The sequence below is a fragment of the Talpa occidentalis genome, unplaced genomic scaffold (genome assembly GCF_014898055.3).
Source record: "Talpa occidentalis isolate TD23 unplaced genomic scaffold, MPIMG_talOcc4v2.1 talOcc4.2, whole genome shotgun sequence".
Lineage (NCBI taxonomy): Eukaryota > Metazoa > Chordata > Mammalia > Eulipotyphla > Talpidae > Talpa > Talpa occidentalis.
This window is the reverse complement of record NW_023602073.1, coordinates 126,210,225-126,484,714: the sequence shown is the minus strand read 5'-3', so window position 1 is coordinate 126,484,714 and position 274,490 is coordinate 126,210,225. Positions and strand designations below refer to the sequence as shown.

At 37.8% G+C, this 274,490-nt stretch overlaps 3 protein-coding genes across 12 annotated transcripts; 2 read left to right on the top strand and 1 right to left on the bottom strand.

Moving 5' to 3' along the window:
* The first annotated feature begins 67,310 nt into the window (after positions 1-67,310).
* SAMD3 (sterile alpha motif domain containing 3) lies at positions 67,311-120,927 on the top strand. The gene is made up of 10 exons (XM_037520377.2): positions 67,311-67,436; positions 68,368-68,557; positions 72,460-72,567; positions 89,250-89,435; positions 89,876-89,960; positions 94,846-95,013; positions 112,581-112,781; positions 119,271-119,442; positions 119,966-120,051; positions 120,634-120,927. The coding sequence occupies exons 1-10, from the start codon at positions 67,358-67,360 to the stop codon at positions 120,919-120,921; spliced, it is 1,563 nt and encodes a 520-aa protein (XP_037376274.1). The 5' UTR covers positions 67,311-67,357; the 3' UTR covers positions 120,922-120,927.
* A 2,234-nt stretch (positions 120,928-123,161) lies between these two features.
* Positions 123,162-234,601, bottom strand: L3MBTL3 (L3MBTL histone methyl-lysine binding protein 3). 10 transcript variants are annotated; one of them, XM_037520372.2, is made up of 23 exons: positions 234,506-234,601; positions 230,615-230,692; positions 211,399-211,515; positions 204,615-204,726; positions 204,174-204,248; positions 202,570-202,729; positions 201,324-201,450; positions 199,069-199,153; positions 197,499-197,590; positions 195,139-195,243; positions 191,173-191,308; positions 188,965-189,056; positions 186,408-186,559; positions 180,693-180,769; positions 175,832-175,917; positions 174,437-174,547; positions 165,513-165,627; positions 163,831-163,933; positions 155,500-155,649; positions 144,548-144,627; positions 129,545-129,714; positions 129,262-129,324; positions 123,162-125,098 (listed from the first exon to the last, which is right to left on the bottom strand). In XM_037520372.2, exons 3-23 carry the CDS (start codon positions 211,498-211,500, stop codon positions 124,955-124,957), a joined length of 2,337 nt encoding a protein of 778 aa, XP_037376269.1. In that variant the 5' UTR covers positions 211,501-211,515; positions 230,615-230,692; positions 234,506-234,601; the 3' UTR covers positions 123,162-124,954. The 10 variants fall into 10 exon arrangements, with proteins under 10 accessions (XP_037376269.1, XP_037376270.1, XP_037376268.1 ...); XM_037520373.2 differs by lacking the exon at positions 234,506-234,601 and adding an exon at positions 233,701-233,720; XM_037520371.2 differs by lacking the exon at positions 234,506-234,601 and adding an exon at positions 232,502-232,759.
* Positions 133,865-134,369, top strand: LOC119252873 (60S ribosomal protein L26-like). Its single transcript, XM_037520376.1, has one exon. It carries the CDS (start codon positions 133,904-133,906, stop codon positions 134,339-134,341), a length of 438 nt encoding a protein of 145 aa, XP_037376273.1. The 5' UTR covers positions 133,865-133,903; the 3' UTR covers positions 134,342-134,369.
* Positions 234,602-274,490: the final 39,889 nt, after the last annotated feature.

Sequence of the window (274,490 nt, the reverse complement as noted above, 5' to 3'; positions counted from 1 at the left end):
CGGGGCGCCCCTCTCGCGGCGCTGGAATCGCAGATCCTGGAGCCGGGGAGCCACCCCCTCCCCAGGCCCCGCGCGCAGTGGGTGAGCCCCGATTGTTGTCAATTTTACTGGAGCAGGCGCCGCAGGACCCTCGACTCCACGCCCCTTGGACGCTTTCCTATCGTTTGCCTCCTGGTCGGGTCGGGGTCCCCCTGGCGGGCTGCGCCGGCTCTGCGCGAGCGGAGCCAAACCCGCGCCCTGGAGACCCTGAGCGCTGCCTCTGCTGTCTGCACAGCCCGGGAGCTCGCGCCAGATCAGTCGCAGCTCTGCTCTGGAAAGGGCTAGCGAGAGCGGCTTGGGGGCCAGAGTCATGGGCTGGGGCACAAGGGTGAACCGCGTTGTTGAGTGTCTCCGTGAGACGAGGTTCAATTCCAAACAACAAAGCCAAGTTGGGTTACAGGTTACTCCTGCTTGTCCCAAACCACTAAGTAGAGTAAATCAACATGAAGGTTACCTCCGTGTCCGCGGAGCCAGACCTGATGATTGTACACACGCACGTCAATTCAGTAAGTAAAGTTGTATGTAAAACACTGGATTACCCAATGTTCCTACCATGGCACTACACAGCCCCGCGCACTGGAGCTGGGATATACCTGTTTATCTCCTGAGTGTGTTTTAAGTGATGCACTAGAAGGCAAGTCTGACATTCTGGATAGGTGTATCTGTGTATTTCCAGATGGGATCTGCTGATATCATTCTCAGGAAGTGTTTGTTTGCAGTTTGGTGGAAAATGTAATTGTTGGAAAAAGAGAAAGGGAACGTGTGGGGAGGGGCAGAGAATTCCATGAAAAACTCACCACATTAAAATAATCTTGGGCAGCAGATATGACAATGAGGAAAGACCATAGATTTTGATTTCTTGTACAATGAACGTCCCAGTGTTGAATAAACGTATTTAGATATTCAACACTTTTAGTAAAAAAAAAAAAAAAAAGATAATGGAAATATTATAGAGCAACCCCGATATTAAAGGGGTTCCTGGCTGTGGGTCCTCACCCGCGCGCTTTAAAGGGACTTATGAATACTCTACTACAGACACACACAAAAGGTTAATAAAAGGTTTATTTACAAGAGAAAAGAAAATAAGGAAAATGTACAACTCAGGGAGAAAATAGGGAAATAAAGTCTTTAATGTGTCCTACCTGATCCGACGACCTGGAAACCCAAAGGCACTCTCAGAGCTGGCGAAGAGCCAAAAATGGGGGGCCCAAAGCCCACGTGTCTGCCTTTTATATCCACCTGGCTACTTAACCCCACCCTCAGGTCCCAGCCACCTTTCCTTTGGTGATGATGGGATTTGGAGTTCCCAGTGTCTTTGGCTTTGACCTGGGGTGGGGGTGGAGTCCACAAAGCCTATATGGAATTAGCTTTGGGACATCCTTTTCCCCCTAACAGAAACACTTTTAAAAAAACTAAAAAAGTTGGGAGGGCGGTAGAGAAATGAGTCACCCCTATTAACCAGCTGTAGTTTTATTTTTACCTTACCTGTCTCTTGTCCTCCTTAACCCAGACCTACCTGTTCAACTTCCTTAGGTTTTCTTACACTTCGTTAAGGCAATCCATTAAAGGAATGTGATCTATTGGGCCTTACCTCTAGTTATAGCCTCTACATTTTCTAACTAAATGCCCTAAGCCACATTTCCCATTGCTCCAGAGCATCTCCAGCGTACACCTTCTGGTTACATCACCGACTTCCTAGGAAATAAGTAACAACAGAAGTGCCCATAAAAATTCTAAGAAGTGCCCATAAAAATTCTTTAACATGACATCTTATCTAAGATAAGCAGTGACACATTTTAAACCATCATCTAAGTATTTTAGCCTTTGAATGACTGAGGCTTTTTCAAAGAGGAATTGATGAGGGCCATGATAAAAGTAGGAACATTTTTATGGTCACAGGTATTGATGATCCCTCATTTCTGCCCTTAGATTTCAGTGATTCAAACAAAAAAGAAGCAGTAGCAGAAATATGAACAATATAAGACCACCAAAAAGTTCTTTATATTTCTATTAAAAAATAAATACTATTAATTTCAGAAAAGACCAGGAGAAATTACTTATAGAGAGAGGATTAGCTGTAATTTTGTAGACCAAGAAATTGCCAAGATATTAGTTATATATTCTTTGCGGTATTGAGTGCTCAAAGCAAGTTTGGGTAAATTATTTAATCTCTGCTAATGGCCAGTACCTCTCCATCTGAAAAAAGTCCAGGGAATATACCATGCCAGTAATGGGTTTTGAATTTAGTTCCATATCTACTTATGAAGTAATGGATTCAGCTTTCCACCATCAAGCTGCAGTGTGCTTCACACACAATATTCTTTTCTGTATCCTTCTGAGATGTGTAAATTTCCACTAGAACAAGGCCATCTTGTAAGAGTGGATAGTGCAAAGAGAGAATTCCTCCCTCAAATTCAGCTACTTGCTAACAGTTGACTTTGGATCACATTTCTCCCAGCCTTTAAGTAGGAACAATGTGCCTATTTTAAAGTGTTTCTGTGCAAATTGAGTGAAAAAAAATACATATATATGACTCATCTTGCCTGTTACATAGACCCTAACACATATTTAGTTAAACACACACATACACACACCGAACTAGTTTTAATGTTATTAATGTAGTAAAAAAAGAAAACTTCTTCTGGAATTAAGAATTAATTTGAGAAAAATGTTGAAATATGAAGATCAACATTTTCACTCTCGGTACATTATAAACTAAGTCCAATGGATGGCAACAAAGTTTTAATGAATTAATTTTGAAACATGTAATTTTAAAATGAGTGTCAATTAGATCGTATAGCAAAATGGAAGATTGTTAGAAAATTTTATGTGAGCTTATATCCATTTTCTTTTTCTATAAATGTAACCCAAATCATCTCCAGATCTGAAAAGCATCTCCAGACAATAAAAATAAAAATGAAAAACAAATGGAATTGTTTGCCAGACTCTTACCTGAATTATTTTGCTACAACTGTGAAATCAATTGATAGTCTTGAAGCCCTTAGGTATCTCTGCTGACAGTTATAGTTGCTGTTTCAAAGTAGGAAGCAAAAAAAAAAAAAGATAAAATCAAAGAAAATGATCTATCTGATTTTAACCTTAAAATATGGCACTAGGTGGGAGGATACAAGAAAAGAAGGTGGCATTAAAAATACATTTAAAAACAAAAAATCATTTTTATATCACTGATTTTTAACATAACTTCATCACACTTCTAATGTTTTCTTTTTTATAATGGGCAATTGACTAATGACCCAGTATAGGCAGTAAAAAGATGTTGCTAATTTTTGATCATCAAATATGCAAGTGAGAGAACTAACCCCTCTCAAATAGATGCTTTATAATGTTGAGGCTGATAATACTGCTCAGCTATTAATGAACTCTGTATTAACCTCTTTATTTGACAATGATCCTAATTAGGTTCTTTTTACCTTAGAAGTACTGGCAGCATATCTTTAAAAAATGCCAAAGGGGCACCCACTCTCTCCTGTAAAGCTCTAGTTCTTTCCTCTGGACAGTTTTGTACCTATATGAAAGTAAGAACTACCACATATCTTCTGGCCATTCATGAAGTATTTTGGGAAAAAAAAACTATATGTTGATTTAAAAGAATCTACTCATAGATATACTAGAGATTTGACAAATGGAAACAGTGGCCCAACTGTTCCACTGTCCATGGTGCTGAATTAATGATTGGGCATTAACGCCTGGCTACACAAAGCAAGTATTGAGAACTTACTGGCAATCTTTTTTTTTTAAGTCTCTTTTTATTATTATTATTATTATTATTATCAAGATTTATTTATTTATTTATTTATTTATTTATTTATTTATTTATTTATTTATACAAGCACTGGGTACAGTCAGAAGCGCGGAAGGATGAGAGAATTCACCAGAGCCAGAGCGGGGAGCAGAGCAGGCAGAAGGACCGAAGTACACTGCTGAGGGGAGCAGCGGGCAGCAGGAGAGGTCTGCGTGCCATGTGGGACCCTCCTCCGGTGGCCTGGAGCAGCCGGGGATCGAACCGGCGCTGCAGAGGCTGAGGGCAGCTTCGCAACCGGCGCTCAACCGCTGCGCCACCAGGGAGGCCCCTTACTGGCAATCTTACTATTACTGAGGGAATCGGTAGAATACAGGCTCTCAGGCCCCACCCCAGACCTACTGAATCATACTCTGTAATTAACAACATCCTCAAGTGATTTTTCTGCTCATTAAAATTTAAGAACCGCACTAGAACACAGTTCGCATTGCCTTGTGACTTCCTGGAGTTCATTCCGCCTTTCAGTGCCCTCTGGAGGCACAGTATGAATGTTGTCTTATCAGCTACATTTTATTTTATTATGACAATATGGTGTTATGCAGACCACACCACCTTTGAATCAAACAACTAGGTTAAAATCTCAAATTGAATTGACCATTCTGAGCTCTTATCCATAAAGTGTTAATAGTTGTATTCTATCCTTATGATGCTGTTTTAAAGATTTATTGATAATTAAGTGATAGGTGTAAAGCACCTAACCTGGCAATTAACAGATGTTCAGTGAGTCTCTAAACCATTTTGTGAGTGCTACATTCTCTACTAAGGCGAGGAATCTTCTTAGCATAAATAATGATATTTATTATAAAAGAATTTCACCTCTAATTTCTGCTAAATCAAACAGTCTATCACATTAAATTAATTAATATAATAAAAATTTGAAACCCACCAAATCTTTATTCAACTTGGTGTTTTTCCACCCATCATTATGGACCTTGAGCACAGAAAGTAGTCTTTCTTGACAATGATATTGGATCTGTTTTTATCAGATCACTTGGTAATTTGCATTATATGATGTTTATGAATGCTTAATTCTACCACCAATAAAATTCTCTACACATGTACAGTTGAATTTGTAAACAGTAATCATTTATACTTACATATAGACCCTAATTAAGCATCAGCGATGGTAAATAAAATGTTGTTTAAAACGCGTTACTAAAGATTCCAGGGAATACCCTTTCACACATTTATTTTAGAACATGAGGAAATGGTGACACATTTATTTTTCAAAAGAAATGTCAAACTTTATCACCTGTTCTATTACAATTGTCATTTAATGAGGTTTGACACTTGGGGTCATTACTCATTGTACCACTGCTGATACACAAGCACCCATTTCTGTGAAGGAGTGAGCTATAATGAATTTCAAAGGACAAATCTTCTTTTAAGCACTACATCCAGTTGTTAAAATTCCTGAAAATAACCTTTAAAATATCTTAGATGTCATTACTTTCAGTTGCCTCATGTTGCAGTTCATGAACACAAGTTTAGACCTGGCTCTGGATCATATAACCAGGGAATGGTAGGGCCATGACAAGAACTTCGGTCTTCCCATTCCTAGTTCAGTGCTCATTCAACACACAGAAAACATGACTCATATTAGACTGTGTAAAAGAGCCAAGGTCACTGTTTCAGAGATGTTAGCATATATATATTTAGCATATATCCATTTCCTCAACTATACCACATGTCCACACCTAAGTAAACAGCCCTATGATAAGATATAAGTAGAGTTACAGTTTTATTTTATTTTTTAAAGATGTTATTTTTTAAATTTTTGTGTAGAAGAACTGGTGTGTAGGCCAGAGGTGTGGGGTGAGAAGATTCACTAGAGACAGAGTGGGTAGCAGAACAGGTGGATTTACTGAATTATACTGCTAAGGGGAGCAGTAGGTAAGAGAGAAGAGATCTGCTGTGCCTTGTATGGGTTAGCTCCCTGGCTAGGGATCAAACTCAGGCCTTAGAGGTGATAGAGCTGAGACTTAACCCTAGACCACCAGGGAGGGTCTAGAGTTTCAGTTGTAGATTGTTCATTCATTAATTCAGAAAGCAATCATGGACTGTATTTGACATTATATCCAATTAGGGCTATAGAAAAGTGAATTATTTCCCTCTATGTATTGTGCTCTGGTATTTTTGGCTTTCACAAGCATAACTACAGAATGAAAAGTGTCCTGACAGGGTACAAAGTGGTGATAAATATACACTTCTGGAAAATGGATATAGTGAGGATATACTTGATTTAATACTACAAATCAAAAGATTGAAGTGGGCAGCCTAATGGATTAGCAATTTTGTTGGATGACTGGAAGATTTTTTATATTAAAAGGAAAAGATGTCTTTTGAGACAATTTTCCAAATCATATGGACTTTTAAAGATAGAACACAAAATATCAAAGATATTTTGCATTCCCATCTAAGATTTGACCTATGCCTCCAGTTCATGGCACAGGAGATTTAAAGCATAAGTTTGCTTTTCTTAGCAAAAGGAGTGTTTTCATGAAAATGTTTGTGAATCACTTGCAAAATGAGAAACTAAGAAACATTGCGATATAGTCACTCAGGTTTGAGATCCTGTGAAATATGAACTAATTACTGGAAGTCAGTGTCTTTTTTTTTCCTTTTAGTGTCTAGAAAAGGAAATATTGAGGCAGAGTACATTTTACAAAATATTGAGGCAGAGTACATTTTAATGAATCCCAAACTCAGGGTAAAAGAAAAAGAAAAGTCAAGAAGGCTGTTGGGCCTCTGGTAACTGCCACGGGAACATTAGCAACTATAAACTTGTGATAACTATTTGTTCCTTTATCAACACATTCTTCATGAGTTCCTACTATTTTGTGCCAGGTCCTATTCTGGGCCAACCATCTCCACCCTTAGTGACTTGGTTCCCAGAGGGGCAGAAAATCATTACATTCAAAATATAACATCAGGAAATGACTCATGTTATGAAGAAAATAGAGAAAGAGACTAAAGAGTGATTCTGGTAGAAGAGGGGTGGGTGTGTGGTTTCATAGAGAGGTGTCAGGGAAGTCATCTCCCTACACTAGAGTATACCTTCTTACAGAAACAAAAATTCCATTAAAAAAAAGTCTACTTTTCCCATGGGTACCCAACTATTTTTCCACAACAAGTGTTTCAACTTAAGAGAAAAAAAATAAGTCTACTTTTAAAAATGTTTAATTTCTAGCTTAATGAGTGTGAATGTAGTAAATTCCAAGAAAGAGAAATATTCACATTTTTCAATGATCTCCAATCTAAGTGCAATTACATTGCTTTGTCCTTGATTTTGCACTGGTGTTGCCGTTAATAATAGAATGGATATTTGGGGTCATTTCGATCGGAGGCAATTTACAATCATAAATATGAAAAAAGGTGGTTACTGGTGATAGGGGTAAGAGTTTTATTTATAATAAGGAAACTCATGAAGAGAAGAGGTTCTGACTCAATACTCCTTAAGTTGTGAGTCACACTGGATTTTTGAAAATGATGAGGAAAACTTCTGTTGAAACAATTTTAACAGACTTTCACTCATAATGCCTTAATATATTTATTCATTAATAGGGCTCTGACTTGAGCTGATCTTTCTGTCCTTCATAAAAAAGACCATATTAATTGTTAATGCCAATAAGATAAAGTACAAAATATTCAGTTTGTCATTTTTACTCCTCTAGATTCATCTGTATCCCTCTCAAGGAACTAAAAGAACTGTATTATCTGACTGTCTAAACATTCAACTTAGGAATAGAATACAATTCAGGACCCAAGACAGATATCAAGAATTTTCTACTCCTAGTTATAAGAATCTCTTCTCTGTTTCTTCTTGAGCAAACTGAGTTCATGTGTGAAGTTGGGCAGTCCGACTTATTTTCTACCACTTGGAGATATCTAATTCTAGCCTCCCTGCTATGAAGAGGGTCTTAGAAGGTTCAGTTTCTGTATTAACTTGTAAAATAAACATTTGCCAAACTCCTGCCATGTGAAGGATTCGAAAGCATCCCAAATGCTGTTGTCCCTGAGGGGGATCCTAGACACTCAGATTCTCTCAAGACCTATACCCACTTCCTGCAAATCAATCTCACTTATAATTATGCCTGTCTTTCTTAGCATAGGGAATTCTTACTCAACTACACAAATACAAGACTTTGTAGACTAACTCAGCTTTTTCTCCCCCATTTGATACAAAGCACTTTCCAATGAGCAACGCCCTCTCAGGGAGGAAAAGTCAAGTCGTTTCCACAGTTGTCTCACAGGAAATACCTCAGTGGATGGTGGCAAATGCTCATTTCTGCTAGATTGAAAAGACAAGATTGTGAGTTTTTGAAATGTATCCTTTTGATCCTTAGGTTCTTTTCTTAATACCTCTCTCCCTTGAATGTGGTCCTTGGTCCACCATCTTCAACTCCATGCAGGTGACTAATGCCTTCCTATCCTGTTCAGACTTTTATTCACTCTCCACCGTACCCAACATAAGATTATACTTGACCTAACACTCATTAATGTCTATTAACTATTTTTTTAAATATTTATTTATTTATACATACAAGAACTGGGGTACAGGCCAGAGTTTTGGGGGGTGAGAGGATTCACAGAGACAGAGTGGGGAACAGAACAGATAGACCAACCAAATTACACTGCTGAGGGGAGCAGCGGGTGAGCCAGGAGAAGTCTGCTGCGCCATGTGGGTATCTCCGTGGCCAGGGATGGAACTTGTGCTGCAGTGGCTGCAAATAGTGTTATAGGTTGTGTCTTAACCCCTTGTGCCACCAGGGAGGCCCTATGTCTATTAACTATTGAGTCACTTGATCAAAGAGGTTTAGAACATTTGACAGAAATTTGCTCACAGTTTAGTTTTAGGTCAATGAAAAGTCCTTATTTCCCCCATTTGTATGCTGTTCTTTTTCAAGTATATACTAGATACTCGAAATTTTAATAGTGGAGAGAAAGGGCTTGAGTTAAGTGGTAGTCATTTTCCTGAAATAGTAGAAGAAAAATTGCCTAGCCCAAAACACAACTAACATAGACTTTCTTCCCTCCATTCCTCCCTTCTCCCCTCTCTCTTTCCTTCCTTCCTTTAGGGTGAATTTTCTTTTTTACATATTTCCAAATTTCTTACAATGAACATTACTCTACAATAAGGAAAATAAATTGTGACTAAGACAAGGAAAGCAAAAGCCAGAAATACATTCCTCCTGAGGGTTGCCTGCTGCTTTGGGGGAGTAGAGTAGGGTCTTAGTCAGGGGCTCTATTGAAATAGAAGAGGTATCCATGTCTCATTGTCTGTGATTTCTTCTTGAATTGGTACTTCCTTTCCTACCTTTTCCCTCCAACTTCTCAGTATTCCATCCTCTGGCCTGCCTTACTGTTCTGCCTATTCTTTGCCTTTGGGGCTGAGTTCTCCCCACAGTGAATTAGCAGTCATTATCTAACTCTAGAGAGAAATATGTGGGCAATTTTTGAATTGGACAATACCACAGAATTGGGGCTACAGGATGCATCTGGATTTGCTATAAGGACATAAGTTTAATTAATTATTTCTTTACCCAGACATTAATAGATATTCTTGTGCTAGCCAGAAGTTTCTATGTACTAAGTGACCAGAAAGCATCCTTTCAATTCTCTTGGTAATGATTTATGATATCAGTGGGTTCATTAAAATCCTGAGCTATGGAGATTTTAAGCTAACTTCAGGGATTCAGGAAGGTCTGAAATCTTTTCCAAATTTAAATAGATTATTTGAAAAATTTCTGAAACCTATTGATAATGCATCCCTGAAATTGACTTTTATACTAGATTCAATACAGAATTACACAAAACCTTAAAAGTACTAAAAATCAATAGTAATACTCCTAGAAGTAATTAAATTCTGTTATCATTTCCAAAAAGTTTTCTTCTAAAAGTTCTAAAATTACTTAATTAATTCCATTCCAAGGAAATAAAATTCTATTCCTAGTAGCTTTTTAGAATTATATTATTTTTATTGAGGTAACATAGGTTTACAACACTGTATGGGATATAGGGGTAAAAATTCATACCTCCTCAGATGTATGTTACAATATCATACTCACCATCAAAAAAGCCAATAATCCTGCACCATAGTCCAGTGAACTCCACAATTTTTTGCCCCTTATCTCCTTCTGGTAGTTTCAGTCCTGCAGTTATATTTCTAGGATTTGTTTTGGTTTAGTTTTGCCTGTTCCTTTGTTTCCTTTATGTTTCAAATATGAGTGAAAACATCCAATATTTGTCTCTCTCCTTGCTAACATTTTTTTAGCATCAGACTTTATATTTTATATTTTTATTGCTAAATAATATTCCATTTTGAGTATATACTATATCATCATAATCTGCTCATCTGTCATTGGGTGCTTAGATTGTTTCCATATCTTAACTATAGTAAGTAAAACTGCAACGAACATAGGAGTATATACAACCTGTTAGATTAGTGTTTTTTGCATTTCTTGGATAGACCACTAGGAGTAGAATTGTTAGATCGTATAATAGATGTATTGTGAATGTTTGAGTAAACTTCATACTGTTTTCCATAGAGGATGAACCAGTATATATATTCCACCAACAGTGTATGAGGGTTCCTTTTTCTCCATACCCTCACCAACACTTTTTCTTTCTATTTTTTTTTAATATGGGTCATTATTATGGGTGTGAGGTATATTCTCATTGCTGCTTTCATTTTCATTTCCATAATAATAAGTTATGAAGAGCATTTTTTCATGTATGTCTTCTTAGAGAAGTGTCTTTTAGCTGTGTTGCCCATTTTTTTTCACTTTTTTAAATTTTTATATTCCCCATACAATTGCAACCCCGATTTTGACCCCAATCCCTCCTTTCCCTGCCCCCCACAAAGTGTGTCTCTGGTTCATAGTTGTTTGCTGATTTTGATTTTTTTCTTTCTTATATTCTTTTTCCTGTTCCCTTATTTAGGTTTTCTAGATTCATGTTATGAGTGAGACTATCCGGTATTTTTCTTTTTCTTTCTGGCTTATTTTGCTGAGCATGATCCCTTCTAGTTCCATCCATGTTGCTGCAAATTGCATGTGTTTCTCTTTTTTGAATGCTGAGTAATATTCCATTTTGTATATGTACCACATCTTCTTGATTCAGACATCTATTTTTGGGCATTTGGGTTGTTTCCAAAGCTTAGCTATTGTAAATTGTGTTGCTATAAACATAAGGGTGCAGGTGCTCTTTGGAATTAATGTTTCTGTGTCCTTTGAGTATATACCTAGGAGTGCAATTCCTGGATCATATGGAAGCTCTATCTTTAGTAGGTTGGGGAATCTCCACACAGCTTTCCATAGTGGTTGGACTAGTTTGCACTCCCACCAGCAGTGCAGGAGAGTTCCTTTTTCTCCACATCCTTGCCAACATTTGTTGTTGCTAGTTTTTTTAATATGTGCCATTCTCACCCAAAGCAGTGACAGTCAAGGCAAAGATAAACAGCTGGGACTACATCAAATTAAAAAGCTTCTGCACAGCAAAAGAGACAATAACCAAAGCAAAGAGAAACCCCACCGACTGGGAGAAAATTTTTGCATCCAACACTAATGATAAAGGACTGATCACAAAAATCTACAATGAGCTGATGAGACTCAACAAAAACAAAGAAAATAATCCAGTCAAAAAATGGGCAGAAGAGCTAAAAAGAAACTTCTCCAAAGAGGAAATACAAATGGCCACCAGGCATATGAAAAAATGTTCAACATCACTTGCAATCAGGGAAATGCAGATCAAAACTACAATAGGATACCATCTCACACCAGTGAGGATGACACATATGTGTTGCCCATTTTTTGATTGGATTCTTTGCTTTCTTGCTGTCGAGTGGTATGTGGTTTTTGTAGATGTTGGATATCAACTCCTTGTCAGATTAATAATGTGCAAATATTTTCTCTCATTTGGTAGGTTGCTTTTTATTTTTATGACAGTTTCTTTTGTTGTGTAGCTTTTAAACACAATAAATCAGTATGGTGAAGTCGACAATATCATGAACAGTACAGTGAATAATAAATTAATACAGGCTACAAAATCAGCATACAAAATAAATCTGTTTTGTTCCTATGTGAAAACAATGAACTCAAAGGAAATAAATTTTAAAAAACTATCTCATTTACTATCACATCAAAAAGAATTAAATACCTAGGAATAAACTTAACAAAGAAGTGAAAGATCTATACAATGAAAATGATAAGGCATCATTAAAAGAAATAGATGAAGACTCAAAGTAATGGAAAGACTCAAAGCAGGGAAAGATATTCCCTGCTCATGGATTGGAAAAATTAACATTGTGAAAATGGTCAAATCATGCCCAAATCAATATACAGATTCAATGCAATCTTTGTCTAAGTTTCAATGGCATTCCCAAAAGAAATAGAATGTACATCAGTGGACTTCATATGGAACCATAAAAGACCTGAATAGTTCAAGCAAGCCTGATAAACTAGTTTTATGTTTTCACACTCCCACAGTTTAATTATACTACAAAGCAATGGTAATCAAAACATGATGGTATTGAAATAAAAATAGACACACAGATCAATAGAATAGAATTGCAATCCGAGAAATAAACTCACATTTATGTCAATAGTTAATTTATGATAGAGAAAACTAAGGTATACAATGGAAAATACAAAGGAAATTCTTTTCAACAAATGGTGTTGGGAAAATTGGATATTCACAAAAGAATGAAGCTACAATGGAACTACATCACACCATATATAAAGATTGACTCAAAATGGATTAATTACTTGTACTTCAATGTAAGACCTGAAATAAACATAGACGAAAACAGGCTAAATACACCACGACATTGGCTTCAGTGATGTCTTTGTATTTCCAACTATAATGACAAGTAAACAAAAGCAAAAATAAACAAATGAGTCTACATCAAGTTATTCCTAGTAATTTTGAATCAAGACCCCCACATGATTTGAATTATTGAGGTTTGCTGTCTAAACTGTTTACCAAATCATGGTTAACAATTTCTTTTTACACATTATAGATGGACTTTGATAATTTTATAAATTTCAATAATACGTGATACTGCTACATTTCAAGAAAGCTACTTAGCTTTTTACCATAGGCCAAAGACAGTTAAAAGGTTAACATATGAAACTTCCCAATTATGCATTGGGTTAAAATATTCTTTTTTATTTATTTTAACAATAGTCTTACTTTTAAAGTTATAATTAAATAAAAATGTGTACATTTCTAGTATTTTGGATCTCTATCAGAATGATATGGTGTTTCATATTTTTTTTTTAAATAGATAAATTCTTCAGAAAAAAATTGCTATGGTTTGCAAAGCTTCTAAACTGAGTTGTAAAGTAATTAACTTTAATTAATTCAAATGCAATTGCAAAATATTAAAATTAATAGCCCAATTCTTAGCTAAAATTAATTGAAAATGATGCTTACTGCCCAGGTTGCTTAGCAATTACATTTTTATATCTTCACATTCATTTTTCAAAACTGCTACTTAGTTTGTGCATGATGGTCCAGAACTGCTCATTATGATTCCAACACAAATTTTCTGAGGTTTGTCAACATCCTATACAAAAAAAATAGTCTGGGGTATTCTAAACCTATGGGTCTTTAACCCTTTTATTTTCTTTGTTATTTATTAGACAGTGTCATTTGAGATTTTGATGAGAGATACGAATCCTTGTTCCAGAAAAAGACACATGGGCTTTATCAACACTTTCTCCCTAAGTTTATAGAGAATTCACTGTCTGGTATCATTTTGAACCATACAATTATCCACAAACATAAGGTTAATAGCTCTCATCCAAAAGCCATGTCAATATTTTATGTTAAGATCAAAAGGTATGTTTGTGTTTTTATTTTATAGGAACTCTATTTCCCTGCCAAGTTGAATCCATTGGTAGAAAAAAAGGAATAGTTTATAAATACTTGAAATTTACTGAGGTGAATTTTCTAGGGTGTTTGTGTGTAGAAAGCACATAATTATACATTTTCCATTTTAGCCAATGAGCAGGGTAGAAAAAAATAGAGAAGATGTATTGAAATGTCATCATTTTGCCATTTATTTCTTGAAAGACACCCAAAGAGCATGTTTCAATGTGCTTCTCAACCTGCTAAGATAACAAACTTCCCACTCACAAGTGCTGCTATCAACTCCACTCACAGTACATCAATTCCAAGATTCTGTTCATGTTTTCATCATGGACAGATGACAACAATTTCATACTGATATAAAATTCTCATTGTAAACTGTCCCCTTTTTTATATGCCATGGAATCCACTGCCTCAGAGTATCCTCATTCCTGAATATAATTTAAATATTATTGAAATGATTGATCCAGATTGAGCTTCAACTAACTAGAGTAGGCTTCATTTAATTTTGAGGTAATTAAAGCCTGATTTAATTCCACTTATTATTCACAAATCTGTTCAGTAATTCCTAAGTGAGAAAAAAGAACAAAAAATAAACTTAAAATGTGAATTAAAACCAAAAGTTTAAAATGAGACATCCCATGGGAGATTTCCAGTTAGATCAAATACTGGGTCGCAAAACAAGTGCAATAAATTCTTGAAGATTGAAATCTTATCAAGTGTCTTCTCTGATCACATTTGTATCAAACTAGAAATTAAGCACACAGATAAAACAGGATAAACCTCTAATATGTGGGGATTAAACAACACACCCCTCTGAATGACTATTGGGTTAATGGGGAAATCAAAGAATTTTAAAGGTACCTTGAGACAAACAAAAATGAGGACAACACCTTCAAGAGTCCCATGGAACATAGCAAAAGCCATCCTAAGAGGGAAGTATATAGCAACGTCAGCTCATTTCAAGAAACAAGAATGAGCTCAAATAAGTATTCTTGCCTCTTGCCTTATAGAAGTAGAAAAAGATGAACAAACTAAACCAAAAGATGGTAGAATGAAGGAAATGATAACAGATTTAGCTGAAAAATTCTGATGTCATCTATTATGTAAAAGCAAGGCAGTGTAATAGACCATTTCAGTTTATTACTAAGTTTCTTTTTCTTGAGAGAAAATTGTTAAACAATACACAAATAAACATGGACAACGCAACTTTGCATGATCTAATGTAAAAAGGCACCTAAAACTTTGTGTTCAATTGTTTTAGAAACTTTTTAATGCTTTTGAGATCATATTTTGTTTTCAGATCAATTTTACTCAAAGATGAACAACTTCTCTGGAGACCTGAGTATATCAGAAAAATTAAACATCATCATCAGAAAAGTTTTAAGACAAATCAAAATTTGAAGCCACATAACCTTGAGGTTTTTTATATGGATGCTAAATGGCTAGTTATAATAGGAGCAAGCCTCACACTAAAATGCTTGTGATAAGTTTCAAATAATATAAATACAATAAAATCATAGATTCAAACTGAATCAGATCTAGTATTTTCTTCCCTTCAGATATTTCCAAGCAATTATAATAGAACTATGAAATGAAATTATAAGAATTCAGTCTGATTTTACCTTAACTGTTTTTATTGTTTCCTTACTAGTTTTTATTTATGGTAGGCAGAATAATGGATCCCCAAAGTTTTCTAGACTCTTCAATAATGGATACCCAACCCAATTCCCTGGAAACAGTGAATATGTCATGTTACAGAGCAATGAGGAACTGAGGGTGTTGGTGGAATTAAGGTTGCTAATTAGCTGGCCTTTAGATGGGGAGATTAGCTTGTATTATCTAGGTGGACCAAATGTAATAACCAGATTCCTTATAAGTGAAAGAGAAAGCAGAAGAGCCAGAAATTTGTAGTTTATGATACTGATTTTGAAGATGGAGGAAGAGGCCATATATCAGGAAATGCTGGAAAAGGCAAAGAAACTGATTTTCCTCTACACCATACAGAAGTAACCAGTTTTTCTAATATCTTCCCTTTAGCTCAGTGAAACTCATTTTGAACTTCTGACCTCCAGGATACAAGATCATAAATTTGCACCATTAAAACCCCTAAATGTGTGGTAATTTGTACAGCAATAACAGAAAACTAGTATAATATTATTGAACCTATAACATACAACCATCTCTACATTATAGATTGTTCACATATTGAGGTAAAATTCATGGTCTCTATCTTCAATAAGTTTAGTGAAGGATACAATTATATTTGCAAAAGAACTCCTTTGCAAAACTTGCAGTTAATTCTGTGGGGTAACTTTTGCAATATTAAGAATCCTGTGACATTTGAGGTGCCACATCAGGAGAATAAACTGGTGCGTATAAAGTAGTCTTAGAAATATAATAGAATATTGAGTTGGAAAGGTCAGCATCTTCTTTTGGACACAGGACTGGTAGCCTGATCTTCAGACTGCTGACATTTTTCTTCTATACCCAACAACCTGCTGCAGAAGATAAATTCTAGTCCTTAGAAGTTCTGTTTTCTACAAGAGGTGTTTGGGGAAAAAGAATAAGAAAGGAGGAGATGCAATTGTGGATTTAGGTAGCTAATGTGCTCAGTGCAAGTGGCAGATGGTAAATGGTGCTGCACTGGAAATCAATATTCCCTCCAATTAGTGGTTTCCTTCAGGCTGGTTTTTGCTGGTATTAAGCATCTGAGGGTACAGTTAAGGTTTGGTTATAACTTGTATTCGGGACTTTATAGCTAAACCAAAACACTTTATATCAGCCTTTCATGAGTATAAATATTGTTTCATATGCCCAGTAACTGGAAACCAATCCTATGGAAAGAACATCACACTATATTGTCTAGCAAGGTGCAAACTCCACATCTTGCATGGAAAGCTTGAGATCTGAAGAACCATGATTACACATACAGATTCTAACATAAGTGCAAGGAACTCCTTCCCTTCTGTCAAAGGGTCACAATGTATAGCAATTATCTTTCCCTTATGACATAGAGCCAAAGAGTCATCAAATAGCTTTCTGCTAGGTATTTGGGCACAACATACAGATGTGAAGAACAATAATGGATGGTTCTCCCAGTTATTAATGGGAACAGCTGAATTTTTAGATACTACCCTTGATAATGGCCAACATTTTGGACAATGATTTTTCCAGTTTAGGATTCAATACACTTGCATTTCAGAGTTCTTAAATAATGCTACCTACTGTAGCAAAATTTATTGTACATTTCCAGGCAGGAAATGACTACAGTATAATAACTGCTCCCAGAAGACTATTACTTTGCTCTGTGTTGGGAAATATAGTTCATTTTCAATAGATTTACTGAGACATCCCATTTTACTTATGGAAATGTACAAATACAGAATCAGTTACCCAAAATATTACTTCCACTCATCCAGTATCACCTTGACTAGTATAGTTAATACTCTGTCTTCTTTTTTTTATAATGAAAATTTTCCAGAGAAAGTCTCCTGTACTAGATTGGAGCTCTTGAATATAGTGCCATGTAGTGATGAAACACAGACACACCAGGATTCAAATCCTGGCACTATCATTTACATATCTCATAGGGATTTTTCCTAGTTGAAGAGATAACCCATGTAAAATTCTTAACCCATTGCATTAATAAATGCTATTTTCCACTTTAATAGCCAAAGTATAGAAATCTACTGATGTAGGATATGTGTTTGATAATGTTGGTTTACAAAGTCCCAGATTTTATAATGTTGGTTGAATGAATAAATTAATGAATGAATATATACCTGATTTGTTGAAGTCTTTAACATCTACTAAGAATGTAAGTACATTGTCCCTTAATCAGTAGGATATAGTTATCTGACAATCAAGAAGGTTCGCTAATGGGATTGTCATCTAGGTGGTGATTGACTTGAGTTGAGCTGTCACATTTGTTGGTATCTGTCCTGGAGACAAGTCAGACACCTTGGAGAGTTGCTTGGTCAGGATCTGGATTGGACTTATCAGATTGGGCGCATTTTTTTTTCCAATTTCAGAATGTACCTTCCCATAGGGGGAGAACCCATAACCTTGGCCTCATTTCCATTCACCCTGGAGCATAACAAATGCTGCTAATTGACTGCTTGCTGACCATTTGGCTCTTCTTTGGGAATAGGAAAGCCAACTTGAGAAAAACAGCAGCTGGGAGCTTGACCCTTTGCTACGGTCACATTGTGACCCATCCCCTGCAACTCAGGGAGAAAGGCAATTGCTGTTGCTAAGTATTTTTGCAAATATTGCACATCTTTTAAATAATTGATAAATGCTAGGTTGTCCTTTTCACACAGAGCAAGCATACTACCTGTCTGCTTGTAACAGATTTGTCAACTATTAGTACAGCCTGGGTGTCTGTATTTCATTGCCTTTCTCAGATGACCATACAGAAGGTAAACATGAAAACACCTATACTGGAATTAAGAGAATGTGGACTTTAATTTTGGATCTGCTGCACACTGAGCATCTGACTTTGAGCAAGGGGAAAGAAACTAGCATTGCTGAATGTCTTCTGTGTACCAGTCTCTAAGTAAGGTGACGTAGGGACTAAATGGATGATCTACATTTTCCCTGTACAGAATTACACAAAATCAAAATCCAGTACTCTATAGACGTCTTTCTTTTTTTCCCTTTTTCTTTCTTTTACTTTTCGAAGCATTTTTTTAAAATAACTGTGCAAGTGTTATGTAGAAGTGTTGCAAGATTACCCACTGAGACAGTAATTTGTTTAAATGTGTTTCCCTCCCCCTCTCTCCTCCTACTGCCATTTGCAAGTAGTAGGCAGGACTCTGCTCCTTCACCTGAGAAAATTTTTGAGGCAGGGTAGAAAGCAAAAGTCACACAGAACTTTCTTAGTTTTTACACTGTGATGAGTGCTCCGGGAGGAAAGGAATGAGAAAACATTAGCTTTAAGGTCAACCAAGGCAGTGGAAGAATTTCTCCAGAGAAGGAAAAGAATAGAGTACTCTGTGCAGGAACCTGAATATAGCTGGAAGGCAGAACCCCAGGCAAGTGGCAGCCCACAGAGGAATCTAATTGTCCTCTGACCCCCTAGAGGCTTGGTCTCAAGCACAGGATTTTCAACCTCCATGTGGCATGAAGCAGAGGGTGCACAGACTGAGGGCATGAAGACAGTGACCATGACGACCTGGAGATGAAGCAATAATCTTTCATTTGTCAGTACCACGTACACTTCTTTCATTCTTATGCAGCCTTAATGACTAAAACTGAATTTGTCAGTTGTCTGACAGTATAGAAGCTTAGAGCAGATTTTACATGGATTAAAAATAATAAATAAACATGATATTTCCTGCCACCAGAGTTTATATACTGAATCACACCTGCTTTGCAATATTGGATGTGACTCAAATATGAGTCAAGTGCATATGGAAGTTTTATTCAAACCAATCTTCCTTTTGTTTATAATCCTTCCTAGACCTCTTTTTCATGAAGTAATTTTAAAGGAATTAAATATGAGCTATTCAAAATTCTACATTAAGTTATACCCAGCTTTCACTAGAATTGCCAATTGATCCACATCTATTTAACAATGTAATTGCTAGTCATCACTCATGAAATAATCATGCAGGAAGGGTCTAAGGATACACTTGTCCATACATAGGTTACTTCCAGGGACAAGGAAGAGCAATAGGATCAGAGAGAAGCTTGCATTCAGGCTGCTGTAAAATAATACCACATTATGGGTAGCTAATAAACAATAGTAGTTTATTCAAAGTAGTTAATAAACAATAGTAGTTTATTCAAAGTCCTAGGTCATAGTGCCAGTGTGGTTGGGTGAGGGTCTGTTTTGTGGCTCATGGTTGGTGCCTTTTCAATATGTCCTCCCATAATGGAAGGAACAAGGGGTCTCTCTGCAACCTCTTGTAAGAACATTAGTCTCATTCATGACCCTCTAACATGATGGTTTCAGCACCTTCCAAAGGCACCATCTACTATTAATACTATCACAGGGGGCATTAGGATTTCAACATATGAATTTGGAGGGACACTGATATTAGACCATAGTAGATGTTGGGAATTTGATCCACATAATATAAATTTCTCTTTTCTAAGTTGTGAACCATACTCAAAAAAAATAGTTACATAATTAAATCTCACTATTTTGAGCCCATCGATGTACTCATATTTAGTAGATTTTAAATTATGTGGATTAAAACATTAATGGCAACATAAACTCATAAATACTATTTAAGTGGAAAGTTTTTAGCATAAAATGTAGCCATTTCAACTTCACCCTTAGTCCTGGAAGTCAACACCTCTACATGTCCTTGCTTCTTTATGCCTCCATAGCCTACAAGTCACTTCAAGCCTAGATAACATCCTCTTATCCCACATGTCTAATTTTCAAGCAAGCAACTTTACTCTATCATACGTGAGATATATCATCATGCAATCATTCATTGTTCCCGCACTTACCAGAGTCACTAGCCTATTGGGACCTCATTTTGTCTGAAAGTGGATTGGAAAGATGTCAGCAGATATTATTGGTCCCCAAAATAAATGTAATCTCAGGAATAGAGGCAAGTGTAATCATCAGTGCTAAACTCTACAGGACTTTTTTACTTTTTTTTTTTTTTTAGAAATTTTGATGCTACTAATCTCTATTATTTAGCCACTATAAACAAGGCAGTGACAAATATGGCAGCTACCATCTATAGAAGATAATCAGTAAAAATATGGTGTACTTACTTCAAAACAGAAAGCAGAATGGATTAATAGTGACCAAAACCAATAAATGTGTGTGTGTGTGTGTGTGTGTGTACATACAGTTCTCTCTACCTTGTGCCCACTTCAAAGCATTGTCGAATACTTTGATTTCCCTCTGACACACTAACTTTATTTGGCAAATACCATCATTCCTTTGTACTTACAAACCTTATATTTATTTCTTACCTACTTATATTACTCTACATTACATCCATCTACTAAGAATTTCAAATGACTTTCATATTTTATCCTGAAGATTCATTAAAATAGAAAATAAATGATCTGAATATTTTTCTAACAGGTGGATTTTAGATTTCTGTGGAAAACTCAGACAATAGATGAAAGACAAATAAGGACAGCTAGCAGTTGAATAGATCACATAAGAATTACAATTTCCTCGGCTGGTCCATATTGAAACCACCTGTGGGAGTAGATTATGAGGATCTCATCTGTGTTGACTGCTCATTCTCCAGCATTGAGCCAAAGGGGGTGGTTAGATCCTGACTTGTAGTGAACTTGGTAGAGATAAGTCAGTAATGTCCTTGAGGAGGAGGGAGAGCACACAGCTGGGAACCTCATCAGAAACTACTCCAAATGGGAGTGTTTCCAGGGAAGACATCGGGTTAGTCATTGTCACTGGATCATTCTGATTTCTGGGAACCTGATGTCTTTCTTACAAGGTGATTTGATACATTGATATGTTGTGCTTATGGAACATCTTTCCCAGGGTGCTTCAGACTTCTATTGCTTTAACAGAATTATAATGTTCCTTACTTTATTATGTTAATGACTTAGTAACATGACTGAATCTGGTATAGCTTTTTGATGTATGTGAAATTTTTATTAAACTGCAATATTTGTGAATGAATTGTCTTGCAATATGAATGTTAATAAAATGTGTAAAGGGAGATGAAAGAATTTGAATTATTTAAAAAATGTCTACCCTTTAATTTTTCATTTAGTTTTTCCTTATTTTATTTATCTGCCTCTCCATATGTTTTCTCAATCAAATACGGGTATTAGAATCATTTTTATTATATAAATACTTTTGAGCATTAAAATGACAAAATGTCACAAGTGCTTAATATTTAGCTTAGTGTTTAATGCATAACCCTCAATATGTGTTACTATAAATGCTAATATCAATATTGCTCTATGCAAATGATAAATATCAGCTGTCAACTTAATGTCTGCACCAGGCCTTATGCCATGTTGACCATTACCAGGTTTTTATTTTGATACATTTTGAATATGCAAATCTAATAGTTATTTTCACTAGATTCATTTTCTTGAAAGAATTGTCTGTTTTGTTGTCCATTTATTTTTAATTTGTTAGCTACTAAATATAGAATTTCATGACTTTAAGTCTTAAGTTCTTTAAGAGTTTTCTACTTTCTAGAGAAAATATGTCTTTTTTAAAACTATAATTTTGAAACTTAATCATAAATTCAATTATTGAGTCTTCTAAAATCTGAGGGATGATAATGTCTATTTACTGGCAATTTTCTTTATTATCAAAAGTTTTATCTTCTGATTAAAAAATAATGTTTTGGATTGAATTTTTTTTTTGATTGAAAGTACAGTCTTACAATCTAATGCTCATTTTTCATAGTTAATACCACTGACATATCTGTCCATCTACACAAACTTTATGTTTTAGGAATTACAAATTCAATCGAATATATGAGTATGTGGTCCAGGGAAGGGAGGTAAAGCATTTCAGAATTTATGAGATACATAGGGGAAGAAATATATCCTGCCTCCCTATGAAAATGTACAGTGCCAGATAAATTATCACAGCTATTCATATGGTGAAAATAGATTTTCCATTTATTTATTTATTAAAGATTTATTTATTTATTTATATAAGCACAGGTCACAGTCAGAAGCGCAGGAGGGTGAAAGAATCCCCCAGAGCCAGAGCGGGGAGCAGAACAGACAGACTGGCAAAGTACACTGCTGAGGGGAGCAGCAAGCGTGGCAGGAGAGGTCTGCGCACCATGTGGGACCCTCACCAGTGGTGGGGATCAAACTGGCGCTGCAGAGGCTGTGGGCAGCTTCGCAGCCCAGCGCTCAACCGCTGCGCCACTGGGGAGGCCCTCATTTATTTAATTTTTATTTTTATTTATTTATTGCATAGAAGAAGGGATAGAACTGAGGCCATAGCAGTGATAGCACTGAGACTTAACCACTAGGCCACAAGGGAAGCCCTAGATATGTCTTTTAAAAACTCAAAGTAAATTTCAATTTTAAATACAACTGTTTCACAGTTAATACAGTTACTGCTGGGTCTCCTATGTACCCACAGGGGCAGCTGCCTATAGCTGTGTGACATGTGCTGTTTATAACTCAAGGGTATAGTGGATATTCACATTATAAACTGTGGCACTAGTACCCGTTCCCTGAGTTGTGCAGTGAACAGTGTGTACAACTGCACACAATGGCCCTCAACATGCTAAACACATTTATAATAAATGGCAAATTTATATTCTTGTTTGTTTATTCCTCAAAAAGAAAAATGCAAGTACTTACATTTTCAATTAACAAATACTCGTGGACTTCCTTTTGAAGTTCCTTAATGCTATGGAAAATGTTCCAAGCCTAAAAGGAGCATGAAGGGAAAGTGAGACAAATAAATAACACAATCTGATATAATACAGGTATTCAGTTAAGGAAATACACTAGATAGAATGGGACAAAAGAAAAAGGTATTTACCACAACCTGGGACTTCAGGAAAGAATTAATAGAAAATGTCGCACATGAACTGAGCAGTGAGGATGAACAAGGTTTGCAAATAAGGACAAATGACCAGGCACTTCTAAAGAGGGACTATCATGGATAAAGTCATAGAGGTAAGAAATACAAGGTGATACAGCCATACCATTACTATTAAAGCATAAAATAGAAACTAAGGAGTAAAGAAAAACAAGACTATATTTAAGGCAGGTGTGATAAGATATAAAGAATGAAAGTCCAAGTTAGAGGCTGTAAGGACAGGAACGCCACAGGGCAGGTTTTCTAGGATCCCGTGAAGACCGGAGTAAAGGAGGAGAGAGTCCTGGAGCCCTCAGTGGCTTTTTTGCAGGCTTTTATTTGGGTTTACCAGGTACACAGCAGGCAGGGGTCCTGGGGGGCCGGGAGGCTGGCAGGCCTCCCAGCCCCCAGCAAATCCTCACTCTATCTGGGCTCTCTGGCCTTCTCTCTGCTTCTCTTCTTCTCTCGGCTTCCGTTAGTTCTTGGCTTCTTCTAGGCTTCTGCTGGCGTCCCCGTGACACCGCCCTTAAAAGCCCAGTCTTAGCCCAGGTGAATCCCATCTACATATGCCCACACCCTACTCCAGGTGCCCGCCATCAGGCATGCATTCAGGACCACAGCGTTCCGTCATCTATCCTAAAGGCGGGAGGGCAGAAAAACCTGATACCTTTTACCTTACCCTACAGAGGCTATTCTTATCATTCAGATTAAGAACATGTGAATATCAGAACTGTGGAGGAGGTGGCAGATGTGGACAGGAAGGAATAGATTAAATATCATTCATTCTGGGGCCTCCCTGGTGGTGCAGGGGTTAAAGACAGCGCTATCAAGCTATTGCCAACCACTGCAGCACGAGTTTGATTCCTGGCCTGCCAGGGAGATACCCAGACAACAGCAGCAGACCTCTCCTGACTCGCCCACTGCTCCCCTTAGCAGTGTATTTCAGTCAATCTGCCTGTTCTGCTCCCCACTCTGTCTCTGGTGAATCCTCTCACCCCCTGTACCTCTGGCTTACACCCCAGTTCTTGTATGCATAAATAAATAAATCTTTAACAAAATATATCATTCATTGATTCCTCAAATATTTATTGAGCATGAGAGACTGTACTAGCCTTTGAGTTTATAGCTCAAGCCCCTGCCCACTTGGCAGCTGTAGTTACATAACTGTGAAATACATATACACACAATGTAAACTCAAGGACTAGGTGTCTGATAAATGTAGTAAGAGAGTGAATGAAAGTAGTACAGGATGGCTCTGGATTTCTAGTTGGATAGATGTGCATTTCACTGGATTTTAACAGGACAGATGTGCTCCTCCAGTCCCTGGAGTCAGGAAGTACTAGGAATGGAAAGGGGCGATAGCCAGTTCAGTAATGGACACACTAAATTTGAAGCACTTCAGCCATGACATTTAATCTCAGCACTGAACTGTGCCAAAAGTACAAAATCCTAAATGAACAGCAATAAGATTTCTGCAAACTAAAAATCTGCCAGGTACACAGCTCTTGTGTGAGAATGGATGCAATTCTCTAGGGCTCACTTGTACCTGCAATGCATCATCCAAGGCTGTGCTGATATTTGTGGCAATAAAAAGATATTTAACTTGAAAACTGTAATATTACAATTTCACACAGTTTTAAAAATATATCACAAAATGCCCTGACTCCTAGGGAAGCTGGCATGGTAGTATTTTAGTGTGAGACACAAGGAAAGGATTAGTTCCATGGAGAGGCTGCACCCAGACCAGATTAGGTGATTGTATCTGGGCACATTCTGTTTATTAATTCACGTTTTTCTGTTCCAAAAAAAAAATTTTCCAGAATGTAATTTTTGTTATTTTCATTTCAGTTATTTTCATGGATGATGTTCGTGTCTTTCAAGTTTAGTAATTTACTTGATATATTTGAAAGATAATTTGTCTTTCCTCTGAGTCTAATTTTCCTGTTCAGCAGAGTTTTAACTTAATTTATTCATGAAAAGAGAAATAGTTTCAAGAGAAAGAAAGCACATAGTTTCAAGAGAAAGAAACTTGTTATACAGCATTACAGGAAGGGCTTATAATTTGAAAAAAATCTAAGTACAAATCTAAGAAGAAAAATTTACATTTTGACAGTAAAGAAGCCAGTTAGTTCCAAAAATAATTACACTTAATATTATATAAATTGATACAACCACAAAAAATATCTAGAATGTCAAGAGGATTCCTTACAGATTTTTAACAACAAATTAACCACTTCACCTACTCACCACACTAACGCTTTTGGCAAATTGGGGAAGCAAAATGTTTTAAAAGAAAAAATCCCTGAATTTAAAGGATTGGTTTCTAGTCTGGAAATAAAAAGATTACCCTAATTATCTTTCAGGCAATTTTTAAGTAAAAAATCTACTATTCTAAATCAATATTTTGAGATTCAAGTAATCTTTCTTAACTACTATTTTAATGCTTAATAATATTTGATTTATCCAAAATGTTAAAAAATATTTTAAGGCTGATTTATACTTACTGTATAAGAACAGAATGTTTAGTAAAAAGGTATTAAATGGCAGATTGTATTTATTAAATCACCCTTTGTGCATCTCATGTGTACCATCATAGTTTGGCCTTTCACTTATTCATTGATTGATTTAAATATTTATTAACTATGTGATACATAGCCAGCATTTAAAAGTCATTAATAAAATGGAACCAGAACATGCAGTTTCTTCCCTTTCCCTTACATTCTGACCAGGGAGCAAATGTGTCTACTATGTGTCTCACTAGTCTAAACAACTAGTTTAACTCATACAAGTTCTGCAATAACCTTATGTATTTAATACTATTATTATTCCATTTTACAGATAAAGAAAATGGAGCACAGAGGGGTTAAATAAGTTGACAAGGTCACACAGCTAATAGGTGGTAGTCGCAGAACAAAAAAGAACAGAGAAATTTTACAATGCGAACATTAGTTTGTCATTGCACATATTTTTGGAGAAATACAAAGGAAGAGTGAAGCAAAATAGTTAGATGAGATGACTTGTCAATAGCATCTCAAAAAGAAAGAGGAAATGTGGTTCTTGATGAGGGGCCTAGGGAGAGAAAACCCTGGAAACTTGCTAGGTAGGGCTTAGGAGCCTGCCTTTTGTTAGGCCTGGGAAAAAGGTACCCATTTTTCTATTATCTTACCTGTCATATATAGCTATGTCTCACATTCACCTACCACAAGGAGAAACTTACGAGTATTGCAGACAACATTCTTTACTGTTTTGACTTTTTATAAAATGCTCCACTGTTAACTGCTTGTAAAACAGTTTTATTTTATATGTCAATGACTATTTGCATGATAGTCATTGTTTGACTTTCCATCCATTATTCCACAAGCTTATGAATGTCATACCAAAAAACCTGGTAGTCGTTGGAGATTGAATTCTAATGATTCCATTTGCTGTGATTTACGACCACACTGCCATCTAGTGGATCTTAACAGCAGTCGTCACCACTGACAGAAACTAGAACGCGTTATCACCAGCCCACAGTTCTTTAAAATTTCTCTTCTGACACAGATTCCTTAACACACAGCTCATTTTAATACAGAAATATCGTGTTTGTTAGGTTTATAACTTTCCACACAAAGGTACATCCCATAATGTATTTTGAATGAACGCTTTCCAGTAACGTTGATGCATTGGTAATTGCAGTTTCTGGAATCTTCTATTGTGTCTTATGTTTTTTCCGCTTTACTCCTGTTGCAGTTTATGAGAAAATAACTCCACTGCAGCTAGGTTATCTCAAACTGTACTGTGGCCTTAGGCAGAAAAGGGACCTCACTGAGGGTCAGTCTCCTCTCCATCATTCTCTGGTTCCTGATGTTGCAACTCAACCACCCTGCCTTTGCCCTGTGCCCCGGCTCATGCCAGCCCGCTTTGTATCTCCTCCATTTCGTCCCTTCCCTGCATCACACAGTTCTCTGCAGCCTCACTTTGCCACAGGCCCAGTTCAGTCCTCACTGATGAGTTCTTTACAGTGAACCTCACCCTGACTTCTGGACTCCTCTTGTCTAGAGAGGCAGTTTTCTTGCAATTTCTTCCTCTTTTCCAAATATTTTGAGTGCTGCATCAAGTAATATGTTGGCTGCCTGATCACAAGGAAAAAGGAACATGGTAGCTTAAGGGATTTCTTATTCTTCTGGTTCCTTGTGAAAGCTTCTCTCTATGAGTTAAGACCTATGTATGTCTATAAGTCTATTAGGTAAGGAGTACCTGACACACAGCGGAGGCTTTTGTTCAAATTATATGTGCAGTGTCTAATATGTTATTAAGGTGTATTCCAGCTATGTTACTATGGCAGCGACTTTTATATACTTCATTGCATCAACAACGCCTAGAAAAGAACCTAAAGTATATTAAGTCTTCAAGAAATAATTTTATGAATGTTCAATGAGTTACTTATAATTTCTTCTTGGGAAGATGCTTATAGACTGGGCAATAATTAATTGAAATATAGTCATTCAGCCTTCCCAGCAGCATTTCAAGATTATAGGAAGGGATTCAACTTTGCCACTATCTTTTTCCTCCCACTCCCTTATCATCTAGTTACTTATGGTTGCTAGGGATAATGACAATCCCCAGCACCTGGAAGAACAATAAGGCAGGTAGTTGGTGGTAGCTGAGAAGTGAAACCAAATTGTGTTTCTTTGGATTTCTCATTAGTCCATCCATCTGCACTAAATTCTTAAAATATCACAACCAGGAGTTAGAGGCCTAGGTGTCTGCTCTGTCACCTGCTGGCTGGACAAATGAGGGCAATTAACTACCTGTCTGAGGCTGTTTTCCCATTTATTAAATGGGGATGCTACTAACACAGCTTTACAATTCCTAATCTGCAATTCAAGATCCTACAGGCTATGAAAACCAAATGCTTTTTCATTACTCATTTGGCATTAAAACATGACCTTATTGAAGAGATCATTGAGAGGATGTGACCACAGGTGGACCCACCCAAGAAATTGAAGTCTCTTCCTCTCTGGTGCATGGACTGTACATCTGTTTGTCTTCACATTAGACTTGTCCCAAGGACACAGTCTTGAGATGCTAATGTGTTATTAAGACCATCTGGACAGTATAATGTACCGAACACAGTTAAGGCATCATTTTAGACTTAATATTTGGTGGGTGGGTATAGACATCTCCATGTTTTGCAATCACCCAAGACAAGCTTCTTTTGTAAGTTTCCCTGCTTATTACAACTGCCCTCTATCAACCTGGAACTGTCTGCTTCTTTCTTCAGTCTCTCCCTGTTCTCTACTACCATGGCCAACTATATCACCTGGAAACTACCAAGTTTGCAAACCAGACCTGTATAAAATGAATTTATGTAAAGCTATTTAAAACTTGTATTTATCCCATTAAGATTATGAGGGAATCTCTCAGAACCTCTTCGGTATATGGTTTAATGTATGGTAAAGCACTAATTTATCTTCCTAGAAATTAAAAAATCCAAATTCTGGCCCCAATAAAAAGATGTATGCTTAATATAACACATGCATTTAATAAAAAAGAAACTATGGGTCATTTCCTGTCCTTTGGGTTGGTGTGGGGGTGTCATAACTTCATGAATGAAACCCATTAGCCACAGTGCCTAGATGTGTTAAGCCCTCAGGGAATGACCATCCGGACAGTATGCTTGACCAAACTCAGTAAACTACTTGCATCATGATGATGGTGATGATGATGATGATGATGATGATATTGCAATTCTTTTTACTCAAAAATAAAAGCTATTATCGCAGACTTCTTGATGGGCACAAACAACCTCTACCGTAACTTCCAACAATATCTTCATTTTTTTTATTTCCCTGCTCTTCTCTTCCCCTTTTGCTCACATTTTAATGGCTCCTTCCTTCTTTGCCTCTTAAATTCCCTTTCTTTTCATTTCTTTAAGCATATGATGAGCCATATGGATTTTCTTTCTAGGAAAACATTCCTTAGCACATATATACACACTTTCACACCCACTTTAAGGGAAGCCACAAAATCCCCTAACATATATCAGGAGACCCCATCTTCATGGAATGAAGTAGTAGCTTATGTGTAAAACGAATCCCAGTCAAATGGTAGATTATTGCTTTAAGATAATTTAAAACTAATTTCAAAACTATTTCATACTAAAACTACTATGCCTACTTTTAAGAGATACAATTTTTAAATGCTAGGAAAAAGTTGAAATGCCATCAAAATAAATAAAAGGGAAAAGATAAGTTACTTTCCTGAACGGCTTAAGCAGGTGAATGAATCAAACAACCACTTATGGATATTACCATTCTATTTTTCTATGATTCTGTACTTGTCAACAGTTTACATTCACTTAATACCTATAACTTATAAAGTGATTTCACATTTATTATCTCAAAAAAACCTCATAAACCTTAGGAAATACAAATAATTCCATTTTAAAGATTAAAGACAATAAAATGTCATAGAAGCCAGATGATTTCATCTGAAGTCACAAAACTGAATTTCCTTCTGATGATACAGTGATTATGCCATCATATTCCACTGGCTTTTTTTTTTTTAAAGATTTATTTATTTATTTATACAAGAGCTGGGGTACAGGCCAGAGTCGCGGGAGGGTGAGAGAATTCACCAGGGCCAGAGCAAAGAGCAGAGCAGGCAGAGTGACGAAGTACACTGCTGAGGGGAGCAGCAGGCAGCAGGAGAGGTCTGCAGGCCATGTGGGACCCTCAACCGCTGCACCACCGGGGAGGCCCATATTCCACTGGCTTTTATGGCAATTGGTCCCATACCTATCTTCTCCAGTTCATATTTTATGGACATTTCATATCTGCATTTAGACATATAGACATATGTTATGTGTATATTCTTACATACAATTTTATTTATAGAGGTTTTATAAATACTCTGTTTATTCTAACATATGTTCCAATATACAATACACAATGACCTCTTTTTCTCCACTGCCACGTTTTCCATTGATGTCCATCTCAGCATCTTTACACTGCAAAACAAGCCATGGAAAGTCAACAGATGCTATTGTAAACATCAAAGTCATCAAAAGAACAATATACCACATAATTATCAGGCTTGTTGTGGTCTGCCCATTGATAGGAATTTAAGTAAGTCAAAATACTACAGAAATAATAATGTATCTTTAGCAAATATGTGGGAATCAAAATTTTTTATGATGATAGCATTAAAAAAATCAGATGTAGTTACATAGAGCTATACCCATAGGAAGCACAAAGGAAATCAAATGCCAGGTCAAAGTTTTATTCCATTTCAGCTGTGATGTTTTTATAAATCCTCTATTGAGAGAGATTTATTCTTGAGGGATCTAGTAATTTTCCTAGAGCAAGATATCTGCCTGTGAAAAATTTCCACCTGTCATTTTGTTAATTATTTAATTTAAATTCAATATCCTCTTTGGTTACTTCTGATGAGTAAATCCCCACCTGATCCCCAAAAGTCACAAGCTGGGCTCTTTCTTATAAATAAGAGCAGTTATACATGAGCAACTATGACTAATCCTTAACAGCACTCTCAGATTGTGTTCAGATTTCGGATTGTTAATATTTGGGAGAAGTAGCAAAGTGGCTCCATTGACTATGGTATTAATTACAACAAAAAAACAGAATAGTCTCTAAATTTTTCAAGGGGTGGGATGTTTAAACTTATTTTTAAGCTACTTGGATTAGTGCCAGGATTATTTTTTACATTACAAAAAAGCTAACTGTAAAAATAAATGGCTTTAATATCATGGATAAAATTAAAACCTATAATCTTTATATTTCAAAATAAGGAATCAAAACCCAACATAGGCATACATCTGAAATTTATAGAAGGTTTTAATAAATACTACCTTGTTCAAAGATATCTACTTTCTGGAATTATGCTCAATGAAATAAGCCAGAAGGAAAAAGAAAAATATCAGATGGTTTCACTTATAACAGGAATATAGGGGAACCAAATAAGACATCAGTATAAAAAAGAATAACAGTACAAAACACAACAAGGCAAAAATAGACAATTATAAACCAGAGACATCCTGCAGGAGAGGAGGAGGGAGAGGGATGAGAGGGAGGGAGGGAGGAGCACAGGGGACTGAGGTGATGGTGCACAGGTGCATTGGGGAAGGAAATTCTATGGGGACTCAATCTGAGGGGGTGGGGGGAAGCAAATATTGTCTAAAAAATTTAAAAAATGATAAATGTTAAAATAAAATAATAAATAAATAAATTTAAAGAAAAACTGAAAAAAAAAAGATACCTACTTTCTGTGTTCCTTTAGTTCAGAGTCTCTCAAGAGCTATATTTTCAAATTTAATTCTAGTTTTTATTGAATAGATGATAGGAAAGTATAACAATGAGGGTACTATTTAAAAAATGTTAAAAAAAAATATTTTGTGCCTTCAATTTTCTGTTCTTCATTTTTAACCAAAATCATTAACACCTTCCCAACTCATTACATTTATGCCCTTTCCACCTTCTCTCTTATCAAAACCTCATTTCAAAAAGGCAGCTGGGAATTCTGGTCAAGCACAGTAGATTAAGCACATGTTTATTATTGTTGCTCCTTTGTGATATTCCAAAATGAAAATAAAAGGGCATATGGGCTACAAGAACAAAGAGAATGGGGGAGCAGATAACAGCAGATGAAAGATGTCAACAAAACTTTGGACTCAGGAGATCAGACAGATGAATAGTAGTTGATTCAGTTCAGAGAAAATGGAGCTGAGCTTACAGGAGAGGAAGTTTCTTAGTTCTGCTGAACCTCAGAAAGACTCATAATGTAGGAGCAGTAGTTATTTCTAAATGAGAACTTCGGAGCAAAACTGCCAACTGGAAAACAGGTTAAAAGTTTTTTTTTTTAACATTTTTTTTAAAAGATTTATTTTTATTTATTTATACAAGCACTGGGTACAGTCAGAAGCGTGGGAGGGTGAGAGAATTCACCAGAGCCAGAGCGGGGAGCAGAGCAGGCAGAAGGACCGAAGTACACTGCTGAGGGGAGCAGCGGGTGGCAGGAGAGGTCTGCGCGCCATGCGGGACCCTCCTCCAGTGGCCGGGGATCGAACCAGCGCTGCAAAGGCTGCGGGCAGCTTCGCAACCCAGCGCTTAACCGCTGCACCACCGGGGAGGCCCACAACTGGGCTTTTATTTTTTTAGGCAGGAGATAGACAAACTCCTTAAGGTTGTCAGTGGTCCTCAATCTAGGGTGATTTTTTCCCCCAGGAGACATTCGGAAATGTCTTGAAAAAAGTTGGTACTGGCATCTAGTGAAGATTCCAGGGATGCTTAAGCATCCTGAGTGCTTGGGCCAAGCCCTACACCACAAAGAATTATCTGCGCAAACTCTCATTAATATGGAGGTTGAGCGCCTCCCCTGGTGGCGCAGGCGTTTGAGCGCCACGCTGTGAAGCTGTTCGCAGCCTCTGCAGCGCCGGTTTGGAGGGTCCTGCATGGCGAGGCAGACCTCTCCTGTCTTGCCCGCTGTTCCCCTCAGCAGCGTATTTCGTCAGTCCGCCTGCTCTGTTCCCCACTCTGTCTCTGGTGAATCCTCTCACTCTCCCGCGCATCTGGCCTGTACCCTGGTTCTTGTATAAATAAATAAATAAATCTTAAAAAAAAAGTATGGAGGCTGAGAAAATGCACTAAAAGTGATTTTTAAAAGGTGGTCCCCAGACCAACATCTGCATCACCCAGAACTTGTTCAAATGCAAAATTTCCCAGGTCTCTCTCTAGACCTACTTACTCACAAACGTTGGGGTTGTGACTGAGCCCTTGGTGTCTTAAAAGATCCTCCTTGTGATTCTGTGCAGCTATCATTTGAGAACTGGGGAATCACTTCTGTACGGAAACTGCAACCCAAGAGAAAAGTCGTTCCAATACTGAGAATTGTTGATCCTTCAAGGCAAACGTCTGTCACTGCCTGAACATTCTTATCACAGATACAAGCCAGCTCCCATCCCAAGAGGTTACCATCAGCTTGTTAGTGTCTTATTTCTAGAAAAAGAGCAGATAAATCACAAGATAATTGAGAAAGTCAGGGGCCAAAAAATATGAAGGATATATAAACGTGTATGTGTACACATTTACATTAATACAATGATTTTATTATTAATTTTTAAGAATTATTAATATAATTTATAATCTATGGAATTTAAATTAATGTGAAATATATCCTATCACTAATACCTCTACCGAAAGCGGTTAAGTTTGAAAAATAAGGTACAGGGCCTCCCTGGCGGCACATGAGTTAAGACGCAACCTATAAAGTTGTCCGCAGCCACTGCAGCACAAGTTCGATTCCCGACCAGCCAGGGAGCAACCCACATGGTGCAGCAGACCTCTCTTGACTCGCCCCGCTGTTCCCCCAGCCGTGTATTTCAGTCAATCTGCCTGTTCTGTTCCCCACTCTGTCTCTGGTGAATTTTTCTTACCCCTCCACCCCCCACACACACCTTTGGCCTGTACCCCCAGCTCTTGTATGCATAAATAAATAAATCTTAAAAAATAAAATAAAATACATAAAAGATAAGGTACAGAAACAGAACAAGGAACTCAAAATTAGGGCCCAAATTGTAAACGAATAACTTGACACTGAAGACAAGAGAACAGAGGAAAATGACTTCACGATTTCCTTCCTAAGGACTGGGTTTGTTCCAGATGCCCAGGTGGTGCAACTCTAGGCCATAACAGCCCATATTTTCTTTGTTGACTAATGCATACTTATAAAAACTCAGTCATTGTTAGGGGACAAGTAGGACTTCGGGCTGGAACCCCAGGGATAGGGTCAGTCCAGCCAATTGATTGGTGACCAAACCCAGATCTTAGGATAAGAAATTTGTATTCACCAAAGTATTTCCTTTTCCTTTTATGTACATTTGATCTTTCTCAATGGGATGTCTCCAGACCAAAACCTAGAAGATGAATCAGGAAAGAGACTAAAAGCAGTAGTTCCACAGATGTCTTTATAAATTTTATTTTCAGTGCTTCAGGTGTTTCCCTTGCTCGAAGCTTCAACCAATTGAAAAAAAAAAAAAAATCAGGATGACCTGCCCCTGGACAATAACCTTCCTTGCTTTTCTTGGAAGACTCAGAACACTGATCCATGGGCACATGGTACCCACCAGGAGAGTGGCTGCAGCAAGTCCAGGAGGGACAGTGGAGTGGGAGACCTGGCCTTGCTTCTGGCTTTGGGTGGGTGCACAGCTTCTCCAGTCCCTGTCACCCCATTTCTCATAAAATGCATCTTTAACAAAATTTAGATGGTATCCAAATAAACTTCCTGCCTTAATATGTTGTGATTCTGGTCATATAAATAAATGTTGGTAACTGGGTGAATAAAATTGAAATTTGCAGTATGAAAAAAACTCAATTATAATAAAAGGTTCAATTTCAATATCTAACACTGTTTATGAAATTATGGAAAATGAAAAAAATAGAGGCGGTAGATTCTATTTGCTTGCTTTATTGATTTTCTTCTCTTAAATAGTGTCTTCTCTTTGTAGCTACATGATTTGGGGGAGGTGGGGTGATGAGGCACATAACATGTGGCTCATTGTCAGGGCTCCCTGGTTCAGCTTCAGCCTTTATTCTCTCCTCCCAGCAGCGCTCAGCCTGCACTTCCATATCCTTAGTGCTGTAGCATCAGACTTCCCCCTTAACAGAATCTTCCTTATCAGCTCCCAAGGGAAGAATATTAATGATTTTTTAAAATCTAGACCTGTTAAATCCTGTGTATTGCTGTGATTATTAAAGACCTCACACTCAGATTCATCCAATTCAATGCAGTAGAAAAATTAGAGGCTATGTTAGTAGATATACATTTGCAATCAATCTTCAGCTCATTATTTTTGCAATATAATTTAGATCCTTAAGCCTCTGAGATATGCAATCTACAATTGTAAGGCTTGGGAATTTACAGGTGCTAAATTATCTGCACAGCACACATTTACTGTAATTTTGAATTCAATGATAGTACATTATTTATTGCCAGGAAAAAGTATAGCACTAAAATAGAATAAAAAATCTCTAGAGTTCAAAGAAATTGTTTTGCCTAACTCACAGCCAGAGCTATATCTATGTACAACGTGTTAAAATTTTGTTGTAGTGTTGTGGGGTACCTTGTCTTTTAAACAAATAGAATTTAAATATTTCCACTAATCAAAAATTAATTTTAGAAGGCAGAGATAATTAACCTCGAAAACAAGACATTCCTTGGTCAATGATGAAATAAAATACATGACTAATAAAGGATTCTAAAACTCACTATATATGAAATGAACTCATTTCAAAAGGCAATAAGGTTTTATTAAGATTACATTCAAGTTACAAATATCACAATATTCAGGAAGATATGGAGGCAATTATGGTGGTGATATTTTACATTTTTTGAAACAACTGAAACACATTGGAACTGATTCTGTGACTCCAAGGATAGGCACTTCAGAAAATTCTGGAAGACTATTATTCTGAAATGTAAACAGGGATAATCCATGGTTTAACTATTCTCTCATTTTTCTGAGTCTAAGTAGCTACTTAGAGTTTCAAATTAGGACAGAAGTTTATGATGAAAAAAAGGTGTTATCTTAATTGAATAATGGAATGACCTGCAATTTTGTAAATTGAAAGTGTTTTTCTTGTATATGTGTGATTAGGTGATTGCTTCCTGATACCAAAAGAGAAAAGTGTGAAGGTAAGTAGGCAAATAAAAAGGCATGGAGCTTTTACCAACCAGTGACACAGGAGGTTAGAGGAAGACAAATCAAGGACATTGACTAATAAATACAGTTAACACTGAAGATGGCCTGGATTCTGACTCCTCTCTCAACACAGTAACTTGTTGCCTCAAATTAAGTAATTCTCCCTCCTTTCTTTGGCAGGAAGCTCACACTTGGTGACTTTTAGGCTACCTCCTGTTCTTTTTCCTTTACACGGGTTGTGTGAGCTGTGAGGTAGCTACCCCAGAGGTCCAGTCCTGTGCCCCTCACTTTGATTACTCTGTAGCTCCTGGGGTCAATGATTTTAAAAGCACTAGCAATGAGTTGGAACTGAGATCTAATATTGAAAGCAACAACAATTGGGATAAATTCAACAACAGTTACCATTTCTTGCACATTTGCTTCACTAAGTACAGCACCATCTCCTTTGATGGCCATTACCACCTGACAGAGAAGGGAATATTAAGAGCTGTATTTTACAAGGAAGGAAAGGGAAACTTTTTAAAGTCACACAAGCTAGAGGCCTATTACAAATGCAGAATTTAGATTCTAACACTTTAACCTCTTGTCCCTTACATTTTAGTAAACTAGTAAGATATTTGACTGTTTACAAGACACAAGGCAGGCTTACAAGTATTCTACGTGCATCCTCCCATTCGTGACCATAATGCTTGAGATACTTTGACTCTGCTTCAGGGAGCTTGGAAAAGGTAATCTCCACACTGGGTTAAGTAGTAGTGGAGCTTTAACAGCAGAAAAGAGACTATGAGTCTTGATTTTGCTACTCACTAATTTTGCACAGTAATTTAAATTATCTAAGACTATGATACTTTATCACTAAAATAAGGATAATAATTGTATCTGCCTCATGAGTTATTAGGATAATTAAGAATGATAGCATACAAAGAACTGTAGGTACTCCTGTTGTTCTCGCTATACATGTTGGCTATTCTGATGTTAAAATTGATAATTGTCACCTGAAAGGTGGCCTCCAAAATCTCTCTCCCAAGTACCTCAGAGCACCTTTGCTTGGAGCTAGGCCAAATGGCAATTGTGGATCAATGTCTAGTGTTGATTTTCTTCTACATTAGACTAATTTCAGTTCTCAGAAAAGAAATTTTTGCCTTGATTTGAGGCAGATATTATCATTCTTTCCCATTTGAGGGAATATTTAATAATGTTAGCAGAAAAGTTGTTTAACTACATGGAAAAGAAAAGACTATTGATACAACCCCAGGAAGTTTAAAAATTAAATTTGAAAGGGAAAATATTAAAACTTTTAGGAGAGGTTAGTTATGTTTAGATGCTCAAGTTGGGATTTATGGAATAAAAAACAATGACAAATTTAAAAACTGAAATATTCAGTGGCTTTAAAATTCAAGTCTTATGGAATCATATAAAGATGTAAATGAGACAAACTATAAAACATAGGGGGTGGGAATAAAAGATGCAACCTTTGAAATATATTCAAAATTAAGGGGTTATCAACCAGAAACTCGGAGAATATAGTTACAACTCATATAAATAAATAATAAGAATTAAAATCTAGAATATTTTTAGGAGAGAAGTGAAATTTTTTTCAAAGATTTATTTATTTATGCATACAAGAGCTGGGGTACAGGTCAGAGATGTGGGGGGTGAGAGGACTCACCAGAGACAGAGTGGGGAACAGAACAGGTAGACTCACTGAAATACACTGTTGAGGGGAGCAGCGGGTGAGTCAGGAGAGGTCTGCTGCGCCTTGTGGGTTGCTCCCTGGCTGGCCGGGGATCAAACTTGTGCTGCAGAGGCTGTGGATTGCTTCATAGTGCAGTGCTTAAATCCTTGCACCACCACGGAGGCCCGAGAAGTGAAATTTTTTATAAATGATTTTAAAAGCTCACCAAGCTATTGCAGTCCAATAAGTTGTACAGGTGCAGAAGTGAAAATGAGAGAGGAGTTAGGTGGCATATTAGGTGAATAGTTATGGAATTTTAGACTGGGGTAATAGTAGTAGAAAAAGGTAAGTAAACAAATTTGTGCCAGCTTTTTACATGTATGACTGATAGAACATGCTGATGGATTGTGTAAGAGTTTTGAAGAAATAGGAAAACCTTCATATTTAATTCCAAAACTTACAGGTTTAATTAACTGGATAAATGGATTTTATTTTAGAGATTTATTTATTTATGCATACAAGAGCTGGTGTACAGGCCAGAGGTGTAGGGGTGGTGGTGAGAGGATTCACCAGAGACAGAGTGGGGATCAGAACAGGCAGATTGATTGAAGTACACTGCTGAGGGGAGTAGCGGGTGAGTCAGGAGAGGTCTGCTGCCCCATGTGGGCTGCTCCCTGGCCAGCCAGGGATCAAACTCATGCTGCAGTGGCTGCGGATAGCTTTATAGTTTGCGTCTTAATCCCTTGAGCCACCAGGGAGGCTCGATAAATGAATTTTTTTAATGGAGGTGCCTGGAGGTGGGGGAGAAGTTGGAATTGAAGAGAAATCCAGACTTCCCTTTTGGGCATGTTAAGTGAGTTGGCTATTAGATATTCACATTGACTGCATGAAAATAGACATTGCTGCTTTTGCTCAGAACTCAACAGAAGGATCAAGCTTGAACAGTTAATTGGAGGTCATTGACCATATATGATATGAAAAAGAAAGTTGATTTCCTTCTCCTTAGTTTTGAACATGGAGCTCTGTAGTTCCAATTGCTACTGACCACCAAACCATGACCACAATGGAAATTTGGAATAAAAGTGATCCAGTCAGTATAGTGGGGAAAGAGAGAAAGTACATGGTCCTTCTCATCAAACAACAAACCACACCATACCACTGGAGCTCCAGTGATTTGAGTCAATATATTTCATATTTAGGTAGGTCTTCATGCTATTTGAAGGTAAAAACATTTTAACTCATACAAATCCTGGTATACAAATGGAAAAATTAGACATTCCATGAGTTTAAAAATATTAAATATTATATAATTATATTAATATGAAGTTATATAAATACTAGATCAGTAACTGGACCATGGTTGTTGATTTTCAAGGGGAAATTGACCCTAGAATGAAGGACTTGGAGACATTTAAGACATTCTTACACTATCAAACTTCAGGGAGTTAAATAATTTTGAGACTATTCTAATAGTGATATAGAAAAAAAATCTTTGAAAAATAAAATCCTTGGTAATAGAAACAATAAATATGTAACAATAATGATGAAAGTGTTCTTTGAAATCAATACAAGAAAAAATGAACAATAAAATTTTACCCTGGTATTTAATTATTAGTCCTTTCAGAAGAATTTAAAGAGCTTCACAAATAAGATAACCTGGAGTCGGAGTAGAATTCTTCCTAAAAAAAAAAAAAATACAAAGTGACAGTTTGGGCAAAGATTTTCTCAAATAGGTTAGTCTGAAATACCCTGAAGAAAAGCTTATTCAAAACTCTCTGACGTAATTCTCAGAGTTGTGTAGAACGTTTAAAGCCTTTTGAAGTCTAGTATGTATATTATATGACATCGTTAGGCTAATCCCAATTGAAATACAAAGTAGTATTCTCTTAAGAAAGCAGTTTCCCTAAAAAATATGAAGCTATGATTTTAAAATAAAGTTTACTCTTAATTGTTGGTTCTTTAAATTTATGTCCCAAAGAAATGTTTTAGAAGTGAATCAGTGTTGGACCTCCCCTGGTGGTGCAGCGGTTAAGTACTGGGTTGCGAAGCTGCCCGTAGCCTCTGCTGTACTGGTTCGATCCCCAGCCACTGGGCGAGGGTCCCACATGGTGTGCAGACCTCTTCTGCCACCTGCAGCTCCCCTCAGCAGTGTATTTTGTCACTCTGCTTGTTCTGCTCCCTGCTCTGGCTCTGGTGAATTCAATCACCCTCCCACGCTTCTGACTGTACCCAGTGCTTGTATAAATAAATAAATAAATCTTTAAAAAAAAAAAGAAGTAAATCTGTGTTCTTTACAGACTATAAATTTAAAATTAGGTAATGACCCAAGAGATTTTCTGCCCTCTTATGTCAGTCTCAAAGCCTAACTTGCCCCAGCTATCTGCTAGAGCCTCCTGTACACAAAGACCAGTCTGTGAGTTTCTCCCTGGCTCACTAGCATAAGACTTTTGCGAAACAAAATCAGTCCTTACCTAAAAAATTTGGAGACTTAAGAAATAAGTCCTGGTGTTTTGTAGTAGGAAGCACTAAAAACAATTTTTCTGTGTAAAGTGGCATAGAATGCACCTAAAATGTAGAGATACAATCAACTCATTTCTGACAAATAAAATAGACTACACCAAATGTTAATATCACATATTTTTCTTTATCTTTAGGGAATTGTATTTTTGATCATTTTTTATTGAAGTGACATTGGTTTATAACACTACATATATGGGCCAAAAGCCATGGAATTACATGCCCACAGATGCATGTCACGATATCACACCCACCACCAAAGCACTCATAGTCCTCCACCATAGTCCATTATGCACCCTCCCTACTTTGCTCTCCCTCTTGCCCTTCTCCTCCTTCATTAACCTCAATTCTACAGTCTGATATCTAGGGTTTGTTATTTATTTGTTTTGTATGACCCTTTGTTTTGTTGCTTTATATTCCACATACAGGTGAAACCATCCAGTATTTGTCTCTCTCCTTCTGAATTAAGTTGCTTAGCATGCTCCCTTCCAATTCCAACCATGTTATCAAAATGACAAGAGTTTATCATTTTTTACAGTTGAGTAGTATTCCATTGTGTATATATACCACAGCCTCCTAATCCACTCATCTGTTTTTGAACATTTAACTGATTTTCATAACTTGGCTATTGTAAATGATGTTATAATGAGCACAGGAGTGCATATATCCCTTGAAATTAATAGTTTTCATTCTTTAGTTAGAAACTTAAGTGTATGATATATCTAATTTTAATATTTTAAGAAATTTCCATACTGTTTTCCAGAGGAGCTAGACCAGTTTACATTCCCACCGACAGTTTACACATCAACATCCTCACCAATACTTCTTGTTTCTGGTCTTTTTTTTTTTTTTAAGATTTATTTATTTATGCATACAAGAGCTGAGGTGCAAGCCAGAGGTGGGGGCGGGGAGCCGGTGAGAGGATTCACCAGAGACAGAGTGGGAAGCAGAACAGGCAGATCCTCTGAAACATATTGCTGTGGGGAGCAGAGGGTGAGGCAGGGGAGGTCTGCTGTGCTATGAGGGTCACCTCCCTAGCCCAAGATCGAACCCATGCTGCAGTGGCTGCTGATAGCTTCATAGTGCTAAGACTTAACCCCTTGCGCCACCAGGGAGGCTCCTGTTTCTGATCTTGTTGATATGATCATTCTCATAGGTGTGAGATGGTATCTCATTGTGGTTTGCTTTTCATTTCCTGATGACAAATGATAATGAGTATTTTTTCATGTGCCTATTGTCCATCTGTATGACTTCTTTGGAGAAGTGTCTATTTAGCTCTTCATATATCTGTCAAGGGGCTGATATTCAAGATATGTAAAGAACTCATGCAACTCAACAAAAATAAAACAATCTAATTAAAAAATAGAATTTTTAAATGTTGTTTATGGAGACAATGGAAAAAACACAAATCTAGAACCAGTCTTAGGAAAAAGAAAATTCTACCTTATTTAAGAATATTGTCACCTACTCCAAAAATATAGTAATTAGCTGGAAAATAAGATTTTTAGAATCTTTGTCTAAAGGAAAGTGGAAACGTATCCAGAAGACATTTGTTATTCTCATGGCACTGCAGGAACGACAGCGTGCACTGTTCTGTGGGTGAAGGATGAGGATGCGTGAGAGGTTTTTTTTTCAGTATGGGCCTGTGTCAAAGATTAGGGTTACTTGGCATGCTCGGCTCACAGCAGGAAACCCAGGCAGACAGAAAATGTTGTCATTTAATCACTGCATTCCTTTCAACTGGCCTCTAATATTGTCTCAAAATACTTTCCCACCTAGCACACCAAGAAAATACAGTTGACCAGTAACATAAAAATAAATTGCTCCTTTAGCATAGGTACAAATGTCTGGGTGTCTTTACACTAACTGTGGACACTCTATGCATGGGTTTAAATGCTCATTCAGGTTTTCCAGGACTTGGCGATGCAGAAAGGGGAATACCCTAGATAACCCTTTGGATAGAAACAGCTTCCAGTGTAATAAATAAACTGACGTTCTGATTTATTCAGCTTTTTTTAATGAGTGTGATTCTTCAGAGTGGTTCCTGAGAACCAAATTGACCTGATAAAATAGAGGTTCTAGGGCCTTCCTGGTGGCGCAAGGGGTTAAGCACAGCTCTGTGAGCTATCTGCAGCCTCTGCGGCATGAGTTCGATCACCGGCCAAGGAGCTTCACACATTAAGCAGCAGACCTCTCCTGCCTTGCCCGCTGCTCCCCTCAGCAGTGTATTTCAGTCAGTCCGCCTGTTCTGTTCCCCACTCTGTCTCTGGTGAGTCCTTTCACCCCCCCATACCTTTGGCCTGTACCCCAGTTCTTGTATGCATAAATAAATCTTTAAAAAAAAAATAGAAGTTCTAAATGTCAAAAGCCAGAATCCAGGCCTTCAGTCAGACTCACTGCCAATCTGAGATCCTGCCTTGGTGGCCTGTTCTTCATCTCATTTTTATAAGTGCAACAAAAATTAACTACTTACTTATTCATAATTTAGTTAATCCACATTAAATTTTCATCATAAGAACAGGTATTAGATTAGCTCTAATAATGAAGATCACCAAGTTGGTCCTGTAATATTGTAAATTCCTGTCTTAGTTTTATTCTCCTCTTAGCTAAATTAGTTTTTATCTAAACAAATCTGGTATAGAGACACATTAAGAACCCATAGATCTGCCCCCATATAGTTACTCTAATTGAATTGGGAACTTATTAAATATACACTTATCTGACTGAAGGAAAACTATAGTTAATTAAGTCTAAAAAAAACATTAAGAGTTGGAAATGGCAAAATCACATGAGTATTACATAAAGCCACATAACAACAAATTGTTTTAGATGATGTTGGTATGTTCAGATGCAGAAAAATAAACAATAGTCCCCTGAGATTATGGTGAAAAATTAGTGAATAACTTTGCATGATATTAAAAATTCATCACACTACCTACAAAGCAGTGAGGGGTTTTTTTTAGCTAACTAATTTGCTAGTTCTTTTTTAAGCCATGTAATAAACCATGCGCCTGAATATTAAGGTTTAGCTACCTACTTAAAAAGATCAGTTGCCTTTAATATTTATAATATGAATATTTTGTAAGCCAAACATCAGAATGAAAGCTCTGAAAAATAAGGTGTGCTGTTAATGGAGAAATTGGGGCAAGATATTAAAATTGTGACTGTTCCAGTGAATTCAGAGTGATTGGTTACAATCTTCGTACCTAAACCTTGAGAGGAAAACAACAGGACTGCCAAACATGAAAAATTTTCTTTTAAAATTTAAGATTTTTTTATTTACATTAAAGACATGTTTTTATATAAAATTTCTATATTTCAAGATTTTAAAGCAATGATAATAATGATGTATACTTAATAATAATAGCCATAATTTTCTGCAAAAGTACTCTGTGCTACCTAATTTTGAACATATTACAACTCTCAGCTAATCTCATAATAACTTTCTAAGATGCTTGAACAGATGAGGGAACTGAATCATAGAGAGAGTACAATATTTGCTCAAAGGCATGCTGCTTTTCAAAGGCAGAGCTAGGATTATATCTAGGCAGCCTAACTAAAGAACCCAAGTATTAATCAAAATGCTGTGTTGTGATAGTTAATTTAACTTATCAACATGGCTAGGCTATTGCACTGTTAATTGTTGAAACACCATTCTAGGTGTTGCTTTGAGGGTATTTTTAAAGAGTGACTAACATTTAAATCAATAAATGTCAAGTAAAGCAAAATATTCACCATAATATGAGTGGGTCTCATCCAATGAGTTGAAGCATTTAAGAGCAAATTCAGCCTCAGGACTGCAAGTTTTCAGCCTGCTTGAAATTGCAACACCAACTCTTCCTTGACTTTCCAGCAGTCCCTCATAATCACAATAAACAAATAAATATATATGTGTATATGTTTATGTATATATATGTATATATACACATTTATATGCATATATGTGTACTATTTCTATGGAGAACCTTGACAAATATATGCATATTATTAGTTTATAACATTATTGTATTTAATCTTTATCATAATCTATGCCATAAATAAAACAAGCATTATTAACATGTTAGAAATAAAGAAAACAAAGACAATAAAGGTGTATCATTTATCTAAATCATAGCACTAGTCAATACCAAGCTAGATTCAAATGTAAATCAAAGATTATAAGATCTATAAGCAGATGTGTTATGTTTGAGTATAGCAGATTTGTAATATATCTGTAGGGATTTGAGTTTGCTACAACATACTTAGGTCTTTTGATTCCATAGTTTAAAAAATATTTCCTCTACCTCTCAAATAAACCATATTATATCAGATAATTCAAACAAAGAAAAGGATAACACTGAATCAAAAACTTTAGATAGATTCTGTATCTTAGGAACTTTCTGGCATTGATATGCAAATAAATATGCAAATAAACAAAGATGTTGAAAATAGAATCAAGGAAAACATCTTCATTTGTTTACTCAAATACATATGGAGGGACTATTACACAATATGTAAGTTTGTTTTTGAAAGATGACAAAAGAAGTATGTTAATACTGAGTCACAGAACAGTAAATCTATGTTAAAATCTTATAAAGTACTTCTAGCATTTAAACTAGCATACATCCTTCTTCAGCTCTCATACCATGTCACCTGTATAACACTCTAAACATTGTTATTTATTATACACATAGCATTAAAAGGCAAACAACAGGGCCTCCCCCGTGGCGCAGCGGTTGAGCGCTGGGTTGCGAAGCTGCCCGCAGTCTCTGTGACGCCGGTTCGATCCCCGGCTGCTCCCCGGCCACCTGAGGAGGGTCCCGCATGGCGCGCAGACCTCTCCTGCCGCCCGCTGCTCCTCGGTCCCTCTGCCTGCTCTGCTCCCCGCTCTGGCTCTGGTGAATTCTCTCACCCTCCCGCGCTTCTGACTGTACCCAGTGCTTGTATGAATAAATAAATAAATCTTTAAAAAAAAAAAAAAAAAAAAGGCAAACAACAAGATCTTCAAATAAGCAGACCACAGTTGACACTATGTAGTAGTTAACTGAGGAGTGGTGAGCGCCAACTAAAGTGAAGAGCTGTACTCTGTAAACACTTGTAAAGCTGCCTTCTTAACTAGAGTGAAATAGTTATGCAATGAGCAATGCACTGAGTATTTACTTAGAAGACTGTACTCCACATGAGATTGTGATCACCAGCTCTTTGCTCTGTTCAGCAATTTTACTTCATTTCACTTGGCAATGCACACTCCCACTCATTTCAGTGAGTTTTGCAAACCTTATTGATTATCTACAAATCTTCAGTCCCTTCTCCCCATCCAAAAGTTTTCATCTAGTACACTGAGGAATAGATGCATCTGATGGGAACTCCCTAGTCACCCATACCAGTTGCCATTCTCATTTTCCATTTACATCAGAAGACTTGACCCTTCTTCAAACTAGAGTCAAACCGTCACTGGATTTCTTGCTTCCTTTCTCTGATGGTGAATTTCTCATGTCAACTTGGCTAGCTATGGTACTAATTTTTTTGGAAAACACCAAAGCATTTTTTAAGAAGTTGTTAGCATTTAAATCACTAAGCTTTTAATAAAAGTAGATTACCTTCTAGGATCCGGTGAACCTCATCCAACCAAGGTTGAAGGCCTTAAGCGAAAAGACTGAAGTCTCCAGAAGAGGAAAGAATTCCTTCTTCAGACTAGAGACTAGCACATTAATTTGTGCAAGAATTTGGAACCAACAAGCTTGCCCTGCAAATTTCAGACTTGCCAGCCCTCAGTCATGTGAGCCCTTTCTTTTTCTCCTTCCTCTCCCTGCCCTCTCTCTCAACAAAAGACTTACTCTAAGAGCTCATTTAGAAAGAAGAAAAAAAAAAAAAAACTGGAACTGACTAGAAAGACAATAAGAAGTAAGGTAACTATTAATAATTCTGGGGGTAGGCAAATGTTGGAGGAGAGCTTTTAAAAGAGCATGTTTTGGGCCTCCCCGGTGGTGCGGTGGTTGAGTGCTGGGCTGCAAAGCTGCCTGCAGCCTCTGCAGCGCCAGACCCCCATGGAGGCGAGGGTCCCACATGGCGCGCAGACCTCTCCTGCCGTGCCCGCTGCTCCCCTCAGCAGTGTACTTCAGTCCTTCTGCCTGCTCTGCTTCCCGCTCTGGCTCTGGTGAATCCTCTCACCCTCCCATGCTTCTGACTGTACCCAGTGTTTGTATAAATAAATAAAATAAATAAATCTTAAAAAAAAAAGCATGTGTTTCTCTAGGAATAAATCAGTTGTGTATTGATGCTTATGAAGGAAAACATTTAAAGAAAGTGAAGAAGTTTTAAGGAGACTAGAAAAGAAAAATGGGAATGAGATTAAAGAGGAGGAGCAGGAGGAGCTATGTATTTGTTTTCAAATAGTAGGCCAAAAGTGAATATATAGAGAGCAATTTTTTAAAAAACAAGAGTTGAGGCAGAAGTTAGATTATTGTATGTTAAGGACTGTGTGAACAAATGAAAGCAGAAAATACTATATGTCCTTTCAAGGAGAGAGGACCCAAGTGAGACCATGGATGCACCTTGACTGCTTCACTTTCCTCCATCCCATGTCGTCTATCACACTCACTATTCTGCTCATGGATGCATCCCATCTTGAGCCTTCTTTCTCCTCCCACAGTGCCCCTCTCCTACCTTAATTTGTCCTCTTGACTCCCCTTGCTGCTTCTTCCAGGCCATCCTGTATATAATGGAATGAGAAAGATCAAGGCCACAGGTTTCTCAGGAGGGACAGTGTAGCATGAGAGACAGTAGTAAGAGCCCAGCCATGAAAACTGGACTAGAGGTTGGTACCCAAGATTTGTTTAGGAACCTAAAAATCTAGACCAGGCAGATGAAGACTATTTAAATACATGGGGAGAACAAGGAGGAAAGCTTGGTGTCACCAGTTATGTTGTGGTCTGGTCAGTAATTGTAAAGCTTACAGACATGACCTATTTTCTCTCATTCTCATAACAGGTAGACCTGCCCTCTGCTTATTGTTACTACCTGTCTGATTAGGTCTGTTTGATCTGCCAGGATCTGAGAATTTATTCTTAAGTGTAGTCAACTGTCAGAAAGGTGAACAAATATAACTATATGTAAATAATGCATCACACTGCATTGACTGGAGAGAAATAATTCTTTAATATAGCTATAGCTGTATCTCTCTGGGCACAGAGATAGAAATATCATATGGGACAAGGTGGCAGTGTTCCTGCCAGAAGAAACAATCTGGACTGTCTCAATTCCCCATTTTCTCTGTAAAATGAATCTGGCAAACCTCTAGATGCCTGGCAGGTGTTTATCACTTCATTCCTACTCCAAGGGGAGAGAAACAGCATGACGATGTGATATTCCAAATTTAAAATAAAACCCACTTTACCCCAGATGATGAGCTCTAACTGGTGATGCTCCAGGGAAGCAACTGCTGTTACCTAGTTTTTGTGTTCTTTTGGGATACACAAGCTGTGTCTTTCCCATCTTGGCAACAGCACCTCTAACCCTAGTTAAATATCCGCAGTGGTACATGCCTGACAGTCCTGAAATTTAAATAAAGAGAAAGTAATACTATAAAGTCAATAAGCCAGAGATTTCCCCTTTTTCAATCAGTTTGAACTAAGTGATTCCTACTGTTCTCAATTATGTTATACCAGATTTTCAGTGTGAGCAGTTAAGTCCAAGTCCATTATTACACATATTCCAATGATCAAATAGATGGTTGATGCTCATAGAAACAAATGATTTATGAACTCTTTACACAAAAAGAGAGAGGTGGCAACAAGATGAGGCAAGAATAAGAATATACAGACTACACAATACTGTCCAAACAAATTCAACAATCTGCAATACAATGTCCCAGACTGCTCTGTTATAAGATACTGTGTGGGCCTCCCTGGTGGCACAGGGGTTAAAGACAGCACTATGAAGATATCCGCTACCACAGCAGGGAGAGTTCGATTCCCAGCCCGGCCAGGGAGCAACCCACATGGCACAGCAGACCTCTCCTGTCTCCCCCTCTGCTCCCCTCAGCAGTGTATTTCTGTACATCTGCCTGTTCTGCTTGCTACTCTCTCTGGTGAATCCTCTCATCTCCCATCCCTGCCCCCTCCCCACCTGCACCTCTGGCTTACGCCCCAGTTCTTGTATGCATAAATAAATAAATCTTTAAAAAAAAAGATACTGTGTGATATGGGCCAAAATAGAAGCATAAATGGGCACAGACATAATTTAGACATACTAAACTTGAAGTGCAGGAATGAAATTCATGTGAAAATTTGATTAAGTGATTGAGAAGCTGTAACAATGCTCAGATAAGAGGCTAGTGTTGGAGACTGGAAGGTGTCTGTGTCGAGATGGTATTTTGAAGCTTCGAATGTGAGCATCAAAGAGAAGCATGAGGAGAGAGAAGAGAGACGCAAGAAGCGAAACTTCTGGAAATTACTCCTAAAAGCACAGAAGAAGAACCTTGTCAGGAAGGGCAATTTGGGGATAGTGAAAAAGGAAAGAGTTGTGAGACTGTATACCTTCATCAAAGGCAAATGAAATGAAGTTGTCAAGCCAGAGGAAAGTCCTACCCTGCAAAACCGCTTGTGAAGTTTAATAACTTGCTCATGATGAGAGTGGTTATAATCTGCAAGAAAAAGCCCTCAGTGAGTAGAAGAGAAGAGCAAGATTATGATGAGCTGAGAGGTCAATGGGAACCTAAGAAAAAGCCACTAGTGAAAATAACACCACATTAAACAAATATCTGACAAGTTTGGTGATCAAAGAAAAAAAAGTAAATATAGCCAAGGGACAGTGAGTGTGAGAACAAGGCATTTTAATCTTTTGATTGGTTTGGTGTTATTTTTAACATGGGAATATAATTGTGGATTGAGCACAAAAAGTCAAAAACGGAGGAGGAGTTAAATTTTAAAGGAAAAGGGAGCATACCATCAGATTGCTGAGTGACAGCAGTTCCACACGAAGATAATAACAAAGACTGCTTTTTTATTTAGTGCCGACTGCAGGCCAAGTAGAGTGCTAGGAATTTTACATATGTTAGATAATGCAATCTTTGCAACACTATTAGACAGGTGTTGCTATGCTCATTTAATGATTTAGGAAACTCAGGCTCAGAATGTTCAAGTAACTTGCCAGGGTTGTAGGGAAAGTTAAGTGGTTGGAGGAGGAATTAAATTCAGACCTAAACTGATTTCTAGGTTCATGATCCAACTCCTATATACACTGATCCTAACAAAGACGAATGTTCAGAAAGAATTACAAAGAGTATGATGGCATCCACGTTTTCCTGTCCTGTCCAACCACTGTAGTGATAGGATAATTTTTAAAAAATTATTTTTTAAAAGATTTATTTATTTATTTATTTTTTATACAAGCGCTGGGTACAGTCAGAAGCGTGGGAGGGTGAGAGAATTCACCAGAGCCAGAGCGGGAAGCAGAGCAGGCAGAAGGACCGAAGTACACTGCTGAGGGGAGCAGCGGGCGGCAGGAGAGGTCTGCGCGCCATGCGGGACCCTCCTCTGGTGGCCGGGGAGCAGCCGGGGAGCAGCCGGGGATCGAACCGGCGCTGCAGAGGCTGCGGGCAGCTTTGCAACCCAGTGTTCAACCGCTGCGCCACTGGGGAGGCCCGAATTTTTTTTTTTTTAAACTGGAGTACAGGCCAGAGGTGGTGGTGGGGGAAGTGGTGAGAGGATTCAACAAAGACAGAGTGGGAATAGAACAGTCAGACTGACTGAATTACACTCTTGAGGGGAGCAGTGGGCGAAATAGGAGAGGTCTACTGCCCCATGTGGGGAGCTCCCTGGCCTGCCAGAGGATCGAACTCATGCTGCAGAGGCTGCGGATAGCTTCACAGTGCTGTGCTCAACCGCATGGGACCAGGGAGGCCCAGATAGGATCATTTTAATCTCAGCATGTAGTAGGCATTAGCATGGTCCCCAGAGTCATCCAGTTCTTTCCAGGCACAAGGAAAGCATATATCTCAATCCCTTGTTGTTAGGTGGGCAGTGTGAATACTTCAAGCAGTTGATATTAAGTAACATAATCTGCCATTGCTGGGTTTAGACCAACAAAAAGCATGATTGTTTTATTTCACCCTTCTTCCCAGTCAGGTGTGGAGGGGGCTCTTGGAAGATGACTCACTGTATTTTTCTTTCAACTGGTGTGTAGAAAGAACTGAAATCATTTTTTAACAATTACAATTATGTATGACAGTTGAGGATGAATATGTTAATTGATGTGTCTCCCAATCTATTAAATTTTTTCTATGAATACCCCACTCTTCTGGTTCTAAATTTACCATAAATGAGTGAGCCATAGTTAGAAGTTGAAATCAGTGTTGAATATCAGCAAAAGCAAAAAAACCTAATGCCACTTTGGGTGGAATTAGTCCACATCTTTAATTTTGAGTTATCAGCTGAAGATTATCACAAAGTGATAGTCCACAAAGTGATCATCTTGGTCACTTAAGGGAACACATTCCTGACTCTGCTTACTGTTGGTAAAAGTTAGAATTACTGGACTTTTTTTTATTGCTATCTTAGGACACTGTAAAGCTATAACTTAGATACAAAATAATTTACAGTGATAAGTACACAAGTAAATCATTTTAGAGAGTGGGTCTCCCAATCTGACCCTTGCTTCTCAGACAATCTCAGAAAAAATAATTTTAGTCATCCCCAAATAAAGGACTAATAAATAAACATGAGTATAAGTATATGTTATTTATGATATTTTGAATTAGAGAGAAGATATATTATTTAATAAACATAGATAATGGTTGGCCATTTGGAAAACAAATATAGCTTCATCTTTCTCTTATTCTTTTCACAAAAATAAATTACAAGGGGATCAAAACTTTAAACATAACAATTTAAGATGATTATTTGTAACCTTGGAAAGAATAAGATCTTTTAAGCCAAATACAAACTCAATAAACCATGAAGAAAATGATAGATTAATTTGTCTATGAAAAATTTAAAAATTCTGCTTGGGGGGAAAGAGAAACAAAATTAAAACATGAAAAATTAAAAGAACATTTGCAATATATATGAGAGACTAAAAGTTATTTTCTAAATATAAAAATAGTACTTACAAACCAAGTAATAAAAACAAACAATTCAGCAGAAAACGGGGAAGAATATAATCATAAAAAGAATTTTAAAAACATAAGAAAAGATATTCATAATCTTAAAATTAAAATTACAATGAAAAAACATTTTAATCAATCAAATTTATATAAACATCAAATAGTTTGATAGTACACTGTTACAGAAGTTTGAAGGGAAAAAGAAATACTATAAGCTGTTGATAAGGAGAGAAACAAATTATCTTGGAGGTAATTTGACAGTGTCTAACAATACTTCAAATGTCATATCCTTTGACTCAGAAATTTCACATCCAAAAATTTTCAACAGATATGTTCATACAGATGTTCCAAGAAATACATGCAAGTATCTCCTACAGTATTATTTATAATTTAAATCACTGAGAATATCATAAAATCCTTTAGTAAATGATTAGCTAGATTAACTATTATCTATGCATGCAATGCAATATCATGTAGCTATTTTAATGAAAACGATGTCTATTAATGAATCTGTAAGATTGTTAGAGGGCCATGTGAAAATATTTTGAGTACAGAATTCCTAAAAAAGTGATTTTTCAACTATCCATGGTTTGTATTTATACGTGACCACATCTTGTTTAGGTGTAACTATATAGGCAAATTCTTATTTGTTTATCCTTCTTACCTACAATCCTGGGAGGGATGTTGAAGTTGAAATAAAAAGGGAAAACTGCTTCAAACCCAAAAAGTCCCAGAAAGCATCATGAGACCTGGAGAGGACCAACATGTTTGAGCCATAATTTCATGGGACTTACTAAAATGTACAACTATATCCTCAGACTTTACAGATGTAGAACTAGAGGTCCTAGAATATTTATGGAATCAGTTATATTTGATGCTATTTGAATAGTACATAAGGTATAAAGCAGTACACATATATTACTCATGGAGTGATTTGCATTTTGCTATGAAATGACATTTACCCAAGAAGACATTAACCCAAATGGCATTAACTCAAGAAGAACTGTCTAAATGATCATAGATGATGATTATAATTATAGATTGTTCTGAACAAAATGACAATTGTTTTTGTATGTACTTTTAAGTTGCTATGGTTGTTAAATTCCTTCCACAAATCACAATGATAAAATTGAATTTAAGATTACCAAAATGTCTGTAAATATAGAAACCCAAGCTCTGAAGGCACTTATATTCCTACTAGTCTAACCATGTGGTTCCATTTACGACCACAAATAAACCTTCAAAAACCACAGAACAGATCATGTTTATGAAGACTGGGACTTTTCTCAGAGCTTGATATACAATTGTGCACTGATTAGATGCCCAATAAATGCTCAAATTGATTAATTGTTACTGAAGATTGGATAAGTGGAAAGAACTTGGTCTTGAGAGTGAGACTGGATCCCTGTCCTGATACTTCTACCTACTAGTTGCAGTGACTTAGAGCAATTAATTTTTTTCATCTATGGATAAAATGTATTTCTTCAGATTTCACCAACACTTTCTGTGCCATTTTGGACACAAATGAAGTCTGGCCAACAAGATAATAAATTACACTGGCCCATTTCCTCCATGCAAACTCCCTGACTCAGTACTGTACAAACTTCTCCCGAAGTGTTTCTAGAAATCTTTAAGGGATCTCACTTACGTTTGTTCCTTCTGGGCCCTGCCTTACTCCATGGACACAGGCCTACCTCCATCTGCACTAGGCACCTCAGCAACTCTGTTGCTCCACCAAGGTCAATATGTCAATGGCGCTCACTCTACCTGCTGCTTGTCCTGGCAGCAACCTCTGCCCTTCTCCTAGGTGCCACGGCAAACAGCTCACTCAGGAGCTCAAGGCTGCACAACTACCTCGTGATTGTGGCAAGGACCCCGCAGTACTCTCTGCTAGAGTCCCTCTGAAACATGGTGCTTTTTTGAGACAGTGACTTTTTCTTCCTTTTCTTTCCATCTTCCTTCCCTCCCTCCTTCTCTTTCCCGCTCCACCTCTCTCTCCTCTCCCACCTATTGCTTCTCCTTTCTCTTTCTCTCTCTCTGCCCCTCTTCCCTCCTCCCTCCCTTTCTAATTTAATACTTCAGTTCCTTTTTCTAAGACTGTTTTCAATGGAGAAGTTAATGTCTAAGTGAATATTTCATATTGTATTCATAATTCCTTTTCCACTTCTAAGTAGCTTAACTATTCATAAATAGTTCTACTCTCTATGCGTTACTCCTCTTTCTTTTAGAAAATTGTTTATCCTAGAAAACACTTGAACTCCATGAAAATAGAGTTGTGTTAGTCCATATAAACTACTTTGCCACAGATTCCAAATATACCGAAACCCAAATTATAAGACTGATGCAGTATTTTACAAACTGCTTAATAAGGTTTTCAGAATTTTAAAACAATTACTGACTCATTGAAAATAGTAAGTATTACCTAACAGTACGAGTAGTAGTAGCAGCATATGGTACTTCTTATTATATTATTATGAATAATTTAAGATTATTGTTAGTCTCTTACTTTTATGTTCAATATAAATTTCTTTCTGATGTATTTTAAAGTATTTCTGATTTTTAATTTTTAATACCTAATATTTAGTTTAGTTTTGCTATATTCCTTCTATCAAAAACTTTTGTAAGTTATAAATAACTTACAAAATAACTAGGAAAAATTAGCAAACTATACTTACAACATTCAAGTTAAGGACTTTTAAAAGAGTTATTTTAACAAAATCATAATTGAAAATTCTCAGTGAAAATTTTAACTGTGAGGGCCTCCCCGGTGGCGCAGCAGTTGAGCGCTGGGTTGCGAAGCTGCCCGCAGCCTCTGCAGAGCCGGTTCGATCCCCGGCTGCTCCCCAGCCACTGGAGGAGGGTCCCACATGGCGCGCAGACCTCTCCTGCCTCCCACTGCTCCCGTCAGCAGTGTACTTCAGTCCTTCTGCCTGCTCTGCTCCCCGCTCTGGCTCTGGTGAATTCTCTCACCCTCCCGCGCTTCTGACTGTACCCAGTTCATGTATAAACAAACAAACAAACAAATAAATAAATAATACATGCCTCTTTGAAAAAAAAATTTAACTGTGAATCATTCATCATATAAATGTAACTATAAATTGTAAAACTGTAAACTGTTTAATTTGAAAAATGAAAAAAATAACATGAAGATTTAATTAATCAATCAATATATTTTGAGTGATGTCTGCCCAACACTAAACTATGTTCTGTAGGAGAAACAAAAGAATTAAGACCAGGCCTTCTCTAAAAATATGAGAGGTAATATTTAAAATTAAAAATTAAGAAATAATTACTAAATGCTAACCCACGTGGTTAATTTTACATCTAAAATAGGATATCAGGGGGAAGATATAATCCAATATGAGTTGTCACATACAGCTTGATAGAAAGAATAGGACCAGAAAAAAAGTCTATGAATTAATTCAACCAGAGAGATCCATGGGATTGTGGAAAGTGTTTTGACTGCATATTCAGCAGGCTTACATTTTGTCTCTGATTCCAACTTTTTTCAGTCACTGAGACATTGAGAAAATCACATAATGTCTATAACTTATTTTTGTCTGTTGTTTCCATTATAAATGAGTTACCTCAATTTTAAAGTGATGAGTTGCACAAAATTATTTTAAAGTATTGTCACAGTTCTAAAAATCTATAATTATGATTTCAGATTGTTAAAATCATGCAAAAAATTACAATGAAACTAAGAAATATAAGTACTTCACACTCATAAATTGTACAACTTAGAAAAAAATGAATTAAGTCCTCAAAAATCATAAGTGAATAAATCTTAACCAAGATGAAATAATCTTAAATGTCTCATAAACATGAAAGTAATTGGAGCCATATTTTTTTAAAAAAAAATTGTGGACAGGAATCTCCAGTCCTAGATTATCTTATTGGAGATTCTATCAAACATTTGAAGAATTAACACTGATTTTACACAATTTCTTTCAGAAAATAAAAGAGGAAAACTTCCAAATTATTTTGTGAAACCAATGTTACTGTTATTAAACTAGAAAAAGACAGTGTAAGAAAACTATAGACCAGTATCTCTCATAAACTTAGATATAAAAATTCTCAACAGAAGATTATCATATTGAATCCTACAATATATAAAAAGAATTATATACCACAAGCAAGGGAGAATTATTCCAGGCATGCAAAGCTGGTTTGATATTTGAATATCAGCCCACTAATTCATTATATCAACAGGATAGGGAACAAAATTATCTGAACTTTTTATTCATTCACATATAAATTTTACCCTCTTAAAGTACATAGCTTTTATTTTTTTAATTTAAATTATTGGGGTTTTTTTTAAAGATTTATTTTATTTATACAAGAACGAGGGTACAGGCCAGATGCGCGGGAGGGTGAGAGGATTCAGCAGAGACAGAGTGGGGAACAGAACAGGCAGACTGACAAAATACAATGCTGAGGGGAGCAGTGGGTGAGTCAGGAGAGGTCAGCAGCGCCATGAGTGAATCTCCCTGGCCAGTGGGGATCAAACCCGAGCTGCAGAGGCTGCAGACAGCTTCACAGTGCGGCGCTTAACCACCTGTGCCACCAAGGAGGCCCTACATTAATATTTTTTAACAGGAGACCAAAAAGCATATAAAGAATTTTCAAAACCATCTTATTCATGATAAGCAAAAAACAAGAACCTTATGTGAACATTAATAGCAAAGCCAAATCTGTGATTGTGTTTTCATTTGGTGGAATACTAATGAATATAAAGCAGAACAAGCTACTACAAAGCAGTGACATTTATTGTATGAATATGAACAGATAAAAACATGTATTATTATAAATAATGACATGAATCTCACAGATTTAAGTGCATAGATGATATTTTTCTATTCACATGAAGATCAAAGAGGGAAAACTACTCTATGATAACACAATTCAGAATAATGGTCACCTCATGGGTATCAGCAGGCAGGGTCACAAGAGACTCCTAGTAGCTGGAAATGTTCTATATCTTTCCTGAATGCTGGGTTGCTGGGTGTATATATTTTTATTAAAAATATTAAATTTTATAGTTAAAATGTATAATGTGCTGTATATTTGTTAAAATTTCAACAAAAATGCTTATGATTTATGAAGTAAAAATTCAACAATTCCATAGTATTTTCAATGAACTAGATATGAACAATAACTAGAAAAAATTATTCAATAAAAGGGGACAGATGGTTTTGAAAGGTGGTGGGGATAGTATTTGAGGGATAGAAAACTGATGTTTTGACTCGGTTTTAGCAGTTAATTATTTTCCAAATTCATTTTTAAATGGATGAAGTAAATGACAACTACTTATATTAACCCAATTTCTCTGTTATTTCTTACAGTCTTTAGATCAGGTCGATGAATCCTTGGGAACAAAAGATATATACTCACAGAAAATATTTTTATAGAGAATTATTTAACATAGAAGCTATTTCCAAAGGATGTGAACTAACCAAATAATGATTTTGAATACTTACAAAACACCTCTGTTTCATGCCATTTCATAAAACTGAATTAAAATTGAATGTCTTACAGAGTGATAGAAAAGTTAACTCATCCATTTAATGACATCTGGATTAGCTAGAACATCTGGGAAACCAGGATATATTTTGTTTCTTTTTTCAATTCTGTTTAATGTATTACATTGGGAAAAGATCTTAGGCAAGAGCATCTGTTTCCATGAACACTGGGAGAGGAGTGTATATAGACAAAACATGTAATCATAAACAGACAAGTCAGGGACAAAGATTCTTCAAGTTTAAAAATGGAGTGACATGGAGCAGTTAAATCTAGAGGGATTGCTGAGCAAGAGATTTGTTTTCAAGAAGAATCATAAAAGAAAAGGAAAAATCTGCAAAGAATGATAATAGCATCCAGTGGCACTACAGAACTGATACATCTTGTATCTTGGACTGAAATGTCCTCATTTCCCCATCCCCCCAGCCCTGAGAACCATTCATCAATCTGGTTTTATGAGTCTCACTATATTAAATTCCTCATAAAAGTGGGATTGTGCAGTGAGCCTGTAGTTTACACTACCATATTGTATATTCAAAATTTTGTATAATTTTAAGATGTATGTTAAGTGCTTTTACAGAAGAAGAAAAATAATAATTTTTAAATTTTATATTAATATTTATGAGTAAATAAATAAATATGATGCAAGAGGAAACTTGAAGATGTATAAGTTTATGGCCTTAATCATGGTAGTGGTCTCACAAATGTATACTTTTCTCCAATTCACCCAGTTGTAAGTATTAAATATGTGCTGCTTTTTTGCATGTCAATTATACTTCAAAGAAGTGTTGTGGTTTTGTTTTTTTTTTTAACAGGGTGATTGTGGGTATGCATAAGAAAAAAAAGTCCTTTATTTTTATTTTTTTAAGAATTTTTTTATGCATACAAGAACTGGGGTACAGGCCAGACGTGTGTGTGGGTGGGGGGGGTGTTGTGAGAGGATTCACCAGAGACAAAGTGTGAAACAGAACAGGCAGTCTGGCTGAAATACACTGCTGAGGGGAGCAGTGGGCAAGTCAGAAGAGGTCTGCTGCGCCATGTGGGTCACCTCCTTGGCCGGGGATCTAACTCACACTGCGGTGGCTGTGGGTAGCTTCATAGGCTATGTCTTAACCCCTTGCGCCACCAGGGAGGCCCCAATGTCCTTTATATTTACAGGGTAGCAAGTAGTTAAGACTTAGTGAGCAGTGATCATTGGTCATGAAGGATCTCTGGAGTCCCACAAGTGATTGTCTTGAATTCCAAGATAAAGGGTACATAGTTTAAATAACAAGCTCTGCTTTATAGTGTTATAACTACCAGCTACAGAAGAGAATCTGATATAAGGATCTCATTCTTAATTGTGCTCCTAATTGTGGAGTTCCACAATTAAGTAAGCAGCTCAACAAGAAAACCACAGATCAAACCCTTTCCCTCCCCCTATATGGTTGGATGGTAGGTATTACAGGTGATTCAAATATCCTTTCCCAGTCTGTTGCCTTTTTGTTTTTGGTGATGGTTTCTTTTGCGATACAAAAGCTTTTTCATTGGATGTTGCCCCACTTATTTTTTTCATTGGATGTTGCCCCACTTTATTTTTCCTTTTACTTCCCTTTGCTATTGGGGTTGCATCCCCAAATACACCTTTGTGGTTCATTTCCTCTAGGGCATCCAGTATGTTTTCTTTTAAGTATTTTATAGTTTCAGTTCTTATGTCCAAATATTTAGGGCATTTTGAACTAATATTTTTTTAAGATTTATTTATTTTTATACAAGAGCTGGGGTACAGGTCAGAGGCACAGGAGGGTGAGAGGATTCACCAGAGACAGACAGGAAGCAGAACAGGCAGACGGACCGAAAGCATTGCTGAAGGGAGCAGTGGGCGAGACAGGAGAGGTCTGCTTAGCCATGTGGGAATCTCCCTGGCCGGCCTGGAATAGAACCCGCATTGCAGAGGCTGTGGGCACCTTCACAGTGCAGCGCTCAACCCCCTGCACCACCGGGGAGGCCCCTTGAACTAATTTTTTTAAAGATTTATTTTATTTATTTATGCATCCAAGAGCTGGGGTGTAGACCAGAGGTGCAGGGAGTGAGAGGATTCACCAGAGACAGAATGGGGAGCAGAACAGGCAGTTTGGCTGAAATACACTGCTGAGGGGTGCAGCAGGTGAGACAGGAGAGGTCTGCTGTGCCATGTGGGTAGAGTCAGCTCCTGGTAGAGTCAGCTCCTTGGCTGGGGATGGAACTCATGCCGCAGTGGCTGCAGATTGCTTCACAGTGCTAAGACTTAACCCCATGCACCACCAGGAGGCCCTGAACGAATTTTTGTTTAGGGAGTTAAGTGTAGATCTAGTTTCATTTTTTGCATGTGGCTTTTTATATTTCCCAACATCATTTGTAATCCAAAAAGAAGGAATATAACAAATGAGGAAAAGAAACTTTACATTGAAAATGAGAAGACTCTGTTAAACAAAATACAAGAGGACACAAATAAATGGCAACATATTCAGTACTCATGTATGAAATTGAAATTATAAACATTGTTAAAATGGCAGTTCCTATTAAATTTACAATAAATGTATTTTTAACTCAAAACTATTAAAATGTATTTTGAATTTACTAAAAAAAATCAAGGGGGATTAGCAATCTATATCAATGACTTGTTAAATAGATTTGTTAATAAGCAGGGAACATTATCTAATCAGTAGTGACACAAATTCATTTAACTGCAATCCTTAATGAAAGATTTCTTTCCCAAAGATACTCTTGAATTTAGGTATTTTGTAGGACCTATCTGTATTTATGTCTAAATATAAATAAATGAGATAATTCAGATCCCCCCAAAAAACTATAGAATCTCTCTGGAATCACCTTATAAATGGATGCCTATATAAATGTATATAGGTGAGGCATATAAGAAGCTGAGGCATATAAGAAGCCGAGGCATATAAGAAGATTACCCACAAACCCCCTTTTTACAAAGAAGTAATTTGGTCTTTTTTTTTTTTTTTTGAAGTAATTTAGTCTTAACTGCAGAAGCAATTATCCTATATTAGGGAGCAATGTTCCATAAAATTAATTATTAAAATAAAGTTGATTTTTATATCTTGAGCACTAGATTAATCTTACATTCAGCAAGTTTGCTTCCATGTGACAGGAATCCAGTGATTCTACTTCAGCGTTTTGATTAAAAAAAAGAAAAACCAGCATATCCCACAGGTCAAATGTCACCTCTCAGTCAGTACTGCTTTTTAAAATGACTCTTTCTTACAGAATCAGGTTTGAATAGAAATTCAGTCAGATGCTTGACATATATTCTTTCATCAACTTGGAATCCTTGATGACCTCATTTACTTTCATCCTCATCACTTGGTTGCTGGGAGGAGAATGGTGTGAAACTTTTGTTAATCTAAAAATTAAATCAAATCCTTTCCATGTTGAGTTTGAAACTTAAAGTCTCAATGATCATTAACAATTACATGAGAGAATTAAGCTTGTCTAATAGTTAAGGTCTTTATACAAGATGATAAATCTATTTGGGAACAGTTTTTCTTTCTTAGCAGCTTTCATAGTACAAATCAAAACTCTAAGCCAGCCCATGTCATCTCCATGCTAGGACAAAATTGACTTGGAATGGTTTTTGTGCTGACATAGCTCTCAGCTCCAAATGGAAAAGGTGAACCCTGGGTGACATATGAAGGCCCACTGCCCCATTAATTCAGCTCATACCTCCGCATGATTTTGAGAAACGAACAGACAGATTTTAGTTGCAGGTGTTTATTTCATGGAAAGAAGTCAGAAGAAAGGAAAGCTTTCTAGTTTGCTTTCTGCTTCCTTTGTTTCTCACTTGTCTGTTTTCTCCCTTGGATGTAGAGAACATCAAGTGAAAATTGGGTTGTAGAATATAAAAAGAAGGCTCTCACATTTCCCCTACCCTCCATCTGGGTCAGCTCAATTACAGCAGTGTGACAAATTTTCAGGAGTGTATGAAGAGGTCCGTGGCTGTGGTCTGCCATGGTCTGTAATAGAGTTCTCTTCATGTTATTTCCCTTTTAAGTTTTGAAACCAAAAGCTTTCAGACTGATCAGCGAGAATGAGAGCACTGGGTTCACATATTATGTCCTACCTTCCCAGTGACTATGAAGTTTATGGACTCACTGTATTTCAGTCCAATTACTGTCTATCTCATGAAGGATTTGTCTGCTCTTTATCTCTAGGAGATAGCATTTAAACCCTTGGCATTTGCCAAGTGGTAAAGATGTCCAATAGTAATTCAATCAAATGTGTCTATATAATGAAGTCTCAAACTAGACAATAAAGATTGTGTGAACTTTCCTGGTTGGCAATACTCTGAGTAATGTCACCCCTGTGCCCCAGCAGACAACCTCCTGAGCATGGTGGATGCTTGACATTTGGAACTGTCCACTGTCATGCCAGAACTTGATATCAAAATATCAAAATCTGGTTGAGTTACGATAGCCAGATTACAGCTCAATTGTTACAGCTCTCTTGCCATAGCAGCAATGTTATAGCTGTTGCTTTACAGCTCAAGTATTGCAGAAGTGTTACAGCAAAGGTGTTACAGCCAGGAGATTACAGCAAACACAAGTACTACAGCAAACATTTGTTCAAGGCATTAAGATTATAGCCCAGGGAACACAAACTCAAAGCTCCTGAGCTGAATGCCAAGGAGGTCTACAGGGAATTTGCTTATATGGGGGATGGGGTGAGCTAGACCTGCTCTATACAAATGAGATTTTCAGGCAGTGCAGTTTTGATTAATGAAAGTGTTTCAAGTCATGATTGATCAAATTTCAATCCAAGGCATGGTTTGCAGTGTGGCTTCACTTTCTTCTCAGCCATGGACTTGTGGGTTATGCCCCAACATGCTTGAATACCTGGATGTGCCTGGCATTTGAACTTCAGCAGCCTCCAGGACCTGGTGTTACCCAGACTGAGAATGGCTCTAAGTTTCCTTTTCTTATTTCATTTATCAGACCCTTCCCAGACTTTGCCCTATGTGTCTCTTCTTTTAACTGGTTCTTATGTTTATCCCTTTGTGATAATAAAACTATAATTGTAAGTACAGAAATTCTAGTGACTTCTGTGCATCTTTCTAGTGAATTCTTGAACATTAATTGTAAGAAACTCCTAATTTGTTGCTAGCTGGTCAGAAGTGAAGGCAACCCTGGAAACCCCTGAGTTTGCAACTGGTTCTGAAATGAGTTGTTGTAGAGAGCTGTGCCCTCAGACTTTGTGGTGTGACAAATGCATTACATGGTTCTACATGGCTGCCTCTGTCTAACAGAAACTTGGCACAATAAGCTCAGTTTGTGTCCACTAAATGCCCCAATGCTTGTGTCATGCCTGGGGGATAGTCTCTTCATCGTTCCACTTCTTCCTAAATCTTCCCATAAAAGCCTGAAAAGATATTCCAGATTTTCATTAAAAAATTGGCCCACTTTCCAAATAGCACTCCAAACCATTATTCAAAATGTTATTAATTAAATAATAAATGCCACGTGTCAGTATTTGCCCATGTCCACTGTCACAGTCCAATGAGCAGTTGCAGTGATTATCCTTATTTAAAAAAAATTGTTATATAAAGTTATTATTATATTATTATATAATATGTTATATAGATTGCCAGAGGTCATACATCCAGAAAAAGGAAAAGCCAAAATTTGAATCTCAGCTTTCTGACTCCATTAGAATCCTTAAGCTTTATACTCTCAGACTATACATGGTCTCCAATTGTTTTAATATTTTTATGTATTTCTGGAACTACTTTTCCAAGAAGAAGACCTAGGGAGAACTTGGGTATAAGTAAACATAGGAGAAAGTGGAGAAATGATACAGAGAAAGTAAGACAGTCCATAAAAGGTAAATTAACAAGCCTCTCTTGAAGTCTTTGTCATCCCTGCACCTCCTGTCTGTGCACCTTCTAGTAACACTGCTTTAAGATTCACCTCGTGTCCTTTTCTTACTGAAGTCAGACAGTACTCAGTGCAGCAGATAAAGAGAATTTAGTTTGATTCTACTGGCTAAGTCTTATAGGAGGATGCAGAAATCAACTGTCATGTGCTTGAACAGATGAGTGACTCTGAAGACACAGTTTAATAACTGTAATATTTTAATAACTTAAGTTCTTGCCACCATTCAGAGCTATAAAACAAGCAATTCTCACCTGCACTATCACATGCACATTGAACTATGTAATAAGAATTACACTAAGCCAGTGTCTGCTCAATAAAGTTTCATGCATTTTACTTCCAGGTTGCAGTTAGCAGGAAAACAAAAGGCAGACCCAGCACACTGGGGCTTTCTGAGACACAAAGTTTTTAGTTCTTGACTTTTGATTCTAAATTGCCAACATGTGTGTTATCATCTCTGCCTTAAGGTTGCTATGGCAAATATTCTTCTGAGAGATGTTTTCTTCTAAGAACTAAAAAGGCCAATTAATGAAGAATTAGGTGTATTTTAAGATGTCTTTTTGTGCACACATACACTCGTGGGTATTCATTACTTTTCTTAAAATCTTCCTCAAGAGTAGACAAATGTTAGTAATCTCAGATCCACGCTGTTTCAAAATTACTTTCTGTTTCCTGTACCCAGCAGAGTATCTCACAGAGTGTCTTGCTCTTCTTTACGGGGACAGTCACTATTCAATATGTTGCCATTCAGAAACAGGAACACAGCGTGGCCAGACTTCTAATCTTTTAAGAGAAAAATCAGAAAACCAAGTTTCTCTTAATTCAAGAGAAACCACCATTGCAGATTTGTAGGTGAAATCTTCCATTTGTGAAATGAAATAGGATGATCAAAACCACTCCATGTATTGAGTCCAGTCTAATGCTCTCTCCTTCCATCTTCTGCTTCAAAACAGATGCCACGAGGCCTCGCCACCAATGGCCCATGCATATCAAGCTTTACCATTTATTTTTAACACCTAACTTTCCTGAAAATAGCAGCAAAATTCTTTCAATGAAAAAATTTTCACAGCAGATTGGAAGACAAAATGCATTAACTCCACTAAACCAAGAGACCCAGAGGTAACTGAGGTGTGTGTTTTTCCAGTTTTTGTGCCACCTACATATGCTTTTTTAAAATTATTTTTTATAAATGACATGTTTTATTCTGTAATTTGAGAGAATAGCAACATCTGTCTTTCTAAAATGAAAGAAAATTAGTGCAGGTAAGAATGTTCAGTAAAAGCTTACGTCCTTCCATCTCATATACAATTCACTCCAAGAAATAGCACTCTTGTAATTTATCTGTCTCAACTGCATTGTCTTTCTAAAGCATGGACTAACTATCATTTTAACGATCTCTCTAAGCTTAAGTATATCTAGGAACTCTACACCCAGTGTTCCAAGCTCTGCTGTGACCTCTCAGACCCTGTTTGCTGTCATTCCAGCAGCAAAGGTGAATTCACCATTCCAGGCAGTATAGTCTGCTCTCAGGTACCAAAACATCACTTGTTTGTTTTTGTTTTTTTCACTTTTTGTTCATCACATTGACCCCACTTCTTCTGGATCCTTCACTATCTAAAATGTACCTTTCATTCAAATTTCAAATCAAAAATCATTCATTTCCAAGAGACTATGGGAAAATCCAGTGCTTAGTGTTTTTGATGCATCCTCCATAATTGACTATTGTCTAATCTGCTTATGTATGTGTCTTATGTTCTTGGTGAAGCTTCTATCTTCTTTAGTCTATTGCCTTTCACTTAGTTCACTTAGTTCTACTTAGGCAGTGAGCATTTTGATGACTAAGGTATGCAAGGTATTTTAGTTGACTATTTCAGGTTTCATTCTACTGGTCTGGTGATGGTTGACCTAAAGTAGATGAGATGTTTTGTTCCACAGGAGTGCTGCAATGTCACCACTTCATGCCATAACAAGGCTGCTGCCCAACAGAATTACCTGGGCCTTGTCCTATGTGATAGTCACATCCTTATTTTTGTACCAAGTTATTTTTAACCAACACGATTTGCATTTTGTTAAATAGCAATTCCTTTCACATACAACTACAGTAGAAGATGTACTTTCACTGGGTGGAATGAGGCATTGATATAGAAAAAGATATATCCACTAGCAAAGCTTTTAAAAATTGCTTTGTGGGTCAGCTTTTGGATTCTGAAAAAATAAAATCAAATATACAAACAAAAAGAAAAATGACAAACTGTTTTCATATTTTCTTAAAAACAACCTATGTGTTGTTGATGTGGCTATGTGCTACACTGCTTTTCAAGATTATACAAGATATTCTTAGCAGCTTGCATTATTGTTTTCTTTTGGACTTTTAACACATTAATTGAATAAAACTTGCCCACATATAAGTTGCTTTAGCTAATGTCTTACCTCTTCTGGTTTTAATTAGATGAAATCTTATAAAACTTAATACAAATTCAGTATTGAAGAATAATCTAATCAAATAATGAGACTATTTTGACCAGAGTATTCACCCATGTTATTATTTTTATTTTTTATTATTGTGTCTTAAAATATTTAATGATAATAATTGTCCTCACACTTCAAAATCTTATCAGATGTTTCTGAAATTGCTGGATATGGTATAAAGTGGCTGGGTATAGTTTTTTTTTATTTTACATATCTTTTATTCCTTTCTGGTGATCATAAATAATATATCCATCATTTATCAAGAAGAAGTTCTAAGTTTGCTATTTAAAGATGTTACATAGTATAAGCAATAGTATTAGCTTATTTTCTAATAAAAATTACGTGAACTCACACTGCACTATTTTTAAGCTATTATAGTTATAATAGCTTAAAATTTGATAATTGCGCCTCCCCCCCAGGAGTAGAATTATGTAAAAATCTGGGAATTAAAAAGTATGAGGTTTACAAGTGTTCATTTTATTTTCAAATTTCCTTTTATCCATTGACAGCTGCATGGCAGTATCTTCTGCTCTGCATACCTTTTAATCTTGGAATTCAGAGAATTGTTTTCTTTTTTCTTTCTTTTCTACTTTTTGTCTAAGTCTTACTCTTCACAAGGAAGCCAGAAGTGTGACAAGAAGGTGTGATTTTTAATTTACACCAGAGTCTCGCAAATAATGACTTTTCACACCCTGCTGTAGCTGCTTAGCCTAGGGGAGGAGTTCTGTGGCTACTGTTGTCGTAGCAAATTAAATCTGCTGCTGTAATTCAGAAAGATGTTCTTCTATATTTAACCCTTGTTTTTAATTTTGAAACTTGGCATTTGTGAATATTTGTAAGAATACAGTTTTAACTTTGAAGTATACTTGTTTTCTAAGAAATTATTTTTGAGGGTTGCTATCTTTTAGATTTTCAAGTATGAAAGATAAACATTTTTTCTCTTTCCATCATTCTGTGATGTTGGAAAATAAAACTGAATTGAAATACATAAGAATGAAAATTACACTAATATTTATTTTTAGAACTACTAGCAATACAACCTAAATACATGGCTTAATAAATATTTAATCTTTCCTTAGCGTTCCATTTCTCTAAAAGAAGCTATTCCCTCTGTCTTTATAGAACAGTATCTTACAGTACCCATAAATCTTTATGATTTAGGTAGAAAGATAAAATAGAAAGTAATGTTAAAAGACTGAAGTGTTTTGAGATTTTTCAGTTTCTTCACCTCTATTAAATAGTTTGCATTGAATTATAAAAATGGAATGAATTGGCTAAGAGAAATAGGGAGTATTATTGAAATTAATATATTTGTTTTGAATTTTCTATGTGGTTACAGAAGACAAAACAGCATGCTAAAATAACTGAATAGTTAAAGAAACTGTCTTTCAGATTCTGTATACACTTCTTTCATTTTTAACCTATTCAGTTATTTTCTTATTTTGAATCAGTCCAACTAAGTTTTTTAAAAAAGTTTTCAACCACCATGTTAGTTTTCTCTTTATTACTCTGCCAATCATAAGAGTATTCAGTCCTTTTCTGGAACTGAATAATATGAGTATTATAGGTGGGGAGGAAAGTAACATTCAGGTTATTCTGAAACACTTGGCTCCTGTTCCCTCTTTCTGCTTGGTAAACCAAAGCAATTTGTAGCAGTTGTAAGCTCTCTTCTGTCTGGGGTGAGGGGGGGGGAAGAGGGGGGAGCTGCAAGGGGTTAACCAATCTTGGTTTACTAAGTATCTCTGTTAGGCTTTTATCTGATCCTTCCTCCCTTCCTCCCCTGCCCACCCCTTTTGTAAATGTCAACCACTTCCTGATGAGCCTGGTAGTGGTGAATTTCACACCTTTCTTCTCTTTGTGAAGAAACCTGGGTGTTAATGGTACAGCATTGGGAACCATTGTATGTCTCTGGCTGTCAGTTAGTATAGCTGAGGGATGTCTGTGGAAAAAAAGTAGGAGTAGGTGAAGAAATTTGAGAAATGAGACTAGGAAACAGGTTCATAGTGGTCTCGTTTTTAAAAAGAATATTTGTTTTATTGGTAACTTTTGTATGTGCACTCAGGAAACAGTAACTTTAAAGAAGCTCAGTATTGAGAGTCTAGAAGAGTCTTGCAAAGGAGGAGCTGAGATTAGCGAGCTGATCAGGTAATAGTAATAAAAGAACAACCATTAGAAAGAAAAACAAGAATTCCTCCCTGGCCTTTTATTCTACAGGTGTATTTGCAGGATACTGCGATGGAAACTTGGTCAGTTGATCAGGTCTGCAGTTGGTTGGTGGAGAAAAACTTAGGAGAATTAATTCATAGATTTCAAGGTGAGTTGTTTATACTTTCAAAAATGTTAATTGAATTATTGAGTGTCCTCTGTTATTTAAAATTGCTTTTATTGTCTAATGCATGTGAATGTGGGTATGATGTCCCTGCAGTAGGTAACTTTCTTTTGTGACTGTGATGATTTGCATTTGACTTAGCATCCATGGAAGAATATTGCATTTCAAAAAGAATTAAAATAAAATTAGATTCCACGAGTTCATTAGAATGCATGTTTGAGATATGTATTTGATATTGCTTTTGTCTTTAAGGAATGCAGCATGTGTGTGTGTGTGTATGTGTGTGTGTTTTGCAGTGTTGGATTTATAAGTATTATATATTGTCTGGGAGGTACTTTGAAGAATAATTTCCAGAGTCCCCCCATGCACACCCTCATCAAAACAATGCCTGTTACAGAGAATCAGAAGGGGGTGGTGTTCATATGGAAGTAAAGTTTTTACTGTGACTCATGATCTGGTGCTTTCTTAGGAGCAGACATTGATTTGGAATTATGCACTATGAGGGTTCCATCTTTGTCAAAAATAAGATAATTTTGTAACTTCAGAGTACAAGTTTAAATGATCCTCTTTTTTAAAAAAAAATTTATTTATTTATGCATACAAGATCTGGGGTACAGGACAGAGATATGGGAGGATGAGAGGATTCACCAGGGACAGATGGGGAACAGAACAGGCAGACTAACTGAAACACTGCTAAGGGGAGCAGCGGGCAAGACAGGAGAGGTCTGCAACCATGTGGGTTGCTCCCTGGCCAGCCAGGGATCGAACTCGTGCTGCAGAGGCTGCAGATTGCTTCGTAGTGTGGTGCTTAACCCCTTGAACCACCAGAAATAGTTTTGCAAGCTCAGAGTGCTGTCTTTTACAATGTTTTACCAGAAAGTCATCCAGAAACACGTATTTTTCTTCTTTTTCCCAGAAGAAGAAGTAAGTGGGGCCGCTCTTCTAGCACTTAATGATCGGATGGTTCAGCAACTGGTAAAGAAAATTGGGCACCAGGCTGTGCTGATGGATTTAATTAAAAAATATAAGCAGAAGAGTCAGGGACTGTCTTTCCCTGGAAGTCCTGGAGAAACAACTGTGGTCATACAAACAGAAGCAGCCCCTGAGTAAGTCTGTTCATGAATGGCTTTATTTTTGATGCCCTGCCTTCCTGTCATTGCTATATCATGACATTTGGGGGATTAAACCGCTTTGAAAATTTGTGTCCACTTTCAGCTAGGTTGTGTGGACAGTATTTTTCTGATATTGCATAAGAGACATTTGATGCAAGTTTCTTTGAATGGATACATTTGTTTAAGTGCCACATTTTAAACACTCTCTCCAGTTATTAGGGAAGCCCTATGAGAGGGCATTCTTATGCAGAAAGTCCTGTAACAAGTTAACTGTAGCTCTAACCCCAGTAGCAAGGACTCCTGCAGCTTAGGTCTTAAAATCAGTGTCTGAGAAAGGCATTTTTGGCTGCTTTTTTGCTTTTCCCAAAACTACTGATTCAATTATGTATTTATTTGCCAAAGATCCCTTACAGTAACTAATTTGTATTCTCCTCTAGAGGCCGGCACAACACAATTTGCTAAAGACTCTCGCCACCATGGGTTTTCTAATTTCTCAAGAGAATTCTTGGAATACTGGATGCTATAATAGCATCCTGCAAACTCATCTAGAAAAATTTGTTGTGGCTTTGAGGTTTAAGGATATTTTTATTTATTTTTATTACCAATGACTGCAGTGAAAGGGAATGATTACAACAATTATAAAATTAAAATTTTTACTTTGCAATTCTATGTCCCAGGGTCATTTCAGGTGTTCAGATTTGGTTTTCTTGTAGCAAAAGTGTTGTTGTTTTGGGGGTCTGTGGGTATTGAGGGAGGGGTCCTTGGGGTCACTGGGAAAGGTTTCACCAGAGCTCCCCTTTCAGTGACATGTGGCGAGTTTCCCAGGTAAGTTTCTCCACGAGACAGAGACATTAGTTATATTTAAATGGCAGGTTTATTAGGGAAAGGGACAGAAGAATAAAGGACACTTACACAGACACAGGCAGGCGGGAAGAGCTGCCCGGAAAGGAACAGGTTTGCTGAGAGAGGCCTGCATGGTTGCAGGTGGAAAGCCTTGAGGAGAGCTGCCTCCCCTGAGGGAGGTTAGTGAAGAGAAGCCCTGCCAGGTACAGGTCACTGGCAGGCAGGAAGCTGCTGCCTTGCAGAGGGAGAGAGTTGGTGAAAAGAAGCACCTGCTTAGTCACAGGTTGCCAGAGGGATTGCTGCCCCGAGCTTGTGGAGAGACTGCACAGGTGTAGTCCTCTTCTGTGTTTGGGAGGGGGTCACTCCTTGTGAGCCTTCGATTTGTTGCTGATTTTAGATAACTATGTAGGATCCAAAAGGGAACGGAGATTCCAGGATGGGCCCAATCTCTGTATCTTTACCCTCAGGTCTGTGCTCCAGACCTTCCCTACAGCATCTGATATCTGCTTGGGCCTTATGCCTTGTGATAAGGCACTGGAGCCTAAGGATCTTGATTTCTATAGCTGGTTTAATGGTCACATTAATTCCCTCTACCCCCACCTCCTTGTGTGAGTCAGGTTAGTCTTGTGAGTCCTCCATTCCAGTTTTTTTCACTCTTGTCCTCCATCAAAAAGAATTTTTGCAGTGTTTCTGATGTTAAATAATCGCTGTAGACCAATCATTCATTCATCTTAAAATAAGATTTTAATGTTTGATGAACTGTTTTGTGTTTTTACATTCTTTCAGATTATACCTGTAAAAATAGGGCTCTGTCTTCTCTTTGATAAGCAATACAATGTTAGTGAGATCTGGCTTAAGGAGTCTGATTTCTAGACTATTTGGGTATGTGAAACATAGAGGGGGACATGTAGGCTTGAAGGGATGATCCATAGTTGAACTGGAGAGTCTACTATCTAATTTGTTTGAAGAATTTATCCTAAACACTGTTTTGACATATTTACATAAAAGCACAGCCTTCTATTTGTAACTTCTTTTTTTTTAAGGTTTATTTTATTTATTTGTGCATAGAAGAACTGGGGTGTAGGCCAGAGGTGTGGGGGGTGACAGGATTCACCAGAGACAGAGTGGGGAACAGAACAGGCAGACTGACTGAAATACACTGCTGAGGGGAGCAGTGAGCGAGGCAGGAGAGGTCTGCTGTGCCATGTGGGTCACCTCCCTGGCTGGGGATTGAACTTGTGCTGCACTGGCTGCAGATTGCTTCATAGTGCTGAGATTTAACCCCTTGTTCCACCAGGGAGGCTGTGATACAAACTACTTAAAAAAAAAGATTTATTTATTTATGCATACAAGAACTGGGGAGCAGTGGGTGAGATAGGAGAGTACTGTTTCACCATGAGGGTTAGCTCCCTGGCTGGCGATGGAACTTGTGCTGCAGTGGCTGCCGATAGCTTTGTAGTGCCGTGACTTAACCCCTTGCACCACCAGGGAGGCCCTGATTTGTGACTTCTGATGAATTTCCCATGGCATGTTTTTACTCTTCCCAACAAAGGGAACAGAATGTCTGAACCTCAAAGACAACACAAAACAATTTCCCAGCATTCTTGGATGTATTGGACTTTTGAGCTCTAAGTTCTTTTTCGAACTTAGAATTTTGCTGTTGCCTTAGGCACAGCTTGGAAGAATACAGACAACCTTGTCTCCACTGTAAATCAGTTTATAATGTTCTCTAGTAAATGAGAACTCACTGGGCTGCCAGAAAATCTGGGCTTCAGTTCTGGTTCTACCATTGACTTGATTGATTATACTTTGATTATATTAAGTATTGGCATGCCTATTTCTTCATCTGTAGGTTGTAAAAAGCAATACTGTACCTAACTCCACATGGGTTCACACTGATATTAGCAGTGTCACAATCTTTGAACACTTTTCCAAAATAGACCAAAATAGTCTTATGTTAGACTTTGTTAACCTAGTTAAGAAAACCACATCTCAAATGTAGCCAAGTCTTGGACCACAGGCCATCCAGAGATTTATGAGTAGGGCTTTTCATGATACTAGAGTGGAACATGAAAATAAGCTAGTTAATTAAAATCTTTCAGAAAATGCTTAATAAAATGGGGAACTTGGTATTGTATAAGACACTCTGAAGCTAGACAGGAAATACTTTCAACCTCCTGCTCTGATATTAGCTCTTTGCCTAACCTTGGATGTTTTCTTGACTGTTTAGATTTAATTGTAAAATGAAGTGGGTAGATTAAATGGTGCTTAAGACCACCTTTAAAGACACGTAATCACACTCCAGATCAGAGATTAAAGATGGGTTTCAACTTGAGTGCAAATTCATTTAATTGCTTAGGATTGTCTGGTATGTTATTTTGAAAAGGTTTTGTAGGCCACATCTGGACAGAGTATTTGGCATTCTGTTTGCACTTAGGCAAGAGATAAGAATATGTATATAATATCTAGAAGTATTTGCAGTTGCTTTTTGGTTGTTCTTCTTGTTGAATCTGATAGAAAAATCAATGTCTAGGAAGTTAAGAAAACTGAGGTCAACTCCTGTACTGATACTGAGTAGCTTGTGGTGGTGAGGAAATTGCTTTTCCTTCTAGTCTTTAGTTGCAACACTCAGAAAATAAGGGCATTAGTAGAGTGTAGTTTCAAGATCTTGAGATTTTGTAGATAAACAAATGTCTTCCAAATGGCAGGGAGTAAAGAAGGGAGTCAACAAAGAGTTAATGATTTTATTTTGCCAAATGAGACTATTAGCCAATAAGTTTATTATCACCAGCATTTCACAAAGGAAAGGATTATCTTAATAGCATTTATAAGATATGAATGATTGGTGAAAACAGCATTGTGAATCAGTCTCCTTCAGCTTGTATGAACCATGGCATGAGATGACCACAGAGAGTCCTTTCAGTTCTCTTAGTCATGACTAATGTGGAGCTTAGAATGGGCACAGAACATGTATTCCCGGGCTTACTCCTACCTCCAGGGGTCCCAGGAGATCAAGTGTTGTAGTTGACCCATCTCTTCTTTCTTGCTGACAGGGATGAACTGTCCTCCAGTCCATCAAGCCATGGGGAGCAGACGCAATCTCTTTATCCAGCTGAAAACCTTGATAATGGACTAATTGATCAAAGAGTACTAAAACAGAGGTGGGATGCAAACTTCTAAAGATGTAAAAGCTAGATGATAATATTTGTATTTATTTTTTGAGATGTCATGTGCTCAAATGTATTTTTACAAATATAGTTTTAAGTACACTTTTTTCTGTAAAGGAAATTTTTATCGTGATGACGATATTTGATAAAAGAAGGTTAATTTTTTTTGACAATTAAAGTTTTAAGATAATATTATAAATATAAGTTCAAATTTTCTGATCTGGATATTGTACATATCTGTATATGTATATTGAAAAAGTAAATTAAAAATATACATTTTAAAGCATATGTTGTTAAGGAAAAGAGGGATTTTGCTATCATAAACTGTCCAGAATGACTGATGATAGCCACAGGTGTCATTCATTCAGTGAATAATGTCCTTTAGAATATGCCTTTGGTGGAGTCTTTGTTTTGTTTTGAATTTTGTGGTTGTTTTAACTTGTTTCTGATGGTGGCACATTCGGTAAACATTATATTCCTACATATATCCATTTTATTATATTCCTATATTGAAATGTAGTGTTTCAATTTCAAATGAAATTGAATATATAATACACTGGAACAAAGGAAAAATACAGACCTAGAGAATCAGATCCAGATTGTGTGTTTAGACACAAGGCTGAGAATGGGTGTAGGGAAGGTGGGACACAAGAGTCACAGCAGCATTTCCTAGTCCTTGAATCTGCATGTTTCATGCATCACATATTACATAGCTGCTGATGGAAACACCATAAAATCTATCTTATTTTCTGAATCTAAGTTCTGACCTCATGCAATTTGCAGCAACATGGATGCAGCTGGAAGGGATTATGCTCAGTGAAATAAAACAGAAAGAAAAAGAAAAATACCGGATGGTCTCACTCATAGTGGGAATTTAGAAAACCTTATAAGGGACCAGGAAAAAGACTAATTATAATAAAGAAAAAATCAAAATCAGCAAGCAACTATAAACCAGAGACACACTACAGGGCGGGGGAGAGAGGGAGAGAGCGAGGGAGTAGGATTAAAACAAGGGGGGTGGGAATTGTATGGGGACTATAACCAAAATGAAAATGCATACATTGTGCAAAAATGAAAAATGATGTAAAAATATATAAAATAAAATTTAAAAAATAAAATTAAAAAAAAAGTTCTGACCAGGGAGGTGATGAAGACTAAGTCTCACGTAGGACATCTCCTTCCTGAGTGGTTTTCTCTGTTTTCTTTCCTTTCCATCACCTTCCTCTTCAAACCCACACTCCTGGGTGCAAAGGCCACATGCCAGTGGGAGGGCCAATCTTCCCTCACACCACTGACTCCTGTTTGGGGTGTGAATAAGAAAATGGATGGGGATGTCCTAGGTGAGACTTGGCCTCCATCATCTTCATCATCAGAACTTTGGTTCAGAAAATAAAATAGATTTTATGATGATTTCATCCCCCTCCTTTCTGCTGACTGGTGCTTATTGATTCTGGATGCTTTCCGTTGATGTGGCTTCACGTGCAAGAAGTAAGCTATGAGTTCTCAACTGCCCTTCTATTGCAAAGCTTCCAAAATCAACTAGTCTCATCTCTAACTGTTCATGTGGATATAGCTGGGAAGAGAGATGTTTGTTCCTAGTGGCTGGAACTTTGTACTGTGAATCAGTATCCTTATCTGCAAAATAATAACAATGATACTTTCCTTATGGTGCTCTTGTGAGCTTTAGAAATAGATAATGCCTACCCAGCACTAAGCACAGGGAAGTCACTCACTAAACCTCTGTCTACACGCCACCACTCCTGGTGGTGTTACTCTTTTTTTTTTTTAAGATGTATTTTTTATTTATTTATGCATATACCAGCTGGGGTGTAGGCCAGAGGTTTGTGTGTGGGGGGGGCGGGGGCGGTGGGAAGTGAGAGGGATTCACCAGAGACAGAACGGGGAACAGAACAGGCAGATTGACCAAAATGCACTGCTGAGGAGAGCAGCGGGCGAGTCAGGAGAGGTCTGCCGTGCCATGTGGGTAGCTCCCTGGCTGGGGATCTAACCCTTGCTGCAGAGTCTGCAGATAGCTTCTTAGTACTGAGACTTAACCCCTTTCTCCAACAGTGAAGCCCCCGATGTTACTATTTTCTTTGAGAATTTTTCCATTCCCTATTTGGTGCGGGTGTGAGATGGGGATACGGTTCTCTATTTGTGTAGAGGCTTTTGCTAAGCCTGCTCATGATAATCCATCCCCATCACAGTCCTGAGGCTGGCAGGGCAGGTTTCTTATTCCCATTTTACCACAGGGCTGGTACAGGAGCAGCCCTATACTTCTTCATATTTCTCATTCTTCACTGAGTCTGGCAAAAAGGAGAACAAATAGAACTGGTTTAGAAATAGAGAGAAATAGCAGGATTTGGAAACTAGAGTTGATGTTCTTGTATCTTTCTTTCCAACAGTCCTGCTTAACCTGTGTGACCACCTGCTGCCCATCTCTCACCACAGCACCTCAGAGTTAAAATGTCTAAAAATGAACTCATGTCCCCTGCCTTAGTATATTTTGGGGTGTAAGAACCACAAGTCTACTCAAGCCAGCTTAAGACAGAGAGAGTTTATTGTAGGCAAAGCATTCCACAGCAGCCGAGGGGAAAACACATACATTCCCTGGATATGAAGCAACTGGTGTTGCGAAGCCAGGGGTGAAGCTGTGGCTCCTTCTCTCATGGAGCCACATGACAGCCATCTCTGCCTGTGTTCTGCCTCCTCAATCGGCCTCGTCCCCCTGCTTCTCCTGTGAGGACAGATATGTCCTCCTATGCATGGCTGCTCTGCCTGCCAAGCTCTCCATGAAAACAGCTCACGTCCTCCCAAACAACTGACATTGTTGCTTAGTCCTGTATCCGGGAGGAGGAACTATGAGGCACAGTGCTCTTTTAGCACTTGCCCCTCTGGACAACCAGCTGTGTGTCCAGGGGATAACAGGATCCCCTGAAAGGGGATAACAGGAACAAAGCATGGTACTTATAGATATTTCCTCTCCAGGCTTGCCCTTTATCAGGGATGGATAGGGGAGGGACAGAAAATTCTCCACCTTCCATGTCCTTCCTCAGACAGTGGCTCCATCACCTAGCCACGGGAGCTAACATGGTAGGCACCCTTAATCCCTTCCTCCTGCCTGTCTGCTTAGGGTGCTATTCACTTGCCATATGTTGGTTAAGGACCCGTTGTGTCAGGCTGTATTGTTCCCTTCCCTTCCTGCCTATTTATACTCGAATATTCTGTATAAGCTCTCCTTTTTTGGAAGCCCTTCCACTGATACTACTGGCAGGCAAGGAGCCCTTTTCCAGGGCTTTGTATATTGTATGGCTGGTTCCTGACTCACTTATAAGATAATGAGTCATCTGAATGAAAGTTTGTAGTCCAGTCCTTTGTTAGATTAGAATCACCTCAAGCACAAAGACAATTGTAAACACATCATTTGACACGGTTTCTGATACAGAGGCTAAATGGGAACTTTTAATGATCCAATGAAAGACTTTTCACCAGGAAAGACAAATATTTGAATGTTACCAATTTCTTCTTAAGCCTTTTGATTTAATTTGTACTAAATATGCAAATTTTGGAAAACACATTTAAACTCCAGGTCTTTATAAGCCACATACACCTAGCAGACTGGGAACCTGAGAGGTTTGGCTAACAGCACATTTGTGAAGCCACCTGCTTCACAAGGCCGGGATGGGATGGTGGGACAGGTGCTGTGGGTCTGACACACCTGGACTGGGGAGCTGATTCCTGCGCTCGCCCACCAGCTGGTCTCTGCGCCCACCTGCATGTGGACCCCATATGAGATAGCATGTTAAGTACCAGGCACCTCTTGTTACACCATGGAAGGTGCTTCATGGCTCTTGCAAGAGCTTTCCCTGTGTTGCCTGAAACCAACATGTACCTTCCATCCAGATTATTTGCAGACAAGGAGAAAAAGGAGGCTGTAGAAACAGGGTATTTACCTGACTTTGGCTCCTGAAAAGTCTCTTGTTAAGGTATGTGTGTCCCAGTGGATGACTTTTGTGTCCCCAGGAAGCACTAGAGTGCTCTTCTCTTTGGTGTTATGTTCTCTTTACTGAATTGCTTAAATGATCAGCTCACCATTATCACAAAGTGATTAATACTCTGTGATGTGAATTGATTAATACTCTGTGATGTGAATTGCTCAGACACTTCTTTTTTGGTTGGAACACCTCAAGGGCCTGTCTTCAATAATTGTTGGTGATCTGTTGGAAAAACTTTTTGTAATTCTATTCCTTATTTTTAGTCTACAGTATTTGAAACTGTTTAATTCCCCTTTTGTACCTAATAGGGCATGAAATCAGATAAACAGGTAAAGATTTCCTAAATGTTACTTTCAAAGCATTTTGCTTGAAGCTTAAATGTATGTGTAGAGATATTTTGATTATGCCTTTGGGAGTAATTATAAATTAGTCACTGTTTCATGCATGTCTTAAAATTATTTAAATGATTTCTTCCCTTAAAAAGAACAGAAATTTACTATTCACAGTGAATCAGGGTTTTTTGGGAGCAGACCCAGAGTTCTAGACCCCAGGTGGCTTCTTTCTCGGTTCTTGCCTTCGGCGAGGAAAGAATTCAACATCGAGACGAAAGATACAGAAAAGCAAAAGATTTATTGGTAGATAGGATGAAGAACAGGAAAGCTCTCTGAGTGGTGGGGGGCCCCAGGGGATAACACTGAGGTGATGAAAAGTAGATGTTTAAAGGGGTATAGTGTGCACGGAGTGGGGGGTTTGGTTGTTGGGTGTCTCCTTGTTGTGTCTCCTGCTGAATGGCTGAGTCTAAGTGGTTTCTCCTAAGCTACCAAGGTCCACTAAGTTTGTGGTGTTCTCCTAGGCTACTGAGGTCCACTAAGTTTGTGGGGTTCTCCTAGGTTACCAAGGTCCACTAAGTTTGTGGGGTTCTCCTAGGCTACCGAGGTCCACTGAGTTTGCCCACATTACCTGGCCTATCTTCCTGAAGCTAGCTTTGGTCCGTTGCTTTAGCATTGTGTTATTGTGTTAGGGTTCTGAACATTCTACTCTTTACTCCATTGGTGCCAGGGGTTCCCTCCTGGTCTGGGATTGTTCTCCAATCAGACTGATAAATGGACCTCCCCTTGGGAAGGGGGAAGGGCACCTTCCTGGTTCCAACTGAGTGGTTCTCCATCAGACTGATAAATGGATTTTTAGGGGCTTGGGGCACCCTGTTTCTAACTGACTGCCTAAACCCATTTCTTAACTTCATCCTTCGACTACTTTGGAAACTAGGAAGTCCAAAATCAAGGTGTGGGGAGATTAGGTGACTGTGAAGGCCAGCTTCCTGCTTCTCACCGTATCCTAACTTATTAGGACCAGGCAGCGCCCTGAGGTCTTAAAAAAAAAGTTATTGAGGTAACATTTCATTATAACATTATATATGTTTCAGGTGTGCATCAACATAAGTCAATGTAAAGATGATTTTTTTCCTTGGTCTGGCTGCAATTATGAAATGTTATAGAATGATCCTACCCATCTGCCTGTGCTCAGTGATACACTGTTAGTGAGTCAACATGCTATGTGTTCCTTGCAGACACTGTTACACACACAGCTTAGATGAGGGCGACAAGGGCATGTATGCATCTTAGCACGTAATGAAGGGAAGGTTTGATGAAGAACAGCCTAGTTACATGTCCATTAGGGCAAGCTCCAGCTGGATGGGCAATGACTCATCTCACTTCCTACAGCTCTCTGTCCTCTATAGGTCCAGGGATCTAGGGGAGTCAGGAACCAGTCTGATTCACTTTTGCAGTGCCTGACACAGAGTAGGTGCTCAACAAAGGTACATTACATGAAGGAGCAGATGCATTAGGTATTTTCTGTGGTTTCATCCAAGTAGAATCAAATATGTGTGACCATATTAGAGACAGAACTTCATAAGATGTCAGGATGAAATGTGGTATCTTGAGATCCTCCTCCATAACATACTGGTTCAAGCATTAGCTGTATAAGGTAGATGGGGAAGGAGACCAGATTGGGTAAGCCCAGAGAGGAAGGATTTGCAAGCAGTTAAGAGTTTGAAATCCTACTTCTGCTGTTTACTTGTTGAGTAACCATGGCAAGTTATGTGACCTCACTGGACCAGAATTTCTCATCTGTAAAGTAAATAGGAGAATGAGGTCATGTATATTAAAGGTTTAGTGCCTGGGACATAGTAGGACTTCATAAATTTTAGCAATTTTTTTTATTACCAGGCTAGTCACCAAGGCATAAGTTCCAAAGCAACTCATGACATTCTGGTCTTAGTTCTAAAACTTAGCCCCAAAGTAGAAGCAACAGGGTTTACACTAGAAAGTGAAGCTGATAGCAGTGACTGGAAATCTTCCCAGAGCTCTGGGTTCAGGCAAAAAGAGGACATGTCTCAGTCCTCCCAGCAAGTCTGTGACATCAGGTCAATGAGAAAGTGGGAACAAGGTTAATGAACAAGTGTGTATCATGGTTAGAAGAAGACAGGATGTCAAGAACCTGAGCCAAATTCCTGCCGAGAGGGAGCATCACAGAAAGCAATGGTGATAAATTGTTACATTTAGATGCTGAATCCCAGGTCAACAAGGATCCCCATCTCCTGTCCCATGGATATGTAGTACACCCAGACTAAACAGACTAAACCCAGACTAAAAGTTCTGTGTTTTGGAAATATTATATTTACTTTTTTTTTTAAGAACCTCCTTAAAATTTAATTAACTAAATGTTTTACATTAAATATTCCATGGGTTTCTTCTGGACAAAGAACTGCATAAATACAAACAATACTCTGGGCTGTTTTCCCCAATCCATGAACAGAAAACACAGGAGGTGAGTGGAAGTATTATATTTGAATTCTATTCCTTGATTGGAGATGTCCAGTATACATTGATGTATTAAAGGTGATGGGGGGGTCATATAATAAGAAAATTCATTTAACTTTATCCCAGAACTTTCCTTTGAGTAATAGCTATTAAAGTTAGGGAAGACACCTTTGGGAATACTAAATTAAAGATCTTACCTATGTAGTAATTCATTCATTCATGCGATACATTGATTGATTGCTCAATCTGTGTCAGGCACTGTTGTAGACACTTGAAGAGACAGTAGTGAGCAAGGTAGATTAAAGCTCCCACCTCACAGAGTTCACATTCTAATGGGGGAGAAAATAAATCAATATGACATTACATTACAAATTTAAGTGTGATGAAGATCAATAATGCAAAGGAAAAGACAGGATATAGAGAGGAAGTAGCCTGGATAAACACGCGTGTGTGTTAACGTACAATAATGTAACATATTTCAGATGGGTTTTCAGGAGAGCTCTTTCCCTTCAGCTAGGTGACATTTGAGCAGAGGCTGTATAAAGTGAGAAATATTGGCTCATTAAGCTAGAACCAAAACTTCCTTCAGAAGAGGATCTCCACGGACCCAGGCAAGCAAGGGTTGCAGAATCAAAGGAAATTGGTCTGATATGACTGATAAGTAACTCTTTGACTCCTGCCTATTCCCATTAAATTTAATATGTAGTCTAGAGAGAGCCAAAGTAAACTTGATTTATAATCTATTTTCCCCCTTTTATTCAATCCTAAATGTGTTCGGTATTATTTTGAGGGTAGGGATGGAGGATGGGGCAAATTTAGCACTTGCCTAGGGGAACTTAGAATTTCATAGACAAAACAGATAGGTAAGTGAGTAGCTGCAATATTGAGAATGATATGCAGAGATAGAAATGCACAGGGTCCACAAATAGCACAGAAAAAGAAGAAGTAAAACTTTCAAGGAAATGAGTGTGGAGACAGATTCTGAAAGAAGATTTCACAATAACTGAAGGAAGATTTTGAAAGATTTTTAAAAATCCACTGAAGGAAAATAATGGCAGGAGGGAAAAGGGTCATTCATATCAAAATGAATAGTAGGTACAAAATTACAAACACCTGAAATAGCACAGGAGCTTCTGTATAGAGAATTTGGGAATGTGAGAGATGCTGAGAAAATGGAGTTGTTAGAAGTGGTGAGAGATGCTGCTAAAGAACTAAGAAGTCTCTGCATGGTGCCCATGGTCAGGGCTATGCTTCCTTCCACAGGCTGTACTTGAGATGAACCTGGGGCCTGAAACTTATCATCACCCCAAACAAATGGTAGGTGAGATGACAAAAAGTCTTTAAACAGATGCCTAAACTAGCTCTAGCTTCCTTCTTTTATGTTCCAAAAGCATTTAAACTGTTAGATGTTGCTGTGGTAGCAAAGTTCAGAGTTGATGCTGTAAAGCTGGCCATCCCAATCTATATCACTCTAAACCATTCTTTGTGTATAAAATCTGCATGCTTGGTATGAAGAAGATTGAAATGAAAATGAGAACCTTAAAGTAGAGTGACCGGTGGAAAACAATCTTTCAGTTCAGCAGGCCCTGGAGAGCATGGTGTTGGTCTTTTCTCTCCCAGTGGTGGGGAGAGTTGGAAGGCTACCACTGGTGGTGTTCCAAATGTCAAAATCCTGTAGCTGGGATGACTGTCCTTCACAGAAAAGTGTTCCACTTGTCCCTTGCTCTTCTCCCTCAAGGGCTAGAGAACAAAGTCATTTCACAAGGATGGGAAAACATCAGTCCCTGAAGGTAACAGATTATCTCCAAGAAGTTGCTGTTGGAGAAGGTATCATTTGTATGAAGTTTAGGAAATCAGGGCCCATTCATGAGCTATGATGCCAAAAGTCAATCAGAATTCAGTTTGAGTGTCTCATAAACTCTGTCTTTGGTTTTGTAAAGAAGTCTCAAGGTATGTAGCTGAAGACCAGTGAGACGCTAAGAAAATTCCTTTGGGCGGTGTTCTTTGATGGTGTTTAATCATTTTATGATTCTCCACAGCCACAGTCTACTTCTTATGTATATACCCTTTGTGTCTAGTGACTCCACGCCAATTCCCAGAGCTGTCTCTAGGTCTCACTGGTATTCATGTCTCAAATGTAAGCTCTGGCATTTCTTCCCACTGGCATATTGGCTTGATACCTTGCTAGTCAATGGTTCCTTTGTTATGGATGAGCTATTTTTAATATAAAAGAGCTCTCTCTTTTTTTTTAAGGAATTGTAAGTGTGAAAGCACAAGTTTATGGAACTATGGAATTGTTTATCTGTGATAGGATGTTACATTTAATATTTTATATCTCAAATATTCCTAAACTTTTCTATAACAATTTTGTTACAAACCATCCTACTCTATAATGCCATAGGAAAATGGAAACAGATATAGTTAACAAGACATGGTTGAGTGTCCATGGAGCAGGTGTTGCATAAGGCCATGTGGGGAGAGGACCCTCCTAATGTGAGGATTTTAAATGAGCCTAGAAAAAATGAGGGCAAGTGAGGATGAACTGCTGACATATGCACAGTGCTCTGGAGACTTGGTAAGGCTTGTAACTTGGCTGGATCTGAGAGTCCACAATGGTAACAGTTGATAATCAGACAGTACACCAAACTGGACCATATTCTTAATAACCCTAATTATTGAGAATAAGGAATTCAAATTCGGATGTTAAAAAATTAAATACTATGATTTTCTTATAGAATCTGAAAATCCTATCATCTGCTTTATTTCTGGATATTAATAAAGGGACAGTGAGAAAATATCTTTGAATATAAGAGTCAACTAAATTAGAAGCAACAGTTTGGAATGCATAAGATTCCTCTAATTCATAAAACTTTCTGATATGGAGGTTTAAGAATCGATGTTCTCCCTAAAGCAAGATTGCAATTTCATGGGGATAAAAATAATTGCCAACACTCAATACGTCAAAAGGGAGTTTCATTGTAGAAACCAGGTCCAGGTTTTTTTTCAAACACCCATTTTAACATTCAGATATGTTAACAAATCCTAGTTATTTTTCTCTTCCTGAAGAGTACTAGGAAAGCAAATTACAGAATGGACCTGATTCAGAGCTGCACTTAGAAATAGGGAGCAATAAGCCTGCCTAAGACCAGGTATTGAAGATGCTACTGGGCAGTGTGATGAAGGTAATATGTTGGGTCCCAGATGGCCTGTCTACCATGTTCACTGCACAGTGTCTGATTGCTTGGGATGGGAAAAAACGAACCCTCTATGTGATTGGTTATATTGTTAGGAGACAAGATTATCACACCTATAACAATTGGGGAAAGGATGGAGTTTGCATGATGAATTACAGAAGATGAGAAATCTAATAATGGTCAATTATGGAAAGTGAAGTTTCAGCTCCCCCATACACTTGGTCTTTAAACTATGGGAATTTTAGAATCTAAGTTAAATTTACACTTTGTTTCTAGGTAATCCCATCAATCTTTCAGTATCTGAAAAAGTATTTGAAATTCTTTTACAGGGAACAGCCTGTGGAAATGGAAGATTCTTAGTTATTTGGGCTGCAAGTGGCTCATACATGAGGTACAGATAACAGACCACAAACCCAGAGACAGCCCAGCTTCTCTATAAACTTGAGTTATACGAAACAAAGTCAGGAGCCAGTGAATGAACTTTCTGATTAAATTAATTCAAAAGACAATAACTGAAGTGATAGTCAGAGGGTTCATCAAAGTAGGTAAAATACTGTGATCAGGACAAATGTAGTTGCTCAGCTACAGCTAACTAACTATCCATGGGCTATACCTCTCTTTCAGCTCTCTATGGTCTTTGTAAGTCTTGTTCTTCTCTCCAGAGAGTTTGTTATCCCCCTCAGTACCCATTTTATCATCATCACAAGGTTACGCAGAACCAGAAAAATCATCTTTATGGGAATCTGGGACACTAGAAAGCTACAAAGATTTTACCATTGAAAAGCATTATTGACCACTTTATTCATCTGTCCAGACCACAGATCGACAACCCTGACTTGGTAGATGATCATTCAACCTGACCAAAGGCAGGGGTCCAGAACTTGAGTTGCTTGCTTCTCTTGGGCATGTTTACTATGTCCAACAAGATCCTGTTTAGTGTGCTTTGCCTTGGGTTAAGAGGTAGCCTGGAAAGACTTTGACCAACTCCATGTGATCCCTGTACTGATGACGTGATGAAATTAGTGTTTATGTAAAATTGGGTGGATCAAGGAGGTTTTATGGCTTGGGGAATAAAGTGAGAACTCAGAATTAGAAAAATGAGCAATTACCCCTATTTTTTCCTACCTCTTTTCTTATTTTTTATACTGGAATATTTCTGTTGTTCTATCTCTAGTTTCACTGACAGCTATCTAGGTAATCACCATTCTGCTGCTAATTCTTCTTACATTTTAAATTTCAACATTTTCTAATCTAAAATTTCTATTTGTTTCTTTTCAATAATTTCTATTTCTTTGCTAAAAATTTCTATCGTTTCAATCACTAGCTTATTTCTCTTTGCCACTGAGCATAGCTATAATAGCCACCTTAAAATCTTTGCCAGCATGCAGTCATTTCAACCTCACACTTTACTCTTGAGAATGGGTCACACTTTTCTGTTTTGTTTGTTTGGTTTTGTCATATTATATATTTTGAAGATTTATTTATTTATGCATAGAAGAACTGGGGTACAATTCAGAGGTGTGGGGGGTGAGAGGATTCACCAGAGACAAGAGTGGGGAACAGAACAGGCGGATCTACTAAAATACACTGCTGAGGGGAGCAGCAGTGGGACAGGAAACATCTGATGTGCCATGTGGGTCACTTCCCTGGCCGGGATTCGAACTCGTGCTGCAGTGACTGCGGATAGCTTCATAAGTTGTGTCTTAACCTCTTGTGCCACCAGGGAGACCCCATATTACATATTTTGGATTGTATACTGGACACTATGAATGTTCCAACATTGTGAATGTTATAGAGATTCTTGATTTTATTGCCCAAAGAATGTTGATTGTTGGTTAATTTGCTTTAATAACCAGAAAAATTGGTTGAATTCAAATTGAAAATTATCTCTGGGTATCAACTCAAATCTAAGTTTACTTATTTTATCTTTAGTGGGGTTATGCACTTGTGTGGTTCAGAATCAAGCAGAGATTTGGACAGTTTATATACATTAGTTTTTCCCTTTCTGGAATTTTCCTCTCCCTTCCCAAAGATGCAGTTGTTCTGAGATCTGTTCCCTATTTTTATAGTCCATAAAAACTGCAGTTTTTAAATTAAACTTGTAGTAGCACTGAGGCTATAAAAAGTAATGAAAGGGAAACTCCATGCCTTTCTTTTCTTCCAAATGTAGACTCCTCTTCAGAATATGCCTGTTTTTTTACACTCTTCATGGTTTTCAGTTAATTTTTAAAATTGTATCCAATTTTATCCAATGCCTGTTAGTTGGTCCAGAGTGAGCTAATCATATCAATGCAGAAACAGAAGTCTGCTCTTAGACTGTTGAAGTTGTCCACATCTGAGTGCTGAATGTCTGGATTAGAATATGACGTAAATCATAAGGAGAAGTTGGCAAATATAAGACACAATATGTCAAGAAATTACCCTGGCACCTATGTGTGAGAAATTCAGATAAAAAGCACGTCAAGGTACTAAATAACAAGGTATTATGTTTAAATTGTTAAGAGAGAAAGAGGACATTAACAGAACCACAGAAGCTAGAATGGTGTGAGTTCAGACTGCCATAACGCAATACCATGGACTGGGTGGTTTAAATAGCACAAAAATATTTTTCATGGCTCTGGAGGCTACAAAGTCCAAGATGAAGGTATCAGCTGATTGGATTTCTGGTGAAAGTCCTCTTCTTAGCTTGCAGAGAGCCTCCTTATCTCTGTGTCCTCAGGAAGAGAAAGAGAGCACACTTTCTGATGCCTTTTATGAAGACACTAATCCTATTGTATCAAGGTCTGATCCTTACAACCTCATTAAGCTTTAATTATTTTTCTTAATACCCTATCTCCCACACAGTCGCATTGGGGTTTACAGTTTCAACATATGACACAAATCAGTCTATCGCAATTGAAACCTTACTGTAAAATGAAAAGATTATGAATTACTTTAGACATGTTGAATTGAAATGAACAAAGGACAAGTTCTCAGAAGTCTGGGATGAAGCATGAAAGAGAGAAAATTATTGAAGATAGATTTATAATCCTCAACATAGACTCAGATCTGAGGGTAGGGGGTGAAACCTCTGATAGAGAAGGCACAGATCAATATAGGATTAAGAGGGCAAAGATAAAACTACGTGTAAAGTCTGACAAAAAGTGAAAAAGAAATAAATCAGCAAATAAAACAAACAAGTTGTCAGAGAGATAGGAAGAGAGGCAGGATAAAATGATGTCAAGGAAGATAAACAGCTAAATCAACTAGAAAGATCTTGGAAATGCCATTGTCAAAAGGTTCTGGATTTGTAAATTGGGAAATCATTATTGATTTGAAGGAAGTAGTCTCAGTAAAGTGATTGGAAAGAAATTAATGTACAAGAGGTTAAGGAAAATCAAGATGGAGTAATAGAACATATTTGGAGCACAAATGGAATTAATTTACCAAAGGAACCACTAAAATGCTTAAAATATTCCCAAGAGCAAATTGAATTTAGACCTACACAAATAACTACTCTGTCCAGCTAACAGAGTCATTCTTTCCAAAAAATTCATTGTACACCAACTCTATAAGCAAAGTTACATACACTAGAAATAAAGCAAATAGTCCCTGACCTCATGTAATTGCTCTATCTCTTCTGCTCCCCACCAAGGCTTTACAATTGTGCACAAGATTTTTTTTTTTGAGCAAGTGTTCAATGGAGCATGTTCTTTTTTTTTTTTTTAAGCAGTTCTCTTTTTGCAATTTTTTTAAAAAAGATTTATTTATTTATTTATACAAGCACTGGGTACAGTCACAGGCGCAGGAGGGTGAGAGAATTCACCAGAGCCAGATCGGGGAGTAGAACAGTCAGAGTGACGAAGTACACTGCTGAGCGGAGTAAGCAGGTGGCAGGAGAGGTCTGTGCGCCATGTGGGACCCTCGACCAGCGACCGGGGATTGAACCGATGCTGTAGAGGCTGCAGGCAGCTTCGCAACCCAGCGCTCAACCGCTGCGCCACTGGGGAGGCCCTGGAACATGTTCTTAATAGGCCATCCTCCTTACCTAGGTGAGTCCATCAGACCACACTGTCTGAATTTTGGGAGCAGAAGAATTATTAGACGATTTTTCAGTCTTGTTAACTTAAAGACGTCTTAAAGAAACTGTAGACCATAGTTACTCTCATGGGTGTGAGGTGATATCTTATTCTTGTTTTGATTTGCATTACATAATAGTAAGTGATGGTGAAGATTTTTTCATGTGCCTATGGGCCACCTATTTGTTTTCTTTGGAAGAATAAAGATCTTTTTAATCCAATGCAAATATCATTTTATGGATGAGAAACAATTGAGCCTGCAGATATCTGATTCCAAATTAGAATGTATTTTTAATTTCTGATGAGTATCTTATCTTATGCAATGTTAGTTTTGACTTGTATTAGTTGGCATAGCTGTATTCTAGTCACTTCCATAATTACTTATTGTTTCAACATAAAGGAAAAGAAAAGAGATGCCTTTGATTTTGCCAACTGACTGTATTAGCAGCAAGATGGAATATCTGGCTTCCATGGAGCCTGTATGTGTCTACCGACATTCTGGCATATGATATAAATAATACCATGCTATACAGACCTTACCTGATGCTGGAGAGAAGAGACATATAGAAAAATACGTAGAATAAGAAGGTAAAAATTGTCCAAACCCAGTTTTATAGCATTGCAATAGTGTAATTATCTGTTAAGAGGGTACAAAATAAAAGATGCCAACCTCAAAAACCTAAGGGGGTGGGCTTCCCCGGTGGCGCAGCGGCTGAGTGCTGGGTTGCGAAGCTGCCCGCAGCCTCTGCAGCGCTGGTTCGATCCCAGGCTGCTCCCCGGCCACTGGAGGAGGGTCCCGCATGGCGCGTAGACCTCTCCTGCCGCTCGCTGCTCCCCTCAGCAGTGTACTTCGGTCCTTCTGCCTGCTCTGCTCCCCACTCTGGCTCTGGTGAATTCTCTCACCCTCCCGCGCTTCTGACTGTACCCAGTGCTTGCATGAATAAATAAATAAATAAATCTTAAAAAAAGGTAAAAAAAAAAAAAAAACCCTAAAGGATCATGAAACCAGTTTATCACTAGAAACTCCCAGAGGAAATGAGATAAGTGCTACAATGTTGTTTCGAAGCCAAGCCTAACACCTGTGCAGTTACATCACATTTTAAAATATCTGAGAAGGCATAGCAGACAGTTAACTAAACCTACCATTACTTTACACCCTTCGTTTCAGTAGATTAAGGAGAGACCATGAGCGAAAGAAGCAGGCTAATAGAAGGTGAAAAAAAATACCAATTGTAGAAGAGAAATTGCTAGATTGTTAGATCTTCAATAAACATTAGTTGAAATGAATGAATAAAATGAGAGAGAAACAAACTGGAAAACAGTTTGGATGGAAGCACAGATTTCATCTGAAATTACCCGTTGTACAACATCAGGTATTAAATTATTGATGTGCTTGTTTTAGTCAAGGCATATTTTCATGGATACAATGACGAGGAAAAAGGTGAAAAAAAAAGGAGTATTAGCACATATAAAAAGAGAGGAGAGTGTTTGTTCCTTTTTTCTTTCTCTACCCATGCTTCATTATACCTCATGAATTTTTATCAGGTGACCTAAAATTCTAAGGAAAGCCTGGCCTTTCAAAACTCATCTTAATTTTGTTTGCACTTCTAAAGATTCCATGGTTATGCCGGAAAGTTAACCTACTTACTCTGAGAAAATCTTTCTTTTCTTTGTCTTCAACTTGACTTGCTTCTATGACTTCACCTCCATTCCAATCAGTCTGAGTAATGGAATGTATTGAAAACCATCTAGAGCCTCTGAGTAGCTTGTTTGGAGATTTTACTATAGAATTATCCTTTTATACTCTTGATGATCTCTGACTAAATTTAAGATTTTACAAACAGCTTATTAAGGTAAAATTTAATGTGAAACAAAATTCACCCATTTAAAGTGTACAATACAACTCAGTTCATGTTAGCAGTTGTGTACAGATGTGCACAATCCATTACAATCCATTTTGGAACACTTCTTGCACTGTAAAAAAATTCCTCGTGTCCTTTTGAATTCAATCTCCACTCCCACCTCCAGTTCTAGGCACCTCTGACCTGCTTTCTGTAGATATAGTTTCTTTAGGCTTTTGTGGCACCTTCATCTAAATGGAATTAGAATATATCTGATATTTATTTTTAGCTTAGAAACTAAGTTGACCATATTAAAATAGCCAAAGATCAACTAAACAACAGCAGAGTAAATTAATAGAGAGCTTGACTAACTCAGGTCCTAAGACTTTATCGTATGCCTCTTGGCTGAATGCAATTTATTCTCCCTGTGATATATCTCATTTGGTTTTGAACTACACATTACATATTGATTCTTCGAAATCTATCGATCAATATTCTTCAAGCTTCACTTTCTATGTAATGTATATTAATACGACATTTTCTCCAGAACCACAAGCATTTATATTCATGCAAAGCAAAAGCGAATATATGCATACCTAATAAATCCTCAAATATTTGAAAACTGATGAATGGAAAGAAAATGAATTAATTCGTAAATTTATGTCTTGGGAAACTGGTTTATATCATAACTTCTCATGATGTAGTAATTAATAAGTTGCATATATTTGGAATACAATTTTACCTTTTTGTTGTTTTTATTTAACAGAAGAAATGTGAAACATACTCTAGCAAGGAATAAGGCATTACAGTGGACTAAGTCCTATGCTTTACCAGAGTTTCCCTATGATGTCAAATGCATGTTAGCAGAGCGGAAGTGCCCTGATCACAGCATGAGAATAAGAATCATTGAGTTTCTCCAGGCCGACATGACCAAGTATCTGGAAGGCTCTCTGTGAGTAATAATGGGGCATACTTGCTGTTTTGGGAGAGGGATTCTCCAAAATCATTTGGAGAGAGGGGTTCTCTGAAATCATTTGGAACCAACTCTCTTGAGATTTTGGGTGACGTATTAGTAAGAAGTTCAGTACCATTTATTCACGTAACATAAAGTTCACCTAACATAACATAAGCTTTATGACATAGAGTTGAATGTCTACATGGCTAGATAGAAAGAATGAAGAAAAGTACCCCTAAAATATATACTGTGATATAAATCACATTAAATATAAGTTAGAAAAAAGTAAGAATATAGTTAAAAAAGAGGAAGAAGAAAAGGCCCTATAGCAAAACAGAGGAAGTATAGTTTAAAACAAAGTGAGTGCAATTTGGATTCATCTTAAAGGAATGAATGTGAGGGGCTTGAAGTGAATATCTCCTCCTTGTGCTGAACAGGTATCCCACCACCCAGCAGTACAATGATGTGGTCAATGCGCTGCTGCAGGCCCACCCTTTCCTGGACGAGGATGGCTGTGGCTTTGTAAGTGCATGCGTGCTACTGTCTGTGCGTCTTAGCCCACCTTCAAGTAATGACCTTGTATTGTCCAGTAATTTTATCCCTCATTCCCCTTTCCTCAGTCACTCTCTCTCTGCTCCACTTTTTTTTTTTTTTTTTTTTTGGATACCCTCTCTGTTTCTGTCTGTGTTCCTTTCTTTTCTATTTTTTAGATTTATTTATTTATGCATACAAGAACAAGGGTACAGAGGTGCAGGGGGTGAGAGGATTTATCAGATGCACAGTGGGGAGCAGAACAGGTGGATCTACTGAAATACACTGCTGAGAGGGGAGCAGCAAGCAAGACAGGAGAGGTCTGCTGCGCCATGTGGGTCACCTTCCTGGCCAGGCATCGAACTTGTGCTGCAGTGGCTGCCTGAGGACAGCTTTATAGTGCTGAGACTTAACCCTTGCACCACCAGGGAGGCCCATTCTTTTATCTTCTTTCACTTTAATAATTATTTAAACCAGTGTCAAGTTCTAAGCAAAATCAAGAGGAAAGTACGAAAGTTGCCCCCACACATGCATATCCTGCCCATCCTCCCCCCTTACGAAGGTCCCCCACCAGTGTGGTCATTTGTTACAATTGATGAATCTTTATGGTTATATCATAATCACCCAAAGTCCATAGTTTACATTAGGATTCGCTCTTAGTATTGTACATCCTATGGGTTTGGACAAATGTATTCATTACTATCGCATCATGCAAAGTTTTTTTCACTGCCCTAAAATTCCTCTGTGTTCTGCCAGTTTCTCTCTCCCTCCTGCCTTTCTGTGTCCTCTTATTTTTGTCATTGTCTTTCTTTTTCTCTCTCAAAGCTGTTTGAAGTCTCATGTGTAATGCGAGTCCTTAAGAAGGACCTTTAAGAGATGCCAGCGGGCCTCCCTGGGTGGCTCAGCGGTTGAGCACTGGGCTGCTAAGCTGCCCATAGCCTCTGCAGCGCTGGTTCAATCCCCCGCTACCGGCGAGGGTCCCACATGGCGTAGCAGACCTCTCCTGTCTCGCCTGCTGCTCCCCTCAGCAGTGTGTTTCGTCAGCCTGCCTGTTCTGTTCCCCTCTCTGTCTCTGGTGAATTCTCTCACCCTCCCGTGCTTCTGACTGTACCCAGTGCTTGCATAAATAAATAAATAAATTAAAAAAAATTAAATTTAAAAAAAAAGAGAGATGCCAGCACAGAAAGAGAAGGGTGTGTGATGCCCGCTTCAGTGCTGTTGTCAGTATAGCGTTTCTTGCCTTTGGTTTAGACCCAGAGAACTTGTCTGGCTTCTAGAGGCCTTAACCTCCGGCTTCACCCGCCCCCTTGTCTCTCCTCTCTCCTGATGAAAACAGTTTCTAGAGATATTCTGGGCCAGCCACTTGACGTTGGCGGCACATTAGGGCCCCCAGAGACACCGATATAATTGATCTAAAGAAGGGATACTAACATTTTAAAAAGTTCCCCCAAATGATTCTGAAGTGCCATCTGCGTTGAGAAATGCTGTTCTAGAGGTTTCAGTACAAAGTTTGCTATCTTGACTGCCTGTCTCCTGGCTTTAGAAGCCTGCTCAGCAATGTGAATATACTTGATAGAACTGAGCTGTCTGTTAAAAATAATTAAGTTTGTAAAAATCGAGTGTTTTATTGCATTGGAACTATGTGATTTAAGGAACAATTATGAGGAACTGCTGCTACGTGTACACAATGATAGGCTGCCTGCTGTCCTAGCTCTGTCTGGCACGCACATACACAAACATCAGTAGCCATATCTAAATAAGATAGACTCTTGTACCTTGTCATCTTGGAAATCTGTGTTTTTTGTGAGGACGCAGAATGTAAGCAGTTTGTTCCATTTTCAACAACAAAGGATCAATGCTGATATCTATCTGTCATAGCAGATCAGATGACCTCAGGCCTATATCTTGTTTGTAGTTTTTCCCACAGCCCTTCTAGTTGGAAAACTATGGAAAAGGTAAATGATTATTCAATGGCACAAATATTTGCTAGCGAGGTGTCTGTGTAAGGAACTCAAGGTGTCAGGCATGTGGCAGATGCTGAGTTGATTCTAGTTGATTGCATACTCATGTGGGCAACTGAATTTGATTTGTCGTTTTCTGTTCCTCTAAGACAGTAAATAAGGAGAGAAGGGAGAAGCTGGGAAGAAGAAATTGACAATTTAGAAATTCCTTGCTGTTGATTGCTATAACACCTCCCAGTGAGTCGGCAAGTTTAAAAGAACTTCAGAGCTGCAGGATCCATAAAGCAGAAAAAGCATTTGCACTACTTCATAGCTCATGCCTAAGAAGAATAGAAACCATCGGTTATTTCTGTGCTGGTGTAGAACAGTGCTGGTGGGGTCTAGGGTCACCAGCTTGTGGGAGGTGGTAAAGCGCCTCTCACTCATACTTACTCCAGAGCTTAATCAGTGCTGATGCCAATCCTCAGCCCTCAAGCAGCAGCTCCTCATCAGGGCTGCTGAAGGGTTTTCTGAGAAATAGTTTACAAATATCTTCCATGAGTAGCTATTCATTTGAGTCTCTGCCGAAGGGTTTTACGAAAAATAGTTTAAAATTTCTTCCGGGAGTAGCTATTCATTTGAGTCTTTCAAAAACTCAGTACAGTTTTATTATTTTTTGACAGAACTGACCTTTACTATTGCATTTTGTAGTTTAGGAAACTGATATTAAGAGGTTATTTGTTAAAATTTTTTGGCTAATACACACTAGAGCTAGTTCTAGACATTGGGTCTTCCCAACCTAAGGCACAGTGCTTTCTGAAGGGTAGAAAATAATCTATTGGTGCCTAAGCCAGTGAAATAGTCATGGCAAAATCTAAATGCCAAACACTTGACTAATTTTATTTCAGTGGCATCCCCATTTGCCTGTGAGAAAGCAGAACTCATAAAATGTGCACAAGTCACCCAATGCCAGACCACCCTCTCTCATGGCCAAGACTAGGAGTTTGCCTGACTACAAATGTTATTTCCCTTCCCTGCCCTGTTTAAGCATTTCAGGGACAATGATGAGCCTTGAGCTTCAGGCTTTAAAAAGTGCTGAGTCATTCTTCAGAGTAAGTTACTCACTAAGAAAGAATAGGATTCAGTATCTTGTTTCTATTCTATTGCTTCCACTCCTGGACCCCTCATCTCACAGAGGACTGAGAAAATGTCAATATTTATAATTTCCAAGATGCATGAAAAACTGGACTAGGCTTGAGCAAAACAGACATGAACATGTCTTCATATACTTATAGCCTAGTGGAATGGAAAGGAAGGGGGTGGGGAAAGCAGTAAAAAGAACAGAACAGAAACAGAAACACCAAACTTAAGGCAAATTCAGTGTGATAAGTATTGACAAGGAAAAGTGAGAGCCAGTAACCGAGGGAAATGAGCTGTTTGGGAGACCAGAAAGGACTTCCCGAAGGACATGATGTCTGAACTGAGATCTGGAGGCAGAGTAAGAGCTAACTGCATACCAGCACGGTGGATCAAAAGAGGGAGAGAACGTTTCAGGCCCAAACCAAAAGCTCAGCTTAGGGAGGACATGTTGGGAACATCCTGAGAAAGAAGCCCAGATGTTGTCCATGTCTCTGGTCTCCCAAACACTTTCCAAGCCAGACATACACTTGCAGAGCAGAAATCTGACCATTGACCCTGTCAATGTGGCTTGGGAATGATTCCTAATATGACTCTGCAGACAAATTATCTATAAGGCTTTAAAAAATATAGACATCTGGGTTCCATTAGACCTGCTAAATCAGAATTTCTTAAGTCTAAGCCAGAAAAATAAGCATTACCTAGAAACTTGTAAGAAATGCACATTCTTAGCCCTGTCCTTGACCTATTGAATCAGAGACTCTGAAGGTGGGTTTTAGTGAATTGCTTAGGAATCCTTGCTTTAGAGGGAAGACTGAAGGCAAATGTTCCCTGTGAGATTCTGGCTACAGAGACATGTCTGGAAAGCTCTGCTTCAAGCCCTTCTGGATTGGCCTGGCTTCTCTTCTGCCTTCTTTTCTACCCAGTCTTGATCATTCCTCAACCTGAACTCTATATGCCATCTAAGCACAGTTCTTGACCATTCTCCAAATAGTGCAGATTGCCTTTTCTCCATTGCATAAGCTTCTTTATCTGTCTGTCCACCCACTCACCTAGCAATTCCTAATGCCATCTCCATCCCCTTCCATCACCCATTCCCCTAATCCTTAGACCTAAGTCTCAACTTAAAGGCACCTCTTACAGGAAGGCTTCTGTGGTCTCCTAATGTAAGACAATGTAAGACAATGCTTTCTGTTTTTCTGTTATTACACTTTTTACTCTACATTAAAATTACTTGGGCCTCTAAGACTAAAATCTAGGTCTGTACACACCCTCCACCCTCCCAGGGTAGATATCTGATCTTTTCTGTGTTTGAAACAGTAGATGCTCCACAGATATTTGGGGAATGAAAGCCAAAAGTGAATGTTAAAGACAGAAAAAAAAATGTTTAAGGAAGAATTATCAGCCAGATATGCATAAGCCACTATCAGTTCTTTTCTAGAACCTATGAGGAATGTGAAATAGTGTTGTGGAAAGAGCAGAGTATAGTGAAAATATCCAATTTGGGGATTTAGAAAATCTAGATTCATGAGTCAGCAGGTTTACTCAATAGCTATGACTTTGGGAAAATATTTTTATTTCTCTGACTCTGTTTCCCTAGTTATAATTTAGGGGTTGTAATTTTATAGGATTATCACAAGGTTATTGTAATTCTAAATGGAAGGTAAATAGGTTATTTATTTACTGTGACGTGAAAGTAATTTCAAGTCCAGGAGTGACAGACAAATAAAGATTTTATTGTTTGTAGAGGATTATCCAATCTCCTTGAAGATTAAGTGCCCTGTTTTGTTATATTACAGTTTTTATGGAAACGAGCCCTCAAAGATCGCTTCAAATATGTCCGAAGACCCATAGAAGATGATGAGCAAGTGATGAGAAATAAGTGTAAATTTGGACACCGAAGAGGTCAGACAAGGAAATCTCTCGCTGATACAAGATTGGAGGAAATTAAAATTGTCCACATAAAAGTAAGTTTAAAACTCTAATTTTTCTGACAACTTATTGATAGATTGATAAGAAAAAATAATGGCATCTAAAATCATTAAAACAAATTTGCAAATTTGACTTGTGATCCAAAACCAAGAAAATCGTATTTTCCATAACTAATAAAGTGAATGAGATTATTTCCAAATGAAGGCTTTTAAACACAGTTTGAGCAGAGTAGATTGTGGAACTTCCTAGGTTTGTTCTTTCACAACCTTCCAAAACCAGGAGGAATCGTCAAACTGTGCATAACTTTGAATAACTTTTTCTTCTCACTTCTAAAATGCATCCTATGTTCTTGCTATTCTTTATGGAATCCCCTGCCCTCCTTATTCTTGGGGATATTGTCTTGGTGCCCAGAGTTCCTGTTTGTCAGCCTGGTGTAAGGTCAGGCAGGGGGCCTCTCACCAAGGGCAAAAGTCCTGATATGAGGAACATACTGGAAAACCAGCATCTGCTGTGAACAGCAGGCAGATATTAGCATAGAGATAATATGCTTAGACTGACAGGAACAATGGAGCCCCCCAGGCAATAGCCCCTGGTTACTCCACCCTAGTTTACATTTGTAATTGCATTAATTGCATCACCCAGGCAAGTACACTCCCTGTATACTTGCCCCACCTTTGTATTCAATGCTAATAAATATGAGACTGCCTTTGCATGGGGGCTGCACATTACTTTCTGTGTAGCCCCTGTAGGCTTCTCACCGCTCCACCTGGACTTTGAGAAAATCTTTCCCTCACCCCTCATCCCGCCTGCATGGTTGCCAACACTGCTGCCCACAAGGCCACAGTTCTTATTGCTACAAATGTCTGTCATGCTTACATTGTCCGGGATAGGTAGCGTCCAGCCTCAAGTTTTCATGGAGGAAGGTCGTCCACATTCTTTTTTTTTTTTTAAAGATTTATTTATTTATGCATACAAGAATTGGGGTACAGGCCAGAGGTGTGGGGGGAGGGGTGAGAGGATTCACCAGAGACAGAGTGGGGAGCAGAACAGGCAGATCTACTGAAATAACACTGCCGAGGGGAGCAGCAGGCTCAGGAGAGGTCTGCTGAGCCATCTGGGTTGCTCCCTGGCTGGTCAGGGGATCGAACTCGTGCTGCAGAGGCTTCAGATAGCTTCATAGGTTGCGTCTTAACCCCTTGCGCCCCAGGAAGGCCCTTATCCACATTCTTGAAACAAAACTATCCTGCCCTTTTTTGCCCAGAAGGTGTCCCACACCAACCCAGAGGGGACCATGAGGAACTGCAGGCTGAGAGCCCAAGAGGGTATAGAGACCCTCCCTCAGCAACAGGTTTGCTGCATATATTGTCCACCTGGGTCCTCATCTTGTTATAGAGCAGCCCAGATTGAACGGGTTGCCTGGCTGTGGGTCCTCACCCGCATGCTTACAAGGGACTTATGAATACTCCACTACAGGCACACACAAAAGGTTAATAAAAGGTTTATTTACAAGGGAAAAGGAAATAAGGGAAATGTACAACTCAGGGAGAAAATAGGGAAATAAAGTCTTTAATGCTTCCTACCCGATCCGCCGACCTGGAAACCCAAAATCACTCTCCCAGCTGGCCGGACGCTGCTAGCTAGTGGAGAGCCAAAATGGGGGACCCCTCCAAAGCCCACGTGTCTGCCTTTATACAAACTTGGCTGCTTAACCCCACCCTCAGGTCCCAGCCACCTTCCCTTTGGTGGTGATGGGATTTGGAGTTCCCAGTGTCTTTGGCTTTGGCCTGGGGTGGGGGTGGAGTCCACAAAGCCTGTGTGGAATTAGCTTTAGGACATCCTTTTCCCCCTAACAATCTCAGCTCCTATACATGTTCCTCAACTACCTCAGAGTGTTCAAATATCGTCAGAAACAAAAATACACCCTCCTAGTGAAAATAGATTGAACAGTTTAAGCAGGAGTATCCAAATTAGCAAAATAGAAGCCAAATCTCATGTCCCCCCACTTCTTTTCCCTATCAACCCAATAGAATGCAGTATATTCAGTCCCCCTATATTCACGGGGCTATGCTCTAAGACATCCAGTGGATGTCTGAAATCACCAGAGGTGCTGAATCCTGTATATACTATGTTTTTCTCTATACACACATACTTAGGACAAAGCTTAATAAATTAGATACCATAAAAGATTTACAATAATAAGTAATAATAAAATAAAAAATTATAACAATATACTGTAATAAAGGTTATGTGAATTTATGTGAACCTCTTGATCTTATTGTATGTATTATTTCTGGACTTTGGTTGACCTCAGTTATTGTATGTAATATTTTTGGCTCTCAGAAAATGAAACCATGGATAAGTGGGGACTACTCTACATAAATCTTCACCACAAACATTAATGTTGGTGAATGTAAATATGCTATTTTCATAGTGTAGATATGCTATTTTCTTTTTCAGCTGGTGTATTTATCGAATGTTAATAGAACAACCTATTTATTAACTTCAATTTTACTCACTCCGGGGGACAAGAATATTTTAAAACATATTTTGTAAACCATTTACAAAAATCTCAGCATCATACATAGACAAAAATTTTATGATGAAGGCTTATATTTGAAATAGGTTATTATAATTTTAAATGGAATTCCATATGATAGGTCAATTAAGATAATATAATTCTGTGTTTTCTCTTTGATGAAAAAATAAGACAGATGAAAGTTACCTAAATTTAGTGGTGTAACTTTTTAGAAATTTTGCAAAATTCCAATTATGAACTAAAAGTGTGATAAGGTAGAATTAGATCCATTCAAAGTATCTCTTATACACCTAAAATAAAAAGTCACTTTATAAAGAAACATTGTGCATACATTTTCTCAAAATATTTGATTTTCACTATGCTAAAAATAGTTTGTTAATAAGTACAAATTTTTCAAATTCAGTTTTTCCTCTTTTCCTGTGATACATGTCTCATCAAAATTCATTGGAATGCATAAATGATATAATTGGAAAATTACCCACTGTCCACAATATTCATACTCAAGGGAAATCCATAGGGTCAGAGAATACACCTGGGACAAAGCTCAATGGTCTCTGTTTATATGCCATCATTGAACTAGTTTGTATGCTCACCTTTCTGTTCTTTCTCAAAACCACCTATTCTTTTAACTACATCCTACATGACTTTTTCCTCTTGGTTCCCCAGGTATACTTGAAACCTAAAATGAAGTCTACCCAAAGCTCATGCAGGGGTCTTTGCTACAAAGAGAAAAGGAAGTTGAAGGTACCAGGGCCCAAGATGAGTTAAATTGCAACAGAATTTAGTTATGATCAGCCTACAAGCTGGGGCAAAAAGAGATTATAAAGTGGTCATTGTTCACACTAGTGAGACAGCAGTTTTCCTGGCAAACAAATATAATAGGCAAAGATTTGCCTTTCTCCCCCTTATAGTTGGTGTTGCAAATTGCTGAGTCTTTCAAAAACCAGCATCCTTGCTTACAACATAGTGTTCTATAAAGCTTTTAGATTTTAAAGAAGAGACATTTTGCACTAGAATATTACAGAATCAGTGCGTTTTTGTATTTGTACTCTCCATCATGACTAAGTAAAAGTAAAATCACTAAGTAGAATGGAGAGACAAATACAGAGAATATATTACTTATCTCATGAAATTTTATACTTCAGATGAATTGCCTAAATTATCTCTAAGCACCATTTTGAACTTCTGATAGCTTCTTTTTAATGTCTTTAAAATTTCTGAATGTCAGATATTTAGATTAGGATACATGTTGGTAAACATCACATCTTATACAATTTCTTGATTGGTCACAATATTTCCATAACATAGGAAAATGTTATTTGTTGTGCCTCAGAGATGGAAATGCTGATGTAGGCAGGAAGCTAGGAAAAAGAGCTTTGTCTTTCTGCCAGAAAAGGGAAGGGGTTTGGCTAAACTGGAGGAAGATTTTGGGAATGTATAAAGGAGGGCAAGAGACTTTCCTATGTTTCTGTTTTTCCTTTGGTGGCTGGGTGGAATAACTAAAGATTTGAAGGTAAATGACTCAATGAAGGAAGATGGATTTCTCAGTCCTCTTGTTATAGGACAGGGAGAGGGGTAGCCCAAGCCCCGCAAACCTGCCTATTCTAAATGGGTTCTGCCATCCGCCGCATCAACACAAAACATATGAGACTTTAATGGGAAGGAACTTTAATAAAACTAGGAAACAATACAGGTAAGGCAAAGAGTCTAGTTTCTAAATGAAGCACCCAAAGTTACCCGTCCCCTCGTGGGTAAAAGTCCATCCATATGGGATCGGCCCAGAACAAGGCCCCAAAGCCCGCCACAAGTCTAAAGCATCTTCCAGTGGGGACCCACAGAAAAGGGTCACAAACAACTGGACAAGCCCGGAAGGAAAAGAGCAAAATCAACATCAAGATAAAAGCTGCCATTGTCACCTCCCCACGGGTCTCACCCACATCTGTGTCACCCAGTCCACGACCAAAAGACAAGCGCAGTTTCTTCACGTGTCTCTAGGCTCCACGCGCCTCCTCCAGGTCTCCAGCCTCCATCCTGCTTCCTTCCTCAGTCTCTTCTGCTTCTTCTCTTCCTGCTCAGCTCCACCCTCCCTTGGGTGGGGCAGGGAACCTCCCCCTTTCCTGGGGACCACCCTGTTACACTCTCATATGAATTTCTGCAGATATCCAGGCAACTGCAGGATGTGTATGGGTCTGAGCAAAGCCCACCCTACGATCTTTTGTCACTAACGCTCCTCCTACCCCAATCTTCTAGGCCACTTACACTCTGAAGTATCAGTAGCACCAAAGCGCGCACCTCCGTATCAGTATAACTGTGTTCCTCATCTCTCAGTACTAAAAGATTTATGACCAAGGTATATGGGTGGCTCTATATTTCAGAATCCCAGACTATGTTCCCAAAGCAAATCCTACAAAATGAAAGAACACAGTCCTGTTTGGCAATGTTTAAAAAAATCCCTTTCCAACCTTACAACCTCATGTTGGTCGTGCAGCCAAATGCGGCAGCTGTGCTATTACTTATGCATCTGACTTTTGCTTTTAGGTCCAAATACTTTGTAGCCCAGTGAATCAATAAATCTGTTTCCTTTGCATAACTGTCTTTTACTGTATTTCATTGTGTATTTATAAACAGAGATATAATTAGAGTCTCAAAACAGTTGACTTAACAGAGCAATTTCATAAATTGCTGACATTATCCTTTTAAATGATGAAAGCACTGGTTTTAACAGCTTTGGGGAATTGTATGAAAATACATTGCAGTGTAGTGGAATTGTACTTTGCACTGTAGTGCTTTTTATAAAAATCCCCAGGTGTTAATTAAAGTTGAATGGATGAAACTTCTCAGTTCATAAGACATTATTCTCATTGCCTGTGCCAGGCTTGTCGCTGGTTTCAGCCACTGCTTTTTTTTTTTTTTTTTTTAAAGATTTATTTATTTATTTATACAAGCACTGGGTACAGTCAGAGGCGCTGGAGGGTGAGAGAATTCACCAGAGCCAGAGCGGAGGTAGAACAGGCAGAGTGATGAAGTACACTGCTGAGGGGAGCAGTGGGTGGCAGGAGGGGTCTACACACCATGTGGGACCCTCGTGGGGGCCTGGGATCAAACTGCCGCTACAGAACGTGCGGGCAGCTTTGCAACCCAGCGCTCAACCGCTGCGCCACCGGGGAGGCCCTCAGCCATTGCTTTTTGTCCCATTCCTATTTGCCCTGCTTCCTACCTGTGCCATTGAATAACCCTTCTGCTGTGTTTCATATGCATTTTTTGTTTATTTTCAAGTGTTACAACCTGTGTACTGTCACTTTAATGTAAATGGTATTCTGTACTGCATCCTTATTTCCCTTTAATCACTGACAGTTGCAAGACTCATTCATGCTACTATATATATATCTAGCCCATGATTGTAATGATTTTTCGGTATTCCTTGCCTCAAGTTCTTCTCTGGTGCATTGCAAATTTTATTGCAGAGAACACTATCATATATGTCTGGTTATACATCTACCTGTACATGTCTGTTTGCATACACAGAAGTGGAACTGATGGGGCCGAATACATGCCTGCACGTAATTTGACCAATTACCCTTTAGAACGTCTCTGTTAGTCTCGCTTCCACCACAGTGCATATCTCTGTGTTCCTGCCAACCCTTGGCATTTTCCAGCCTTCGAAGTTTTGCCAAGCCTAATAGGTATAAAGTGTAATCTCATTCTTGTTGTGATTTGCTTCTCCCTGGATAATTAATGAGTCTGAGCATCTCTTTACATGTTTGTTAGCCTTTTGAGTTTCTTATTCTAGAAAATTAGCTCTTTAGAGCCATTGCCCATTTTTAAAATGAGTTGGCAGCTTTTTCTTATTAGTTTGTAGGACGCAGTCCTTCCCATGTCACAAGTCACAAAGATATTCTCCTACTCCTGCTATTAAGTTTATAGTTTAAACTTTCATGTTTATGCCATTAAGTCATCTGGAGTTCATCTCTGCTTGTGTTATTATTAAGTAGGGATCTCCATATAATTAACTGCTTTCTAAGCACCAATTAAGAAATAATTCGGTCTTTTCTTACTGGTTTATGGTATCGCTTTTATTGTATATTATGTTCTTACATAGACATGGGTATATTCTGGGCACTATCTCTTATTCCACTGATCTATTCATATACCATTGCTATGTTGCTTTTGATTACTTATATATTACTTAATATCACTTACTTAGTTCTTGATATAGAGACATTTGCCAGTGGAAGGTATGCAGCTTCAGGGAAGTCCCTCAGCAGAAAGGATTCTGTCCTCATTTTTGTAGAGTAAGGTGGTCCTTTTCTGAGGTACCAGACCCTGAGACTCCTTTAAACTCCTTCTCATAGGAGAACTAGAGCCTGGCCTTGAAGTGCTGATTTTGGTGGGAGGGCTGGGCCAAAGGAGCACCTACTGCCCAAGGAGCACCAGGATCAGCTCTGTCTTGCTCTAACAGAGGATCTGCTGTGACAGCCTGGAGGTGACACAGGTCCTGTCATGCTGACCTGGGGGCGAGGGTATGTGGCTGGTGGCATCTGGTCCTCAGGGGCACTGGAACCTGGATCTTCTCGTTATCACAGTCTGATGCTTTTCTTTTTAGGAATCTTATTTCATCCAGAGGGTTCATTTGTGGTCCTCTTTGGTCTCTGCAAATGCCCCATTTAAAACATCAGCTAGAAGGAATTTTACTCAGTGAAATAAGTCAGAAGGAAAAAGAAAAATATCGGATGGTTTCACTTATAGCAGGGAATATAGGGGAACCAAATAAGACATCAGTGTAAAAAAAGAATAATAGTACAAAGCACAACAAAGCAAAAACAGACAATTATAAATCAGAGACATCCTGCAGGGGAGGAGGAGGGAGAGGGATGAGAGGGAGGGAGGGAGGAGCACAGGGGACTGAGGTGATGGTGCACGGGTGCATTGGGGAAGGAAACTCTATGGGGACTACACCTGAGGGGGGAAGCAAATATTGGTTAGAAGTGAACAATGATGTAAAAAATAAATTAAAAAAATAAATAAAACATCAGAATGTAAATGTGCTTTCAAAATGCTTAATGCTTTTTCATTAATGTATGCATTTTCTTTTTAAGTTATTGAAATTTCTTTCAGTCAGTAGAGCCTTCAGCCACTTATCATAAATTTTTCGTTCATAGGATATAAGCTGATTTTGAGAATAGATTGTTCTTTCAAAATTTTCTGAAAAGTATTTGGCTTGTATTCTACAGCTGTCCAGCTCTTCACATTTATGACTGATCTTTTTCCCCTACTTTGGAAATACTAGCCTCTGTCTTTATAGGGAAAATTCACTCTAAATTGGATATTTGATGAAAATTCATTGTGCTCCTTTTCTTGAAGGAGCGCAAGAAGGATTTTGAAGTATCCTCAGTAACATTTGTTTCTCTCTGTTTCTTTTTCTAGTTGCTATAAAGTGTTCTTAGTTTTGAGGTTTTCGATGTGGTTTTTAAGTGCATAGATAATTTTATCTTTATATCAGTCCACCTAGTCTATATTTTGTTTGCGTTAAGTTTTTTTTTTAAAGATTTATTTATTTATGCATACAAGAACTGGGGTACAGGCCAGAGATGCAGGGGGTGAGAGGATTCACCAGAGACAGAGTGGGGAGCAGAACAGGCCGACTGACTGAAATGCACTGCTGAGAGGAGCAACAGGTAAGTCAGGAGAGGTCTACTGTGCCATGTGGGTTGCTCCCTGTCTGGCCGAGAATTGAACTCGTGCTGCAGAGGCTGTGGATTGCTTCATAGTGAGGTGCTTAACTCCTTGCGCCACCAGGAAGGCCCTGCTTTTTTTGAAGTTTTAATTAAATAGCTTACTCATATCAATCAAATTTTCCAAACTCCTATTGTTATAATCTCAGAGTCCTTTGTTTTATGGTGCGATCTAAGAAGACCCCTTTTGTCCTCAGCTTCCTTTTCCACAGCTTCAGTTACCCATTTGCATTCTGATGTTTTATTTCTTATTTAATATTTATTGTTGCTTATCTCTTTCGGTGCTTAATTTATGAATTAATCTTTATCATAGAATATATGAAATGAAATACACGTCAATGAAAACAATAAGTATATATAGAGTTCAAAGCTATCTGTAGTTTCAGGCATTCACTGGGGATCTTGAAATGTGGCCCTTACAGATTAGTATAAACTGTTCTATTTGTTATATTGAATTCCAGTTTCCAATAATCCATGTGATCTTCAGTATCAACAATTCTAGTTTTTCTTGTCTTGCTTATGATTAGGACACTTGTTTAGTGTCTTAATCACTACTGAAAACGGAATATTGAAATCTTCAACTATTATTGGATTGCCTATTTTTCTCTTCAGTTCTGTCAGTGCTTGTGACTTAAATTTGGGGAGTCAATTGTTAGGTGTGTGTAAGTTTATAATTTTTATCTTCCTGATGAATTGGTTCTCTTTCATTATAAAATATCCTCCTTTGTCTCTAAGAATAATTTTTCTCTTAGGGTTTATTTTGTTTGGTGTTAGCATAGCATAGTCTTTTTATCTCTTGGTTACTGTTTGCATGGTACATTTCTCCCCACATTTTTACTTTCAACCTATTTGTATCTTTGAATAGAAAATGTGTATCTTGTAGAAAGTGTATGTAGTTGGATGGTTTTAAAAATCCATTCTGCCCATTACTTATTGTAGTTACCAATAAGGTAGGATTTATTTCTACCATTTTGCTATGTTTTCTATTTTTTTTTTTGCATTTTATTCTTCTATTACTGCCTTCTTTTGTGTTAAGTAGATATTTTGTATGTGGCAATTTCTCTTATTGTTTCATTTTGTATGTATATTTTCATTTATTTCCTTAGTGATTGTTTTGGGGATTACAATTAACATCTTCATTTTAATACTTTAGTTTGGATTAATACCTATTTTACAGTAGCATACAAAAACTTTGCCTCTCTATAATTCCAACCCTATTTTTTGTTATTGCACTGTTATTGTCACATAAATGACAATTTATACATTTGGTGCATATCAACAGATTTATTTTTATTGCTTTGTATAATTATATTTTAAATAAGACATGAGAAAGAGTTGCAAACAAAAAATACATTTATACTGTCTTTTATGTATACCTAAGTAATGACATTACCAGAGCTCTTGATTCTTTTCATGTGGATTTGAGTTACAGTCTAATATTCTTTCATTTTTGGCAAAACTGATTTGCTAATAACCAATTCTTCCAATTTTATTCATCTGGGAATGTCTTACAAAATCTTCATATTGGAAGGATGTTTTACTGGATAAAGACTTCATTTAGGAAATTAGTTTTTGGTGTCTGGTGTCTCAGTTAATGAGGCTGTGGTTGTAGCTAACAGAAAACCATCTGAGACTGAACAACACTATCAGGAGCTTTCATGTAATAGACAACACAAGGTAGATGGATGTGAGTATTGCTGCTGTTCACTGCTCTAACCAGTTTATCTCCTCCAGAAATACAACCAGCAGGACTGTACTTCTCCAGCCCCCTGAAGTTATGGTGACATGACTGACTTTGACCAATGAAATGTGAACAGAAGTGCACACATGGATGATTTCACCTGCAACACCCTGCTTTCCCCCTTTTCTTTACAGTGATATTTGGCTGCATTTTAGGTGGTGGAGCCAATGTTCCTGGGCAAGGAGGTTGAGGAGCTGGTTCCCAAGATGGACATTCATATCAGTGATAAATAAAACTTTGCTACTTTAAGGTCTGGAGTTATTAAGTACTGCTTCACAATTATGTAACCTGAGTAATATCTGGAGCTCCAGGAACAGTAATTCAGGCTTTGGGTTAACATTTCTGATACACCTCTCCTTGACCTGGCTTCATGCAGCAATGGAAGCATTTTTGAGGATCTGGCTGATCTTGTGATCCTCCTCAGGGATTTCACAGTCTGTGTCCTATTACTATATCTAGGGTGGGAAGGTCCATGAAACATTTCCATTGTTATAATAGAAATTTTAAAATTTAGGAAAATACTACTTCAAGTAAGAATATCTGGGTTTCATTTTTACAACAAACTCATTTGGTGATTCTTTTTTTTTAAGATTTATTTTAATTTATTTATGCATACAAGAACTGTGGTGCAAGCCAGAAGTGTGTGGGGTGTGTGTGTGTGAGAGGATTCACTGGAGACAGAGTGGGGAGCAGAACAGGCAGATTGACTGAAATACACTGCTGAGGGGAGCAGCAGGTGAGACAGGAGAGGTCTGCTGTGCCATGTGGGTTAACTCCCTGGTCAGGGATCGAACTCATGCTGCAGTGGCTGCCAACAGCTTGATAGTGCTGAGACTTAAACCCTTTCACCACCAAGGAGACCCCATCATTTGGAGATTTTTTTTCCAGACCTTAACATTTGGAGTAGGTTGTATCCATTGTGACCTAAGTTTTAAGAACATTTCTCGGAGTCTGAAACATGGAGGAAACAAAACTTGTATTTTGCCCAATTCTCATGTGAAATATCCTGGGGATGTTGTGGCAGTTGCTTTTGAGAGGTTAACTTGTACTTTTTAAAAAATATATACAAGATGTCTAGGATAGTGTCTTAGGGATTTAGTAAATGATTGTAGGGTGTCCTTGAACTCAGAGGCCTCCAAATATTTGCTAAATGTATTAATTAGTTAACTGCCAGGTGTTTAAATACTAAAACTACTCTTGTGATTCATTTCTCTCTAAAATATTTTCTTTGTTTACTTACTGGATATATAACTTTGGAAGTCATGAAGCAGTCTTGTATGGTAGCTTTCTTTGGTTTGGCAAAAATGTGGAATGAAAAGCTATGCAGAAACTGCCTAGCCAGACAAATGCTAAGAATATCTACCGAGTTCTTTTGGATTTCCTTTATGGATTTACTGTTTGTTTCTTACTGCACCTGACACATAATGGTTTATTATGCAAATACTACTCGTTTTTCTAGCCTTTTTCACAGTTGTTTTTATGGTGCAAAACTGAACAAGACAGCAAAAGCTGAAGAAAAAAAAAAGTTGAAGAAAAAGGTTGACAGTTCATGGCTTTCTGAGTATGGTAAATCTTCTGCCATCAGTAGGTGGCAATGTTGCTAATACTGTGAAGTTTTACAAGTCATCTGTGCGCTTGGAAACATGGGTAGATTTGCAGCAGTTTTCCTGCTGATTAACTGAGGCACCGGACTGAATGTTAAGAGAAGAGATTTGTGCAAGTTACATAAAGAAGCATCATTTGCAAATGCAATTTCATGATAATAGAAGTGAAAATGGGGATGACTGGAATTTGGGATAAAGAAAATCCTGGCGTCTAACACAACTCTGTCCAATAGAATATATAATACGGATCACAAAGACATTTTAAATGTTCTAGTAGCCATCTTTTTTTTTTTAAAAAGAAGCAGATGGAATTATAATGTTAATGGTATATTTTATTTAATCCAATATAGTCCACAATCTTATATTATACTGCCTTTTTTTGTTGTTTATAAGAAGTCTTTGAAATTGAGTGTTTTGGGCACATCTCAGTCAGGACTTGCCACATTTCTAGTGCTCAGTGGCCATATGTGGCAAGTGGCTACTATAAGTAATGACTCAGATAAATACAGCTTTAGAGGAGTCACAGGGTAAAAGAAACGGTGCTCTGTGAAGAACGCCATAATGAGCTGGCAGCTCTACAACTTATTTCTTGTTTTCAGAGTCAGTTTCCAGACTATAAACACAGGACCTTTACATACTACTGTTAATGTAGGTTTGTGGGGTTTTTTTGCTGTCAGTTATTTCCTTCCTTGTTTTTCTTTTTGAAGTTTAATAAAATTTATTTATTTACATCTATTTTACATCGTTCATTTTTTGTACAATGTTTGCTTTCTCCTCTCAGGTGTAGTCCCCATAGAATTCCCACCAGCAGTTCACCTGTGCATCATCACCATAGTGCTCTTCCCGTCCCCTGTTTTGATCCCTCTCCACCCCCTCCACTGAAGAATGTTTCTGATTTATAGTTGCCTGTTAATTTTTTTTGTTATTATATTTTCACTCTGATCCCATATTTTGTTCCCCTATATTCTTCATTTAAGTGAAGCCATCTGATATTTTTCTTTTTCCTTCTGACTTACGAGAACAAAATTATATTTAATAGAAGTCAAGGTGAATTTTTATTCATCTCTGGGGGACAAAATGATAAGCTACATTTTATACTTTGTTGTATCTTACAATTACAAAAGCAGTCTCAATAAATATTCTGTTAAGATCTAATATAAAAGTATTATCTTTGTTTTCAAGCCAACTGATAAAAGTATTATCTTTGTTTTCAAGCCAGCTTAGACTGAAAGTTGGCTGGAGCCAAGCTCTCAGCTCTCTCACCCAACTTTCGTTGGGTGGTCACTGTGTGCAGAAGTAGAGCCCCATCTTAGGTCAGGGGCACTGGCATGTGAAGGAGGCATGGCATAAGTTTGTTATCCAGTTGTTGGGATCTAACCCAGGTTAATGTTCTGATTAAGTTGTGCTGATTTCTATGAAGTCACAAATCCCATTGGTGATTCTTACACTTCCCTTAAATTTATCCATTCCTTGGCCATCTATTCCCTGCTTCATGACTTCTTCTTTCCAGTATTTTTTGAGTATGTTCTCCCTGTTCATCTTTACTTCCTAAAACAGACACACACACACACACACACACACATAGTGGTTGATTCTGCTGCTACTGTTCTGTGTCTCTCATTCGCCCATGTCCTCATCTCAATGTGTACTGCTCAGAAACCAGCCTTTCAGTACAAGGCCATTCATCTCATTGGGGAAGTATTTGGCTACCCCAAGATAGGAACCCCCCAACACATCGCTATATTTGTGCTTGGGAAAGACACTTTCCTTTTGAGAGGGGACTCTCAAACAACAAAGGGGACTGGCTTGAGCCAGGGGACTGGCTCAACAACAAAGTGAGAGGCATGGATCAGATGATTTCTAAATTCTTTCCAGCTCTAAGAATATAGAAATTATTAAAAAGGTGAGAATTTTAAATTCTGATAGTCATTAAAAATTATTCCTGGGCCTCCCCTGGTGGCATAGGCGGGAGCTCAGCACTGTGAGGCTGTCCACAGCCTCTGCAGTGTGGGTTTGATCCCGATCTCGGCAGGCGAGAATCCCACATGGCCCAGCAAACCTCTCCTGTCTAGTCCGCTGCTCCCCTCAGCAGTGTGTTTCATCAGAATGCCTGTTCTGCTCCCTGCTCTGTCTCTGGTGAATCCTCTCACCCTCCCGTGCATCTGAACTGTACCTTGGTTCTTGTATGTATGAATAAATAAATTTTTTAAAAAAGTATTCCTTCTGAAAAGAACTGTAATCTGGGATACAATCCAGTAATATTATGTTAGTACCATCAAGTAAAAGCTCCCTAAAAACTCTACATGACATTTCATGAAGTGCTTGTGAGGTTTGGGGGAGCAGTATATCATGTGTATAATAGTCTATAATGTTGATATCAGCAATTGCAGAACTATATTTCAGTAAAAAGAAAGAGGTTCAAATCATTTTTTTTTCCTTTACTATTTAAAATTTAGGTTTTTACTTTATTTAAAAATTATCATATCTTTGGGCCTCCCTGGTGGTACAAAAGGTTAAACACAGCACTGTGAAGCTATCTGCAGCCTCTGCAGCACAAGTTTAATCCCCGACTGGCCAGGGAGTTACCCACATGGCACAGCAGACCTCTCCTGTCTCGCCCACTGCTCCCCTTAGCAGTGTATTTCAATCAGTCTTCCTGTTCTGTTCCCCACCCTGTCTCTGGTGAATCCTCTTACCCCCTGCACTTCCAGCCTGTACCCCAGTTCTTTTTTTTTTGTGGGACCCTTGCCGGCGGCCAGGGAATGAACTGGTTTAGCCCAGCGCTCAACCGCTGAGCCACCAGGGGAGGCCCTGTACCCCAGTTCTTATATGCATAAATAAATAAATGTTTAAAAAATTATTATACCTTTGAGACTGATAAAATGTATGTAGCATGTATAATTTATAAGAAAAAATAAATGTTGTGAGTCACTATTCAGCTTTAAAATGGGAACACAGCCCATACTGTTGTGTCCAGTGATGTTTTCCACCCCCTTCCCAGCATTCCAAAATTACGGTCTCCACTTTGAATTTTATGATAATCACATATGCATGATTCCATGTTTTGTTGTGCTTGTTTTTGAAGTTGACATAATGATAAAAAAAAACTATATATGTTATTTATGATATCTTTTTTTTTCACTCAATATAATGTCTCTGGGATTTCATTCAGTCCGTCAATTTAGGCTGTCTAGTTCATTAACTTTTATATTGGCTTAAAAATCTATTGTGACAGCAAAATACAGCTTATTTGTATGCTGCACCAGTCATTCATGTGCGTGTGCGTGTGTGTGTGTGTCTTTGCGCACATGCGCGTGCCTATATACAGCATTTTCAAGGATATACACTTAGGAGGAATTCTTGGCACTTGGGTATATAAATATTCAACTTTATAAAACAGTAGTAATATTTTCCTAGGGGATTGTAGCCATTTAAACTCACTGAGTAGTACTTGTTATTATCTCCAATTATTGTGAGTAAAACAGTACCTTGTTTGGTCCTAATTTTCAATTTAATTATGTATGAGTTTTATCATCTTTTCATGTTTATGAAGCATTCAGCTTTCCTTTTCTGTAAAATGCTAGGTTCTGTCTTTTGTATATTTTTTTCTGAGGTTGTCTTTTCCTTATTTGTTCGTAAGAATTCTATATATATTCTGTATTCTGGTCCTTGACAAATTGTTGATATATCACTGTAAATATTTTTGCCCATTTTGTTCCATGTTTTTATGGCACCATGTTTCTTAATGGTGTCTTTGCACAAAGAGAAGCTTGTAATTTTAATTTATCAGTCATTTCCCTTATATTTAGTCCTTTTGGAACAATCGTCTCCTACCTTAAAATGATAAGAAATATCATTACATTAAAAAAAATGTAAATGTCTGTTTAACGTTTAAGCTCCTAAACCTAGTGAAATTATTTCTGCATAAGATGTGCCATTTTCCCCATTTGTCCCAGATAGTTATAACTCCTGTGCATTTTATAAAGTAGTTCTTACTTTTCCAGGGATCTGTGATATTGTCTCTACAGTCTTCATACTCTTATATAGAAGGTCTACTGTGTTCCACTAGTAAAGTTATCTGTTCTTTCATGGATACCAAATTTTCTATTTACATAGCTGTAAAATGTCTTAATATTTTCCCATTACAAGTACATTAATTTGAGATTTCTCTTAATCATATCACCTATGAATAATGACAATTTTCTTCCCATCATTCCAATTTGCACCTTTTATTTCTTTTATCTTACTACCCTGGATAGGATCATCAGCAAAACTCTAAATAAGAGTGTAATAGACCATCTTTATCTTGTTTTTAATTGAAGGATAATTATTTTAAAATTTCAGCATTAAAAACTATGTCAGCTCAGATTTTGGTAGATAATTTTACAAGTTTTAAAAAATTCTCTTATTTTGACATAATTTTTTAATCATAAGGAGATACTGAATTTATAAAGTGCCTTTTTTCTACATTATTTGAAATGATCTTTTTTTTTCTATATCAGTAGTTAAATGCAGGGTATGATATTTATATGTATATAGATAATCTAGGCAAATTAGAGAAGTGTTAACATGCACATTGTTTAAAAGTTTTTTTGTTCCAAATCTTTTCCAAAAGGTGGCCTCCAAATTCTGACTTCGGTATGAAATTATGTGAAATGTAGTGGATAAATCAACCATACTTACTTGACTATAGTTTGCTTTCTAGCGTTAAATCATAGGTGCATTTTTGTAGCAGTGGAATAAACTCAAGTTAGTTCCTTGTTTCTAATATTTGCAACTTTGTTCATGAATGAGATTGGCCTGCCATTTTCCTCTTTTATACTGCTCTTCCAGGTTTGAGGATCAAGTTCACAGAGGCTTCATAGAATGTGTTGGAGAGTATTCATTTTTCTTTCCCCTTGTGACTCCCTGAAGGAGTTTGCATAATTTTGGAACACTCTAAAAATTAGTAGAAATTTTCTATAAAACCTTCAGGCCTTAGCATTTTCATGGTGGAAAGACTTTTGTCTTCTAGTTAAATTTATGTAAGATTATAGGAACTTCTTTTTAGATGGTTCTATTTTTCTAAGATTTTGTTCATTTGATCTGCATCTTGCTAGTGATCCTATCTGCACAGATAGCAGATCTACATCAAGTGCTTGGAAAGCCTTGATGTAGGAGCATTCCTGACTCCCAATGATCTTTCTCTTCTTTTTAAGATAGCATCTGTTCACGCTCCCTCCAGGTAGAGTTTGTCAACTTGTTAATGAAAGTGCAGTTCAGCTGAGTATCCTTTCAACTAATTTTGCTAGGAAGATTGCTTTCTTCTAGCTTTAAAATCAATTGTCTTCTATTTTTTAATTATATGCAGGATATTTCTTTGCCATCCACCCCTACCCAATATACCCAAATGTATAGTAAATATTATTGACATTTGATGATTTAGCATCCTAAAATACCTACTTAATATTTTTAATTTGGATTAAATGACATGGCTCCGTAGATCACAAAAGGCAGTTAAAAATGAAATACATAAATAATAATTACAACAATTCCTTAATTTAAAACTCTAGCTTTTCCTAATATTTTATCTTTTAAAATTTAAATAAGCAAAAATAAACAACATTCCTGTTGAGTATGAACTTTCTAGATAACCTTGTTTTTACCTGAAAAGGGTGCATAGGAAATAAAGTAACTCAATGATCTGTCAAGAGAATAAGTAAGTAATTGACTGATTTATTACACAGTAAGTAATTGATTTATTTATTTTTAGCATTAAAGGCTGCCCGTTCAATCATGTTGAAGGTCAAGTGTAATTATATAAGCTAATGCTAATTATGGGTACTTTGTTATGATACATGTAATCCTATCTATCATATATAACTAGTATGTGTGTGTGTGTATATATATATATATGTCTATATAATGAGTGCAATACAACCTATAATTCAAATCTTTATAAGGCCACTTGAAGTATGGACCATGTTGATATTTTGAAAATATTTTGCAGGAAGAAACTATTTGTTTAGACTCTGAGGTAGGAGAACATATTAACTGGCTCCAGCAAGAGTACACAAAACCAGAAAAGGACTGGAGAGAAATTGATAAGAAGATGAGCCAGACTTTGGAAATCAGAAGGAAGGTGATCAACAGCAGAACTCCTCTGAAAGACGTTCTCAAAATGTTTCCCTTCTTGAAGTGCCCTTATCAGGTATCTTTACTGATTTATAATATTCTCTAAATATAGTGTCCAAATTAATTATTCTCTTTCCTCTTGGAGTGATAATAGGATTATGTGGCAGGACAGTGGGTATAATCTCAGTTGGGTGTGTGAAGCCCCAGGGATTAAAACTGGGGCCATTTTGTAAGAATTTCTGAATGCCTATGTTGATGACATGCACTGGAGGCATATGCTGCCTGCAGATTTATTTATTTATTTTTAAAACATTTATTTATTTATGCACACAAGAGCTGGGGTAGAGGCCAGAGGTGCGGAGAGACAAAGTGGGGAACAGAACAGGCAGACTGACTGAAATACACTGCTGAGGGGAGCAGTGGGCAAGTCAGGAGAGGTCTGCTGTGCCATGTGTGTAGCTCCCTGGCCGGGGATGGAACTCTTGCTACAATGGCTGCGGATAGCTTCATAGGTTGCATCTTAACCCCTTGTGCCACCAGGGAGGCCCATGCCTGCAGATTTAGAGTTGTCTGTTACTGGAGGTTGGGGAACCAGTATTCCTGGGCTTTTGATAGCATGAAGTGTTGTCCCTTTGTATGCATTAGACAGTTAAGGTCATTTATTAGGGAATTGTCTGTGTGCAACACTACTCAAAGTCTGTTTTCTTTATGATTCCCAAATCATTTAATAAAGGGGTCTGAAATATTTGAAGTTTAATGGTTAAGTAAAAAAACCTGCATTTACCTTACTTAAGGTGGCTATGAAAACGTCTTTTACAGTTTTCGGGTAATTTAAACTGTGGTATGTAGTGAAAAATTCATCAAAGTTTTTACCTGAGAAAGTATTTCATGGAAGAATTCTGTGGATGCAATCAACCAAACATGTAAAACATGTTTCTTCTTCCATAATAACTGAAAAACCAAAGTAAGAATTTGTTTGTTTTAATTACAATGTGAGTAGCAAACATTTGAGTGTTTTTGTGTCAAGAGCTATTAGTATGTTCTCAGTGCTTACATGATTTATTTTATCTAATCATCTCAGCAACCCGCCCTTGGTTATTACTTGCTTTCTCCTTTCTCTTAATCTTTCTGTTGCTGGGAGTAGTAATAGCCAGTAACTCTGACTATTAAAAGAATAGGCCAATTGATAGACCTACAAAGTATAGTCGGTCAAACCAATATTATACAAATTCTCTGAATGCAGGGAACATGTCTTCAACATCTTAGCAGTTCCCAAAGTGCTTAGCAGAACACTCTACATGTACTGCAAAGAAAATGTTGATTTTTTGTTTTGTTTTTATTATTATTATTTTTAAAAGATTTATTTATTTATACAAGAACCGGGATACAGGCCAGATGTGCGGGAGGGTGAAAGGATTCACCAGAGCGGGGACCAGAACAGGCAGACTGACGAAATACACTGCTGAGGGGAGCAGCGGGCGAGACAGGAGAGGTCTGTCACACCATGTGGGACCCTCACCTGCCGGCCGGGATCAAACTGGCGCTGCAGAGGCTGTGGACAGCTTCACAGTGCTGCGTTCAACCGCCTGCGCCACAAGGGGAGGCCCAATGTTGATTTTTTTGAATGCTGAATGAGTTCCTATAATAGATATATGGTATCTTACTCTATTTGGCTCCTGTAAGAAAAATGCCATAGACTGGGTAGCTATTTATTCCTGTTTTGGAGTTATTCCTCACAGTTCTGGAAGCTGGGAATTCTAAAATCAAGGCACCAGCAGATTTGGTGTCTGGTGAGAGCCAGCTTTCTGATTCATGGACCAGAACCTCTCTGATTCTGTGACTTCACATGTCTGAAGGAGCAACCAGCTCTTGGGGTCTTTTGTATAAGGGCAATAATCCATTCATGAAGACTTGGCCCTCATGACCTAATTACCTCCCAAAGGCCCTACCTCCTAAAACCACCACAATGACCATTACATTTCAGCATATGAATTTTGGGGGGACACAAGCATTCAGTTCACAGCAGTTGTTAGTTTCATCTGCTCATTGATGTTGCAGCCATAGGGGCTTTCATTAGAAAGTCTCCTGAAAGGCTTAGTGATTAATTCAAATGAGTTATGGTTAAATGACCTTTTAAAGAACTATAGTGAAGTAAGTCTGAGCTCCACGACAGATGGAGTGAGGAGCAGAAAGATTTAGACTGTGTCACTCATGCTTTAAGACTCCCACTGTGGTGTCTTATGTCTTTTTTTTTTTTTTTTTTAAATATTTATTTATTTATTTATACATACAAGCACTGGGTACAGTCAGAAGCGCGGGAGGGTGAGAGAATTCACCAGAGCCAGAGTGAGGAGCAGAGCAGGCAGAAGGACCGAAGTACACTGCTGAGGGGAGCAGCGGGCAGCAGGAGAGGTCTGCTTGCCCTGTGGGACCCTCCTCCTGTGGCTGGGGAGCAGCCGGGGATCGAACAGGCGCTGCAGAGGCTGCGGGCAGCTTCGCAACCCAGCACTCAACCGCTGCGCCACGGGGGAGGCCCGGTGTCTTATGTCTTATTCCCCAACCCGCAACCCACATACACACTCTCTCAGATTCCTTCACGTTTTATATTCAAAGTGTGCATTGGAGTGTGGTTTTTGTAACAACTATATTTACTGAATAAATTTTGTTTCACAAAAGAGTAAAACATTTTAGCTCTCTCCAGGAAGTTGATCTCCCTAACTCAGTCTTGTGCAGCCAGCTGGAATATACACTTGTGCTTCCTAAAATAGAAGCAGGTTTATCATTACTTATTATACCCAGTTAACAAACAATCCCTCTAATAGGGCAGCTGCCTCTGCTCTAACCACCTTCAGCACTAGTTGCTACCCACCTTTGTGAAAACCCTTGGAGCTTAGAGAATGAGCGGGTAGCTACCGAAGAGAAGCAGCAGGTGTGAGAAGCTGGTCCTAGGAGTTGACATAGACCTTCTTTCACCCCCTGCATGTTCAACTCCCGGCCTACAGAAAACTTTCTTGCAACAGAAATTTTTTTTTTTTTTTAGAGTATCTATAGAATGCTGTTAAGTTTATTTATTTTATTTTATTTTTTTAAATAATAAATTTTATTTTTATATTCCCCCATACAATTGCAAACGCCCCATTCTGACCCCAATCCCTCCCCTCCCGCCTCCCACCCCCCAAAAAGTGTCTCTTGTTCATATTTTTTTGTTGATTTTGATTTTCACTTTCTTATAGTTATTCATTTTCCTGGTCCCTTATTTAAGTTTTCTAGATTCCTGCTATGAGTGAGACCATCCGGTATTTTTCTTTTTCTTTTTGGCTTATTTCGCTGAGCATGATCCCTTCCAACGCCATCCATGTTGCTGCAAATTGCATGTGTTTATCTTTTTTGAATGCTGAGTAATATTCCATGGTATATATGTACCACATCTTCTTGATCCAGTCATCTATTTTTGGGCATTTGGGCTGTTTCCAAAGCTTAGCTATTGTAAATAGTGCTGCTATAAACATAGGGGTGCAGGTGTTCTTTGGAATTGATGTTTCTGTCTTGCAACAGAAATTTAAAAATGAAATATTATAAAAATATTTTGTTAGACTATCTAAGCTATAACTAGGAATTTGTTGATGGGATCTCTGGGTGTGGCACAAGACAAATAGGAAGGGGTTATGGAAAGGAAAATGCAAAGCATACCTTTAAACAGTGTTCCCAAGTTTATATATCCCAAGTAAAACCTCTGAAAAGGCTTTCACCTTACTGAGAAGCGATTTCAATAATCATCATAACCGTAAGAAATTGGAGTTTGGGAATAAGGAAGTAGCTGGCACTTGCAGGACAAGTGCTAGAGGAAAGCAGGGGAAGCAGAGGTCCCTGGCTGAGAGCTGGACTGTAGAGTATGAGATCACACAATGGACCGAAAGCTGATGTCAGAGCCCACTCTGGCCCAGCGGGACTGGAGAGACTTTCTGAGCACCTTGGCACCTCCATGAGACTCCAGAAAATCCACAGTATGTGAGAGATCTACACTGGAGTCAGGGCCATACCCTAAGACCAAGGACAAAAACCAAGAGACATGTCGAACAAATGATAAAATCAAGTCTGACAAGGCGCCTCCCCGGTGGCGCAGCGGTTGAGCGCTGGGTTGCGAAGCTGCCCGCAGCCTCTGTAGCGAGGGTTCGATCCCCGGCTGCTCCCCGGCCACCGGAGGAGGGTCCCACATGGCGCGCAGACCTCTCCTGCCGCCCGCTGCTCCCCTCAGCAGTGTACTTCGGTCCTTCTGCCTGCTCTGCTCCCCGCTCTGGCTCTGGTGAATTCTCTCACCCTCCGCGCTTCTGACTCTACCCAGTGATTGTATAAATAAATAAATAAATAAATCTTTAAAAAAAAAAAAAATCAAGTCTGACAAGACCAGAAGGATCAGCTAGTATTTTCATTGCCAGCCAGAACAAAATGGATTACCTTGAAAGGGATGCCACATAATATAGACTCTCTTCTCATGGGTCACTGGGGTCATAGTGAGGGGTGCTACTCGGCGTCCACTGCTTGACTCCTTGACTGGTGACTCCTGGCTGTGTCCCCATATTTTGGGAAACAGCATAATATATTGCCCTGGTGGAGAGCACATTCAGGCTCCCGGAGAACATTTTCCCAGCCCTGCCAAGTATTCCTACCTGACTGGTGCTGTGCCTCTGTCTGCACAAGGTCATTCCACCATTCTGTCAAGTCAGTGGCTTCAGGATTGTGCGGAGCAGGGTAAAATCGGGGAACTCCAGGGATCATTACTGTGGGACAACTCAGTAGAGAAATGGAAGATATGTGAAAAAAGAGGAAATTGAATTTCAGAACTGAAAAGTCATCTGAAATGAAAACAGCACTAGAAAGAGAAATGCATATGAGAAATGGGAAGAAAGGCTCTATGAACTTAAAATTAGATCAACAGAAATGACCCAACCTTGCATAATCAAAAGGATTGAATTAATAACCTGTGGGACAGCCTGGACCTGTACAACTGACCAGTCACTGCTGGAAGTTAATCTCTATGAAGTATGGAGAAGATTTATGCAAATAAGTAAAGGGATAAAGGGAGTCAGGTTTCTGGGTATTGAAAAGAATATATGGAGGGAAAAGGTTAGAATAAACCCTGTGGTATTCAACTGAACTGAAGGTATTGGTGTGAACTCACGGATTTTAATCATTTATATAGAGATATGTAAACAGAGATGCTTGTATGTCTCTGTATGCTTATGTAGCTACACATATATATATTACTTACCTTTGCTCTCTGAGAAATCCTAGCATAATAACACCTTTGAGCAATGAAGTATACCTAGGGCTGAAGTTTTAGTTTCCAAGTATCATTTCCACTCAACGAAACCAGGCTTTCTGGAGAAATGACTGGTTCCAGGACTCGGGCAGAAATAACATGAGGTGAGTCTGAAGCACCATGCAGTGCCAGAAACTAAGGAAGTGACACAGACACTTTAAATGGGCCAAAAATATTAACATTAGGGGAACTTGGATGAAGGACATTTATGATCTCTATTTACTCTTTCTGCAACTTTAATGTAAACTGGAAATTATTATAAAAGATTAAATATGTTCCTAAGTTAGGCACCTGGAAAGTGGAGGAATGTTCACCTTTTTCACACTTCACTTCATATCTCCCTGCAGAGAAAAACCCTTTAAAAGGTATTAATCCAGATTAGTGGCCCACTGCAGGTTGCCTGGTAACAGAGCCCCTACACCTTTATGAGATAATGTGCATTCAGTTTTCTGATAACTTTGGGTGCTAATCTTTGGACTATTTTTGATCTACCAAAATTCAAGGAACAATGAGACCCAGTGGGCCATACCTAACTGTTCTTTATAGAGTTTTAGGGCAGGAGATGTTTACATTAATTCCTATTAATGTGTGTGTTGCATAATCTCATAATGCAGCTTTGTCAAAAAAACAAAATAGGGAGGGGGCAGTGGTGATGGGGTTCTCTGGGGTTGCAGGGTGTGGGCAGCAGCAGGAAAAATTTTTTAGTCAAGGGGTTTCCATTAAGATAAAGTGATTTGGTACTTATATATTTTTTATTCTTTTATTTTTATCCCTAAGGAAATAGCACTTTCTTTTTCCTTCAGTACGCAATGGTTGGTATTTTTCAAGGTCTGTTTCCTAAAATACAAGAGGTTTTTTTTTTTTTTTTTTCTTTTGCCCCATGTTGGACACTGCCAAAACATAACAATGCCATTTATAAAGAAATGTAAGATCACAGAATCTTAGCTGGGTAACCGGAATAACCAAAATGTGTGTAGATTTTGAACCCCTCATGTAGTTGAGTCTGCAGCCAAGCTTTTAACTCTACAAACTTAGAAGTTCTGCCATGTCCATTACTTATCTTTTCCTATTTACTTTAAGCTTTCATTCTTTTCTTTGTGCTGTCTTTACTTCTCGACTATCGCTACTCAAAATATCTATTAAATAGTTGAAACTAGCATTCAAAGCTTACTATAATCTTAGAGTTCCTTACTTCCTGGTGTTCTATACATTATTTTTTGATATATATTTTTATTTCCTTTACAGATGTTCAGAGAGTTCCAACTTCTTACAAGAACAGATATTTATAAGAAAACAAGGCACATCTTGGAATCCTATTCAGAAAATATACTGACTTCTTTTTCAGTGGTGGACAATCCCATCCATTTTGCATTGCAAGAAAAGATGAAACAGCACACAGATGAAGACATATTGAAACGTTAGTGAACCTGGAGGGGGAGGAGTTTGCTAGTCTCAGGAGTGATCTAGTCTCAGATAGCTATGTAATTCAGGATAATTAGAAAAGCTCTGTTTTGGTAATAGGTAAAAGTCAGTGAAACAATATGAGGGAAAAGAAAAATAATTTTCAAATAAGAGTTGAACTATAGACTTTTAAAATACACTTGATATTGAAAAATTATATTTAGGGAATTAGTAGCTTGTTAATTTCATAACACAAACTACAAGCTAAGGCATGATCAAATTATCCCGTCTGATGGAAAGAGTGCACAACTCTTGTCTTCACCTGGCAGTGATCTGAAGGGCAGAATATGAGCTCTTGAATGTAAGTTTTAGAAGGGGATGTTGGTTAACAATGGCTAGGAAATACTGATCTAAGAAAGCTAGTGTGTTCTCTGTAGAAGGTAACAACTTTCTAAAAACCCAAATATTTTAATACTGACTTTATTTGCAATAGGTAAAGGCTTGTTTGTACTTGATCTGTATGCATGTTTGCTTGACAGATATGAAGATGACAGCCACATGTTTACTCCTACCAGAAGTTTTTGGGGATGATCCCAACCTTTTTGTCATTGTCAATGACAATGAGGTATGTATATGTCATATGTCAATGAGGTATGTATATGCCATATGTCAATGAGGAGTTATTGTCAATGAGGAGGTATGTCAATGAACATTGGCTTGGCATTTTATATCTTCATATAATAATTTATTTAAAAGGAGGATGGTGGTCTATTTTGAAGTATGTATTGTTATATTTAGAAATAGGTTAAATTGGGGCCTCCCTGGTGGTGCAAGGGGTTAGAAGCATAGCACTGTGAAGATAACCGCAGCCTCTGCAGCATAAGTTCAATTCCCGGCCGGCCAGGGAGGTACCCACATGGCCCAGCAGACCTCTCCTATCTCACCCGCTGCTCCCCTCAGCAGTGTATTTCAGTCAGTCTGCGTGTTCTGTTCCCCACTCTGTCTCTGGTGAATCCTCTCACCCCCTGCACCTCTGGCCTGTACCCCAGTTCCTGTATGCATAAATAAATAAATCTTTAAAAAAAAGAAATATGTTAAATTGCAACAAGTTCTTTTATTACAATATCATGATTAAATTGTGGCACTTTGTATTATTTAGCTATTTTACATACCATGGAGTGCTGACTCTGTTCAATCTTTTTTTCAGGTACGAGTGTCCACACCTGTGTTAGAAGTTAAGAACCCTTTCAACATTGATGTCTGTGAATTTTCTTTGTATTTAGAAAAAGAGAAACTCACAAAGGTCGATGACTGTGTTATGGCTCTGGCTACTCTCATAGCTGCCTTTCGTGTATTTGGGATTGAGTGTCCAAGACAACTGTCCCAAACCCTCAACTTCTTAGAGACACTGATTTTTGATACTCACAGTCCCTATTTTCCTTCTATGAAAGAAAAGGAAATCAATCACTTAATAGCATACAAACAAGGATCATAATTGATTTCTGGGACAGCTGAAACTTTATAAAAATTGTTTTAAGATTGGGTTGTGGTAGAGGTAGATACTACAAAACCACCTTGACTCACAGATGTGAATAAATTTCAATGCCTTCTATTTTTAGGCTTGAATAATTATGTTCTTTGTGAAATTCTGTAATAAAATACTACTTAGAGTTTGCAATCTAAGGAATTCTATGCTCCTCCGTGTATTTTCAAGGATGCATTAGTTTTTAAGACACTCCACCAGATATGCTCAAACACTTCAGATTAGGGTACCTTGCGCTTCACCCAGCTGGCCCACCTTTGAGACTTGATGTCTGGGAACTGCACATCTGTGCTCTGAGGGTTGCCTCTTCAGTCTGAACACTGCTTGCAAACATATTGAACTTGAATATTTTAAGAAAAGGCACCTATCCCTCAACCTTTTCCCCAGCTGAACCAGCTGGCCTGGGGTTTGGCTTTTTTGATCCCATCTGTTAAGAACCAGGGCTGGCTGGACCCTGAGGTTTCCTCACTGCAGGTGGATCTCGCTAGGACACGTTCCACCATCTGACCTGGCTGTCTCTTCCACTGCTTCCCTCCCTTAATATATGGTGTTGCATTTGGTTCTTGCCTCCCGGCACCAGTTCTGACTTCCCAATGCCTTGCCCTCAGGTGTCTGTGTCTGTCTTGGTTATTACTCAGGTTTATTGGGTCTGCGGTAAGGACTTGGGTACCGGCCGCAGTTTCCGTCTAGGCCCTTCCTAGACCTGCTTTCCAGCCGCAGGACTCCTAGCCCTGATGCCTCACATGACCCAGAGTTTCATGCTTTCATTCTCTCTGTTCATAATGATAGTTGCTTTAAGTACTTTTTAGGCCTCACAAGATTCAGTGTGCTCTTACTATAACCAAGGAAAAGACTTTTGTCTTTTGCCTCCTTCTGTCACCATTGCAATATCATTGTTACTTATCAGTTTTGAACAGAACAGTTTGGTTTCGAAATTGGAAGATTTGTGTGTGCTTACACCTGCAACACACAAGCACAAGAAAATTTACATCACAGTGTGATGAACATTTCCTGGGATATTTCATCAATGAAATTTAGAGTTTAAGAAGGGGTTCATATAAATGACTGAAGAATCATTTTATAACATATCTCTGGAAATATTGTAAAATTTGTGCTAATAACTTCCTTGGCTATTTATTAAAATACTGACGTCAGTGAGCTAAAGACCATGGACGAAGAGGTGACAACTCTATCAGATTCACTAACTGTATACAAGAATGGACAGGAGATAATTTACTACCTGTGATTTTGACATAAACTAGTCCCTACTCATTTTCATTTTGCCCCTTTCACTTGACTGTGCCTTTAGTTCCTTCCAAACTTTCCTTTTTATTCCTCCAATTTTTATCTACTCCCTCTCCCTTTTTTAGTTTCACCATCTCTCTTACTCTTCTTCCAAGTGGATTTAGGACCAAATTCTTGAAGATTCCTTTCCTCAGGAGGCATGCGATGCCTGGCTGAAGCTGAATGAAAGCCTCTCTGTTCCTCCAGGCTGGGGGCAAGGTGGATCTGCAGGAAAACTAGTCAAGTCTGGCTCCAAATATGACAGAGACATGTGCTAACCACAGGGCTGTCTCACATAAGCTTTATTGTCTCAATAGTGACTCTATCCCCCATGCCAAGCATGACCTTCTCATTTGGTCAATATTCAATTGTGCTTGACAAACGTGACCCTGTTTTCTCTGGCAGTGGAGTCCACTGAATCTAGATGCTGCAAAATGGCAGCCTCGGGCCATATTTCAACATGCAGACTGACTTCATTTGGCTTGCACTGTATTTATAATTTTTAAAATATCTTTACATGGAAGGTTCTACAAGTTCCACAATCCCCAACCCTCCCTGTTGTCTTACCCCAACCAAGACCACTTCTCTCATGCTATCATGGCTCCATTTCCTCTATTAAAATTTAAGACTATACCTGAGGGCTGGGTTGGTGAAAGGTTTCTGCTTTTTGAGGTACACTGTCTTATCTTAAGGCTGCTTAATGCTTTGCCTCTAAGAAATCCCACCAAGCTGGATATTTGTAGTAAGATTTACAAGCCTCTTTTTGTTACTACATGCTTTAAACCAGATAGGAAACATCTTCAATGGGTGCAAATCCTATTTGACCTAACAACATAATTTTTGAATTTTTGTCTCTCTTCACATCATCTGGGACATGGTTTGACGAATCTTTCTAAATTTGCCAGAATTATCACACAGCTAGTTAATGACCATAATTAACATTCCTGCTCTGTTTACACCCCTTCTGTCTTAAAAACTTTGTTAAAAATCATACATATGTAAAAAGGTATCTGCATTTAAGATTTTATTTCATTCATGTCAGATATAACAAGTGCAACTTGAATGTACAAATTCTGAACAAAATATAAAAAAGAAAAAGAAGCAACAATGAAAACTTATTAAGCAAGTTCATGCAAAGCAATGAATGGAACACCGCAGAAGTCACAGACCCTGTTTTACCTTGGCTTATGACAAATGCAAAAGACTGCTAATAGACTTTCAGGGGGACATCAAAGGAAGCCCTATAGCAAGAAAAGCAAGAGCAACAAGGAGAGGTGGAACTTTCCCCAGGATTCAGACAGCATGCTACAATCTTACTTTCCACTTTTAAAGTAGGAAAGTAGTCCTTGAATAAATGTCCAATCATCCAACAAGAGCTGATAAAATAATTTACCTTTTGGGTTGGAAATGCATTCTTGCAAAAGAAACACTACCAGCTATCAGGTTAGGGATAATCAAGGGCTTTCATTTAAAGTGCATCTGTACGCTTAGTATATGGAGGCAAACTGTTTTGGACAGAAAACAATTTTTCCAAAACAGAGGTTCTTGAATAGCTGCTTTGGGAAATCACCTCCCTGATTTGTGAGCATTTAACCTCTTTGTCTCAACTGGTGTTGGTTCCTCACACACACCTTGCCTTTTCAGTAAAATCTATACACTCTCTCTTTAGTCAACCCTGAAGAAAATCTTTGGGTTTTGGAGGACACTACAAGATCTGAGACAGAGCTCTTTACAGATTGGTGTTTCTATCTACAAAACGAGCCCTTCATCTCTGAAAAGCACCAGTTACCTCCATGACAACTAGAGAGAAGCTCAGGATAATCTCATAAATAGTTCACTTACGAACAGCGTCCCCCTCCCCTCCCCCCAATGTAACTGCATATTCCTTTGATAGCACTGGACACTTGTAAACACACAGGGCACCACAATGTATGAGATTGATGCCACTCAAATACATCACCTAATTTATTTATGTTTATATATTTTATTTTCAATTCCATTGTTTATATACATGTTTTTGGTAATTATAGTAAAGATGCTGGTGAAAAGTAATTTGTTTAACATTTCATAATGCGTGCAAAAGTAAAAACACTGATTGAAAGAAAAGTAATTTTTTACAACTAGTCAGCCCCAACAAATGATGACAAGCAGTTAGGCAGTATCGTGACTTGCAAAGTTATACTTAGCATAATGTTGCAATTCAAGAATATGGCACAGAATTAACAATACAGGTAACAGTCCCACTGGCAAAACTGCGCCAGGTTTTGACTAATTTGGTTTAAGTTGAAATTTGATTATATAAAAAGATTCCTGAAAGTATTGAAAAAGAAAGAGTGTACATGAAAGAGAATTCAACAATGTTTACAAAATGCCAAAAGTTCTTACTCAGCCCCCCCATCCATAAATAATTAACGAAGTCCCCCACTTCCCCCCAACCCCAGCCACAAAAAGATTTACAAAGATAAATTTAGCTCAGTGAACAGAACCAAAAGATGACTGCTGTTAGACAGTACCTGGTTAAAAGCTCAAGCACTTTCATAAGAATTCATATATATTGTCTCTTGAGGAATATAAATAATCCGACAGCACTGCTCTTTTGAGTTTTGGAGACTTCTCATTCAGGAGTTGTAACTGTCCTTGTGCTTTGAATAAAATACGAGCTTTAAAGCAGAAAGCCGATGGTATTCAAAATTCACCATCTTCAAAGTTCATTGTGAGAGTTCTTCTCTGCAGCTTTGAACATCAGGATAGAATTGAAAATTTTGAGAGCAGGGCCCAGTTTAATGCTCATTATTTTAACAATGTCTGTTTGGGTCATAAGCAGAAATGCTTCTCCATCTATTTGCTAAAATCAGAGAAAAAGAAAAAAGATAGTGAATGCGTCAGATGTAGTATTGCAGGCAATGTTCAAAGCTATCAGTTGTCTTCTGCATAGCAACACTAAAATGGCACAAGGAGGAGTTCATGTGTATAAACATTTTCCAGATAAACGGACCTTTCTTACCTACAGCAACACAGACCAAAAGCAATGAAAAACTCATTTGTCTGACAAATCAGTCTCAGGAAATATCTTCCTGAGATTCCTCTGACTGAGGCGCCGTACCAACAAATTCTTCTTGCCTGGGGTGAGCTCAAATGGAGTTGCTATCAAGGTAGGTTTTAGAATTAGACATGCAACAATTAGGGATAGAAAAGGGCCAGGTAAGGTCTGGGAGGCCTGAGAAGAGTCTTTCAAATACCATTTCTCCTGGATTCAAAAAGTGGGGAGGGTGAAATCCTCCCAGAATGGAAGCACAATATGCATAAGGACTTCTTTCTTTGGACTTGTAGACTCCACAATTGGGTGACAATAAATTCCAGTTTGTTGTACTTTGTTATGGCAGCCCTAGTAAATTAATACTACTCCAAATTCTGTAAAGAATTAACTAAATGAAGGTTGAAATAATTAAGTAGTTGCTTCTTAACATTTCCCTCTTTCTTCTAAAAATAAAAACCTGCAAGTCTAATGTGCTTACATATGTTATCAGTAAGAACTGGAGTCATCTTACACAACTTCACTAACAATTATCTGCAAAAAAAGTAAGTATGCTAATTTTCAGTAAGGAAACGTCTCGCTCTTGTAAACTCGAAGGAGATATTCGATGTTCATTTCCAAGTGTAAGATGAGTTTAGTGTATGACAAATGCTGTACTGTTTTCTGGAAACATTTGGTCTGGTCTCATTTATTTGTGCAGAGAGGGAAATCTATTAGCACTTTACTCAACCGAGGCAGATTTTATCAGAATGAATGGTCTGACAGAAGTTTTCTAAATCATTAATGAAATGTCAACTTACACACCAGTTCCCCAGGCGCTCACTACAAAGACTAAATGGCTTATTATAATCATGGGTTCTACAAAATATCCTTCTGAGATTGTGTAAAAATTTAACATGACCTATGGCTGATGAAAAGGGACTTTCAAAGAACTGCAAAGCTGGGATGTGAAAGTTAGAAGAGGGATGAGAAGGGCAAGGTTTGGTAGATGATTATTTGTATAGTGACACTAAAAAGAAAAACTCTTTTTAAGGCAGGTGCCAGATTGCACAATACACCAGGCTGCTCTGATATGTGGCCACCAGGAAAAGCCTCAACTGGGAGGAAATAAATTTAAGAAAGTGCTTCCTAAGAACAGTGATGACAGGCAATGTATTACTGTCATTTTTTTGCTTCTGTGATGCACATAAACTGGTCTAACTCCAAAGAGTCTACAGCTTGCTAGTGGCCCAAGTGGAGAAGGAGGATTTGGAATTCAGGGCATTCCACATTTCTCCTTTGCTCTCAAAGTTCTTTCCCAAAGCTTTAACTTTGCAAATCACAGCAACATGCTCTTTGCTTCTCATCATTTAAAGGTATGAGCATATTCACTCAAAAAAAAAAAAAAATACAAAAATGCCCAGGCTCTTTTTGAGCCTGGGGATACAGTAGAGAATTAAACAGATAAAAACTAAACCAACGTAATAAGCAAACAAAAACTCCCTGTGGAATTTATATTCTAGAGAGAGACAGGCTATTAGCAAAAAACATACATAAGCAAATTAAGTAGTAATTATTTAGTAGCAATTAGTTTCAAAAAGTCATCAGTGCTATGTTAAAAAAAATGCTTTCTGGGAAGATGAGTTGCAAGGTGGTGCAAGGATGCATGAGCAATGGCAGGTGGCCTCTCTGGGTAGGACTAACTGAGAAGGTGGCAGATGAGCAACAGGAGTCCTGTGGACATTTGGAGGAAGAGCATTCAGAGAGAGAAAGAGCCAGAGAGTACCCGGACAATGTGGGGAATGGCCAGGAGGCTGGCATGTGGAACTGACTAAGCAAGGAACACAGTAGACAAAGAGGTCAAGGGTGAGAGAGGACATGGATGTCAGATTTAGGCCAGTGAGGAGGATTTGACTTTTTACTCTGATTTACTACTACAAAGATATGCATGGAGGAATGACATGGTTTGACTTAGTTTTAGCAGGATCACCCTGGTTACGCTGGGAATAGATTGTACGAGGGCAAAAATAGAAACAGAGAGAGTGGTTAGGAGGTTATTACATTAATCCAGAAAGGAGATAGTGGTGGTTTAGAGTAGGTTGGCAGCAATGGCGGTAGAGGAAAAAAAAGAATCTATACATGTTTTAAAAAATACATACAATAGTCGTTTCAACAGACGAGGTGTAGTGTGTGTAAGAGAAAGAGAAATTAAGGATGACTTCAAATAATAATAGCCCATCCTAACACCTGGACCTTGCCATTTAAAGATGATTTACATGGCTTTAGTTACATATATATTATGGTTTATGTCTAGGATTCAAAACCAGAAACTGCTGGTTTTGTAAGATATTAAGAGAGTAAGGATTGTATCCTATTATTTCTGAGTGAATTTTCTCATCAGAACATTACTTGGAGTAACAGACACATTTAGGAGTTTAACAAGAGTTCACAAGATGAGAGAATAAAGGTGAATGATACTTGTGAACAGAAAAATATTCACTGTGTCACCCCTGATGAGAAGGATTTAACTTGGAGGCTATTTGATGTCTGAGGACTATCTCCAAAGAAAATATGCCATGAATAAAAAGTTATTCAAAAAAATAACATATTTCAATTTGAACTTGAATCTTATTTAAACTAACAGGGTGGGTCTATATGGATTATCCAGGTATCTGCAGAACCAAAAATAGAATTTATAAAATAGATATTCTATAAACTTATTTTAAAAATATTTTCTTCTCATTTTCAAAGGTAATAACATCATCACTCTTCCAGAGAAAGACTAACAGCCTGTACTAAAGTCTAGTCAGGGGATGAAAATTAACAGAGTAGTCCAGAGGACACCATTTAGGAGTGATGGAAAGAAAAAGAAAATCTGAATAACTGCCAAATAAAAATCAACTAAAAAGAAAATAAAACAATTTTGAAATAAGGACATAAATCTGAAAAAGGATGTTGAAAAATCAGATCCTCGGGCATTCATCCCACTACACTCAGGCCTGCTGGCTGGATTATGAGCTCTCCAGGTACTCTCTGAAGCTCTTAATGGCAAGTGGGCTCTTCTTAACAGCTGATGGCTACACGTATAACAGGAGACAGCTCGTGTTTGGGGAAAGCCTTCTGAGATTAGACTTCCTTCTACCATCTGGTAGCCAAGAACAGAGTGATAATTGACAGTGCTGCTTAGAAAAGTTGACAGGCAAGTAGCTTTTTTTTTAAACATCTCTAGCGAATGGCCCCTGCTGTACTTAACTAGCATGACTCCCATTATAGTGAGAAGCTGAATCCCCTTTTTGTTTTAAGGCTCAGTACAGGTGACATCAATATTAATCATCCCTCACACCGACGTTTTGGACAGTAGGTGAAAACAATTAACAAAACAATCTTCCAATAGCAGACATTAATGAGTATCAGTATTAGTTACTGTAAACATTGCAGAGATTTAAGGGTTTGTTACCCCTAAAATATATACAGTGTTATAAACCATTACTTCAGTAAACATAATAAAAAAATACTTTTATCAGTTTATTACTTTCTAATGCGACTACTAGAAACATTAAAGTTTTCTGATCTTAAGAAAGATTTTAAGGACTTCTATAGCAAATAGTAATATTGCTTATTATAAGCATAAAATGGAATTAATATTGTCTTAATAAACATTTTGTTTTATTAAAAATATAACATTGCTTATTTCTTTCTGGGTTATAAATTACATAAATATGTGCTATTTACTTTTGTGTGTATGTATTTTTAAAATGAGTCCAGTGCTACTGCTATGAGGCATCATGCTATGATACTTACCAATATTCCCTATGTAAATGGCATTGTTTTTACATATAGACATTTTATGCAACTGATCAATGCTTCTTGTTAGACAATGCTATATCCATTTGTCAGCTTCAACATGATCCATCCCTTCCCCCACCTGTCAACTGAGAGCATTCCCGCCCTTTGATCCTATTAAGGAACATACTGCAATTTAGTGGAACACTTACCTCATCTTTAAACACCTTTCCATGCTCTTCACATCCAGGTAAGCTCTGGATGAATTCTGACACCTGTCAAAACCAGTAACAAAACTCCAGTTTAAAAAAGAAATCTAAATCTAAATGCTACAAGTTTAAACCATTTAATATAGAGATGAATGTTTTAGCTGCTATTCAGAATAATATCTTCTTTTTCAGAATAAAAAGACTAAATCCTACACACATTTATTATGTCCACTCTTTAAGCCAACAATCCTATATCTGTTTCCTGGCAGACAAGAAAAAAGTATACCTCATCTGTGCTCCACTTCGAAACTTTACTGGCAGGGATTCCGGCTACAGTTGGAAGAAGTTTGCTCTGCTGCTCCCAGCGCAAGGGCAGACATGGAATTGGGGACTTAAATGACAGAAAGACAGCCGATCGACGCTGTGCCTGCTGTATAGGAGGTTCTTCCCGTGTACCTGGTTAATTGAAATAAATGGAAAATCACTCTGAAAAGAAGCAAAAGAACCTCAAGTCCCAAATGTCTGTGTCTCCCTCCAACAATGAGATGAAGAGGGACTAGTCAAACCATTGCTTCCTTTCAACATTATATTAACTTGCGGAAAATAATATGCAGAAACCTTACTAAATGAGGTTGGGTAGGTAGAGAGGGCCCGCATACATGTACAATCAGTGCACAGCACAGAATTCAAATGGAAGAGCCATTCCCTGACTCTCCAATGGGAGGAAAGAAGAGTCTCCTTCCTGCCCAGTACAGTTCAGTCAGTAAGAGATAAGCAGCAAATTATAAGCCACTACACTTCAAACTTGCAGATTCTTCCAATGGACTCTTGTTTAAAATAGCGCTTCTAAAATCTATATATGGTGGTTTCTTTCTTTGATCGGGGAAGTATGAACATGTTTTGCCATGAGACCTCACTTTTTAAATGCTTTTGGTTATATCCAAATAAACCCATTTTGTTGCTGAAGTACAAAGGTCACTATTAAAAACAATCTATAAATTCTACTTACATTGTTTACTACATCATCTGCTAATGTACACATGCACTACGTGACTCAATGTTGCCTCTGAATGCATCAGAAAAGAAATTTGCCTCAGTGCTTTAGCAGAAAGGAAAATAATTCCACCTTAAAAAATTGCGTTTGTTTCCCTTTCGGTTTTGGATTTTGCGATTCACAGCCAAGTAGCAGGCTCAGGTCCAGCCCTTTGATTATCCTGTAGCTACTGTATCTGTTCTCTGCTTTCATCTCAGCACTGTTTGTTCTTCCCACTTCTTTGTACTATTCACATTGACTTTTTAAACAGTCAACTTTTTTTTGCAATAACTAATAGGAAATTATTGCAATAAAAGTAAGATAGCATAAAGGCAAATGCTTCTGTCATTCTTCATAAATGGGGATCAGAATTGAAACTACAGAATATTTATCTCCTAGATCTTCTGAAACCAAACTTAGTCTGCTGCTGCTCTCCTTAGGTAACTATTTTTTAGCAATGATTTTATGTCATTGGGACTCAGTTTGTCATAAATATTCCCTTAAGATCCTTGAGAAAAGAAATCTCCTCTGGAAACTTCTTATTCAAAGCATCTTAGAAGAAAGTTATCGCCCCCCCAAATTTACTCCTCCCCTCACCCAGCAGCTCAGCTACAGTGATATTTCAATTCCATCACAAATTTCTGCCTAATATCTAATTTAGGTTATTGTATCTCTATGAATATTTAAAGGTATTTATCTTGAAGGATACAATTTAAGAAGGCCACACATATCCTAAGTTTGTACACATATCCTAAGTTTGTTCAACTGAGAGAATCTTCACCAACTGAGCACACCCAAGTAATCAACCTGAATTTTAATAAATAGAACAGAATATGGTGACATACTCTGAACCCCCTCTATCCACCTAACCAGCAAGGGTAATGATTATGCTGACTTCCAACACCAGAGATTTTTTTACCTCGCATTGGTTCCTGGTCTCATTCTCTGCACAGCACACTTGTGAGATTCGCCCACAGTGCTCTATGTAGTTATAGCTACCTGCTCTTTGCTATATAGTTTTTCATTGTTGGGAATATCCCACAATTAATTTTGAGCTTATGGACATTGAGTTGTTTTAAATTTTTGGTTATTACAAACAGTATGCCCGTGAACATTCTTAAAATATTTTCTGGAACATATGCATGCATTTTTGTTGCATAAATGAGGAAGAATGAAATTTGGATATCATAGTATTTATGTACACTGAGCAGCAAATTCTGCCACTTTTCCAAATAAGTTGTATGTACCAACTAACACTTAAGAATATTTCAAATGGGGCCTCCCTGGTGGCGCAGCGGTTGAGCTCTGGGTTGCGAGGCCGCCCACAGTCTCTGCAGCGCTGGTTCGATTCCCGGCTGCTCCCCGGCCACCAGAGGAGGGTCCCACATGGCGCGCAGACCTCTCCTGCTGTCTGCTGCTCCCCTCAGCAGTGTACTTCGGTCCTTCTGCCTGCTCTGCTCCCCGCTCTGGCTCTGGTGAATTCTCTTACCCTCCCGCGCTTCTGACTGTACCCAGTGCTTTTATAAATAAATAAATAATATATATATTAAAAAAAAGAATATTCCAAATGGTCTACATCCTTATCAGCTTGTGGTATTGTCTTTTTCATCTTAACCACTTTGGTGGTATATGTTGTGGCATCACATTGTGCTTACAATTGCATTTGTCTGATAACTAATGAAACTGACACCCTTTTCCTATATTTACTAGCCATAGCAAGAACTCTTTTTGTGAATAATTTATATTTTATGCTCATTTATCCAGAGGACTATCTGGTTATTTGAAGTTATCTATATATAGTCTGGGTTGGACTCTTTTTTAGAGATATGTTACTGACATTTCCTTCCAACACAATAGTTCTTAATTGTAATATAGCTTAATTTACTAATTTTTTAAATTTTATAGTTAGTGCTTTGAATGTTCCTAAATGAAATCTTTGTTTAACCCAAGGTCCTGAAGACAGCCTCCTCTGTTTTCCTTTAACTACTTTATATTTTGCCTTTCACATGAGATTTATTTTTGGGATATGATGTGAAGGATCAATACTCATGCTTCTTTCACATGGACTTCTATGTGTCTCACCATCATTATTGATTAGTTCATCTTTCCTCCCATTTGACTGCTGTGCCAGCATTAATATAGCTATTAATGTGTTTGTGTTTCCTGATTCTCTATTCTGATTCACTGATCTCTTAACACCAACCCACAGATTTTTTTTTACTATCACTCTATAAGTGTACTGATATCTGAGATCTAGGTATCCTTCAAGATTGTTTTGACTATCTTTGTCCCTTTGCATTTTAATAAAATATTGGGTCAGTAAATACACACAAAGCTAGGATTTAAACTAGGAATGCTAGACCAATTTGGTGAGAAATGACATCGTCACAATATTGAATCTTTCATCCAAGAACAAAATATATCCCTCTATATTTTTGGATCTTTTTTTAACATTTCTCTTCAGTGCTTTGTCATTTTCACGAAGCCGTCTTGCACATATTTTGTTAAATGTATTCCTATGTATCTGGTGCATTCTGATGCTATTATAAGTGGCAATTAAAAAAAAATGTATTCCTACTATTCTGCTGTGCTTCTTTATTAACTTCTCTCTTAAACTACCCTAATCTAAAATTTGAATATCTCTGAAAGTTAGAAAGTCATAATAGTGAATTTAAAAAAAAATAAAATCTCTTACTGACTCTAACCACTGGTCCTGTTTCTGACTGACTGATTCTGGAAGACATTTCTGCCACCACCATTGTAGTAAAGTCATATTTCTTATCACCCCACTCTTATGCTATTTGCCTGCACATAAAAAGAATATTTTTTTAATCTCCTGAGTTTTTGAAGTTTCCCAAAATGAGAACCTACCAAAAAGGGATATGGTCAAACTCTTTTCTCCCCACCCTGTTTGGTTTATGGTCTTGTGCTTACACAGTTCTTCAGTTCTATTCAACTCAGCACCATTGATATAGAAGTGACTGGGTGACTTTTAAGTCTAGTTCTTATTGACTTTTTTTAAAAAGACTTACTTATTTATACAAGAGCTGGGTACAGGCCAGAGGAGCAGGAGGGTGAGAGGATTCACCAGAGACAGAGTGGGGAGCAGAACAGTCAGATGATCGAAAGCACAGCTGAGGGGAGCAGCAGGCGAGACAGGAGAGGTCTGCTGCACCATGTGGGTAGCTCCCTGGCCAGCCAGAGATCGAACCCGCACTGCAGAGGCTGTGGACAGCTTCACAGCACTGCCCTCAACCCACCGCACCACCGCAGAGGCCCTTACTGACTTTTTAAAGCTAATATATTACTATTTAGAAGCTTTTCACTTTGTCTAGATATTGTCAAACTGACTTTTGATGTTTTGTGAATCTGAGGGATATTTTTTTTTGTGGAACACCAGGGAGTGAAGGAAGGAAGGACAGGGAAGATGGAGTACCCGTAACAAAAATACGTGAGACACAGAAATTCTGAAGTGACTTTTAGGAAGGTATGACCATAAATGCTCTCCCTCCCACCAGTAAAAAGCAGTAACTTCCTGTGGCACTTTTTTCCTTCAAAAAAAAAGCTTTGCTTTTCCCTTTTGTGGCCATCGCTGAAGCACCGGCGGCCAAAATGAAGTTCAATCCCTTTGTGACTTCTGACCGGAGCAAGAATCGTACAAGGCATTTCAATGCACCTTCCCACATTCGTAGGAAGATCATGTCTTCCCCTCTTTCCAAAGAGCTGAGGCAGAACTACAGTGTCCAATCCATGCCCATCCAGAAGGATGATGAAGTTCAGGTTGTTCGGGGACATTATAAAGGACAGCAAATTGGCAAAGTAGTCCAGGTTTACAGGAAGAAATTTGTCATCTACATTAAAAGAGTGCAGCTGGAGAAGGCAAATGGCACAACTGTTCATGTGGGCATTCACCGCAGCAAGGTAGTTATCACTAGACTAAAGCTGGACAAAGACCGCAAAAAGATCCTAGAGCGCAAAGCCAAATCTCGCCAAGTAGGAAAGGAAAAGGGCAAATACAAGGAAGAAACAATTGAGAAGATGCAGGAATAAAATAGTCTTATACACAACTTTCATTAAAAACTGCTAAAATGAAAAAAAAAAAAAGCTTTTATTCTATTTTAATAGAGGAGAAACAAATTAGGACATAAACGCTATAGGTAATAGTATTTTAGACTGGCAGGAAATAAAGGTATAAATTTTTTAGATTGACAGAGAATAACTAAAAACAGTACAGAATGGGAATAGTAATTTCTCCTGATTCTTGGTCCAACAATTGATATTATTTATTGGCAGAACTGAAGGTGTCATCCTCTAGAATATATTTTGCTGAAACAAGAAACAGTACAGTGCAGAGAAAAATAATTTTCATTATATTTATGAACAAATCAATCTAATCAGACTAGGAGTCAATCAAATAATCGCTTTCTTTAAAAGATTCTTTAAAAGTGAAACATTTTTAAATAATAGGTAGGACCAAGACAAACAGAGATAGATACTGAGGATCTTCTGGCCATGTAAAGGAGACATAGAGATCAGATTTTTTGTTAGAAAATAGAGGAAAGGAATTTTTTAAACCTAAATTAGAAGATTTCCAGAAGTCAGGCTAGGGCGAACTAAAAAGTAGTTCCCAGTCTTAAAATACAACACCATAAAGATCTCTGGTTGTACAAGCCAAGAGATATTGCATCGTATGTGGACTGTAATATGAGGATCTCTTTTTACATTTAAATTTCAAATATTCACTCCCTGCATAGAACCTGCAGGTGCTTACCACCATCAGGGTCTGCAGAACTTTCTAGATTGATGGGGTCACAGTTTGCAGTGAAACAAAGTAATGTTTCTCATTCTTATCATCATCATACTATATAACTCTCAAAGTCTGAAGTCTTTTCTGTCACCTAAAACAGTTTCCCTGTGAGTTATTATCCTTTGACTCAGTAACTACAAGTCTAGAAATTCATCCTAAGTAAGCATGAATGCTAGCAATCACCTGTAAGAAAGTTACAGTGGTGGGCCTCCCTGAGGGTGCAAGGGGTTAAGACATAATCTATGAAGCTGTCCGCAGCCACTGCAGCATGAGTTCGATCCCTGGCCAAAGAGAAACCCACATAGTGCAGTAGACCTCTCCTGTCTCGCCCGCTGCTCCCCTCAGCAGTGTATTTCAGTCAGTCTGCCTGCTCTGTTCCCCACTCTGTCTCTGGTGAGTCCTCTCACCCCCCACACCTCTGGCTGTACCCCAGTTCTTGTATGCATAAATAAATCTTTTAAAAGAAGTTACAGTGGAAGTTCTCTGTGAAAGTACATCTCTGAACCCAGAGTGAAGATTCCATGTTCCCATCTAATCTTTTTTTTTTTTTTTTTAAAGATTTATTTATTTATTTATACAAGCACTGGGTACAGTCAGAAGCGCGGGAGGGTGAGAGAATTCACCAGAGCCAGAGCGGGGAACAGAACAGGCAGAGGGACCGAAGTACACTGCTGAGGGGAGCAGCGGGCGGCAGGAGAGGTCTGCGCGCCATGTGGGACCCTCACCGGTGGCCAGGGATCGAACTGGCACTGCAGAGGCTGCGGGCAGCTTTGCAACCCAGCGCTCAACCGCTGCGCCACCGGGGAGGCCCCCCATCTAATCTTGCAGGTGGATGTGGCCTTATGACTAATGGAAGAAACGATGTTTGCCACATCTTGGAAGTGCCCTTAAAGGATGAGAGAACCCTAAGGCACTTACCCCTTCTCCCTCACCCCAACTCTCCTTCCTACCATGAATGGCTGGCACTCAAAAGATAGGGCCATGAAAATAAACATTGCAAGACAGAGCCAAGAAGAGAAATGGAATTTGATTTCCTGCTAATATTGAGTACCATTAAATCCTAGACCCATGTACCTCTGGACTTCCTTTACATGAGAGAGAAATAAACTGCTTTAAACTTACATAAGTCACTTATTAGTGTTCTCTTCTCTCTCTAACACACACACACACACACACGCACACACACACGCGCGCGCTCCCGTAATCAAATTACCACAGAGGATTCCTGCCATAGCATTTATAATAGTAAGAGACAGACGAAAACAAGCATATACACCTAATAGAGATTGGTTCATTAAATGATACTAAGTCCATTCATAGAGGGAATATTTTCTTCTAAGAAGTATATTTATGTGAAAATGGCTACACTATTATTCAGCTAAAGAATCAGTTTGCAAAGAAGTCTGTATATTATTTCAGAGATAAAACATTTAAGAAAACAAACACCAAAATTCATAAGATGATATCTTAGAGGGCATCCCTGGTGGCGCAAGGGGTTAAGACGCAACCTATGATGCTATCTGCAGCCACTGTGGCATGAGTTTGATCCCTGGCCAGGGAGCTACCCACATGGTGCAGCAGACCTCTTCTGTCTCTCCTACTGCCCCCCTCAGCAGTGTATTTCAGTCATTCTGCCTTGTCTGTTCCCCAATCTGTCTCTGGTGAGTCCTCATCCCCCACACCTCTGGCTTGTACCCCAGTTCTTATATGCATAAATAAGTAAATCTTTAAAAAAAAGATGATATCTTAGAAATTAAGTTACAGCTAACTTTGATTTCCTTCATTTTACTTACCTGCATTTGTTAATTATTCTATAATAAATAGGCATTACTTTGATAATAAAAGTTATATAAAGCCAGAAGATAATATTAAATAAACTACTTATTGTTACTCAAAAATGGTAAGATACAGAAGCCTTACTTCAGTAACTTGCAAGAAAATGTCAAGTTGGAATAATATTAAGAGAAATAACTATGGATGTTTGTATGGTTTTACTTTTTTTTCAACCTTCTAGACAAATATCAAATCAAATATCAAAAATATCAAATATCAAAAAAGGAGTTTTTTTCTTAAGCTGATATATAAAGAATGGTAGTTTACTACATGGAAACCTGTTCATTTGGCAATAATTTATCCAAGCTTACACTGTATCAAACCCATAGAAGTTTATGTCAATATGGCATAGACTTTATTTTTTTTAAGATTTATTTATTTATGCATACAAGAACTGGGGTACAGGTCAGAGGTGTTGGGGTTGAGAGGATTCATCAGAGACAGAGAGGGGAGCAGAACAGGCAGATTTACTGAAACACACTGCTGAGGGGAGCAGCAGGTGAGTCAGGAGAGGTCTGCTGCACCATGTGGGTAGCTCCCTGGCCCGGGATTGAACTCATGCTGCAGTGGCTGTGAATAGCTTCATAGTTTGCATCTTAACCCCTTGCGCCACCAGGGAGACCCAATATGGCATATTCTTGCAGACTTTTTTGAAATGAAGTTTAATAGCTAACAATGTAGTTATGCAAAGTAGAAATCAGCATCAAGTCTGGCCACCATGTTTCAATTCTGGTTGGGAGTACAGGTATTAAAATTCCTTTTTTGGCTTAGGGTAGGAAAAAGTGAAGCAGAAGATTAACCTTTGTGAGAAGACATTTTTGATGAAGGTAATCCCGAAGGAACTATCTTCCAATGTTTCACACAGAATCAAGACAAGAAATCTTCAATGTAGGGAACACTATCTAAGCTCAAGGCCTTCTAGTAAAAGAGTGTCCTCACCATCATGGAGGGAGAACCTATAGGGACCGTTCCCCATGGCACAGGGGCCAACAGAAACACTACCTGATAGAGTGAGCAAGCAGGGCAAGTCCCAGGGAAGGGCAGAAGCACTGTCATGCTCCCTGCTACTTTCAGACAGGATCCCCAGTCTGTTTCCTATTTCCAAGCCTCAGTCACATGAAATGACAAGCAACAACATGAGGCTCTTGTTCTGACTCATTCCCATCCTTCAAGCCAGTGACAGAAGTGAGACCAGAGCCTCCAACAGCCTTGTTTCATTTTAGGGTCCAACAATTCTAAGAGGTAGCTCTCCCTAAAGTGAGGAAGCACAAGTCCAGACTTTAAACACCCAGACTCACACTGTCAGATAGTGACCCAAAGTCACAGTGTGAGACAGGGATAGCATCAGACAGTGACCCTGGACCTCCTAGTACAAATTAAGGCCATGGTCAGTCAAGAGGATGAGTTTAAGAGCCCGATAAACCTTGATTCAAATCCCTGCTTTGCCACTAATGAGCTCCATGATCTTCGTTAAAACAATTTAATGAATTCTAATTGTCTGACTATAATAAGGAATCCACAAAGACGAGAAGTGATCCCTATCTTGAAAGAAAGGCATAATACTCGAAAGAATCAAATGTAAAATAAGCAAAAATGAAAGTAAATCGATAACCTTTTTGAGCTAACAGTTCACAATCTTATAAAATGTCTTAATGTGAAAGGGAAAAGTGAAACCTTAAAGAGGAATACATCTGTCAGCCAATTTTATTTTTTTTAATGGAGTTAGTAACTTGGGACTAAATACAGAACAATGAACAATAGTAATTGGTTAAAATAAATGGATCACAGTATCAAGGACCATAGCTAAAATTAGCTCCAAAAGACTTAATTCAGGATCATCTCAAGGTTAACAGCCAAAATAACAAATCAATTGATATGGAGGCAAAAAGCAAGTCTGACTTTTCAAGTGAGAAACTAGCACATTACAAAAGTAATACAACCCTTTGTGCAGGAGAAAAACAAACAAATCAAAAACCATTACCTGTCCCAGGAATCAAGTGTTTAATTTTATTAATGTGCCTTCCTAATAGTGAGAATGAGTTATTTTATCTCTTAGGAAGAGGAGAGAGGAGGAAAGAGGAAAAGGAAGAAGAAAAGAAAAAAAGTGATGAATTATGATCCAAAAAAAGCCCCTAAAGATCAAAATCTGTAGCCTGGTGAGAATCATCAAAAAACTTATAATTACACATATTCCAATGAATTAAACAGAAGTAGCTGAAAAAACATGGTGGGCTGGGCCTCCCCTGGTAGCACAGGCAGTTGTGCGCAGTGCTGTGAAGCTGTCCACAACCTCTGCAGCACCGGTTCAATCCCTGCCGGCGGGCGAGGATCCCACATGGAGCGACAGACCTCTCCTGTCACGCCCGCTGCTCCCCTCAGCAGTGTATTTCATCAGTCTGCCTGTTCTGTTTCCTGCTCTGTCTCTGGTGGGTCCTCTCACCCTCCCACACATCTGGCCTGTACCACAGTTCTTGTATAAATAAATAAATAAATCTTTAAAATAAATAAATAAATCTTTAGGAAAAAAAAAAAAAGCAAGCACGGTGGATATTTCTTTAGGAACAGTTAAAAAAAATTGTCCTAAAACATCAAACAAAATAGTTGTCATGAGAAGACTGAGTCTTAAATCCCATTGACATTATAAAGAAATTTAGGGCGGTCTTTCTTAGTTGCCTCTATACCAAACACTGTTCAAATTGCAAGAATATTCTCTCCCTTTCCTATTCCCTCCCTCACTCAGGGAAGTCTTGAAAGGGGGTGGTTTCACCATTGGGGGAATGAAATCGGGAAGGACAGTGGGTTGAAGAATGTGAGCCCAGAGTGGAGCAGATTTACCTGCCCTTCAGGCTCAGCTGGGAAGGGAAATTCTGCCAGTACCCAAATGGGAGCGTGAGGGTAAGTGTTCTCACAGAAGACTTGAGGAAACTTCTCTGGACTCAAAAATGATAAAACATAAAATCACCATGGGCTCTCTGATAAGAAGTTCTACAAAATATCAGAAAAAGAGAATGGATTGATTTATTGACAGAAAAGTGACACGATTTTAGTAGGGAACAGGAGCCCTGACCTCTACAAAACAAAAACAGGTTATGAAAGAAGAATAAGCTAATGTAGGAAATTATAGGAAAATAAAAACCAGGGGAAGGAGAACACTTGTAATGTACATGTGGAAGGGTGGGCATCTAGAATCACACAAGCATGTGGATTGACAAGGAAGCCATCTTTCCTGTCCTGAATGGCCCTGGGTGCCACAAAAGTCATAGATTTGAACCACGGCAGAGCTATTTGCTGTAAATGAAGCCAGTGTTTGAGAATGAAGTCATAGGTGAGACCATGTGAATAATGCATACAAGTGTTTTAGCTGCTTCTGGAGTTGAAGCTGGGGGCCTGGCTGAATTATCAACCATGTGCCTGTGAGGCTGACAGTCACCCTACTCTGGCCACCTAGATGACATGTATTTCTGGGGCCCTGGGAGCTATCACAGAACCGTACTTGAACTGTTTTCTCTGAGCCAAACTCTAAGCCTCCCTTACATCAAAAATAAGCTGGAATGAAGTTAAAAGTCACCCTTAGTAATGTTAAGTTATACCCAAGATTGAGACATGTTCTCGATATAGTACATCCCATAGTTCTTGAGGATACTTTTAAACACCAATAATCTCTTGACCACAACTGAAGAACTAATTCTAAGCTTTTAACTGTATAAAAATAATTTCTAAAATATAATTATAAATTATAATTAAAAAAAGCTTTGGACTGTTTTTGTATTTCTGGTAAGTATCCACATTATTTAAGTTGTTAAAAATTCATGATAAAGTTCATGGAAAGACAGTACATACTAGACTTGACAGATCGATAATCTGAGTAAGATATTTCCACTTGAGAAACAATGACTAGAACATCAGAAATGTGTAAGTTGTTAAAATGTTAAAAAACACCTTCACATTGGTGGGTATAGCCATTCCCACCATGAGGCCAGCCTCAAGTGGAAGTTCCCTGAGAGCCAGCTGTGAAGAGTAACTCCAGGTATAGCTGGGAGCCTCTAAGACGCCGCTCCAGCATTAAGATGCCAGTGTTTATTTTAACTGTGCTGCTCAAGGTGGCTGCCAAACAAATTGTTAAATATTTTGAATATCATCTCATGGACCTAACCCAAGAATAATAGTTATGAGCAGTCAAAATGGAGAACAAATAGACCAGAAATAATAATCAAAATATAACCAAAGGAATCTTTTTGTATTTAAGGAAGATCTGGTTCTAAAAGTAAATCAATAAAGGTAATGACATTTTGAGCAAAAAGTGAAAGATTAAATTTAGTAGCCAGGCTCATTTTTTGAAACTAAAAAACTGGGCTGAGTTGGGCTGGCCTAATCCCACATATGTGAAAAGATATTTTGGTTTATTTTTCTTCAAGGAAAATCAGAGATCAAATAACTGGTTGAGTACAGTGGACATTGTGAGGTTATCCAAATTGCACTTCAGAACTAAGACATTCATTCTCCTACTTGACGAATGTCTCAGAGTTGCCTTCCCCTCAGCCAATGCTCTAAGCCTAAGGAAGCCTCCTTGCTCAAGGTCATGGCCCCCTCCCAAACAACACCCAAGGATTGGTCAATATAGAGATCAAAGGCCTGAATTCTCTTGCCTGAATTTGGGAATCTCCAAAGACCATCTGGAGCTCTTGCTGGTATTAGTGGAGGCCTCTATTGTGACTGTCGCACAGTTCAACTTCTCATTCTACCCAGTGTTGTCTCACTAGAATTATTTCCAGGAACACTCACTAACAAATATCCCACACACAACACTCTCAATGTCTGCTTCCAGAAACTTGCTTACCATATCAGTTGAGAACTGAGAGCCAGGAGAACACAGTCCCTCGCTGACTAGGACTGAGATAATCCCCAACTTAACCAAAGAAAGGAGCCCTCAGATACCGAAAGATTTTGTTTGGGACTGAAGGTCATGGTGTGCAAATAAAGACAGCCAACATTACGAAATGGCAAAATCAGGAAGTGACATCCAAAGCTGTTCATACAAAATGAATCTGGAAAAAAAAATTCCAAAAGATAAAGAAAATCTAAAGCTAAGAAAGAAGTTGGATGAAAGCTGACAACCCTGAGATGAGTTTACTCAGATAAAATTAATTTTATACAAAATATTTCAAGAATTTGAAACAGAAAAGTTGTCACACACATTTTTGTAGGCTAAAATGGGATGAGATATTAATAGGCAAATCCCATTTAGGAACATATGTGCAAAAATTCTCAAAGCAACACTTTTTATGAAGTACCCTTTCGCTAATAAAAAAAATAACACAGAAGTAATATGTGCATATTGCACTATACAGGCTTTAAAGGTAAGTAAAATAATAAAAACAAATGACTTGGAAAACCACAAGATTAAGAGTTACATATAAAACCTAGCAATTTTTTTTTTAAAGATTTATTTACTTATTTATATAAGCACTGGGTACAGTCAGAAGTGCGGGAGGGTGACAGAATTCACCAGAGCCAGAGCAGGGAACAGAGCAGGCAGAAGGACCAAAGTACACTGCTGAGGGGAGCAGCGGGCGGCAGGAGAGGTCTGCGCGCCATGTGGGACCCTCCTCTGGTGGCCGGGGAGCAGCCGGGGATCAAACTGGCGCCGCAGAGGCTGCGGGCAGCTTCGCAACCCAGCGCTCAACTGCTGCGCCACTGGGGAGGCCCCTAGCAATGTTTTTTTGGAAAGAATAATAAAACAGAAAAATTCATACAATTTGAATAAAAAATAGGGCAAATATACATAAATTTTGAGAAGACATAAATCTATCAGAGAGAGCAAATAATAAACCTTAACTTTCCATTAATAAACCTTAACTTTCTTTTCTTTTTTGAAGATTTATTTATTTATGCTGATGCGGGGGTTGAGAGGATTCACCAGAGACAGAGTGGGAAGCGGAACAGGCAGACTGACTGAAATACACTGCTGAGGGGAGCAGCGTGCGAGACAGGAGAGGTCTGCTGTACCATGTGGGTTGTTCCCTGGCTGGCCAGGGATCGAACTCGTGCTGCACAGACTGCGGATTGCTTCATCGTGCTGTGCTTAACCCCTTGCACCACCAGGGAGGACCAATAAACCTTAACTTTCCATTAACTAAGTGATTTTCAGAAAAAAATATCAAAATCAGTTCAACAATTAAAATGAAAAGTTAAATAGATCAAAAAGTTAGGAAGAAAGTAAAAATGTCAAAAAGTTCAGTCTGAAAGATTTTATTAGGATCTATCTAAACTTTCAATGACCAAATATTCCATGCAGTGGACAAGGATTCCACAAAACAGCAATTGCGGCAACTAGTTGCCAATACTTAGACAACAAATGATTGAATCCTCACCATAATCCAATGATGCAGGAACTATTAAGTCAAATTTACACAAACAGGTTAAAACCTCTGTCCAGAGCCAGCCACACATCTAGTAAGTGGTGGAGCTGAGACAAGAATAAAGGCTATGCTCCTGACCTCTCTACTGTTACAACTCACAAATAAAAGCTGAAGCCTTTCTCTAAAAAATCCAGTAAGGCATGATGTCTAAACTTCCATAAACTGCTTTTCTTCCTTAAATGACCAGATACATTTAAAAACATCAAATACTTGCATAGCACTTACAATATGCCAGGCACTATTCTAAGCAAGTTATTGTACTTAGTCCCCATGACAACCCTATGAGGAAGTTACCATCATCATTCTTCTGGACAGATCAGTAAACCAGCTCTGAGAGGTGCTGTGAAATGTCCAAGACCACAAGTCAGCTGGCAGCAGATCCGGTATTCAAACCTTGGTCAACTTCAGGGTTTGTATAGGGTACTACACTAAGTACCGTAAAACATTCTGATGATAGCAATGAATGTAACTTTTAAATTAATCATAAACTATTGCTTTATGAAAGCCAAAGCATCAGTTATGGAATATTCACTACAGGCAAAAAGTTTTTTAGGTGCCACTCTCAAATCTTATTTAAAAATCAGAACTCTGCATGTGAAAAGCAATGTCCCCAAGGACAATTATTAAAATCATAATCAGACCAAAGTTTTCTTATAATAAATAAATAGTAATTATACAGCTATGCATGTATTATGACTAAAAGTCATCATGACTCCACTGTTTAGTTAAACCATTGGAATGTCTTTTTGCAAAGACGTACAACAAATTACTCTGATACAACTTAAAACAACGTTCACACAAGGGATTTTCTTTTCGTCTTGTAATATTAGGTTAAGACCATGTTAATTCTATTTGGATTTCAATGCACATTCTCAGTTTTAAACATATGGAACAGGTGACATCAACATAACAAAGGAAATGTATGACAAGGACCAAGCAGAATTGTCTTACCAAGCTTTATACACAGTGTTATACAGATATATGAGACAGTTCAAATAGATTGGAGATGAGTCCATATCTTTATTAATTATGTACTATATTTATCCTGAATAGTAATCTTTTATGGCCTGAGACAAGGAACAAACCAACCAAATAGAGCATATCTTTAATATAAAAATGATGCTGTTTTCCAGTTAAGTTTTGATTACTAAGTATTAATAGTAAGACCCATCAATAACATAAGATTATTGAGGCTACCTCTGGCTTCATGTGATGTCCTCATTTCACTGTCTGTTCTCTCTTCAAAGTCTTCTTTACCATCATCAGCATGCGGGTCTCTGAGAAAAACAGTATTCAAATATTTTTATTTAAGAAGCACTAAAAAAAAAAAAAACAGTTCAAAATTGCTCTCAGCAATTGCTTTTATTAATTTAATAACAAATGTACCACTAAAATGTTAGAAAGGATTGGTAGTGCAACTAAACTAAGATGCAATTGATACTAATAACATCTATAAAGGTCCATTTTCCTCATTATCAATTTTCATTTATTGCTTAGATAGGAGATTTTAAAGCTAAGAATGATATTTAGCTTAACTATTCTGGAAAATGTAGCTATTGAATAATTCAGCTCCAAATTGGAGAGAATTTGATTCATGAAGAATTTCACTAGCACAGTCTGATAAGCGTTTTATTTAAATAAAGAAAATGCTTTCCAAAGTCCATACCATCAATTAGGTCACTATATATACTTAGCTCAAGATTTGGGATTGAAGTTGAGATTGGCCCAGAAGATTCAAACTCAATTCTAGAAAGCTTTTCCTGGCTGAATCAGGTCAAATGCATAGGTGGAACTGATTCCACTTATTTCTGGACAAGAATGACCCAATGCTAATCAAGACATGCCAAGATGCTCTAAAATGAAATGGACCATTATAATCTTAATTCAGAGCACTACCCTTAAATCAGGGGCACATTTAGCATGAAAGAGAACCAGGCACATGCTACTGATATTTTCTTTAAAGCTAAATTTCAGGGATTTAAAAACTTTCAACCTAATCTATTTCATTCTCAGAGTTCAAATAAACCCCACTTTGCAATTTCCTGGGACTATCTAGGGTATGATAACTACTTTAAAATATTTGGTATTTATGATGCTGTCTTGTATCATGTGTGCTGTTACTTTTACAAATACATTCTGAGTTTTTTGAAGACCCAGACCATCCTATTGTTAGGTTTTTAAAAAAGGGCAAATATATTGGAAGCAAAATATACAAGGAGTTTTATAGTTTATTTTTTATTTTTTTTATTTTTTAAAGATTTATTTATTTATTTATTTATTTATTTATTTATTTATTTATTTATACAAGCACTGGGTACAGTCAGAAGCGCGGGAGGGTGAGAGAATTCACCAGAGCAAGAGCAGGGAGCAGAGCAGGCAGAAGGACCGAAGTACACTGCTGAGGGGAGCAGCGGGCAGCAGGAGAGGTCTGCGCGCCATGTGGGACCCTCCTCCGGTGGCTGGGGAGCAGCCGGGGATCGAACCGGCTCTGCAGAGGCTGCGGGCAGCTTCATAACCCAGCGCTCAACCGCTGCGCCACCGGGGAGGCCCAGGAGTTTTATAGTTTAAATACAAAGGCACTAACTGTTTACCATTTGGAGCTATAATAATTTAATACAATAGTTTTAAGACAGTAAACATGCTAAAAAAATAGTTTTAAGACAGTAAACACTACTTCCTAGATCATTTCTAGGGACAAATGTAAATTTCATTTGCATATGAATAACTCAGTTCATGTTAAAAATAACTCAACATAAGAATACTTGCTTGTGGAAAGGACAATTCTTTCTTATGGAAAGAATCACTGTTATTATACAATACAAATATATTTTTCCAGGAGAAATCAGGTAATGGATATGGAAGTGCTTACTTCATAGAAAGCGAGAAAAAGGAGCTACAGTGCAAACAAATACAAGAAAATCAGTGATGATTAGGAAAAATCTTAGTTGAAATGCTAACAGAAAATTTCTCCTTTGTTAAAAAGTGCTAAAATTATACTTGATAACTTCATGTTATAATTAGTTTACTTAGCAAATATTACATTATGCTGTTCTGAACTCATTTTAAAATAAATTGGAAATGGCGTTCTTTGATCCACAACTCTATCCCAGTTAAGTCTCATGGCCAATGGAAGAAAGTCATCTGTCTTGGCTATATTAATATTTATTAAGAACAATCACATTACACAGTGATATAACACTGGCATTTTTCAGTCAAAAAATTCACAAATTAGTTATTGTAGATTTCCTAAACTTTTGATGAATTAAGGTTTGTTTAAAAAAGGGAAGGGACAGGGCCTCCCCAGTGGCACCCGGGTTGAACACAGCACTGTGAAGCTGTCTGCAGCCTCTATAGCGTAGGTTCAATTCCCGGCCAGCACGGGAGATACCCACATGGCGCAGCAGACCTCTCCTGTTTCACCTGCTGCTCCCCTCAGCAGTGTTTTCAGTTGTTTGCCTGTTCTACTCCCCGCTCTGTCTCTGATGAATTCTCTCCCCAAACCCCGCACCTCTGGTTTGTACCCCTTGTATAAATAAATCTTTAAAAAAAAAAAGAGAGAAGGGACAATCTGAGACCAGACTAAAATTAAGTCTTAAAATTTTCTATATATTTCATTTTTTCACTATTATAATTACTCACTGATAATGGGTAGAATTTTATGGTCTTAATTAAGTATGTTACTCCTTTAAAATAAGCTGGATTTAAAAATAAGTGAAATTTTAAAAAGTAAAAAAATAAATTAAGTGGTATTAAAATAAAGATATAAGACTTATAAGGAGCATGTCTTTGTATTCTATGGCCAAATACAATGTCAAATACATTAGTGAATTGTCTGAAAAAAAGAAAAGTCAATTTTCTAAGAGGGAATAGAAATAGAAAAGGAAAATAAAATCTTTGGCCCAAAAAGTTTCTTCATTCCTGAATCTGTCATAATTCATCCCAAAACAAAAGTAATTTGGAAGTCATCTGATCTTACAGTATTTATGTTGCTTCTTATAAAAGCATGCTCAGTTTTGGCTTTCCCTGTTTTAACTTATGGTGGTTCATTAAATTGAACCCAAATAAGCTTGGGAATATATAAACAACTGTATTTATTTTTAACCAAATATAATTCAAATAAGAAAACCACAAAAACATTTATTGAATGTTTTCATGCACTGATTCTGCTAATTCCTTAACATTAAAAGTGGCTAAAAGTGCCCTGGCATCCTGGAAACTGTTTCTTTTAAACTAGAGAATGTAGAAGGGAGATGATCTGAGCAGTCTATTAGCACAGGTATTATCAAACAGAGAAATAGAATTTCTGAAATGAACAGAATCCTAACCAAACACATCCAGAAATGTGGAAGTGGTTAATAATTTAAAAAGTTAACATTCTTTAGAACAAACTATGCACCAAAGACTGACTAAGCTCTTTATATGTCTGATTTTTCAGAAGAATTGTCAAAAGAAGGTTGTATTATTATATACATTGTAACTTAAAAGTTAAGCACGGATTTTCAGTATAGCACAGGTTCTCCTGACCAAAACCCATCATAATCATTTACTAAAAAATTGAATTTTATTGACAAGAGTTCAGAAATAAAGAATCCTACTCATTAACATCCTTATTTGTCTTGCATTTTATTTAAGGTAAAAATTGCATTCTTAAGTGGCAACCATATTTCTCTTTCTCGCCTATGGAATTTCATTATACTAATTCTGATTCAATAGTTACTATAATGGACTTCTTTCACTCTGCAGAAATCCTGTTTTAGAATTTCAACTTCCTAAGTGACTCTAGCTACAGTCTTCCAATTACAGAAAAAATATGATGGTATCAGAAAGTCAAAACTGTGACAGTATTACAGTACACTCTAGAGCACAAAAATATATAGATTCTCAGTGTATTTTTTTAATGGCAGGGGTTTTTTTAATGATAAAATATTTATGCTGTATTTTAATATTACAATGTTATTCTAGACAAAAACTTCATCTTTTTCTCTGGATCAACAAGCTCGTTTAGGAAAGAGGGCCAAACTGGTTAGGTGGGAAGGGAGTGAATCATAATGTAGAGAAAATCCCCCAACCAAAGAGGTTACACGTATGGTCTTTGGAAGTGAATAGCCCTGGTTCAAATTTCAGCTCTGCTACTTCCAAGTTATCTATGACCTTTGGCAAGTTAGTTAACTTCCCTAATTCTCAGCTGCATCATCTGTAACAAGAGTAATAAATCCTTTCCCTCACAGGCATTTTGAGAACTGAATAAAACGATGAATAGAACGTGTTTAGCACATATGCCAGACACATAAATAGGAGCATGTTAAAGCAGCAATTACTATGTTAGAATTATTTATATTTTCAGATAGAATTATCTATGGAGGGGCCTCCCTGGTGGAGCAGCGGGTTGAGCACAGTGCTGTGAAGCTGTCTCCAGCCTCTGCAGCATGGGTTTGATTCCCGGCTGGCCAGGGAGATACCCACATGGCATGGCAGACCTTTCCTGTCTCGCCTGCTGCTCCCCTGTGTTTTGGTCCATCTGCCTGTTCTGCTCCCGGCTCTGTCTCTGGTGAATGCTCTCACCCTCCCGTGCCTCTGACCTGTACCCCAGTTCTTGTGTAAAAATAAATAAATCTTTTAAAAAAAGGAATTATCTATGGACACCTGTTTCCTTTAAGTAACTTGTTTTCCTCAAAATATTAAGACAGCTTTTAGGGCAATGGTTATGTGTATAGATTGCAGACATGTTACAGTCATTTTAAATGGAGACTGAATGGGGAGATAGTAACAACCCCTACCCCATGTTAAGGTATTATGAAGCTTAAATGCACTAATATGACAAAGCACCTAGAAAGTATCTAGAAAATGTTAATCTCTTGGTATTTTAGAATTTTCATGAACTAACTGATCTCATTACTTCTTTAGCTTGAATTGAAATACAGTCATAGCTAAAATCTTACTTAGGGATACCCTGCAGGCTTTTAATTAAAATAGTGGGATCCACTCAAATGGAAAAATGTATTCTTAGTGAGTCAGCATTCTCTTTCTTTGTAATTATGTGTCATGCTTTAGCTATCTTACTATGTTACTCTACACAATGTGGTATTAATGAAACAAACATTAGAAGTGTAAGTAGGAACAGAATGATACTTGAATGCAAATAGCTATATTTTTTCAAGTTTGTTGATTTCTCATTTTAAAAGCAATCCCTAAGCAACTATGTTTCTGTCAGTCCTGGTATGTTAAAAACAACATTGAAAAATATGAATAATTATTTTTCTTCAGTTAAGAGACTGGAGTTTAACTTGGCTTGTAGCTTAAAATTACCCAACTCTTTTTCCAAAATAGCTTATTCTAGTCTCTCCAGGGCTTTATTAGAGCTGAAAAGCACCTGTAATACCCAGTAACAAGTGGGGCCCCAATGAATGTAGTGACAGCTGTGAAAAAACCACAGGGCTTTTTGTTGTGAACATCAAAAGGATGTTTCTTTGCATGCCCCTAGCATTTTTTGGTTCTTTGTTTTAATTTCTAAGAAATTGTTACTCACAGGTTAAAAAAATCAGAGAACGAGAATCTGAGAGTTACACTTGGGGGGACTGTAGAAGAGTCCTTAAACTCTTTCCAAAATGCCTCTTACAAATGAAGAGGAGACTGACTTCTGGCACAGCTTCAAGACAAGGAGATCACACCTTCAAAGGGACTCACAGAAATTACCAAATTTAACCAATGGGAGTAAAACTTCTGTGACTGTGGTTAACATACAAATAGGGTTCTTAAAATCAAATACCTTTTGGGATGACAAATCAGCAAGAGTTTTGTTTAATTGTGTTTTAGTAAACATGGCTTACTATTTATCTAATGACTGAAAATAAAGCATTTTTGATTTGTAAGCCTATTAAATTTTGATTTAGTGTTAGAAACATGTTAGTGAAGAAAAGAAATCTCATGACAGGTAAGTATAGTGGATATTAACAAGTTCTGCAGGAAAAGCCCTCTAGAAAAACTAGTGCAGCTTTTAAGTAATCAATTCCCTTATGAAATGAAAAGCCAAAAAAACCAATAGAGAGATATGGGAAATAAAGGTCATATGTCTTAAGAAGAGTGAAACTGCATTCCTTTGTTGATGTTATAGTTCACAGAACAGATGTCAATGTTTTTCTACTACATATAAAAGTGTCCTGAGTCAGGAATTAATGCTATTTGAGGAGACAAAATAAGACCCTGTTACAATATTGTTCCAACAACTTCACAGGCATGTAACAATAACACAGTCATCTCTTCCTTACACTTTGAATGGTTGCCTTGGTGTCACAGCGGTTGGCATCAGAATTGTTGAGTGTTTTTACAGAAACTAAGCTTTCCTCTGGTGCATACAAACAACTGCATAGATTTGACTCAGATTATTAAGAGCTGGAAAATTTTTAAAAACTTCCATAGCTCCTAATCCATAACTGGCAGTCCACTGACAAAAAGAAGTAAGAGGCTGCACAGCAGTCATGGAATGCCTAGTTATTGAAATCAATTTCTCCAATCAGCAACACCAAGCCTTCAGGCCCAGGAAACCTTAGGAGGCAAAGCAAATTTCCTGAAATTACTAACTAACTTTTGAAATCTTTAGAACTTTTGGATCTAAATTAATTTTATTTTACTTAATGTTATAGTTTTGCAAAGTATTAGACTTACATATGTGCATAATTTCAAAGTTTATGTCAGCTTGTTTTTCCCATTGGTCTAATACAGTGAGTGGTGAAATTTGATTTGTCCTAAAAATATAAATGAGATAAATGGCTGCAATTCCTGCAAATGCTTCATGTAATTCTCAGAGGGGAAACACCAGTGCTACAACTTGGAAAAGCCATTTTAGTGGCATCTAATGAACTAAATAGACTGAATTTTTTCAACAGATTTAAGTTACCAATAGGTATTTGCCTTGCAAGGTAATATAAGTATTTGACTGTTATTTTAAAGATATTTTATTGTGCTTCTATGGTTATGTCTAAGCAAGCTTAAACAACTTGGGATTTAAAAGATTAAATGATTTTTAATAAAGATAGTACCTGACTTAGAAGCACAATTGCAAGCAACTATAGAATAGATTTCACAAGCACAAAACTATGCGACATAAGTGCCTGATGTTCTTCAACTGGTAATACTCTGTGAATTATTACTCAAGAGAAGGGTCTCTGCATTCAGCAGTAGTTCTCAAAACCCAGTTTATAGATCACTTGAATCTATCCACTAGGGGTGCTTGTTGAAAGTATACTGGGATGTGCCCAACAATCACTACGCTGGTATCTCTAGAGATGGTACCTCAAAAGCTGCATTGTAGTAAGCATCTGATATTCTGATGCAAAACGAAGTTTGAAACCAATGGTTTTATTAGTAAGATATGTAGAGAAATAAATATGCAGAGACTTAGGTACCAGTCCCTCGAGAAAAAGCTACTCTGTTGGTGAAATCCCTGCCTCATCATCTTGCTGCCACTGTAAAAGGCAGAGACAGGCTGCAGGTCCCCCAAATGAGGGAACATCTCATGGAAATAACTAGATAGAACACAGACAGTCCTTTTGAAAGAGGAAGTTAAGAAATGGGTATAGAGGCAGTCAGGAACAGGGTGCCCCAAGTCTCAAGTCCATTTATCAGCCTGCTTGAGAAACAATAGGTTAGAGCTAAGGAGGGTGCTCACCCCCACCAGCCCAGTAGAGTACAATGCTCAGAAGACCAATACAATATCACAAAAGCAAGGGGGCAAAGCTGGTTTCAGAAAGGTAGGCTGGTAATGTGGGATAACTCAATGGGCTTGGTAGTCTAGGAGACCCTGCAGAAGTAGCAAGAGACACAATGTAGAGATACCCAACGCCAAACCCCAACTCTGCCACTATACCCATATAAGTACCTACTTCTCAACACCTCAGTGGCCATCCACTTGGGACCCTTCCTTGCTCAGAGAGCTTTCCTATTCTTCCTACCTATCAATAAATTTCTTGCTTTTCTGTAACTTTGGTCTCAATATTGAATTCTTTCCTCACTGAAGAACCAAGAATGAGCCTGCCTGTTGGTTCTCTCAGACTCCAGGCCTGCTCTCAAAGCCCTGATTCACTTATGCTGATGGAAGAATGGACAACAGCAAATGGGTTGTTTACTCACATTTCTATCTAAATAGGCACTGGGGATCTGCTCATAAGCTGTCAATCAGACACCAAACTAAAGCTCTCAAGGTGGAGCCATCTTTATGTGGGATAAAGCTTCTCATTGAGGATGCTCTGAATCCTTGGGTCCCATGTTCTGAGATCTTGATGCCCATAGCTGTCCTGGGAGCCAGACTTCCCACCTGGTCACAGCAGGCAGTCCCATGTATTTTGTTGGTGTCCTACATACATTCTGTGATTTCTATGGTGTCATTTTCCACTTAGACCAGGTAGTTAAACAGGTTAGGAAACAAAGCTCTAATTTATAAAGAGGGCAGATACGTATTTGGGGAGGATTTACTTCATCATTTACTAAACACCCCTTAGATAGCTAGTGCAGAGATCAAATTAAGTTGAGAAAGCAGGAGTTTTACAAACTCCTACTGGAACAAGGTTATACAACTGTTGCCTCTTAAGTTATATAATGATGGATATGTTTCCTCTGAAGGCTACTGAATGAATCAAAGTCTCCTTGCCTCCTTACTGCATGTCAGGTAGGGTGCTCATTGCTGAGGGGGTCTTAAAGAATCAGAGAAGATGTGGTCAGTGTCCTCATGGAGCTCATCATCAAGCAAAGTACACAGACTTGGACAAAATGTTCACACAAACCTGCCAGCAGTGAGGGAATGTGTGACATGAACACATTTAAGGGACTTGACCTAAAGTCTAGAGGTCCAGATAACGCTTCCTTAAGGAATGGCAGTTAATCTGAAGCTGAAAGATGACAGATTAGCTAGGAAATGGTAGAAGAGATGGAAGCTCTAGGCAGAGAGAAAGGATATTTGAGGACCAGGTGGCTGAAACATTTAGTTAAATAACCAACCTGGTAGAGAAAACCCTAGAAAGCTAGAAAGGGGCCATGTTCAGAATTAAGATTCATTCTTAATTCTAAGAGTAACTGTAAATCACTGAAAGTTTTAAGCAGGGAGATATACTTGGAAATCAATTTTTTAAAGATTTATTTATGCATACAAGAACTGGGGTACAGGTCAGAGGTGTGGGGGAGTGATAGGATTCACCAAAGAAAGAGCGGGAAACAGAACAGGTGGATTGACTGAAATGCACTGCTGAGGGGATCAGTGGGCGAGATAGGAGAGGTCTGCTGTGCCATGTGGGTCAGCTCCCTGGCCAGGGATCAAACTCATGCTACAGAGGCTGCAGATAGCTTCACAATGATGAGTTTAACCCCTTGCACCACCAGGGAGGCCCTCGGAAATCAATTTTTAAAGCAGACAGCTGGATTCTTGTCTGGAAGATTCTGGTGGGCTTAACTTGGACTGACAAACTGGATTTTAAAAGTTTCAGGAAGCTTTTAATGTGAAACCAAGTTTGGACCTGCCATGGAACATCAGTTGTCCATGTATCTATCCCAAGCAGCCAGCCTAGAAATTTGTCCTTAAAAAATGTTTACAGTATGAAAAGATACTTATGTTAATTTACCTGGTCCCATTATGTCGGCTGGCTCGAAAGCAATGCCAGCATATCCCTCATTCTTGCGGCTGTCTGTCACCTGACACAGGTGAATGGGATGGCGTAGCAGAAACTGCAGTACCCTGTCCACATCCCCTGGCCAGCTGCTACCCCTTCAGCACACAGCAGCTGACCCTCACCTTTCTCACTTGCCCTGCTTCCCCCACCGGATTAGCCTGGGCTCTGGCTGCTTTCTCCGCTGTGCAGCAGGGCTGATGTGCTAGGAAAATAATGTGTCCTTCAGCCCCTAGAAATTTCATTTTGTGACTGGGCAAAGATATCTGATGTTTGAGTAGCTCAGCTCCCTCATCCCTATGGTTCGACATAGACCCCCGGAGAGCTCCCTGCAGGACTGTGCTCCCGCTGGCTATGGTGCTACCAGTGTGGCTTGAAGTTTTTGCCGACTGCCTTCTCTTCCCAACCTCTTCCTCACTCTGCTATTGATGTTTTGCTCAGCTCCCAAGTAACCCACTCACAATCAAATCTGTCCCAGTGTCCTTTTGGGGGGGTGTAAACTCTTGCTGTGCCAAATGTATTTTTTCCTTAAAAACCAGTCATGACTGTCAAACAAATTCTAGTAAATTATTGAGACTGTATCAAAGAGGATGCATTAAAACCTGAAAAGGAGATTCCATCCACATGAACAATGATTATGGGAAAAGAGAGAGGACATAATCTGGTACTAAGGGTGTTCCATTCAAAGTATAACATTTTGGAAAATATTTTTAATAAGTATATTAACACATTTAGGTTGGAATATCATGACTTTTGTAATCTTTATTATAAATAACTTTCTCATTTAATTTTTTAATGTAAAAAATTAAAAATTGGGAGTCATTTGGATGGTTTCCTTCATATTTCCTTTGACTAAATATAATTAATCAAATATCTCAGGTTATTTCTAGACACACACTCATACACACACACACACACAAATAAATCTAGAGATTTAAAAAAATACAAAAAGTATATTTGGAAAGATGAACATAAGAAATCTGACAAAATCCTTAAAACCATGAACAAGAATGTGAATACTCATTTGCCAAACCCTGGCACCCAAGAATAAGGTATATCATTGAAGAAATTTAACTTTAATACAAATAAATATAAGGACTAATTCACATGGAAGTAAACACAGATCAGAATTCATCAAAATTGCATATAATAAGCACTAAGGGGAAATAATGAGGAGCCTGTCATTTTCTTATAAAGGATGACTCTATATAAATATTGATCAGAAATATAAACTGGCATGAAGTAAAATGACTGAAATTTCCCAATCTGACCACACAAGTTCAAGTTCAAAATGAACAAGCAAGAATAAATCCTGACTGATTTAGACATTCCTTTTATAGAACTTCTAGTAAGTCCAAGTTATGACCCTAACCATCATTTCACCTTAAATCACATGCATTTTCAATAATGTACAAGGAAACATCACCACATCTAAGAGAGAAAACCTCTTTCACCCTGAGCACTTCTAAGCAACACTAATATTATTCCTTTAATTACCTGATCTCAGGAGATGAAGAGATTTCACTTGTGTCTGTCCTTTTATTTCTTGGAAATGAGGGACTAGCAGGAGGCATCTCACCACTTAAGCGGTCTGGGAAAATGCGGTCTTTATTCAAATTGATTTCTGAATAGGGACAGTTGGCAGCACTAAAAGAGTAAAAGGAAAAAGAAAAGAACATTCCCATTACAACGTATTCACGTCTTCCAATTAAAACCACAGGACACATAGTATAAAATTCCAAAATTTAACTGAATGTTAAATATTTTTATAAATGCCTACATGCATGATTAAACATATAGTATGAACTATTTTCTCTTTACTAGAAAATATGTCTTTGCACTAGATAATTAGAAGCAAACTGATTCAACCTTTGGACTGAGCAATAATCACCAAAGGATTCCCTGTGCATTTTCCATGGGTAGGGCTGAGCATATCTCTGGACAATCAGCCCTACAAGAAAAATAAAATGCTTCAGACTTTAGAGGGTGGTTTAAGATAAGAGTGAGAAAGACAGATGATGAATGGATGACATGGATCCCTTCCTAAGGGGATCCTCTGTGCTCAGTGATGTCTCAAGTTTAATTTCCTTTATATAAGCTACAGCCCTTCAACAGGAAGGAGGTTCCCCCCTGTTCCCACCTCCAGGTCCAACGTACACTTGACCTCCCAGAAAATGCTAATTATTTGTGCAGGCTTTAGTGGAAAATAAGAAGGTAAGATCTCTGCTCTCACAGAGCTGATATTCTAGGGGAAGAGGAGCAAGACTTAATTACACAAATAAGTAAGTTAGACACCTTCATATACTGGCAAATGTGAAGACAGGACGAAATGTCTTCATACCACAGGTCAAACTGGATACTGATCCATCTAACTCACTTCTCTTCCATCAATGACCACTTGTTGGTCTCTGAGGTCCCACTTGGGGACCAATCCTGTTATCCAAGGAAAGGCAATTCAGGTCACTAATTGTTAATTCAACATTAAATCAGCGCACTCAGCTTTTTAGGCTCCAAAACAACAGAGCAAGCTCTATTTCTCAGCTCTGAATACACAATCATTCTCTCCAACTGTCTACACTGTCCCCTGATTTAGGAAACCTCCTTAAACCTGGAATGGTGTGAATCTCAGTTAAATTCTATCAGTGTGTCACATGTTTTTTCCCTCAGTAGAGGCAATAATGGGAATATTGATAATCACCCAGGGAAAATTTCTAGTTACTTTTTTTTAGGGAAAATTGTTAAACGGTGCATATCTACTTTTTACCAAGAGACTCTGATACAACCTCCTAGGAGAAGGAGTTTAGAGTCTGAAAATGCTCCCAAGTGATTCTGATAATGGTCTATAAAATTTATCACAGATCTCTTGTAAGCAAAATGCAAACTTGATTTTCTTTATATGCTACTCTACAATGGTATCTATAAAAGGAAGACGGTTAATAACATTTGATGACATTGACATAAATGTAGATAATGTTACCTCAATAACAACAACAACAGTCAGTAATATTTATGGAGCAATTCCATATCAAGTACTGTGCTAAATGCTTTACATGTAGGATTTTACTTACTCCTCATAACAACCTATAAAGAAGGTTTTTCATGTGACAAACTAAGGTTTTAATGGTTAGTAACTTCGGTCTGTAGTTATTTCATTCACTTGTTTGATGAACATTTATCAAGTATCTATTACATGGTAATGTTCTGTGCAGGCTTTAGTGGAAAATAAGGTAAGATCTCTGCTCTCAGGGAGCTGATATACTAGGGGAAGATGAGCAAAATATAATTACACAAACAAGTAATTTAACACCTTCATATAATGGCAAATGTGAAGAAAGGAAGAAATGTCTTCATGTAAAAACAAATGACAGAGAATGTGAAGCTAAGGTGGTTGATGAGGATGAAGCAGATTTGAGCAGTATTTTCAAGGTCAGGGAGAAAAGAGCTCTGTCAAAGGAAGGGAAAAGCATTACAGGAACTGAGGCAAGTAGGAAAGGCTCAGCAATATATATTTTATTATTATTATTATTTTTTAATTTTTTATTTTTATATTCCCCATAAAATTGCACCCCCCTTATTTTGACCCCAATCCTTTCTTTCCCTGCCCCCGCCCCATTGTGTGTCTCTGGTTCATAATTGTTTGTTGATTTTGATTTTTTCTTTCTTAGTTGTTCTTTTTTTTTTTTTTTAAGATTTATTTATTTATACAAGCACTGGGTACAGTCAGAAGCACAGGAAGGTGAGAGAATTCACCAGAGCCAGAGGGGAGAGCAAAGCGGGCAGACTGACGAAATACACTGCTGAGGGGAGCAGCGGGCGTGGCAGGAGAGGTCTGTCAGGCCATGTGGGACCCTCGCCGGCTGGCCGGTCAGGGATCAAAATGGCACTGCAGAGGCTGCAGGCAGCTTCGCAGCCCAGCGCTCAACCACTGTGCCACCAGGGAGGCCCCTTATAGTTAATTCTTTTTCCCGGTCCCTTATTTAAGTTTTCTAGATTCCTGCTATGAGTGAGACCATCCGGTATTTTTCTTTTTCTTTCTGGCTTATTTCACTGAAGGCTCAGCAATATTTGAGAGAAAGATCAGCTAGACTAGAGCATAGCAGGCAAGAGGAGGTGATGAGTCAGAAGCAGGTAGCAGCATTATGTACAATCTTTTAAAAGATTTATTTATTTTGAATACAAGAACTGGGGTACACAGACCAGAGGTGTGGGGAGGTGAGAGGATTCACCAGAGACAGAGTGGGGAACAGAACAGGCAGACTGACTGAGGGGAGCACCGAGCGAGACAGGAGAGGTCTGCTGTGCCATGTGGGTAGCTCCCTCGCCAGCCGGGGATCAAACTCATGCTGCAGAGGCTGTGGACAGCTTCACAGAGCTGTGTTTAACCCCTTCCACCACCAGGGAGGACCATTATGTACAATATTGTAGCCATATCATGAGTTCATAGATTTAGTTTAAATTTGATTTGAAGCCATTGAAAGATCATCAACTAAAGCTAGGATATGGTTTGATTTATAATTTAAAAACAATCACTTAGGATGCTTTGTGGAGAGAAATTTTCAAGGAGACAGAAATGAAGCAAGAGAGGTTATTAAAGTAAAGACAATGGAAACCGGATCTGTAAGATGGAGATGGAGTCAAGAGAATAGTCACTCAATCTTTTACCTTCCTGCCAAGGGTACCTGTGAGTAGATGGGAGATGGGGACTAATATATAAAAAAAAAAGATTGAAGAATGACTTTAGATTTTTAGGAAAGGCTTGTACATAATGCTGCTATCTGCTTCTGACTCCATGCCTCCTCTTGCCTGCCATGCTCTAGTCTAGCTGATCTTTCCCTCAAATACTGCTGAGCCTTTCCTGGTTGGTAACAAGGATACCTTTTTGTTTTCCCATGAGTTGAAAAGGACTAGAATGGAGCAGATCTGAGGACAACATAAGCATCTGTGGAGTGTTTATAAGATATCCAAGTACAGAGGCTGCTTACTCATAGCCACAAAGCACCAAAGCAGCTCAGTGAAAAGAGCAAACTATTTCAGTCCTTTTATTGATTTAGTAATAATGTGACAGAAAATCTATCTCCAATTATGATGTCTCTTTTGGACAATAGCTCTTTAAATGTTTCCTGGGAAGCACTGGGCTCCCATTAGGATTATAATCATTTCTAGGCTCTCATGTAATAAGTTTCTAGTAATAAAAGCACAAGTTGGGTGAGATTCATCAGACAATGTGCATTTTGTAACAAGTATACACATATGTACACAAGAACACTTCCACAAGGTACAAGCATTCAGTTCCACAGGAACTGACCTCAGGAAGCCAGAGGAAAATATTCACATAGGATAACACAGCTCTCTAATGCAAGGGATTTACCAGGGTGCTCTCTATTCTATTAGCAAATCATTCTCTATGGGCTACATATACAAATACATGTTCTATTAGCTTCTCTAAGGAAGCAGCTTTCCCTAGAATAGACTGGACCAGCTTATCAAGAAAGGTGGAAGGGATCACCTTCAAAACCCTTTCATTGTAAATCCATTGCTTTAAATGATTTAGCAACACTCTGGGCTTCTAAGTGCTCACATAACCATTCTCATAGTCTGTCACGACAAACACCTATAAGAAAGAAAAATCATGAGGTAGGCTCTAGTAGGCCACTGCGCTCTGAGCAGGGCTTAGGAGTAAAGAACAGAGCTGTGTCATAGGATCCTGCGCTGAATCCTGGCTCCACTGCTATCTGATCTTGGGTGCTTAGCACTCCATTCTAAGCCTGTTTCCTCATCTGTAAAAACAGGGATTAGAACAGTCCCTGCTTCATAGAGCTCTTGTGAGGATTAAATGAGATAACACACTTAAGTCCCTAAATAGCACCTGAACAGAGGAAGTCATCAACCAATTTTACTGAGTATTATTCGTTAAAAAGGAAAAGAGTAATAACCTCTGCTGGGTGAAAAAGAGCATCAGCCAAAATGAACAAAGCGAAGAAAGCTCATAATATGCCTCACGTATGAGGGCTCCCTCCACCCCTCAGGAAAAGCTCAAGCATCTCTCCTGTGCTGCTCCACTTGTGCTGCAACAGAAACCTGTTTACCCCAGGGGGCTCCTTTCCTTGGGCAGCTAGCTCCCTGCCTAAAGCACCTGGCATAGAGCAGGCACTCAGAAGTGTTTGATGATCCATAGATGCTGAATTAATATATGATAGCTGTATAGTGTGCACATGTGCATCCAGAGTTGTTATATTTAAAATTTCCCAGGGGACTTCATAAATATCCTTTCTAGATTATTGGAACTACTTACTCTTTTTCCTTTTCATACTTAATTCTCTAAAACTTACAGGCAGAAAATTTACTTCTAAAGGTGCTAGGTATGTAGAATATCTACTTTTATATAATTCTAGTTCCCCTTTAGACTTCTCCCATTTTTCTACGTATCAGTAGGACAAATGAATCAATCATGACACAACCAATATTACTTCTTTCTTGCTAGAAGATAGAATTAAGCAATTCGGCTACTGAAAATGCCGAGAGATGAGAATACCAGATCCACACACGGAACTCACACATCCTTTCTATTTCGACATTTTAAAAAACATCATATTCTCAAATTCCATTGTGAAAACACATGTTCTCTAACATTTCTTAGATCAAAATTACTATTGTAATTTTAGAGACGCTAACAACAAATACTAGTCAAAACATACACTTTTGCTTATGTGTTCATAAAATTGATTATTCTTGCTAAAAGAGCAGCTTTTCTTGTTAAAGCAAAGAATGCATGTTTTTGATTTATGCAGTTTCCCTGTAAATTAATCCAAGGAGAATTTTCTCATTATGTTTTTCTAAACACAGCATTCTCAGCAAGGACAAAAATAAGTGCCAGTGAAATGAACCTTTTAGAGAATATCCATGATGCAGCAGCTATTCGACAAATCTACTAATGAAATGGAAAACAGGCTGTGCCTGTTAAGGATTAATATCCTGCCAGATAAAGAACTTTGAGTGTTGTAAATAGGACAGCATAGTCAGGGAGAAAAGCTAGTTGAAAGGGCTGAGAAGAAGGGGAACAGGACTTGGGCAGGAGCTGACACTACCTACAGTTCTCTGAAATATACCCTCCCCCCGAGGCTCTGGCCCACCCGTATCTCTGGCCCAGAGATAAGCACAGACAAGGAAATGAACACAGCTTCTTCCTCAATGCATGTCTTTTAAGCCATAAGCTCTACTTCTCTCATACCAATAAAGTGACTGATTCTCTATATTGAAAGATTTCCTTACCACATTTCTCCACAAAATCTTTCATGATTCTTCCCATAATTTGTCCCTTCTTTTAGCAAATACAATATTGCATCTTTGAAGAAATGCTCCAAAGATAATCACTGAAACTTTGTGACATGAGGTCCCAGTTCACTTTGGTGGTCCTGATGAGTGGTCAATGACTCCAGGCAGGGTACAGGACTGTCATCACAGACCTTGCTGTGATAGGCAAGCCTCTCCTGAGGCCTGAAGCACTTCTAAGGAGGCCATGGGAATTGCTGTGAGGTGGATTTTCTTCCCAAAAGACTGAAAACCAAAAATTTAAATTTCTAATTGCTCCCCAACAACATACTGTAGAATTTACCATTTTTCAAATGTCTTGCTCTTTCCCTTCATCATTTGAGCAAACTACTTGGTCCACTGAATGCCTTGGAGTTTTACATAGAAAGCTACACATGCTAAGTTTCAACATTAGGCTACTATTTTATATCTAATATTTTAAATAAATTATGTACAATGTTTACAGTTCCATCAGTCCCTAGGTCCTTTTTCTGTGACTAACTGATAAGAGCCGTGACTTGAGAGGCTGTGGGAGGGGAGTGGTCAGGAGCACAGGCCCTTGAGTGAGACAGGGTGCCATGCCCAGCTCCCCTCTACCCTGCCCCCCTAGTTGTCAAGTTAGCAAACCTCTCAATGCCACAGTGGCCTCATCAAAAACTGGGAGAAAATACTAGTTCTGTTGTATAGGGTTGTTTTAATGTTACCCGATATATGGCACACAATTAGAGCAAAACTTCTCAGTGGTAAATAAATGCACAATAAAAGTTAGTTATTACTGAAAAAAAATTTATTGGAGGAAAGGACTTATGGATATATAATGGAAATTTAACAGCCAATGAGCCCTTTTTGGCATTTATACCTATAGAATAGCTGAAAAAAAGCCAGTTGCCTTCACTCAGCAATACTGAGTAACTTCTAAGAGGCAGTATTTTAAATTCAGTTTAAATGAATCCTTTAACTTTTAGTTTGCAGTCATACAAACAGTGAAAAGGATTTTTAAATGGCTATTTACAAACAGAATCGTCATCCTGTCTATGTTTAGACTATTTACTTTGGAACACACTGAATTTCATAAAGAACTCAGGAGGCATATTGCAAAGGGAAGATAAGCAGCATTTGAGGTCTCAGTGATGAAGGAAAGAGGAAACTAAATCCAGATGAAAAGTATAGCATCCATTTTACAATTCCCATTAACTCTAGAGGAACAGGTCATGCAATCTTCAGAATTTTTAAAGACCTAGATTCAGAACCTGCACAAATGAGGTAAAGAATCATTTTTCTTATTGAGCAATCCAATTTACATGCAGCTAGAACTTTTACATTGATGAATAACTATCTTATTTATATCTAAGTAGACAATGATTGCTTGCTTTAAAAACTCCAGGTAAATTGGAGGGATTCTGACTATTTCAGTAGCATTTAAAGATGCCTACAAGGGCCCCCAAATCAATTAAACAATACATCAAATGTCAATGTATAAGTTTGTTTTGTTTTTTAAATTACTTAGGGGTAAGAGAAAAATGCTGAAAAATGTATTGTCTGAACAATGCATCCTCATATTTGACTATTTATACTTTTGCATTCTGCGATCCTTGTTGCTCATCTACAATAATTTCACCTCACTATTCAAATTGTTGTCAGTGAATAATAGACTTCCACTGAACAAATACTTTCATGTCCTCTTCTCATTATAAATGGTCAACCTCAAATGACTATTTCAGAAGTTACGTAGCTGCAAAACTAGTCAGTTTACTAAGAAAAGCCAAATAGTTGGAGTAAGTCCATTTTGAACCTAGAATGTATTTTCTCCCAGGAGATTTAAGGACAGACATACTCTTCAGTTTTACAGGATCACCATGATAACCATGGTGAATTTAAAATCAGTTCACATCCACTTAGTACACAGTAAGTCCTCACTTGATATCACTAATAGGCTCTTGGAAACTGCCATTTTTAGCAAAACAAAACAATTGTGTCAAAGGCTAATTTATATAAACAAGAGTTAAGTTCTTAAGGCACATTTCTGGTCAGAAAAAAATCACCAAACTTCTAAATAAAGAACGACCAACGCATCTACAACACATCCAATTGTAAACAATAATTCTGTATTTCATCCCACTTAGTCCAGCTTAGATTGTGGATGGCTAAAGTCGATCCCAGTGGCTCAGGTTACAAGGTCGGGGTCCATGCAGAATGCAGGGCACGATCACACTCAACCACACTCATTCAGCTGGGACATGTAGGCACACCAGCGAACCTAACATGCTCACCTTTGGGATGTGGAAGGGAGCCAGACTTTCGCAAGAAAACCCAGAAGACACGGGAAGAATATACAAACTCCACACAGATGTAGCCCCTGGTCAGGAACTGATTTTTTTTCCCTCATTGTCATTAAAATTAAATGACACTGAATGAAATAACATTATTTGAGGATGTACAGTACATGGAAATCAGCATTTTCCACATATTTGATTGAACAGGCCCCTCTATTTGACTCATGTGAGTGGTAGGACCACTTACCTGTGAGGGCCCAAATGCCTGGCTCTCTTAAAATGGCCAACCCCTTTACACCCTGGGGTTGAGCATCCACCATGTTCTGATGCTTCCATCAATTCTAAGGGATCTATAAAAAAGCAAAACAATCAGATTAACAAAATACACAACAGAGGGGCAAAGAGTTAACCAGAAGTCTGTGAGTGTCTATATATATTCACATATATATATATACATATATATATATATGAATGAGTTGAACATCTAGCATAAGTTCCTAAAAATTCAATTTTTGAATCAACAGATATAAACAGAAAAAGCAGATCCTGTGAAAATTTAAAATAATGTAAGTCTCTACTTCTAAAGGTTTTCCCCTATGTCTTTTTACTATTGTTCTTTTTCAATAGTGAAATGGGTAAACTTTGACCTAATTCTCTTCCAAATATAACAACATCCAGCTACCTAAATCTTAATAATACAATTCTTAACAGTTTTTTTTTTTTTTCAAGTAAATAACAATGAATAAGTGAACACCTGATACTGTAAGAATGTCAAACAGGACACTGGGAAGCAGAACAGTTAAGGATCCCACTCGATTCTCACCACATGTTACACCTGCTCCTCCCCACCATTTACATTAATGTGTATCCTCCTAGATGTTTTTCAGCATTTGACACATACTTTCGGTTGAATATACACATGCATGTGTATATACATATGCATCCTGAAAAGGATGCACAGATATGTGAAACCTGCTCTATTCTCTACATGTCTTAAAAATCTTTGTACCTCAAAATATTTTAATGGTTGCTACATAATATCTGCAGTATGAGTGTACCATAACTTAATTAACCAATATTTATTTCCATGTTTCCCTATTTTAAATATACTGTAATGTGATTTCTGCATTTTTGTGTCCTTATCTACTTGTAATGTGGCATCCAGAAACCGAATCAACTAGATGGGGAGGATATGTTAATTAAAAAAATAACAAGAGGGCCTCCCCTGGTGGCACAGCAGTTGAGCACTGGGTTGCGAGGCTGCCCGTGGCCTCTGCAGCGCCAGTTCAATCCCTGGCCACTGGCGAGGGTCCCACAAAAAAAAAAAAAAAACAAAACAACAACAACAATAATTCATTGTATTCCTTACATGTTTTTCTGTAATGTATTAATTCTCCTTCAACATTGAAATATGGTAAGTCAAGTTCTCAGGGTACCTTTTGAAAAAATTTAATTTAGCTGAAATTTTTATTGAGATTATTATAGATTCATAAGCAGTTGTAAGTAATAATACAGAGGGAGATCCCTTGTACCCTTTGCCCAGCTTATCCCAATGGAGGTTTTTTTTTGTTTTTTTGTGTTTTTTTTTGCAAAATTATAGTATTAAATCACAATGAGAACACTGACACTGATATATTGTGGTAGTCAGAGTAAAATTTCAAATGCAAAAATTCAGTACTAATTTTAAACGATGATGATTTCTTCTATATAAAAGCAAAAATAAAGTCCATACACACTTCAATTTTACAGACATCAATTTTTTTCTATATTTTGACCACCAAGTAATTAAAAATGTAGTAAAAGAAAGAAAGACTGCATAGATAAGAAGTGCATAGTAGAGAAGAGGCAGAAAGAGAAGAATGGGGCAAAGAAAATATTAAGCATGCTACACAAGATAATGTGAATGCTTATAATCTTTGCATCTCTTACTCAAAGGAGGCTGAAGGGGATGCCCGGTTTTTGAACACCAACCCACAGGGTGAATATCAGGAGAATCTGCATCTATCCAGTAATCATAGCAACTATTCCAACCGTCAAAGTGAACCTGGAGAACAGAGAGAAATTAATAATCACATCTAAAAAAATCCCTTCAGTGAACGTTCTGCCCACAGCAACTATTTTCATTCTCTTCTCACTTAAATAGGTTCAATACCAAATAAATTATTTCAGTGGTTCAAATTCCTTCATTCACAGAATGAGAATAAAAGCACTTCTGAAATGCTTTCAACATATTCCTAATGATTAAAATGTCTTTTCAAAGATGTATTTTAGACAACAATTCTACAGATATATTATGTACATCCCCCAACATTATCAGCAACTTGAATACATAGCATCTTGAAATGAATGACATCAAACACACAATAAAATTACTAAAGTAATGAATAAGTCAAGGAAGGGAGCTCAGGAGGGGAGAAAGATGAGGTAGGGAGACCTTTCATATAAATGTCATCTCTTAGAACTCTGCCAAAACACAGGGTTATTAAAATGCCCTATTAGAAATACATGCAATGGAGAAAATAACTCTTGATTAAATGCATTTGTTAGGTATCTTATTTCTCTTGTAAATAATCACAATATTTCTCAAAGAAGTTTTATACAATGGTGTTTTAAATTGCACATATCTTTTTTCTCTGAGAATGAAAGGATCTACTGAAATGCTACATATTTTTTACTCCTAAAGCAACTTTGCCAGTAAGATTTCCTTTTTAATGTCGATGGATATTTTATTCCTTATAAGACAATAGATACCATATGGGTAAAGAATTCAAACATTAAAAACGGAAAAATAGAAGTTCAAGAATGCATAAATGAATGTAATTGTAATTTCAAGTGGGATAGCCTTTGTAAGCAAGACACCAAACTCAAAAGCTATGAAAGATGGATCAATTTGACTACACAGAAATTGAAAACTTCAGAATATAAACAGTAATATAAGCAAGCTGGAAGACTACCAGGAGCCAAAAAAAGAAAATAACAACAACAAAAAAAACCCCTCACACATTTTCATGTGTGACATGGCACTTTATTCCATATTCATAAAAATAATACACAGCAATATAAAAATATAAATACTCAAAAGAAAGGTAGAAATGATATGCCTCCCGGGTGGCGCAGGGGTTAAAGACAGCGCTATCAAGCCAACGCCAACCACCGCAGCACGAGTTTGATCCCCAGCCGGCCAGGGAACAACCCACATGGTGCAGCAGACCTCTCCTGTCACATCTGCTGCTCCCCTCAGCAGTGTATTTCAGTATATCTGCCTGTTTTGCGCCCCACTCTCTCTGGTGAATCCTCTCACCACCCCCCAAACTTCTGGCGTATACCCCAGTTCTTGTATGCATAAATTGTTTTTTTAAAAAGTGGAAATAGTTACAAATAACTCTGAAATAAGAAATCTAAGCAATCAATAAACATATGAAAAGATAATTTCACTTGTAACTAAAAACTACAAATTACAACCACAAGATGCCATTTCAACCTTCCAAAAATGCTGCATTTTGGAGATTCTGAGAGCTGGTATGAGACTTAATGGATGTTCTCATAGGTCGTTGACAGAATTAATTAGTGAGATATTTCTAGAATGTTCTTTGGCAATAACAATCAACACTTAAAATAGATCACTTTGACTTGATGATCCCAATACTCAACTCACTGTTTATAGCAGGAAACAAGCAAAGGATCCATCATCAAGAGGCTGGTTAAATAAATTATGGTATTGAGTTGTTAAAGGACATGTGTGGGTTCAAATAATGTCCTTTGCAATGAATTCACTTTCTCAACCTTGGAAATTAATTAAAGCTAGATTCAAAAGTGGCAGAATTCTATAGTTGGAAGAAATCATGGATATTATCTAAAAGAAGAGATCACACAGCTCCTTAGGAGGCGTAAAATTCAATAATTCAAAATAAAAGTTAATCATTCATACACACTGAATTCAAAAGCAGCACCTTGAGAAAATTCTTTAGCTCAAAACAACCTTCTCCTTTGCTCTGATCAAAAGTATTCAAATGACATTGAGGATGATATTCTAATACATATATATATAAACTCTCATGTTTTCTGAAAATAACAATATATGTTCTCAATATCACTATTAAATGATGAAGTGTTGTAATAAGTTTTAAGGATTTTCATTTGATCAAGTGATTACTTAATTTTGCTAGAAACATGAAACTCCATTTTCTGATACTGCTATTCCTAAATTCCATTGGAATGAATGTTCACATAACTCTTGCTATACTTGTAGATAAACAAGTGAATTTTATAAAATTTGGCTATCTTCCAACAGTAAACAAACCCAATGTTCTCTGTTAGGCACTGACCACTCACCAGCATCAACCATGAATACTGAAAAGGAGAAAAACAAAGGAGTGCACACAGGTCCTGGATCCATATGTCTGGCTTGGACTCTATGGCTGTATCACTAAACCTCCAGGTAACTGTGTGAACTCAGAATTGAGACCCAATGATTTAAGTAGTGATTACAGTACAGCAATAGAGTTTCCAACAATCTTGACTTTTTCCTCACTTATAAAAATGCTCCTGTTGGAGCTAGTATACCTGGTTATACCATATTTTTCCCTAGTTTCCTTCAAAACTGACAACTCAGTTTGGCAAAAAAAAGTTATTTATCCAGAATAATTTAGATACTGTAGATAAATTTAATACCTCCTACAAACCAAGATGCTAAGAAATCTGAAATTTTAAGTTTAACTTCATAGATAAAATTTACATTATATATTATGACCATAGGTACTGATAAAATTTTCTTGGTAAGTTGCAAATGCATTTTAGAAAGCTGAATGAAGTAAAATTAGTAATATTTGTGAAAATTACTATTAACTCTAATCAATAGTCTTACTCTAGAAGCCCAATGAAGTAACTTTATTATAGTTCAGTTCACCTTTTGTAACTTTTACAAAACATTTTTTAAATTACATCTTAAAATGTAATTTTAATTACATTTTTTTAAACAAACAAAAAAATCACTCTGGCAATGTTAAGTGATGTTTTACTCTTTTGAGTAATACTTTGAAATGAAATCAAATTTCTAAAAAGGTCAACATCAGTATACAACGTAAAATAAGAAATATTTAAAAATTTGACAAAGACAAAAGACATACAAAAGTATGTATAATAATCAAATTCACTGTAAGTACAATTATATGTAACAGCAATTCAGCAATGCAGGTAAATTTAACTAAAATTCTACAGAAGTAGGCGATGTGGATCAAATAGTGTGGGTGATTTATACATTTTTTAAATTATAATTTAGGAAGATGGATACATTTTCACCTATATGTATCATCTGGATCATTTATAAAGCACTTCATTGACAATTTCAAGATTGGGACAGATAATATTTTCAGAAAGCACACTAAGTATTTAAAGAAATGATTTGGTTGATTATCGGCTCATGTGAAAGTCAATTTAGTAAAACACATTTCAGACTCAGATGCTCATTTTCACAGGCTTCTGAAATTAAAAGCTATGTCTGAAAAGGTATAAACCTGTAAGGTCACAGAAAAGGAAAGTGGCTGACAGGTAAGAAGTAACACTTTTGGGCCTCCCTGGTGGTGCGGGGTAAAAGACAGCACTAATCAAGCTATCACCAGCCACTGCAGCACAAGTTTGATTCCAGCCAGGGAGCAACCACATGGCAGAGCGGTCCCCTCCTGTCTCACTTGCTGCTCCCCTCAGCAGTGTATTTCAATAGAAATACCTGTTCTGCTCCCCACTCTGTCTCTGGTGAATCTTCTCACCACCACCACCATCCCAACCCCCGCACCTCTGGCTTACACCCCAGTTCTTGTATGCATAAATAAATCCATCTTAAAAAAAAAAAAAGTGACACTGTTGTGTGTGAAGGACAAAAGCAGGTGAAGGAATGTTAATCTCCTGGAGAGAGTGGGTGGGCTGGAGCCTAGGTGCCCAGAAAGGGAGTGCAGGGACATCAGTGCCGATTATTGATAGTTTAGCCTGCAGATCCCAATGACTCCTTGTAGAGGAGCAGGTAGGGTCTGAATAATGTCAGGATTGGCTCAAAGCCCAAGTGTGAATTGGTTAGCTCCCCACCCCACTCACCAAAGCAACTGCCCATTCATCAATGTTTCAAAAGAGTAGAGCTCACTTTCTAAAGAAATATAATCATAGAGGCGATGCATGTCAGATAAAAGTGATGTGGAGGGCCTCCCTGGTGGCGCAGGTGGTTGAGCACCACACCATGAAGCTGTCTGCAGCCTTTGCAGTGCAGGCTCGATGCCAGCCAGCCGGCCAGTCGGTGAGAATCCCACGTGGCACAGCAGACCTCTCCTGTCTCCCCCGCTGCTCCCCTCAGCAGTGTATTGTCAGTCTGCCAGTTCTGCACCCTGCTTTGTCTCTGGTGAATCCTCTCACCCTCCCACACATCTGGCCTGTACCCCGGTTCTTGTATAAAAAATAAATAAATCTTTAAAAAATAATGATGTGGAGATGGGATGGATGGAAAGTATGGGGCTAGGCAAGAGTCTGCATGCTCTCACCCAGTCCTTTGCTCATCTCACAGCCAGGCTGGCCTTCCTTAGGGAGGAAACTGGCAGAAATTGAAAGGCTCCAGATGCTTACAAATGGGGATCTCCACTGTGAAAAAGCTGGTTCTTTGCCTATGAGTCAATAAATCCCAGTTATGCAAAATACCTAATTTCAAGTGCCTTTTTAATGTGAACAGCCAAGTAAGAACATGAAATTTGAAGTAAGCCTGCAATATGAAGAGGTCAAATTAAGTAAAAAAGAGAGTTAGAGGAAATAAGTAGGGAACAGAAGAAAAAATATCACTATGATCCTTAGCTAAGAAACCATATTGTTTCAGGAAAAAAAAGAGAGCATTATTTTAAAAGGGGGTGGTGGATGGGAAAATGAGGAAAAAAATCCTGAAAAAGAAAATATCATACCTCTAAATAAAATGCAACCTAACATCTGGAAAAGAGAGTAGATGTCTCTAAACAAGTAGAATTTAAAAATAAGAAAAGCACAAGGAGAGAGAAAATATAAGAAAATCAGGAGATCAATCTAAGAGGTTTTAATAGCAGAGGAGCAGGACATTGAGAAAGAGAAGAGAGAAGGGGGAAGTCATCAAAACAGTAACACAAGAACATTTCTAAAAACTAAAGGACATGAAACTGCACAGTGAAAAAGCATGAGTACTTGCCTGATAAACAGACACATTACCACAAACCATAAGAGCATGAAGGACAGAGGGTGTTAAGAGCATCTAGGGAGAGAATGCAGATCAACCAGAGTAAAGAATCACAATGTTCTTCAAAGTCTTAAAAAACAACATCCCACGTGAGAGGGCAGCAGAGCAATGCTTTTCATTTCGGAGGGGAAAAGGCCGTCTACCCAGAATTCCACGCCCACTCACCACATGAATCAAACATAAAACTAATATACTGACATTGTTAGACATGCAAGGAGTCAAAATACGCTTCTCTCACACCCTTTCTTAGAAAGTTATGAAGGACGTGTTTCAGCAAGGTAAGGGGACACTCTAAAAATATGAGATTCAGGAAAAATGAAATACAACCTAGTCTGTCAGCAAAGAAGCCTCAAAATGAAAGCCCTGTACAGGGCTTGGAAACAACCACCACATTAGAATAGGTAGTTGTCAAATGCTGTGGAGAAAAGTTCAAGGGGGAAAAAAGATACAGATAGAGAATTTAAAAATACACCTGCGCTTTGGAACAAAAGACATGTCAGATTCAGATTCATCGGAGCGTTTGCTAAAATCTAGTTAAGAACAAAGAAAATTTAAAAATCAAAATGCAAAGAAAGGAAGAAACAGGCTAAAAAGAAACAAAATACAAAAATCATTAACTTCAGGGGAAAAAATATCATTTAAAAAAGGGGAGCTACTGTGCCCAGCAGTGAACCAGATTGATTTATGCACCCTAACATGAACAGGAAAGAACAAAAAAGGCATAACAGTGTGAAATAAGTATTGAAAGGATAAGGAGAAGAGAAGCATGATAAGATCTAAATCCCAGGGCCCTCCCTGGTGGCTCAAGGGGTTAAGCATCGCACTATGAAGTTATCTGCAGTATGAGTTCGACCCCCAGCCGGGGAGGTGACCCACATGGCACAGCAGACCTCTCCTGCCTCGCCCGCTGCTCCCCTCAGCAGTGTATTTCAGTAGATCCACCTGTTCTGTTTCCCACTCTATCTCTGGTGAATCCTCCCATCCCCTGCACCTTGGGCCTGTGACCCAGTTCGTGTGTGCATAAATAAATCTTTTTTTTTTTTTAAAAAGATCTAAATCCTTAACTACCACAACAGGGAGGAAATAAAATATATTTAAAATTGATGGATTGAGAAATAGCAGAATTCTAGAAAATTGGAGCTCAGAGTTATAAGCAACAGCTAACAGAGCGGAAAGTTCTTGCCAGTGGGGAGCCAGACTTGGATGAGGAGGGATGGGTGGAATTGGAAAGGTCCTAATTGTCCCATAGATTTTAGCAAAAATGCTGGTCATTTTTCTTCAACAGCAGTTGATGAAATATACAGAAGTTTTCAAGTTTTTAACTGCTGTAGCTAAAACTGTAAACTATATATTATTCAACTTAAAAAGTTGATTTATTTAACTTAGATTTGATTTTATCCAAGAAACTTGAAATACTAAGCTACATTAATCAATTAATCTATTTTTCTCTTCAATCTTCCTGAAAAAGAAAAATAAGCATGCTGGCTAGGGCATCTCCAATTTATTCAAAAAAAACTTGTACTGCTGAAAGTTTTTTATATTCAGAGAAGTCTCTGACGAATCCTGAAACTGGGTCACCGTCACCCTTTCACTGACATTTGATGACTTCATAAACACACAGGTATCTGTTCAGTGCTTTACCTTGAGCTGTGGATACATTCCAGTGACTATGAAAAGGTGATTGTCAATTATACACCTCATAGCAGGCTCTGTGGGGGATGTTAGAAGATTGAGCAAGATCTTCCAATGGAAAGAGAATTCAGCTAGAAGCAAGAATAGCTGGATTCTAGTCTAAACTTTTTCCATTAACTAACTGAATCATTCACATCAGAGTACTTAACCTCTCTTGGATAAAATTTTCTCAAATATAAAGTCAGAAACTAAATTTTTTTAGTAAAGAATTAATATATGTTTCTAAAACCTGATGAATAAAAGAAAGGTCTAGATCTTTACTCCTCTTGTACCCTCAGAGAGGCTCCACCGTTATTTTGCTATGCTGTTTTCCGTAACTGCTCAAGCATTTATTCCACTACCAGACAACATAACTGTCAGTCCTGAATCTTTCACTTACCAATATTAAATATTCTTCTAAAAGGTTTAGTTTTAAGATCATATAGATACACAGTAATTTATTTTACCCATCTTCCATTTTGGGTGTTCCCAATAAAAACAGCACTGCTGTACTTTTGTACAGCTTATATCTTTGCATATTCCCTTTCGTTAGTCCCTTAACATAAATTCCTAAGACTGCAATTCTTGAATTTAAGAGTAAGCTACATTCCAAGACCTTTGATGTCTATCTGCAAAACGCTTTTCAGAAACGGCTGAGACAGTTTATATGCCTAGCTGCTATATATGAAAAAAACTTTCATGCACTTAAACCAAAACAAGTATTTTTTTTTAATTCTCACTAATCTGATTAATGTCTTGCTTAAGTCTATACTTCCTTGATTTCTAGATCAGATTACTTAAAAAATATTTCTAGCAAAAAATACTGTTTATGACTTATATTATTATCTAATTCAATTATTACATAATTAAAAGGACATTTAATAGGATAAGGCACTTAAAAAACAGTTACTGAGGCCTTCTATTATTTACAAAATTTTCTGAGATGATACATACTTATAAAATCTTAAAAATAGTAACTTAAATATTTAATTTCTATTTTATTGAATACCAGGTTCTTCATGCTACAAACTTTTTTTACAGAACAGCGTAAGCTTGCACTTGTATAGCTTAGGGCTGTGACCAAGCTCTGCCACTGCCTGTAATTAATAAATAACTCAATCAATCTTTCTGAGCTTCAGCTTCATTAACTATATGTCTCCCACACTGTTACCACCACAAATGTCAAATAATAAGAGACCGCTGCTACCCTATAAAACACCATATAAATCTAATGTCTTGCTGCTGTTGTGACCATTATTATCCCTAGTAGAAATTTTAAATGATCCTATGGAAGTAGAACATGCATTGTTCTCATTTGAAAGTGAAGTTATGCTGAAGCTAGAAACAGACAAGACCTTCTGGCTTATCACCTGGAAGTGTGACTACACTTCACTTTATCATGTTTGGATATAACAAATTGAACCCATCTTCCTGAATATTTGCTCGCTTTATGAAGGGTACCTGACTTTTATTAATCCAACTTCAAATAAAATCTGATTTTACTTGTATTATTTCTCTTCATTTGTCCTACATCAAAAAGCAGGATATCTTCTAACATACCCCATTAAAAAATACCAGCCTTCAATTAAAAAAAGAACTAGCTTTCCATTTTCCACAAAAGAGTATCTATTGGAGGATGGGGCATTATATCAGAAGAACTATTATCTATGTAAGAAGTTTTCTCTTTAATTATGACTAACTTAATATTTTGAGTGTATGTTTATAGAGAAAGATATGACATTAAAAGTCTGTCATAATTAAAGAGAAAACTTGTTCATTAGAGAAAAGGAAAAAAAACAAATAATGACTAACAAATATATACAGTCATTTAATTTGCACATGAGGATGATTTTACTAATTTAATTATAGGACTTCATAAAATTTAACGCATCCAAGAGGTCTTCCAACAAAAAACCAAGACAAAACCACAACAGAGAATACTTACTTTTATTCGGTGATCATCTGTGTCTGCAACTGTTGCTACTCTAATAAACATGGGGTTTCTTTTGTCTATAACTTCAAGCTTCATTTTTTTCTGGAATCCATGTGGAGGTTTCTGCCATAACAGAAAAAAATATACCTTAGTATTTAGAGGAAGAAAAGGTGGGTTCTATGTCTCACAGACAGAATTATAAAAATTGATGAGCCTGAGAACCAGTCTTTCAAACTTTCAAGTTCCCAGTGTGGCTTTGGATCTCATCCTCCCTGTCAAAAAACACAATCACAAATCATACCACCAACCCCACACGCAACAGAAACAGCCCCAGGAACTAGTTACAGGAGCAAACAGGAAGCAAAAGATCTTCAGATGAAATTCAAAATATTATGGTTATATGACTAGTCATAGGACAACAAGACTTTTTTCTCATTATTTGAAGGTATCTGGGCAAAGTTCTAGAAGCATGAACATTATTTTTAAAAGAGAGAACACTAAGTGGTAGAGATGAGACAAAGGGTAGTAGTGGTAATGAGACCAAAAGAGCAGAAAATGTCTTTTAAAGAAGAAAACTGGCAATCAAAACATGAAAATGGACTCATTCTAGGAAAAACAAAAATAAAAATGAGACCTACAGCTACCTACACCTTAGTATACAGTGGAAGCCTTCAAACCTCTGAAAAAGTTACAGGCAGTAGCAAGCGAACTGACTGGTATATTAGGCAAATTACTTAAATTTTCTGAGCTTTCATGACCCTCTTCTGCAAGATGAGCATAATGAAAGTGTAACTGAAAATTAAGTGTGACAGTTCTGTAAAGTACACAGTAAAATCAATGAAAGGCCCCTAAAGGGAGAAATTTTAGTTTTTCCTTTCATAACAATGTGACACAAGGCATGTAGTCGATCTTATTGTAATTTTAATTCACTTCAAATCAATGTGTAATGCAGCTCTTCAATGTACTAACCTAAGTTAGAGAATCAGATAAAAAAATCATAAAAATGACGTAGCCCTCATTATTATTTTAAAATCTTAAATTTATTATAAAATGGGATCATATACATTCTTTGATAGATTTTCTTCACAATAATTTACAATACAATAATTTATCTCTCAAAATTTTTTGATATTCTTTTCTTTTATATTTGGGCCATTACCTACTAGTTAACTTCATCATTAAAAATCCTAGCAATTTATACACAGAAGAATCATCTATAGAAATGTTACTACTTTAACTACTAAATACATCTTTCTTTAAATTCATTGGAAAATATAAATTATACAGTTGCTTGAGATGAAAATTTTTTAATTACAATTTCACCAGTAATATCTCCTTCTGTGTTTAAAGTTCAATGAGTGATCAGTATCATCAACACAAAGTAATAGCATGAAATACATATCTCACCACTTTGAAAGCTCTTGCAGGAGCAGGTAAAGAATTGGTTTCCTCTAAGTATTTATCCCAAGAAAAATGTTTCACATTTGGATAACCTAAAAAAGAAGAAGAAAAAAAGTAAATTATATCTTCTTTAAATGAAATGGCAGTGAGAGCCACAAAAACACCTATAAAAATTGATATTGGCTAAATTCAGGAAATTATGTTCATACCACATATAACCTTAAACTTATACACACTTAGAATATTTTGTAACAATGCAATTATTCTCATTTGGATCATGAAATATTTATAACTTTTAGATGAAACTTAATATATATGCAGATGTGTAATTTGTAGCCTCAGGAATAGATATCCTTACAACACAACACATAAATACAAAGATACCCTTGCACCTAGGAATTTTACTTCTACTAATCTATGAAAATTTATCAAATTCACATTGTCTATAAAAGTGAAACTGGTAAATGTGAAGCTTGTTAAATGATGACTAAGTAAAGAAACACGTGAAAAAAAATGTAGAGTACATATAAAGTGAAAAGCACTTGCTACAAGAATGAAGCAGATTTACATACAAACTCATAGGTGAAATAAAAAAAAGAAAAGCTGAAACAAATAAAAAAAAATGAAAAAGCGGAAACAAATCATGGGACAGTATTGCTAGTACATCTAAAAACAACTATCCTTCTTTCCTTATACCTCCTCTGTTTCCTCTAAGAGGACAGGAACTAGCTATCTAAAGGGCACTGAAGGGCCTCCCTGGTGGCGCAAGGGGTCTCCCTGGTGGTTCAAGGAGGTAACCTATGAAGGTGTCCGCAGCCTCCACAGCACAAGTTCGATCCTTGGCCAGGGAGGTACCTACATGGCACAGCAGACCTCTCCTGACTTGCCCACTGCTCTCCTTAGCAGTTTGTTTCAGTCAATCTGCCTGTTCTGTTCCCCACCCTGTCTCTGGTGAATCCTCTCACCCCACACACCTCTGGCCTGTACCCCAGCTTTTATACACATAAATAAATAAATCTTTAAAAAAATGGCACTGAAAAGATTAGCAAATATATTGCAGATGATAGAAACAAGGAGTCTCAATAACTGAAATGAGAGATATAAATAAGGAAGGTGAAAAATTAGAATGAATTGAAATTGATGATATAAATTCATGGTTTTCAATATGTATAAACACACAGAGAAGTAAATATAAATTTTGAGGTCCACTGAGATCCCAGTAGCAATAAATATATCTAGTGTCTAGTTCTTTGTGTCTAAGTATCATTGCTAAAAACTACAGAGCCTGGGAGAAATGGCTGACTTCAGGAAAGGGTCAGGCAAAGTACAAGCTAAGCCTAGCTGTACCATTAAGTGGGAAGTTTGCAAAAAATGCTCACAACATGTGAAAAGGACATAGAAACCAGCTTAGTAGGGCTCTCAATGTCCAAACTTGAATATGAAAAGAAGTAATGCTATTAATAGGTTAAAACCCATTGATAACAACAGTGATGTATGGGTTCATGCTGATGTAAATAAACTGAACCAATGGGACGATGAGAAAGCTATTCTTTCCAGAATAATATCAACTAAATTGTACAAAGAATGACAGAATAAGAAAAATTAGCATTTAGCAACTGTTAGAATAATTCATACTAGAAATATCTACATATGTCAAAACTAGTAAGACACAGGGATGAGGTACAGGATATTTACAATCTCAAAGTATTGCCCAACAAATGCTTGCTAATTACACAGAAAAAAATTACTATAATGGTGGAGGAGACTGGCAAACACCATCTTGATAGAGTGCTGGGGGAAATCAAACAGTAACGAGAGAAACTGACATCACATGCCACCTGAGAGGATACAATGAGAACAAAGAACTGTTTCTGTGATATTCCTGCCCACAATGCAGAATCTGGGATTAATCATGAGGAACCACCAAGCAAACTCTGACTAAAGAACATTCTACAAAATGACTGATCTGTAATCCCCAAACACCATAAGGTCAAGAAAGATGCAGGCAACCTAACAAGAGGAGACGAGAGGAGTGTGACACTAAAGGGCAAAGCCTGATTCTTTTGCTATAAATGACATCATGGGTAGAACTGACAAATGTGAATGGATCTCTGTACTATTCTTGCATCACATCTGTACATTTAAAATTGTAATATTTTAAAGAGTCACTATGCAAATATATCTCCATGCATATAATCTCTTACAACATATTTTTCAGGAACATCTCTTACACAATTTAAGTAATGTTAAAACCGACTGGATGTGTATTCATGCAAGTGTCTACAAAGAGGCAAAGGGCTTTTCTGGAAAGATACAATGAAAAACTATCAACAATTTAGAGATAAAGCTGTGGTTTTCTCTATTTTTACCTAAACTTTTTTTTTTCTCAAAAAGTAAGCAAGTATTTATATATACTTTGGGTAACAAATTAAAAAAAAATCATTTTTAAAAGACTTGAAGACTAAATTCAGAAAAGAGGAGGAAAAGGGCTACATGTTTAGAGAGGACAGATAAATGAGGTGGCCAGAGGTTGGCTCAGGAGACTGGACTACGAAGCAGCAGGGATGTGGGAAGGGCAGCACCTAAGGGAGACTGGGTAATTAGAATCCCTTCTTTTCAGACAGGAGAGCACAGATACAGCCAGGAATCTGCTCTTGGAGGAAAGGGACCAGAGAAAGGGTAAGTTTTTCTGTCAGGGAGACAAAAAGCAGGGTAATATCATCACAGGCCTTCACTTAATAAGCAGTCTCAATCCTTGGCAGAGTTTGTTGTTGTTTTTTGAACTCTCTTTTTTGGTTGAAAAATGCATTAATAGAATTCACCATTTTAACTATATTTAGGCAGAGTCAGTGATACTGTTGTGGGTTTGATGCTTGTTAGCATGAGATTTTATATATTTTCAAAATATATAAAAAAAAACTCTGTACTTCCTTTTACAGCATATTATAAAAGTCCAGGAAAGGACACAGATGACTCAGTTATTTGCATCAAAGAAGAAGCCAGCAACAGTGCCATGCACCACCCCATCCCAGTACCCAACCAGTGCCCTGAAGACATAACCAGGAATCTTTTCTTGACTCACTCATTCACTGGATACTACCAGATCTCTGATGATGACCATGCACAGTGGTAAGGGAAAGAAGGACTGATATCAAATTGGGAAATCTAAGAGACCCATAGTAATTTAGATGGTGACAGTGCCAAACTAACTCTGTGATCAATATTCACTGATCTCTAGTATTATGTAAGCCACAGGACACAGGAGAGCTGGACAGGAGAAATCTTCCATGCATAACCACAATTGGGCCATGAAATCCATGATATCTTGCTTTTCACAGTTTATAACAGCTCTGAAAATCAGAAAAGGACAAGGGGCTTTGGTCCCCTACAAATGAGAAAACTCAAAAAACAGAAGGGAGTTGCTCATCATAGGACTTGTTTGTCTCCGAGTGAGTAAACGATCAGACACTAAGAGTATCAAAGAACTACAGAGAAGCCTAGAAGTGACACCAGCAGTTAGACTGGAATGAGTCAAGTATTTGAAGCTCCAAGCTGAGTCTTTAATAGCTTATATGCTGAAGGCAACAATCACAAACTATTCACAACTCCCAGCAAACCAAGAAAACATTCTTCCTTTTTGACAACTACAAACCCTATTACTCACCTAAGTATCTACCAAGTAATCACCTATATAGCACAATGATGCTTTATGCTAGCTTGGACCCTGTCATTTCATATCACCTTAGATATTGATGTGCTTCAGAACTTATAGTCTTGATTATGATGATGCACAGAACCTGTTCTTTAGCACATAAACTCAAAATGACTTAAAACAAGGAGACTACTGATCAGCAGTTGTACAGTTCCCGGTCAAACAGAGAGCAAATATGCTGACAAGGCTCTATGGATACTGGCAGACAGCTGGTACCCAGAAGCTTCAGGGAACAGAGACATACATCTAGCACAAAGGTGCAAAATCTACTTTGGAAACCAGGAGTCACAACAGAAAAAGGAAAAGCAAATGTATGAACATTCCAATTATATTAAAAAAAAAAAAGTGAAGCCTCAATTTCTCCCTTAAATATGAACACTGTGCTTTGGCCACAACTGATTCCCGGAGGTGTAGTCAAGGCTTTGTCCACAAACTGTCCACATATCTGTTTTTCTGTATTTGTCAAAACATTAGACAATTTGCTTCCTTGGTTAAAAAATATATTTAAATATATATTAATACAAAGTCTAAGAATGAATTTCAACTTGAGAAATGGAAGATATATAGAAACAGAATTATTTTTTTTAAAAAATGAAGTTTGAAATAATTATGAACTAAAGAAATGTTTACATTTTTAAGGTCTAGCAAAGAGTCAGTGAACTTCTGCCTATAGGCTGGCTACTTGCTTTTGCAAATGAAGTTTTATTGCACCATAATTATGCTCATTCATTTATCTATTCTTTGTGGCTGCCCTTGTGTTACACCTGAATTGAGCAGATATGACAGACACCTTTTGGCCTACAGTGTCCAAAATATTTACTACCTGGGGCCTCCCTGGTGGCACAAGGGGTTGAGCACCGCAATATGAAGCAATCCGCAGCCTCTGCAGCATGAGTTCGATCTCTGACCAGCCAGGGAGCTACCCACATGGCGCAGCAGACCTCTCCTGGCTCACCCGTTGCTCCCTTCAGCAGTGTATTTCAATCAATCTGCCTGTTCTGTTCCCCACTCTGTCTCTGGTGAATCCTCTCTGGCCTGCACCCCAGCTCTTGTATGCATAAATAAATAAATCTTAAAAAAAATTTACTATCTGACCCTTTGCAGAAAAATATATCCACTCCCAAAATACATGAATTATAATAGATAAACACAAACCTGGAGGAGTAATAAGGGTTCTTCTATGTTCTTTACACCAACCAACTGGATGAATGTGTGGACTAGCTGCTTCACACCTGCAGGTTATATAAATTAAAAATTTGTATTAGGATAAATCCTCTAATACTAGTAAAAGTAAAAAACATTAGAGATCATGAACACTTATAGAGTTCTATCTATTAGAATCTAATTTGTAATAAAAATTTTGCCCAACATTTTTATATCTATTTATTTAGCAAAATTGCTAAAAGGATTTCACTCTTTCAATATATTATAAAAAGATTTTTATTTAAAATATCATCTAGATTTGACAACAAGCAAATAGTTCCCCCCCACACACACACTTTAATATATACTGTGACTTCAAATATAGTATATATTTAAAGCTAATATAACTAAAATTCAAAATTTCCATCATAAAAATCATTTGGAAAAAAAATGTGTATACATAAAGAATCTTGTTTGTTCCAATAATTATAACTGTTTTGGTGGAGTCAGCTATGGAAAAGGGTAAAACTGGAACAGAGAGGGCTTAAGAGAAAGTGGAGGAGAGAAGATGGAGGCAGTTCAGAAAAAGGTTTAAGAAATTCTGATTTACAAGGAAGTTTGGAAATGAGACATCTGATAGCAAAAGGGAATTTTGTTTTTTTTAAGTTGGGAGATGTTTTGGGGAACCTGGTATGGACATAAATGGAAAATCTCTATACTATTTTATAAACTTAAAAGAAAACTTTAGAAATGATTCAAAATAAAAGTTATTTTCAAGATGACAGAAAATATACCCCAATTTAATGTTAATTTTCCTCAAAGCTATTTTGGCAGGTAATACCTTTAAGTTTATAAAGGTAGGTCTTCCTTTATTCATTTGTGCTCTCCGACCCACCCTCCCCCAAATGATTATCTTCTTAATTTACATATTAGGGTTGCATCTGTACATGTCATTTAGAAATATGAAAGGAAAACAAGTACTGTTGGTCAACACCAAGTTCACAGAGCCAGCGGTACACTGCTTACAACACATTTGCATACAAGATGCTTTAATACACAATTCCCTGAGATGCACTTTGTCATAAATTGTTTAAACAGGCTATGGAGTTGCTATTTCCAAATAGTTGCTATTTCCAACTATACTAACCTTTCCCTGACAATCATTAAGTTATGAGTTATTACTAATGATAGATTGCCTGTATTTTAGAGAAATTTTTAGGGAAAGGTGTAACTCCACATAGTGTTCATTATAAATTAAAAAATAACAAATACAAAACAGTTGTTTATTTTTTTTCTTTCTACACGACAACTATCAAGTACTTTTTATATTTATTTGCCAGGTTCATGATGAAATTGAGAACAGTCAATATTACTGGGGCTTTCAATTTTATTAGATGTCTCTGACAATCTTGTACTACTTGAATCTGACATAAGGTTTTAATAAGGTCTAAATGCTGTTCTGAATCACCATTTGAATTATACAAGGAAGTCATCTCAGTAGAGAAAATAAAAGTAGTCCCAATTTTATCTACTTTACTTAATACTTTCAAATAAGCAAACAACTCATAATTGCAATGAATTGAAACACTGTGAAATCCTTTTTGCTACCATTGTAAAAGAAGACACCTTAGTCCCATCTAGTGTTCAAAAGCAGAAATGTAACCAAAAAGAGAGATAATAAAGAACAAGTAAAACCTGAAAAATTTTCAAATTATTAATTGCTGTACCTGTCCTTTCTTTTTGGGGGATTTTTATGTATCTCATTAGAGAAAGCCCATTTCAAAAAAAAAAATTTTTAAGCAATTTCACAACTAAGTGCAAATTAATCATGAAGAATGCCAAGATCCAATCAGACCTAGACTGGTAGATTTTAAAAGGGCCAGAAACCAGAGACCTAATTCACACAAAACCCATGTTTAAAATATAAGGCTAAAGTAAGCAGACATTAAGATCCTTATTTTATGGGAACACAAAGAGGTTAAGTGATTCGCCAAGCCCTTGGGTTGAAAAGAAAAGAGACCCAAGTTTTATTAGTCCCAAAAGCCAAACAAAATTAATGCACATGATCTTGGCTCCACAGATCTAGGTAGAGCATCCAAAAGGAACATTTCAAGACACATATAGAAGGAAAACATCAGTTTTTATTTCAAGCCATAGTGGTGTAAATTCTCTGAAGAAACACAGGACACACTTGACCTCTCCCACCCTCCAAACCAGAGCATGATGACTCTCAATTTATTTGCTTGGGTCCCATCGTGTCAGCTCTTCAGGGCGTCCATCATTCTGGGTTTTATTACTCAACTTTATCCTCATGAGGCTCAGTAATCTACTTCTCCTTTCCATCATTAATTATTCAATTCAAATCCCATTCCCCACAGTAGATTTTTTAAACATTATTAATTTTCTTGGAGCTTAAAACCTGATTTTTCACTGACACTGTGAAAATTTGGAAAAGATAAAGGAGATACTCTCCCATTATACTAGTGTCAAATTTTCCTTTTATTTCTTCATTTTCTGCAGGCTGGGTGAGAGCAGAGAGTTTATTTCTCCCCCCAAGCAAGCTGCTCCTTCTGGACCTGGTGTCACCAATTTTTCAGTCTCAGAGATCTCTACTGTTTCCTTGCAGTGTGGCCTCCTTCCTTGAGTCTGAAACTTAGCTCAAAACTCTCCATGTGCAGGAAACCTCCTAAGAGTTTACCTTTTCTCTCAAGCAATAAACTACTTTGGCTTCAGGACCACGCCCCTGAGCTTGGTGTTTCTTACAGCCATCTCTTTAACCTTCTGCAAATTGCTTTCTTCTTCTAAAATTTCTTATTTTAATACCACACCCTATCAGCAGGAAGGTATTATTATTAATTCCTTTTGCGAAGGGGGCAACTAAATCTTAGATTGAAATTCTAAGATGGCTAAAGCTGCTACCTCATTCCTTAGAGTTTTCTATTCAATAGAATGGCCTTAGTTCTAGGCATCTATCATGAGTTCTGGTTCCCAAAGACAAGATAAATGAAAAATAATATTTTCTTAAAAGGCAGGTTCCTTCTCAGTGCCTGGAGGTTAAAAGGGGCTGACTCCCATTTTGTGCTCTGCCACGAAGCCCAGTTCTCAAGGCTGTGCACTGCACAAGGAGCAATCCTGGGACCATGACCCAGGGAACACAACCCTGGGAACGCCGTCTTAGGAGCACAGCCCAGGGAGGATAGCCCAGAAAACATAGTCCTAGAAGCACAGCTGAGGGAGCATGTGCCAGGCAGGATGGTGGCACCCTCAGTAGATCACTTTCTTTCCAGCATCTTTAAAGTCCTTTCAATTTCAAATTTTTGTGATATGTAGGATTATTCCTAAGTGTAAAGACATTCAAGGAGTAAGATAAAACAACTACCAACTACTAGTAACAAAAGCACAGAGGACACTCAGAGGCAAAGCAGTTTCATACTAATATATATTATTTTTCTTTCATAAAAAAACGTTTTCAATCCTACATAAATTTTCATGGTCTTCCTCTTTGAGACGAAGAAATGTCTTATTGCAATTAAACATGCAACATCGCAGTGTATAAATGTGTATAGAGAGTTTTCAAATTTCCACTAAGGTAAAATAAAGATAAGATCACTATCTAATTTAAAGGTGGGAAAAAATCTCATTTCCAAACTATTTTAAATTGGGAAAGGCAATCAATTTGCAATATCAATTACATACATAAGTAATTTATGCAGATAAAATTCATTTCAAAATTCAAAGATCAAAGAACATAATATTTTAAAAAGTTGGAGAAATTCCAGTACTCTTAAGCAATTTTCAATGTGCCTTAATTGCATACTAAGGAAGAGAACACACTGTATTCTTTTTCTGACAATTAACAAAATTTTATTTCAAATCAATAATTAGAAACATAAGTAAATCCTCAAGTATATTCCACCTTAAAACAATTAGTTTGTTCTCATAAAAATGTAAAATCAGAGATTGAAAATAAGATCAATTATTTTCCTCTGCTCTGTCTAAAAAAGAACCTAAGATCCTTTCTATTTTCTAGGCATTTAGCATCAAAGAAAAATGACTGTGACAATTCTTTTAGACCTCCTCATCACATTTTTTCAGAAGAATACTGATGAAGAGAATGTGATGAGGAGGTCTACAGCTTTTGTCAAATAAGCAACTTACACATTCAAAATACCACAATACCATATAATATCACAAAAACCACATTCATCCATTTTGTTTAAATCAGCCAAAAGCTACAAAAATTCTCCCTGAATGGAATCAGAACTTTGAAAACAAACAAAAAATGTCATTTCAATAAATTCTCGTTGTCACTTTAAAGTATCATTTATTAATAAAAGGACTGGATCTTAATCACACTGGTATAGCACATAAAACACAAGAGGAGGCTCATCTTCTACCCAGAAAAGATTAACAATATCTCTAAATTTAAAGTTTCCTAATGCATTTACATATGAGTAATTTTAAATGAAACAAAACAGCCAATTAACAGGCAATACAAAGAACAAAAGAACATGGGCAAGTAATATGACAAGAAGATTTAATCCATTAATCCAGACTGGCTACAGTCAATAGGACAAACTGGTTTCTTCAATAAAAGTTACAAGGGGAAGAAACAGAGAGAAATAGGAATCTATAAAGTAAAAGAGATGAAGAAACAAGAAACATCAAAACAATCAAAAAGTGAGCCCCTTATTGGCCATGAAACTGGAAAAAAAAAAAGCCTGAGACAACTGGGGAGACAGTTTCATTGAGCATGTAACTTTGTTGCATTTACAACATACCATTCCTGATAAAAGAAAAAGAATCCTTATCTTTAGACTATAACATACTGAAATATTCCAGATGAAATGCTACGATATCTAGAACTTGCTTCAAAACATTCCTGGAATTGGGATTTTAGGAGCAGGAATATAGAATACAAAGCTCGTGTGAACTGACAGTCGTTGCTCTGTGCTGGTTAGAGAAGAGTCCTCAATGATTCCAAAACAAGCTTCCCTCAAATACAGCAACATTTATACAAATTAATATTCACTTGATACTATAACATTATCCACATTTTATAAAGATTTCTGTCATGTCTCTAAATGTTCTCATTATAAGTATGCTCCAAAGGAATGAAACATTTCAAAAATGCCTTTCACCAGGAAACTGAATAGTAGTGATAAATGAACATGAATGAGGAGTGCAAAATTATGATGTCAACAGGTTAATCAAAATATGTGTTTATAAGAATTATTTTATAATTATATAATTTTATGACATGTTGCTCCTACCCCTCTATGTAGTATATACAAAAGCTATAAAGACTAAAACCAGTATTTCTCAATGTATTTTCATGTTATAAACATGAGAAATGTAAAAAATATATATATTTTCATGTTATAAACATTTAAATTGGGTAATAGCATGAAAATATGAAAGATATTAAACTATTTTTCAAAAAAAAGACCCTCTAAGGTAAGGGAGTAATTGTGAGTGTATGCGCACACCCACAGTTAGAAACTCATTTAAAACACAAATCATGAAATAGAGTTAAAGGGTATTATTTAGAAATTTATGCCATATGGAACAGGTAAAAAATTAAAAACATGAAATGGGAAAGAATGGGGCAAAACACTTTTTATTTTTTATTATAAGCTTTGCAATACCATTGTTTTGAAACCATGTACCTAGTTTACTTGAACAAACATTGTACTAGAAAAAGCTCAGCGATGGAAAATGTCTCACCAGTAGTCGTAGCTCTCATCCCAGTTGTCAAAATGTACCAGGAAACGATTGTCCACCATATCTGTTACCGTAGCAACACAGATGAATGCAGGATTCTTTTTGTCTACAGCTTCAAGCTTCATTCCAACTCGAAAGCCTGATGGGATCACTGTCTATGAAACATACAGATTTAATTAGAGATACTTAACAGCAAAACCTGCACTTCTGCACCCTCTGCACCTCCTTCATGAAGACCTGGTAGCCATCAGTTGTATTCACAAAATTTAAAATTCATGAACCATTTTTACAGCAGAGTAGCTTTCCAACAAGCAGAAAAATTAACAATGCCTGCTGCTACACACACAGTTAACTATCTGGATCTCAAAACTAAATACCCACAACCTTACAGCATTTCATTTAGCTTAACATGTGTTTTGGTACCTGAGTTAGATGACTACTACTGGTTAGGTAACTTTTATTCACTGCATAGTTACCTTTTGGGTTTTTTTTTTTCCTCCTTGATTATAGACTTAACAATGAAAATCATTTCACACAAAATATGCACCCAATCAAGTTAAAAATGTGTATGAGTCAGTACAAAACTCACTCCCACTTCTGAAAAGATCTCTTGAAAGAGTACTCTACTGAAAGTAGGTCATTTCGTATATAAAAGGCTGCAAACCATTACAATTTTTACTTAGAACTACAGATACTATTTACAACAGCACTAGAAGAAATGGCTGATAACACAGTCATTTGAAATCTTCTATGATATAAGGAAATTCACAGATTACTGGCCATCTGCAAGAGTGAAGAAATATACACTGAAAGTCCAGTAAGATTTAGTGCCTGAGATACAGTAAAATGCAAAAGATTGTGAAGAGAACTAGCCTAATCTCAGGAAAGTGTACTTGGATGTCAGTTATGTCAGAATGAAGACTACAGATAATCTTCTAATTACTTTATGCAAAATAAGTTTACCTCTTAGTATTTTAATTATATCGCTATCATTAAAAATGTAGACAGCCATAGCTCTAAAAATGTCACAATTAGGCCCTGTCTAGCTGAAGAAGAAGGTACAAATGCTACATGAAAATCTTTACTATACATTTAAGTTCTGTAATTATCAGAGTTCTGACCATACATATTGAGTAATCTGAGGCAGGAGAATACAGAAATAGAAACATTAATTCATCCCAGATACCAAACACATAGTTTAAGTGTAAATTATGCACTAGCGATGCACAGAATTTAAGAAGGTTCAAGCAGTTAATAAAATCCCTGATGAACTCGTCATCAGAGAACTAGACAGAGATTAGGAAATTTAGAGCTGACAGCAGGTAACTGAGTTTTCCAACTAAGTGACCTTTCGCCCTTGACGGAGAATACCTGACAAAGCAGTATTTACATTTTACCAATTAAGCTACCCTCTCAGTTAAGAAAATAATAATCTGGATCATTATCTCTATTAGTTAACTAAACACACACATACACACTCTCGCTGGCTCCTCTAGTTCTCTAATTCAAGCTGACTTATGCTGAATTTGAATAAGCAAAGTTTCAGCTTTTAGACTGATGCCCTCAAAATAACTGGTTAACATCATTTCCCGAATGGAGGTTATTAGGAACAGATAAGAAGGTTTTTCCCCACTCCTGATATTTCTCTCAAGTTGGAAAGAAACCCATTAGTGCAACATTGCTGTCTCTCTCCACCCTCTCACTCATTATTACCTGACTGGTGAGTTTGGAAGGAGGAACTGGCCATACCCTTGAGAGCAGCAGGGCATATAATTTCCATTCTGCTGCTCTAGGGGCAAGTTGTGTCCCTGTAGGAGAGTAGGTCAGCCTGGGTGGCCTGGTCCAACATTCCTGGGCTTAGATGGTAGAACAGGAAGGGCCAGTAAATCTCTTTAACTCTAGAGCTCAGCATCAAGAAGCTCATTTATTGGCAGATATAAGCCATGCATGTACTCCAACTTAGCCCTTATCAGTTACAAAGATAATATTCATATTTTCCACTTGCTTACTCTTTCTTTTTTCCAATTAGATCAGAATGTGGGCAAGGAAGACAAAGTATAATGTATCAGGCCTCTTCGGAGAGGCCAACAGAGGAACATGTAATGCAAGTAATATGGTTACAGAGATCAAGCAGAAGAAAAATAGACACACAATCAGAATTTGCTTCTGTTACATTGCAAAATAAGCTGGAGTGAGATAAATCAGTCTTTGCATGCAAATCTAAGCAATGCTACTCACTAAGTAAATCCATTTGAACAACACCCATAAATAACAGTAACAGTAATATAACCAGTCCATTAATATTTTTATGCACCTTAATTTCAAATTATGTCTGTCTTTTACCATTCAATTAAAAAAAAAGACACCCAATGTATGGCTGTAAAATAGATAATTATTCACAAAGATTTTTAAGCTAAAGTTCTAAGTTCAATAAAAATAACAGTACTCAACCAAAACAGTAAAATTTATTGTAGCTTTTTTTGTCATCACTTGTAATTTATCCTATGAGACACTCAAAAGTCACTTTCTTTGAAAGGAAAAGTATTTGGGATGTACTTACTATATTCTGATTTTCAAATAATGACTTGGGGGCAGCTTGAGCTTTACAAGTTTTTAGATAGGTCTGCCAATTAAATTCTTCTTCTTTATATCCTAGAGTAAGTGCACATAAACAGATATAGTAAAATATCAAAATATATTACATGGTTTTCCATGTCCTCGTTATAAGTCCAACAGCCAAAATCTGCAATCAAGTAATTATTTCATACAGACAAAATTGAATACATAATTTCATACCATGAACTTCAATACATGGGCTATGGTTGTTTCTATTAAACTGTATTTTTTTTTCTAAGTCAGAATGAATGGTGATAGATATAAAGAAAAAGGGTAAGGAGATGGATACATGTTACACCATTTGGCATTTCTATCAGTGTGTTGGCAGGATGCCTCAGCAATGGGCTAGTGAGTTGGGAGGGTTAAATTCTTCATTTGTCCCTCATTAACTTGTATGTACAAGTAGAAAGCTGGAAAAATATTAATAAAACAGATAAAATCTTTGGCCTTTCACCACAAGAATGACAACTCAAGATTTATGAGATAGCATGTTGGCAAATTACAATAATGGAAATGTATTTGCCTTGATTTTTTTTACAATCTCATTCAAGTCAGTATTTCCTAAAAAAGAAATCGAGCATTTATTTCATCAGTTAGTATGCTTTCTTCTGCTTCCATTAAAACTCAACAAGGTAACATGAAAAGAACCACTGCTAATAATGCATCATTTATAAAAGGTCAATTTATATGAAGGCTTACAGATTTTCATTTGATCTGCTTTTTTGCTATGTATTTTTGTTTCTTAAAGTCATTTGAAAATGCCATTCTGCCATCTATTTTTCACTTAAAACCCAAGAATGACCATGTCCATTAAAAAGAACAGTCCTTAGTCCAAAAATATCAAATTAGTAACCTGGTTCTTTGATATCAAGGAAACAATGGTGAATGGAAAAGCTGAAAAGGGAAATAAGATGTTATTAAAAACATTAGAGATGGACTTAAAAAGATACATGTTTTTCTTGGATTTTTAAGTAAAGATGAAATAGACAAAACACTGGTATACAGAAATATAAAGAACTCAATAGTAAAAATAAAAAAAATTTAACTGCTACCTAAACCAATTTTTAGTGTTATATTCTAATTATTAGAATCTACAAGTGGTGGTGCAGGCAGTTGAACAAAGCGCTGTGAAGCTGTCCGCAGCCTCTGCAGTGACAGTTCAATCCCTGCCAGCCTCGGAGCAACCCACATGGCGAGCAGGCCTCTCCTGTCTCACCTGCTGGTCCCCTCAGCAGTGTATATCCTCAGTCTGCCTGTTCTGTTCCCGGCTCTGTCTCTGGTGAATCCTCTCACCCTCCCGCGCATCTGATCTGTACCCTGGCTCTTGCATAAATAAAAAAAATTAATAAATCTTGGGAAAAAAAAGATTTTCCATATACTGAAATATCAGTAAATAAATTTTGTTGTGTTAACAAGTTAGAACTAATTTTTCAAATCAATTTTATCAAGGTTAAAGGTATAACAGAAATTTGTAGCTAAATTTTGCAATCAAAATTAAGTATCATGCAAATGTTACATGTAAGTAAAGGTAAGTAGACATAGTTTAATCTTTTAAGCTGGATTCTTCTTCCTAAAATTCTTTCACCTTAACAAGCACTTTTTTTAAAGATTTATTTTATTTATTTATGCAAATATAAAATCTAGCAATCTTGTGCTTTCTAAGGTCTTGCCCTGTATATCTCTGTGTACAAAAGCAACTGGCTTTGAGGGCATCCCATGCAAGCATTTTTTTAAAAGATTTAGCTTATTTGTTTATGCATACAAGAGCTGGGGTGCAGGCCAGAGGTGTGGGAAGTGAGATGATTCACCAGAGAAAGAGTGGGGAGCAGAACAGGTGGACTGATTGAAATACACTGCTGACGGGAGCAGTGGATGAGACAAGAGAGGTCTGCTGTGCCATGTGGGTCAGTTCCCTGGCTAGGGATTGAGCCCACGCTGCCGTGGCTGCAGATAGCTTCTTAGTGCTGAGAGTTAACCCCTTGCACCACCATGGAGGCCCAACAAGCATTTTTTCTTTTTAAATCAGAGACCAAAACTTTGAATTTGAGTCCAAATTTAGATTATAAAATCTAAATTCTTAAAAATTTCAAATTAACATATAAGAAAATCAGTGCTTAAGAATTTAAAATATGAAACAACAAAGTGATGATACCTTTTGGAGGATGGAGTTTATGACCAGTTTTCTCACACCACCCGACTGGGTGGATATCCAAGGCATCTGCATTGACCCAGAAGTCATAGCAATCTGAGTATCCATCAAAGTGCAGCTTTATCCGGTACCCACAAACCTGAAACAGACAAAGCAAACTGATTAAACAAACAATTTGTGTAGAAATTGAAAAAAAAAAATAGTATGATCAAGTATGGTATAGTCTTTGTTAACCAAAGCAGCTTTCTTAACAGCAACAAAAACAGTGAGCAAATGATAAGCTCTATGGTGTTCTGGCAACATTCCCAGTCACATTACGACCCATGGAATCAGCGTGAGGAATAATTTTTCCAAGTGTATATACATCCTCTCTCTCCATCCCCTGTGCCTTACTGTATATCACTAAGGGGACTGGCAGGGAAGCAGCTCGCCCACCCAGGGTATATAGTTTCAGCAGGGTCCCGGGGTGGCTTCCCTGATGTCCACTGTCTTTTATAGAAGCCCCTGTCTTTTTTTTTAATATTTTATTTATTTATGCATACAAGAGATGGGGTATAGGCCAGAGGTGTGGGGCAGTGAGAGAATTCACCAGAGACAGAGTGGGGAGCAGAACAGGTGGATCCACTGAAATACACTATTGAGGGGAGAAGCAGGTGAGACAGGAGAGGTCTGCTGTGCCTTGTGGGTCAGCTCCCTGGCCGGGGATCGAACTAGTGCTACAGTGTACTGCCAAGAGCTTGTTAGTGCTGAGAGCTTGTTAGTGCTGTACTGCCAAGAGCTTGTTAGTGCTTGCGCCACCAGGGAGGCCCAGCCCCTGTCTTTTATAAAGCTCCACACACAGCAATATGTGGCTGGATAAGAGAGCGAGAAATGTCAATGGATTCTCTCTCCACCAGCAGCTGAGTTGGAAAAAGAAAAGCTTCCACAATTTATACTTAGATGAGACAGAATCTGTGGAACACCAAAAACTCACTCTATATGCTGGACACTGAAGCCCTACATCTGCATTCAGGGATCTATGTGTGGGGAATTCAGAGTTAAAGGTGGCAAGGGTTTATGGGGCTTCAGCTGTGTCATGCTCTGCCTTGAGCTCTGGCGAAGAATTGCAGCCTCTCAACCTCCTTCCCACCAGACAGCAGATTTGTTCAAGAGGAACCACACATACACCAGACCTCTAAATGCTCTAGGAGCACCTGGCCTACAGAAACCTGAACAAGAAACATGAGACTGGTATATAGAGCCAAGACAATTAGCAATCCCCCAAAATAACGAAGCTATACAATGACTATTACAGAAAGTTCTCTAAAACATGTTGTACAATTCAAGTGACAGAACAAACTACAGGATAAGTTAGTTTATGAGAAATATTACACATGCACAAGTTCATGTGCTTGTTTATGTGTATATGTTTGCAAATGTATATGTTATTATTCATGTACACATAAATACATATACACAAAGGTATATGTACTTAAACTCTCATTTATACACACACATGGAAATTCAGTTAGAAAAAAATCTGGAAGGATATATACACCAAATATTAATGATTTCTTCTAAGAAGTGGGAGTATAGAGAGGCAAAAAAGGAGTGATGGACTTTTTTATATTTTATCTTCCATATTAGAATTATTTCAATGTATTCATACATAGACAACATCGGCCACTCAGTGACAACACCAAGAGAGATCAGAGCCCCTCTGTAAAGCCAACACTAGGAGCCCCTGCAAGTACAAACTCTCAGAAAGGGTAGGTGTTTGCCACAGGCCACACATCCACCCCTTGGGTTAGAAGGAGCTCAGGTGCTGCTTCTCCTATAAGTCTCAGAGCTCAGAAATCTACTCTGCCTCCTGCCAGCTCTCTCTGCTCAATGCCTGTGAAACAAGTTCCTCTAGTAGATAAGCTCTAGTTGCAAAGGTCATCCTGCTCTGAGCTTCTGCCCTCCCCTCCTAGATTTCTCTACTATACTTTTATGCCATCTGGAAACCTTTGCTTTGGTAGACAATCTCCTACATCCTCAACCTCCTGGCTCAAAAACTGGTCCGTTTGAAACCTTTCCTCAAGTGGAAGCTGCTCCTTCTCCCACTTTGCACTCTCCAAGGCGGGAGTGGGTTAATGTCTCAGCCACACAGTGCTCCCAGGCTCCGATATCTTTATCCCTACTTCACTGTTCTCCAATCTGCTCCTCTGAGACCTAAGCCATCTGGCCACACCAACTCCGCCTCATCTTCCTTTGCGACCCCTTCAAGCAACCTCTCTCACACATCACTAATTATCTCAGTGATGATTTACCTTCTATGGCAAGAAGTTACCCCTTATACTCATCCTTCCCTCCTTCTTGTAATAACACAAGGAAAAACTCCTCACACCTATGGCATATACCTCCTCATATACTTGGAATCATCGCCCATCTCCTCTTTGTCAATTATCTGCTCTCTCTGTACAGTTCAATCCTCACTCCCTAGTGGCTTCTTCAGAATTCAAACACTTGCCAATCTCTTCCCATGGCAAAAAAAAAAAAAAAAAAAAAAAAAGCAGTAGAGAAAGAAAAAGATATTATCTTGCAGGTAAAGGCCAATTCTTCCACTCACACTCTTGGTGAGAAGGTAACAAATGATGAAAGTTTAGGGAGTACTGAGAAATAGCATGCATCAAAAATTTAAAAGTCCAAAACTCTGAACCTGTCAATTCCGGGATGGAATCTACCTGTTTGCAAAGACAAACAGAAAAAGATGCTCACAAGGTACTATCTGTAAGAGAGTGACAAAGCGAAGGGCACTCAGGTATTTATCAATATGAGAGCAATTAAATGAATGAAGGCAAGTCAGCGAAATGAGACACCACTCAGTAGTTAAAAAATTATGTATATGTAAGCTACACTGTCACAAAAACATTTTTCAGATGACAAAGCTGAGTGGAGTGAGCTAAAATAACAAACAGCTTGTGATGATATGCAGTGAAAGGTCAGGGCTGAATTCTTTTGTTTGTTTCAGAAAACAGGTGTACATTTTATAGAGATTGGGAGATGTCCCTGTCAAGACTTGATGATTCTGTGCCTGTCTCCTGTGCTTGAATGGAAGGGGAGGGTCAGTTCCTTCATGGATAATGGTGACTGTCCTCAGAAGTGGGATCCTTCTAGATGCTTCCTGTGCATGTAAATTTTTGTATATGTATGTGTTTATTCTTTTTACATATATATGGTATCCAACATAATATTCTGCTCAGCACCCATCCATGGTCCACTGTGTGAACTGGTTATTATTATTCACTGCAATTGTCATCACCTAGCTATCAGATGTTACTAAGTTCTGCTGAAGCCAAGCTTCTTACACATTCACTAAGTCACTGTAAGAAAGCTATGATAATTAAAACTAATATACAAGATCATCTTATTCTCTTGAGGGGAATTTTTTAAAATACATAATGCTGGTTTAAGGGAGGTGGCAAAGAGGAAGAGATTCTGAGAAGTACTCTCTGTAATATAACTGGGCTAAGATATATTTAACTGACCTGGATTATTTTTCCTGAAAAATTTCATTTATTCATATACACACATACTCTTTACATTACTAAAACTCCATAATTACCATTTTACTTTAAAATAAAGATGAACTACGCTTACCTTTATGTATATGTGTGCATATGTGTGTATAAAAAGAGAGACCTGTTCCTTATGTTAAGGAACACAGTACTGCAAAGGTCAGGACCTAGATAAAATCCTGGTTTTACCACTAGGAAGCTGTGTGGTATTACATACACCACTTAATCTCTCTATCTCAGTTTCTTTATTTATGGAACAAACATGAAAAAAACATGAATTTTGTAAGGTTCTTGCAAAGATTAAAAAAGGTAATATATATAAAACATTAAGCACCAAGCCTGGCAAGAAGTAAAAACAAATAGCACTCTGCACATTATTAGAACCCCTGAATTACCATTTTATTTTAAAATAAAGATGACATTGACTTACCTCAGCCACAGTGAGGACGCAGTAAACAGACTGGTGCTCAGGGTCCACACCTTCTAATTTCATGCCAACTTTAAACCCATTTTTGTTATATGGAAATGATTGATACTAAAATGGAAAAATAACAGCAGCTTTAGTATTTGAGCCTAAATGCCTATTTAGAAATATGAATAATTGTCATTCTTAAAGACTATTTAGTCCAATACAGGAATAACTCCTAAAAATCAAAAGGGAATCACCAAACAATCCAATGTAAACATGGACAAAGACTATATAAACAAGTCATTGAAAAGGTGGTTGAAAATGTTTTACATGTTTGAAAAAGCTGCTCACTCTCACCCATAAAGTCACACAAAGTAAAATGTATTTTACCTATCAGGTTAGTAAAAATAAAAAAGTTTGTTAACTTTGTATTGGCAAGATTCTACAGAAACAGACACACAGTATTGCTAGTAGGGATATAAACTGGGAACATTCTCTTTGACTCATCAAGTCTAATTCTAGGAAATTATAGAGACACGTGCAAACTGACATGTGAACACTAAAACATTTCCATAGCAAAAGATACAAATTATAAATTCCATATATACAGAGTATTCTATCTTAACTTTATTCTAGAATAATTTAAGCTGCTCCCTATTGCCATATATCTACATTATATAGGTGTCTTATATGTCATTGTATGTCATCTGCTGGCATATGTATTAATTAATGGAGAACAACTTAAATTATTATAGGAGACAGAAGGTGGAATAGGATGCATTTGTATAACAGAATGATGCAGACAGTAATGAACTGAGATGAACTAATCTCCAAACTAAGTTAAACAAAAAAGCAAATTCCAAAGCAACATGAGACATATGTTATCATTTGGTTTAAGATGGGGAGGGGAGGATTTGTGTAGAGATATAGCTAAGAAGCACATACAATTTTCTAGGAATGGAAGATAACTGGTAACAGTAGTCACTTTAAAAGATGCACATCTAAACCCAGAAGGCCAAGTCTAGGAGGGGCACACTTCATATTCTAGTACTTTTAGATCTAAATACCATGAATGTATTACCAATTCAAGGAATTCACTATAAACTCTTTTTAAAAAAAATGTGAAAGTCTCTATTGTGAATTTACAAAAAATAATTATAGAATAAGTGCATATGTAATTGCTATTATATTTAAATTTAAATATTCTTTTTTTTTTTTTTATAGAGGCATGTTTTCTTTCCTTCTTTCTTTCTTTATTTGTTTGTTTGTTTGTTTATACATGCACTGGGTACAGTCAGAAGCGCGGGAGGGTGAGAGAATTCACCAGAGCCAGAGCGGGGAGCAGAGCAGGCAGAAGGACCGAAGTACACTGCTGAGGGGAGCAGCGGGCGGCAGGAGAGGTTTGCACGCCATGTGGGACCCTCCTCCGGTGGCCGGGGAGCAGCCGGGGATCGAACCGGCGCCGCAGAGGCCGCGGGCAGCTTCGCAACCCAGCGCTCAACCGCTGCGCCACCGGGGAGGCCCTAAATTTAAATATTCTTAATGTCGATGTACTCATCCTAATTTATTATTCATCACTTTTAAAAACTATCTACATATACATAAAGGTTTCAATGGCAGATTTATTACATACCACAATGAAATATAATTAAGTAATTTAAACCAGGGGTCAGCAAACCACCAACCCACTACCCATTTTTATAAATATAGTTTTACTAGAACTATGTTCATTCACTTGTATACTTCTATGGCAGCTTTTATGACAAGAATATTGGTGACACAACCATGTGGCCCAGAAAGCCTAAAATATTTATATCTGGCCTTTTCACAAAAAGTTTACTGAGCCAATTTTTAGCACAGGGGCAGCAGTATCTACTCAGAACATTTGGTGTCTATGTTTTTAACTGATTTTAAATTGTCTATGATAAAAATATTTTTATTATAGTTAATACAATGTTGTAATTCAGTTTGAGATTTTTGTTGTAAAATGTTGAAAACTTCGGTGACTCATTTTCATTCTCCCAAAGCCACAATGTTTACATGCAATTTCATGCCAGTTTTTATCACCTAGTTTTTCAGTAGCACTAGAAGTATGCCTCTGAAAATCAGGGAATGAAAGCTGCTAAATGGTGAGGAGGACGAGCATATGTATGGCAGTGTGTGCGCACGGAGAAGGTGCCCACACACAAATGTAGTCACCCTTCCAGAAACCACATTAACACTATCATAAAAATCAACAAGAGAAATTATCACGTTTGAGAAATTATCTCGAGTCACATAACCCATGTCCTACACAGACAACAGGAACAAGAACATTAATTTCATATCAGCATTCCAGTTTCTTTGCCCTAATAAACAGTGCTTTCCAGATGGGCCCATACCTCCTTGAACAGCTTCGCTGGCACTGCCACAGCTCTTTCCTCCTCCAGGTAGGATGCCCAGCACCAAGCTTTCTTTCCTTTAGGAGGCAAACCTGAAGTGAGACCAAATGACAAATTTCTCAATCTAAGAAGTTAAGACGTACACTGTGAATGCTCACTGTCCTGAGTATTACTCCATCTGACTCTTCTCTTACTTCCATAGCTCATATTTCTCAGTCTCTTTTCCTGGCTCCTCTTCCCAAAAAGGAGAGTCAAGAAGTGAAGGGTGATGTATGTCCAGTTACGAGGATAGAAGAGTGAGCAGAAGAACTTAAGCGAAGACGATATTGCATGAGGTCTAGTTGTAACGGTATCAAGCAAGCTAAGTAAGTGGGAGCCCCTAGAAGCAGGGGCTCAGAAATTTTTCCTAAAAGGCCAAGAAGTATAAGACTGAGAAAAGGCCAGGGCACTGAGTGGTAAGGGAGTAGCTCCAAATCTTGGAGTAGACACACACACACACACACACACACTCATGAGCCAGATTTTGAGCCACAGAATACACGAGAAACAAAGAGCTGATGTCATTTAATATCAATTTTATTGGGGACTAATCCTTTCACAAATAATGGAAATGAACTGAAGAATATAACAGCTTGATGAGTAGCAAAATGGAAGAAAAGGTATATTGGGAATGATACTAAGAAACAGCTAAGATGGATTTCAGGATGACAGAAACTACCTTAGAAGCTACAGGGGGGAAATAAATTACTGAAGCAAAAAGGTGAAGAAGGGCCACTCCTCTGAGAGTAGAAATGAAAGGGAAGGAGAAAAACTGTTTAAAGACCTTTTTTGAGGCATAACACAAAAAAACTAAGAAATTTACTTCCTTTAATCTCAGTGATATGTAAGATGTGAGGTTAGGTTGGGTATTTGAGACAGACAGAAATATTTCAAATTCTTTTTTGAGCAATTAAGATGAAATGGAGGAATACATCCAAACACTGGAGACAAGCACTTGGCTTATGCAGCGATTTACAGGGAAAACATGATCAGTGGTCAGGAGGGGGCACATACAGTGAAGGGAGCTAAAATGAAGGAGCAACAAGCAGATGTGGCAGGTCAGGGGGGAAGCCCCACAGGGGACACTAAGTCTCTTTCAATAAAGCTGTGAGTCAAGTGTTAAAGGGACAGGCCTAGGACTAGATTCTTTATGAAACTGAAGAGTTGTCTGAGTACCACACGAGGAAGCTGTGACTTCAAAGCAACATTAAAAACCTAAAGCCTTAGGAAATGAACAAGAACAGAGGTTTTAGAGAAAGCGCAGATGTAGAAGAAACCAAGTCAATGGAAAAAATATAGGAAAATGTCTTCATGTTTGCCTTGACCCTACTTGAAAGTCATTCATTTCCATTTTTTCCCCTTATCTACTTTTTCAAAACCCTAATTTCTATTGACAAAATTTAATCAAGGTAACACCCAAAGCAACACTTTAACTATCATAGTGTGTACTACAATTAAGGTCAAAATTCTACTTGTGTGAAATATTTTCAATTTCATAGTTACAAATAAAACATTTCTTTCATGAACTCACCCTGTTTTAATACAGCTGAGTCACCCCGTCTTTTCCTGCGGGCTCTCTGCGAACCCCTCAGGATTCTTCCATCTTGTTTGTTCTCCTACAGTAAGAAAGAAAAATTATGATTTTTTAAAGTTCATGGAACTGGAACCAATGAAAAGTCAGGGCTGTCACTAAGATTTCTGTACTCTTCTCCAATTTAACTTCATAACTTTTGAGGAAAGTAAGAATATAGGTCATTTGAGAACTGTGTTGCTTTTGGCCTGAGGTCATCACAAAACAAGAACGTTTCCAAGAATTACACTCTGGAAACTGCACAGATACTGCTCCTGCCTCCCTGAAACAATTTCTTCTCTCAACTCCTTGGCCACTCAGTTCTGGTTTTCCTCATACCTCACAGGCACCCCTTCCTCAGTCCCTTTGTTAGTGTCTCTTCTCATCCAGTTCCCTTCTCTTCTCTCTCCAATTCCACTCCCAAGGTTTTCGAGATAATCTAGACACCAAATACCCCAGTCCATGTCTTCGACCACTTCTTCCTATGCCTCACTCAGCTGTCTAGTGAGCATCCAAACTCCCAACAGTCATAGGACTCTAGGCTCTAGAGTCTACTTTTGTCTTCCCAGTCTCAATAAATGGCATGATAATCCAGCCAATGTTCAACCCCCCAAAATCTAAGAGTTATCCATGGTTCTCCTCTCCTCTCATATGCCTCTAACATCCACCCTAAATCCACTTACTTCCATCATACGCAGCACCCACATCTAGTCTACTGTCATCAACTCCCAACTGGTTTTCCTGACTCCACTTTCTCACATGTCAAAGCTAGGGTGGTCATTTAAAAACATAAATTATATTAAATTATACCACTGCCTCCAGCTTTCCAGCACATTCAGAATAAAATAAAAACCATTACTCTGATGTACCATAATGCCCTGAACACGACATGAACCACATATACGGCACCAGCTTCACCTTACTTCCCCTCCCCTAATGCCCAAAGGTTCCACCACATAGTTCTTCTACAAAACACACTACCCATGTTCTTGCCTTGGGACTTTTCCCTGGGAGTTTCATTGCCTAGGGGGCTCCTCACTCATAGTTGGTCCCCATTTACTTATTTATTTAAATTTAATTTAATATATATTACATGATTCTTTTTTGTGCAATGCATGCTTTCTCCTCTCAGGTGTAGTCCCCATAAAATTCCCACCACCAATTTACCCGTGCACCATCACAATAGTTCCTTATGTAAGAACACATTCCCTCCCCTGTTTTGATGAGAATTCCCCTCCACTGCAGAGTATCTCTGATTAGTAGCTGGCCATTTATTTTTGTTTTTTAATTTATTATAATTATTTTCTTTCTAGTCCTTTATTTGGATCCCCTACATTCCTTCTATAAGTGAAACCATCTGATATTCTCTTTTTCCTTCTGGATTATTTCAATGAGCATAATCCTTTCCAGCTCCATCCATGTTGCTGTGAATGGCATGAGTTTATCTTTTTGATTGCTTAATAGTAGTCCACTGTGTATATGCACCACATCTTCTTGATCTAGTCATATATTTTTGGTCATTTGGGTTGGTCCCTTTTGTTACTCAGATCACATAGTTCATGTCACCTTCTCTGGCACAATCCAAATTAAAGTACTCAGCCAATCTGAATGCCTTACTATAATTCTTAGCCTAGTACTTGTACAAGCTGATATTTTTCCTGTTTACTTTATGTTCACTTAAAGAGAATACAATGCTCCATCCTCCTGCTCTCTTATCCAACCCAGCATTCTCAGCTCCTAGCATATTGACCAGCAAATAATCTTTGTTCAGTACTGATCTGCAGGAAAATGCTTCAAGACCTCAAAGTTTCTTTTTCACACAGAACTACTAGTATACACTTCCCAGACAAAATATTTATGTTTTATTAGCACATTTTGAATTAGTTTTCCTCAAATATAGCTAACACTTATCTCCCATTTTCTATCTCCTTACATAGTTTTATGAGGTGTATCCAGTTGTTTGCTACTGAGAAAAACTGAAGATTCATTTGCAAAACTGAAGATTTTACTGTTGCCTCTTTTGCTGCAACAATAAATTCCAGGACATCCAACTTCTTCACCATAAAGAACGGGTACTACTATTTAATATTCATATTTTGAGATGAGGACAGTAGCACCCAGAGGGTGAGTAGGTAGGTAACCTACTGGTGGTAAAGCAGCTGCAGAACAAGCACTTCCACTGGGATGCTCCATGGTAGCGGCCTTGGGATACTCACCATTTCATCATCTCTCTCTTCATCCTCCTTGGAGTCAGCTTTCAGAGACAACTTTGGCTTTTTCTTCCGACTACACTTGGAATCCTCTTCCTCATTGTCTTCCATGTCTCTCTCTTCCTTCTGATCTCTGTTGTGTTTACAAACCCAAAATAGTGACAGGAAACAATACCTATCAAATATCTACATATTTATTGCCAGTGTGAAATTTAAAAAAAAAATTCACCGCTCAAAGGAAAATATTTAATATTAGGAGAAATGTGTAGGCATTAAGAATGCCATTGGTAATGAATAGTTTAAACCATTACCATACATGACAGAGCCACAGTAGAGGGGGAAATCAACTACACATTAATTTCAAAAGGGAAGCAGTACCATATAGGAAACAGGTTCTAACAAGTTTAAAATGATTCGTCTTTCACATCTGCCATCCATACTAATAACAGAATTTGGAGATATTTTAGTCTTCAGAGCAATTTTAAAGAAAGTAATTCGCAATTATTAAAAAATGAACAAGTCCAGCTAAAAAAGGTCAAGTGTAACTTTGTAAATTATCAGTTGCCCAACAAAAACAGATAATTCCCAAACCCATGTTCATTAAAATACATGAGAAATTCAACTAAAACATAAATGTCAAGCCATTTATTTGTAATCTACAATACTGAGCAAGAAATATGCCTTCTTTATGATAAGTTGAACTTAGTCAGTCAATCCCCAAATGGCAAAGTCACACACCATCAGCCATAGCTGATCTCTGTCTCTTAATCCTCAGTCTGTCCTCAAGTCAGCACTAGCAAAACTCATTACACAATTCATTATGGCCATCTTTATTCAGCTGATATCTAATCAGTGGAAGCTTTATTCCATTCTGGAGTTTTAGCTATCTAAGAATCCCCGCAAAAAAACAAAAAAACTGTATTTCCATAAATACCAGCATCATCAAAATGTTTATGTAACAGTCCAGAAAAATCTAAAAACTCTTAGGTAGGGAGCTATCAAATTATTGCAAACAAATGGCTAAAAAAAAGAGGCAGAGATTGCACTGCAGGTAGGACATAAGCAGAACAACTAAGATCAGACGTGACTGAAATCTCTATCTATCAACAGGATTAGGGTCCACGTGCTTCCAAAGTCTCAGGGGAAAAAAAGGCATGGATGGGGGACAAATGTCAAAATGTCTGTAATTCCCAAGCACCCTGAGTTTGGACTCTAAAACCCATTTTAATGATGGAATCGGGCAAAAACCTACTTGTCTTTGATATGCCGAGCGCAATTCTGGCTGCAATAGTTTCCTCCAGAAAGACACTCATCTACATTGCCATACTGACAACAGTTCTCACAGAATTGAAGCCCTTCTACTTTCATTGGATCCTTCAACCTGAAAGGCATCCCAGTCTTCTCTGAAAAGACTAAAAGATGAAAAGAAGGGAAAAAATTAAAACCATGACAGAAAACATTTCAAATACATTTAAACTTTTCCTTCTAATAATTTTGTTAGCAAAACTTAATTTATTGTTAGCACACTAAAAGAGTAGTATTTGTTGAATGAATGATTAAACTACAGAGTTTGGGAAAGAGAAGCAGATGGGTTTGGCAGGAACCACTTACATAACACAAATCATTTACATAACAAAAAAATCCTGCAGAAAAATAAACAAAGGATTTTTCTACAGAACTGAAATAAAACGAAGACATTCATTTGTCACTGAAATCAGAAGATGAAGCCATCAATCTATACAATCCTATTTTATATGTTTTTGACAAAATTTAAAAAGGGTTCTCTATGTTATTTCTTCTTTATACCTTTTGATCAGTGATTCTGATTTACTTAACTGGCTAACTGGTTAATCAACATCTCTGTTTTATTCTTAGAGCAGCCCATCTCCCCGGAATATAATAATCCAAATCATTTAGATATAATATAATAATTCCAAATCATTTAGAAACTCACATTTCCTTTTGCCTGGATTGTTAAGCTAATCATTCATTCAGCAAACATTTACTAGGCACCAATTTATACTAGACACTGATAAAGACAGTATAGACCTTGCCCAAAAGAGCGCACAGTCTAGGAGAGAAGACAGGCAAGAAAACCCATATTTATAACCAAATGTGATACATGCAATTATTGAAGCATGAACAAGTTCCAGAAGTAGTACAGAGGAAGAAGCGATTCATTCGGCCTGGAGTGAGAACAGGGAAGGACTTTTTGAAGACCAAACAGAAATTTACCAACTGGACAAAGAAAGAAATGGCATCCCAGCCAGAAGAAACAGCATGAGCAAGGGCAAGGAAAACCAGTTGGTATGTTGGGAGAATTACATGTAATTTAGTGCTGCTGGCAGTGCCAGAACATAAAGCACAAAGAACAGAACAGAGAGTGGATAGACTAAGCAAGCAGGTAGGTGTAGGTCACCCAAGATCTTTATATGTTTTGTGAAAGAGATAATAAGAAATCAGCAAAGCATCAGATAAGCAAATCTACATAAGTTCGTCTAACTTCAGTGTGCAGACACTTGGTGAAATTAGAAGCAGAGTGGTTCTTTCGGAGATTTCTATAATAGTTCAGGTGAGAGCTGTAAGGGTTTAATTAAGACAGTGGCAATGTTAATGGGTACAAAAGGCCAGATATGAGACATATTTAGCAAAAGAAAACCAAGACAATTAAGTAACAGTCTATGGGGCTGGAGTAGAATAAATTCAGGATGACTCCTATATTTTTTGATTGTCCACTGTGTGGATGTTGTTACCATCAACTGAAATATGGGGTACAGAAGGAAGAGCAGATTTAGGGGGAGGGGAGAAAAGAAGTAGAAAATGAATCGCATTTCAGACATGTGGAGTTTGAGGTACCTGAGGGACATCCAGGTGGAGATGTCCAGTAGGCAGGTGGAAATACGGGCCTGGAGCTCGGGGGAGAGGTCGGGGCTGGAGATATAGATTTAGGAGTCATCAGCATATAGGTGTTAGTTACAACCATTGGAGTAGATGAGAAAAAAGTGTCAGGCTTTTGGCTGAATCACCTGGGTAGGCCATTATAACACGGATTTACTTAATAATTTCCAAATTAACCTTGTGCTCTTATAGATCTGACATTAGGAAAGAAGACAGTTTATAGTAATTTTAAAACATAAAAGCTGGGTTCACATCAGTTTCATTATATAAATTGACCCAAAAACATGTGACATGAAGATCACCCAGGATTTTCAAAGTTCCAGCCTATTATAAAATCTTAGATATTCTCATATTAAAACTCGCAAAAGAAAGATGACAATGCAGATGAGTTGCTCTTACCTTCTTGAGCAGTTGGCACCATCCAAGTTGTGGTAGCTGTTGCTTTTTTAACATTTTCCATCTCACTCTCATCTGTAATAACTTCTAGGGCTCCAAACTCATTTACCCGAAACTAACAATGACACAGCAGAAAGAAGAAACATTTACAAAAGTGCTCTGAAGAGTAATCATTTAATAGCTGACAAAGTCTTTCAGCAAATTAATTTTGTTCTAAGCTAATTTACACAGTTATATCTTGATAAGGCTTCTACCAATGCCCTTTGCATTTACTAGTTTGGGCATTCAGGAACGGGGGAAAGCACAAAGCAGCAAGGTACTAAGAGATCAACCCTAGAATGTCTTGTAGAGTTGCCAGGTCATTTATATGGCCTGCAATTTCAAACACCATTTTTTGGCTAAGACTTTTTAAATGTTACATTGCTGCTTATTGAATAATCAAAGTGAGTAGTAGTAAAGTTACTGTTTTCCCTGGAATAAACTTATCTCACCCAAGTTCACCTAGTTCAGAAAGGAGTATCTCTCTTCCAGAAATGAGACACATCCACATCTTATATTCCAAGATGTGAATGAGGAAAGTGGAAACAAAAATCCTGAGCCTCAGCTCTCTGCTGCCTTTCTCTCACTGCTCCATTATATTCACCTCTAATCCTCCCAAACACCTGGAAACATCTGTGAACAAGTCAACAAGCTCTGAGCCACCCATTTTACTAGGGCATTTTGATTTCATAGAAAAATTGTTGAAAGTGTTGAAAATTTCCTCTCACCTCATGATGAGTTTAAAACAAACTGCACTACTCCAACAGCCTAGGCATACTGGGTGTGCTAAAGGCTAAACCCCTACATAAGTCTAGGGACCCCATCCTCTGAAGCATTTAAGTTTACGCTCACATGTGTGAGGTTCAAAGTTTTCTGGATTCCTTCTTTTTTCTTATAAAACAGAATATTAGGAATCCACTAATTTTAATAGGTGATGAAGAGCTAGGAAGCTCAAAATTCAAAAGGATAAAACTTACAGCCAAAAGTTTTTATAGCTTTCACGGAAATATCTGTGACCATGCAGATATGTGGTATTAAAATAAGATCTTCCATTTCCCAATCTAAAAAATCTATTTGCCAATTACATGCCAGCAGAATTATTTATTTTACCAAATTAGATTTAGAGTACAGGTCAGAAAAATCTTAAGCAAGAAATGCCAATAATTATTCTTTCCAACAGGTGAAAGTGGCACCTTAAATAATTCCTTACTCACAGTCCACAATTTTTAAATGCTTTCTATATTGACTGACATTAAGTAGTTAAGGAAAATGAAATGTCTTTTCCCTACCACATATTCCAGATACCAGTTCCAAGGTAACATGTGTATACTACACCTAGCTGGTTCACCTACAATGTCAGTCTAGGAGGTGGCAAAAGTTACATGAAGGTACAGAGCTAGAAATAACTACTTTGGGGGGAAATAGTTTAAGATGTTTGAATGATCAACTCTGAAAACAATATATTTCAAAACAAAGCTGACAGTACCATCTACTGGGCAAGCACAGAAAAAACAGGCCATGGTGATTATTAATTAATAACATTAAAGAACATGAAGGAAAATCAATTCTGAATGAAAATTCTAAAAATAATTGGCAAAAAGCAGCTTTCAAAAGAAAACAGGCATGAACTTAATGATTCAATTTAGATGAGTAATTTACTTTGATGATATGTTGGCATCAATTTAAACATATTTGACAATTACAAAATGTGAGAACTGGCACTAAAAATGTACATTGAACAGAAAGTCTCCTGTGAGCTACATTTCCAAATTGCTGCTGAACTGCAAAACCACCCGGCATTTCAAACACTGAGAAAGAAAAGCATTGGTGGGACTTTCAAATAAAAATTTGCACCTATGATACCTGGCAATTTTAGATTCAAATACTCTCAAAGTTTTTAACTTTTAACATTTAACATTCCCACAATACAATGTTTAACCCCAATCATTGTTTCCTTTTTCTAGCATTTATTGCCAGCAACTGACCTCCTTTAAGCACAAAGTAAAGATGCAATGGCACTCATGGTCACAGTTAACTCCTGTAAGCCAGGCATCCACAGATGGACTTTAGGGGTTGAGGCATCCCAAAAAATATATGGAAAATTATGGGATGGACACACACCTTCTGGGGATAGGATTCATAGGATCTATCAGATTCTCAAACTATCCTATAATCCCAGAAAAGTAAAGGACATCTACTCTCACTGAAGTTACATTATCTCAAAAAATAAAACCTCAAGGCGATTTTAAAGTATCTTGTTACATGTAGAAAGACCTAGTTTCTTTTCACTTCTCAATTTCGATACACTGTGTCTTCTACAATATCACAACTGTAGAAAACATTAAACATAGGTTGTTAGGTGCTAGTAACATTACTGGCATTCCAGAGATTTAATTGCAGAAAAACTGACATATTTCCTAACATTATTTTACCCAATAAGCCACTCGGGCTCTGGAACTGGTAATGCTTTTATGAATGGCTTTAAAACCATGGAAACAACATAATCGCTGTCATTTTAAAAAGTTATTTGCTCTTTTAATCTAGAAAACCAAAAAGCTGTATAAAAATCTATCAAGCGACTCTATACAACCAACAACATGAAAATTATAAGCAATTTATTAAGCAAATCAACTGACATCAGCTGACGTAACTATTTTTATAGGTAGAGAGAGCCAGGTCAATCAGAAAACAATTATGTCTAAAATCTACAAACGGTTGCAAAAGTTTTATTTATTTACTTATTTGGCTAGGTTTGAACTACCTTTAATTGATTCAATCTCATCTTTATTTTTGCTTATAGAGGCAAAGGTTCTTTTCCCTATTTTTGCCTGTCTTTAAGAGACAGTGCTTAGATTACTATTTTTGTTTTATTACTTTGAATGATTAAATCTGCATTCTACTTACTAGTCCTGTTTTAGGGACAAAGATATTTGGTAACTGAATTATTCTGACCATTAATCAAGACAAGGCAAAACCATGCACCAAGAGCACATGTTAAAGTTCCTGCTAGGTTTCTGTGTTGCTGCTGCAGGGTCGTGCTCTTGGGTAAGTGGCAACTACTCTTACCAGATAAGAAGCTATCTATTGCTCTCAGGCGTCTATCTGCATTTTACTGAGAGACTCCAAAGCACTAAATCCCTTCGACCAGAGGAATGACTCCCTGTGGATAAATTTCAGATATCATTAGAAGTTCAGACAGAGAAACTGCTCAGGGAGAGAGTCCTATACCAGGTACCTTTCCAACCTACTTAGTAGCCTGCCTGTTCTTGTGGCTAGCCCTGAGATATTAATGTATAAATACCAATTTGCATTTTAAAAGATCAAGTTAGCCAACAGTCAAGTTTCGAAGCTTGTTAAAGCAAAAATGTTGCTTAATATTTTCAAGAGGGCCTCCCTGGTGGCACAGGGGTTAAAGACAGCGCTATCAAGCTACTGCCAGCCACTGCTGCACAAGTTCTATCCCAGGCCAGCCAGGGAGTAACCAACATGGACAGCAGACAGATCCTGCCTCACCCGCTGCTCCCCTCAGCAGTGTACTTCAGTACATTTGTTTGTTCTACTCCCCACTCTCTCAGGTGAATCCTCTCAACACCCCCTCCCGCACCCCCACTGCACCTCTGGCTTACACCCCAGTTCTTAGATGCATAAATAAATAAATTTAAAAAAATATTTTCAAGAGGGTCATGTTTCCCTTAACACCTGTACTTTCTTAGTCCCTCTTCCAGCAGTCCTTCTCTTTCCCTCCTTCCTTCCCTGCCCCTCCCAAAGTCTTCCCCAAGACACCTATTTTTCAAGCACCTCAAAGTTACATGACATCTGCTCTTCAAAGCCTTCCTGATCCCTCCAGCTAAAGTGACCTTTCTTCCTCTAAACTGCTGTCACATTTTCCTCCCATCACTCTTGATGTGAAAATGTTTTCCTTCTTTAGACTATAATACAATAGTGATAAGAAAATCCATTTTAATTTCAGAAAAGCCTGGTTTTAAGACATGCTTCTTCCAATAACTAACTGACCTTGAGCAAATGAATTACTCTGAGTCTGTTTCCCCATTTGTAAACTGACAACAATGATAGAAACTATCTGACTCAAAAAGAATAAGTAAAGTTAATAAAATTTAAAAATGCTGGTAATGTGCTCATGGAGAACAGTCATCCCTTCGTTCTATTACTGTACCCAAACAAGGAGTTTTTGCACTCTGCTTTATGTACAGTTGGTTGGTCCAGTGTGGAGAGAGGAAAGAGGATTCTAGCAACAGGAAACACAAAGAGGGACCAAGGTGTGAACTAATGGTCTGGGCTGGAAAGGTTAGAAGATAGCCACTAAGGAGTGAGATGAGATGCATCCAGACAGGAAAGTCAGTGCCAAAAAAACTAAGTTTGCAGTAAATTTAAGGGATTTAAACTTTACCATGAAAAATATGGGAAACTGCTGAAAAGATTTTAAAAGCAGAAGACTGACATAACATGACTGGCCAGCTATCAGGAGCCTTACACAGAAATGTTTTCTTCAAAACAGCAATAAAATGAACTATATAAAAACTTGTTTGCATAAGAAACTGACTTCCGTGTATCAGCTGATTGTACTAGCTGAATGAACTTAGGCTGGCTATCTCCGGCTAGCATGCTGTTTGTTAGGAAATCTACATATTTATACCCAATGAAAAAGAGTCTTCAAGAGTGTAAAATAGGCAAACCATGATGTAAGAGTAAATTTGATGATTTGTTCAAGGTTCTTTCTAATATCTTGATTGTGTGAAAAAATCAATTTCTCAATCAGTTCACTTAAGCAACTTGGATATCAATAGAAGGAGCAACTGAATTGAAATCCTAAGCAACATAATTAACTGGTTAATTTCTGAATTTCCTCATATACAAAATAATTTTTTAAATTGTCCTTTTCTTTTTTACATGGAACATCAAAATGTCTATAGTACATGAAGTGAATTAGATACATGGAAATTACCCAGGTAAACAGATGAGCCTAAAAGACAAATCAAATAACCCAGATTATGTAATACTCACTAAATGACTCAATTATTTGATTACTTTAATAACAGTAATAGACTAATTCCGAAAATCCAATCCTTAAAAAACCTTCAGGCAATTCTAATTTTTTTAGGGATGGAAAATCCACTCTATGGTCAAAAATCTAACTGAACAAAAGTTATAAATTTCATCACCTACTTGACACAAAAAAAGCCACTGAGTAGAAATGGGATAAAAATGTTTAAGAGTAAGAGAATGAGGCACTTTTTAAAAGGCAGTCTAAATAATACAGCACAAAGCCAAAACATATATAGTTTGTTTCTTACATATATTGTTTCTTTTCCAATTTTCATGACATAGGTCCTAAATCCCCCTTTTATAAATAAAGATTCTGAAACTCAGTGAGTTTAATAACTTGACAAAGCTATGTGGCTGACATTATCAGAGTCTAAGAAACCATTTTTCTCTCTCAAACACTTAAGCATCCCATTTCCATCATATCTAATCCAGATGGACATTTGAAGAACATTAGTAATAAAATCCTTAGTATTCATTTAATTCCTTATTTTGCTGAGGAGGAAACTGGCCCAAAGAGACTGACTTGCTCAGGGTCACAAAGAACTAAAACTACAAACCAAATCTCTCTGGATTTCACTAAGCTCACTGCAACATATTTTGTTAAGCTAAACTCAAGAAAGATATGTTGGCACACTGCACTTAATTAAGCTTAACCCAACTAAAATCTAAGTGCTTTTCCAAAGACAGACAGGTAGACCAGCCAAATCGCACTACTGAGGATGAACTAGGAAAGGCTTGGTTAAGATAGTTGCCAAGAAGTCACTAAAAGTAAGCCAATATTAGAGGTCAGGAATTTCAATTCAAGACTGTCTAGAACACCTGGATTAGAGAGGCAAGCCAAGTAACAGACTATTAAGGAGATGGGAAGTTCAAACACCTGAGTGACCAAGTACAAACACAAAGTCTGAAGGGTCACAGACAGGTTCAAGGTCCCAGAGATAGGACCAGAGCAAAAGCAAATAAAAACTGAGAGATAGGGGTGGCTGACATCCCAGATGAGTGCTTGCACAACCATGTTTCATGGGGCAGCAGATCTGATCATGGAGTACGTTTGGGGGGTTGGGGAAACGGAGCAGGGTGAGCACATTACAAAAGAAGCACACTGAAGCATCACTTTCTAAAGAGTGTTTTCATCTGTACAAAAGTAGTCTGATTTATAGGCAAGACTACCTTTTGAACAAATGACTATATAAGAATCCAAATTTATAGTATAATTTAAAGGAGGTAAGGAGTCCTGCTTATTCAATATTATCCAGTCTTGAAATGAGAAAATCAGGACACAGGGAGGGTGGTTATCCACTTAAAGTTACAGAGTTCATTGTTACAAAATATTAGAAGCTAGGTCTTCTAAGTCTATCATTTCCACATTTCTTGGCCAACATGATAGACTCAAAATAGAAATGATCTTCCTTGAGGCCATAAATCAAATTTTGCACAATGAACACATACTAAGAAATATCCCCTAGTCCCTGTGCCAAGTGATAAAGGTATGTGCCCAGCCATCAGCATTTCAGTTTGTCTTGAGAGTGCATTGGAAAGGTCTAATCATCTCAGAAAACCCAAGGCGTTTTATACTCAATGGTTTTCATTCTTATTTCACATATATGTACTCAAATATATTTTACTAATAAACACACAGACACATTAGGAAATCTATAAAAAAATTATATAATAGACAGCTTACCTTTAAGTCGCTTCCTGGTAAAGTACCTACTCCATCTTTCCAGTCCATAACACTGAACACATCAAACTCTTGACCACTTGTGCTAGAGGCAGATTCAGTCATGATTTAATTTTTAACCTGGAAGAGGGGGGGAAAGCATATCACTAAGTATTTCACATACAAATTTTAGGGGTCATTACTTCAGTTTCCTTTAATTACATAATTTTCTTGATCACAATATCCCATATTTATAGAGCTAGAAATAACTGCTTCAAAAACATCATTAACATTTTTCCTCATGCAATCCATGATAAATTATAGAAGAAGTATTAATAGAATTTCTAAGTGAAACAGAAAGTGTCAAGTAAACTTTTGCTATTCTTAAAAAAAAAGAAATTCATTGTTTCATAGCATAGCCACTTAAAAAAAAAAGATGATTCCATATGGATAAGCTTCCTTGCTCTCTAAGGATTGTTTTCTGTTTTAAGATACTGAAAAGAGAGCCGGCCTGGATAAAGAATAGAATGAACACAAAATGTTAGTAAACAAAAAAGAGACCACTCTGATAAAGAGAAAAAAAAAAGAAAAAAAATTTCAGTTCACTGCGGATTATCTACCATTCACACTAAACTTGTCAATTAAGTTTGTTCTACCAATACAACCAATGCAGCATGATTGACTCTTTCACAGTAAATTGATTTCTTTAATTCAGTTGAACTTCCTGCTAATTTGATGTTCTGGGATATGGGAAAACAGTTTCAAAAAGAATAGCAAAACACCAATAACAAAGCTATATTAAGAACCAGTTCAGCTAGCTAAACTGTGATGATGCTTCTAAATTTTCATTTTTTTAAATTACAAAATAAACTATTTTTCATAATCATATTATTGGTGGTAGTATTGACAGTTATTCTAGTATACTGCTGTCTGTGTAGTACAGGATAAAACAATTTTATGTTGCTGTCAATGAAAAGTAATGAAAGATTATTGGTTCCTAAATTTGAATGCAAGTATCAGAATGAATTCATTATGCATTTTATCTTTTAAAAATATGAGTATTTTCTAGCTTTGTTCACTGACAAGGTTTAGAAACAACCACCAATCAACAGTAATGAGCATTTAAATGTCTTTAAATATCACAGCTTCCAACTGAGGTCTTGAAATACCACTTTTTGAGATCTTAAGAGAGAAGGAAGAGGGATCTGATGAGTGACAAGAAATGTACAAATTGAGTTTGGAACATCTTGTCAAACAAACAAACAAAAAAAACAAAACAAGAAAGCTATCAAAGGCAACAAAGGTCATACCAGCAGAGTTCAGGGCCCAATTTGAAAAGGTTCCTGGTGCTCAAAGTTAGGATACTGCAGTGAATTGAAACATATTAAATAAACTGAAATCCATTAGTTCATTATGTCACTTAAATAAGAATGCTTCTTCATGCCTCATTGATCACTTTTGAGGATACAAAGAATCAACTCATGTTTGAAAAAGAAACATTTATTTTCCCCATGTAGCCTGAGATCCATATGAGATGTATCTCAGAATATCCAAACTGTTGGAAGAGGAAGCTATCCTTTAAAAAGAAGTCCTCCTAATAAATAAAGAAGGAATGACAGAACTGAAACATTACCATCTGCAACCCTTAAAAAATTAATTACTGTAAGCAACAACCATCAGTGGCTACTAAGAATACAAACTCAAAACCATCTATGAAATTAGATCAAGAAAAAAATGAAATCAAACCTTAGCTGGTCAAGTCTATTTACAGGAAATACTAGTTTTCATAGAAATACTAACACATTATTTGCCATCTTCACTATGTTGACATTCCTACTAACAGTACAAGGCAAGAGCAATAGTGGATAAAACTTCTGGAGAAAAGGGGCCTAATTGCAATATTAGTCACTGCATTCTTTAGCACTGGTATGCAAATGTCAGTGTCATTCAGACTATCCTTAATGAAATAAAGCAACTTTATTAAGACTTGACATATGAATACACATACTTTTAATATTCTAAATGATGAAACAGGAAGCATGCTAAAGTGGCAAGGGTATAGGTTAGGTATGATAAAGTATCCTGGTTGACTCAAGCAAAAGCAGTCATGAATTGTTTGAGATACAAACCGAACATGCTTTTTCATGGGAAGTCATTCTTATTTAACAAACTATGTTTATTCAGGTTTGAACATTTGGCAAATATTTTGTCAAAAATAAATGAAGTACGCCTGTCACATCAAGGAAAATACTGACAGCATTTGTTGCTAATGATACCACTTGAGCATTCAAGGGAAAATTAGAATTTTGGCAAACTTGTATTCATCACCATGAGTTTGACAAAGATTTTTAACTTTTAACTATTAACTATTTTAACCAGATAGTTGAAGACTTTTCAGAGAAGATGGGTGGTGTTATTAACAAATATGATTCTTCTATGATTTTGTAATAAAATATGCCAGCATCTGGAAAAACCACATAACTCAATGAAGTGGTAATTTCCAAATGACCAATACATGTTACAAAATTAAGCCTGGGTAGATCTCAGAGTGCAAGATAGACCAATGGATTTTAATGCAATAGAGCATAAGAAGCTAATTATAGAGTTTCAAATCTCACACTGCAACTGACTGTTAAGAAACCAGTACTTGTCAAGTTTTGGTGTAATATCAAAGTAGAAGGTCTACCATCAAATGAAAAGACTTAAAATGCTTCTCTCTTTCTCACCCCGATAGCTGCATGAAGATTTTCTTTATAGACTATACTTCCAACAAAACAAATTGCAACAGACTGAATACACAGAGGCAGATATGAAAATGTTGTTAGCTTCTACATAATTAGAGATTAAAGAAATCTGCAAGAATCTAAAACAGCACCATTTCTCTCTTTCTTTCATTTTGGAAACTATAACCATAAATCATAAAAATTAAGCTTACATATACTAACATTTTTTTTTAAATAGAGATTTTAAATCATCTATTTTTTTCTTTAGAAATAGTACTAGATATAATCTACACAACAAAAAAAATGGCAAGGAATGGAAAAAAATACGGATAGAAATGGAAGTAAGTTCAAAAAGATTTAAACACATTAAGAAATCAAGAAATCACAGTACCACAATTCTGTTCTAGGTATGTAAACTAGAATTCTAGATATGTAAACTAGAATTCTGGATATGTAAACTATTTTAACTACTTTTTAAAAAAGATTACTAGGTAGGAGTATTAGAATAAATGCCAACTATCTGATATTAGGAAAATACTCTAGCATTGTTTATAGAGTGAAGATGAAGATATTTATTTTTAAAATAAACACCTTAAATAAGTGCCTTGAATAAATTAAATTAAATTAAATACCTTGAATTTCAGAGATACGAGTTGAAAATGATAAATGAAAGGATGTAATGTGAAGAATATGCAGTACACTAATTGGGAAAAGTGATGAAGTAAAACTGGCAAAGTGCTGGTAATTCTTTTTTTTTTTTTTTTAAGATTTATTTATTTATTTGTACAAGCACTGGGTACAGTCAGAAGCGCGGGAGGGTGAGAGAATTGACCAGAGCCAGAGCAGGGAGCAGAGCAGGCAGAAGGACCCAAGTACACTGCTGAGGGGAGCAGCGGGCGGCACGAGAGGTCTGCGTGCCATGCGGGACCCTCCTCTGGTGGCCGGGGAGCAGCCAGGGATCGAACCGGCGCTGCAGAGGCTGAGGGCAGCTTCACAACCCAGCGCTCAACCGCTGTGCCACTGGGGAGGCCCCTGTGCTGGTAATTCTCATGATGCATAAAAGGTCCATGGTGTTTCATTACACTACATCTTAATTTTGTATATACTTAATAATGTCTAATAAAAATACTTTTAAAGTTTCTCTTTAAATATATTATATACCTTCATTTAAAAATAGTAGAAAAACACCTGTGTTTCTTTGAATTTGAGCCATCTTCTGCTGGAATTTACTAGATGTCTCAATATCCTTTCTTCCTTTTTCCTTTAAGTTAGAAAATACCAAATATTATACATATATTAAGTCTATTTCTGAGCATTCCAAAATGTACATGATCTGTATGTGAGGATGTATCAGATTTTGCTATCATTAAGACAACCCTGGGCCTCCCCAGTGGCGCAGCAGTTGAGCACTGGGGTGCAAAGCTGCCCGCAGCCTCTGCGGCGCTGGTTCGATCCCTGGCTGCTCCCCGGCCACCGGAGGAGGGTCCCGCATGGCGCGCAGACCTCTCCTGCTGCCCGCTGCTCCCCTCAGCAGGGTATTTTGGTCCTTCTGCCTGCTCTGCTCCCCGCTCTGGCTCTGGTGAATTCTCTCACCCTCCCGCACTTCTGACTGTACCCAGTGTTTGTATAAATAAATAAAAATAAATCTTAAAAAAAAATAAACACTTTCTTTAAAAAAAAAAAAAAAAAGACAACCCTCAAAAGAGGAACGTGGATGTGAAGGTTTGAGGAAGAATTAATCCAAGAAACAATGAAAATAATAAGTGAAGTAAGACTTACACTAAAATTCTCTATGACTCCTACCTTACTAAATAAAGATTAGCAACAAAATTGACTTCCCTATTAAGTGAACAGGAGTGGCAGCTTTTCCTGATGGGGAGTATAGTGACAGAATAATTTTGCCCCTGGTGGATAAACTAGTTAAACCCTGAGTGAGCCTTTAAAAAGGAAAGTTTTGGGCCTCCCCGGTAGTGCAGCAGTTGGGCGCTGGGTTGTGAAGCTGCCCGCAGCCTCTGCACCACTGGTTCAATTCTCAGCTGCTCCCTGGCCACCTGAGGAGGGTCCCACATGGCGCGCAGACCTCTCCTGCCACCCACTGCTCCCCTCAGCAGTGTACTTTGGTCCTCTTTAAAAATAAATAAATAAAAAGGAAAATTTTATTGTTCTTTCTCTACAATCATCATACCACATGTTCACTGGGTACTAAATGTCAAATATACTACATATACTTTTTAGTTTATTAATTTGATCCACCTTCTTCCAGAAAAAGTTTCAAAGCAAGAGACAAGTCATACTACAAATTTAGATTATCTTATTTATCATAAAGATAGTTCTAGTGTTTATTTTTATTTTATTATTTTATTCATATATATTCACATTATATTAACATTTTTTTTTCTATTTTCTTAGTGAGGGAACATGGGTTTCCAGCACGGTTTCAGAGGTAAAGAATCACACCCCTTCAATTGCATGTCACCATAGCACACCCATTACCAAGGCACCCATAGTCCTCCATCATAGTCCAGAGGGTCCCTCAGAGGCACTCCCCAGCTCCCCACATTCCCCTCCTCCTCTGGTAGCCTCAGTTCTACTATCAGATGTCTAGGGTTTGTTACTGATGTGGTTCTATCTAATCCTTTGTTTTGTTTCTCCATATTCCACATATAAGTGAAACCATTCAGTATTTTACTTCCTTCTTCAGACTGACTTCACTTAGCATTATCCCCTCCCATTCAAATGGATTTTATTATTTCTCTAAACTACACTGAGGAAAGGGACCTGCAGACAGGTTTGACAACACCCAAAACCATAGTTTATAGCACAGCCAGATTTGATCCCAGGTCAGTCTGATTCCAACCCTTAGATTTGGTTTTGTTTTTTAACCACTGCCCTATTTCAGAATCTGGCCCTCTGAGAATCTGACTAAAGCTACTTCCCCTATATTACACCTTGGAACATGGAAAATGCAGAAATCATTTTACTGGGGTCAAATTTCTTGATTTAAGTGTGCCAGTACACATGTATCCTTTTAATAAGGTATGTTTATTAACAAAGTACCATTAAGCCACACTTACAACACAATCTGTAGTGCTAGCCTACCTGAAACTCATATAAAATTCACAACAGCAAAATTCTGTCCATGACTAAGAGAAGGAATACAAAAAGAGGAGAAATCTAGAAGTTAGCACTGTATAATACCTGCAGGAATCTTCAAGAAATACTTAGAATATACTTTTCCATACAAAACATTAGCATTGTTACACGGTGTAAATGCATATTTAAAAATGTTTTCCCATCCATTGTTTCAATCTAAGGTTTGTGGACATTTTGTATAAAATATTATGGCATAAAAACACTATGTTGGCTTTTCCATTTTCTAATTTTGAAGCAACTAGCTACTTTCACCATCACAAGTGGTCTGAAGATCAGGGCAGATTAGGTGTTTTCTATCTCTTAATCAGGTAAAACAGTAACCCATAGCATTTTAGCAGAAGCTGCTTGAATAATATCCTACGTCTCCTCCTGTTTTCATCTTCTACAAGTATGTATACCTACATATGAACAAAGTCCTTCCACTCACCAAATCATGGTTCTAAGACTTAAGCAAATTTTTTTCACTATTTTATGTTTTCTTTAATTATCATCTGGCAGTATTCCATAGCCCTATGTGTGAACGGTATTCCATGGACCATAAAAATGTGCTAGGTAGTAGAGTCACTCATAACAGAAGTCACAAACAGTATTTCTATTACTACAGAAAATCCCATCCTAAATCTCTTGTTAATGGTGTCAAGTTTTCCCAAGAAAGTACCTTAAAAGGGCAGTTTGGAGGGTCCTCTGTGCTATTAGACAAGACCCACCATTTCCCTCCTAATATCTTCTAAATCTTAATGGTCTCCAGTGACTGCTGAGGTCAAAAGTGACAGCTTTGGGGTTCAGATATCCAGCAAACGTATCAATGTAGCTTTTGGTTCCAAAAACCATTCATGTCATGGCTGATAATGACTAAAACCAAGGTTACTAATGTCCAGTGTGCTCCTATGAATGCCCACTGTGGGTAACTCATCAAGGAGCTGACAACTTTACTGAAGGCAGAGCCCATTACTGCTGGCACTGATGCAAATGTATTACACTCCCAAAGCTCCCTTTAGTGATACGATTCCCTTCACCTTTTACTCATCATTAATGCATCTTCTATAGTCCTAAACCTCCAACAAAAGGACTAAAAGACAAACTAAATGACATACCACACTTTCCTCTGAATTATCACCTGTATCTCTCTCCTGCATCACTCCTGTGGTCAAACCTAAGCTGTGAAAACTGACTCTCTCGGGATACTATATCTAATGGATGAACTTCCTCGAGCCCTCATATAAACAGACCTCTGGAAGCCCCAACGTACCATGCACCACTAGTAATCTGGAAACATTAGGGAGTGCAAAAATTGCTTTACATGTTACATTAAAAAAATCCTTTATTGTGACAATAAAGACAAGCAGATTCCCTCACACATTGAAGGTGACATTAAAAAGTTGAAACCTCCATGGAAAACAATTTTTGAGGACATAATTTCCATCTCAGCAATATAAAAGGAAAAATGTTAAGGGTTACTCACTGGTATAGATCTGTTTGTATTATCAAAATTATAAACAACCCAAATATCCATCAATAAAGCACAACTGTGGTATATCCATACAATGGGATAAATGCCAAAAAATAACAAGGAAGTTCTTAATATTGTGGTACAGAGTCTCAAAATACCATTAATACTATTAATTTAGGCAAGATATAAATGTTACCATTGGGAAAAACAAAAGAAGGTCTGAATAGAATGTGTATTGCATGTGTATGCATGGACTATCTCTGCAAGCATTTGCCAGAAACTGGTAACTGCAGCTGCTTCCAAGAAGGAGCAATGATTTCCTGAAAGGCAGTCATGGGAAGGAACCTTCTCCCTATAAACCCTTTTGTACTTGCTGAATGTTTAAATACCTATTTTCAGGGGGAAAAGTTTAAATATGTATTTTAAAATGCTCCTTCATGTTGAATTTAAGAAGTCTGTTTTATGAAAATAGAAAATGAAAATATTTAGCTTGTTATTGATGCCAACTGAAGTGATAACCTTAGTCATAAAGGAAAATCAACTTCCCTAAAGCTCCTGGATATTTAACCATCTATGCAAATGCATCAGTTCCACAGATGGGTAAGAAAAGAAAAGGTAGGGTTCACTTATCCAAAACTCAGGTATCAGAAATATACAGCAGGTCCCTGGCATTTGGAATCTATATATGGTTTCCACCATTCCTGAGTGACATCTGAAGTTCCCATGACATTTAGTAATTTGTCGTTTTGCAGAGACCTGATTCTGAATCACACACACACCATTAACAGAGGGGCCAAGGCAAGTGCCCTGGCCAGGCCAAGGTCCAGGTATGCTTGTAGTCAGAGTGCTCAGTCTTATGGCAAAAGCCTCTATAATAACATGACAAAAAGTTTTGTTTCTTGTTCAGAAATAAGACAAACAAAATTAGCTGCTACTTGATTCCAGTATTGATGACAGAATGAGGGAAATATGGAAATGTTTATGAAAGTGATAGGTCCTAGCCACAAAATAGAAGTTTCAGATAAATTAAAGACTGAAATGTCAAATGCAATGATGACTCAGAGACACTGTGTGAACAAAACTACCAAGTGCTCCAAAAGGAAGTAAGTAGAAAAGATGTGTGAATTTGTTTCAATAAGTGCTTCAGACAGTACAAAAATTGCTCATCAAGTAAGATAAGTAGTTCAGGTCTAGAGAGATCATTTACATTTTTTAGTTATACTTAAGTAATTTAAAGGAAGGAATTAAGTGCTACAATGATTTTTCAAGTTGAGAATTGGCAATAATCTTGGGATACATCCCTCATAAATGTCAATCCCTCAAAAATATAAGATCTACTGGATTTTATTTTGACTAGAGATAAACAGTTTGTTGTCCTTTATAATCCTCCCTTCACACCATTCTTTTGCTCACACCTGCCACGTGTGGATAAAATGGTGGCTTAGGGTAAATGGCACAGACTTCTTGCTGCTGAGCTTCTGCAGCACATTCAAGGTAAAAGGCCAGTTGGACACTGAGATGAAGAGAAGATAATGTTCCTCTGAAAGATAAGCGATCCAATCAAGGATGTTCAAGAATAAAATCAAAGAGGGTCTATACACTAAATGTCTGGAACTGCCAACAAGGTGAGAATAAAAAATTAGTTAGAAAATTGGGGCCTCCCCAGTGGCGCAGCGGGTTGAGCACAGCGCTGTGAAGCTGTTTGCAGCCTCTGCAGCATGGGTTTGATTCCCGCCCAGCCAGGGTGATACCCACATGGAGCAGCAGACCTTGCCTGTCTCGCCCGCTGCTCCCCTCAGAAGTGTTTTCCATCAGTCTGCCTGTTCTGCTCCCTGCTCTGTCTCTGGTGAATTCTCTCACCCTTCCATGCTTCTGGCCTGTACCCCAGTTCTTGTATAAATAAAAATAAAACCTTTAAAAAATTACTTAGAAAAGGTACTAATTGTAGGCTGTCCATTTTTGCTTACTGCATTGTCTTCTCACTATATACAAAAGACTGTCTAGGAAATGTCCACGATGATTAGTTTAAAAGTTTAAATAATTTTATAATTGCTTTTTGAGAGTTGTATTTTATATTTTTATTGTTAACAAGTGCCTTTTTCAAAAATAAGGTACAGATACAATATGGCCATAAATTGGAAGTAGTTTTAAAATGAAGATAGACAAAACCTCAAAAGTAGCACCTGAGAATCAGATTAAAATTAAAATTAAAATTCTGTCACTCAGAGAGCAGGACTAAGATCATCAGCATCTGATGCTACTGGACTAAAGACTTACCAACTTCTAGTTAAAACTGAAATGTATCTTTTGTAAAGAGTAAAGCTAATACTAAAATCATCTCATGAACCAAACAAAAATAACTTATGCAAAAGAGTAACACAGCAATGAGTAAAGTCAACCTCCACTGTAGGAATCCAATGCATTCTTGCTATGATGCCCATTTAGTACCAACTGAAGTTGGCTTTTGGCTTACTTTGTAAACCAGCAGTCACTAACCACAACAGTATCTGACAGTGTGACATGCTCAAAGCCATATACTTCTTCTTTGGTCATATCAACTAAAAGCCCTCTCCCTAGTGCTGAACACATTATCGCTGTGGGAGGTAGAAGTGCTTTGAGCCTCCCTATTCTTCCTCACCCTGCCCTGATCATCCTTCACAAGTGCAGCTCAAACACTTCATGGGTCATCCTCAAAACCTGAGTCCTCCCTCCATCCCTCACCCTTACCTAAAACTACTTTCTTTCCTCCTCTTCATTTCACTGTCCAAAGACTGACAGTTACCTACAGACCAGTCAATCTCTTGAAGCCTCAATTTCACCATCTGTTAATTGTGGAGAATAACACTGTCCAGTGGACAGTGGTGAAGGCTAGATGAGATACGGTAGATAATACCTTAACACCACATCTATCGCATAGAACACAGTCAATAAAATGTTAATTTTTTATTATAATGAGCTACCTTAACAATTATTGGAGTTTGTGAGAACTGGTTTAGTAATCTTAAAAATTCAACACGGAGCTTTTATCCCCTTTCATTGTGTTTCAGTAACATCTCTTGTGCATGGCTACCTGGATTCAAATCTACACCAAAAGATGCCAAGATCACTGCATGAAAGTAGAAATTTTATTGCTAATAATGATAATTCCTCATGTTTACATGGCTCCAGAAAACATCTAGCTTTCTTATTAGAAAATATCTCTGACATAAGGGGAAGGATCTGATGTGGGGAAGCAGCAGAGCCAGAAGACCAGGCTCTTTCCACCACCATGCTAATTACACCGTGGAGGCCAGGCTAAACCACTCGAGAGAGAGCAGGGTGAGAGAGAGCAGCCTACTCCTCCAAAATTACCTTTCAGGAGACCATTTAGTCATGTCTTGGGGTCTTTGGGAGAGCTACTGTGAGCATCGGAAGCAGTGCCGCGTCTGTGAAGTGCTGTCAAAGCTCAAGTTTCCCACAATCTCTTGGCCTCTGACTATTACCATAGTACATAGACTTCTATGGAAACTCCTTTTGGAAAAATGCTGAGCTATGGAAAATAAATGCAGGAAATAATATGAAAAGAAATCATGTTTTATAGGATAGAATTTATTTCTCTTCAGGTTACATTCAACCACAGGGTTGCGGCGTTGTAAGCAAGCTCCCAGCATGTTGCCATGTTGAGATTTGTAGTATCTAATACTGGGGAATGCCCTCAGCTCCTGCAGTTCTTTAAATACAGACCACAGACTGGACAAAGTAATCCTGAAAAAGATACGGACCCTGCCTCCTAACGTCTGATACTATTTTCTGTTTTATTCTCTGAGTCTCTCCTTTATATATCAGAAGTATACAATCTGTAAGGGGAGAAATTTCTTAGCCACAAATAGAGGCATCGCTTATCAACAGGAAGACAATCTGAGATGTGCATCCTTAGGCAATGCGAGCTTCACAGAATGTACTTACACAAACCTAGTTGGTAGAGTCACTACACACCTACGTACAACCTATTGAAAAACCATTGTATATACTGTCGACTGCAGAGTAAAACATCGTGCAGTGACGCATGACTGCACAATGCCACAGGGGCTCATCAGAAAAGGCAGCAGATTTAACACACATTAAGAGGATCCAGACATACTGGAGCAGGACAGTTTCTTCCATTTTGTGTCATTTTAGAGAACCTCCCCAATACCAGACATTTGACACTCATGACTACCTCTTAAGATTGGTATTATTTTATAGAAAACTGAGATCATGAGACAAGAAACAGACTTTTACCTCCCAAAACAGCATCCTCAAATCATACCATAGTATCCAACAGATTGTATTTTAGTCAACCTAGAAGGCAATGGTAAAAGCACATGCTTTGAATCCTGGCTTCACAATTTACTAACTGTGTAATCTTGGGCAGGGTCCTAACCTTTCTTAAGCTTTAGCTCCTTCATTTGAAAAATGGAAAAGGAATATCTACTTTGTGGAGATGTAATCTTTTTAAATTATGCAAGTTAGAGTGGTCTGCATTATGGACACTCAGTACACGTTATCTACAGTTATTTTGAAGAAAAGAAAGGGAGCTCCTTGCCCACATTCACATCCAAGCACTGGTTTAGCAGATGTGTGATGCACACCAGGACCAACAAATGATAACTGTGCAAACGTCAATGCCTTTCCATCACAAAGCCCCACCTGATAACTCAGGAATGCAGAGATGAGGGCAGAGAAAACAGGCAAGTTAAGAAGACCATCAAGACTCAGATTTCATGGACATGTAAAATTTCAAAATAAATTGGAAAATTGATACAAAGTCAATAACTGTTAGTTTAGCCAAGCTTTTATTTAAAAAAAAGAAAAGAAAAAGAACATTTAGACAAACAAAAATATAAGAAGGACATAAGCTCTGATTAACTGTCCAAGACTAGACCATTGGCAACCTTCCTGTTGAGGCACCTTTGCTGAGGAGGCATAAAAGCTTCCTCACATACCAACTGTGGTTTCAGGACTTGCTTTCAAGAAGGTTGGCACAGAGGCAAACAGAAAGCACCATAAGATAGTGCATGCAGCCAGAGGCTAAGGGATAGAGACAAAGGCTATATGGCTCTTTACCAAAGGAGACTAGAATAACTACAGTGAGTCTTTTTCTGGATGAGTGCTGGAATCCATGTAAGTGAGATCTAGAAGAAGAAGGGCTGGGAAGACAGAAGGTATTCCCTGATTATAACACTCATTACATTCCCTCATGATCACTGCTTACAGGAGGCTTAGGGAAAAAAGGACCTTGATAATTCATCCTCTTACCCCTTGTGAAGAGCTACAGTAGAATCAATAAAAATTTAGCAAATGCATAAATAAAAAAGGAAAATACAATGGACTAGCTTTAAGTGAGGACTGGGACAAGGAGAAATCACAGAAGGTCCTCATTTGTCCATTTATTTTACATTCTTCAATGAAAATGAGAAGTAAAGCTCATTACCAAGTATTTACCTCCTCTTTGGCAGAAGCATAACATGACCACTCCAAGAAACTCCTTATTTAAGTGTCAGCAGAGAACACATCAAAAGAAGTTAAATTCAAACCTTTTAAACGGGCTTATTCAATAAGGATAAGAGAAAAATCTAAACTCACACTTCAAGCATCTCTCAACAAACACACATTGCTACAAAGAAAAATTTTCCTTTCAAAATCTGGCATGACAGATACCTGCTTTGATAATTTTACTCACCCTGCCTGATAAGAACTCTGAATGGCACACATACTAGAATTGAGATCTGTTGTAGAGAGATGTGAAATTTTGCCCCCAGGGCCCAAGATTTTAAGTAGGCAAAACTCTAGACCATTTCAATGCGAGAACTGAAATCTTAGAGGCATAAGAACAAATACCTAAGAACTTAGCTAAGGCTTTGGTCCACTATGTCTTTATGTAGTAGATACCTCAGTGGCAACTACGGCCATGTTTCCTTTAAATACGAAATAAATATTAGGATGGCTCCTCATATTTTCTCAGAAACTCTCCCCCTTTATTTATTGGTCATGTTTTAATGAGAATTACCCTACTTACAATGTAACTGGTTTATCTGATTTGCTACCTTTTCTGCCATAGAGATTATGTGTAAAGGGTAGTCACTAGAGGCAACCTTCACAAAAAAATCTCAACTTCCTGCCCTTCAGTTTATGACTGTTAAGAGGGATGAATTATTTGAGATTCTGGGGCCTAACCTACTTACTTCCTCTAAAGGAGGAACAGAAAATGAAATATGACTTTCAAGAAAAAAATGTACATTTTATGAAATCACAAAAGAAAATGAAATCACAAATGGACATTAACAAGTCTATGGCATAGTTAATATACTCTCATCAGATGCTTTTATTTGAAGTTCATTTTCTATGTTGAGGCAGAAACAGCCTTAATTAGAGGCAGAAATTTTCTTAAAAGTGCTATCATATCATCAACGTACTACACCAGGAGGGTGATAGCAATTTTACACCCATTAGAGGGATTCAAAGGGCACAAAAAGAAAGAACCTGTCTGACACAGATATTTCAATGATTATGCAAAATATGCGTGAACTTAAATATAAAAAGAAAAACTAAAAGCAGTATCTTGGTTTTTTATTTCACTTCATAATTTTTTAATGCTAAAAGTAGTATCTTTTTTTATTCTGCTTCATATCTTTATAGAACAGAGCTAAAATTAAAACATTTTACTTGATTTTCCCTTTTGCATGTAATAAATTAGATCAGTCCAGATTCTATTTCTCCCATAGAAGTCACAGGCTTATCTTGATAACCATTTGTAGCTAACCTTCTTATCAACAGATCCAACAACTAGCCCTCAAATTCACCAAAGAAGACCACAAACCAACAGAGTTAATTATTTAAATCACTTAACAAGCAGGCCCCTTAGGAACTTCAATTCACAGTTCAGGGTTCAATCATTGTAACAGACGAGGGAAAATATGCAACTGATTTTGGTACCTGGACAATCCTACTCAAAATGTTCTAGTAACTGATAGTTTAATTCCCTAAGATTACACACATCATAAAGTTATGGTCCAATCTTGAAAAGACCTGGCATTTAGTAGGTTCTCAAAAAAAGTATTAGATAATAGAGCTTCCATAAAGGAGAAACAGTCCATTGCCCTGTAATCAAAGCGTGTTATGGCGTGGTCTAAGCCAGACTAGGCTCTGCTTCATGGACCGTAACTTCTATAATGGTGATATTATATAACCCCCACTGCAACAAAGAACCACCCAATGAATCAAGAGACTCCTCCTTTCATTTTGTAAACATGTGCTTACTCTTTTGGATAAAGAGTATAACATCAGTAATTACAGCATTGTTGTTGAGCATTTTCTTAGTCATAACCACTGTTATTCCTGATTCCATTTATTTATGTAGAGTATTACATTGCCCTGGCCCCCAGCTTCTCCTTTCCATTATCCCCATCGTTCATTTTCATTTTTCTTTTATAATCATAGCTTCTGCATAAATTCTATCATCTTTTGAGTTCACTTTCATAAATTTACATCCCATCCTTTTCCTGATTGATTCACTGACATTTTTTTTGATAACTAACCCTACTGCCTCATCAGGTCTCTGCCTACAAAGAACAAATGAAAGCTTTTTATAAATAAACCCAGCAATTTCCAAACTTAATCTGAATAATATTTTGTTAACAGTTTGTAATCATTTCAAGGTCATGAATTAGACCAAGTTATTCTTTTCAGTGTAATTCAACAACTGTTCTTTTCAGAATTCTTGGGTTTAAAAAAGGCAATAAAGAGAATTTTCTTCCCATCATTTTTTTTTCTTGTACCTGTTCACTGTTCATCTTAGGCTATATATAAGAGCAAAAACATTAATCTGTGAATGCATTTCTTAGAAATATTCTAGGAATTACTACCTTGAAAATCAGAAATCTAAAGACATAACAAAATAAATCAGTATCATTTCCTTTGGCTCCACCCCTTTCAAACGACATAATATAAAATGAGACAAGTTACTAAATACTCTGGGCACCAGTCTGCACTCAAAAGAAACATTAATTAGTGAAAATATTAGTGAAAAATTAGTGAAAATATGAGAGACACTATTCAGGGCCTAGAATAGTACCTGGGCATACAGATGGCATGAGTTAAGCACTTGCTAGGTGGGTATATGGATGGATGACTATAAATCCCATAAAGCATCAAGCTTTATGCTTGACATTCAGAAGGTACTCAGCATACAATTACACCAAACACATTAACACTTCACAGTGTTCTCAGAGGACACTCTACCTGCCAGGTCCCATCCTTAGGAACACGTTTAACACTACATTCAGCACTACCACAATACCTATCACTGCATTTATCTCTACCTATCACTCACACAGAACTCTGGTTCTGCTTTAGTTATCACTATATGTGTAGGGGTCATGTTCTCAACTAGACTATGAACACACTGAAGCTATAAATTGTTCTTTACTTTTTGTATCCCCAAAACATTCATTCATTCAACTGTTCTAAGTATTGATTATATAAAACACTCCCCAACAGAGACAAAGTACATGCTCAATAACTATGTGACATGGACTTACAGAATGAAAAGTACAGAAGGTATTTCACTATTAACATTAACACGCGTAATTCTTCCAATCACCATCGAAGTCATTAATTCTGAATTCACTTCTGAGAAAGAAATTGGGCTCATCAGAAGAGCCCTCATCTCATATTACCCAACTTCAATCAACATCCTCTCAAAAGTCTTTGTTTTGTCTCTAAATTATCTTATCTCTTTAACAGGGATGTCCTACAGTTCTTTCCCAACTTGACTCTATAAATCAAACTTACTTTTACTTCAAACACTTTCCTGGTGTTTACTTTCAGCCACTTGCTGCATAGCTACCAAAATCAATACAAATTAGTTCATAATCTGCCATTATTGACTCATATCTACACATGTCAATTAAATAATCTAACTTAACACAGTGAAGAGATAGCTTGAGACTATTCCCACTAGATAATGAAACTCTTCACAAAATATATCTTCTACAGATGCCCTGAAATTTAAGACACCATGTATAAATAGGCACATAACAACATGTAGATAATTATCTTTAATACTATGTTCCCTCCATATCCTTGCAAGGAAAAAATTCCTTAACATTCAGAAGCTAGGATAGCAGTAAAACAGATCTTTACCAGAAAGTCACCTTTGTGAATACACTAGTCAAAGGAGGAAAGAATCAGCCCAAAACCATCACCACCACTGGACATATAATTTAGGTATTTCTTTACAATGGGTAAAAAGCATGTGACTCATTTCCAAAGGCTAGGCACCGAAAGAGGGATGTATTATAGTGTATTGTGCTACATGCATACAATTCTATGCCATGATCCTGCACCAGTTAACTCAGGAATCCATGATTCCTTGGCCCGAGTGCTAGGAACTTTAATCTTTTTTTTAGGCATAAAATGTAATGGTTATACCCTTATTTTCTGAGCTCAGGGTTGTGCTTATGCCTGGGGTAAGCATCTAAGGTATGCCTCAAGGTCAAACACCTAGTCTTTTCGTGTCTAACATTGAAGGAGCTCAGGAAAAACTGGTTAACTTGTAGAAACATTGATAGAGGGATTGCTCAGGTTACAAATATTTGGGACCCCCTGGGTAACCTTGCTCTCTAATACATAGGGTAACTTCTCTTGTAAATTTCTCACTAATTTTATCTACTATAAATAGCATTGGTAACAATATATATTTCTTAGAAATACACTTCCAAACAAACCAGTGGAATTTATTCCCGAACTAAACCTCAATTACTAAGGGACTAATTAAATAGGACATATATTTCTTCTTTCCTCCAATATTGGGTTTTGAATTCTTTAGAACACTGATTGGATAACTTACAAGAGAAAGGAGATGAAACTAAAACTTGTCAAGGTTTATTTTTTCATGTTCACTATTATCAAATTGTTAAGAATGACAGATAGGACTTAGGGACTTTTTTCTATCTAGATAAGCCCAATACAATTGGAATAAAGTAGCAAAGGGGTGTAGAAAATATAGCAGGAAAAAAGTCCCACATGGACCTTTCCTTAAATCCACAGTCATTTGAGAACCCATTTTCCAGCCCCTGGAGTTTAAATCCTTACTATCCCAGTTACCTATTTTCTCACTTTCATTTCCCACCAGACTCAGACAACTAAAATATTAATTACAGCACATGAATTCCCCTCACACCAACACTTCTACTTTCATCACCCTACCATTTCCACAAGTAGGCATCATTTTAAATCTGAAGTATTTACTTCATTTTCTCCTACTTATTAAGTGCCTAGTTTGGGATAGATCCCAGTTTGTATTCAGCACCATATTAAAACATGATCTCTCTTCTCAAGGAGTCAATACTGTAAAAGATAACTACTCTTTTTTTTTTCTTTTAACGGAAGAAAAGAAACATTCGCTGGAAGTACTATGACAAGTCCATATAACAAATACACCAGAAACCAATCTAATGACTTTAGCCAGGAATTAAATCACTCTGCTCTGCCTCAGAGAACCAATTCCCTTCCCTTCACAAAGTGTGGCTAAGATTAAAGTGTAGTATGAGTACCAAACATTTTGAATAACTCTTAATAGTTCTCAAAATCTTACTTTATTTGATCCTTTCAACATAGGAAGCAAAGCAATCACTGTGCACCCATTTTCCAGATGGGCAAATCTAGACTTATACAGTGACTTACACAGGGTGGTCTACTTAGTGGCCAATGTGTCTTCTGGTTACCATTCTCACACTCTACTTACACCTACATGAAGAAAAATCATCTGTTTTCCATTTAGCACATGTAAAACAAAATTCGCCATTCCCCAAAATAGCTTACTTTGCTTGAACTCTTCTTCTTCTCTACATGTTACTCTTGCCCCATTGTCTATCCTAGGTCATCTACATGGACCACGCCTATTTTGCTAACTACACTACATAAGACCACCCAATGCAAAAAAAGGACAATAAACTCCTTTACTGATGATTTTTATATTGGTAATTAACAGTTTTGACATCTAAATCATATTACCTTGTTTATAGGGCTGTTCAATGAGGATTATTAACCCTGCTTTTAAAAGGTAAGGCTAATGTCTCTAATTTTTGTCATACAACTACTAGCAATGACTTTAAGACAGAGAAAGAAAATGAAAAGAAGCAATAAAGAGAAAGATGAAAAGGGGGGAGGGGGAAGGAAGGGCAAAAGAGATATAAACAGCAGAAAGTACTGGAGTGGCAGAAGTATACTCAAATGCTCTACCTCAGAGATGGCTGTCCCTCTGAGAATGAATCGATTGGTGTCCTGAAAGTAGGTTGTGGACAGTGGACATAGATGAAACACCCTCCAAAAATTACCAAAGAATACTTACTTGCTACCAGCTGTATTCCCTATAAAGATCAGATCAAAAGTTGACCAGACTATGCTATCACACTGGGCCCTATGACCCTCTGACATGGTTTTCGGCACAACTCTGCCCACATTGAATTTAAGTCACAGAAGTCAAGATACTTAAATACCAAAAATTTCAAATTTCACCTGTGACATTTTGCCATGGGATCCCAAAGACATTTAAACTTCCAGAATCTTCCATAGCACAGTGTACCTTTACAATACTTTTATCAAGTTACAACTGCTGTATTCTAGTTTTCCCACTGTTTGAATTCCACAGAATAAACCAATTCACCAGCAGTAGAAAATAGGTGGAACTGAAGTGTTAATTATGAATCTAGTAAGATTATCCAGGACAAGTCCTAGTATTTACTCTAGCCTCAATCACACTTAGTGTCAAGACTTTCATTAAAGCAACCCCCTCGAAATGTTTTTCTGCCAACGACCTCTCACACTCCATCCCCAAATGCAGCTTTTAATATTTGCAAGTTAAAAGCAACTTGTTTCAACAAGCAAATCTTACCTACTGTTGGTGAAGGAAGACAGAAATGTCAGGTGATCTTTATGATTGCAGTCTACCCCCAAGAATTCTCCTCAAAGTCTAGCACAGATTTAAAAAAGAGGAAAGGTAAAATCAAGGCATTGTCAAAACAAAGAAGGCTTCAAATCCACAATAAATTAAAATTTTGAATCATCTACTTATTACATAACTTCAGACAATAACATTAAAATAAAATACTCATTCTGAAGTGAAAACGATTGATCATTCATACCATTGCCCTATCCCGAATCCCCCCTATAAAGTCTCTGACAGTAGGACAAGCAGGTGAGAGTTACAGGGACTATCTGACTCAATTTTAACTTCTCTCATTGTTTGTAGCTTTAAAATTAAAGCTGGGCCTCCCCGGTGGCGGCGCAGTGGTTTAGCGCAGTGCTGAGAAGCTGTCCTCAGCCTCTTTAGCACCGGTTCGATTCCCCGCCGGCCTAGGAGAACCCCACATGGCGCAGCAGACCTCTCCTGCTGGGCCCACTGCTCCCCTCAGCAATGTCTTCGCTCCGTCTGCCTGTTCTGCAACCTGCTCTGGCTCTGGTGAATTCTCTCACCCTCCTGTGCTTCTGACCTGTACCCCAGCAGTTCTTGTATAAAATAAATAAATCTTTAAAAAAAATTAAATTAAAGCTACTACACAGAACACACACAACAAAAGACTAGATATCATGTGGGCAGTTTTTGCCCATATTATTTGTGTTTAAACCACAAAATAGTGTTGAGAAATCATGTCTTACATAGTGAAACAAAATTACTCTTCGAACTAAGAGACTACTTATTCTATGCCATATATGTAACTGTACAGCAAAGAAATGAAAAACCAGCCTTAAATAATATTTATTAGAAAGTAAAATGATCAGCTCATATAAATGAACACCTTCATTTTTTTTCATTTAGGTTTCAACACATATTGCACTTTGCATTGTTATTAACCCTGAAAATGAAATTAACCGCTGTGCTTTCTGACCAGACGTTGATCAAAGGTATGAGAAAACTATCCCCATTAAAAAGAAACAACTGTTCCTAATCCTGGGCGCAAACAATTCCAAATCCCAGAATAAAAGCAAAGTGGTTCCCCCCCCCCCCCAATATAAGTAATGAGGAATAGAAGTTACAAGGCCTGGGTCCTTAGAAATCATTTGCACTCTGATTTGCTAAACTTCCATTTCTGATCTGCATCCTTTCACACAACATCTGGCGGCTGGTTCAGGTCCTGTAATTACTTCCACGTCTGAAGGGACTACGTAAGCTACAAGTAAAGGCCAAACTTCGCTCTCGGCCTTCCGAACTCAGGATGCGTCTAACCACTAGAGGTCTCCCCTTGGCCAGTTTTGCACGTTCGCTATTTTGCTGCACTTGAAACTTTCCGGAGAAATGCTCTCTACTCGAGACAGTGTTTTTCTGAAAACTTGCGCAAAAATCCACGCGACCGAGCTAGCCAGTGAAGAGACTCTCGGGTTCCCCACACCAGCCAAGAGCTCGCACCCACTCTTAAGAAAATCAAAATTAAAATTCGACGCACTAGCCCCAGCCTACCAGCGCCACCCCCCTTCATTCTTATTTCTCACCTCAGTTTCCTTTTGCTTAAACTTAGAACAATTAAAAATCTATTTTTGTTTCTGTGCACTTTGAATGATCTCTAATGCATTTTTCTGGCGGTGGCCCCGAGGTGGTAAAGGAGCTGGCCCAGGGATGCAGCGAGGGGGAAGGGCCGAGCTCACAGCGCCCGAGGAAGTTGCATAAGGGAAGAGACTCCGTTTTTTGGGTCCCCCTAAAAATTGGCGGGGAGGGGGGGAGGAAAAGGAAGCGGAGGGGGGGGGGTTGATGGGGGGGGTGGAGGGAAACCGAAGCGACATTTACCTTGGTCTCCCCGTGGAAGGGCGGGGTAAGAGCCTCGGTCGTCCAGACCCCGGGGGACGGCCGCCTAATCCCACCTCTCTCGGAGCGCAGACGGACAAACAGACACCCCCACCCCAGCGCGGGGAAGGCGGGTCGGAAACCGCCCGCTTTTCAACTTTCTCTCACGGTCGCGCTGTGGGCCGTGCTTTGACCAGAAAGGGGAGGAGGGACTCCTAAGGCCTTTTTTCTTTAAAGGTAATAAAAGTTTTACCACCAGCACAAAAGTTGCGCCCTCCCCCCGCCAGTGCCACCGGTTTCCCTCCCTCCACCCCCGCCTCGCCACCCTGGCTCGCGGGGCGCGCGGCGGATGCCTCGGCTCCTGCGCTTCCCGATCCCCACCCCCGCCGGCCTCTACTTCCCCCGCCCGGCCGCCGCGGCGCGAGCGCGGCCCGCCGGGCCCAGGGCGCGAGTGTGCAAAACCCATTATTCCGGAATGGCACACGCACGCGGCGCGAGGCGGGCGGCCGGGCGGGCAGGCGGGCGGGCGGCGGCCCCGCCTCGGACCCCGCTTCGCCTGCCTAATGCCAGGGCGGCGTAAACAAGTTGCAGAAAAAGCAGCCCCGCGCCTCCCCTCCGCCGCCGGCGTCCGCCGCCCCGGCGCGGCCGCTAGTGCCGCGGCCGCCTCCCGACGCCCGCCCGCGCCCGCGCCCGCACCCGGCCCGGCGCAGCGCGGCGCGGCGCGGCACGGCACGGCGCGGGGCGGACGCCGCGACGGCGCGGGCTCCCGGCCCGGCCCGCGGCCCGCGCCCTGCGCCCTCCCCCGCGCGGACGGCCGCGGCGGGCCCGCGCCGCCTCGCCTCCCCGAGCACTTTCCTGCCTCGGGCAGAAATAAACCGAAGGGTTTATTTTTGTGCAACTTTCCCAAAATGGCGGAAATTGGAGCTGATCTATAGGAAATTCTCACACAGTCGGTCGGGAAGGGGGAGGCGGCACGGAAGAAAACGCAAACTCTCGGCCGCCGAGCCCGCCGCGGGTCCGTGTGTGCGAGCGTGCGTGTGAGTGTGCGTGTGCGCGGCGGGAGTCGGGGAGGCCTCTGCGCCGCGCGCACACCCAGCACACGCCGGGGAGACGCGCCTGCACATTCAACCAGTCCATTCTCCGCAGCCCGAGCGGGGCGAAAGTGGCCCGGCCTCTTTTCCCACTGCCTCGGTCTCCCGTACTTGTACTTCTCGCGCTCGCTCGCTCGCTCGCCCGCTCCCCGGTGCGCGCCCGGCACAAAGGCCACACGGGCGGAGGGGGCCGCAGGGGCGGCGCGCGGGGCTCGCGCCTCCCGCCGCACCGATCGGCGGCCCCGGCCTCCCCCCGCCGGCGCCCCCCCCGCCGGCGCCCCCGCCCCGGGAGCCGCGCTCGCGCGCCCGGGCTGCGGCTCCGCGGCGCCCACCCGGGCACGCACCCCGCCGGAGCCCGGCGCCGCCGCGCTCCCCCACCCGCGCCCGGTGTCACGAAAGCGGCCAAAGTGACAAGCCCGGGGGGCGCGGGGGAGGGGGCCACACGCACCCCGCCGCCCGCGCGCCCGCGCCCGCCCGGCGCGGCCGCCTCGCCCCGGCTCCCTTCCGCACGGCCCCCCACACCCTTCCCCGTGTGCGCGCAAAGAAAAAAATACAAGTCTCTCCTCCCCCCATTTTCCCTTTCTCTTTTCTCTCTCTTTTGTTCCTCTTTCACACTCGCACTCACTACTTCAGAGTGAGATGCCCAGAGACTCCCCCTCCAGCCGGTTCCGAGTCACTTGCCCACTTTTTTCCCCGGGATTAAGTTTTCTCCTGTTTCCCAGAGGCGCAGAGAAGTGGGGGAGAAACCCCTTCTGTCCTCTCCCCTCCCCTGATCTGTTTCACAAGACGAGGGTGCGCTTCCTTCTCGCTCTAGGTCGCTTAACTTTCATCCGCCCCCAGGAAAATAAATGAATGGCTTTTGCACGGGCCAATCTGCAGATTAATTAAAGATTAGATCCGATCCAGCGCTTCTTACCCCCAAATTTTCTCTTTTTTTTTTCTCCGTCTCACGAGTAGTCCTGACAAATGGTCCAGGGCTGCGGGCGCAGTGCGCATGTGCGCGTGGAGCCAGGGCTGGGGAGAGGGGAAACTGCGCTGGTGCCGGTGCTGCCGGCGCCGCGGCTGCCGGGGAGGCTCGCGCTGGCCGCCCTGTGCTGCTGCTGCTGCTGCTGCTGCTGCTGCGCCTTCGCCGCTGGAAAGCAGCAATAAAGCCGCTTGGCCAATGCAGCCGCCCGCACACCCGGCTTCAGGTGCATCTTTGCAAGAGCCCTGTCACCGGCTCAGAACGGGTTCAAGAACGGTCAAAACAAATAGGAAAGACTGCAAAGGTTATGGATTTCTTTGTCTGGTTTGCACTTTACTTTTTTTAGAAAATGCAATTCTTAGGGCAGCTCCTCCGCCTTGGGCTCTGAAGTGCATGCCTTCGGCCATGAAAGAGCGGGCCGTCGTCTGCCCCACGTATTACCCGAAGGTTAAATGCATGCTACAGGTCATGAAAAATAAGGCATAAAGTTTGTTGTTTTTAAGGAGTGCAACCTCCTCTTTGGGGACTGGAAGAATGCGTGATAAAGTGTGCGAGGAAAACTTGTGCATTCTTTCCGTCTCTGAAGTGGTGGACTTTATGGAGGGCTTCCACGTGTTAGGCCTCTGTTACGAAATATATTGGGATCTGTATATTAACTTGGAAATCAGTGTTCAAGTACCTTGGCAGGAGGCAGGTCCAGGACTACCCTCTTCATGCATTCACTCAAGATGGCTGAGCCGTCCAGAATAGCGAAGCTTGTCTCTCGGAAGGTGTCAAAGCTAGATAGAGAGAAGCTCATGGTGTTTTCTAGCGACAGCCTTCCCCTCACTGACTACAGGTCTCCGTTTGGGCAGCTCACCATCCGCCTTTTCCACTATGTAGGTACAAGTGCTTTCAAAATAACTCGAGTAATGGAAGTTGGGGCAAACATTTTCATGCCCATGGCAGAGTCTACTGTGCGAGGGGAGAGAAGACACGTGTGATTTCAGGAATGGTGGAAGCAAGTCTTGCATTTTTGCGGTGGGGGGAGGTGAGGGCAAGGACCCACCCTTCCGAGTGGATTATTTATTTTGCATTTAATAAAGGGTAAAGGAGGTCCTTTTCCGAAATTGCTGCCTGAGGCCTAGAATTTAAATACATCACAGATGTAAATTCTGTATTAAAAATCCTTCTCCAAAATGTAAGTAATATTATTCTTGATTGAATTTTTTCACTCCAGGAATGTTCCTTGAACCAGTTTCAGAAAATAAACTTGTTAAATTCTTTCCTTAGGACCATGAAATTACCCAAGAGGAGGAGACCACCGGCTATTTCTTCTGTTGATGTAGTGACCGAATTCTCCAAACCCAAAATCGGGACATGTGACTTGACATGTATTCAAGAACAAAGGAGCAAACCCTGGGAAGTTGAAATGAGCTTTTAAAATCTGCTTCATATGTTGGGCAGTCATTGGTTTAGGTTGTGAAGTGAGGAAGGCTGGGTTAGTGAGCACTATAGATCATCTCAGATCACCAGTTAACTATTGCTTTCATCCACCACATCCAACCTTTTTCAGAGCAGTTCGATAACGGCCTAATTACCTGATCTGAATTTCAGGCTCTCTCTTTTTCTTGCTAACCCTTGAATAATAAGCAGTAAAATGGCCAAAGGCAGACTACAGGAGAAGAGTCATGAGCTACGTACAAAAGTGAGAACTTACCCACCAAGAAACTAAAAGTAATTTTAGATTCCTCTTTCTAAAAATCTGTTTTGGTTCATTCTCTCTAGATAATTTCTGGATCTTTCTATTCCACGTATATTTTCAGGCATGTGGATTCGACAGCCTGTAAACTTACATTAATAGCCTACCTGTTTTAAGTGCTGAGGAATAACAGACAATCAAAAGTAGGCCACAAGGAATTCTGGTGAGGGAGCCAGCCAGGTGAACTGGGCATTGCGTTGCAGTACAAGAAAGGCTGGCGCAGGGGTGTGCTGAGTCAGTACAACTAAAGAGCACCTGTGGCAAGAAGGGGAGGTTTTCCAAGAAAAAGTCATAGCTAAGCTGATTCATAAAGTGTAAGTTTAAGGGGTAGAGGGTTGCACATTTCCCCTGAGAAGGTGATGCAGTCAGAGAAAGCCTGAATAAAGGGCCGAAGGTTTGGAGAGCAAATCTTGCCCGAGAACTGTGCCCTCATGGAGGTTCACTAATAAAAACAAAGCTATATTGAGACTCTCTATAATATGTTGTGTGTCTCCTCCAGAGCTCAACTGTAAAACCTTAAAGGTTTCATCTCAGTTGTTCCCACGATATTGTTCAGGATAGCGAATATTTTGAAGGTACTCATGTGTAAGAACAATGACTTTAAAAACTGCTACCAATTTTTTTTTTTTTTACAAAGAATTCTTTAGTGCCACCACAGAAGCAGGATGAAGTGTTAGAATGTACATACCATTAGGTCACTCTTCATATACACTGGTACTAATTACAGGACCTTTCTTCATCTGTTTCCTAAAAGGTAACATGCTAGTGAAAGCTTCCTAAGTGTTCCTTCACCTTTCTACCATTTAGTCACTGGCTAATAATTTATAATGAATTTCTTTTTTCCATCATCACCTCATCTCATCAGTTCACCACCACTCTCCCCCACCTTTGCCATTCTACCCTGCTCTGTCATATCAAACCTACATTCCAAATCCATCCCCCGGACCAGATCTAGAAGCTCCCTGACATCCCCAGCTAAAGGATTAACCTACACCTTTCTTTTTCTTTTTCTTTGTTTTTATGTATACTCCAAGTCCACCCCACCCAATGACTTCAGTTTATTCCATACCTAAATATTTTTTTAAGATTTATTTATTTATACAAGAATGGGGGTACAGGCCAGAGCCATGGGAGGGCGAGAGAATTCACCAGAGACAGAGCGGGGAGCAGAACAGGCAGATGACCAAAAACACTGCTGAGGGGAGCAGGGAGGGAGACAAGAGGTCTGCCGCACCATGTGGCAGAATCAAACCCATGCTGCACAGACTACAGACAGCTTCACAGCGCTGCACTCAACCCACTGCACCACCAGGGAGGCCCTCCATACCTAAATATTCTGAAGCTAAAGTCTTTTTGCATGAACAAGTTTTATTTTATTTTTTTAAAGATTTATTGATTTATTTATACAAGAACCAGGGTACAGGCCAGATGCACGGGAGGGTAAGAGGATTCACCAGAGACAGAGCGGGGAACAGAACAGGCAGACTGATGAAACACACTGCTGAGGGGAGCAGCGGCCGAGCTAGGAGAGGTCTGCTGTGCCATGTGGGACCCTTGCTGGCCTGCCAGGATCAAACTGGCCCTGCAGAGGCTGCGGACAGCTTCACAGCTCTGCACTTAACCTCCTATGCCACCAGGGGAGGCCCTGAACAAGTTTTAAACAAATCATGGCACGCACTCTGCTTCTTATCATTTCCCAGATGAAGGTCATTCAAAACCTCTCACTGCTCTCCATCCTTGCGAACTTCAACTTCGAAACCAATACTCCCTTTTCCTGATACACTAAGTCTCCGCTGATAGGACATACACCTCTTGTATTGGGACAATTCAAAGACAACCTCCTCCCCAAGCCAATCGCTCACAAATTGAAAGTGTCCAAGAGTGGAGTCCAAGAGATTTAAGTTCTAATCTAGTTCTGCCACCACCCAGTGGGAAGGTCACCTCACATTTCAGGGCTTCAGCTCTCTCACTAGTTAGACAAAGAAAACAGTAATTGATTTCTAAGATCTCTTTTAAAGCCATATTCCTTCTCCCACCCCAAATTTTTGTACAAATGATATGGAACCAAGAAAGGAATTTTAAGTAAAGGCTAAAAATCCATCCATCTGCTAGGTATCAGAATGTTATCAGTTTATAGCTCATTCGTTTGGGTTAAACCTGGTTCTAATGAGATGAAGGTCATGAGTTCTGTTCCCTAATGGCTAGTTAGTTTTGATCTGCTTCATAGCCACAAACTGCTTTCCAAACCCCAAGTTAGAATGTGTGCCATTGGTCACAAGTCTTAAGGTAAAATGAATCTTTCCATAGAAGTTTTCTAAATGAACAATACTTGAAATCATCTTTTTAATGTATTGTCTTACTTTTAAGTATGAGTCAAGTTATTGATTTTTTTAGCCTACATAATTGTGTTCTCCATGTTTTTCCAAGTATAAAAATGACATTAACATTGATTTGGCCAAGATTCTTGTTATTGAAATTTGCAAGAGCTTCATTTGATTTTCTTGTTAGTGTTCTAGATAACACTGAAATGTCCCTGTAGATACTCTAATTTGAATCCTGGTTATCTTTTTTTGTGATATATCTGCATACATTCATAGCTCAGAGCTTGTGATGGTAAAATGTAATTGAAATTCTGAGGATGAAAGAAAAAGGCTATACTGCTCATCAGGTAAGGAAAGGATTATAATGTGTATCACATTCGAAACATCTTAAGGAAATTAAGATATAAAGAACTTTTGGATCGATGTGAATATTTATCATTTCATTTAAATGCAAAGATAAAAATAGAAATATTACAGACATATTCAAAAGAGTGGAATAATATGGGACTGTAAACTGACTTCTAAATTGAAAGGACTATAATTTCCATGACACACTTTTATAAAGTCTAAACCCAGAAACCTTATAACTAAACAATAATGGAAAGCCCAGTCCAGAATTTAGAATACATCTGTGATAATAGCCCCAGTGCTCTCAGAACTTGATAGTAGAATGTTCTTTTTATTTGACCTGGCCTAACTGGCCATCAGTGATTTGTTCCAAGAGTGGACTTTGAAAGCAAGGATTGAATCAAGTAGCAGTGGATGGCCTGAAAGTCACTGGGAGTGCTCCCTCATATGCATAAAAGTGTTGAAATGGACCAGTCATCTTCTCATGCTTGGCTATATGAACTGAGGCCTTAGACATAAAAGTTGATAGGCAACATGAACACAAGACTATCCACAGAAAGAAGGTAGAATACAGTTTCATTAGCTTTTTGACATTAGAAGCCGTGTAGAACTAGAAACCCTAAGTTAAAGCAGAACAGAAGTTAGCTGGCTGGACAAAGATAAAAATGTCAGAGTTGCCTGCACTCTGCATGACCTCCTATTCCCAAATGTCATTCCAGTCCTGAAGAGGACTGGCTACTCTGCGGTCACCGTGAAGATTCTCTGTGCAGATAGAATTTCTGTCTTAACCATTACCCCTGTAGTAACTCCCCATCCCTTATAGAAAATTGTATGTTTTTTTATTAATTGAAAAGATACGCAAAAGACCCCAAACAATAACAAGGTATGTGCTTTGTTCCTTTTATCCTTAAAAAATAGAGGACCAAGTCAATTTTTTTAATCCTGTACCCAATCACTTGTTCTCATTAGTGGAATGTGCAGGCCAGAACAAATCCTAAATCCACTTGCCACTATGTGATTTGGGACAAGTTGCTTAATCTCTCTTAGTTCAATTTCTGTCGGGAAAATGGGGATATTAACAATACCTTGCTCATGGAGTTTGAATGAGGATTTAATGCAAGAATAGCCCTTAGCACGTGGTTAGTAATCAATTAAATGTTAGCTTGTGAGTCACAACATTTGCCAGTTTTGTTCCCTGCGATATGTCTAGCACCCAGAATTTTACCTGCACACAGTTAAATATGCAATAACCATTTATTGACTGTCTTAAGGAAATATTGTTACATAAATTACTATGTCTACTCTTTCACCTGCACCTTCTCCAGTTGGTAACTAGCCATAGGTGTCATGTCACAGGCATGTCATAGGCAAAATCCTCCTAGAAGTTCCTAAAAGCCTGTAAACAGAGAGTGATAATGGAATTCATAGGCCTTATTTCAAAGGAGCCTGCTGTTCAGAATATATTATCTTTATTTAGCATTTATATTACACTTTTACATTTTCAAAGTCCTTTTCAGCTTTTTAACTAAATATTTGTTATAACATTCCTACATTAGTTTTCATAAGGGAAGTAACTGAGGCATAGTTCCAGTGGTTAATACCTATATCTGGAATTGAATTTGTCACATAAATACAGTAAGTGTAACTGTATATATAAAAAATCTGGAACATTACTTTGTTCTTGTAGAATGCTGAATGGAATGTCAGTGCACGAGAAGAAGACAATCTGTTACTTTAAATTATACTAGCTCTGCCTTTCATTTGGTTCTATTTCAGAAACTAGAATCAATAGAACATATTACGTTGAGGTTTCTCAATGGGTTTCAAGTCATAAAAGAATAAAATTTTGAAGCTCAGTATTGAAACATGTCACCATATCTCAGTAATTTCTCAATTTTTTTCTATGAAAACCTCTTCAAGAAAGTAGTTCTTTCTTCATGTCAATCTGATGTGGGTTTCCGTATGTGTGTCCTTAGAACTAGTAGAAAGTGAAGAATGAAATGGGTAAAAATCAGCATTCCATTGATGAAATAAGTCAAGAGTATTCTAATTTAAGGGTCTATAAAAGGGCTAAGGACATTTGGAAAATACCCAGATCCAATAAATTGTCTGTGGAGTTTCAGGAATTTCTGAAAATGTATAGACCTCAAAGAGGTTTGAGTTACTGAGTTTTGGTTACTCTTCTAGCGTATTTGCTTCGCTATAGATTAAAATAACCCTAACTCAGAGCAGTCCTCAGTAAATCCAGATGAGCTTTTCATTTGACACTAGTTGAAGCCCTCTTCCAAAGCCAAACAGCTGTTCACTATTCTCAAGGTCAGGTTCTACTTCAGGTTACCTCTCTATCCTGATGCACCTTCTTTCAACTCTTCCCGTAAGTTTCCAATTCTCTCTCTCTTCCCCCCACCCCCACTTTCCAGGGGAAAATTTCCCTACTTCCTTCCCCAAACTGTCCCTCTAAATGTGCTCTTGACCACACCCTCTGCATTCTTCTATGGCTTTTCCATCATTCTCCCAATATTTATAGTTTCTTGTTCTCCACTTACTTTTTCACACAAAAAGTCTGTATCTGCCCACTCTTTGAAATCAATTCACATCCCTTCAACTACTGTACATAATTTCTCCTTTCCCTTGCTACCAAACTTCTTGAACAAGTAGGTTACACTCACTTCTTTATTTCCCTACATCCCATTCATTCTTCAATGCACAAACAACGCTGTATGTTTTCTTCTCCCCCAGAAAAGTCTCTAATGACTTCCTAAATGTCAAATCTAGTGGCCATGGTTCACTTCCTATTTAAGGTTCCAAAAGCATTTGATGCTATTGACTAATCTATGCTTTAAAACTGTTTTCACGTGCAACCTTTTTGACAATTCACTGTACTGGTTTTCTCTTGTCTCTGGACCTCCTCTTCTTTCTCCTCCCACCTGATATGTATAAGTGCCTCCAGAATTAAGTTCTACCTGCTCTATTATCTTTATTTTTTGAGTGACTATATTTTATAGACATGAGTATTCTAAAAAACTTTGTTTTCTTGAGCAATACATCCAAATGGGTGGTGATATGTTTGAAGACAATGAAATGATATGGTTGTTTAGAAAAAAATAAAAAAAGCTTGAACTTTGGAAATGGGCCTGGATTGAAACACCAATTGCATTATTTAACTAGATACTAGAGAATAACTCCATTTACCTAAACTAGGTTTCCTCCCATGCACAGTAATCCTCACTGAGCCATTATCAGGATTAAATAAGATAATGCATGTAATATACAGAACATATAAGGGCTTAGTAAATGTATGTATGTTTGCCTGTTTCTTCCTTCTGCTTTCATTTCAGTTTATAATGTCACCATCCTTCCAATCACTGATTTAACTACAGCTTCCTCTTTCTGCCACCCACATCCAAATGGACCACAGAGCCAACTGATTGTACCTCTGCAACATGTCTCCCCTGTTTTGTCCTCCCCTTTCCTTCTGCACTGTCCTACTTTGTCTTCTGCCAGCATTATTACCCTATATTTCTAACTACATCCTTGCCATTTCAATTTTCCTCCTCCTGGGTAGAGTCAGTATTACTCTCCTTCTTGGAATTCTAAATAGTTTCTTATAACTTTAGAAAAAGCTGATCTCCTTAGTATAATGCTTAATGCCCTTTAAGCATTGGAACAGTTTGACCTTTCCATTTTCAACCAATGTACTCCACAAACCCATGAGTAAGCCATACCAAGCAAGCCCAGTGCTTTATCATTTTCTTTACTTTGTTCTTGCCAAGCTTGAAATTCTCTCTCTCTGCCCCTACCTGATCTGTCAACATTTCTAACTCACTTGAAAAGATGTGGTTATAGCTACATATTCACAATAGCCAAAGGCGGAAACATCAATACTATCTACCAATGGAAGAATGGATACATAATATGTATTATATACAAAAAATGGAATATTGTTCAACCCTATAAAAGGAAGAAAGATCTGACACAGGCTATAACATGGAATAACCTTGAAGACGTTATGCTAAGTGAAATAAAGCAGTAACAAAGGGGTAAATATAGGATTCCACTGACATGAGGTACCTACAGTAGTAGAGTTCACAGAGATAGGAAGTAGAAAGGTGGCTTTCAGTGATGGGGAGGTGGGGAGGTGGGGAGAAGGGAAAATGGGGAAACATAGTGTGTAATGGGTAAATTTTCAATTAGATACAATTAAAAAAGTTCTAGGGGTGGATGATGATGGTAGCTTTGCAAAAGTATGAATGCATTTAATACCCTTGTATTCCACACTAAAAAATGGTCAAAATGATAACTTTTATGTATATTTTACCACAGCTTAAAATATGTTTTAACTCATCTTAATTACATATATTAACTACCAGGGACCACTGGATTACAAAAAGTACATCAGTGATTGATAGAAGATAGATAGATAGATAGATAGATAGATAAATAGATAGATAGATAGATAAATAGATAGATAGATAGAATGCTGCCTGTCCCAGATGGGCATGTAATTAATAAGGGCTCAAATTATTCTAGTGTGAACAACTCCAGGTAATTACACTGGAAATTTACCACTTGTCACGTTCTGCTCTAATCTCTGCCTGGTCCTTATAAACATCTGTCTCTCTTTTGAGATAATAAAGTATGCTAAGGTCAAGAGTTCTGTCTTATCTGCTCTTTTTTTTTTTAATCTATCATAGCACTTAATGCAGTTCATTGCATATGATGGGAGCTGAATAAATACTTGTGGAGTAGAATAACATGGAATGGAAGGTAATTCAGCTAGCAATGATGTTTCTGACAGGAAATGACATCACCTGATGATCAGGCTGTCCTAGAAATGGGTGTTCCGATTGAGAGCATACTCCAGCATAAAGATCAAAGGAAAACCCACCTCCAGATTACTCAACACCATGTACTTAGAATTGCTATGTATTATACTAATGACCCTCAGTAATGTGACTATTATCTCACACCTGAATTAGCTTTCTAAAATTTCTAATTGTAAGCCAGGATTTAAACTGGATGGATGAACTTAGGTACTATTCAGCACATTTACCATCAGCGCTGTGAGACTACCATTAAGAGTTTTGTGAAAAGAGGTAGCTGGCTTCCCTCCCTGAGCCACTGGAGTTTGGAGGAGATAGACTCCTCCAAACTATGAGATAGACTCATAGCTGGTTTGGTTTGAGGCATATGGCAATAATCAGCACAAACTGCACTTAGGAAGCTGTAACTTCCTATCCTGTGATAACCCTTTAATTATAAATCACTTAGATAGCAACAGGCACTCAAGCCTATTTTCTTGAGTGATAAAAGATATTTCTTTTCCAGGTGAGATTTCTCTTTTCATCTCCAGGAACAGAACTCTTTATTTTACCATTTACTTGAGGTTTAGGCCCTCTGATGCCAAATAATTTTGCTTAAAATTTACTGAGTGATTATTGTGTACCAAGAACTGTACTAAGCACTTGATTTGTGTTATCCCCATGGCTTTTAACAACCCTACAAGGTATCAAGATGGAGTTTTTTTTGTTGTTTATGATTACCAAAAATTCCTTTCCTATTTTTTTAATTAAATAGCACCACAATTTTCCTTTAGGGAGCTCCCAGGCTCATTGTGTGTGGCTTTGGGAGCCGACAATTAAAACTTCCCAACATGGGGGAATAGGTGCGTGATGGAAGCAAGGCCAATCAGACTGTGTCAGGAGTTTCTGATTTGCGGGCCAAGTGACATAGTACAGTGGCTGTAGTTTGGTTATTGCAAAGTGCATTCCCCCAAATTCCTGAATGATATCCTCAGAATAGCCCCAGAACCTGTTACTCCAAAGGTCTGGTGATTTACTGCTTCCTTCAAAATGTTGACATATCTAATTTGGTTCCAACAAATTCCACTTTTTATTTTTAATATAACTTGAGCCAGAAACAGTTACTTATAACTTAAACATCTTTCCAGAAGGCAATATATTTGTTTTCTATTGCTATGTAACAAATTACCAAAAATGTAACTACTGAAAACAAAACGTGTTTGTTTTATTGCAGTTTCTATGGGTCAGTGTGCTGGGCACAGCTAACCTGGGTCCTCTGTTCAGCGCTTCACAGACTACAATAAAGGTGTCAGCCAAGGTTGAGTTCTCATGTGAGGTATGGAGTCCTCTTCCAAACATTCATGTGGTTGTTGGCAGATTTCTGTTCTTTGTGGTTACAGGACTGAAACCCTTTTTTCTTTCTTCCTTTTTTTTTTTGTATCAGTTTGTAAAAATTGTGGTAACATTCATTTGCAACATTGTATGTGATTTAGGGATATAGATTCATTTCTCTTACCACACCACACCCCCCACCAAAGCTGCCCTAATCCTCCACCAGAATCCATTTTCTTTGCTAGCTTTTACTTGTGGGGGCTGCCTGTTGTCAGCTCTTAGAGGTTCCAGCAGTTCTTGTGGCAATTTTGCTTCTTTAAGCCAGGCAGGAAACTCTAACTTTGGAGAGGTGCCTTTGAAGGGCTTACCTGATTAGGTCAGACCCACCTAAGTCAGCCTTTCGACTGACTCACAATCAAATGACGAATCCTAATTACATCGAAAGAATCCTTCCTTTTTTTTGTCACATAGCAAACTCTTATTACTGGAATAAAATCTCATCAGAGGTCCCTCCCACTGCCAAAAAGGGACAATAATATGCACGCATACCCATCAGGTAAGGGTTGAGACAGATTAAGTCTTATGACCAAGATTACATATTTCAAACGTTAATGTCGCTATTTAAACAGACCCTCTACCAGTGGCTAAGCTAAGTAGTGATATTCTTGAAATGACTTTTATCTTCACCATCTCAGTGTTCTTGTATGTGCTGTAATTTTTCTTTTCTTTTTTTTTAAGATTTATTTATTTATTTATACAAGCACTGGGTACAGTCAGAAGCACTGGAGGGTGAGAGAATTCACCAGAGCCAGGGCGGAGAGCAGAAGAGGCAGACTGACAAAGTACACTGCTGAGGGGAGCAGCGGGCGGCTGCACCATGTGGGACCCTCGCAGGCAGCCGCGGATCGAACTGGCGCTGCACAGGCTGCGGGCAGCTTCGCAACCCAGCGCTCAACCGCTGCGCCACCAGGGGAGGCCCTGTAATTTTCCTTTTTTTTTTTTTTTATGCTTGTCTAGCTTCCTCTTTCCTGAGAAAACACAACACAGGACCCCCAAGAAGCCCTCTTTCTCTCAGAAAATACAAGATCAATCGCAAAAGTGGGAAACATGTGTGGGAAAACAAGACAAGAAAACAATGAATTCTGACTAGGAAACAAGACGCAGTTCCTGTGTCTTCTCACAGGAACTGAAAAGGACATTTATTGTCTTAAAGAAACGGAAGATGCAGGAAACACCGGGCTGAGGTTTCTTGGTTTTTTGACGTTGCATCTTTTCTTGGTTCCTCCTTACTTGGTCCCTGCTGACTGTGAAGTGATACACAGAAAGCTTTTTCAGAATTAAAAGATGATAATGTTACCTAACATCTTAAGATTCTGATTTCTTTGGCTGACCTAAGGCAATTTAGAATTTATTTAGAAAAATAAATCAATTTTGGTCATTGTATAGAAGAATAATCTTGTACTTAATAGCGCCATTTAAAGCATGTTTTCACTGGGCTGTTATGTGTGTATTTTATCAGCTTATTGACTGCTATTTTTCTGATGTGATTTATTCTGTACCTTCTTGGGGAATCTGTTTTTTCTATTAGACCCACATGGCCACTGATGGCCAATAAGGCAAATATCACTATTACCTCTAAGAATAGTAGAGAAAACAGAGGAGAAATCTCATTATATGTTCTATCGAGCCATAGGATAGCCATGAGTATTTATTTTGTTAGAAATTTTATATGAAACTGTAAATAAGTAATGTGATTATGGTGTTGTTTAAAGTGCTTGTTGAGAGATTTAGGAATTCTAAATTCAAATTTACAGATACCTGGAGCTAAGGTTGGAGCTAAATCTCTATTTTTATTTATTCCTTAATTCAAAAAATATTTACCAAACATCTACTATATACCAGGCACAATATTAGGTTCTGGAATTAAAGCTTTATATGAGACATATGTTATCACTCTTTTTAGAATGTAAAATGCAATGGAGATGCTATCAATAATTAGACAAATGTAATACATCCTATATTTTCCTTGGTAGACAAACTATAATTTGCTATAAGAATATGAAGGAAAATAATTGTGTTAAATTTAAGGAAACCTTCTGAGGTTTTTCTGAAGGAGATGCCATTTAAATTGGTATATGAAGATAGAATGAGAGATATGAGATACTCTGGAATATACAAAAGGTCAATAAATTAAAAAAAAAGTACGATAGTCATCTGGGGATGGGTGTGAGGTAACCAAGACTTTCACTTATTTTAATTATTGGAAAACTCCCTCCTTCCCACCTCCCCCCCACAAAAGGTGCTACATTATATCACTTACCAGCTCAAAACTGAGTTTACAAGCAGGGTAACAGCAAGAACTCAAGAAATTATCTTGCTTGTCCACAGCAGTCTTTGTGTGAAATCCATCCCTGCCTGGTTCTGAAGCCTTGCCTGTGCAATGACAAGCTCCATCTCCACTGGCCACTGTAAACTCAGAATTTACAATGCTGGGACCTGTGTTTACTGGTACAGTCCTTGACCGCTGTTTTGGGGCCTTCAGTTAGAGTTGCCAAATCGTTTCAACTGTATAACCAAACCAAGGCCAAAATTTTATAACTTCTCCCAAATTAATTTCATGATGTAGAACATTTATGGGCAGTCAACAATATATACTACAATATACTCTATAGTTTTCTTATTTTTTATTTATTTATTTATTTATTTTATTTTTTAAAAAAGATTTATTTATTTATTTATACACGCACTGGGTACAGTCAGAAGCGCGAGAGGGTGAGAGAATTCACCAGAGCCAGAGTGGGGAACAGAGCAGGCAGAAGGACCCAAGTACACTGCTGAGGGAGCAGTGGGCGGCAGGAGAGGTCTGCGCGCCATGTGGGACCCTCCTCCCATGGCCGGGGAGCAGCTAGGGATCGAAACAGCGCTGCAGAGGCCGCGGGCAGCTTCACAACCCAGCGCTCACTTTTGCTCTGAAACATGTAAATTGCTTGTGTGTGAATATGCATACCATACAACTCTGCTGTATATACCAGACTACAGCTTACATATAATGTTGACATGGTTATTTTTATAAAGTTGTATTAGAATACTTTAAAAAAAAGACATGCATTTGTAGTATTTTCTGCAACAGATATCAAAATTATAAATGCACTAAATCTTTGCCCAACATTTCTACTTCTGACTTCCCATACATAGCCTGACATGACACAGGGACAAGACTCTTCACTGTGGCATTGTCTATAAAGAACAAAATAATTAAAAAGTTCATCAGTTTTGAACTAGTTTTTTAAAATATATGGCAGGTTTTACAAGGAGATGACAGGTGGCCATAGAAAGGATAAGAAAGATCTTTATGCCCTAATATGGGGTAATTTTGAAGACATGTTATTAAGAAAGCAAGACTCAGGGTCAGTGAGTGCAGTGTTTTATATAAGAAAAGAAAAATACACACACACACACACACACACACCCCTCCACAATGAACTTTTGTCCTTCCCTTCCTTCCCCCCAACTCACTGTTAGGTTGAAACTTAATCCACACTGTGATGGTGTTAAAATGGGGCTTTTGGGACTGTGATTAAGTCCTTAAGGCAGAGTCTGTATGAATGGACTAGTGCCCTTATAAAAGAAAATAGAGAGCTTCCTCATCCTTTGCATCATGTGAAGAATATGACAATGATAATCCTATTAGATAAAGAACATTTTTTTTTTTTTGGCCTCCCTGGTGGCCTACGGGTTAAGTCTTAGTGCTCTTACCCCTATGATCTGAGTTTGATCCCCAACCAGGGAGCTAACCCACATATGGTGCAACAGACCTCTTCTGTCTGGCCTGCTGCTCCCCTTAGCAGTGTATTTCAGTAAATCCACCTGCTCTGCTCCCCACTCTGTCTCTGGTGAGTTTTCTCATCCCCTGAACCTCTGGTCTACACTCCATTTCTTCTACACAAAAATAAATAGAAATTTAAAAAATAAATAATGTATTTTTATTTAAAAAAATTACTGTTTTCCAAAATAAAAAGTTGAGTTGTGTGTGTTTGCAAATGTCTTGAACGTTTGACATCTAAATTCTCATATCTGCTTTTGCATTTAATCTGCTGTGATTTGTTGTACTGGCTGATGAATATGAAGAAAATCAGGTTTTACACAGAAAAGCGGGTACAAAGTAGAGAAGTATTTTAAGAAGCTTTTCAGATAATTATATTCTTTGATATACACCAAAAACTGGACAACTAATAGTTTATTAGAGATTAATTACAAATGTACTATTTGAAACTATGAAAGAGTTATTCATACCCTATTACATTAAAATCCAGTGGTCTACTGGACTAATGAGGAGATCAAAGAAGAAATTAAAAAATTTTTTGAATTGAACGACAAGGAGGACACCAATATCCTAAATGTATGGGATGCAGCAAAAGCAGTAATAAGAGGAAAATATATAGCAATAGAAGCTCACATCAAGAAACAAGAAAGAACTCAAAGAAACAACCTAATCTCGAAGCTCAAAGATCTAGAAAAAGAACAACAAAAAAACCCCAAAACCAGTAGAAGAAAAGAAATAATAAAAACCAAAGCAGAAATAAATGAAATTGAAACTAAAAAAACAATCCAAAAGATCAATGAAACCAAAAGCTGGTTCTTTGAAAAAATCAATAAAATAGACAAACCCCTAGCCAGGCTCACAAAGGAAAAAAGGGAGAAAGCACAAATAAACAGGATCATCAATGAAAGAGGAGAAATCACAACGGACACAGCAGAAATCAAAAGAATAATCAGTAACTACTATGAACAGTTATATGGAAACAAGTTTAACAATCTAGAGGAGATGGACAAATTCCTACAACTCTACAATCACCCAAAGCTAGATAAAGAAGAAATAGAGCACCTAAACAGACCAATTACAATTAACGAAATTGAAATGGTAATCAAAAACCTCCCCAAAAACAAAAGCCCAGGACCTGATGGATTTACAAATGAATTCTACCAAACATTCAGAGACGAATTAGTGCCTATCCTTCACAAATTCTTCCAAAAAATTGAGAAGGGACAACACCAAACACGTTCTATGAAGCCAACATTACACTAATACCAAAACTGAACAAGGACAACACAAAAAAGGAAAACTACAGGCCAATCTCCCTAATGAACACTGATGCAAAAATCCTCAATAAAATTTTAGCCATCAGAATCCAACAATGTATCCATAAGATAATTCACTATGACCAAGTAGGATTCATTCCAGGGGCACAAGGATGGTTTAACATCCGAAAATCAATCAACGTTATCCAACACATCAACAAAAAGAAATATAAAAACCATATGATAATATCAATAGATGCTGAGAAAGCTTTCGACAAAGTGCAACACCCATTCATGATAAAAGCCCTTGAAATTCTGGGGATACAAGGAACGTACCTCAACATCATAAAGGCCGTATATGACAAGCCAACAGCCAGTATCATTCTCAATGGTGAAAAGCTGAAAGCAATTCCATTAAGATCTGGAACAAGACAAGGATGTCCACTCTCACCACTGCTTTTCAATATAATACTGGAAGTCCTAGCCAGGGCAATAAGACAAGAGAAAGACATCCAAGGAATCCAAATAGGAAAAGAAGAAGTCAAACTATCACTATTTGCAGACGATATGATATTATACATAGAGAACCCCAAAAACTCCACAGAAAAGCTAATTCAACTCATCAATCAGTTCAGTAAAGTGGCAGGATACAAAATCAACACGCAAAAGTCAGTAGCCTTCCTATACACAAACAATAAATCTGAAGAAGAAGAAATCAAAAAAACCATCCCTTTCGTTATTGAAACAAAAAAAATCAAATATTTGGGAATAAATCTAACAAAAGAGGTAAAGGACCTATACAAAGAAAACTATAAAACACTGTTAAAAGAAATAGAAGAAGACACAAAGAAATGGAGAGACATCCCCTGCTCGTGGATTGGAAGAATAAACATTATTAAAATGGCCATTCTTCCAAAAGCAATATACAGATTCAATGCTATTCCAATCAAAATCTCAATGGCATTCTTCAAAGAAATAGAACAATTATTGATGAAATTCATATGGAATCACAAAAAACCCTGAATAGCCAAAGCTCTCCTGAAAAAAAAGAAGGGAATGGAGGCATTACACTCCCAGACTTCAAACTATACTACAAAGCCATAATCATCAAAACTGCATGGTATTGGAACAAGAACAGACATACAGACCAATGGAATCGAATAGAAAATCCAGAAGTAAACCCACAGATTTATGGTCAACTAATCTTTGACAAAGGAGCAAAGACTATGCATTGGAGCAAAGAAAGTTTGTTCAGTAAATGGTGCTGGGAAAACTGGGTCGCTACATGCAAAAGAATGAAGCTTGACCACTACCTCACACCATACACAAAAATCAACTCAAAATGGATTAAAGAACTAGACATAAGACCTGAAACCATAAAATATATAGAAGGAAATATAGGCGAAACACTATGTGATTTGCACATCAAAGACATCTTTACAGACACATCACCCAAAGCAGTGAGAGTGAAGGCAAAGATAAACAGCTGGGACTACATCAAATTAAAGAGCTTCTGCACAGCAAAAGAGACAATAACAAAAACAAAGAGAAACCCCAACTGGGAGAACATTTTTGCACCCAACACTAATGATAAAGGACTGATCACAAAAATCTGCAAAGAGCTGATGAGACTCAACAACAACAAAGAAAATAATCCAGTCAAAAAATGGACAGAAGAGCTAAAAAGAAACTTCTCTGAAGAGGAAATGCAAATGGCCAACAGGCATATGAAAAAATGTTCAACATCACTTGCCATCAGGGAAATGCAAATCAAAACTACCATGAGATACCATCTTACACCAGTGAGAATGGCACATATTAAAAAAACTAGCAACAACAAATGCTGGCGAGGGTGTGGAGAAAAAGGAACTCTTCTGCACTGTTGGTGGGAGTGCAAACTGGTCCAACCAATGTGGAAAGCTGTGTGGAGATTTCTGGACCTACTAAACATAGAGCTTCCATATGATCCAGCAATTCCACTCCTAGGTATTTACCCAAAGGACACAGAAACATCAATTCCAAAGAACACCTGCACCCCTATGTTTATAGCAGCACTGTTTACAATAGCTAAGCTTTGGAAACAACCCAAATGCCCAAAAATAGATGACTGGATCAAGAAGATGTGGTACATATATACCATGGAATATTACTCAGCATTCAAAAAAGATAAACACATGCAATTTGCAGCAACATGGATGGCGCTGGAAGGGATCATGCTCAGCGAAATAAGCCAGAAAGAAAAGAAAAATACCAGATGGTCTCACTCATAGCAGGAATCTAGAAAACTTAAATAAGGGACCAGGAAAATGAATAACTATAAGAAAGTGAAAATCAAAATCAACAAAAACTATGAACCAGAGACACTTTTTTGGGGGGCGGGCGGGAGGGGAGGGATTGGGGTCAGAATGGGGGGGCTGCAATTGTATGGGGAATATAACAATAAAATTTAAAAAAAAAAATAAAAAAATAAAATCCAGTGGTCTGCCTTTATACTTTGAATTATTTTTTTTTTTTAAGATCAAACATTGGTCATTTGGGAAATGCTGGTCCATTGAATTATACAAATCTTCTGAGTGTTAACACATCTCATTTTACAATATCAAAAAATTACATTTGCTATATCACACCAATTTCATCATAAAAGTTTTTAGATATTGAAAAGCTAGTGAACTTACAGTGGTGGACACTAGTTTTCCAAAATTCCAAATTTACTTAAAAGTTCAAATTTATAATTAATGATTTGTATAGTCATTTGTTTTTCTTGAGATAGCTGTTACATTTTGTTCATTTTAAAATACATGTTTGCCAAACATTCACATAAACAACCATAGTTTGTGCGCCATTCTTTCAAGAAAACATGCAACTAGTTAGATTTGCAACTCAACCACTTGAGTGCAAATCTGCTACGTTAGAACCAAGTGCTTCATATGTACTTACCTATCATCGTCCTCACTTAACATTGTCAATAGGTTCTGGGAAACTTCACTTCAAGCAAAACCACATATAATGAAAGCAGGTCCTTGAATGATGTCTTTTCTTTCCATGTTGGTGGGGATTGTTATTTTTTTTCCTTGTCAACATTATAATGAAAGAACATTGAGCAAAATGATGTTTTTCGAGGACCTGCTGTACTTCATTTTGCATCCGACAGAACATTAAAAAGGTATTCAAGAGTCAAGATTTACTAAAATTATTAACTTTTCCTGCTTGATCAAGGACACTTTTAAGTGAAATTTGAATGTTTTTATCTGTGAGTATGAAGCAGGCAAGAATACGATACTCTTAGTATAGTTGAGTATCACTGATTTGTGCCAAGGTGCCAGTGGTTTTATCCACCATTGCTTTTGCATCACTGGGGCAGTGTCAATAGTGAAAGTGGCAAATGAAGTCTTGTTATCATTATAACAACAGTTTTGATCTCAGAGACTCCTTCAATGTAACTTGAGAACCCCTAGGGTTCCTAAGATCATACTTTGAAAAATATTAGGATAAACAACTTCAGAAATAATGTATTAGAAACTGTTAATATCATTTGCCTTCAATGAAAAATGGTTGATAATTGGGGGACAGGTGTGGGAGGAAGATGTTTCACTACGTACCATTTTTACTTTTTGAATTTAAACCAAGGGAATGTATTAGTCATTCCAAGATAAATTTAAAAATGATTTTAAAGAGCTGAAAACACTTTAAAACTGGACCAAGGAAAGTAAAGTGACCCTTATATTTACACAAGGATAATATTCCCCCTGGCTGCATAGCTGCAAAGGAGCTTGCTGCTATAGAACTCATGATTTTGGAACAGTGGCTCACAATGATGCTTAGCCTAGGGTCATCAGTTAGGGTCACACACTAATTACTAATTGGCACAGTTCAGGCACAAAGAGTAAACATGTAAGAAAAACAGAAAGCTATATGTGACTGGAGATGATTAAGGATGTCTAATAGGCCCTGATTACCATTGATTTCTTTCACCCCCAGTAGTTCCATCCCTGCTCCCAAGCAATAGATCTACATGACAAAGGGAAATATTGGCCACATGGAAGGTGCTGTCATTATTTATCAACTACCCAGAATATTAATGTGCACCCTAATCCTGGCCTACAGGAACCACCTTGCCCTTCTATCATCTGAAATAACTCATAAACTAAGTAATATCAATGAGTGAAGCAGACCAAGAAAAGAAATCCACTGTCTCCTCATTTTATCTTGCATACTTTCACTTATAGTAGAGGTAGAGCACAGGAAATCCAAGTGTGATAATAAAAAAATAAGTCCAAGTGTGATAATAAATGGGAATTAATAGTTGGCCTCTGTATAAGGAGGCTAATAACAGGTGAAGATCTTGGTGAACTGGAGAGCACAGGTCTGTGTCAAGAGGACATGTAGAGGACGCCTATTCCTTACTTCTCCATTGCAGCTCTGAATCTGGAGTCACCATTGCAAATGTGGACTGGGTGTGATGATCATATCTCATTTTATAACAAAAGATGAAAATCTTGACGTTTATGAGACATTTCCTAATTTTTTTGTAAGTGACAGCTAATAGAAAAAAATGTTTTAAATACAGTGTACTCTTTGGGATACAGGCAGACAATTTGTTGGCCAAAGAAAGTGTGCTTATGGACTGATTTCTCACAAATGGCTTATAGCTTGACATTTCTGATCTAAATTAATTTTCTAATATCTTTCTGAATATCATTTGGGCCCAAAGAGGATTCCAGTGCAGCTGACCTGTTCCTCTTCATCAGGCAGCTCATTTCAGCCAAGGCTAGGGAGGGAAAAAGAACTACTGACAATTAAAGGCACTTTGGTAGTACACTAAATTAAGGACTGAGTCCTGAGATAGGTCCACATCTCAGGAAAATTTGAGAGCTCTGTTTGCACCAGAGAAAGGAAACTCCGTTTTGATACCACATTGCTAAGAAGAATCAGGAGCTAGATCACACAAACTGCTCTATAAGGCACCATTCCAGTCCATCACAAGAGCTATTGCAATTCACAAACTTCGTGATTTTTCAGGAAGTCAGAGTTAAGAAATTTAATCTAAGGGAAATCAGCCATATCTATATGCACAACACATGGTTAGTATCCAGGGTCCCATAACAGTATGGTCCAGTGATAGGAGAGACACTTCTTAACCAAATTAACTACATATATAACTCTCTCTCTCTCTCTCTCTCTCTCTTTCTGTGTGTGCGTGTGTGTGTGTGTGTGTGTGTGTATGTGCATGTGTGTGTAGGCAAGAGATTCATACCAACAAATACTGTTTCTGCCATGCATATTGAATGTCACTGTGGCACACTAAAATATTAAAAATTATCCTCTGGGGTTTCTGGTGACTTGACTTTTAGTGTGTTATTATCCAAAATATAAGCTCTTGTGTCACATAGACTTAAGCAAGATAGAAGATCTAAGGACTGGAATAATTATTTCAAGCACTCTTTACCTCTAGGCATCGCTGAGATAATATCACCATGTATGCTACTATTGACTTCTTTCCTTTTTCTTCCAAAAGTACAAAATCATCTTGGTGGAAATAGATGTTTACACTGAAATGACAAGCATTATCTTTGCAAGGGAAGTCTATACAGAATTATTCTGACCTCACAGAATCCCAGCCACTTCATCTACCCATTCTAGAATGAAAATTCTATTCAGATACTTTCATCCATGTCTATTAACTTATCAAAGCAAATCACAGAATATTGGCCAGGCAGAAGGAATTTCTCAAAACTCATCTTTGATAATACATCTGGTATATCATAATTGCTATGTGCATAACTCACTACAGCTTTCCACCCCAAATTGGATGTTTCTAATCAATAGCAACACTAATTTCTACTCCTGTTATATTTCTTTTCATCACCATCTCTCTAACAACTGTTGAGTGGATGGAATCATTTCAAGCTACCCAAGATGATCTATTGCACTTTACTTGTCTGAACATGAGAAGGAATAAAAAGCAAGGGTAATGGATTTAGAAGACAAAATCAGACATATTTTCTGTCATTCTTCTATTAACATTTATACTCTCTAGCTTTTCAAAGTTGCTGAAAGACTGTTTTCATGATGACTAAAGTTATGAGAACAAAATTTTTATCTCAAATTTTGGTGAGAATAATTAGATAACAAATTCTGAGTTCCAGATTTGTTTATTGAACTAGAAAGTATAAAAATAAATTAGTCTACTGAAAGAAAGAAAATCAGCTATAAAAGAAAAAAAAGTTGCCATCACACTTCTCTCTCCAGCAGGTTCAATGCCGGGAACAATGGGGAGATGTGAAAAGAGTTCAGATGAAAGTAGAACCAAAGAATATTTTCCCAAGTGTGGTGTCATGCAAGAAAAAATGGACATATTTAAATAAGAAAAACCTAAGGAAATATAATGCAGTGTGCTTTTCTTGTAAAGAATATATATATTATACAACAATACATTTGATTAAAAAATGAATAAAAACTTTAAAAACAGGAATGGGTAAGTGGTGGCAAAAGAACATGTGGTGAGGGGCCTCCCGTGGTGGCACAGTGGTTGAGTGCTGGGCTGCGGGGCTGCCCGCAGCTTCTACAGCACCGGTTCAAACCCCGACCACCAGGGAGGGTCCCACATGGCGCGACAGACCTCTCCTGCCACGCCCACTGCTCCCCTTAGCAGTGTATTTCGTCGGTCTGCCTGTTCTGTTCCCTACTCTGGCTCTGAATTCTCTCACCCTCCCGCGCTTCTGACTGTGCCCAGTGCTTGTATAAATAAATAAATAAATAAATAAATAAATAAATAAAACTTTACAAAAGAAAAAGAACATGTGGGGAGCTTTTTTTATAAAGAACACTAGAAAATACCAACCAAATACAACTATTAGAAATCTTGAGAGTATAAAGATAAAATAACTCACATACATGGCAAAATTGAGAGATTGCAAGTTATAAGAAACATAAGAGGGTTCAAGTCTTCATAGTTCTTAGGAGCCAATTAATACCGTCTAAAACCAAACCACTTAACTGAAACAAAAATAATATCTACCCTTTTTTAATCTTTGAGAGATTTCTAAAAGAGGAAATAATGTGTTTTGTGATGAGGAAACATATCTGAAGTCTACCAATTCTTTTGTTTCTATATCTATTAAAACTACTACTTTTATTTTAAAGAGGAAACTATTTAACAAAAGTCCATACACACATCCATCCAATTGACTATTCTCATCATCTCATCATCTACATTCTGCGTGGAGAGCAAGCACTTGAGTGTAGGAATGTGACAGCCCAGATGCTTTTATCTGTACACATACACATACACATATATTTCCTATTCATCTACCATGTGTAGAAAGAGGGTTAGAATGATGTTCCCTGAGTGTTAATGACTCTTTCTATGGGGTAGGATTTGAAGAGATTGTTTAAACTTTATCTTTGCATTTTTTCCCAATAATGCATAAAAATTCAAAGCATCTATTCCCTTACCCCCCCAAAAAAATCCTTAAGATAAAATCAAATAAATAAAAATTTAAATTAACAAATTAGGGCCTCCCTGTTGGTGTAGGGATTAAAGATGGTGCTATCAATCTATTACCAGCCACTGCAACATGAGTTCCATACCCCTGCGGGCCAGGAGCTACCCACATGGTGCAGCAGACCTCTCCTGCCTCACCTGCTACTCCTCTCAGCAATGTATTTCAGTAGACCTGCCTGTTCTGCTCCTCACTCTCTCTGGTGAGTCCTCTCACCCCCTGAACCTCTGGTTTACACCCCAGTTCTTGTATGCATAAATAAATAAATATTTAAAAAAATAACTAATTAGTCTTGAGTGCTTTTCCACATATGAGGCAATTATCTGGAAGCCATGCTTGTTTTCATGCTTAAACCATCTCCACAGCTACCAACACCTGACTCTGCAGTTCCAACCCAAGTCCTCCATTCCCATCCTCTCCATCCTCAGTATCTGAAAATGAACTTTCTCCCCTGGATTTCTATTCATTCTGTAACAGGGTGGTCCCCAGGAAAGGGGGAGGTTCCCTGCCCCACCCAAGGGAGGGTGGAGCTGAGCAGGAAGAGAAGAAGCTGCAGAAGAGACTGAGGAAGGAAGGAGCAGGATGGAGCCAGAAGACCTGGAGGAGGTGCATGGAGCCTAGAGACACGTGAAGAAGCTGCGCCTGTCTTTTGGTCGTGGACTGGGTGACACAAATGTGGGTGAGACCCGTGGGGAGGTGACCATGGCAGCTTTTATCTTGATGTTGATTTTGCTCTTTTCCTTCCGGGCTTGTCCAGTTGTTTGTGACCCTTTTCTGTGGGTCCCCACTGGAAGATGCTTTAGACTTGTAGCAGGCTTTGGGGCCTTGTTCTGGGCCAATCCCATATGGATGGACTTTTACCCACGAGGGGACGGGTAACTTTGGGTGCTTCATTTAGAAACTAGACTCTTTGCCTTACCTGTATTGTTTCCTAGTTTTATTAAAGTTCCTTCCCATTAAAGTCTCCTATGTTTTGTGTTGATGCGGCGGATGGCAGAACCCATGTAGAATAAGCAGGTTTGTGGGGTTTGGGCTGCCCCTCTCCCTGTCCTATAACAATTCTCCATTTTCCTAGAGGTATCTGTGCTGCCTAGAGACTTCTGTGCCTCTTTCCTCCTGAGTCTGATGTCATAGTGTTATAGAGCAACCCCGATATTAAACGGGTTCCTGGCTGTGGGTCCTCACCCGCGCGCTTTAAAGGGACTTATGAATACTCTACTACAGGCACACGCAAAATGGTTAATAAAAGGTTTATTTACAAGAGAAAAGGAAATAAGGAAAATGTACAACTCAGGGAGAAAATAGAGAAATAAAGTCTTTAATGCGTCCTACCCGATCCTGTAACAAGGGGCAGGGAACCTCCCCCTTTCCTGGGGACCACCCTGTTACAATCCGACGACCTGGAAACCCAAAGTCACTCTCAGAGCTGGCCGGACGCTGCGAGCTGGCCGAGCGCCCAAAAATGGAGAGCCCCCAAAGCCCACGTGTCTGCCTTTTGTATCCACCTGGCTGCTTAACCCCACCCTCAGGTCCCAGCCACCTTCCCTTTGGTGGTGATGGGATTTGGAGTTCCCAGTGTCTTTGGCTTTGACCTGGGGTGGGGGTGGAGTCCACAAAGCCTGTATGGAATTTGCTTTGGGACATCCTTTTCCCCCTAACAATAGTATGTAGTGAATATGGTTACTCTACTAGAAATTAATTCAATACACTTCTTGGGTGTGTTCACAGTTGAATTTTGTGTCCAACTAAATAAAATTTATTTATTTAGTCTGACTTCGTGTTTGGAACCAGGATTCTAATCAACTTTACCATTTTGTAATATTATACAAAACTAGAAACAACCGTTTTCTCAAATTAACTATTCAGTATCTGAAGTCCTGCTGTTATTTGAGGAGTACTCTATAGTATGAACCATTGCTCCATGTGTACATGGATGCTGAGAAGCTGGGAAGTGTGCTTTCCCAACACCTGCCTCTCTTACACACACCCAAACCTCTAGTTGTCCAGTCATGGAAACCAGTCTGAGATTTGAATCTGGAGGAGGGAGGCAAAGAAATATCGTAAGTGGAGAATTCATTTTAGTGGCAGCAGCAGCAACAGTCAATAAAAGCAATGCCAATGTCAGACATTGTGCCCTGTGCTGTGGAGACAGGTGGGTGAGCTGCAGGCTCCATTGTTCTGCTGTGACTATGCTTCTCGCTGCTCAACTTTCCTTTGTTCCTGGTATTTTCAAAGCCTGGCATTTCAGTCTTCCTGGAAATTCTGTGGGCTTCCCAACAACCTTTCAATAAATTCCTTTTCTGTTTCAATCAATGTGAGTCAGTGTCTACTGCTTGCAACTAAAAGCTGAATGCTAGTGTACTTGCCTGGCGATTCTCCCTGTTTATCTACCCTATTTTGAATCATTGGTACAGAACCACCAGGCTTTAATTCAAAATCTGATAGCTGTCTGTATTGCTAATTCTGCCTTGGCTTTTGACAACGCTTTTCATTTTCTTGTAATTTCTAGCAATTACTTCAACAAACATTTGTTATGCTAAACATTGTGCTGGAATCTGGGGATAGAAAGAAAAAAATAAGTCATTGTGTTTACCAGCAAGCAGTTCAAACTGTAGTGGGGTTGCACTCTATGAAAATAACAGGGTGATAATGGTGGAATGGGGATGGGCACAGAGTGTCATAGAAATATAGAACACCGAGAAGTAGCAGCTCACCGAAAAGCTGAAGAGTCAGGAAACCCCACCAGGAGAGAATCTGGAGGGATAGGTAGAAGTGGTCCCAGCAAATGGCACAGTAAAGATGTGACACACTGTAGTATTCTCAGGAAGTCTCACACAAGTTGACTTTCTAAACTGACAGAGTGGCTGTGCCCAAGGCCTGCATTTCTCAGTCTTGTCAGATCAGCAGAATCACTTAAATTTTAGATATTCAGGGCTCTTCCTCCAGGGAATCTTATTCAGTAGGTCTAGGGTGGGGTCTCAGGTGATTCACATGAAATGGTAACTTTGTCCTGAGCAATGAAGCTGGAGGCAAAATCGCAAGGGACTTGTATGCTAACAGGCTTAGAATTTATCCTTGAGGCAAGGTGGAGCCTTTAAGACTTTTGAGCAGAGTAGTGATACAATCAGGTTTGCTAAAATACAATTGAGCCCTGACAGAGTGACAATCTGATGTCTTTTCTATGCTTTTCAGAGGCTTCTTCTGAATTCCAGGAGGGAGGGCACCTGAGCAGAGTGTCTCAGGTGACTTAGTGACACGCCATTGAAGATCTGTGTTTTCATGTTTGAGGAAACTCATGGAAGGTCATTTTTTTATTATTATTATTACAGGTTCACATAGTAATTCCCATAATTTTTTAAAATTTCTTTGATGCAACTTAATACCAAGTTGCTATGAGGATTATTTTTTTCCCAAGTAGTACACGAAGGCTATGAACTTGGGACAAGCAAATCCTGGATTCCTGGATTGAAAGCTTTAATTTATACCCCTCATTAATTTTTTATTTTTGTAGTCAAAGTCTCTATTATCTTATTTTATGACCAGAAGTATTCCCAGGCCCTGTCTGAAACCTAAGAGCTGATGTATTGGTGGGAGTAGCTGTGTGTTCAAGATATTTTTTTCTGATTAAAAAAAAAAAAAGGTCAGGTCTACATTTTAGGAAGTTCATTCAAACAGCAGTAAAAAAACTAGAAGAAAACTGATATTTGTGCCAAGTATTAGAGGATGGTTTAGAGGAGTCTAGTTAGGTTATTAGATGTAATCTTGTTGAGAGATAATGTGGATGTGAACTAAGGCTGTCTTCTGCAGAACAGGGACCAACAGGAAAGAGTTTAGTGCAGCCCATTTGGTTACTATTGACCATGGGGATAAGAAAAGTAAAAAATGGTGGCTAAGTTTGGGATTTGTTCACCTCCACATATAAAGGCAAACCTAACCTGGAAGAGACAAAAAAGAAAACCACAAAAAACAAAAAAAAAAATTGAGCTTAATTTTGAGCATGTTAAAATCAAAGTGTATGCTAGATATGTCTTTGGGAACTTACACACATGAGTCTGGAGCACAGAACATTGAACAGAAGAAAAGAAAGTCTACCTAGTCCTCCAGATAAAGGTAGAAGCAATATCATTCAAAAACTAAAATGCAGGCAGTGCTAATCCAGAAATAAAGACACACTTCAAATTGTGTACATGGCAAGGAGTCAATCTCAACATTTTATTAAAAAAAACTTATAAAAAGTAAAGATTCCTGGATCCCACTGTTTGTGACCTAAGGCTTCAGGTAAGAACCAGAAGTCTGTATTTTTACAAGAAACTCCCTAAGTGATTCTGATGGGTAACTAGGTGTGAGAATCACTAGATAGGGTGGCAGTTATAATATGCAGCACATTAGAAACATGTGGTGAGTGTCTTAGTGGCCAATGTCCAATTCCCCTTAGTGGCCAATGTCCAATTTAATTAGTAATTAAATCAGCATGTCTGGCATGAGGACCAGATATCAGTATTTTTTTTAAAGATACCTATGTGATTTCAATTTGTAATAAAATTTGGGAATCTACTAGCACAGATTACTGGTAACTAGATTGGGTCAAATGAGTGTGACACACAGTCACTAAAAGCAGTGTAGTCAGTGGCTTAGACATGAATGTAGTGAAGGACCAGAACCCAGATCAGAGGTGAGGAAGCAGCACCAAGCATCAGAATCACAGAGAAGAGATGGTAAAATAGGCGCCCATGATCTCAGAAGTGAGTTCAGTCAAAAATAAAAGGAGTGTTAATCATGTTCTTCTGAATAGAAACAGAGAAATAAGAGGCCCGTGTCGTCTCACTTCTGTGAACAGACAGTTGGCAGATTCTAAGTAAATGTATTTGAAACTGTACCAGAAGGAAACAGCAAGAATGGAAAGACACTGAGTGAAGCTTGGGGCTCAAAGTCCTTTAAGAAGCAGTCAAAGGATCAGATACTATTCAAGGGGAATGGAAAGGCAAGTAAGAAGTAGAAGGGAAATCAGTAAGATTAGTACTGCAGAAGTTAATGGCAAAGAGAATTTCAAGGAGGGAATAATCAGCATTGTCGAATGCTGCAGAAAGAAGTGTTAGGATAACTGGAAATGTCAATTGGACATATCACTTCATTCATGTTAGAAATTATTGGAGGGTAGGATGCTTTTTCTCTTGCAACCTGCTTGAGAGCCACTATCCTACCCTCATGATTGGTGCATTATTGAAGGATGGAGAAGTACTATTTGAACTGCAAAGCTCATTAGCTTTATCCTTTTTCAAGCCCACGTTGCACAAGAATGATCGCAATTCTAACAGAAGCATCTCAAAACAGGCCTCTAAAATAATCAAAAGGAAAGGAATAAAAGACTGCCTGGGAGCTCTGACTAAAAGGAGTAAAATGCTTTAGTTTAGAGAGGTGAAGGCTGAGAGGGCTGTGATTGAGGCAGCCAATTAGTCATCAACTCCTCTCTATTCTACCTCTGCAATGTATCTCATTTTCATTCACTTTATTCCATGCTCACTTCCCCCTGCCTTGTCCTGTCCCCAGTGAACCCTTTCTGGTCACTGTGCTCCCAGAGTCTGGCTCACCCAATTGATCCCTCACACTGACCATGTTCACACTGCTCTCCCTCTTCCAATGCCCTTGCTACACCCATTCCCTCCCACAAGGAATCCATCAACCAGAGTTGGAAACTGAGTCAGACTGCCTTGGTTTTTGCCCCTGTTCTGCCACTTATCAGTTGTGTGATCTTGAGCAAATAACCTGTGCTCTTTCTACCTTATTTTTATCACCTGTAAAAGGGCTAAAGCTAGTGCTTACTTCCTAAGAACATTATGAGAATTAAATGAACTCTACATAGAAGGTATATGGTAACAGCCCTATGACGTTAAGCAATTAATCTTGCTTAGATTTCATTTTCTTATCTATGAAAATGCCCATGAAAATCTCATCTACCTCATATTGTTATGGAGACTAAATTAGAAAATGCACTTAAAGTAAATCAGCATAGTGCCTGATACATACTAAACATCAACAAATGGTAGTTGCTATGATTTTGAAATCCCAGATAAAATGGTACCTGTACCACAAAGCCTTTCCTAAACCTGTTATAGAGCAACCTCGATATTAAACGGGTTCCTGGCTGTGGGTCCTCACCCGCGCGCTTTAAAGAGACTTATGAATACTCTACTACACACACACACAAAAAGGTTAATAAAAAGTTTATTTACAAGAGGAAAGGAAATAAGGAAAATGTACAACTCAGGGAGAAAATAGGGAAATAAAGTCTTTAATGCGTCCTACCCGATCCGCCGACCTGGAAACCCAAAGTCACTCTCAGAGCTGGCCGGACGCTGAGAGCTGGTGGAGAGCCAAAATGGGGGACCCCCTCCAAAGCCCACGTGTCTGGCTTTATACCAACCTGGCTGCTTATCCCCACCCTCAGGTCCCAGCCACCTTCCCTTTGGTGGTGATGGGATTTGGAGTTCCCAGTATCTTTGGCTTTGACCTAGGGTGGGGGTGGAGTCCACAAAGCCTATATTGAATTAGCTTTGGGACATCCTTTTCCCCCTAACAAACCCAGTAGAAAGAAATCATTTCTTCCTTCACGCTCTGTTCTTCATTTTAGTTTTAGTATGGTAATTATTTCTCTCTTTTTTACACTCTTTATCTTTTCTTTTCTTCTTTTTTTATGTACTTTTAAAAAATACTATGTCAGTATTTTTGTCCCTTTCAGATTACTAGATGGAGAGCTGAGACTGAGGTTTGGTAGTTGAATGACTTTATTTATATTCTTAGATTGGACTTTTTTCTCTTTTATATATATATATAGTGCAAATTTTAATGAAACTCAATACATATGCAATGAAAATATAGAAAAACTTTGTAAATTGCAGTGTAAATTGGAGCCATCTTTTGGAACAGAATATGGCAACCAGAGTTTGTAAAAATAGGGTACTGAATAAATGAAAGTATATTGCTGTGATGGTATAATGTAGAATATAATCTCTGCCATATTTAAAAAATGTATATATATGTACACATACATGCTGATATAGAAAGCGCTCTAAAATGTATCATAAGTGTAAAAAAAGGTATAAAACAATATGAGTTGTATGCTCTCTGTGTAAAATTAAAGATAGATGTGAATTTATGCAGATTTATGGTTTTTAAAATTAGGAAGTATAATAAGCAATTGTTCACTTTGGAGAGGGTGGTAGGGGAGAGGAAGGAGGGAAATGAGGCCTTTTTCTTTTCATTTTGTAACTTTCTGCATTGTTTAAATTTTAAAACCTTATGTATGTATTACTCTTTATTAAAGTGTTGAAAGGAAGTGATATTAGAATCTGCCCCTTTCTGGATATTTCATTCTTTGTATCTCAATGTATTTTAAAAAATGTATTGTAAAAATTTCCCCAAATTAAATGCTTTTCAAATTTGTATTTTAATAGTTGTATAACATTCTATCATATAACATATATCCAGCTTTATTAATCCTGTTTTTAAAATGTTTATAATGTTTTTTTGGTGGTTGTAATGTAACAGGGTGGTCCCAGGAAAGGGGGAGGTTCCCTGCCCCACCCAAGGAAGGGTGGAGCTGAGCAGGAAGAGGAGAAGCTGAAGAAGAGACTGAGGAAGGAATCAGGATGGAGCCAGAAGGAGACCTGGAGGAGGCGCATGGAGCCTAGAGACATGTGAAGAAACTGCGCTTCTCTTTTGGTCATGGACTGGGCGACACAGATGTGGGTGAGACCCATGGGGAGGTGACAATGGCAGCTTTTATCTTGATGTTGATTTTGCTCTTTTCCTTCCGGGCTTGTCTGCTTGTTTCTGACCCTTTTCTGTGGGTCCCCACTGGAAGATGCTTTAGACTTGTGGCAGGCTTTGGGGCCTTGCTCTGCGCCATTCCCATATGGATGGACTTTTACCCACGAGGGGATGGGTAACTTTGGGTGCTTGATTTAGAAACTAGATTATTTTCCTTTCCTGTATTGTTTCCTAGTTGTATTAAAGTTCCTTCCCATTAAAGTCTCATATGTTTTGTGTTGATGCGGCGGATGGCAGAACCCATTTAGAATAGGCAGGTTTGCGGGGTTTGGGCTGCCCCTCTCCCTGTCCTATAACAATAACACTAAAAGAAGTATTTGATTATTTCTTTAATTCTGGAAGGTAATTGCTAAGGTAGTAGTAGCATTTGCCACAATAACTCTTCTAGGGACAGTAAGGAGTAGAATATTCTCCTCGATGCCGTGAGGGTTTTATATGTAACTTTGAAATTAAAAAATTTGGAAGAGCTGAAATAATCTGCACAATAAAAAAGAATTTGAATCCCCAGAGGCATTGGGGAGAGGGGAGAATAAAAGAGAAATAAGATACAAGACTGTGTATGCCAAGGATGTGAGCCCCTCCCTGAGTGGATTTCTTTTGTAGACCTTTGAAGAAGCTGAATTGTTAAAAAGAGAAACAAAGATAGCATACAAGCACAGCCAGCCTGAGGACAATTATAGCAGAGCATAAACCTGGGAACTAAAAGGAACCATGCAGAGAACTCTCGATCTCACCCATTGAGAAACTCCTGATAGAGTGAAATGTGACTAGCTTCTCAGAGGCAGGCCTTCCCATCCCCACTTGATGGCACATTCCCCTCCTCTGAGAATCTCCTCTGAGTGTTATTGACATAACAATAATTATGTGACCAATGGTCACTCATATGACCAAATTGCCTCTTGGAGCAGACCATCTATGGAGGTCTAGGTCTGATTCACCCCTCATCACCATAATGGGTATTAGAGTTTTTAAATTCAGCAATTTAATAGAAAAAATTTTCTCATTGTTTATTTTTATAACTTTGGGTTTTAGAAAGATTAACGATTTTTAAAATATTTATCCCATTTCATGGAGAAAATAGAAACTATCAGTGATGGCTTTATCACTCCACAATTGTATAATAGCCACAAACTATACAGCACTTGGTATAGCCAGATATTTTTTAAGTGCTTTTATAAATGCTAATTCACTTTAAAATTCACAAAGCAAATCTATGACATAGATTTTACAGACAAGGAGATTAATGTCATTAAAGTCCATTTTACAGACAAGGAGATTAAAGTCAAGCAAGAACCTAACTTGATCAAGGTAGTAAATTGAAAAAGGTGGACTTGAACCTGGTTCTATAGCTGGCTCTTAAACTTTCTTTTTTTTAATATTCATTTTTTGAATTTTTTACATCATTATTCATTATTAAACAATAGTTGCTTCCCCCCCAACCCCTCAGGTGTAGTCCCCATAGTTTCCTTCCCGAATGCACCCGTGCACCATCACCTCAGTCCCCTGTGCTCCTGCCTTCCTCCCTCTTCCTCCTCCTCCCCCGCAGTGTGTCTCTGATTTATAATTGTCCATTTTTGCTTTGTTGTGTTTTGTACTGTTATTATTTTTTCACACTGATGTCTTATTGAGTTCCCCTATATTCCTGCTATAAGTGAAACCATCCAATATTTTTCTTTTCCTTCTGGCTTATTTCTCTGAGCATAAGTCCTTCTAGTTCCATCCACATTGCTGTGAATGGCCTGAGTTTATCTTTTTTGATTGCTGAATAACATTCCATTGTGTATATATGCCACATCTTCTTGATCCAGTCATCTATTTTGGTGCATTTGGGTTGTTTCCAGGTTTTACCTATTGTAAATAGTGCTGCAATAAACATAGGTGTACAGGTGTTCTTTTGAATCAATGTCTTTGTGTCCTTTGGGTAGATCCCTAGTAGTGGAATTGCCAGATCGTATGGTAGCTCCATTTTTAGTAGACTGAGGAACCTCCAGACAGCAAAGGAGCAAAGAATATGCAATGGAACATGGACAATTTGTTCAACAAATGGTGCTGGGAAAATTGGACTACCACTTGCAAAAAAATGAAACTAGACCACTACATCTCACCGTGTACAAAAAATCAACTCAAAATGGATAAAAGAACTGGACATAAGACCTGAAACCATAAAATATATAGAATAAAATACAGGTAAAACACTACAAGACATACTTTGCAATAACATCTTTAAAGACTCATCACCCAAAGCAAAGAAAGTCAAGGAAAAGATAATACCTGTGGGCCTCCCCTAGTGGTGCAGTGGTTGAGCACTGGGCTGCAAAGCTGCCCGCAGCCTCTGCAGTGCCGGTTCCATCCCTGGCCACCAGCAAGGTCCCACATGGCACAACAGACCTCTCCTGCTGTGCCCACTGCTCCCCTCAGCATTGTATTTTGTCAGTCTGCCTGTTCTGTTCCCCGCTGTGGCTCTGGTGAATTCTCTCACCCTCCCGTGCTTCTGTCTGTACCCAGTGCTTGTATAAATAAATAAATAAGTAAATAAATCTTTAAAAAAAAAAAAAAAACACCTGGGATTACATCAAACTGAAAAGCTTCTGCACAGCAAAGGAGGCATTAACCAAAACAGAGAGATATCCCACTGATTGGGAAAAAAATTCTTTACACTTCAGTCAACTGATAAGGGACTGATCAAAAAGATATACAAAGAACTCACACTACTCAACAAAAACAAAATAAACAATGCAGTCAAGAAATGGGCAGAAGAATTTAAAAGACATTTCTCCAAAAAGGAAATGCAAATGGCCAACAGACATATGAAAAAATGTTCAACATTCCTTACAATCAGGGAAATGCAAATTAAAACCACATTGAGACACCACCTTACACCAATAAGAATGGCACATATCAAAAAAACAAGCAACAACAAATGTTGGTGAGGATGTGGTGAAAAAGGAACTGGCTTTTAAACTTTCTACCATGGTTTTATTCATTTTCTATGAGCCTTTCCACATTGTCATCCTTCCATGGCTTTTAGACTCATGGAAGTTTCAAAGAGCAATCCTTCCAATTCTCCTTTGGATTATGTCATTTCTCATCATCTCAGAGCTCTCATCAATCAATTCTCTCATGTTTATCTTCGACTTCCTTCAGGTTTAATGTTACCTTAAAAAAAAAATCACACTAAAAAGCAAACACACAACAGCAGCTGTCAAACTTATCTTTCTTTCTAACACTACCAGAATGTCTTCTATAATATTGTCCACAGTCAGTCTCAACCTTTTTACTTGTGCAGATTATTTTACTTTTAATACATTGCAATCTTGCATCAACCAACCTGCTAAAACTGTATTTGCCAAGTGCATCATGCCATTAGTTTTTCCAGTTCCAATAAATTTTTTTCACTTAATTTTTATCTGTACAGTTGACCATTTCCTTTTGTTGATGTGTTATATTTTAGTTTGATTTTATCTTTTCCATCTCCTTTTAGTTAACATTGTTAGCTACTTTCCTATACCTAATCTCTAAATCTTAACTTTCCTGAAAATGTAGCCTACAATTTCTTTTCTTCTCATGATTCATACTCTTTCAAGTTGACCACATCCAGTTTTATGGTGTTAATAATTATCTCTGATGATGTGTTCTAAATATATCTTAATGCCAGTTTTAAGATGCAATAGATGCATGCAATTCATCTCTAACTTAAACTATCAAATTCATCTCTAACTTAAACTATTGCATTCATCTCTAACTTAAACTATCAAAATGTAATTATTTTTCTTCCAAATCACAAAAATTATTTCCTTAACTTATACATCAAAAATTCTAAGAGACCAAGGATCAAGATGATTTTGATCATTACTTTATACCTTGAACTTAGCAGTTATTTATAAATACATGATACTCAGTAAATATTTGATAAATGAATAAATGATTTTTGTTGAAAATGATAATCCAGATAATAAGCCCAAACTTATTTTCCCACATATCTATAATTAATTAATAATATATACTCAAAATTAGTGGAAGGAATAATGTATGTAATGAATGGTTTTGAACATCAGAAAAGACTTAGATGAGGATGCTAATGTTAGTTTATTGTCAAATATCGTATCAGTTTGGCTGAAGTAGGAGCCTTAGTTACCATGCAGAAAACTTCAAGATGCTTCAAAAATGTAAGTTCACTATAATTCATTATTGTATCTATCAGATAACCATCTCTCTCTCTATCTATCTAAGTTTCTATTTCTATCACTTTCACAGTTTACTTGAAATTAATATTGTACTAATAACTTCATAAAACATAAAAACTTTTCAACAATACAAGTTGCTTCTCCTCTCCCTGCCATACTTTATATTACAGACATCATGTCTTATATCTATACACAATGTAAACAGTACATGATAATATTTAAATTTACTTTTTAAAAAGTCATGTATTTTAAAACACTCAAGAGGAAAAATATTTATATTTATTCAGATATTTATTTCATATTTATTCAGATATTTATTCTTTCTGGTTTTGCTACTTGATCTTAAATCCAAATTTCTCTTCAGCATTATTTGCTTCATTCTGGAGCACTTCTTTAGTATATTTTAAATTGCAGGGCTATTGGCAACAAATTCTTCTAATTTTTCTTTATTTAAAAATATCTTCATCTTACTTTCATCTTGAGAGATAATTTGGCTGAATATAGGATTCTGTATGGATAACATTTTTTTCTTTCATCTTTAAAGATGTTCTATGTCCTCTGGCCTTCATGGTTTTTGATATCAAATCTGTAGTTATTCAAATCACTACTACTCTGTATGTATGAATATCTCATTGTTTAAATGACTATTCTTAAATATAAAAAAAAAAAACTTGGGTCTTTCTGCAGTTTGATTATGACATGTCCAGGTATGATTTTCTTTTGTAATTCTCTGAGCTTGAATCTATTAATTAATCTCTTTCACAAAATATAAGAAGTTTTTGGTCATTATTGCTTCAAACATTTTCTTCTGTCACAAACTTTCTTATATTTTTGAATTTCAATTGCATGCACATTAGACTATTTGATATTTCTCATAGGTTCCTAAGGTTCTATATATTTTTCTCTCTGTTTCTCAGATTGGAAATTTTCTATTCTCATAGGTGAAAATTTGCTAAATTTTCCCCCTGTCCGCTATCTTCAGCCATTGACATACCCAGTAAAATTTTAATTTCTATTATTGTATGCTTTAATTCTAAAATATTCCATTAGATTTTTTGTAATATATATCTCTGTTCATATTTTCTTTATTCATTTCTGGTGTCTTCATCTTTACTTCAGTGCAATTTATAATACTAGCTATAAAGTTCTTTGATAACCCGATATCTTGATAATCTAAAAATTGGCATCTTTTGATTGTCTTTTCTCCTGAAACTGGGTCATATTTTCCTGATTATTTTTATGTCAAGTAATTTTGGATTTGATCCTGAAAATTGTGATTCATATGGTGTTAGATTTTGGGTTCAATTATAATCCTCTAGAGAATACTAATAGTTTTGCTTTATCAAGTAATTAACCTAGTTGAATTCATATGGTAACTCTTTTTTAGATTTCTTTGAGCAGTGGTCCAAATAACTGTTTAAGTTTTTGTGATGTTGTTTTGTGTCTGATCCATGCACAGGTTATTCTAGGAATTGATAGACTGTTTTTAATAAACAAAATTAGTTAATTCCCTTCTCCATTTCTTTCCTGTTCAGAATTCCTCTTCACTGTCTAGACTGCCTAAGCTAATTTTCACATTTCCTTTTATCAATAAATATGTCAGGATTTCTCTGAGAGATTTAACTGTTCACATATTCCATAACCGTGACTCCATCTTAGGAAAGCTGCAGAACACCAGCAGCACCAGCAATGGCAACAGTAAACTTTCCCCTGTGCCCGTTTAAATTCTCTAAATTTGATTATTCATTATGATTTGTTTGTACCCTTTAATTGGACTGTTTAGTCTATTTATATTTAAAGTAATTATGGGTAGGAAAAGACTTACTTTGCTGCTTTTTTAATTGTTGATGTTTGGTAACTTTTTTCATTTTCTCCATTACTGCCTTCTTTTGTGTTAATTGGGTCTTTATAACATCCTATTTTGAGTCCCTTCTCATTTCCTTTCCTTTATATTTTTCCCCCTTTTTTCTTAGTGGTTATCTTGGGAATCACAATTAAAATAACAACCTAATATGAAATGATACCAACTTAGCTTCAAATGTATACAAAAACTGCTTCTATACATCTCTACTCCTCATCTTTTACATTGTAAACACAGATTACATCTTTATACATTTTTACATATCAACATAGAAATATAAGTATTATTTTATACCCTTGTCTTTAAAGCCTTATAGAAAAAAAGAGGAGTTGCAAAGCAGAAACACAATATTTCTGACTTTTATATTTACTTATGTAATTGCCTTTACCAGTTTTCTTTGTTTCTTAATATGACTAGACAACAATATGATTATTGTCTAGTGTTCCTTTATTTCAGCCTAAAGGAGTCCTTTGAACATTTCTTGTAGAATAGGTATTCTAGTGATTAATTTCTTCAACTTTTATTTTTCTGGAAATGTCTTAATTTTACCTTCTTTTATTTTTGTGTTCGTAATATTTATTTATGCATCATTTATTTATGTGTTTATTTCCCTTGACTTATTTCCTTTGACTTTTTCTCCCTCCCTCCTTTCTCTTAACCTCAGAAACCTCTCCTCATTTATTAGTATCTTTTCATTTTAATAAACATTTTGTTTTTTCCACTTTTATATAAACATCCAATATTTGTCCTTGTCATTTTGGCTTTCTTTACTACACATAATTCCCTTGATCTTCTCCATTTTGCTGAAAATGGTAACATTTCCTCTTCCCTTATGGCTGAATACCATATCTTCTTTATTATTTATTATTTTAGGTATCACCTATAATATGTTTTTTAAAGATTTATTTATTTATGCACACAAGAACTGGGGTATAGGCCAGAGGTGTGGAGGTGAGAGGATTCACCAGAGACAGAGTGGGGAACAGAACACTGCTGGGGAGCAGCAGTGGGGAAATACACTGCTGAGGGGAGCAGTGGGGGAGTCAGGAGAGGTCTGCTGAGTCATGTGGGTAGTTCCCTGGCCGGGGATCTAATTCGTGTTGCAGTGGCTGTGGATAGCTTCATATATTTTGTCTTAACCCCTTGGGCCACCAGGGAGGCCCCTCACCTAAAATATTTTGTTAAAGAATTTTTTGTTGATTTTGTTTAAAAGGAATGTCAGTGTATAGTTACCTTTACTGTTAATGTGTTTTTCTGTTTTGAGATCAAGAGAATGCTGTTTTCACAATAAGAATTGAAATGTTTCTTTCTTGCTATTTTCTGAGTCAGCTTGTCTATAATTGTATTATTTATTTTTAAAGTTTGATAGAGGTGATCAGTGAGGCATCAGATTCAGAGTTCTATGTAGAAAAATATTTAATTACATGGTTAATATCTTTAACAATTACAGAGCTACTTAGAATTTCTATTTCTCATTGAGTGAGATTTGGTAACTTGCATCTTTCATGGAATTTGCTCATTGCATATAATTATCAAATTTGTTTTTCTATTTTCTTCTAATTAAAAATATTTACAAATATTCTCTCTTTTATTCTGATATACCTTATAGTAGTAATTTTAATTTCTTTTTGTCATGCTCACTCACTCTAAATGGTGATTTATAATTTTTACTGATCACTTTAAAGGATCAGGCTGATTGACTAAATTTCTTTATGACTTGACCCTTTTCTATTTCATTGACATCTGCTCTTACTATTTATTTGCTGTTAATATACTTTTGATTTAATTGACTCATCTATTTTCTTAGAGAAAAGGCTTTGCTAATTAATTTTAGAGTTCCCCCCACTTGTATGAGCATATCTTTTTCTAATTTCTGCTTCAGCTGTACTGCATACATCTTATTTGTTCTATTTAATTGCTTATTCAGGAAAATATGTTTGAATTTTTCTTGATTTTTCTTGAAAGCAAATCAAACCCTTTTATAAGTGTGCTGAGCACAGCTAGGCACTGTACATACTGTACATTATCTCCTCACAAAATGCCAGTGTTAATTTGTTCTCTCTACTCTGTTTTGTAGCTTTTTTCTTATTGAGGTAACATCGGTTTGCAACACTGTATATGTTTCTTTTTGACTGTGGGCTATCTGTTTTGTTGCCAGCCAGCCGCAGCAGTCTGGGTGTCAGGGGTTCCTGAAGGATGGGAAGGCATCGGCGCAATTGTAGAGAAAATGGTAAGGGAAGGGGAAGGGGAATGAGGAGACACAGACACTTGATCAGGGTGCTGACATCATCCTGCTGAGGGTCTCAGCAGCCCTTTATTTATACTAAGCAAATCGTGACTACACAAGCATAAGGTAGGAAGATAATAATCATCACATGTCCTTTTTCAGGAGCTGCCAAGGGTCTGTTTGCCTTCCGGCAGAGGTGTAACATTTATTATTTTTTGCCTTAGAGAAGGCACAGTTGCTAAACAAATGTTTTCAAAATAGTTATTTACTTTAAACAATCTAACAGTTATTTTATTACTAGCAAAAAGCGTAAGTGTCTACAACTAACATTTCTAAGTTTGCCATGGTGAAGGATTAACTATGGGCTGAGGGAAACAAAGGGCAGGAAGTTACCTGGGAGGAGGGAGACAAAGATTATTTCTAACTAACCTATAAAGTTTAGACCAACATATAACTAATTGATTAGAGTAAAAAACAGAAGGCTTTTATTTAGAAATTATTATCTATATTGTTTTAGCTCCACCAGTCATAAAATTGCTGTTGACTTATTCTTGAATGCATACTCTATGCTACCATACCAATTGTCACCTCCAGGGGAATCAGCCCTAAACAAACAGGAAGAATTTAGCAGGAGTTAGCTATGGCGCCTCCTGGCTCATCAGGAATTTTCTTACACTTGGAGCATGGATCACGTCTGCCACCCAACTGCTATC

Excerpts from the sequence above, each read along its gene's own strand:
- L3MBTL3 (XM_037520372.2), bottom strand. The coding sequence starts at position 211,500 with ATGACTGAATCTGCCTCTAGCACAAGTGGTCAAGAGTTTGATGTGTTC. Across the intron at positions 202,730-204,173 it reads TCCACCTGGATGTCCCTCAG|TCTTTTCAGAGAAGACTGGG; the intron begins GTACCTCAAACT and ends TTCATCTTTTAG. Across the intron at positions 155,650-163,830 it reads AGGCATTTGGGCCCTCACAG|TGCTGCCAACTGTCCCTATT; the intron begins GTAAGTGGTCCT and ends TTACTCTTTTAG.
- SAMD3 (XM_037520377.2), top strand. The coding sequence starts at position 67,358 with ATGGAAACTTGGTCAGTTGATCAGGTCTGCAGTTGGTTGGTGGAGAAA. Across the intron at positions 89,436-89,875 it reads AAGTATCTGGAAGGCTCTCT|GTATCCCACCACCCAGCAGT; the intron begins GTGAGTAATAAT and ends TGTGCTGAACAG. Across the intron at positions 119,443-119,965 it reads AGATGAAGACATATTGAAAC|ATATGAAGATGACAGCCACA; the intron begins GTTAGTGAACCT and ends TTTGCTTGACAG.
- LOC119252873 (XM_037520376.1), top strand. The coding sequence starts at position 133,904 with ATGAAGTTCAATCCCTTTGTGACTTCTGACCGGAGCAAGAATCGTACA.